The 288,358-nt window shown below is 43.5% G+C and overlaps 7 protein-coding genes, 1 long non-coding RNA gene and 1 other non-coding gene across 11 annotated transcripts; 5 read left to right on the top strand and 4 right to left on the bottom strand.

Moving 5' to 3' along the window:
- Window positions 1-2,826: 2,826 nt before the first annotated feature.
- On the top strand, window positions 2,827-5,591 carry LOC128888925 (protein ST7 homolog). The gene is made up of 2 exons (XM_054146146.1): window positions 2,827-3,574; window positions 3,651-5,591. The coding sequence occupies exons 1-2, from the start codon at window positions 3,151-3,153 to the stop codon at window positions 4,772-4,774; spliced, it is 1,548 nt and encodes a 515-aa protein (XP_054002121.1). The 5' UTR covers window positions 2,827-3,150; the 3' UTR covers window positions 4,775-5,591.
- Window positions 5,592-5,911: 320 nt separating this feature from the next.
- Window positions 5,912-15,716, bottom strand: LOC128888917 (phosphatidylinositol 4-kinase beta). Its single transcript, XM_054146134.1, has 12 exons — window positions 15,161-15,716; window positions 12,925-13,168; window positions 10,213-11,096; window positions 9,377-9,494; window positions 9,153-9,287; window positions 8,894-9,060; window positions 8,655-8,785; window positions 8,334-8,564; window positions 7,935-8,249; window positions 7,490-7,866; window positions 6,937-7,409; window positions 5,912-6,856 (listed from the first exon to the last, which is right to left on the bottom strand). The coding sequence occupies exons 2-12, from the start codon at window positions 13,104-13,106 to the stop codon at window positions 6,669-6,671; spliced, it is 3,201 nt and encodes a 1,066-aa protein (XP_054002109.1). The 5' UTR covers window positions 13,107-13,168; window positions 15,161-15,716; the 3' UTR covers window positions 5,912-6,668.
- A 249-nt stretch (window positions 15,717-15,965) lies between these two features.
- Window positions 15,966-19,129, top strand: LOC128888947 (uncharacterized). Its single transcript, XR_008460346.1, has 3 exons — window positions 15,966-16,723; window positions 17,292-17,468; window positions 17,561-19,129. It is a non-coding gene; the product is annotated as an uncharacterized LOC128888947 (long non-coding RNA).
- An 8,780-nt stretch (window positions 19,130-27,909) lies between these two features.
- Window positions 27,910-31,211, bottom strand: LOC128888921 (ATP-dependent RNA helicase DDX54). Its single transcript, XM_054146142.1, has 10 exons — window positions 30,770-31,211; window positions 30,324-30,700; window positions 29,928-30,243; window positions 29,636-29,846; window positions 29,336-29,565; window positions 29,078-29,269; window positions 28,855-28,990; window positions 28,451-28,782; window positions 28,232-28,379; window positions 27,910-28,144 (listed from the first exon to the last, which is right to left on the bottom strand). Exons 1-10 carry the CDS (start codon window positions 30,962-30,964, stop codon window positions 27,957-27,959), a joined length of 2,325 nt encoding a protein of 774 aa, XP_054002117.1. The 5' UTR covers window positions 30,965-31,211; the 3' UTR covers window positions 27,910-27,956.
- Window positions 31,212-31,431: 220 nt separating this feature from the next.
- Window positions 31,432-32,595, top strand: LOC128888944 (60S ribosomal protein L24). Its single transcript, XM_054146181.1, has 5 exons — window positions 31,432-31,513; window positions 31,641-31,716; window positions 31,851-31,936; window positions 32,013-32,174; window positions 32,418-32,595. The coding sequence occupies exons 1-5, from the start codon at window positions 31,509-31,511 to the stop codon at window positions 32,551-32,553; spliced, it is 465 nt and encodes a 154-aa protein (XP_054002156.1). The 5' UTR covers window positions 31,432-31,508; the 3' UTR covers window positions 32,554-32,595.
- LOC128889153 (small nucleolar RNA SNORA79) lies at window positions 32,213-32,342 on the top strand. The gene has a single exon (XR_008460379.1). It is a non-coding gene; the product is annotated as a small nucleolar RNA SNORA79 (small nucleolar RNA).
- A 159-nt stretch (window positions 32,596-32,754) lies between the features above and the next one.
- On the bottom strand, window positions 32,755-34,970 carry LOC128888937 (lambda-crystallin homolog). Its single transcript, XM_054146173.1, has 6 exons — window positions 34,864-34,970; window positions 33,908-34,095; window positions 33,594-33,802; window positions 33,359-33,516; window positions 33,129-33,271; window positions 32,755-33,061 (listed from the first exon to the last, which is right to left on the bottom strand). Exons 1-6 carry the CDS (start codon window positions 34,959-34,961, stop codon window positions 32,844-32,846), a joined length of 1,014 nt encoding a protein of 337 aa, XP_054002148.1. The 5' UTR covers window positions 34,962-34,970; the 3' UTR covers window positions 32,755-32,843.
- Window positions 34,971-85,216: 50,246 nt separating this feature from the next.
- On the top strand, window positions 85,217-198,887 carry LOC128888918 (storkhead-box protein 2). 3 transcript variants are annotated; one of them, XM_054146137.1, is made up of 8 exons: window positions 85,217-86,154; window positions 140,217-140,471; window positions 155,165-155,360; window positions 189,793-190,248; window positions 192,368-192,574; window positions 193,849-194,012; window positions 194,143-194,616; window positions 194,700-198,887. In XM_054146137.1, the coding sequence occupies exons 2-8, from the start codon at window positions 140,271-140,273 to the stop codon at window positions 195,873-195,875; spliced, it is 2,874 nt and encodes a 957-aa protein (XP_054002112.1). In that variant the 5' UTR covers window positions 85,217-86,154; window positions 140,217-140,270; the 3' UTR covers window positions 195,876-198,887. The 3 variants fall into 3 exon arrangements, with proteins under 3 accessions (XP_054002112.1, XP_054002110.1, XP_054002111.1); XM_054146135.1 differs by having other exon boundaries at window positions 193,828-194,012; XM_054146136.1 differs by lacking the exon at window positions 85,217-86,154 and adding an exon at window positions 133,494-133,772 and having other exon boundaries at window positions 193,828-194,012.
- Window positions 198,888-210,978: 12,091 nt separating this feature from the next.
- Window positions 210,979-286,769, bottom strand: LOC128888941 (LIM/homeobox protein Lhx9). Its single transcript, XM_054146177.1, has 4 exons — window positions 286,230-286,769; window positions 278,322-278,530; window positions 217,143-217,286; window positions 210,979-215,829 (listed from the first exon to the last, which is right to left on the bottom strand). The coding sequence occupies exons 1-4, from the start codon at window positions 286,596-286,598 to the stop codon at window positions 215,670-215,672; spliced, it is 882 nt and encodes a 293-aa protein (XP_054002152.1). The 5' UTR covers window positions 286,599-286,769; the 3' UTR covers window positions 210,979-215,669.
- Window positions 286,770-288,358: the final 1,589 nt, after the last annotated feature.

The raw sequence follows: 288,358 nt of genomic DNA, 5'->3' as shown, positions 1-288,358 counted from the left end.
ACTTCGGTCGCTCGTGAAAGTGCCGTAAGTCACGTTTTAACGAGCGCTCGATTTATATCGTCGGCGTTCCACTGACCTCGCAACGACGACACCGTCGCGCGCGCCGATATCAAACCACACAGAAATAGACGCCACTAATTCCAAACCGATTACAGTGCCCCACGTCCTCTCAGTTAACACGTCAACTGCAGCAATAGTCACCGGTGCCTGCACTTTGAACCTACAACACGTTTTTGGTGCGCTTGCAATTTATAAATTGGAGCGCTTGCAAAGAATAAATCGAAGCGCTTGCAATTTATAAATTGGAGTCCTTACAAATGATAAATTGGACCGTTTGAAACCGTCAGATTTGGTTAGTGAGTTAAGCTATAACTAAACTGTTCACGCGCGGTTTGCACTATATAAAGTAAGTATTTATTTACGTAAAGATATATATATATATATAAATGAACTTCGACTATCGCAGCGATCGTACGCATAGAGCGCATAAGGAACAATAAAAACAATCGACATCAGCCGATGTCGCTGCCACGATCCAAGTCGCTGTCGATATATTTCCTAACAGAAACTAATAAAGTTTTTATTTATCATGGGGGAAATTTTGGGGGGAAATTGGGACCAACGTGGGGTATTTTCTTTTTCATTGTACTGTTTATAATTGTAAATCTCTGAAAGCTTCACACTCAACGTTCAGTGATACCTAATAATAATTATCGTAACACTTTGGTAGTTCATTTAAAGTTGTCCAGGTGTACCATCGTCCTAAGTAAACAATTTCTCTGCGATGTAAATCAAAGCAGCATTAACCACAGGCGTTTCTTTGCATCTATTCGTACACATTAATTTATCTTTCATGTCTCTCGCGTATCCTTGGAGCAGCTTGTTATTTCTTTCCTGGCAATCATGTTTGACCTGTGCGTCAGGGGATCCCCGAATAAACGCTGCACATTGGCAAGCGCACGTGCTCGCGTAGATATGCAAATCGATATTACCCGTGTCTCTACGTAGCGTCTAATTGTCTGTCATAGGCGTATAATCGTGTTCGCTGTGCAGGTTTCTGACTGTGCATGTTTTAACGTGTTCCTATCCATAATGCGTTGTTGCTCCTACGTGTGCCGATCGCGCTTTACATCTGCGCTGTTGAGATACGATTGGGATTTCTAAATCTACAGTAGTTTCCATAGTTTACACATAGTTTAAACAGTATATGCGTTTGTTGGTATTCTTTATGTAACGGATACAGTTAGTGCAGGTGTTTGTATGGGTGTTTATTGAGTAGATTATACAGTTGTCACGGGTGTTTGCGTAGATGTTTATGCAGCTGTTTATACAGGTGTTTATACAGGTGTTTATACAGGAGTTTACGAAACTGTTTGAGTAGATGTTTATATTGTTGTTTCAATAGGTGTCAATGTTGCTATACAGCAATATTTATATACAGATGTTTGTCCAGGTATTTATATGAGTTTCCTCGTGCTGCATATTATCCTCGCGAAACACACGTTTCTTCAACGCGCGGACTGTTTACTTGCTGAAATTTTCTATTCGCATTTCAGTGTAATTAACGATCTGGGAATTTCGTAACCGCGAAATAAGAATTTTCAAACAGTTGCAGCGATAAATCACCGCACACTAAATTATGTAAAAACGAATCGAAACGCGAAATGGTAATCGCAATTCTCAATCATACTGATAACTGGGTTACTGGGGCAAGGGAGTTGCGCCGCAACGGGAAACGAAGGATAGAAGGAGAAACGGTTATCCCGTACAAGGATACGAGATTCAAGGCTCTATATGGGATAAACTGATAGCCATAGCAGCGCGTATATAACCTGGAAAACTGCCGTGAAATGTACCGTCGCGTATCGCCAATAAAATAGCTCCATCGTTTTATGCAAACGATAAACGTAAGATGAAACGTATGTTCGGCTTTGCAAATGAAATTTTTCGTTGCTGTTTTTGCAAATCGAAATTAATCATCTGTTGCTCCATTTATAATTCGCTTAATAGGTGAGTTCCTTATTGTGTAAAAATTATATAGGCTGAGATGTAGGATTAATTATCGAACGACGAGGACATTGTGTCGCCATCTCTTACACGTGAGAATTTAGTCGATAAAACGTTAGGGGTGTATGAAATCTCCTTCTGACATATATTTATTTAATTTGATGGCGTTATTCGGCTCCACCCGCGAATTTGGATTTAAATTGAAGTTGTAATCTGAATTATAGACAGTTCGAAGAGTTCTTTCATACACATTTTTATATTCTTTGTTATTACTGTAGGTAACTATGTAAATTAGAAATACCTGTTCTTCATTAATTAAGAATGTTTCAAAAATCTCACTTTTTACATTGAATCTTTCAATTCAAGTATTTTTCGTGGGATTTTATGATTGATTTTTGGTGAAACGAGTAAAGTGGAAGTCAATATCTACCGTGTAAAATAATATTCAATGTCTACCGCATGAAATAGTATAATATTTTTGTTATTGAACGCAAATGAAGCCTACCGATACCTTTTAATCAATTATTCTTTATATATATGTACCAGCATCCCATTTCATGGACCAAGGATTGGTATCGCCATCTAGCGGTCGAGAATTAATTAATTTTAAAGGTTGGATCAGCTTGGATCAGAACCCTCGGTATTTGGCATTAGTGGCGCCATCGGTGGGGAAACGTCCAAGTTTGTAGTGAAAATAGTTTCCACTATTGCTACTAGATGGTGCCACAATAGTTTTTAAAGAATTGTAAATGGCGCCATCTACCTATAAAAAGAGTAACTATTTTACGACAAACTTGAGCGTTTTCCCGATAGGGGCGCTGACCAAACATCTTGTTATAGTTGTTAGTATTTCGACTTCGACAGCTTTAGACAAAATAAATGCCACCACGTTTGTTAGTAGAATGAAATCATTGTTTGACTATTTGAGGGAAAGATGTGCAAATGTTGAGATTATCTGTAAAGTTCGTTTTGTTTTTATTAGTTAAGAGAGAATAACAAAAGTAACGTTTTCCCGGTGATGTAAGGATTTGACCGCATCGTTTAGTGTTATGATGTTTAATTAGTACCATATTCAACAATATTAGTGCAATCTGGAACAATAAAGAGAAACAAAAAACTATACTCGGTGTTTGAATATTATAAATGGCCCTATTATTCACAAGCATGTGGGATTCCGCAATGTTTTTGAGCACCTTAACCCCAAAATTTTACGTCGCTCTTACCGGAACGTCATCGTTAATTTCTGGATTGATTCTTATTTTTGAATGGTGGTACTTCAGAAAATACGGAACATCTTTTATCGAGCAAGTGTCCTTAAATCACATATCACCGTGGATTGGTGGAGGTGACAGTGGATCCGATGGAAGTAATTCGAGTTTAAATGGTTCGAATTCGAATCAACAAAACGTTCCGGAGTGTAAAGTGTGGCGTAATCCAATCAATTTGTTTAGAGGGGCCGAATATCAAAGATTTTATTGGGCTACAAACAAAGAACCATTAACATATTATGATATGAATTTATCTGCTCAGGATCATCAAACATTCTTCACCTGCGAGGGTGATACAGGTAAATGCCACACAAGCGATATTAGCTAGCTGTTGATACTGTCGATACTTAAATATCCATTAATTACTCCTGGCAGGTAAGGCTGAATACGAAATAATGCAAACGGCTTGGAGAGAACGTAATCCAGTAGTGCGGATAAAAGCTGCGCATAGTGCTCTTGATCGTAATCCCGATTGTGCCCCTGCATATATATTACTTGCTGAAGAAGAAGCTACCACTATTGTAGAAGCAGAAAAAATCTTGAAACAGGCTTTAAAGGTAGCAGAAAATAATTATAGGAGATCTCAGAGTACGCAACATCAAGGATCAATCGCGGAAGCTATCCACAGGAGAGATACAAATGTATTAATATATATTAAACGACGCTTAGCTATGTGCGCGAGAAAACTAGGGAAACTAAAAGAAGCTGTAAAAATGTTTAGGGATTTGACAAAAGAAGTTCCACCAATTATGAATGTGTTAAATATTCATGAAAATTTAATTGAAGCTTTATTAGAAATGCAAGCGTACGCTGATGTTCAAGCAGTATTAGCAAAATATGACGATATAAATCTACCAAAATCGGCAACTATTTGTTATACAGCTGCGTTATTGAAAGCGCGAGTAGTTGCAGATAAGTTTTCAACAGACATTGCTAGTAAAAGAGGCTTAACTACTCCAGAAATGATAGCAGTTGAAGCTATTCACAGAGCTGTTGAATTCAATCCTCATGTACCTAAATATTTATTAGAAATGAAACCTTTAATTTTACCACCAGAACATGTACTGAAAAGAGGAGACTCCGAAGCAATTGCCTATGCATTCTTCCATCTTGCACATTGGAAACAAATGGAAGGTGCTCTTAATTTATTACATTGCACTTGGGAAGGTACATTCAGAATGTTACCATATCCCTTGGAAAGAGGACATTTATTTTATCCATATCCAATCTGCACAGAATGTGCAGATCGTGAACTTTTACCTTCGTTTCACGATGTAAGCGTCTACCCAAAGAAAGAATTGCCGTTTTTTATTTTATTTACAGCAGGTCTATGTTCCTTTACAGCACTCTTAGCGCTTTTAACGCATCAGTATCCTGATACTATGGGCGTAGTTGCACGATCGATGCTTGCCTGGTTTTCTCATCCATTTTATTATATTTTAGACAAATTGGAAGCTATTTTACCTTCTAATTTATTACAACAGCTCTCTAGAATATAAGACATTTGTATGATCTCTGTAATCATGACTTATTGTGATATTTATGATACTTATGCTTTCATTGTCATATACATCCATTATAATATATGTACATCCGTACTTCCCGAATTTCTTATGACTGATACCCTAATATGTATTTATAGAATCGATTATTTACTTAATGTTGTTAGTTAAGAGCGCCGTATAGCGATCAATGTACAATTAAAATAAAAATTTGAATATCTTTGAGTTATCTTCCTATTTCTTTCTACGTGTTTCATACTTGAGATTTTATCTAGGTTAGGATGTTCGGGTGTATCGATAAAAAATGAATTTGATTGGATTTCATATTTATTTAATAATTGATATTATCAGTAGCTCATAATTGGAGGCGAAAGAGCAAGGCAAATCAGAGATACTAATGTTTTAATTTATACAGAAGATGCAGAATGTATTATATGAAATCAATGAATTTTTTTTATAACCTTTACAATTGTTTATGGTAAATAGGAGAATTGCACTGAATAGCTGAAACGGTATACGCAAATATACAGTATTAAAATGCAAAGTTTGTTGAGCGTTATGCAATATCAATTATCCTGAATCTCTGATCAGCCTTTCTATCATGAGACGGTTATGACAGAAGAAAGAGAGTTAAGACACTTGGAAGTCAGACGGCCCAGGTTTTATACATAGGCTGGCTCGCTGTGACTTTGATTTTGCTTCAAACATTCATTCTCAATTAATCTTAACCAATAAGTGATAAAATTTGTCACTTTATATACAATACCTCTTTACTTTATAATTTACTTAAACGAACATATGTAACGCAGAAATACTATTAAATAACTATCTTCACACAACTAAGATATTTCGCATTATGACTATTATCGTATGTAATAAGAACATGTAAAAACTTTCAAATGTGATCCTTAGATTTTACTATAGTTACTCCTTAGTGTACCGTTACAATTAAATATATTTATAATATTATAACCTATAAAGTAGGAAATATTTTGAGTATTCGTCTTCTGCTAATATCTGAGCCTGTTTACACACTTTTTCCACTCGAAGATCCTATACGAGTCTTAAACACCGTGTAAACCCTTCATTATCATGGTGGGATTATTTATTGCCGAAAATTAACTACGAAAGGAATTCGACAAAAGTTCGCGCAATGTATTTATGTACAAACTATAGATTGTCCTTTTCATAATAGATCAGTTTTTTTTCTTAGTAGTTCAACGCACGTAGTCACTTCACTGTGTTCAGATTTGATCATTCCGCCATTCTCTACAAATAAGGCACCTTTAACAAATTACGCTGTTATAGGCTATAACGATCTAGCAGTCCAACATTCAGTCAATGTCACATAGTCTGCACCGACGATAGTTAACTCGTAGTTGCCAATAAGGCATACATAGTCATTTTAACGTACACAACAAAACCAATTATACATATTCAATATTGCTTAACGTAACAATAAAAATTTCATAAATTATTCCCTGTTTCGTTTACTATCTTTCACGGGTCACGTGACGCGTAAGATTTCCCGAACGATACTTTTCGTAAATCATTCCTATTTACCGACGAATATGGTATTTGTACAAGTTTTATCAAAGACGGTTGTCATATTATTTTAAGAAACTAAGGAATAATTTAAGAGCGAGTAAAATTAATCTATCGAAATCAGCCTACCCTATTTGGAATAAATGTATTTTTTTTAGACAGCATTTCCTATGTATTGACCGTATCTGCACGCGATCAAATAATTAAGTTCGAAGGTAATTTGTGCTTACGGAATGCTATAAAGTTTAAAAGTTTCTGGAAGAAGTATCATATTACCAAACGCAAGTTTTTCGCTTTCAGATAAAAACTATTATCTTTGCCGCGCAAATAAAAATTATCGTTATTATTAAAGGGTGCCGTTTGCGAAATATTGATACCGATCATATAATTTAGTAGACCACGAATGGATACTGGCTTCAACTAAGTCCTCCACGTGCCGGCGTAATTGATCTTCTGTCAGTGTAAGATTGAATCTGTTCTTCAATCCTTGAACAGTTGCTGCCCCGCCGCTACGGAAACACGGAAGTTGCGATCCTGTAAAAATGAATATTTTTTGTTTTCATTTACAAGCATTATGAATGTATTTTACTACGCTCTATTTAATCAATTTTTACCTGACAACATGATCTCTACGAGGTTAACTATTTTTTCCATATGCTTCCGCGCTGCAATCAATCCTTGGAGGATCAAGGTCTTGAATTCCTGGAACTGTTTAGATTGACTTCCACCCATAACCTCTACAAATTCAGGTGTTAATTTAAACGGACTGGTCTCAAAACCAAGGTTTCTCGGTGAAGTTGAAAGAATAAATCCGAAATCTATATGTATTAGATGGCCGTCGCTATGAAGCAAAATATTTCCGTTGTGACGATCTTTAACTTGAATGAGATAACAGACAAGACAATATGCCGCACAACTTTGAATAAAATTCTTCTGCGCAATGCTGAACGTTTCCGATGTAGATGAACCGAATTCTCTTTCGAAGTATTGAACAAGCGTCAATTGGCACTGTTTCTTCACTTGATGTAACGATACAGTATTCAAAATTGGTTCAATTAAACCACTATCATTAGATAAGCATAAAATTCTGTAAAAATTAAGTAAAATATTAACGGATTATTTCATAGTCAAGTTGATAAACGTGTATGATAATAAAATTGTTCGTACTTGTAGGGTCGCACCCAAAGAGGTACTTGTTCATCCTGCCAAATTTTTTGCAGCATCGAAAGTAATTGCGAAGCAAGAAGCTCCTGTCGCAGATCGTCGCCACATTTCACGATAACGGCAAGAAGTCTCCATGACGCTAAATGACCGTACGGACTGGAAGCCCTTATGCGACGCTGTTTTAATTCCCATGGTTCTTTCAAGACAGCAGCCGACGGATCTTCCGGATCATGATTAAACGTTGCGCTAGGTGTAGCAGCCATTTCACTTAACCGTCTCTTTATATCACCAGGTACAAATATTGGTTCTTTGCTGTCCGATGACTCTTGGCTCAATTGAGATATCGTGTCCCTATCTTTTGGCTTGCGGAGTTGTAAATACTGGAAACGATAATAAGTTATTTAGTTACTCCTTAATATTTAGAACTATCGACTAAACGGATAAACACCTGTTGTGTAATTTCATCGTCTTCTTGGCTCCAACAATCGTTAGGATCATCATCGGGGAAATGAAATGCGACATCCGTGCTTCTCACAGAATATGGAGAAATATTTTTAACCGGAGTTTGTCTAATCGGTGGTATGTTCTGTTGTATTTCCGAAGTGGATATGTTTGATGAATCAATCACAGTAGATTGTTCGCCCCCAGTTAAATTTTCTTCGGATTTAGTATGCCTTAATGAACATCCCACTATTTTTGTCGGTACAGGCGATGTATAAATATCTTCTACTTCTAACACTTCAACGTAAATTATGTATGGTGCCTAAATAATATGAAGTACGTTAATATACGGAAAATCATTAACGAACGTAAACATGAAACGGAAGAATTATTTTCAATTTTTCACCTTATCTTTACTATTAAGGACAGCGGCATATTGTGGTGGCACTCGTACGATATGATGTGGTACTGAACTGTGCAAAGGAAGCCACACCCTTGCAGGGAGATTCAAATTGAGAGTATTAAGCTCCGCTATTAATTGAACAGTTTTACTTTCCTTTGTTGGAATAGTTCCAAGCAATTTACCAATTGATATTAATGCTTGTATAAATTCGAGTTCTGGAGCAAGACGTGGCGCCTATAAATACGAATGTTACTAGTTGATTTAAATTCGTTCATATAATCGTAAAAAAAAGGGTAACTTATTTAATTAAGATAATCAAATTACATTGCAAAAGCAGTCGGTTTTTTGTCCTCGTAGATCATTTACCACACCTTGGCAGGAATAAAAACAGGTACAACCATTGTCAAATGCTCGACCAGAGCTCAGGTCCCCAAGACTTACTTTATTTATTGTACCTTAAAGATAACGGATACATAATAAAATTTGGGTTTGAACGACGGGTAGTACTTCGATTTATATAATTTATTAATAAGAAAATATGTTCATTTGCGCAGTCTATCTACCGGAATGGCTACGACGTAGTGTTTGAAATAATCCAGTGGCATCAGATTGAGATCTTTGGTGTGTCTTTTTATTAGGAGATGTAACACTTAGCACTGTTGTTAACAATGCTGGTAAAGGAGCCTGCAATCCAGCTACACGTTGCTTCTTATTCTCATTCCCTTTTGGCCTGTTGTATACAAGACAATCAGGTATACAAAATTTGAATAACATCATATTAATTATGATATATCCTCCTTTCTACTCTATTTTATTATGTACCTGAGTTCATCCGAGAGAATAAGATTTTTTAGTTTGGTCCCATGAGACTTCTTTTTGGATGGCAAATGAGCGTCGGAACTATACGCGTCTAATAGCCAGGCACATTTTAACGAGAAATCTGCTGACTGTCTACACCTAATACATATGAAAATCATAGCAATATGAATATTGCATTTTTGTTTAACCGAACACTTTGACCTCCTTTTCAACTACAATGTACATACCTATGGACAAGATATGGATAAAGGACTTCTGTAACGTCGTGAAGTTGTATGTACATTACAACCAGCTGTGGTAAATAGAAGTCTACATCGTGATCTGGGAAACTAAACATCTTGTTCCCTAAAAAATGTCATTGTTTATGTTTCACCAGTCATAAAAAACATATTTTTGCATTGCTAATAAATACTGCAAGCAATTATTTATAAAACTTGTGGGCTATTTAATCTATCCACATTGACAGCAAAACGATTATTATTATCCTCAGTTTCAAGAATCACCCTATGCAAATGAGGTATCTACTCCCTCATTGTAAATCCTCCATGTACATGGTGGTTTGCAGATTATTCAACAAACATCGCTCAAGTGTTCAGCAGATCATTCTGGAAATTTTCTACGAAATTTTAATAGTAATTCGCTATTAGGTAGCCCTCTATGACAGGTGTCCAAGCTAAGCTCATTGAGATTTGACTTACGACGAACTGACCATGGCGCACGCGCGATACAACCCAACACGCCGCTAGATGATAAAATAAATTCATCGTAATTCAGGTCTCAATGAGCTTAGCTTGGACGCCTTCTACACTACGATATAAGATCCAATAACGAGATGACTATAAGTAGAGTAAAGCAAATACGATTGAATGACTGTTTGTACATGCTAGACATCTTATTCCCGAAATAATTGAATGCAATAGACCTATAGCGTACATGGCATTATTTGTTCAGAATGAACACGTGTGACGTTTGTCGAATACTCATCGGATAGCTTGCAGTACATGGTACATTTACGTAAACTATCATCGGTTATTCTGAACTACCGGTAGCCGCAATTACTCACCAAGATAGCTCTGAACGCCAGGCTCCTTAGAATTGAAAAGATAAGAAATCGCCATCGACATGTCGAATATCTGGCTCTCGAACAATCTGAGCAAACATCCTTCGGACGGTTTCGGTTGAACCGTTTCTTGCCTCCGACAAATGATACCAGTCTGTTTTTTCACCGCAGTCTCGTTAGCCTCGGATTGCACGGTCGTCCCGCAACACAAAGTCATAGCCGCGCCAGCCAACTCGCTTTGCTTATCGTTCACTGGCGAGATTTCCAACGTGTTCTGGAAATCCCGCGTCTCGTCGACCGTCACTCCCATGTCGCGTGCGTATTCGTTCGCCTCGAGCTCAACGATTGCGCTAACTGACCGCAACGGCTCGCGCGACTCACTGGAATCACTGTTCGCCAACTCGTTACGATCAACGTTACTATCACCCTTACTAGGTTCACTTAAATGCACCAGTTCAACGGGCGACACTGGCACCGACACCGAGACGCGTACACTGTTTTCATCGCCGTCCACCGCGTCCACGCTATCCATGTCACCCGCCTGCGACAACGTGGAGTCGAGGCTCTCACGGCTGTGAAGGTGGTCCACGCTCGACTCTCGCGTCGCCGCGTTCGTAGCGTCGCTGGAACCGCTGTCGGAACCGCAAAGTATACCCGAGTCATCGGATCCGAGACTGGCGAGATCCTCGCCCTCACGGTTGCGCGCTTTGCACGCTGGCACCGCGGCCTTAGCCACCGGAGCCGGTGTCGTCTCGCATTCCGGGCTCGGTGTAACGTCTACCTCCGGGATTCGTTGTAGCGCGGAATCGAGACTTCGATTTCTGTGATGGTGCGTCAGCGTTGTCGCGCTCGCCTGCGGAACAGGCGGCAATAGGATACCCATTGACCTGCAAACAACCGATATGCCATTGGATGAACATCAAACACTGACGAATTTACCGAGTCGCATTGTAATACGGGACCGAAGCGTGAGCTTAATTCGCAGACAAAGAGAACGTCGTACAGTGGTCCGGATGGCCAAAAACCTGGCCAAAATTTGAAGTTTTCGGATTTTAGTGAAACTTGGTATTTTAGGGTTATTTGGGCCGCAAATTACGAATCTAGTATCAGAATTGCAAAATTCAAAATGGCAGATCCAATATGGTCGACATTCATATTAAAAATATTAAATTATTATGAAGTTTTTATGAAATAGAATTTCTAGGTTTATAGGGCAACATAGTTAGGATACATTGGCAGAAATAACAATAATAAATTAATGTTAAATTCCGTTTGTTTTAGTTTGTTTTAATTCCGCGTAAACAGTCTTCCTTTCCTTGTAAGCATGGACTTTAAATTTAAATAACTTAAAATGGCGCAAATTTGCGCAAGTTTTCTCAATTGGATGTCATACCTAACATGTTACATTATATTAAGAAACTTGGCAGAGCGTGTCACTCGGTGACTATCATCTTTGTTTTCCTTCCGATTCATCGAAAGATAACTAAAATTTATACCATATTGAGAAGGGAATTACAATAGTGAATCCAAAGATATTTTACTTTGTTCTTGTGGAAAGTTTATGTTTTCAACATCTACTTTTATGATAAAATGATTTATATATGAATCTATTGAGGATAAACTTTCTGTGACACAATAAACATGCGCCACTTTTCACGATACCAAGGAGCATGAAATTTCGTCAACTTTGGACCTCTGTATATCAGTAACCGATTAATATTTTTTTAAATTTCAAGCGACATTTAATACACTCATATGTATACAACACATGCACAATATTGAAAAAAGTGTGTTCGAAACTTCAAAAATTGCATTTTGGCCAGGTTTTTGGCCATCCGGACCACTGTACGTCGTCTCTTGGATAGAGAGTGAAATTAAAATTCACTAAAGATAAATTTCGATGCATTAGTCGTTTAAATCGGTTGAATTTCCACGCATGCTCTGTACCACTTAATACAAATTAATGACTACCAATTCAGACGAATGCCTAGGTGGACACTAAGGAATTGTTCTTGAATTTAAGTTATCTAGTACAGTAACAATGACAATATCGTGTAGGAGGTGACATAGGGCCGTAAGGGTAAAAAACAAATGTCCTATGCAGGATACACCATTTAAATCGTTCCCCTCAAATAGCACTGAAACTATTGACGATGCTGGCAAATGTTTTATACGCAGTTAAATGACTTCGATGGGGGACATAATTTAATATGAGTGTATTGTTTATAGGTGGAGATGCAAAGGAGACATGAAGGTCAACTACTCTTCATGGTTGATACCAACTGAAGCTTCCACGTCTTAGCTTTTATCTATCACCGGTGTCTTGCTAGCATTCCAGGTAGCTTCTTCGGGGGTTAAACAACACACAATATGGTAGCTTTAAAACATGATGGAGATTTAAATACTTGTTATCCCTAAAGAAGGCTTTTAATATCGAACCAAAGAAGTGCAACATCTGATGTTTACATTTGAAGAAGATAAGGTCACAGAGAGATAGACCTTGGTAGGAAGCACAATATACATATATGTCTATACCGTTTCTCCGTGTTAACTCTGGAAATAGCTCTACGCTTCGTCTCCGTTCGTAGAATCACCTTGTAGAGATAATACCATGAACTATGCAGCAGATAGCAATAACGAAAAATTACCAGCTATCTACAACTATAAATGTCCTCCGGAAACAGTGGAACGCGATCGCGGTTATTCGTTACATACCTAAAGTCCAAACTATGATTTCGTTGATGGGTGGTCAGCCTGTTACGGTTGTTGATCGGCGGATTCGTCCGTCCATGCACGAGAGGAACATTACAGTTGGCTAATTTATGTCGTTTTACGTGTGCCACGCTTTCCTGGCTTGTCGATCCACCACTAGGTGTAACAGCCACTACTTCGCTCATATTAAAGTCGAACGAGCATCGGCTCGGCCAACAGTCATCTGCTGTTCATGTTGATCGTTCACCTGCAAATATCATAATCGAAGCGTTGAAGTAACCGTAATTCAATGAAAGAAGAAGCTTGGAAAATTGGAACGTTATAAAAGTATATCAATACAGAAGCTTGCAATTGTAAAACTCCTGATTTTGAGATATCTTCAGTTGAGTATCTTCTTGGGTTGAATTTGAATTTAAATTTTAATAATTATAGGTGTAAAGATAACTCAAAATCACTAGTCGAATCGTTACATATCGTAATAAATAACGCTTGTGTGTAGGCTGATAAACTGATTGATCGAAGAAATTTATTCGCTACTGATAGACATACGATCCGGTACTCGTTGACTGGATAAACTTTTGCCCAATAACAATGTCGAATTTATAACGACGTATCTGAAGTGAAATGTGTTCAGTCCGTTATCAGTGCCACTCATAATCCGATAAAGAAATTTGTATCTCGTGCACGTTAGTGAAATATTAAATAACACCGCAAGTCAATCGTACCACTTGGTAAACGTGTTACGATTAAATTTTACTTACGACACATGTCGTCTCGAAAACTTTCCTTCCTATTTATTAAGCTTAACAAGAATCACGTCAGTCAGAATTGCCCATCAAACGCGATCGTGAATTAGAATCGCGTGAGCATACAATCACAAGTACGAAACTCGCGCGTTGAAAATTAAAATTCTGTAATTTATTATCACAGCTATACGCGGTAAATATCCATGCGTCGGAATCGTCAAGCTGATAATACCATCTATAAATTACTATCAGCATCGAGACGATAACGATCTTATTTTAAAGTGAAATACAGAGGCATACGTCGGTTTCATTGTCTATACGTTGTATTTACGTTTTACGAAAAAAAAAAAATCGAATCATCTTGCATGTATGTACAAATGCGGAACGATGACCAACCACGCAAGGCGGCACCGTGACAGGAGCGTGAAACTCGTGCTAGGTACGAGAAAGTCGAATGCCAGACGGAACAAAGCGTACGTCAGAATTTTGCTCCCTACTCCGTGACCACGCGGTTGTACAATTTCTTACGATCTTTTCCTCGGTCTCTTTTTACTTTCCCGGCTGTTATTGAATACAGAACAGAATAAAGATTGCTATCGAGCAATCCCCTCCGCCCTGATGGTTTACATTTATCGATGATTTGAGGTGCCACGAGTCCAAAAATACAAAAGACCGGTTACGGAATTCCGTATGCATGGACATATGTATGCGCATACGTTTATTGGCCCCTGTTGTGTTTTATATGTCAGGAGTGGTTTGTCCGACGATTGTGAAACTTGCTATAGTGATTTTTGCACGCGAGGCATTGATGCCATTCAATTTTTAGTACAAAATATTGACCCATCGGAGTCGTAAGACAAGATGATGCTTGACAACACAACCGTGTTTCGGTGCACATGATCGCAAAGGGTTAGATTGATTTTTTGTCTCAAAATATTTCATTGGAAAAATAGTCAACTTTCTTCCCCTCGTTTTGAGGAAAATGATAGTTGCCACCCTTTCAACCTGCCCGAAAAAAGAGATACGTTAAAGATGATCACTTTCTAGACAGGATTGTTTCGCGTTATCGTAACCGAAATCAGAAGGAATGCGCTTCCTTTCCCGCGAGATTAATCGCCGGGGCGACCGTCGGAGTGAAATCCCCGGGAGAGGAATAATTCAATAAGGAGGAAAATGGAACGAAGTCTAAGGCCTGTGGTATGCCGGCTTTTACTCTCCCTCTTTTACTGAAGAGAGAGACTCGTCCTTCCGCTTGGTTTGTACTCGCACGCTGACCATCGGTCGCACCGCGGTGGGTGTGCCAAAAGCACAAGAAAGCAAGCACCCGACTGTGTGCCGACAGCCAATGGAATCCACACCCCCATAGATATAATGTGCCTCTCCCTCATTCATACTTCTGTGCTCAATAAAATCAATCGGACGCTGAAAATTCGTTTTCCAATCACACACCCGTACACGGTTAAGGAGAACGATACGGTATGTCAATAACTTACCTCGTACTTGAATTCGTGACTTTGTTGCCTTCGAGACTGCACCATGCGTGAACGTTCCTCCGTTTTGACTGTACAGCGCGTATAAAAGTAGTACGGGATGGGATAGTATGACGGAACAAGAAGCTGGACAGAGAGCCAGGCTGGAAGGAGCTGGAAAGAGAGAGAGCGCGAGAAAAGTTGACGATAATGATGATGCAGAGAACACCGCGAGTATGCAAAGTGCCACTGGTGCGAAAAAGACAACAAGATATCCTTTCCAATGGCAGACCCAGACTGTCACGCACCGCCTAGTCGTCCCTCGTTTTCAGACGATTTTGCACAACGCCTGGCTACGCCCTGCACGTTCGCGCACAGAATCACACTTCATCACTTTCGTTTGATCGCACCAAGATGTAACAGATACGGGGACGATAATGCACAGAAGTTTTCTCAGTCCGAGAACAGTAACTAAAAACACGGACGAACGAATTTCCGTGCCAACGCAAAAGGCGACCTCGCCAAGCTCGACTGCTTTTCGCACGACGCACTGAATACTACTCTGCACACTGCTGCCAACAAAAGGGATGCAAAGTCCAGGCGGCCATTACGCGACAACGTACCAAGGCATCCGGGGACCCCTGTGCCTGATAGTAATCGCAACAAATTTTCGCTTTTACTTTCGAAAACCTAATGTGACCTACTTGCATTTATCAATTTGGCTATGTTAGAAAAATAGATTCATCGTTTGAAAATAACGCATTCAAAGATATTTAAAATTTGATAAACTGACAAAGATCAAGATCAACGACGAATAGTTAAGCGTTGGATACTCAACCTCGTGGCTGAAACTTTGATTTTATTAAGGAATCATATACTATCTCAAAAGACGTCACATGGTATCACCACATTATGTTGTAACACACTAGAGCGAAAGAATTTTACAATTTATACATTTTAAACGGTAGAGACTGTTTATAATTTATTTCAAGTGTCGTCACTGGACGCGTACGTATGTCGTATGTTAACGTGTGTATGCGCAGCCTGATACTGTATTCAGACTGACAGTAGCATTGTGTTTCTATTTACATACATCGACACACACGCGTCTGAGATAATTGTGTTGGTGCAAGCTGTCAGTATCAAGAAAACCAAGCTGCGATAATGATGAAATGCAAATCAGCACCGTCACCAGACGTGCTCAGATCATTTTACTTTAATCTCTGTCGTAGGAAAATTCGTGCACGCACACATTCTTGTGATGACACGATAAAAAAAGGTCGTTAATACGTAAATGGCACGCGCGTGCAGCGAGTGCGAGCGTTTGTTTTTCGGATGAAGTTTAGCGAGCGACTGGCTTTAGGTTGGTAGTGGTCGCTCGAGAGCTCGAATGGGAAAGGTCGTACAACTGTAAGTGCAGCTGTACTCAACGTACCGAACTGGAGACCGGTATTAGTACCATTAGGAATTCGTGCCCCAGATGTATCTGCATATCAACATACGTAAACAAGCGCCATATTGTTTTGGTCAAATGCTGCCTACAAGAAGATGGCTTGTTTTTTTTCAAATACACATATAACATTGTAGGTAAGACGCATTTATTGTAGTGAAATCATTGGTAAAGTCGACACTGTTAATTTTCGCAGATTTTAAGACAAACGAGCAAATGTTTCTTATCTTTATCGTATGTTTAATCAGATATATATGACGTCATGCGAGGGACATACACACATCATAATGTCAGATACAATTTGTAGCATTAAATACGATAATTAAACAGCTTCGTAACAGATAAATAAGTTCTAAAGATTTTGAACGTGGAAATTTGCAGAACCTGTTTCTACGTTTACAAACGTTATAGGCACGATCTAGGTTGTAGACAGGTTTTCTCGTTACGGGCATAAAGTTTGTCTTACCACAGTAACTATTCTTTTACAAGAGACCGAATGTCCGTGAATCTTCGGGGGTAAAAGCGAACGGTCGATGCTTCCTGGAATTTTATACGCTTTCTAATCGTACTTAAAAGCGAACAGAAGACGTAGGTGTAACTGTCATCGGTCGTTTGACAATCATCGACAACACCATTTCGCGAGCGCAAGATGATTTCACTTTTTACCAAGTATCGCTTGGCTAGTTCCAACGTATATCATTGCAGTTTGCGGTTAAGAAATAAGAGGTGATCAGTTTCAATAGGCATCATGAGACGTCCGACATACTGATGCCAAATCGATGAATCGCAGCGAATTCCAGCTACATCTGACGAACACAAGAAGTGACACACTCCCGGTTGTCGCAGGAATGCAGCATTTTTCATAATTAGTACGCATAAAAAGTATGCTATTATCTATTAACCGAACTTACGTTTACGTATCGTTATAAATATTTTCAAAACTTCAAGTTCTAATACTCCACATACATTTTTAGGAATATAAAGGATTTCTAAGAATCACTGATATAAATGTAAAAGAAACATTACCCAATTACAAGCCAGAAGAGTGAATAGAGCTACTGTAATAATAATAAATAGAGGATGGAATACTTTCCCAAGAAATTGAAAACCTCTCATGTATTGCTAGCGCTAGTAGCTACTCTATACGAAACGTTGGCGCCGAGCCCGCAAACCGTACCCAGGAATTCCACAACCAAGCTTTATCACGCGGTTGATAACTGCAATTACAGGTGTCCGTTTAATTTCGTTGCGTAACTAATTGTCAGCCGCAATTTCAATGCTAATGTCTGTGCGCAAATGCGCATAGTCTCAAAGACTCTGTCAGCGGGAAAGAACCACAAAACGATCACTTGAGGAAACAGGGGAAATGACGAGACACGTCGCTGAAGCTCCGTACGTCCGCATCTGCGGGTCTTCCCTGAAGAATTAGTCACTGGAAGCGTAGCGCTAATCGTTAAGTAGCACGAAAGGACGCTTCGTGCGATTTGCTAATGTAAACACCGCCAGGTTGCCGGCCATACTGCGGCGTTGCATCCCGCCGCGCTTTTGAACTTCGCATGTCAATAATCCTTGACCTATTCGACGTATCAACGAACGAGAGTGGAGGAACGTGCCACTGCTGAACGCTGAAAGACCCTGTGCCCTTGCCATTGCGATTTAATGCGCTCGTTCTATAACCGTTTAGGCTTTCATCTGATTTCGATCGTGACCGAATAAGGCGCAGTCAAGCACCACTGGATGCATACTGAAAACTGTTGGAAACGGGATATTCGAACGGCGACTCCGATGCCTGGTGCTACAGGCTAGGGACCAACGTCGACGTCCCTCGCCCCTCTTCAAGCATCCGACGATGTCGTACGGCAGACATCGTGCAGCGTTGTAGCGTACAGTGACCATACGGCACACAGTATACGTATACCCCACACCCAATGATGATACGTAGTCACCTTAGCAGCGGTGCTCATAACGATCGGTTCGCGTGCTGTCGTTGCATTTGTCGATACCAGGTAATGCTGCAGTGTCTTTTTTTAAACGCGAATGATTTTGCGCCCGCGTTGCTCGGACAGCGGATAGATTTACACACCCCGTGACAACGTTGCAGGTCTTGCTATCCTGCTCGATGTAGATACTGTCTTGTTCATACATTATTGCAAGAAACTTCTTGGAAAATAATTGTTTATGATTAAAATATGAGAAATCAGAGTTTCTTGCAAGGAATGTCATCACCTCTAGAACCACCATAAACTGCTTGGTCGATAAATCGCTAACGGTACAAATCCAATTTCTCATTATCCCGGGCCCCTAGTTTGAAACTGAGCGACGAATTTAGGGTGGGTCACAGGGTGACTATTAGTCACTAACTGCACGAAAACTGTATAGAGAGTTTGCTAGATGGAAATAATGCTTGTTGCGTTTCAGTTAGAACTCTGTATTTTCATCAGTTTTGCAAATATTGACTTTAGATAACGAAACTACAAGGAATCGATTTTTCTTTACTTCCCTGGGTGTACATTCCTCGCTTCATTGTTTTGAAAGGTCTGCACGAGGCAAAGCTTTGCATTCGAGATACCAAAGCCATAGAAGAATGACCTCTTAGGTAGAGGTCAGAGCGCGTGAAATCAAAACGGAATATCCTCCAATGAGAACGATAGGCTCGTGTTGGTAATCGAGCTACCATTTCCGGTCTGCACAGCCATATTTTACAAACAATCGGTTATCTCGAGAAGTCGGATCTCAATCGCGACGCAAGATTGGTAGGATAGGCGTCACGACAGCTCGCTGAACCTTGCGTGTCGCGTCGTCTTGGTGTAGCCTTGACCTTCTGGCATATACCAATTAGGTTCACGAGCTTTCTTACTTCAGACAATTACTTCGAACTGGTCAAATCCTGACATTGGAAGAAATCGTTCTAATAAAGAAATACGAACAATTCTGCGATGATTCGAGCGGTCATATCATGACATTCATAATTGACATTATCACCTTGAACGGGTCATACCGCTATCAGCGATTTGTTAAGAATTCTAGATGATTAGAATTATACAATGGTCCACATATTGTTTCCCACTACGATACTATTTTTGTACGACGATAATACAACCTGACATTCATCCAGCTAAAAATGTTCAGTCTTGGTTCGAGGGGTACGAAGATAAACATCCTGGCCAAGATAACATTCCATTGGGTGTTATTCAAAAGTTGCATAACTCTATTCCAAGAAGGATAGGAAAATAGCGGTCCAACACCGTATTAATAAAACAATGTGTATTTCACAGATGTTTACATTACATCGTTCATCCCCTCTGTCCGCCTTCCGAATTCCAGATACTCGTCTGCGGTATTCAAACAAGAATGTTGCATAACGAAAACGCCTCGCATATTAAATGTAGATATTTGTTCATTTTCTTGGTTATCTTAGGAACAGCGTGGTCTCGAGGAATTCAGTAATAACTTCCTTACAATTCTGTTCTTACATAACTGTTGGCTATCAATGATTCACCGGTCCCTCCGCAAGTGTGCACTTATATTAGCGCATCCTATGTGCCGATTGCACTGGTGTCATTTCTACGTGCACCAGTCTTTGGCAAGCTTTTTCGTCTTTGTTTCTTATCGCAAACATTCTTCCGCACGTTATGGTTAACCTCATAAATGAGGTTCGCATAGTAAATGACTTGCAGAAACGTTTCTACTCGTCCTTTCTGGGTTCGCGATATACATGTATGTCATTGACACTCTTAAAGATATTTGTGGTCGGTTTTTGAGAATGAAAGAGTAGTATAGACATCGTGGGAAATATGACCATTGCTATCCAGATACTTAAATTAAAAAACCGATCACTGATAGTTAAGTTGATCTAACTTCAATGAAGTAGAATTAACTTCATACTGCCTATATTCCTCTACAATGTAGAGTCTACATAAATGACCCTATTACCTCGATACGTGGGATATAAGAGCACTCTCACGTACTACCGCGTTTCTTCTCGCAGTAGTCGCGTGTTCGGATGAAAGTGCTGGTAAAGGTACATAAAGTTTCAGAACATGATACTTGTTTATACTAAATGATGGATGTAGAAAAAAATTCCGTTGGTCAAGGGATCCAACGAGAGGTTCACCCTTTGATTAATAATTTTTAATAACAGAGAGGCACTAAGGTGCCTGCAACACTCCCGATACTTTCTTTTATTCCGAAGTGTAAACTTTGCTATTCCCATATTAACATGTCTTATCTTTTTTTGTCAACGTCTCTGCTGGCTGGCGTACGCTGTTTTTTGCACATATGCTGACGCACGCGTAGGTCGTAACGCGATTCGCAAACACGACACGGTTCGTCCAAAAATTTCCCTCGACGCTGGCAAGCGACGCGCACGATCCCATATTTTGCTAAGATTTCTCCTCCTCGTTCTACTTTCAGTGCAGATGCTTCATCATAATAGTTTCTATTTTCGGTCGGAGGGGTTGGCTACACGTTGTAGGTGCAGATGTTCACCGCTGGGCTAAAAGCGTTTGGGGGAGAAGGTCGAGCTTGGCGCTACGTATTCGCACGGGACTATACAGATATAATAGACAAATAGGCGAATTGGATTTCTGGTAGACGCGTGCGAGACTCTCGGATAAGCATTAATCGTTTCACAGACGGAAGGGAATACAAACGATGAAGTCTAGAGCAAATAAGAATCTAGGCTGATCTTGAATATCTATCTATGTGTCAAGTTAAACTGAATGTTAAGCAAGATTGATAAACCATGAGTTTGACAAATCACATCATCAATTCTACCAGTCAACAAGTCAGAACCCTGCCGGCAAGAAATGAAAGAAGTCGCAATTAAGAATGGAAAGGAACTTCCTCTGCGGCGATCATGAGATTAAATTTTGCTCCCAAATAATGCAAACAAACCCTGAATGCTACCAGCATTGTAACCCGCGGGACACAATTGAAGACGTGATGAAAATACGTGAACACTCCGGGGACATTCTAGACAGACACTAAGGCAGTAAAGAAAATAGTAACTGTAGAGAAAAAATGAGTGAATGAAACGTGTCCGACGCAGGCGTCTGTTATATCCGCGCGCCGTCTTCAAGCTCGCTCGAGCTGCCTGTTTGATAATGAAAGATACAACCATGTGGCGCACGCATGGCAAGATTAAAAATTATTATACTCCGTATATAACGAAATATGTTTCTCTTTAAACGTGTTATTACCGGAATGACTCGATATATTTTTTAAATCAATTTCGCTTGACGAAGTGTGTCAAGAATATCTCCTTGTACCGAGTAAACGTATCGTATCGTTGAAGACACAAGAAGCGGAAAAAAGGAGCGAGCAAAATTGCAGATAGTTAATAATGAGTTTAGAGAACAGAAAGCGTCCCAGAAAAGGCTTTGTCATGTAGCTTTGAGTCGCGCGAATTCCAGGTCGTTGGTGCTCTCGAGTAACCGTGCTAACTTGTAAGAATGCAAGAATCAAGAGGTATCCGACTTGGCTTCTATTCAATTAATCATCTAGTCCTTATGTCGTCTCTTAGCGTTAGTACTGCTGGCAGTTGAAAGAATGTCTCTGGAATGCGGCCATTGCGCGTCACAATTTTCATGTACTCAACTATCAGCCATTGTTAATGTATCCGCCAGCTCTTTAGTTAATAATTAACAGCTAATGAATAAGAAGATGTACTCCTACCGTCGAATACAAAGAGCATTCATTTCGTTAGTAGTAATTCAAGATTACTGTGACGATATACGGTCATTGAAGTACGTAGATAAAATTATGATAAAATACGATTTCATTCTGCTAAACAATCGCTATTTATATTAGTACATAGAACAGATGATTTGGCTAATTGCTTCCATATGAAATTAAAAAACTGGCAGTGTTTCCGTACTGATACGAAATAAGTATGAAATACGAAATGCGCTCTTCTTATCGCCACCAAAATTTCATAGGTGAAATTGTATGTTCTTGAATATACGTATCTCTATACTACGTTTTATTTACCTCGAGCTATATAGTTACATGCAATTTGTGACACAAACAGAACGAACAGCATAAAGTTACGACATTATATATATCAACGATATCAGATTTCTAGTTTATTCCCACAGATTACGTTTCATGTGAAATTACGTATTGACCTAACAATTTAAAACATGTTCAAGCTTTAATGTAGTCCGCGTTAGTTGAGCAATAATTACTGCGGGCCTGTAAAAAAAAGATCTTTATCTAAAGCTTTTAACGATCCTTCCAAGTTCAACAAACCGATTGTACTCCTTCTTACAACACTGAGATAAATATAATTGTTGACAAAGCACACAATACAATTCAATAATGTACCTGGTATCTGCGTAATATCAAAAGCCCCATGTACTTGTACGATAAGTCGAAAATGGTGTTATAATTTAAAACATGCTTCAACGTATATTAAGCATTTATGATAAGGATAAATGGTTAACAAAATATCAATTCACGAAAATGGATCTGAATACACGTAATTTAAAGTTACCGGAGATTCTCTCACATTATTTTATTTCAATATCCTATTACGCTAATACAAGCCAGCAGTGCACAATCGGAACGTCCCTTTTCACAGATATTATTACACCGCTCCATAACTTTTCACACATACAATCTGACACTTCATAGTTGAAAATAGCTGGAATTATCTATCAGCGCAGTACGCCTCTAGAAACGCGTACGTTCAATTCCTCGCTGCGTATATTCGGTCATTCTACATTTTCTCTTACGATAGTTTGATTACTGTCAATGCTGCAATCGTTCAAGGTTACTCGTATAGCGAACTAAAGAAGTGCTTTATGATTCGAGGAATTCATATGCAAAGCGCATTTATCGCCGCGTTACGCCAGGTCTCTTGCACTTTTATTGAGTAACGTCTAATCAATATTCTTGCTACGAATGTTGCTAATCGCTCAATTTGTTATTTGAGAAAATAATATTTCAAAATGGTCATCGTAAAAGCTAATCCAGACTTATCCATTGGGTTAATGCCCAGAAGCCTTCGTTGATATCAACTACGAGGAATTATTTATATTTTTAACTAAAAATCAACGAATAATTATTGTGCAATCCAGTGAGAACGGAATTTCAGAGAAACGCAGGAAGCACAGGGCCCGCGATATATGGATTTATATGTCCAACATGTCCAGTGGTGTATTTTCCAGTTCTCCACTTCCTGCTTTCGTCTCCTTCTTCCTCTCGCTGTCTCTTTTTGGTGTTTTACGTACGTGCCTCGGCCAATAATACGATGCACGTGCGTTCATTCATAGAACGCTAACGTGGTTCCAGAGTGCCGTGTACGGTTTAGTCGTAATCAACTAAGATGCGGACACCATGAGTGGCAGAATTGCAGTCGAGATGACACGTATGCATAGTCGGATGCGCATTGCCTACGACCGCATTACAAGTCAAGACGAAACATCTCTCGTTCGTTCTTGCATGAAATGCAAACGGCCGATAGCTGCGAAACGGTCAGTTTTGCCCAGTGTTGACATTTAACCAATGACAGTGCAGACTCGTTTACTGGTTCTTCAAAAATTAATATATTCTGATTTTTACAATTTAATTTAAAGAAAAAATATTATTGGGTGTTTTCAAATGTTCACTGCCTAGTATCATCAATTCAATCATCAGTTCTCTTTGTCAGTAACCACAGTACATTATTATAATATTTAATATTTGTACTTATTTACTTGTTAAGAAAAAAAAGACATTGAGAAACGAAGCATCTAGCCGAGACCGTTTTGAAGGTAGGGGGTTGATAGAGCTTCAGCGCGGAGAAATTGTTTGATAACGTCGCTGAACACGCTATCTCCCATATTGTAGAAATTTCACCGTTTACCTCGTAATCGTATCAAGTATCGGAGATGGAGTCGCTTCTAGTCAAAGCGACTATTCTCGGTGCACGGAACACGACATTCCATTATTACAAAGCGCGGGCAACGTCGGGGATCCTACCACGATGTCGTTGAGCTTGTTTTCACCCGTCTGTTATAAAAATAGTTGGTCAATTTTGCGCTAATTTTCCAGTATTAGAAGTAACCGGAACACGGGAGCAGGAGGGAGAGGTGCACGTTGCCGTAAGTACTTATGAGGAAATTGCGCAAATGCGCGGAATGTCGTCCGAGAGAAAAAGTGTTACCGTGTAGGTACTGGATATCGTTCACCGTTGAACGAATAACATTAGAAGTAACTGCAGCGCATAACTTTATTATTTGGACACTTCGCAATTTTTACATCGCATTTTTACAATCCCATTATCGCTGTGACTATGGTGAAAGATAAGGTAATTAAAATAAGTGACGCACTGATACATTTTTTTTTTTGTTTAGATAAGAATCGTCCATCACTCGTGCCCATTTCTCGTAAAGGTGAACCATTTTTATTAACCTTGCAAAACACCACGATGAGCTAGTAGATTTTGCACGAGTGCGCAGAACCGATTGCTTAACTCGCGTGTCGTACTATCGCTTCACAGAGTACATTTTTACAATCCCTTGTAGAAATTTCGAACTGTCGAAACCAAAGTTGTTACGCAATCAGCGCATATTCCTATAGCATAAGCGAACCGTAGGCAATTAGTCTCATACCGTTACCAATTGCACACTACCGAGCAAATCGCTCGAATTGTTCGTTTCTTCTACGTGTATCTGAAATTCATTACCCGTCACCGTACACTTTCTATTACCGGGCTACTTTCACCGCTTATCAATATTAAAATACTTCTGGGTTATTAATTTTTTGTATTCCTTTCGACAGATGAGATAAACGCATTATCGACAAACGTCCAATATGGTAAAAATGTCAATCTCAAGTAGGAGGTGCTGCACGTCCCTTAAAGGATAGCAATTATACAGAATCCCGAGTTCCGTTCAAGGAATAATCGCAAGACCATATTCAAAATCAAAATTGTATCATCAACAGAACTTTCTCTTGTATCTATTTTTTCTATCTTCGCTTAAACCAGCTGATAACTTGTCCCAGTTTCTAGAATCGTTTTGTCCATACGTATAGGTAATGCTGTAAAGCGAGCCGTTTTGCTGACGTCTTGTGTTTAACAGTTAAAATAGCGTAGCTAATGGCTCACTGTAAATAAAAACAATTTAAGATGCCAAACATCGCTATTTATCTTATCTATGACGTTAAATGGTATCATCGGTTCGCAGGTGAAAACGATGAGGGCTGAAAGTTACCGACGCCATATGGAATCGTTAGGACAAACAGAGACCATCTTCGACTTTCGAACAATGTTAAACTCTGTTCTCGTTCGTGTAAGCGCGTAGTGTGTTTGTACCCCAAGTACGAAGGCCTTCGCACGTGTTCGCCATCCGTCGACGGATACAAAGTGCGCGCGGAACACCTTTTTCTCTCGTTTTCCGACGGGCGCATACACGCAGATCCAGCGAGCATGACGGTACTTTCACAGAAAGCAACGAGCATCATCGTTTTGCGTACGGTTGTCCGGGTTGAGTAGTATCACGTATTTTTAACCGTATGACGTAGCCGAGAGACAGTAACGGCGTGGATGGTGAACGGTAGATCGTAGACGTGACCGTCTGGTTGCGAATAGACTTATTTCCACGGTCGGTGTCATTGGGATCGTGGCCGAGTAGCGGTTGCAGCTGCCTTGGCACGAATCTCCTCTGATCGAGAAACTGGCGGCGAAAATTCATTGTTACGTCGCGGGACCGCTCGCTTTCATGTCACGGTTCTCCACCGGCGATACCGATGATCGCGTGGAAGATAAAGATTTCACTTCGAACAACATTGTTTTCAACGTCTTCTGGTCTAACGACACTTCAATGTAAATGCTAAAATTCTTCTTGAAAAGATTGGACGTCATATGTACATTAGGATGGTCCTTCACACATTGCAAACAAATGTGGTCCTCATTACAGATTAGCAGAGAATTACTTTTAGAATCAAAACCTGTGGGATAAGTATATCATAAATTACATAATGAACACTTCTCGATCGTTGTTTCAACCGGAAGAGATGGAAAGAAGCACCAGTGTCAGGGTCTAGTTCAGGAGACAAAGAATGGACTTCTTGCGTGACCGCTTCAAGAATTTATGAATACTGGGGTGTGGCGAACGGCGATAATTATATAGAACAGTGAGTTTAGTTAGAATCAAGTAACGAAGGGTAACGAAAGAATTTTTTTCAAGGGTTAATTTCTTGCTCCTTTCTTTACAATACTTGCAATCTCATCGATAACATATATTATTTTCTTCTTCATTTAATAAGTCAGATTGACGACTGTAGAGTAACGTAGATCGTCGAAGTATACGTGCAAATTACTTGGCATGACCTTGCCTCGGGGCTTTCAGTAGTTAAACCATCTGCATAATTTGCATCGATCAATATTACGGTGAATAATTGTGAGAGAATTCTTGTTATCGCGTACACGTATTTTGTTATGTATCTGCACTTCCTTCGATCTTATTAATTAGCCAAAGATTTATGGAAGGACGTAACGTTTGATGTGTTATCGCAATGATAAAATGCTCCATTCTGAGAATTTTCTGATAGTAAACAAATTCAGTGAAATATAAATATGTTGAGAATGGAATGAACCTAAATAGATATTCAATAGTACGTGGACAGATTGAAAAATGTGCCTCACCCTGACATTTCGTGAATCGAATTGACATGGGTGCGCCCACCTCTTTTTCCAGTTTTCTACCTGCTTTCGAACGATGCAGCTGAGTGTATGAAACTTCGTTTTAATGGAATCGAAGCGATCCATAAGTAATCGGTTTATAGAACTCGTATCTATAATATGTGGTGATACACATATATAAATAAACGATGATCAACGTTAAACGCGTGACTCACAATGTTCCGGCATCAGTGTTTTACATACTACCAAAACTAACACCGAACCACTTGTCATTTATGACTCACGAACAAACACGTGTTGTTTCCTTTCTCTCCTTTTATTTCCTTTTCGAAAGTCGCTCGGTAACGCTCTATTTTTAGATAATTAATAATGATCACGAAATTGTGTAAAATATCTCATAAATATTAAGATCGAATAACCGATACTTTGAGAGGATTTTTAGTTCGTTGCTTCGTTCAATTCTTCGAGCTTTCCGTCGTTTCGTGGAAAATCGTCTAGCAACTCGTAATAAATTTCTGACGTCGGAACCTCCAGCAATTACGCAAATAAACTGCAATGATGCAACGGAAATCTTTGCAGATTGAATAATACCTTATAATCGCCTCGAAACGGAGATTCATCGTAATACTATTTTTAATACAGCATGATTTTTGAATATTTTGTGAATGAAAAATGAACGAAGGTAATAAAAAATGCGGAATTAAAAACATTTATTTTTACACAATACAAAAAATCATGTACTATCGTTTCCTTTTTCCACTATTTTTCTGACCTTTGCGACTTTTCCTACCGTTCCTATTACGCTTTCGTTCCATTAACTTGCGCGCCTTTAGAATTTGCTCCGGTGTTTTCAACTCTTTCTTTGCTTTGATTTTGTCCTTAATCTTTTGATTGTAACGTGCCCAATGCGTGTGGGCTGTTGTGTTCACTAGAATGTACAAAAAAAAATAAATAAATTTGTATATGCGATAGATAAATGTCGAATATTGATGATAAATGTCAATTAATCGCATACACTTCTGCATTTGAGAAGAATCTTCTTCGTCGCTATCGTTCATGGCGTCGACTTTGCTTTTCTCTTTCCATTCTGAATAACGATTTGTTTTGTAACTAGCAGGTATCCAAACACCGGATTCTGTTCGAATTTTATTAGCCTTCCGATCCTTTAAAAAAAAATACAAGTTTCAGATACCTCAAAACTTATAAATTCGTCAACAATATAAAAAACACGTACATTATTAATTGTAACCATTTTCTTCTTTTTCCGATCCCATTTTTTAATCTGCTTTTGAAGACGCCGGGATTCTTCATTATCGGCAGTTAGATCCATTTGTACTTTATCTGCTTCCGTATTGAAAGAATTAACGGCTAAACCATCTTCTGTGTGTTTATCCGGGGCAACATATGGAATGAAAAACTCTTTGTCCTGTTCTAATGATCGTTTTTTCTTTTTAGAAGGTTTATATAAATCGTCAATATTTCTTTTCTTCGGAAGAATAATTGTGTTAAATGCCGCATTAACCTCGTCAGTCGTACTAGAAGGAAGATTCGCTCTTCTAGGCAGATCTACGTAAAATTACTAACTGTTAAAATAACTTTTATTCAATTTCATTTTTTTCGTATTGTTATTCATAGTACCTTCTAAAACTTTTTTTGCTTCTAATTCTTCTGCCTTCCTACGAAAATTGGTAATATTTTCCTTATGATACGATCGTTTTGTTTTCATTACCTGATAGTCAATAGAGGATGTTTTCGCTCCGATTTCGAATATCGTCTATTACGAATGGATATTTTAATTTATTAACACAACGTAATCTATATAATTACATATAATTTATGCGAGTTTGAGAAATATACGCACTCCTTGAGGTCTATAACTCATTATTTTTGATAATAAGTTCTTAGTATTAGACGAAACGTCGGAGTATTCCGGTATAACACCTGCTTTGCTAATGTGTAATTCCTTCACTCTTTTAATACTTTCGGAGGAAGCTGCTGGTCGCGATCTGACGTATTGTTTATATGCGTTATCGCAAACCTGTTCCATATTTTGCTATAAACGCAAACATTAGTTATAAACTTAATAATACCCTCTTAACCGCATATTAAATACACGTACGAGATCTGTGGAGCCATTTTGCCAATTTATTAATTCTGCAAGTTCTTCCTCTATCATTGCTTGGGGCATTTTACCTATAGCACCCTCTGAATTTTCTATTATTGATCCAGAAGGTGGAACAATGTGTAAAGATCGGCCAAGAAAAAGATGTAAATCTACGAGATAAGCATATTCATCTGGGCATATAATATTGTAAGCAGTTCCAGTTCGACCCGCTCGTGCGCAACGTCCTATTAAATAAATTATTGATTGCATATTATGAAGCTTTTATAGACTATAAAACCTAATGTAGTTGCTCACCTACTCTATGTACAAAAAGTTTCGATTTTGCGGGAAAATTAAAATTGATCACATTGTCTAAATGCGGAATATCTAGACCTCGAGCAGCGACGTCTGTTACGACTAAAACTTTAACTTTAGCGGATTGAAATTTGGCCGCATTTATTTTTCGTGCTGATGGATCCAAGTTAGAATAAATAAATGTATTAGAAATTCCTGCTTTATCTAATACCTATTAATTGAAGCTAACTGTTAGATAAAATATAAATAAATATTTTATGAAAATTAAGTTATATATATTTCATTGACATGCCTGATGAATATATTCAACATGGTGTTGTGTTGCGGCAAATATTACGGTCTGAGAATCAATTTTAATAACAGTTTTTAATAAACATAGCAGTACTGCCAATTTTTCTTCTGGACGGCAAACTATGAACTTAAGTGTTAATTCTTCTGGTATTTTACTTTCTACATCTAAACGTAATAAAACAGGATCAGATAAACCAGCTTTTGCAAAATCTACTAAAACTTTAGGTAACGTTGCGGAGAATAATAATGTCTGTCGTGACTCTGGTAGTCTGTTTGCAATTTCATTAATTTGTTCACCAAAACCCATCTCAAATAATCTATAATAAAGTTTGTGTAATGTAATAAAAATTAGATATAATACCTATCAGCCTATATCTATACCCATACCAATCCTTACCTATCAGCTTCATCGAAAACAACATATTCTATGCTATTCAACTGTAAATCCATCTCAATACAAATATGCAAAAATCTGCCTGGTGTTGCCACTAATATATCAGGACTCCCATGAATTGCACTAAACTGATTTTCCATACTATCACCTCCCAAAATAACAGATGCTTTTAAGCCTGTGAATTTTCCTAATTCTTTTATAAACTTTAACGTTTGTAATGCCAGCTCACGAGTAGGTGATAGAATCAAAGCTCTAGCACCAGCTTTTGCTTGTCTGGCTTTAAGTTTTTCAAACAAAGGAATTAAAAAACAAGCAGTCTTTCCACTGCCAGTCCTTGCCATTGCTACCACATCGCGACCTTCCAAAGCTAAAGGAATCGTCTACAAAAATATATTTTATACAAATAAAGAATAGATAAAGTTTAAATAAACATATTGGTAATTACTTACCTTCCTTTGTATAGGAGTTGGTAGTTTGTATCCACGTTTCAATATTCCCTTTAAGACAGGATGACTAAGAGCCATGGATTGAAACCCTCCTGACTTCTTACATGCTTTCTTTTTGATATTTGTAATTTCATTCTCTTCATCATTGTCACTTATTTCTTCGGGATTTGCAAACCCCACAATCTCTGTATTTTTCATCGTAAGAATGTAACCTCAAACACAAGCTACCTAACACGTGGGTTTGTTTGACAGTTATGTCAATTAGTAATCAATGAAATCTTTAGTTTAATTGATGGTTATTGTTAAACATTTCATTCGATAAAATTTGTTGCCAGTTGTTTAATTTTACAATAAGATGAGATCACATTTTCATTCTACCATTACAAGTTAGTGTCAGTTAGAATTGGTTAGAATTAGACGTAACTCAACCCATAATACGTGAACTTGGCCCCCCTGGTGTCAGTGCTTTCAACTTTATAAAATGATTGGTATGCAGTAGGAAAAGTTATACAAGTTTCTTCTTTCATTAAAACTAATTTGTTATATGTATTTATATGTCATATATTTCGTTTTCTGGCATTATTAGTTACATATTCCAATTATGAATTATTTTTAATTCTTATGTAGTTATCTTTCTTCCTACCAAAATTTTCGTTTCAGCATATTGGTATTGCCTACGTCTTATTGAACGTGGTAGGGATCGGCCATTTTTGTCGAATCCGTCTTTTCGTGATAATTCAACATGAAGTAAGTGAAGATTTTTAATACAATAGACATCCGTTCACTATACCGCAATCATTAAAAATTTCTTCAATCTGTACGAATAACTTTATTGCTTAAATATCTTTCATGAGTATGTTGTTAATCTTTTCAGGATCGGACTTTGTGCCTATAGTGGATATAAAATATATCCTGGCCATGGCAAAACCATGGTTAAAGTGGATGGAAAAGTAGGTACAACATAATTTACATATGTTTATCTTGTGATATCAAATTCTTTTTCCTTTTAACTATCTGTAATTAAGGAACGTTGACTTTCTGTTGAGTTTATATTCATGTGTCAATCATAACCTCTATGTTTTAGACATTCACTTTTTTGAACTCGAAATGTGAGGCAGCACATTTAATGAGGCGTAATCCAAGAAAAGTCACATGGACTGTTCTGTACAGGTAATGTTATTTTTATTCCTTTGTAAATTATTAGAAATGAAAGGCATATGCGTGAAACATAACTTGTATGTTACAGACGAAAACATAAGAAAGGCCAAGAGGAAGAACAATCGAAAAAGCGGACAAGGCGTACTCAGAAATTCCAACGTGCTATTGTTGGTGCATCACTTACAGATATCTTGGCAAAACGTAATATGAAACCAGAAATTCGTAAAGCACAGAGAGAACAAGCAATCAAGTAAGCATAATCTGTGTATATGTAAAAATTAATATTATAGACATCTGTTCCTCGGATGTGATCTTTCGTATCACATTCGATTTCAGAATGTCTTAAATTAAGTGGGCTGCTTCACCCAGAATTGTATTATATGTTTACACTGTTTGGTTTTTGCGGGCCCAAACAAATTCAATAATATTATATATTTTACAATTTACGTGTTAAACACACAATTTAATTTGTTTAAAATATTAATAATTTCAGAGCCGCGAAGGAGCAGAAGAAAGCAGCGAAGGCCACAAAGAAGGCTGTTGTTCCAGCCAAAGCAAAAGCTGCACCAAAACACAAAGCTGCGAAAGTAACACAGAAGGTGGCACCACGTGTTGGAGGAAAACGTTAAATTCTGATACTATTTAAATAAAATAAACTTTATATTTAAAGAGTTCATCTTTCAATTTTACCTATAATATTTTATACTAAGTCTTGGACAGGTAATATAAACCTTTTTGAACTTAATGCTCTTTTTATAGAGTAAATGTTTTAAACGATAAAATGTAAAAACTTACCGGATATGGTAAAATAAATGATGTGACACGTAACCTTGTTCAAAGTGATTATAGAAATGTAACTTTTATTTCAACTTCATTAATTAAATACATTTCAACATAGAAAATATTCATACATAATAATTTACTTTTTTTTATTCAATTCTTTTTTTAACAAGGACAATTTTGTCAAAGCTTCGTCTCTCCACGCACGTCGTTCTTGAAGTTTGTCCAATGGACACATTTCATTTAGTTCGTTGCTAATTTTTTCCGCCATCTCACCTTCAAATTTAGGAGTGGGGCCAAACGTCATGCTTACGTTGTACATTGAATTTTTATATGTCTCGCAGTACTTTTTCATTCCTGAAAAGTAATAGAATTTATAACATAGATCAACATAGTTCTCTATTATTGCATATCAAGTAACCACCTTCGGCGTTCAAATGCGCAGCTTCGAAGGCACCGAGGAAAGCGTAACGCATTCCAAGACCTTCGCTCATGACTGCATCCACATCTTTTGCGCTTAATACTCCATCAGCTACTAATCTCCATGCTTCGTTCAAGATTGCATATCTAAGGATAATTATGCATGAATTTTTTTCAGCGAATCCATGGTTAATTGCCACAAGACCGACTGGTATAAATTACAAATTTACGTACTGAATTCTGTTCAACGCGAAACCGTCAATTTCTCTGCTAAATACGACAGGTTTTTGACCTATTTCAATCATAATAGCTTTCGTTTGCGATGGTATATCAGCGCGCGTCCATGGCGCAGGTACAATTTCTACGAGTGGTACGTAGTATGGGGGATTCACCTATATTCAAGTACTTGTAAAACATTTTCACGGTGAAAGTATACCTTTTAACTGAAATTTAACATATGTGTACATACCGGATGTGACACAACTACTTGATCACGGTGTTTTAATTTCTCGCTAAACAAAGATGGACGGAATGTGGACGTCGACGAAGACAGAATCACTTTATCGTCAACTACATTGTCAAGTTCATTGTACACCTTCAATTTTAAAGGCAGATTCTCTGGGACGCACTCTTGAATAAGTTTAGCTCCCTTTGCGGTTTCGGCCAAACTGGATGATCCTATTTAAAATATTTTGGAAAGATTTTTAGTTGAATCATTGGTAAATTTTGTTTCACGGACGACTCGTCTGATGCATATAAGGAACTGTATGTATGAAAGCAAACCTTTAATTAACTTAAATTGTTGGTCAGCGGTAAGAGCACCTCGTAAAAGGCCGCCATTTTCAAGACGGTTCAATTGTTGTTGAATATCTTCGAGTGCTTTCTTAATTTGCTCACTTACAATATCGTAAATAACTACTTCATATCCTACACTAGCAAAAAGCATTGCCCAGCTGCGACCGATTAAACCGCTAAAATAATAATTAAATAGCAATTATATTACGAAGAATAATTTCTTACAATTAATCATTCTATTATTTCTTTTCTAAGCTCCCCGAAATATTTTAAACATTTTACAATCATAATTTAAGAGGATTTATGTAACCTTCTTCAGTTTATCATTTAATTTTTTCACTGTTATCTTATCAACGATGAAGTAATTCAGGACATCAGTTAGATTTTTCAAATAAGATCGATGAAAAATAAACTTACAAGCGAATGTAGTTTATTAGGTTTTAGTTTCCGCAAATAACATTTATGAAAACGTAATATGTTATTATAGTCTTGTTAATACAACGCAATACCCGATTATTGGTACGTAAAAAGAAAGCAAATAATAATTGTAATGACAGCTCTTAATCGTTCTAGTACTTGGAACAGATTTCTGATAAAAACACTCATACTTTATCAGTTAATGTTACATAAATGACAATCGCGGAAAAATAATCGGAAATCCTGTCAATATTACAAAATTGATCGATTACGTTTTTAATGTCAAATTCACACTTTTGTTATTGCTAATGTATGATTTCTTTTATACCCGAATATAATTATAGCTTTAAATTGTATATATATATTGTGTATATGTAGGTATACATACATATGATTATAATTATATTATTTATGTATTTATTTGAATACATTTTAATATAATCATATAATGACAATATAATAATAATATAATAATATAATGACAATTATAATTATTTGTAAGAGAATGTTACTTAATTGAATATTACCTGCCGATTATACCAATTTTCTCGTTCTTAGCCGACATCGTGAAACGATTGGACAACTGTATACTCGTAGTTGAAGTATAAGTAATGTTGTTAGACATGTAACTCGCCTTTCTATTGCATATATATCATGAGATAAACCCCCACCTTGAAAGCAATGAAGTACTTTAAGAACATGAAGAAGGGAAGGGGAATACAGCCGTCGGCCATCTTATTCATTTCATTATCCCACCCCCTGAACGTGTTCATCAGCATGTCAGATAAATTCGGAGATTCGAAAGACAAAGCAAGTACGAATCTCTTTTCCTCGTATTTGAAACAATTGAAATCTGGTTTGGTTGCTCTTCTTTTATTATCGTAGATTTTACTATTATCTTTTACATTGGGTGGAAAACAGTGATAGTGGCGTCATCAGTGGGAAAATACTCAAGTTTATAGAGAAAATAGTTGCCACTGTTGCGGCTAGATGCTACTATTTACTGAAAGGGTCGATCAATAATTATTCCAGCATAAAAATGATCAATTTGACAAATTAACTAATGCATTGTAGTATTATAACGCAACGAATCGTGTTAATTATGTATTTATGAAAAATAAAGAATAATTGATTAAAGGTATTAGTGGTGTCATCTAGTACCAATAGTAGGAACTATTTTCACTATAAACTTAGGGGTTGTATCACTGATGGCGCCACTAGCGCCAAACTCCGAGAGTTTTGATCCAAGCTGTTTCAAGTCTCCAAAATTAATAAATCCTCGACCGCTAGATGGCGATACCAGTCCGTGGTCTATAAATCGGAGAATGCAGGTATTTATACATAAAGAATAATTGATTAAAAGATATCGGTAGCCAAGCTCTATTTACGTTCAATTACAAGAATATTGTATCATTTCATGCGGTAGACATTGAGTATTACATTACACGGTAAATATTAACTTCCATTTTACGCGTTCCACCAAAAATTCACCATAGAATCGTGCGAAAAACAATTAACTTAATTTAAAAGATTCTGTGTTTAATTTTCTCCTGTGTAAATGTAATTGTAATTTACACACGCGTTTATTTGTAGACCGCGTAATTAACATTTCGAAGGACCTTTGGAGCTCCTGTTTTGGTAGCCCGTTTAGTACGGCGGTTACAGCGGCCTGAATCTCCGAAATGTTGCTATAATGTGTCCCTTTCATTGGAATTTTCAATTTTGGGAAAAGAAAATAATCGCAGGGAGACAGATCAGGCTTGTAGGGTGAATGATCCAAGGTAACAATGCCAATTCCAATGAAAGGGACACATTGTAGCAATATTTCGGAGATTCAGGCCGCTGTAACCGCCGCACAGTGCGATGAGTATATGAGAAATAAGGACAAAAATCAAATCAGTATTCAAAAATATTCTACTTGATAAAAAAGGTAAAAAAAGTAAATAAGTATGTTAAAACAATGAAGGAAAAGTTTATTACAAAATATTTTACCAAAATCTTTGTTAAACAATTATTAATTAATTAATTTTAAAAAGATAATAGAGAAATTTAATTTTAAATAATATCTACACATAATTTTAAATAATATCTACACATAAAATAGTTTATGCCGGATCTTCGGAATCGTGATCGTCACTCGATGATTCAATCATAAAAAGGGGGCGGATTGGCGCAGGAATTTCTTTCACTATCTTAAAGTAGGCTATCTAATAAATTTTTTAAGCCAAGCCGGAAAGAGACCGTTTAGCCTTTTCGAAAAAATTAGTTTTTAAGTTAAACAAAGGAAACTTCAAAATTAAAATGTTAACTAGTGCAAATCATTCATTTTACATATATTATTAAAACTTTATAAAACTGTTATAAAGTAGTTTTAAGTATTAGTTTTATAGGGCTAACTTACCACGAAAATTCAGATCCATTATAAAAAAAAAATACTAATTTTTTTTTAAAAAAGTACCTATCCTGTTGAAAGATAACTTCAGACTAAAATTAATCCTACTTACAAAACAAGTCTAAATAATCAAATCAAAGAAAAGCAAATTTTTATTTGTTGACTTTTGTCCACAGTTCGACGCACTGTGCGCTGTACTAAACGGGGTACCAAAACAGGAGCTGCAGAGATCCTTCGAAATGTTAATTACGCGGTCTACACGCTATATTGACGCAGAGGGAGATTATTTTTAGTAAATAAACGTGTGTGTAAAAACTTTACTTGTACTTTTTTTTTTTATAGCAAAAGTTCGGTTTCTTTTTAGACAGACCGTGTATGTACGGGGTTAGACGTCTGCGTGGTCGAAATTTATTTCCACCGAAACGCAGATACCTTCGCCCTGAATATTGATCGCGATCGAAGCTCGACGAGCGATTGCTTGTCTACGCCGTTCTCGAAATATAATCGATCGCTCGGTTTTCACCTCGCTTTCTCGCGGCGCGAAAAATAAGAAACAGCTAAACGTGGGACTTCGTCATGTTCCGCCTTCGTGATATGGATAAATGATCCGAATAAAAGTCGTGCGGCATCTGAAGGCATATAAATTAGTAGAAAAAAAAGTATGCAAATGAAAAAAGTTTCCTTCATTTTGACTTTCTATTGGGAAGGGTTTGGTTTGGAAACATAGCGCGGAGAACTTGATAGGAATTTAGGGCATGTACTCTATACAGTAGAGCCTCGATTGTTGCACGAGATCCTCGTTGATTCCACTCTGCCCACAAGTGGAGGAGATGGTTGAGTCATAGGTGATAGATCAGAGTATAGCTGTTGAGTAGAGTAATGACTACAGCTGCTTCTCACTTAATTAGTTATCTTGACAATAACTTCGATCATGTTGTGGATCGGGATAGGTATACGATGTTTTCAATGAATGAGCATTACTCTTTCTTTGCGTATTATAAGTATTATTAGAATATATTATAAGGTTAAGAATATATATCACAAAACATTATTCAACTGTGTTCTATTACATCTCGTCGTTCTCTCGGACGCCACGTATTCGCCTGTCTATTGTTTATTCGCACATCGCGCCACACATGTAGTATTATTTCCATCGGTAATGTAAAGTCTTACAGATCATCGCAGGAGTTTTCTACCGTTTAGAAACAAATTAGAAGCAGTGGATTGAAAAATTGTATACATTATTTGGGATTTTCGACCAGTCTGCGTCGACTCGGGCAACGATGATAGCGAATGAGGGCTCGCAAAGGAAAAGCGTTGGTCCAGCTGCACGCTCCGTGCCATATACGGGTTTAGCCTAATTTCCGCCACGTCTCGCAACGAGTTCGAAGTCACCTGGTGGAATTTCTCGTCGATTTTGCAACGGACTGGCCTCTCGCACGCGTACTTATCTTCTCGCCCGCTTCTCCGCCGCTTTGTGTGCATCGATCAAACTCCGTTGCAAGTGGGCCATCGATTCATCCTCGATAGGGGCACTGTAATTATCTTTTTGCGAATCTTGTTGAGCACGAGTACAAGTCATTCGACATATCTTGCTGGGGGTACTCCGCGAACGTGAACTAGATATCGTTAGTGTCTGTCTTTATACAATTTTACAAATTCTAGCTACGCCATTTAGTATCCTCTCGGTTGAAAAAAAATTCTAAGCGTCTAAGCAAAAATTCTAAACTCGAACAAAGGGAGATTACGGGTCCTAAATTTCATCATTTTCCGCCGTCGAGTTGGGAATCGACGTTTCACGATTTTCGATTAAAATTAGTCCGTCCCTTTCCACTTTCATCCCACCCTGCGCGTTCGCCCTTCGAGGGCCGTAGCTCATCGAAATTGAGTCTCGAGCCTCGAGATCGTGAAGGTCTCCTGTTCAGAATTTCTGGTCGTGTGCGAGCCACCCCGCTTCCTTGGGGTCTACCCCGTACCCTTTTCTTCGTGGCAACGAACGCCCGAAAAAAGAGGAGGGACAAGGGCGTGGGCGGGCGAAGGGCATACCGGCAGTTTCGCGGAAATGCCGTGGATCTCGTGGTCCTGGAACTTTCCCATATTGATCCTGGCGAGTCTGCGAACGGCTCGACGTCTGCGTCCGAGATGTCTCTGCGTAGAAGGAAGTTGAATCCCCGCCCTCCTCATCCGAACTGGAATGATGCATTGCGGCAGCCTAGACGCCTCTCCGTGATCCGAACGCACAGGAACGTTGTAGATAGCGTAGATATTCCGAGTATCGCATGGATACCATCACACACCGCTGGAGTATGCCCGAAGGCGTTCGCTATATCCACTAGGTTCGACGTATGAGGTTCTCTAGGGTTAACTAGTTCAGGGTACACCTGAACACATTGTTGACCGGTCACGAGTTAACTCGTGTTTGCACTTGCATTATCTAGTTCAATTTATGACACTCGGGGCGATATAAACAAAATTTTGTAGTTGTGTAAGTAAGAAATATATGTGTAAAATATTACATTTCAATTCATTATGTTGGTAAAATATAAATAATCTTTATTGGAGTTTATTTAGATTGTTTTAATTTCACATTCAATTACGAAGTAATAGCCGATGACATGAAGTCGCTTCTGTATAAAATTGCTGGTCAACAATGTGTTAACGTATGAGACCTAGTCGAGTGGTAGATCGAGGATCTAGGAAGAATGAGAAAAGTTGGTACAGACGCCTCTTTTGGCTTTCTTCTCGAGTCCCAGCTATGTTTGTACTTCAATTTTTGCTTCGTGGCTAGGAACTTCATTCAAATGAAATAGCAGATGAATACAAAACTCGAGGTCCTCAACGATGGCGATATGCGCAATGTTGCACACCCAGGATAATCTCAGACGCCTCGCTGTTCTAGTCTCGGAGCTTTTAGATGCAGCGATATTTTCGTTCCTCTCGGACGTACTGTGACATTCAACGCGGTCTTATTCAAGCGAGCGTTATTGCTTTCTTACTCGAGTGTTCTGGTTGCGGTGGGCCTCGATAAGGAATTGGTCACCCACGTCGAGGGTCGAGGCGTTTGAGGGACTGGCTGGAAGACGTTACAACGCGTTACACGTTCCTCAGGACCGTGCAGAACGCCGAAGAGACGGAGGGAACGCTTCGTCCTCGGTCCACGCGCGTGTAACAACGATATTTCGCGGAGATAAAGAATCGATCGGGCCGCGACGACACCGACTATCTGAATCGCGACAGTTTCGAGCCCGAGCGTCCCTCTTTCTCTCTCCCCTGTTTTCAACAAGTCCTCTTGACAACTTCTTTCGCGTCGCCCTCATCGCTCTCGCACGCATTCGCATTTACGCAATGCACTCGTGCGAAACTCGTGAGCACACGTTGGACGATAAAGAACGATAAAGGAGGCGGCCGTTAAGTAATCCTCGAGATGCACGGGCAAGTGCGCCGGTCATATTTACGGTGGTCCGTAAAAGTTTCTTTACGAGGCACCACGCTTTACGATGGCCGACGAGCAACGCAATGGCGGGTGGCGTTCGCTCGAATAAAAAGAAAAAGAAAACAATCTTGCCATCGACGATTCGGACTAGAGTATCGGGCTTATCGGAACGCTTTCCATAAATTTTTCGAGACTCGTCACCGATGTTCGGACGCAGTGGACGATAACGTTGTCGTTGCTTATTAATGGTTGTTGGTGAAATGTATTCCAGTGGAGGCGTTGGACAATAGGTACCATTCTGTGGCACCTTGAAGGCAAGGTATGTTATCCATTTGTGGTCTTACGTCGAGTGATGCTCGACGAAATGTACTCAAATCAGAAAGGGTTGAGTCTGAGGTTTAGGAGCGTAATATTTTCAGTGGCAGAGTTAACACACTTTTCATTTGAGTCAGGGATTTTTGTAAAATTGGAATTTCTCTTTCTTTGAATTTCATTAGAATTCGAGACTCTTGTAGAGGTATTTGATATAGTCTATAAACTTTTCAACTACACGTCATTACTATGTATTACTATATGCTGTATTAGGTCATCTCATGAGTTTGTGTTGAAGACTGTGTCAATATTTAATTAAAAAACGATGTAACTATTATACTGACGATTTAATCACTGTCAGAAAGGTGAACAAATATTGTAAAATAAGAGACATTACCTTTTTTTATAACACTTTGTTCCACATATTAATTTGAGTAGGAGAAATATATGTGGCATGAATTTTTAGGACGACCTAATATATAGCGTTAGATTTGTTCAAAGCTCGAAGCTGGTCTCGAATATTCAGGAACTTTTATGTACGCTTTCAAAGGAATGGGGGGTACTACATGGCGGATCTTCAGAATTTATTTTCGTCCTAGTAGTACGTTCGGATCGAAAGAAATAGATAACCGCTGGCAGCATATCAATATCCACGGTCTGGGATGGTATTTACTCTCGCAGTCACGTACGAAATATCGGTTTCATAGAGTATACCTCTGCTCCGAGGCGACGTTTAAAAGGACTGTTTCAGTGGCGTTTCGTAGCCGGTCGTGTAACACTTTTGTCCGGTCATTATTTTTATGGACACTCGTAAAAGAATTCCGCGGCGAGCGTTCATTATACCGCGGGAGGTTCTTCGTAAAACATCCTCCCTGTCAAAATTTAGCACTGACGATCGATTTTGAGCAAACATTAAATATTCTTACCGCGAGGAAGACCGCTTGTTCAGCTCTCATAAAGTTCCTAGAGATAGTTACACAGTAAGCAACAATTGTTCGCCGACGATACTAATATTTATTAATAAGTCTCATTCAAGTTAACTAAAATAATTCGACTAGATGTACAGTTAGTCCCGTAAGTATTCGTACCCTCTATATTTATTGAAGAAATTTGTTTATATGTTTACTTTTTATTTGTTTGAAGAAATTTTATTTTCTGTCGTATAGAAAGAGACGTTGAACGACTAATAGAAAAATTAAAAGAAAAAAAAAAGAAAATGGTTCTAGTCTTCGTTAGTTATAAACACGAGTCGCTGAATGGCTGAGATTTTCTTCAACGAAGAATCTGTGCGCCGTAGTGTTCGTCGAATCGGTATTCCAGGATGGGCCGGGTTGCGTCTCGAGTAGTCAGACAAGTTTTAAAAATACGTTACCAAACCTGCGCCGTCGTGTCGGAGACTTTTTGCATGATTTGGCGCCAGTTACCGATTCGCACTGCCGAATCTGGACTTGCTCGCCGTGCACGGCCGCGGGGAGGTGCAATGAACTCCTCGTCGCGTGAATTAACTGTCCCGGCAACGTGCAAACACTCCGTTTCGTAAGGGAGTTGCGCGTAAACAACGATGTTTATGCGCTTAATGGCAAGACCATTTAAGGTAAAAGGTAGCGAACTGTATCTACTATGCGATTGGATTATCATACCGAGTCTCTACATTAGACTAGATATAGTTCGTTGCTCAGGAGTTGGCGAAGCAGTTCGATTGGTTGTCGCGTAACAGCGACACTTTTACTCACACGCATTTTCGTTATTGGCTGAATCGTAAAGAAGACGGTGAACGAGACATATCGAGATAAATTGAGGGAGCAATAGCAACTATTGGCGTAGATACGTGTAAGAAAAATTAAAGAGTTCGAGACGCATAAGATACATTTTGTATTTAACCGACAATATAGCGTGGACTATGCAGTGTGACTGCTCGAAAGAAAGGAGGTTCTTAGGGAGGCAAAGGTGAAATTTTCTTGCTTCTGTCCCCTTCAGTCCGTAGATGCCTCGTCGACTCCTGAGTGATATACAATATCTATTTATGTTTCATTTATGTATATTCCTTTCTCCAAACATCAAGCAATTGCATCATCCTATAGCAATCAATGAGCTCCCGTTTATCCGATTAAATAAATAAGTCTCACGATCGCTTAAAGGACGTTCAGGCTCACCGCGCGAGACCTCACATGGACGTTCACTTTCCAATCGTCGAGCGTCCAGACGCGAAGATATTTCTCCTTTGGTGACGCAAAAACGGAAATTCCCAAAGTTCGTGCACGGCTAGAAATCACCTACGACGAAACGCTCGGGGCGAAATTGTAAGGGAGTGGCTCGCACACAGCTCGCAAAAGTGTGTTCAGAGTCGCGGCGCGCCGCCGTCCCGTGTTCCGTCCTGGGACATTCTTTATATTCCTTGTCGCGATACCGCGGACGAAAACACGGGAACGCGAGGCTCCGATAAAAGAGGCTCGCGGAATTTCGCGGGAAGTGACAAATTAGCTTGGCCGTCGCGACTCGTAGCAGAGCACGGCGACTTATTTATAGAGCGTCTCGCCCGCTAATGGTAATCCAGGTGTTTCCCCGGCGACTCTATTTTCGTCCAGCCGTTTATCTCGACGGCCCACGGAATCGCCAGGCGAAACATTTTTCCCCCTTTTTCACTTTCTGCTGTATTGCGCTCGCTCTCGAATAAATATAAGCGCGGACATTACCAGATAATGGCGTGATTGTTAACCGCGATTCATTTTACTACCCACGTTACACGCCGCGCCGCGTGACGTCCAGACTCCCGGAGAGATTTATCGCTATCTAAACGCGCTATGGAAAGAACCGGCGACGATGTACCGCGTTAATCCGAACGGGTACAGTTGCAATTCACTCGCGACAACGTCTCAGGGGGTTGCAACGCGTATGGATGGGGTAGCGGGGTCGGTGTAGTGATGTATTCATTAGCGTGTATTAATTTTGAAGTGCTAGTTCGAAGGCATTAGAATTGGTAGGACATAGTATCTGTTTTTGAAAGAAATATTACTTGATTGGAAAGAGGTTTTCAAAGTCCATCGACGTAAAGAAGAACTTCCGTTCTGGCAGGGAATTTTTACTCCTGAATAGGATTCAGCTACAGGACGTGAGGATGTATAGGGTTTTCAAATTTTATAGTGTAATTCAGTTCCACGTAAAATATTTTTGAATTTAATTGAAAAAAGTGTTTTTAAGACTTGTCATTTGTCCCATTATGATGGAAATAGTTACAAATCAACGTCGGTAGGTTTAGTGTCAATCCCTAGAAGCCTGATTTTCAAAATTAAATTTAAAAAAAATATCAATGTATTTATTATGTCGCTAACGTTTATTTTTGTAACTTTTGTTCAAAAGAACTTTATGCAATGGTAATATACATACAGCCCAATATTAAAAATTGCTACAAACCAGTAACAAGTGTACAATTCGATTTAAAAGTCCGGTACAAAATTTGATACTTAGAGCATTTTAGGGCTAAAGGGAGGCCTACCCCTTGTTTTCCTTAATTATTAATTAATTCGCGAGATGGAGTAGAAAACCTGAAAACCCGCGAGCAAAGGGGTCAATTTACCACTGGAATGGGAGTCTCGGTCCGAGGTCCAATTTGTGCACCGTTTTTAGACGACAATCAACGGGGAACGGAGATAGGGTACAGCGGGTCGCGATTCGGGTTTGCTGAACCCGACGGTCGGGAATGGTCCTTGCCAGGTTCGAGACACCGCTCGAAAAGGGTCCGCCGTGTTTGGGGTGAGTCATCGCGGGGCTTTGTGCGACGGGAGTCCTGCGGCAAGAGCGTAATTCAACGGCGAGCGTGTTGCCCGCCTTATGGGTGCGCGAATGCGTCGAAGCGCGATGCGTAATATCGTGTAGGTGGCACTAAAATGGGTGAAGGTAGCCCTGGGCACAATGGCCGCGGTATACCGATATCCTGCGATGCAACAAGTGTTAGCCCACGCGTACCACCACACAAAACACGGTGGCGCAGGTACGCGTCGATGAAAAAGGCGACAACTGGCGAGCTGAGAACACCGCGAATTTAATAAAAAGATTCCAGTCGGGATCATTACGCATATTTTCTTGTAATACTTACTCTCTAATGGAATGTACCCAGACGTCGGGAAAATCGACGTTGCGCGTTCCCAGCGTGGACGAAACCGCCCCTCGATTAGCATAAAGTGCGCGCAGGGATCTCACCTTGGAGCCGTTTCTCAGATTTCTAAGCGCCGCCAAGGTGACTTCGCTGGGCTCCCGTTCTATCCTTTGCCTTCCGGATGGATTGCGATCGGATGCTGTAGCGTGAGAAACGCGATCCGTTGCTTACAGAGGTTCGCGAGGCAGCCATGGGTTGTCCGCTGAACGAATCTCTCTCTTTCACCGAAGATTTCGGTGTCTGACAGGTGATTATGGACTAATGTACAGCGACGTGAAAGAGTTTTTGACAGGAAGAAAGCTGGGGGGAACTTCAGATGACCTGAGATCTTATCCACGAGGAAGTTCGTGGTAACGTGGGCACTGTCGAGAATGTGGTCACCATTGTTCGAATGCTTTCGATATTGGGATAGAGAGTTTCTTTGTCCCTGTTATTGTTGCGTCCTGTAGCTGTTCATAGGATTGTAAGAATCGCTAGGTGGATGGAATCTAGCGAGGGTGTTCAAAAGCTTACAATAGTAGGTTCAAAAATATTCTTACATTTTGTCAAATTAGGTGCACTGCACTTTTCTATCAACTCTTACGTTAATCAAAATTCCCACTCTGGTCTCTCGATCGTTCATGCGGCTGCAATTTCCATCGCGTGCGTAAACTGCACCCCCCATCTCGCAATTAGCCTCGTTAGCCATCGCTCAGTCTTCGGACCTAGGTGAAAGGGTGGCCATCGCAGTCCGTAATTAAATAATTTCCACGTACCAGGCACTCGCTACTCGGTGAACTGTATCTTCCCTCTGAAGACTTGCGCAAACACCAATTTAATCCAGCAAACCCTCAGAAATCCACACCGAGTTTTCGGAAGAAGGACTCTTCGTATTCGCGAATCCAAGAGAGTTAATGTCTCGGCCCGCCGCGTTCCCCGCGCCGTGGTCCCGTATACTTTTCACGACGCTGAAACTTTCACCCAAGACACCGCGTGGTTACCTTTGTTGCGGAATCGCGTGCCTCTTGTCGCAGACAACGATTCTCACGTATTCGACTCGCAATTACGCATTGCTCGCGAACGAATTACGTTTTGTAATTTAATTGTTTCCGCGCTTCTGTCGCGTGCGCTGAAAATCTCCGCGAATCCTGGAATTAGGTGGACGATGTTTCACTTTGCGAGGATTCTTCGTTGAGAGGCCTTTCTATTTTGCGAGAAAAAGTAGGCTGTATTTTTCGCTATATTTTTTTAAAACACGGTATCTCGAAAACGTGTTCAATTCGGCAAGTTATGGCTGGTCGAAGCCTCAATAGGTGCCCTGTCCGCCAGGAACACGCATAATTTTAAAGCTGCTTATCTCGAGACTACGTTTTTCAGCACTGCGTAGGCGATCATTCTAAATTTATTACAAGTATCGACTGTACGGTATCTTTAAAATATGTTTTTACGTAACACAAACTAGGATATCATTATAATATTATAGTTGTTAATAAAGAACCACCGATTTCTCTGGCGCTATACCACAGTGGTATATCCGTTATAAATCAATAAATTAAGAATCAAATGACCTGATCGCAGATCGAGCATCTGTCTGTATCGTAGAAGGTAGCAATAATGATTCCATATGTTTCGTCTATTTATATGAAAGAGATCTCTAGCATCACGCGAAACGTTATCGATTTTGACGTTTATATTTCCGGATTAAGCGTCGCGGATCGCGGAGGTTCTTCAGCAAGCAGATGCGACGACACAGCGATAAACACGTAAAAACGATATTTCGCGGCATTCGAAGCTACAGTAACGCGAGTGCGGTCGCCCTTCGCGGAGAAAAGAGCGTGCGTGCAGCCGTTTAAACCGATAAAAGTAACCGCAGCAGGTGTAATTTATACTAGTAAATTGCTATCTCTATATACCTACCACCACGCGTGCGCGTATAATTAGATGGCCATGTCCGTGCGAGCATTCGCCGTCTGCAAAACTGCTTTCAACAACTATATACCAACGACGGCTCTTTAGCGCGGCTGCTTCCACGCGATTAACATTTTAATATCTTATTTATAACCCGATCATTGCCGATCCATTCTGCTAAATAATACCCCGGTATCCAATTACGCGTAAAGTTTCAGGAAGAATTACCGCCATTGTGCCTCAGAGACGGCGATTATTTTTCACTCCGTGCGCGTGATCGTTAATGAGCGATACATTTCCTTCTTTTTCGAACGTTATGAATTTATATTTTTCTGACGCTTTACTTTGCGTTCACCGATAGTGTTCTTAATTTTTGTCGCATAATCGCGCAGTAATGACTAGTAGTGGATCTAAAGTGCAATTACTACGTGGATCAATACTTTCTGGTATATTAGCTGATGGCACTTCTGTTAGTTTTTCTTAGTCAAGAAGCCTTCATCACACTGTTGTATGGTCTCGCGAGCATTTTTTACAAAGTACTTTAATTCTTCTTTCAACTACATCACGGTTGAAGACTGAACCGTTAGCTACCATTGCCAAAGAATAAGGCTTTGGACAAGGAATCGATTGAACATTCCAAAGTAGAAGACGATGTTAATGGAGTCGTGTTTCCGTTTTTCAGCGAGGCAATAGTGTCATCGCGTATTCCAGTCGCTGCATGAAAGACAAGGTTTCATTAAAACAACGCTGCAATCCGTCGCGAGCGTGATTCTGGTCGAGGTTACCGTGGATCCCAGCATCCTCCGCTTTCGCAACGCTCGATTCTTTCCCGCGACTGTCCGCCCACCTGGTGGGTGGGTTTCCTCCTTCTTTCTTCGATCGTGACCTTATATACGCGCCCCGAAACCTGTGGACGTCTTCTAGACGTTGCCACGAGCGATTCGCGGCCACGAACCGGCGACTATCGGCAAGTCAAGTTCAAGGAGAACCTCCGGTTACTCTCTCGATTACATATCTGCCAACGAACCGGCCCGTTCCCATGAAACTGACGAGAGAAAGGCGCGATACGCCGACACGGCTATTTGCATCAAAAAGTTGGCCAACGGAGTGTATTAAATGGCACCTTAAAAATCATGCTGGATTATTTACACGGCGAGCATTAGCATAGCGCTCGTCTTGCTGATTTTTACAAATAACACCCAAAAATTGAAGATAAATTCGTGACGCAACTTTTGATAATTTAATCACAAACATCAAGTATAATATTAATGAAATAATAAAAACTGTAGCCTTTGGACTACGTTATCGAACTGCTCAATATCTCCCGAACGGTATGCCAGCATGATGCGTAAAATCATGAATAAACGAGCTGTAAAATGTTGAGGTACACGTGAAAATTACAAACGTTTAATGTCATCCGAGTGGAGAACGGCATTAACGTAACCGTACCCGACGTTACGGTACCCGCAGGTTGCGTTTCGACCATTCCAACTTTAGGCCACATTGTAAATTTCAATGCGAGATTCTTAAGTGTTACGATAACCGTGCGCGAGATCAGGGGACATTAAATAATATTATGCAACCGTGCCGTGTCACGCAATATTTGCATACCGATCCTACTTCCTTCTCGAGCGCTGTTTTTGTAACGACATAACGCTCTCTCCGGAGTGCTTTCTTACGCGACCCATTCTGAAAATTCTTTTCATCGCGATCATTCTTCGTACAGGACCTACACTTTCGAGGGTTCGCAGATGATTCCTCTGAAAATATTGTACACAATATTACAGAAATTACAATCTCACAAAATCCCGTATTTAACTCTTTGGACTCGAAAGGTGACCTAATTTTCAAATCTCAAATTATAGATTTCATCTTGGAAGTCGATCTAAGTTTAGCATTCGTGGCAATAGAGTGCTAAGAAAATAAACATGAAAGTAACTTTGAACGACGGTATTACTTTATCTTACCGAATATCTTGATCTTGAAATAAAGGCTGAGCGTTAAATTGCACGGTCTTTTGTTGCCACGTGACTTGAAGTAGAATTGAAGAAGAAAATATTACGTAAAATAACCATGCAAATAATTTTGAACGACGAAATTACATTATCTTACCGAATGTCTTGATCTTGAAATAAAGGCCGAGACGCTGAATTATACGGTCTTTTGTTGCCACGTGTTCGCGGGAGACGACCAGTTTTACTCGTTGCACACGGTCTTGTTAACGGTCCCGTCATATATGGAAACGATGAAAGTTAACGCGTATTGTTATTTCGCGTGCGGTTGAAGGACCGCGCGATATTAATCGCGTTTCGGTCAAAAATTAAATCACCTTTCTACGAGGACAAGCACGACGGGCAACTTTCCCGCCCACTGTTTCACGTTTACCTCGTAATTGCATCCACGATAAAAGTGACGAGGATGTATGATATCGGTGCGCGGATCGCCGCGTGCACCGCGAAGCGGATTAGAAACGAGCCTCACGGACGTGATTCGTCCCTTTCGATTGCTCTCTATCACAACCGCGGGACCGTCCGTAAAAGTCGACGCCTTCGAGGATATCCGCGATGAAACAGCCAATAAACATATCTACCACGAATCGTAAATACGTTAGGCACTTCCCTCTGCCATGCGACGCGAGAAAACGTACCTTTGCGCTCACTTTTGTTACGTAAAATTGTCATAAATAAAGGTTCCGCGGCACACGGTCGCGGAGTGTTATTTAACGCGTTTAATTTGTCTTGTAAAACGATACGTCGTGGTGCAGGAGTACGATAGGGATCGAGGGTGGTTGTAAGTTAGCGGTGGGATCGATTATAATATTGGTCCACTCCGGTGAAATGCACTACAGGTGATCGATGGAGATACAAGTGCTGGCATTTGGGGATTTTTGTTCTGTCTACATCGATTATCCGATGTAAATGTTATATACGCCTATTAAAAGTAGAGAGTTCGAAGAATTTTCTGGCAATTTTCATGAGGATATGTCAACAGGCTGTCGAAATAGATATCGAAATAACGGGTATTTCAAATGAACTTTGAAACGACAGGTGCTTGAAATAAATGTTGAAATAACCGTAGCTTTTCAGAATATGTTAAGTATAATTCAGAAGCTACGTGCATTACATAATTCATATTTTTCTTCGAACCGGTATTAATGAAATCATTCTACGCCAATGTATTTTCATAATGCCATTGGTACATGAAAAATGAAATAAAAGTTTCCGATAAAGTTGTCGGGCTATAAAGTAGAGGATTATGCGTCGTCGTGATAAAAGTGCAATCCTCATTGCAGAGACATATCTCGTAAAATAGATGTGTTAATTTCCCCCGATCACGCGGTAATAAACTTTCGAAATTCGATGACATTATGCAAGATACCCGAGGAAGATATAACCGTGGTTGAACTCTAACGAAATTTCTGAAATCTGCTGGTTACATATTATCGCCTTTCATTCGTGACGTCTGGACTTCTCGTGAACATTAAATTTACTCCTCGTTTAATTAGGCTACTGTTTTCGCAACTGGCTATAAATGTTGTAATTGTCGAAAGGTACCTTTAATTATCGAAGGTAAATTTGTTAAAGACATCACAATTTAAGGTAAACGTAGACCAAGTTTCCTCATTTAAAACGTAGGTCATGTAGAATCTTACCGTAAACAGCGAATATAATTTCCGGAATTTCTAGAGCAACCCAAATCTCGTTTGCGATGTTATACGTAATATATATTTGTAAAATGATAAGATTGCTCGATCGAACGAGTCTTCGATTGACGGGACGAATTCGAGACCTTGGAAGGACTCGTGGAAGAAATTATATTTGAAACGTGTTACGGGGAGCTCGCCACAGGTGCAATGCTATTTAATTTTAGCACGGTAGGCGTTATCCTTGACTAGCCGCGCATGCCACTCGAAAGGTGTGTCTACACACAGGTTTCGCATACGATCGCTAAACGTATTCTAGACATTCCACGGCGTCTCATTAAGGCGTTTGACGGGAATAATGGAAGACGTCCCGCGAGCGCGTTCGAGATATTTATGCAACTCGTTGCTCGTTAACGGTGACTCCGCGTTTAAACAGCGATTTGTACGAGTTATTCGAAACATTCGTGATTGACTCATGCACGTGAATGAGAAAACGCGTCGCCGATCGGGTGAAATCTCGTTGAATTCGAACGCTAACGAGATATCGGAATAATTGCGGAACGTCGACCGGAATGCCCGACTCGATTTTCAAAGGAAAAAAGTCTCGTATAATGTATCGGTCTTGATCGATGCACTTTTGAATACGATCATTAATTCCCGTGACGATTTCGCAGAATGAGATAATATCGCGATGAAGAAAAATGTAAAATCTAGGACGCACCGTTAGGATTAGGAATATAGGGTTGTAAGAGACTGTATCTGTTTGTGAAATAAAATAATTTGACGTGTATACTAAAAATCTTTAAATATAATAAAGAAATGAAAAATAAGAATGTTGCTTAACTTTGATTGGAAGTAGGAAAAAAGTTAAATCCAGCACACGTCATTAGGATTAGCAACGAAATAAATATAGATACTGCCAGAAACAGTATCTGTCTGTAAAATAAAGTAGTTTGATGTCTATACTAAAAGTCTTTAAATATAAAAAAAAAGAAGAAACATACGAATTCTGATTAACTTTGATTGGAGGTACGAGGGTTACTAATTAGAGATATGAAAGTCCAATCTTTATTGCATAGACGTACAGTCAGTCCCATAAATATTCGTACCCTTTATGTCCATTGAAGAAATTTGTTTAAATTAAATGGTAGGTTCCATATTTCTAAGTGCATGTTTGTATGAATATGTTGATATATATGTCACAGAGAGATAATAAAAATGGAGATTTGATCAAATCCCTATGGTAGATTCGAAATTTAACTAGATTAAAAGATACAAGACTCTGGGATATGTCTCGATATTAAATTCGAATTTTAAACGTAGTATAGTTCACCTAGTTCTACCCTCCACAGTGCAGTCGGAGTTTAGATCTATGTAGAAACATGAATTATGTGATATTAACCCTTTGCACTCGAGAGGTGACTCTCAGTCACCATTAGGTTTCACGCAGCAAATCTACAATATTTAAAGTCCCTTTAGGTCTAGGTTAGGTCTCGGTTAAGTTTCGTGAGCTTTTTTACACGGCTTTATCGAGGATTAATAAAGGTACAAATAGGTTTTCTTATTTTTCTACGTAAGTTCCTTCAACAGAAATATGTACATTGTGGTGGCTGACGAGTAAATAATACATGTATTTACGTCACTGCTACAAAACAAGGGCGTCTCGAACCGAAGCTATTCAATCAGTCAATCTCCCTCGGTTCGTTTCGTAACCAGGAAGAATAAAGTTGAAATTTATTTAAATTCAGCCGCCAACGCGGCTAAATTACACAGCCCGGGGAAGGCTTTATCGCTGCATCGCGATTTCTACAATGGCCGGCCTCCTTATATTAGGAAAGTGGCGATCGTTTTCCGAGAGGTGTGCATATCGGGGGAAAAGGAGGGTAACGCGACACGAGCGTAACTCGTCCGTTGTAAACGGTGCATTAGTGAAAGTGGCGCGGCCGATTACACCAGATAACGCCTGCACTGGTCGGAACGGACGTACCCGTTCGAGCGATGCTTTATTGGTGCGATCGCCTTCCCCGATACTTTCCTCTTGTTCCGCTGGCGACCTTCCGCGGCCGATCGACGAGCCTTTTCTTTCCTGGCGACTTCGCGGCTTATCGAGGATCGCGGTTGCTCCCTTCAGAGGACGCCACGCCAGGTTACGCACCTATTTCAGTGAAACTTCACGAGTGAGTCTCGGTTAGGTGAATGGCCGACTCCTGTTTCCTAGGATATTCGGTGGATATAGATCCAAGGGTCAAGGTTTCTCTAAGAAGGAGCGGATAGGATCAAATCTTTTGAGTTTTGTACCCCTTGCAAGATGGAGAATAAAAACTGGAGGATTATCCTGTTAAATTCCTGACCTGTTCAATTTTTTAATGAGCGATTTAGTTATCGAGATACGAGCATTCAGAGTAGTGGAGTTCAAACGAAACCAGGCGATTCCTCGATTTCAGCTTGTTTGCAATAAACTATTACGCTCCAGCTGGAATTATAAAATCAGACTGGTTAGCGGTGCGTGTCAATCGTCGCGGAACTCATTTCGACGACTCCTCCGTTTCGTCTAAACGACCATCAACATTCGAACGAGTAACACGAGTAAAACAGAGATCGGACATCCGTTTCGAGCGGTTGAAATGAATTAAATGGTCCACGAGACAACTATGAAGAGAAACATTAATGACTTGGCGGTTCGAAACGCGCGGTAAAACAAGCAATTCGGAAGCAGCTCGCGCTAACGGACGCGCGAACAAAAGGAACACTCGTCGAGTGTCTCTGTGTGCGTGTATGTTCGATTAAACGTTAGAAGAAGCAAACGCAAACGACGCTGCAGTGAAAGTAATTACGTAAACGCGGGAGGGGACGCGTACGACGACGTAAATCGAAAAACCCGTGTTAATCAACGTCAACATGTCGCGGTAGGCGATCATTGACTGTGCCATTGTCGACTCGTTCGCATGATTCTCAGCTAAACAGTGCCGAGAAGACAGTATCCTTGTTTGCTTGATGCTCTCGTCTCGGTAATATCCTGCTGGTTTCACAAAACACGTCAACGGATCGTCTTATTACCTGAGATAGCAGTACGATGATTGCCTGTGATAAAAATTAATTTCTGACTATAGTTACATTAATTATTAACAATATTTGGCCAAACAACGATCGAAAATATGATTTCGCAGTAATATTAATATGTCACGTAGACATTCTTTCTCGATGGATCAAACGAAGAAAGGTTGAACGCGGATGGTTGTCGACTATCACCAGAGTCTGTACGATCCAAGAACAATAGAATCGACGAAACGTTAATATTACAGCAAAATCATATTTGCGACCATTGTTTAAATAAATTCTACGTTTTTCAAATTTTTTGCCCAACACTGTATTCTACATCATTTCACACGACGATTATCATTTTCACCAACCGTTTGGGAGTTCCACCCACTGTGCATGATTTTCATCGAGACGGTAGGGGGGCTTGGAAAATCAGCCTCCTTGTTTTCAGCTCGCGGCGTGTTTCCTATTAGCGACGCAGTACCTTTCACCGCGAGCGAGCGTATGTGCGCGAGTCGTTCGTTTTTATCTTTCGCATGAAATTGTTACATCGCGTCTCTTATCTGGGTCTCAGCCGTTGCTGGTTTCACCGCCTTGAAAAGGTCGCATCGCTGCGCGATAAGCGGCGTTAAACCACGTGGTAATTGCGCGTTCGTCGCTTCGAAAAGGGGAGAGAGAGAGAGACAGAGATAAAACGTGTCCAGGAGCGTGGGGAAGTTTCTGCATCGGAAGCCAGTGTCCACGAATTTTAAACATCCCGGAGAGCTTAGAAAGCGACGTCGAGAATCGAACGCGTTCTACGACTGGACGTTAATAATTCTTTGACGACTTTCGCGGCTGTGCCGATCGAGAGCGCGGTCTTGCACCTCGTTGTCGGCTATATTCGAGTTTACTAGCTGTGAATTTCATGGTAATCCGTTCGCGACAAGATTAATGCGTTATAATTGGCCGCAGAGGTGAAGCGTTCCCACGACGGGACGAGCACTCGAAAATGGTCAGGGATTTTTCGATGGTAACATTTTGTACACTCTGGTTGCTGGAAATTTTATTCTTACTTTCACTAAGTCAGTTAAACTTACTTCATATTATGAAGACTCTTCAGAAGACTTCACTCTTCTAGGTTTCCAAATAAATTGACAAAAATGTACGTTACCTTCTAAGGATTCTGTACCACTATCCGATAGAGTTTAGAGGGTTTCTCAGAGTCAGAGTGAACATTTGAGAGTGATTCTCGAGTCTTCAAAGACCCAGATCGCGGAGGGTGTTAAGGCTGGCTCGCGTTACCCCGCGCGAGTCAAAGCGTGGAAAGTCGGTCTAAGCTTTCGGGGTAAAAGAAACGGATTCTCGTGACGTTGGTATCCATTCCGGAAGACAGGCTGCCCGGTCGCGTCCGAGATTAATCGCCGGCATTAACGGGATTTATCGGGCGTGCATCGTTTCGTTCACGGTGTACGGAGCCCCCACGGCACCTCGATGTCGTCTCGTTATTCAAAACGGCATTTCGATCGTTTCCACGGTTCTTGGATCGCGGTGGTCGGACGATTCTTCGACCATACGAAATCTCACGGCCCTGAATGTCTCGATGTGACATCCCGATGAACCCTCGACACATAGGAAATTTCGTGTTGCACGGCTGGCCGTGATCACCTGTACGGAATGATTCACGAGTACACGGATTCGAAGAATGATAAGACTTTGTTCAAAATTAGTTGTACAGCGATTTATTAGACAATTTGATTTTAGGGTGGTCAGTGTTCAGAATTTAATTATATAGGGTGTTCCGTAACCGGTGGTACAAGCGAGTAGGGAATGATTCTATGTAAATCATTCTTCGAATCAACATTTTCCTTTAAAGAAAACATAAGGAGACAGTCGTTAGTGAAAACAAAAGTGAATTTTGTAACTTCCTGTAGAATGTAGACATTTGCTCCCCCAGTCCGTATATCCTGTCCTATATAGAAGAGGAGTTTCATTAAACAGATCCTTAATCTGCTTGAATACCACATTGTTTTGGTGGTGCCCCCTTAAATTCTGAATTAAACAAAGAATGCATGACTCAGCCTGAGAAAGAACAGATATATCTGCGTGCTAGAGAATGCGCCACTCACTGTGCGACCGTGGTAATCTCTCGCCATCATCCCCCATTCACGATCTCCCTCGATAAGAACATTCACACCGCTGGTTGATACGTGTATGTACCGTGTTATTTAAGAATTTATCCACTGAACGTAAACCACGTCGTTTGTATCTCTAAACTCTCTTCGCTCTTTACGTCCACTCTAAACATTCTATAAATTCTGTAGAATATGAATAATTAAAAAATGCATATCAGGAAAAACAAAACAGTAGGAAAGGTAGACTGGAAAGTAATGTCGTTTCTTTTACATTCAATCCAAACAAATTTTAAATAAATTTCTATTTCTAATCAATTATGTAATCGTCCTCGTTATCGACAACCTTTTGACATCTAGTGTGCCAATTTTCACTACGAGATCGATAAAAATCAATAAGCTGATGAACAAATATTTAAAATTGCTAAAACGACAGTACTTTCCAATCCACCCAATATTTATACGTATCCCTTAGGTGATCTTTACTACCGGAGTCGAATACAACACCCCCCGATTATGAATACAATACACTAATCAAACGAAATGCACGTGATTTCGCCAATTTACAAGCGGCACATTGAATTTGCTTATCCCCCTCGCGATCGACGCCTGTCTTCCTCGATAAACGACCCCCGTGCGACACGGGCCAGTGACTAAGGGTTTTAGGAAACGCCAGCAACGTCTCCGTCGACAGGTAAACGAAGCCCGCGGTACCACCTGTAGACCGTAGACCGGATAAGGCAGTAACGAGTCGTACCACTCGGTTATAATAAGGGGGAGCCCCGATGCACGCTACGCTGAATACGAAACTTCCGGCGCGTCGATTTCCCACACAACAAAACCACGGAGTCGCGCCGCGTTGACCCGCGAACGCGCACGGAGTCGACCGCCGTTGGTAAGAGTCCAACTAATTAGTCAGCGTTTAGTTCGTTCAGCGGAGTCAAGGTCGTCCGGGTTCAAGCAGGGGTATCCGACTTCCGGTGGCCCGTCGGTGAAAGCTGCGACGATGAATTAATTTGACAAGCGGCCGCGTAATTGCGAAAATAATGTTGATTTATGGCGCGCCAGGGTAAAAAAACGAATGGACGACTACTACCTGAGCGGTTCTCTCACCAGGGCATCCGCGAAACGAGCCGCCTTTCTAACTCCCCCAGGTGAACATCGGCGACTGTATGCTAATGATATCAAGCGTGAAAAAGCCGCTGTTAATGACGCCGTACGCGCGTCTTGATTTATCAGATGGTAATTGGAATCGGTTTTACTGCCTGCTTAGAATTCAACTTCGTCCCATTAAAGTCGAACGGACGAATCGCGGGGACACCGTCGTAGGCTCCGATAAAAGGATATGCATGGAAAGCGACGGGGAACGCGGACGTCGCGCTCCAAAGACGCCGGAGCGTTAAGCCACGTCGCAGCGAGGACTTCTGACCTACTGTCTGGACGAAGATCAATAAACGCGACGTCGAGTTTCACAACAGACGAAACCTCGCGCCTTTTGTTGCACTCCTTGCATTGTAACATTATATTTCGCGTCTGGAGACGGAGTGGACCCCTTAGATTTATACAGCTGTTTCGTTGGCTTGATATTTACTGGGTTATGTTTAGATTAGGTCTGACAAGTGTTGATTTTTCTCGGTTTCATAGGTTTCCTTTCGAAGTCTTCAAATTTATTAGGTTGTCCAGAAAATTCGTGCCAATTTGTAAATAAAATTCGAAGGCACATTTGAATTTTGATGTACAGTCAGTCCCAGAAATATCAACGTGATTCAACAGCACTGTTCAGATATTCCCAAGAAATACTCCCAACCTCGCTAAACACCTTCACACCAACAAGGATGCGTCGATAGTAACGGCTAAACCAGTCGATCCTCTAACACTCCCATCCTGATTCTTCCTGTTTGCAACATCTCGAGCAGCCCTCGTTCTCGGACTAGTCAGTAAAGTATCGAAGCAAGGATGAAGGAGCAATGGTCTGCTCGAACTTGGACATTATAGTTTCAGTTGCGTGAACGTAATTGCGGGCAACCTTGGCATTGGCGTCTTTCCCGCTCCGTTCCACGGCCACGTCTCTCTTTCTCTTTCTGTGTGAACGGATTCCATTCATTTACGTGGCCAGCGCTCCTCGAGCGTTACGACGGTGCGCGTGTTAAACTGCGCGTAGATCCCAGTCGTTTACACGACGGGATTCAAGAGTACGGAAGAGGAGGGCGGTTGACGCTGAACGGGACGATGCCCCGGGACCAACGGGTGACAAAGTCGCTTTACGAGCGCGGCTTTTACGACGTGCTTTCGCGACCTCCGCGCGACAACTTCGAGTTCCATCCTTGAACTTCCTGCATGAGGTAACCGGCTTCTTGCACGACGTCGCGACTGATCGTTTCCCTGAAACCTCGTCGCGCTGCCGTTGACAGTGTTATCGCCGTTGCATGGGAATGGCACTTCTAACGTGATAATTTCGTAAGAGGGTCGTTGGAAGTCGTTTCCTCTTGGACTGGAAGCTGAGGAATTTTGATCGTATCGACGTATGTCGTGGTGCACTTCAAAATAGGGGTTGTTCAGGTCATCGTTTTATGGACATGTACATTATTTCATCGCATTTCTCAATCTTTGTGCAATGAACGGCTCATATATTTATTGAATTACATAGATACCATTGTGTTCCACCTTATAAGGGATGAATACATGTTAGTTGTTTTCAACTATTCCGATGCATGGACTTTCCAGACAACCCAATAAAAAAATATTTTTAATTACATATAATCGACGTCTTCGCGAATGAAACCAACCAATTTCTTCATTTGAATACTGGTTGTTCGCGATTGCTAAGTCGTACAAGCACCTGACGTTTTAGTTGTGAGGAATTTTCTTTTTTATTATGCCTCGTGAGACTCTCTTTTCTATCGCAGCTAATGTTTTGCAGATCCGTTAATAAATATATATATTTATTGTCGACAATCGCAGCTTTCCCGACATTGCCATGTTCTTTCTCTCCTGCCAATTTAATTACGACTCTCCGCTTTCGCATATGTGCAGTATCTCTTGTTACGTTTCTAGAATCAGTAGTACGCGTTTCCATTACGGTGCTATCGCCGTTTACTATGTGCGAACCTTGCCAGATTCGTGCTATTAAATCGACGTTAATTAGGCTTGACTATTATAAACGAAGAGATATTTCGCACGGATGCTTTGTTCGGATCATGACGGTTCTATTGTATTTCGCGTGGTATAGTTTGAGAGTTGGCCAAGGCGATAGCCCAGAAAATCACCATGATTACTACTATTGTAGTATCGCGCCCCTCCATACCCGAGAATAAGGAGCCAAACATGAACACGAAACGTAGGGTGCGGGATTGGTCGTGTAGAAAAAACTATCGATCCGAAGATCATGGGTTCGAATTTCTGTGCCTTCTTTTTCGTAGAGACTCCTACGCTATTATAAGACTCGAGTGGACCTCCAATCTGTATTGTTAACTTGACGATATCTGCTTATATTCTCTGGTGATCGATTGTGTTGTTCTTTATTTTATTTCCTCTACGAAGACTTCAACGAACGACGAGTCATAGCTGTACAAACGACCAATAGGGATCCATGTACAAAAGCACCATCGGACAAAGAACAGAATAGATTCGTCTTATATAATAGGATTCGTCTTTAGTTCGTCAGGATAGCGTTCGAAGATTTCACCGTTGCTACATGACTCGTAAAGATGCATTCGCATCTTCGCTGTCTGGAATAAATTGACTACTTCTGAAGATTCTCTCGTAACTTTTTCATTGTGCAACTCGACCACAAAACACTTCGCCGCGTCCTCGTTGCGGCGTTTGGAAATAAATTGGTGATTCTACATTGGTAATTGTAGGCTGCGCTAAAGTTAATTAGAGAATACGTGTTGCGGTGGGTGTGCCTAGCGTGATATGGTCTTGCACGGAAGGGAAAGCTTTAATTTTCTCTCCTCAGAATTGTCTTGGGACTCTTGGAAATCGGCTGCCAGCGTGTCAGGAACAAATGGCGTCCTTGGTCTAGGTAAACGCAGCTGCACAAGAATGTGTTCGTTCATTTTTAGACTGATTTATTGACACGGAAATACGTGTTTGATAATTAAAGTATAATTGGAGTCGATAGCTTTATCTGTGCTTTGGTTCAACTGTGAAGTCTACAAACATACTCCAACTCCATACTACAAACACATCCATACTCCTATTTAAAAGATTATTAAAACGGCGAAGAAGCCATTATGCAGCTTGTAACGATTAAATTGCAAAGAGATGTCGTACATTTACTTGGAATGTTGTCCCACGTGTTGGAGTACGTTGAAATAGCAGCTTCGCATGGTCGTTTTGGAGTGTCGTCGTTCGATTATGTGAAAAATCGTCCCGATTATGTAGGATTATTGGCCAGCGATCCGTAACTGTTATATCGATAAAACGTTATCGTTAGATTACTTAGAAAGCTGTCCCGATTGCATGCGAACACGCCACGTCCTGGTGATCCTTTTGGAGAACGTCCTCGTTCGTTTGATTAGAAAATTACCTCGATTGCGTGGATGTATGACATGCCATGGGTTCAACGCAATCACCTAAATGTGCCTTGTCATTGATCGCGCTCTCGATTTATCGACGCTGTTATTGTTCACTCTTTCCCCTATTTTCATCGACAAGCGACCCACGTTCGTATCACCTTCATTAGAATTATAATTCTTGTTAACCGTTACACGTAAAGGCTGGACATGCCGCAGCTTAGGAGTCAATGAATAAAGGATCCCTCTTGTTTAATTGTAATCGTTTCGCCACGCATTGTGTGCAGATTTCGGTTAGAAATTCACGGACCCGATTCGTTAATTCGACTGCGTACCAAACGAAAAGAGAACGCGCGTCGGCACTGCACATGTTTACACCTGTTGAAAGAGGTTCAATTCCGTTTGACCCGAATCGCGCGATCAAATTCATATTATACCTACCTCGACCGCGTTTTCCATTTCTCAGCGTGGTGCGAAGAAACCTGATGCAAAAAGCGGCTGAGTATACGTATACGCAAATAGATGAGATGGAGAAAGTCCTCGTCTAACAATAAGTGGTACCGTTGAGGCGAATTAACTGGATGGATAATGGACTAATATACCAGTTCTTTTTCACGCCGGAACAGTAATTATCGCCGGCACGCGGGAAGGTCGTGTAGCTACAATCGTTTTGCTCGGTCATTGCCGCGATATTTCAGAGCCGTTTTAACACTTTTCCACGCTACTGAGTCACTGGCTGTGAGAAAGCGCATAGTGGCGTTTCATCGCGTCACATCTGCGAGAAATGTAATACCGTTTTGATATATTTCTACTGGTATCGTTCGTCAGTCAATTATCGTAAATATCTTAATTCGATAAAAATTGAAATAGCGAAAAGAAAGATTCCAAGGGAGCATTAACGGAGCTACAAGAGTTTTCCATTCAAATGTAAATTTTCGATGCCGCTTACCGAACCGTTCGGCGATTAATTCACGGTGGAAAGTTTCGTCGTGCAAACAACGACAAGAAACGCTTGCATATTCTATCACGATACCAGGAATAAACTTTACGGTCGTAAAACGTCGATGTAGCGTCGCTGGGATTGCACAAACACGTTCACGTGCAGAGGAAAAGGAGCACTACGCACGAAATTGCTATACTCTGCTCGATTTACCAAGAATGTATTTCGCGTTCATCAAGTCTACCAATATAAATGAAAAATGTGCAAAAGAAGAACCAGTACATGTTAATTAAGGACCGATTAGTTGTACTGTCTTCAAGCATCGTAAATTTCATAGATTTGTAAAACAACGGTAGTTACAAAGAATACGAACAGCAATTGTCATAGGTCACCATGGATCACTGTAATTAACCAATCACCACAACTTCGTAACAAATGTTTTTCCAACTAAACTATTTATAGTTTTTTTATATAACATCAGCACATACGACTATCCGTTCGTAAATCAAGTAATACGAGTTTAGAATGACGTTGGAAGTGTAATTATGTAACGACTTTGGTTCAGCGACGCGCGATGATTTATGCGCAAACAACGGAGCGGTTTTCAATGGCGAAAGTAAAAAAGTATCGTGTAAATCACGTTTCATATTGTTCGTGTAGGAAAAAAAGAAACAGAACGTGCAAAAAGTGTATCGTTGACCAGAACGCCTCTGCGTCCCCTGGAGGGACAAGGTTCGCACATAGTAAACGGCGAGAGAGAGGGAGAGAGAGAGAGAGAGAGAGAGAGAGAGAGAGAGAGAGAGAGAGAGAACCAGTCGCGACGAGAAAATCTCGTGGCTCCCAGAAACGACACAATTTCTGAAATAATTACCGACCTCGGCGGGTTGCCGCCCATAAATTACCGCGAAGACGACGCAAAGAGGACGACGAGAAATGATTTTAGTGCAAACAGTTTTTCAACGTCGGCGGACATCAAGGTGTTGCGCCACGGTGCAAGAAAGTCATCAGGACGTCTATCGAGGGGATCGGAGACGGCAAAAAAGCCACCGTTACGGCAACAAGCTGCGTTGCAAATCGTTTTTTTCATCCCTATCTTCCTTGGACGTGTATAATTGCTAAGCATGATCGAGGAAGATCGAGGGAGATCGTTGCCAAGGATGGTATTCCCTGCGAGCAGAGAACAGGAAACGCGTGGCCTGAACGTCAAACTGTTCAGCCAATCAACGACAACGTTCGTGTCAATAAAGATGCTTATGCGTTATAGCTATTTGTACGCGCGACAATTTTCCCGATGATATCAGGCGGCTCGTTTAGTATTGCAGAGTCGAGTTGCAACTGAACGCTGATTTGGCTTTTAATCGGAGAGCTTTATCGCGAGCCGACGCAGGGAATTATTCTTTAGTAGTGGAATTGTGAGAAGAAACTGTCAAATCCTCGATCGAATTTTATTTAGGGTGTTTATATTTTCTATAGAGATCGATATATTTCCTCGAAAATTGCCGCAGGTATTATTCGATACACGTACTTTTGTAACATGTCCGATACATTTATATTAAACATTCAGTGATGCCAGAAAGAATTCCCAAATATCAACGTATCTTCAACACGAGTTTCCTTTTGAATAAATGGTGGCCTATAATTTGTGGCACGACTCATTCGAAAGAGTGCGTCAGCAATCCTCGCAATCACACAGGTTTGCTACCTAATGACACGAATTGCCTTGTTGGCGGTATTTTCGTTTGGAAGGTTGTTCCTGTCGTTAGCAAACGAACAACTTTGTTGGACGTGCGCGTGCACGTAACACGCTGTCGATTTCGCGGTGGAAGGAGTCGATCGGTTTAATTATCGTTCCCGTCACGTCGCTGCCTGACGTAACAACCGACGATACCTCTCTTTCGTATGCCACCGCTAACGCGATGCATATCGGGGAAAAGTTGGCAGAGTTATTAGAAGGAGCTCGCAAGCGCGGCGATAATATCGAGACCGTGCAAACTCTTCACCAGGGAACGTCCTCGTCTCTGTTTTTTCGCAATGAAACGTGGCAGAATAGTAGACAGAAGAGATTGAAGCGAATATTAAATCTTCTAATACCAAGGGTCGGAGAGGGATACTTTATATCCAACAAATATAAACATTTGGTACTGCTGGTGGATGAAACAAATAAAAAAATAGAGATCAACAAGAGGATGTACTTTTTTAAGCAATTAATGTCTTAGGAACATACGTAGAAGAGGATTTCTTTATTATAGTAACGACTTGAGAGTGTAAGACACCCTTAAGCATAATTCAAAGGCAGGAATAAAATAAAAACAAAGCCTGAAGAAAGTCTGGAGTCGACGTAAAAATTCGCGTGGTTTAATCAAGAACGACCAGGGCCAGCGAGTCTGTGAAATCAGGCATGAGACGGTCGCCTAATCGAACACGCGCGGATGTTCGAAGCGTGCCGAAGATCGTACCCCCGCTAGACGAATGCTGCCGTGCGCCATTCGAAGGTTCGGTTAGAGAGAAACACTTCTCTACTTCCGTCTCGCGCTGAAAAAGCCGGGATAATTATACAACGGAGAAAGCTAATTAGTAAAATCCAATTAGCCGCGGCATCGCTTTCGCGCGCCGCGCTATCTCCCGTCCTAATACGTGGCGCGATTTTGGTGGAGCTGGTAATTAGCTCGACCATCCTCGTTGACACCAGAGATGCTCTCTGCTTGAAATCGTTCGTGAAACGTAAACTCTTCTAAAGATTGGCCTAAAATGACTTTAACCTGTCGGAGGTCCTAGGATTGGCATTCAAGCATATGTATTTAAAGCTAGGCTAAAGGTTTATATGAATAACTATATCTTTCTAATCAGAGGAAAGAGAAACTAATTGAAATAATTCTTTGTTACAACTGCGCTATAAATATTATTGTTAAACGTTTGAAAGACTTCTTAAAAAAAAAATTCCAATGTTACCAGACGCAACCTTGCAACACCGTGACAGTTCAATGCCCCGATATACAGTTCACATACGTCACCACACCATTGGATAGGTCCCTGAGAGCTGAGCCAGTGAAAGTATTAATTTCAATTAACGAAGTAAAAACATGAAAGAAATAAAAAATGGTTATAGGCACGTAGCAACGTCTGGTGAGGAGGGAATCCCAGATGGAGCTCTGGAATCCCTAGGACGAAAGAGATCGGGTGGAAGCGGTGCAAATGGCACAGCCGCGTTCCTCGATCCTCGCGAGCGTGCACACGCCCTTCCCATATTTTTTTTTCTCCCGTAGTGTCGCTGACGTATACACCGCTGGAACCCGACGTCCTCGGTGGAATGCATTTCAGGTACCGGCGGCGCTGTACCGAGAATTGGGCCCGTCGCCCTCCGTGGAATGCAACCGTCGGGTAATGTCGTTTCGCGATTATGCTCTAGCACATTTTCTCCGGGACAAGTACGTGCCTCCTCGTGGGCCCATATCCCACGCGTAACTTCATCGCCGCGTCGGCGTCGGCGCTACGAGGTACGCAGATCGTGCATCCAGATACGAAATGGCATACGTGCCGGGGCCCGTTTTTCACAGGCGGATCTCCAGTTTTGCTGGTAGCCTGTAGAACCAAACCTGCTAACCGAGGCTTCCGTGCCTACCTTTGTCGTCCGCCATTTGTTTTCTCGAGACTCTTTACGAGAAATCAAACGACCTCGCCGAGCCTAAAAATTTCTGGGCATTTTTTTGAGACAGCGTGTATTTCCCTGAGGTATGCACGAGGATCTTGAGGAAAATGCTAGAAGATTTAAGTGCCGTGGGATGAAGGGTTGTATTTAGCCCCATTTTTCGACAATTCCACTACCACCTACTCGTTTCTGTTACCGCAACCTAGCCTAGACCAAAGCTCACCAGTCGGAGTCCTCAAGCCTCCAAGGACGCCTCTGCCTACATCGCTCGCTTTGTCTCCTTTCTAGAACAGAATGCTGAAGCAACGAGACTGCAACGCGTCCTTGAACGTTCAGTTCAACCTGTCAAAGATCGCGGTCCATGTGTCTTGGATATTTTACACTATCTCGTTCCAAATCGAGTGGAATCCTTCGAGAACAGACGAAACAACCTCGACGGAGCGTTCGCTTGTTCTTCCCACCTTGGCTAGGGTCCCTAGCCCGATCTAACGGGCGTCGTTGGCACGGTGACAGTACAACCGACGGTGAACACACGGGTCACGCCTGCAAGGGCCGCGGGATAATGTCAAACGGCCGTAAATTACAGCCGAGGCGAATCCTCGCAGCTACATAACGTGGGAGTCAGAAGGCAAGCCGAGACATAATCGTGCAGGGGATAACTCGCCCGGACTTTCCCCTCGTTTATTATTTTCTCGATTAAACGGGCCGTGCCCCGGGGCCTAATGCTGTCACCTGGACGAAAGGTCGAGGCATCCACCTCTGTCGATAGGTCGATATTGTTAGCGCGTTCTCAGTAGGCTCCTCCTAGGTTCAGGTGTGTCACCTTTCGCTCTGGTACTTGGCGCCCATTGGTGTAGACGAAACCTCGGCTCGATAAAGGTTTCTTCGAGACTCATCTACACGATTATCTCGCGCTATTGTTACTGCAATGCGTTATGCGAATAGGAATTTATAACGAAGATTTCGGGAGTTATTCGACTCGAGCTATCGCTCTAGATTTCTCGACCGTCACGAGATATACAGTTGCCGACGGTTCAACTTCAGCTACCGTTTGAAATTACGAGTCTGAGGTAAGAAGTACAGTTTCGCTCTCGATTGCCGCAAACGCAACAGCAAAAGCAACCGGGCAAAGAAATCACTAGTTCGCGGACACCAATTGACCGATCTACGAGGCGAGCCAACGAGGCGTACACTATTACCGCTCGAAGGAAAAAGAACAATCTCGACGAAACTTGCGAGCCTGTTCGAAGGAGGTGCAAACGAGATGTTGTTTAATCCTTCATGGATTTCATACTATAGGTTGAATAGGAAGCTATTTTTTGGTTATTAACGAGTGAATTCCAAATAAAGCTATATTTTCAACGTACGAATATTTTCATTTGTTCAAGCAGAAGATTAAATTGGTGAAACGATTAAGCGTGAATGGTAAGAACTGAATCGAATTTTCCGAGCCTGAATAGGTCGTTCCAGGTACCGCTCGGGACTCTTTTCCTGGAGAGAGGTCGCGATTTTAAATTCTTCCCGTTTCAGCGAGCTCATTTATTTGCTACCGGGATGTCGATTGTTAGACGTGATCCGACTGAACACGATCCCGACAGTATAGTTTTGTATCGGCTAATCGAGATTCCCGTGTACAGTGTAAGAACTCAGCTCGCCAACAGTTTCTACTCGCTGTCTTTGAGCACATGTATCCTTTTTTCGACGGATGCTATTGGGATTCACCGCCGGCACGAAATCGCGATTTCAGTGACTGAGAGTCACGACCGTTGCAGCTTCTTGAATAAATCATTCTAGTATAAATAATTATTTTCATGCGAACCGAGAAACACAATGTGAACACCAAAGACGTGGTTCGATGCTTATTTTCGCGCATTAGTTCGCTACGAAAATGCAAATACAGAATTAACGCTTCGATTACCATTCTACACGAAAAGATTAAACCACAACTCTACGTTAAGGTCTCACTTAGAATACAGGAGGTAGTAAAAAAAAATTATTTTTGTTTTCCAAAAAATATCTAAGGTTTCTTAGCTTTAAAAAGACCGCAATTTGTGGAAGCTAGAGCATTGCACGCGTGGATGTCGGTTCATGCAGGATAATTAGAAGTTCTTGTCGTTCTACCGCGATGCCCACGAACGATAAAACACGGATTCGCCCGTCGCTCGTCCCTCGACGATCGACAACGAGACTCTCGCGTGCAATTAAAACGTAACTCGCGCGTTTCTGTCGGCCAGCACGTAACGTCACGAGTTGGCAGCTTGTCCGTGTGTCGCGTGTCTTATTTTCTCATGATACCCGTGTTCCCGTAACACGGAGACAACAAGGCGTCGATGACTCCGGATTATGTCACTAACGACCGCGCACGAACTCTCACTTTTACCAGAACGCGCGTCTTTTGCAATCACGTTTTTAAGAACCGAGGCACTCGCCGGGAGCATCCGCTAAGTGGCTGGATTTGTAAATTCCTAGAGCGAGAAAAAGCGAAGCATCTCTTCAGGTGTGCATTTTAGGTGCGGGAACTCGAGTAGAGGGTAAAGGAGAACTCTTGCACAGAGGGTTAAGCTGAGTATCCCTCCTCGATTGTCGAGTGAATCGCGCTGGCGCGAAGTGATGTCGCGTCACGGCGTCAAAAATTCGTGGTGATCAAGGGTTAATTAGAAAGTTCCTGATTACGTTGGTGTCAGCCCGGAAGCCAGCTTGGAATTAGTCAGGAATAAATATCGAATCCCTCTGGTTTCTCTCTACCATCTTGAAGAGTTTCCCTACTTTCTCTGGAAACTGTTGCGGTTGATTGACGGCGACTGATTGGGAAAGAGGGTCGTGTCTAAATATTACAAAAACTTCCAAACAAGTATGGTGTTAAACAGTAGTTTGGCACGTGTATTCGCGAAACGTGATAAATGGAATAAAGTTCAGGCCAAAGAAAAGGCACAGAAGTTACGGACTAATTGATGCAGCTATTTGTTATTAATAAATGAGTTCAGACACAGCGTAATGTACAGTCATACTTAGCAATCTTGCTTACTCGACAACACAAAGCTGACTGTCCTACGTTCGAATCGTCCTCTCGCATACGCGTTCTATGGTTCGAATATAAATAACAAGGCAGTAAATACAAATTATCTTACAACAAAGAATACTGTTTGTAAACTATTCTGAGATTATCAACAGAGTACTATAACTATTCTCTAACCTATAAGGGTTTTTGAGAGACGGAGATTACAGAGTTCGAACGACAAGCTAGTCAACGCAATGAAATTTTCCCTGGAAGTAATCTTTGAGCGTGCACCGGTTCCTACTGATTCACCGATCAGATTTCGACCAGTAAAGAGATCCCAACGTGGGAAACGCGTTCGCACGACCTGGAGTCTGATCGTGCCAGTTCGCAGACTCGTCGCAACGATATTCAAATTAGAAAGTTCCGGCCGCTTCTCGTCGAGGGAAAACCACGAGGAACTTTTACGGAATCGCGTGTCACGTGCGACGAGGCGACGCAAACATCCCCGACACGACCGCGGTAGTCGCGGAACGAAGAAGATGGCAGCGGAGGTCGACTCGACGAACGCCAAGGAAGCGGAAAGCAAACGTCTGCCCGACATTTCTCCGACGCCGGGCGTCTCGCTTGTCAATGTAGGTGACCTCGTCTCTTAATTAACGTGGCTTCGCTTGCACGTAAGAGTGAGTTTAACTAACTTTTACATCGACGCCGTTCGTTCGAAGAGATAGCTTCATTAGCGCCGCTTCATCCGCGGTGCAGTTTAGAAAGTGGACGATGAACGTGCAATATGTAGCAGAACCGCTTGCGCGGAGCTTTCCTGCCTCGAACAGGGAAATCTGATTGAACAGGCGACGCACGTGTCCGAGCTTCTTCGAGCGGAGGGTACGCGGACAGCGGCACGCCAAGATAAGCCATAGGTGAGACGCTGATAGACGTTGGCAGACTGTTCGGCCGTATTTTCACCTAGATTTGGTAGAGAACCTGTGGTACAGGGCTCGGACATTAATTAATTCCGATATGGAATATCGGCCCTGCCAGGGTTAGAACAAGGTGGAAACCGAGAAGGCACCTGCTCTTCAGAGAACAAAAGTCATTTACTAGATTATAATGACATTAAAGGCTCTCTATACGTCGTTAATAGGACCAGTTGAATGCAGAAGCATAACCCAAGTAACTGGTGCACTCTTGAAAAAAAGCAGAAAGTGCTTGGAGAGTTTCTACGAAATGGATTGAGATTCGAAGGAGCCAAACGGTTTCGTTTGATCGAGAACTCGATTGGATCGAATCAATCTAACAGAATGAATCACCTGGTTGAAACTGGAAGCGTGAAAGTGCCAGAAGGATTTGGCAGTGGAACAATCGCCAGAGAGATTCTATAGACGAAACGGGCGAAACAGAACGTTGGGAACACCGGAAACGCGGCTCAAGTACACGGCCTTGATTAGAAGAAGAAGGTGCCTTCCTGGTCTGGTTTGTGTCTCGAGATCCACCGGAGCGACTATCCTTTTTATTTGGAAAGGAGAGTGTGCTTTAGAGAAAACGATCTTCCGCTTCTCGTGAAATTCTAGGAAACGTGCTTTCTAAATGGCAGCATATCGCTCGAGAAGCGTTAAGGGTTTACTTTTACTAATCAAGAGAGGTCAGGAGTGGATAAACATTCCTTCTTAGTATCCGAGTGAAAATTCAGTCGATATGATTTATTTACTCAATTTTTACTACAAAATGATTTCAGGTCTTCTTCGGTATTAGTACCAGTAGATATACTACGATTAGGTGAACTTTATACCAAGACTCGTATTATTGTTTTGCGTGACCATTAAGTTGATTGGCGAGTATGGACCAGTTGTTAGGAAAGGAACGATTTAAAGACGCGTTCGAGCAACTATGACTGTCAACGACCATACGTGCGTTAGACTAGGGTCCCTTTTCTCGATGCGATTAGCTCACAGTTTCTCTTTCCGGTCGACCCGTTTCCCGTCGATTTCCTGCGGCACCTGCGTCTGTCCACGCCAAATAAGCCGAATAAGGCCACCGTGTATACCCATCTGTGTAGCGGACTCTCTGCTCGAGCATTTCCAAACGAGAAAAAACGAACGCTCCGCTCGCCGCGCAATTTTAATTCGACTACGGTGACATTCGCTCGGGAGACTTAGAAGGACTCAGGATTACCACTGCGTCGCATTTAACCTGAGAATTAATTCATGGATGTACACGTAATCGAGAAATAATTTCTTCTAGTCGAAAGATGAAATAAAATTCATGAAATTGGGTTTGCTGCACAAATCGATTAATTTCACTTTTTGAAAAATCTTAAATTTAAGTGCCAGAGCACTTGGTATGATCATAACTTTTTATGTTTCATCGCATTTCTCAACTTTATGGTTTATGGAGTTGACTCAAACGTCTCGCGAAAAATGTAAACCTAATTTCGTGAATTTTATTTCATCTTTCGACTGGAAGAAATTATTTGTTGGTCATGCGTACGTCCATGAATTAATTCTGGGGTTAAAAGCGAATGAGAATCGTGTCAGAGGTAAGATAACACGGCCAAACCGAACGACACGCCAACGAGGACTCGGTGACGCTGCGGCTAATCCCGAGTCGTAAAATGTACCGGGTATCCCATTCGCGTCGTTCACGAGGCAATTACGTCCTCAAGATCGCATCCGTAATTTCTCGGAAACTCTGGACCGTCCACCGTGGCTTCACGTTAATTACTTTGCCTGGTTATCCACGTTAATCGAGTGAGTTCCAAGTTAGCGGAACGTCGGCGGAGCATGTGAATAGAACCGTAAATTCGAGAACCTCCGGGGTAGCTCTTTCCCATTTTTCTGCGCGGGAAAGCCTCTTACGCAACTCAGCCCTGTCATCGGTGGGCAAAGAAGCAGGAACGACCGTAATCGCGACGACAAATAACGGCGAGTGGAATGATAAACACGCGATGAAAATTCCGCTACTTCCATTTGGCGGGGAGAAATGTTGCAGTGTTGATAATTACAATTAGTCAGGGAAGTATCCAGCTGTGAAAACTTTATCGAGTCGCATTCCCAATCTGCACTATATTTAGAACCCTCTGGGAATAGCCTCCAGGTTTCTAAGTATTTATTACACCAGAGACCACTTCGTTAATGATGTTGAATACTACGTTGATAAATTCTGCGACCAACTGGGCTGAGCTCTGATTTAACCCGTTGAAAGGTGACTCTCGATCACCACCAGGTTCGACGCAGTAAATTTGTTGGAACTCGAAGTGTCAATAAAATGATTGTCGGCGAGCTAAAGGTGACCTGATTTTCAAATCTAAAATCATAGATCTCATCTTCGAAGTCAATCTAAACTTAGGACAACTATCTTCTACAACTATCGCAAGTTCTCAGGGTAACTATCAGCGTCGGCTATCGGTCTCAGCTTTTTCTCCGGTAGCATGCATACGCTCGCAACGGAAAAATCGACCCTGTCCGCGTATAATGGCCCGACCTAAATCCTATTGTCGACGGTGTGTTTAAGCATCGCTTTTCTTTCAAGCATAACCTCGGACTCTGAACGAGTTAAAAGATAGCAACACACAATATAACACGACGCCGCTGCCTAGGTTACAACGCGACGCAGAAGAAAACACTTGTTCCCCATTGTTCGCCGATGGCACCTCGCTGAGGTAAGATCACCTACGGCCTCTCCCCCCCGCTTTTCTTCGGCCATCTTTTGCCAGGCAGCCTTTTGTACAGGCTCTTAAGTAGCCACGAAGGTCGGCTTTAAGTCGAGCCGTGCTACATGTATCTTATAGAGACGCGTGTCGTCGGTCATTTGAATACGAAGGAGCGCGATTATGCTCGTCGCTCGTTTTATCACTCGTGAAAACAGTCGCGGTGAATGGGTGACAGCGAAAGAAACTGGCCTTCGCCGCCTTCGTCTGGAAAACAACGGCGATCCTCGCGGGCATCTTCTTTTTCCCATCCTGGGGGACATACTTTGTTTCATTTGTTGCGACGTTTCAATGAAAAAGCGAGGAATCGTAAATGAGACGGTTGCTTCTCCGAAGACAAGTGACGTCAATGATTCTCTCGTTATAGAATCTCCAGGCGAGATATGGAATTACAATAATAATGGTTCGTAGGTACATACATATATGTATTACATTACGTATACTTCATTTTGTATGCTTTCTCATTTTCCTCGCGTTTGTTTGTATTTTATTTTCGGCCAATATCTCATCGTCGTGACACTTAATGGGGGAGGTATGCGAAATTTGTTAAACCGCTTATCGTTCACGTCGCAAATGAGAGATGATCGACGCAATTTCGAAACTTCGTTGAGAGTCCTCCCGGGGATACGTTTAGAGTAACGGAGCCACTCGCTTGGAAACAGGTTTTCATTTTAGGCTCGAATTACTATTAATGCCAATTACCGGCCGTTATCGACGTCGGACGGTCGAGTGTGACGTAACGGCGTAAAAAAATATAATGGAAAGAACGGACGCGTCGCCAACGTTCGGCCGATCGCGACCAACTAATTGGCCGAGCCAGTCGCAAGAACCGCCGTCGATATTTACGCAAACGACTCCATTCTTGGCGAACGATTATTAGCGAATTTCTTACGGATAGACAACCTATAAATCTCGTACGTCGCGTTCAATTACTTCTGTCATACTTTAACGTCTGGCAGTGGGTACCCGGCAGTATCGATAACTCTCGACGTCGCTGATACGCCGTTTTACGAGGTGTCAATTCGCTTGACACGAATTACGCTGATCGAGCGGGTTCGCTGTCGCTGTTTTTCCGTGCAGTCTGCTTTTAAAACTTGGATTCTTCAGAGGCAATTAAAATTGATACCGTACTTCGTTAGTTCCAAGATACGATGGGGGAGGAAAGGGGTTGGTAAGGTAGATCGAAACTCGGCAGTGTTGAGCACTTGGTCGACAAGGCAGGTCGCTCTGCTGGTAAACATGCTTCATAATTCATCAAGTCTGGTTTACGGCAACATAAAATTTTATTGAAATAGGTAAAAAGTAATTGGAGTTGTAAGGAAATCACAAATAAGCACACTTTTAATTTCTCGTTAATAATAAAATGAACGACTTTTGAACGATCGAGCCTCGCCTTTACACCGCCCTGTACACGTATCGCTGATAGTGTCTAGTCACGAGGTGTCAATTCGCTTGAAATGAATTACGGCGATCGAACGCTGCTGTTTTTTCGAGCCCAACGCGCCAACGCGAGATGAAAAACCGCTTGTAAACATTCCGACGTTAAATTATCGTATTCATTCGTGTGTGACACGTGGAGTGTCGGTTTTGTTGGGTTGGAATCGATACCTTTCGTCTTTTTCACGGTACGGCTTTATTAGCCAATTTGTTGGCTCCTTTGGTGTGTAATAAATAATAATCAACCGTGTCTAATGTACGCACACGTCCTGCCACTGATAGATTCGTTCGTGTGAAGCTGTTCATTCGCCCACATTATGTAGTCTTATCTTTCGCATCGGTTTTGCAGAAAATAGGCGACAGATTTAAACACTACAAACGCAATAAAGCCTTCATTCTAGAAATTAAAGTTTATTGACTCTGGAAGAAATATAGCAGGTGGATTTATTAAGAATTTCTACGTACATGAACAGTGATAAAATGTAGCGCGAGCAGTCGTGGATTAACTCGTAGCAGGGCACTAAATACATTAAAACATTTTATTAGGACGTTAAATGAAACGATTTAATTTATTGAATACGTTCTATTTTTAATATTGTGGGTGATATAGATGAACGAGGCGATGCAGTTCCGATAACCCCGGAGGTACGTTTCACAGTTCGTGCGATGCTCGTTGCTAAGTCCTGAAATAAATTATTCGTCATCCGTCTGAAATGATATCATAGAGAAAGGACTTGCGGGAATCGATTGCGCTGTCACGAAAGCATTGCGCGCACATCCGCGATTCGAGTCGGGGGTTCATCGTCGGGGTCGTGGACCTTAACGGTCGCCAGCCATTTTTGGGAACGATTCTTCTTTCTGGGTATCGGTGTTTAGCTTCCACGCAATCGTCGCCATTTTAAATACGTGCTTCGATAAAAATGCTCATGCCACTATAAAATAAACAACCGACAATTGATATCTATGAAAAGTAAACGAACATAAAGAATGGTTGCATTTCGAGAATAAATGTTCACGGGGACAAGCAATTTACCAGACGATCCCAAAATGGATGATTCGATTCTCTTCCGCAGGCGAAATTGTTGTGACATTCACCGTTGCCCGCTATTAATTTTAAACGCCAATCCGCGCTTCGCCCATAAATGGATCGTCGTGATTCAGCCGGTCTGGTTTCGAACATAACTCGAACTGCTCGTCTTCCCTCGGCTGTGTGGACTTTCTCAGTCAGCGATCTCGTTAGTTTTTTCTTTTTTGTGTGGATTCATGGCACCGTTCTCGAAAATGATCTAAAGCGTAGAAATTGTTAAGACGATCGAGAAAGCGATTCTTTGACGAACGCGTTACGGAGTTATACTGTCTACTTATATAGAGTGATGTTTCCTCATGTTCACATAGTTCAAACTCATTTGTATAATACCCCATGTGTCTAAAAATACTTTTATCGAGGGCCAAGACGTTTAACGTCTACTCTATCATTCCCCTAGGGTCTTGGGGTCACGTTTATCGTCGCCCAATGGGCTGGTGATCGCTTGCATTAAGCACTATGGGTTAGTGATCATCGTTATCATGACTCAAGTTGTTTATTTCGAGTTCTATGACTTTATGATACCAAATTTTAGACATATAATATCGTTTATGTTGGATTTCACAAGGGGATTTTTATGGGAAACATTATTTTTACTTTCATTATTAGTAAAAGATCGTTTGAAATTCCAACCTGGATCTAATCCAGGTCCTAGTTAGAAAGGAGTGGGCAATTATTGCTCCTCTTCGCCATCCCATTACTTGGGAACTGGGGATAATGTTCTCGTTTCAATGGCAAAGACCACGAGTCGTACCATTCTGTGTCCCTGGACATGATTAATCGTTCTCTACGATTCCATTTAATACGAACAGGAAGAAATACCTTAATGTGTCTTTAATTGTTGTTTCGCGGCATTAGTCCGCCATTATGCGATTATTACGCATTATCAAGCTTGCCGGCGAAACGAGATACAGTTCTAAAGGCTCAAAAGAGTGTGGGACGCGTGACGCCGGGACTGTTACTCATTTATTCAGGTGGAGAACTGTTATTCCACCTTGAGTCATATATTACGTAAGTGTCCGCGTGTTTCAAACGAACCCGTGGCACGAGGTTCACGGTTAAGCCTGAAAAATTGACGAGAAATCGCGACGAACGGAATGCAACGTTTGATTTATACACTTTATCGTGTCTAACGGTCCTCACTTCCAGCGCGACTGGTCACATTATTATTAACAATTAATTATCTGTTTAACGCTACGGGTCCGAGGCTCGGTTCCTTTTTGCGCACGATACCACATCCTACCGTGCGGGATTTACATACGAGTCCGTTTCGTTTGCAGGATGAAACGAGTTACGAGTCTGCAAAACACACAACCACCTTATTACTCGTGCCAACAGTCCGCAGACTGCTTGCCTTAACGCTGACATTTTCTCCACTCGAATATTTACACCTTCCCGGTCGATCTGAAGAAATATTTCAAAATCTCGTTTACTCTAGGAAGTTCCCATTGGACCAGTCTACAATCGTACAAAAATAAGATATACAAAAATTATAGGGTATAACGTGACATATATTTGTTAACACATTCGCGACCGGCAGATAGTTTACGTTTCTGATACCGAGTATGTCAACGTTTTAAATGTGCAGTATATAAAGTAAAAGATTTCCATAATTTGTTCATAACCAAGAACAGAACTTGAGGTGACGTGAATTAAGTAATGCAACAGCTCCGTTCCCTTTTTCATTTTCTAATATTCTATGCGCGTCCATCATTTCGGCATTCCGTCGATAACACCGAATTTTCCGTTTCCGAAAAAGTGCCGTGTAGGCGGGTTTCCTGCGGACGTTTCGCGAACGCTGCAACTCGATAATATCGGCGGACTGTCGGGCAGAAAATTTGTGGACTATCGTTCGCGAAGCTGAAATGCAATTATCGATACCGGATCCGATAATCACATTACTGAAATTAAACCCAAACACTATAACTTTGCGGAAAATACAGATATTCAGAACAAACAGAATCAATTCGTGATACTTATAATTATTTACATTTTTCTTAGAGGAAGTAATATAAAAATCAGTGTACATGGAAATTATTGTAGAAATAACCGAGTAGCGTCCACTTATAATTTATTTTCATTAACTGTAGGAGCTCGAAATCTTGTTTCTCAAAAATGAAACATCACAGAGATAGAAATGTACAACTGCCTCATTTTATTTATCGAGCATGCGTAAATCGATTCTTTAATTTTGCAATTATTTTAATTGCCGGGTACCGTGCAAGCCATTCGTGATGATCATGACATTAATCACCGGCTGCTAGACGCCCTTTCTCAGTCTCGAGTACTTGTTAAGAAACGAATATAAAACACCCTCCAGTATCGCTTCTTCATCCTCTGATTTATCAATTATTCCCTCCTCTATTTAGCCCTTGGTAACGTTATTGCGCTGTCACGACGTTGGACGCCCCTGTGATACATTCAATTTCGTTTCGTCTCTCAATTTGTATGTGTTCTCGTCGTATCAAGTGCTCACCTCTGGTTTGATGGCCACGGTTCTCCAAAAGCTGTCATTAGCGATGGGCGTCCAGCTTGCAAGCTTTCAGCTAAGCGTAGACTCCGAGGTCTCGAGGATCAATGGCATTAATTGCATACTCAAGCCATTCGCTGCACAAATCGGTTAACTCCACTTTTCGAAAAATCCTAAATTTAAGTGTCAAATCACTTGATATAGTCAACTTTTTATATTTAGAATAACTTTTCTGAATAATACAGATTAACACTGTTAAACGACAATTCAGAGGTAATTTTGATCGCGCTTCTTAACTATTTGTTTTATGGATTCAATAGATTTGTGCAACGAACGGCTTATTCGACAACTCGAAAGACTTCCAAGACTTTCGATCCATCCAAGTCAGCCAATTCGGTCGAGCGATCCACTCGAGACATCCAAGTTCCTCGAACATAGTTCTCGCGAGTCGTCTCGAGCCTCGTGTCGCGTCGAGGTTGTTTCGGTCCCATCGCTAGGTGTCATCCCTACCCACACGTCGTCGTTCCTCGAGTATTTGCGTTCCAGTGGCATCGATGGAATCTTCAAACGCGCTCCTAATGCACGGATACATAAAGCTAGCCGGCGTTGTTACGGGGTCAAACGGGAATACCGTTGCATCTGTTAACTTAACCCGCGAGACTCTTGCGCAAACCGCGGCGTATTTCACCGGCAACCTCTACTGCGTTTTCCTAATAGGACCTTTTTTTTTACCCCCTCTGCGTTCATGTGGGACAAACCGGCGACGACGTAGCCTGGTTGCATTTCCATCTTGATACAAGCGACCACTTATCAGCGACTCGCGCGGAGAGGTCGCGAAAAATGGCTACACCGAGATGCCGAGGGATCTGGTAACAAGAGTACGCGAAACGTTACGCACCGATTGCGATGAAGCATCGCGGATAGAACTGAAAAATATCGAATCGGTGCTCGTTTGTTTGCATAGAGTCGTATTTAATGTCAATTAAATTGCTGGCTTTGTTTCCCTACGAGGCCTTTCACTGCTCCCATTCGCCACCAAAAGTGCTCCTCCGACCAGTGAAGGATGTATAATTATATATATACTTTGTTTTGTCGTAATTAAAACGTTACGTTTACGTGGCTCTGGCAGTTACTTTGTTACGCCACGTACACTTTCTTCCAAATTGCGTAATAAAGTCTCGGGCGATGGTAATAATAACATTTTGCAAGTGTGTCCAGAGGAAACCAGGTATTCGAAATAGGCAGCAGTAAGTAAACATTAGAATTCCTCTGACGTACCCGCTGTACCAGTAGTCGTTCGAGTAAACAGTGTTTCAAATATCCAGTGTAGCGTTAGTAAATTACGTAAATAGTGTTTTGAAACGAGTGCGTTCGGCGTATGACGTGAGAAAAGGATGATTGGGAAACGCTATTCTTTGCATAAATTCAGTCTTGAAATGATGTACTAATCGCATAAATAAACCCGAGTATATTCACGGCATAAACGTATTTCATAACTCAGAGTCTCGTGCATAGAACGAAACGGAATGAATAATTTTACTGAAAATTTTGTCGTTTACATATTAATTTATGCGTGTACGTAGAAGGGTCCAATATATTCGTTTCCAAGTCTCTGTAAAAGGCTTTCCTGGAATCGGTGCGTAACACTTTATGCTGCTCCTTTGTAAGTAGGAATCTAGGAAGTAGTTTATCGAGGCAGTCGACGCCTTCCGTTAACGCGCATAGTGGTTTCCCGCGACAATGAAAACGCCGACGGGACGTTGCAAGTTTCCTTAATTAAATCGAGGTAAATGGACCGTCAACAACGAGTCTGAAACTCTTTGGCAATACAAAAGGAGTTCTTTACGCGCGAGTGTTGAACGTTCACTGCTTATACGATATAATTTGTAACTAGCATTCGTTGTTTACATGTTCGATTCTTTCCATCGACAAAGGAGAGCTCTTTTAACAATCATCACTTCGAGACCATAAGTCGGTTAATGTAAAAAATAATTACACAGCCCCGCTGAGAGAAAGAGATCGCAGTTTGTACTGAATAGGAGTCATAGAATTACCATGTATCCCTCAAAAATATTCAGCTCGCGAATCCACGGCGTTCCATTGTTGAGGAACAGCGATTTCTAAAAAAAAAAGTGGCAGCAGACACGAAAACAGCTCGCTTCCCACCACTTCGCAACGGCCATAACAGCATAACGGCGACGCTTATGCTAATTCCTTTGGAGGAGTCTCACCGTTTCAGGAGAACCGTCCGGCGAATAAGATCGTGCTACCTCGTCCTACGGCCGTTGTATTCGTACAGAGTCGTTCCTTCCAGCCGAACGAATTAAATTTTCCGCGTTTACGACGCGTTACGCCTGTTCCACCGCGGAACTTCCGTGGAACCGCGCCAAAGGAACGTGTAAAACGATCTCGTAAAATTGCACGATGGTCCGGAGTTAAAATGAATCGTATTACTTGTGTCTTTAAGGTAGCCTAAAAGAAACGACGTGATTTCTACAGTCGCTTATTACAGAGTGATTATGCTAACTGGATCAGGCTTATCTCATTCACTGCCAACTATGAAATGTTTCGTAGTTCAAATTGATTGCAATTACTCAAGGGATAAGTTTATATCCTTTTGAATCACGAATTATTGTAAAAGAAGATCGTAAATTTTCTTTTTAAAACAACATTATCAAAATAACAACCTACATATCTGTTTTGAATCTGTTTTGAAAAGGAGCGCGGGTGCTCCGATAAGGCGAAACCGGGGAAACTGTGTGAAATCACGATCATTGGAATCCAAATGGAGCGGGAATCAGCCGGGAAATCCGCGATTTCCCCTCGGTTCTCACCCCTTTTTTGTCTAATTGGCAAACGCCTGGTCGTTGGACAAAGTTCACTGAAACGATGAAGGAAAGAATCTCGTTACGATTGTTCGACGAGCGAAACGATTAGCCGTGCATGTTAATGAAATTTAGATATCCGATATGATAAACGTCATGCCGTAAGACGATACTTTCAATATGGAGGGCAGAGGAGCGCCGCGCGACCCCTTTCTCACGCGGTTTCTGGAACAGTGTTTAATTGCCAAGAGATAATGCATTAGGGGAGAGTTGCCTCACTGTACGTGCACTTTCTTGTGACTGCATAATTGTAGCACGATAAGAGTAATAACAGTACCGCGAAACGGTAGATGGGTCCTTCTGTATATTATACACAACCTTCTCTCCCAGTTTACGAGAGGATGGATGGATGCAGGCACGAGGCATCGTTGGGAAAATAAAATAAGACGTCTCGAGTAGCACGATATTGCCCATTCTCCCTCGATTCACGCAGTAGCATCGCAACAGATCCCTCAAATATTTGAAAGGTGTTCGCTGGCTCGTATTTCCCTGTCGGGGGTCTCACCGATTAATAGGACGGTAGTGTTTGCTCAGCTGCCGCAGTCGCCTACCGAATTTTTCGACAGCAAACAAACGATCCGCGTGGACCAGTATCGCGAGGCGCCCTAGAAATTTATTCACGTTCCCGTTGCGATATTTATGGATTCCGAGATGGGGCTCCTCGCCGAAGAATTTCCAGAATAAACACGGACAAAATATAAATCGCGATACATTCTGGCGTGATTGTTGTTCTTAGCGATCTCGTACTCCAGCGCGAAGAAATGTATGGCCCGTCTCGAATGTTAGACACGAAATTGGACGAAGAAAATAAATGAGGTGCGAGTAGTTTGGTAACACGGTTTATTACGTAATCAGAAATTGGATTAATTTTATTTTCATTGTTAGATGCGATGTAATTATTCTAGAAAGCCAACGGTCTTCAGGGGCTGTAGCATGCGCGCACGCAGCTACAGTACGGGTTTAGCGATCCCGAAGTACCCGAGCTATAGTCAACGTGTTAAATAAGTACAAGATACGAGATAGCCAACGATGATGGACTGTTTGATTATTCGGTAAATCCTTGCTTCGACAGGATTAACGAGTCTTATTGTTACGCTAGGTACACGGAATAGAACTAAACCAGTTCGGGTAATAAACTTGTTTCACGAGATAAAGAAAGTGTTCTTATCTCGGGCGAAAAAGCCTACACTTGGCGCGTTACGACTCAATGTTGCCGTGTATCGCAACGCGTTTCTGTAAACCGATCGCCGGTGTGACACCGTGAAACTGTATCCTCGTCGTTTTGTCGGCGTAATTATAGCGAGCTTCGTTTCCGGTTTACGGCGCATCGCGATCCGTCTATAGGCAGGAAGTCGAGCAGTTCACATACTAATCTCGACGAATTAAAATGCACCGCGCGCGCGACTCCTTTTTTTTAGCGACGCAATACGTCGCATCGAGCCACGCTCGCACAGCCACTTTACGGTGACCGATATCAGACAACCGAGAGACTGAGAACTATAAAGAAAGACATATGCAAAATTTAGTTACATCGCGATTTTATACTATGAATGGTGTAGCTAAACTCGTTATTGATTTTTGTTTAATGCTATGAATTTAAACAGACACGGGTTTAAGGAAAAGTAATTTCCTTGGTAGTTTTGGTACTCGATTGTGTTATGATCATTCAAACTGGTCTCCTATTATCAAGTCTCGGTTGAGTTCGAGCAATCGTTCATCATTAGGGAATTCGATATATTTCTGAAGGACTCCAAAAAAACCTTGCAACTTTGACATTTAACATTGACGCGATGATTAACCTTGCAGCAAATGTTGAGGTCAGCAAATTTCCATATCATAAGTATGCGGTACGGGTCGCTAGAAGCACGCAGTCACGCAAACAAGGCTACAATTCAACTTCCCCAGGGACAAACTATGTATGTACTTTGCAGTATAGTGAGACCCCTATTATCCGTGGTAAATAGGAGTCCCAGAGTTCCAGAAAATGACAAAGGCATGCACATAAAGGGCCTTGCTTCGTGGAAAACATTAATTTGTACCGCAATCTTAGCGAGCTCGCAATATTAGTGGCGCCACTGCTCCATCTCTCGGTGGCGCCATTAGTTTGCGTGCTCGCCGTCCACTGAAACTCCCATTTTATCCAACCCTAGTTTAAATTTCATTCAGCATCGATGGTAGCCAAACTGTGCCCCATTTTTTATCCAGAATTCTAACTTCCAGTGCATAAACGATTCGTTATGAGTTGAAATACTATCCAAATAAGAATTTTGTCCATCTTTAACGTGGTCGAACAGGGATTCGTGGCGGGCCCAAACGAAGCAGGAACAGCGGAGTGCATGGAAACAGGTTTCTCTCAGCGCGGCACCGTAGATCCTCGACGATGTCATTCGGGCAAAATGGTAACCAGCTACAGGCCCCGGGATTTCACTGTAAATGTCAGGCGTCGGCGCGTAAAACGTCCCAGCGATTTGAAGGAAAGTCGTTCGGGCCTAGGGAACGGTCGGTGGCTCTCGTGTTTCTCGCGGTTCGCGCTTTTGCCTCGCGCATAGCACGCGAACGGCCGACGACTCGTGAAATTGCCGGCGACGCTGCGACGTTTTCGATCTTTACGCCGATAGCTGCGCCAAACAAGTGCAACTGCACGATAAGCAACGCGGCCTGTATAGCCGAGTGCGAATGTTATAAATTCCTCCGACCGTGCAGGGGACCATTTTCTTCTCCTTTTCCCACCTCCACCCTTCGCATAGTTTTTTCCCTTCCTCTTCTTCAACTACTGCTTGGCTCCGTTTCCATACCTCTTGCCCACTTCATTATTATTCTTATTTTCATTTTTATTATTTTCTCATGTACCATCATTCTTCTTATAGACCAAAAAACATATCAAACTTTATTTATCTTCTACTTATCGTTCGAAATTCTTCATCCAACCCGAGAATTTTGCTCATCCTTGGCGCGCACTCCTTGTTTTGGCTAAATGCACTCAGGGAATTCCGCCCTGGAGCTTGTAATAAGCGAACTTTCTCTCTCCGTCTGTCGTCGAATCTCTTCTTCTTCTGTCTGTCTGTATGCCCCTCCCTCTTCATGTCGACCTTCTTCGTCCATTCTATACCTAACCCTCTCCCTCCGCGCGAATACCTTCGGCCAGACGCTAACGCCTTGAATGAAGTACGGTTACTCCTGGCTTTGGTCTTTGGTATTTTATCAGTGACATTATTATTCCCGGCGTCGCCGGCACCATTACGAATTTATAGGCCGACCAGGAGTGCCTCAAGCGCGTTTCGCAATCGGCATATTTTCGCAACGGGTGGGACTTCGCTTGTGGTATTCTACAATTGAAGGGACGTACCCAACAATTTTTTAATAATTATAACGAGTGCGATAATTTGTGCAATCATTAACGCAGTCGTTCCAAGGGTAATTGTAAAGTTTTCGAGGTTATCGTACAACTCGACGCGCGACGCCATGTTGGATGCTGGCGCAACACCGTTGTAAATAGATGTAAATAGGTAAAACAAGCAGGAAATAATGAAAATGGCAATTTCAAAATGTTTTATTATTCTTGGAGAAATTGTAGAGTGAAGAGTTAATTTGAGAACTTACCGAATGGTCCGTCAATGGGCTAGTACACATTTTCCTATTGGGAAGCAATGTTTCCAATTAAAAATTGTTTGACATTTCTCTCAACAACACCCTTTACTGTAACAACCTAACAAAAACGACAGGTTTGTGGTTTCTTGCGCATCGGAGCGTTATACTTTCGCCGCGCAGACTTTCAGGCCGTTGGAGGGCAAGTTTCGGGGACAGCTTTGATTTAACGACAGCGATCATCTGCGAGCGAGAAGGGTCTTTTGCCCTTCGCCACGATCGTTCCCCTCGAGCTGGATGGAAATCCCACCCACACATCCAGTGCACATGTACAGTGGAACAGACGGTTTAGCGGGTCCAACCGTGCGCTCTCGACTCGCGTCGATGGAAACAGCTGTCGACACGAGGATTCTTTTTATATACCACTTTCCGTCTCGTTGGTCGGTTTTGGTGGAGCTGGAAGGAACGTGGATGCGTTCCATCCGCGGCAGGACCTTCAGAACGGGAGCGAGACGAATGGTGGCCAGCTTTCCACGCGCCGCGCGGTATATCGGGACCATCGGCGCGCGACTCGATAAATCCGCTCCGTTTGATATATTATTTGCGCTCGCAGTCGCTGAAAATGGTACCATCGGTTCTCGATCGCTCGTGTAAAGCGCTCGACATTGACGGCAGCTTTTATAACCGTCGGAGTCGACCTGGTTCTTCCTTCGATCTGGAGCAGGGGCGGGGAACCTTTTGATACAGGAAGGCTTCGATCTCTCACGAGACACTTGCTCCATGCAGGGTCAGTTTTGCCCTAATTGTAAAAATTCTTTAATTAAGTATTACCAGAATGCTTTAGCTACTACTTTTATACTAAAATTCATAAAACCTAGGGACTCCAAATTCATACTCAATGTTTACCAAAAAGTGCTTGACCCTTTCAGACCTGAATTTTTTTCCTCGTACTAATGTAATTTAATGTTTATGGTTAACTTGGACTAAAATTAGTATGAAAAAAATGAAAACAAAAAAATCCTAATTGTGTATTTGTCCTAAACGATCGGTAATTTTTAAATTTTGTGTCCTCAATTCAGTCCAGGTCTGAAAGGGTTAAAGATTATCAGCAGAAACCATCTCCGAAAACAAAACTTTTTGTCCGAAACTCATGGTACCTAGTTTGAACTCGATGACCCCATCAGTGGCTCCAAAAGTCACCGATCCTGCACGGGGAGTCAAGGCTCGGCTCGCGCATCGAGACGGCGCGAGGCATTTTTCCAGGCTGGCAGGAGGCCCCGAAGCGTTCTCCCTCGTCTCGAAACGCAATCGTTTTTGCAGCCGGTCCGGTTCTTCGGGCGGCACCGACCTACCGGAACGCGTGGAACTCGCCCAGCATCCATCGGGGACCGGCTACGGAGTGCTGGAATATCAGCGATCCCCCGTGTGTCCGTGAGCGGAGAACTCGCGGCTCACGAGGCTCGCAAACGACGGAATGAATCAAGGGAGGGGAATCGGCTCGCGGATAGGACAGGACAGGGCGGTTATCCTGTGTCGTGGTTGGGATGGATAAAGGGTGGCGAGGGGAATGGAGGGGTGACAGGTCCACGGACCGTGTTGCACGAGCGTCTTCTCCCACCATCGCGCCGGAGAAAAGAGGAGAGGTGACGCGACGACAGCGTCGGAGAGTCGCGATGCCAGATTCAGGACGCCAGTCGTTGTAGATTTCCCTCTCCACATACGCACACCGACTCGCGCTCCTCGTGCACGCGAGCTCCAGCCACCTCGGCCAGCTTCGGGTACCCGAGAAAGACGCCGAGTGGCGAGCCTTTTTCGCTTTCGACACAGCTGAAGTTTGAATTGCCGGCAAACGGGACGCGATCTCCACTGCCATCGCTCGCTTTTGTAGACGGGGTGTGTAAAAAGCGGGGCTGGTGTTTGGAAGATATTCGCCGGTAAAATGAATTAGGTATCGACATTGTTTAGTTTGACATAGGTCCTTTGGGTAGCTGGGTACAAATGCTAAAGGAAATGAAGACTCGAGGGTGGTAAAGGGGTGTAACTGTCTTGTCATGCTGTCTTGAGAAAATATATCTAATCTTGTTGAGAGATTTTGAAAGTAGTGGAAGGAGAGATAGGATTGGCGAAAGTTTGGGAAGTTTTATGGCATACAAGCTAGGATGACGTAGTGTCCATAGTTGGGATGACACAGTGTTCACAAACACGAGTGACGCATTGTTTTATAACCAGATCTTTTTAGTAGACTTTGTTTCGATATTCCTATTATAAAAAAAAAATTGTTTTGGCATGATAAGCAATATTTTCAACATTCCTCGCTAAGGGTTAGTGTTAAAAGCTCATCTTACACACCGAATTTCTCCATCTCCACTTCGATGCACCATCGATCGAAGTAATTTCAAACATCAAACTCGTGTCCAAAGCGTCGTGAACACGAGTTAAACGACCGTCAGCAAAGATCGCGTTAAGTTTGCCGGCAATTCGGAGTTCGGTTGGTTCGGGAGCGAAGGGGAGAGGCTCTCGTTCCCCTTCTTTCTCGGTTAACCGAAGCCACCCGAAGCTGGCAGGTTCGGATACACGAGACTCGGGCGTTGGTATTCGCGGATAGTGGGGGGAATTCCCTGTGACTGGCGCCCTCGATCTGGCATCACAAGCACAGAGCAACCGTAGAGCGAGCGCGGAGGTTGCGCCTCTTTGGGAGTTTTCGGAGCCGTCGCCAGTGACAGAGCCAGTTTCTCGCGTAGCATCGCTCCGGCGTCCAGGCGCCCCTTCAGTATGAAGCCGACGACCGTGCCAGCCGTATCCGCTGCACCTGTCGTCCGATCTACCGCGTCAGCCACGCTCGTCGTTCGCACGGACGATCTGATCGTACACTCCTGATCGTGGATCCTGCCATCGACACCCCTTAACGGATACCCCGTCGTCTCAGCTCCAATTTCGTCCATCGAGAAACTCTGGATAAAGGATCATCCTGGATCGTTGGTCACTGGATAAAGAAGGATTATCCCGGGATCGTCAGGTTCTGTGGGATACGGGAGGATCGATTCGCATCGCGAGGCGATCTCGAGATCGGAGCGCCACAGCCTGGAGAGGATCGTCCATCTCGCGAAACCCGTTCCGTCTCTCTCTCTCCAGGTCCTCCTCGTCTTTCTTTCGGCCGGTTCTTCCTGGACGTGATCGGTGATCGGCTTGTGTTCCTCCAGTGTTTCTTATTTCCTTACCCACGCCGGGGTAAGGTTGCTGCCGTTGCTTCTTCTTCGTCGTTGTAGTTGTTCTTCCTCCTTCTCCTCTTATTCTTCTGCTGCTTCTCCTTGTTCTTCTTCTTCTTCCTGGCCGTCGCGAGGAGGTCGTCTCGTTGCACGAAGAAACTGTGATACGCGGTGAAGAAAGAGGAGACGCGTGCGGGACTCCGTATAAAAGTGAAAACTCGTTCCTCCGGTGACGTGGTTCGGGTGCTCCTCCTGCTCGGGTGAATTCCGTACCCGTACCCTGCACCCTTTTACTGGATATTTCGGGCTACCTGGAATTCTTGGATCTCGAACGGCTGGATCGGATCCCCACCGCGGAGGATCGAACGTTCATCGAGGTGAGTCCTTCTAAACGATACATTCCTACAATCTTGACGCGCTCGAGGGTCAAGAGCTTCGCGACGTACGAGTTTGCTCGGATCTTCGAGGTCTGTGCAGCTTAAAAATATAGTTGACGAATGGAGTAAGTGAGTTTACTTGGTACTCGAACGATCCTCTTGTTTGTCGTTAACGAAGACGTCAGGGATCGGAAAAAAAATGAGTTCTCGAGGTTCGTATTTATTCGGTGTATGTACAAGGTTTATGATAAAAGAAGGTAAATAGTTTCTTGTAAATGGAGACGATCACGGTTTATTTCCTTTTTGAATATTTCAGTGTATATTCCTTGCTGGTTTGCTTCTGGAGGACACTATAGAGACTTGACATTTTTTGTAACGTACACTTTGAGTAAACAGGAAGAACCTCTAGATCTTGTTTTTCTTCCTGACCTTTGGTATCTTGAGTAGCTCAAGTGCCAAATGAATGAATGAACACGCTCCTTGACTAGTTTCCTAGACTAGTTTTCATGTTCCAGGACCAGAGATAAGCTAAATTTCAATACGATAAAATACAAATATTTTAATCTATTATTTATTCCATCGAAAATCCAAACAGTAATTTTTATTAAACAAATGACGCAAAATGTATTTAATTTCGCCCATGTCTGATCAGAACGTGTTCGTTGGCTCGCTCACTCCCTTTCTCTCGTGTCCAACCGATGATGAATCCACGCGATCGCGCTGACCGTCGAGCGAATTACCACCGACGGTCCTTCATCTTCCTATTATCACCCAGACACAACAACAAGGGGAGATTATTCTGCTGCGCGTCCGCCGTGCCACGGTATTGCTACGCAGAGGGTTGAAAATCAAATGATAGCGAGAGTAGGGGTGGTACTATCGATAACATCATCTGTTATCCCATAAATGATGAAATACTGCATCATAAATTGATGAGATTGATGAGTTTTGAAAAGTACTACCTTCCCGATGATTACAATTAGGTGTATCTGTTATAAATAGTCTAGAGAATAATCTAGTTCTTTTTATATACGTTTAATTGACGAGATGAATAAAACATGTTCGAGGCGCGATTAAGATTTAATTCTGAAACACGAAGCTTATGCAATAGTGTATCTTGATCTTTCTGTTATGACAACGTCGAATCAGAGAATTCTTCCTGCCGAGGAATTTTTTCCCAACCGGTTCGATTGCAGATATTCCCTGTAAGGAACATCAAAGTTTCATGTTTTTAAATATGAGCTCGAAACAATTGGAGACTCAAAGATAGCAATATCTAATGCTTAGATTCATTCGTCGTCTGAGTTGCAGACGCGAATCATAGACTTTTTCATCGATAGCTCGAAAACAAACGATAGAACGAAGCGTACGAGATTACTTTTACCTCAACGTGTAAGAAACGTCCTTCGGAGTATAATCATGCAACTCAATTTGCGTATCATCATACCGTGTTCATTGTGCCACATTTCCTATAAACTACGCACTTCGATCCATCGTCTTTTCGCATAAAACCCGACGTGTTGCGTAGATCGTGAATGAAATCACACTTTGAATATAAATGTAACTATTAAAATCGAGGAGGTTGGTTGCATTACAAGCGCTAAAAATAAGATTTCATCTGTGGGGGATGTATAAGCACAGTGACTCCGTTGTTCTCACCGTGTGAACGTACCTCAAATGAAATAAGAAAATAGTCACATAGATTCAGCATTTCTTACTCTTACGTCTCCGTTCCTGCAGATAAAAATTTGTAATTATAGAGGATTTCGCAATTAGCTCGTAAAGAATGCCAGGTTGTCCGAAAGCTGGTACCAGGTTTTTAAATTATTTTTATACGCCGATTTCGGGACCACACTTCACGGTACATCTTCTTGGCTCAATTACCTCCCGATAACTTTCGTTCCGCATTCGCAGGTTCACGAAGTTTCTTAATTAACTTTCTCGATAATTTTGTGTGACGAAGGTGCAAAGTTAATTCGAGTTTGAGGACGTTCAGAATGCAGACTTTTTTGGAGCCGAATTTCAAATTGAGTCATCACGTATCAAAGAAGGTAAAGGGTTTTCCAAGAGAGGCTTACAAACTTTATTTTTTTATGAAACAGGAACAAATGGTGTAGAATATGTCTGATTTCTTTTATTTTAAATGAAAGTCTCCATTACGTGAATTTTGTTATTGAGAAACATATTCTTGAAGTCCCTTTTGGAGAATTCTTTGTAAAAGCGTTCTTTGAAAGGATGAAAGTACTGGTAATTCTAGTTACCTTCTGTGGGGGTATTGTCGCGAATTTCGTTCGGTGATGATGGTACAGGAACGATCGCATCGTTGGATCGACCGTTATAAATCATTCTAAGCGCGTTACGGAGCAGGGAAAATTGCCGGCGCGATCTTTCATCTTTCCATTATCGTTCGAGTAGCACGGTCAGGATCACGATGATCCTCGTTCCGCGACTAGCGCGATTCAATTGACTCGGTGAATTATGCTATGCGGCTTGGACGCCATGCTTAACCTTATAGTTCGTGCGTAACAAGACCTATGCCAGCGATTAGGAAACAGTCTCATCTAGGCAAACTATTTCAAATACGGAAGTAACAGACAAACGACTTTTGATCCCGTATTCGTTCGATGAAAATCGTGATTCGATTTGTAAAATCAAATTAGGCTATAAACGAATAGTTACACGAAGTTTCTACTCGTTATTGAACATATAGGAACAATTTCTTTCCGCGAGAGTTATCAAACTGCTCGGGGGAACGTTAGTCGTCGTGTGTTTGGGAAACCGTCGCGAATAGTGCTGACAGGAGATCGGATCGAAAAGAAGCAGAATTATCGTTTCAATGAAAGTGGAACGACGCTCTCCTCGATGCTTTACGCACCTCACAATCGGCCATTTACGACCCGTTCTTCGTTCCGTCGAATCACTTGCGGGAAGCAATGTGGGTGCAGGTTAACGTTTTCAATTAGTCAAGCGAGAATCGATCTCTCGATCGATCGTAAAACTCGTATCTGTTTCGTCAACGGTTCCGTGTTCGATCGGTTTAATGGCGCTGAGTGTGACCCACATAAACGTTCGTCGATTTTATGCGACTTCCATCCTCGATAAAAAACGAGAAAAATTAGTTTGATTGTAAATTAATATCTAACAGAATCGACTTGGCACCGTTAATTAAGAAGAAATCACATTTATTACCCATCGTTTCTGATAAATATTAAATCACTATACGACTGCAACTGTGTTCAGTTTCTATTATTGGGAGTATGCAAAAGTTTCCGCCAAAGCGTTTTTGATTGATTTCTGAAGATGTGCTCTTGCATTGTCGTGTTGGAATATTACTTTTATCGTGTCTGTTGGAGTATTTCAACATTTTGAAAAGAAAAGTTTCACAAAATATTATTGCTGAATGTTAAAAGAAAAAGTTACCAAGAGTATACTCCTAATAAATTTTTATTTAGTCACTTGACAAAAGGTATCACGTCGAGTTCAGTTCGACATGGAAGTGCAAAGGGTCAATCGATCGCGATCGGGAATGGTAGCGTGAATCTTTTGCGTATTCTCGTTGCATCGAAGGAGCCGGTTGGGTCAGCTTCTTCGGAACCTTCTTCAGCGGAGGTGAACGGCCTCTTTTTCTGCACGAGCCACGAATCCCAAGACTACCAACCTCGACCTCGGGATATAACGCGGAATTACCCTCCAACGAGATAGTTGAAAGAGCCGATGCAACGTAGCGGAAGTTCACGAGGCCAGAACCTCGGATCGCGTTATGAGCAACGGCTATGAAATCGCTATTCCTCACCGACCAAACCCCGATGACGTATCTCGATCTCGACGGATGAAACGGAAATCATACCGCCGCTAACTTTACGTTTAATCTGTATTTAACTTGGAATCGCAAAAAATAGCGACTAATTACATTCTGGAAATACTGGAACGTCGAATGACAGAGTGGAAGATCGTCGAAAGAAATTCTAGAACGCTTGTCAGAATGGGAGTTGCCAACTTTTTCCGCAGTTTTTAACCTGGAATTACAAAATGTTGCCAAGATTTCTACTCCAGAAATACTGGAGCACCGAATGCCGGACTTGGGAACGTTGATCGTCTTTTTCGGCTCGAGAAATTCTCCCCTGAAGCTTTAGGCTCCTCGACCTTTAAATATTAGGCGAAATTTACACTCTATCGATTAGTATAATCCTAGTTACCCGGAGATATACACTTTTCACGACACTAGCTCGCCCAGGGAATTTCACATGGTCCTAGAAAGCAATTCAGACCTCGCCCTTCTTTTCAATTGTGATTCTCAATCATATTTCGTCAATTCTTACGTATTTTACGTCTCATTCGGTGCGAAACTGTGTCATAACAATCGTTTAATCCCCGTTAAATTTGAAATCGTCGAATGCATTTTTACTCTACCAGACAATGACACAAAAAGTCGCATTCCTCCGCGCAGAAGTTGTTCGGTGAGAGGCTGTGACTGACTTCGTAGAATCCAGCTCCATTTGAAACCGATTTACATTGTTCCATGCTAGCGAGCGTCATAACAGTAATTAAACGCAATCTACCTTCGGGACGTGTTCTGGGAGCGGGAAAACAGAGGACGAGGGGTTATTAAGTTCGAGCGCGCCGACGGTAATTAAGCGCGATTGCGTTCCTTCTTACAGGAAAGTGGCCTAATCTACTTTTCGTCTCTTCAATTACCTATTACCTAAGGAACACCGTGTGCATCTAGGAACAAAGTTTTTCCTTCGACATTTAGCCGATGAAAATGGAACGTTCCCCTCGGAAAATGAGGAGAGTTTAAGCGGGAATAATAGCGAGTCGAGAAAACGCTTAAGGCCAGAAAATTGAAGGCAGGTGAAACTAATTGGCGTCATCTAGCAAGTTCACGCGGAGACGACAACTTAATGCGTAGATCGGAGTCGGGGAACGTGGCCGTTCTCATACAACAGCCGCGAAACGCCGAACGCAGCATCCTACCCTGCAATCTCATCCTAATCGACGATTCATCTTAGAAGCGGAAGTGGAATGCAAATGATAGATCTCGTTGGCAGGTGGCGTAACGTCCTCTCGCGTTTGCGCAACGCGTTTCACGGTCAAAACGCGCGACGCGATGATGGAACGAACGTGGTCGAAGCCGCTTCACCAGGGAACAGTAGAGTCTCCATTGTTTCGAGGCATCTGTATAATTTATTTAAATATATACGGTTGGAGTTGGAAGCTCTGTAGTGGTTCTTGTGAAAAGTAGGAGTTGTTGATGAGATTGGAATTGAAAGATCGCTTCCCGAATTAGAAGACACACCAACAACTTGGTGCAAGGTTTCGGGAGGCTTGCGGTTCAAATTCGATAGGGCTTCACAGTCAAAACAACACAGCGATGAAATGAGAAAAGACTCTACCATTAATGCATAACTCAAGGCACGCAAGCAAATTATTCTTGATCATTATTCTCTAGATGAAGATTATTCTGTAGATGTCCTCCCTAATACCAGAATAACTTCCTCGAAGATCGTTTCACGATAATCGATTAGGCACAGTTGCAAAGCCCCCGTTGCTTCGCAGCACCCACTGAAAGGCTCGTTAGCAGTATCTTTGGAATTTGAAGTCGTTAACGGCAGCATAGCTGCAAAGTCTACTTCATATACCAAGGGACGAAGATGGAGAAAGGGAGGGGGCAGCGAAGTAGCCGAACAAGACGATACAAGATTCCAGAGGGAGCATCGTCGACGGAGTCTAGCGGTGTCCAAGGCCAGGACTCAATCTTGGCCGATGGTAATTAACGATAATTCAGAACAGGTAGCTCTGCAAATAGCGCTTCACCGTCTAAACCTGCAATACACTCGCGGAATGATTGATTAGGTAGTTCAATGATAGAGGAGTCAGGCCCCCCTTAATTGCTTCGGAACGTCTACAAAGTTGACTCAAGCAGCCCGTCTGCAATCTCATCGAAAATTTGCAATCGTTAATAACATTGTGGCTGACGGAGCCTACTCCATAAATTAAAGGACAAAGATGGAGGAAGAATTGAAGTAGCTAACCAAGCTGACGCGTAGTACCACCAAGACCGTTCTACTCGGTGTCCAAGTCCAGGAACTAATCTTAGTCGATGATAATTAACGATAATTCAGAACAGGCAGTTCTGCAAACAGCGAATCCTGCAACATGCCGAATGATTGATCGCGCAGCCGGCGCGCAATAGAGCCGTGACTCGGGACCCTGGCTGCCTTCGATACGTCTGCAAAGTTGAGCAGTTGTTCCTCTGCGATCTCACGGAGATAATTAGAAACACTCGGCAGCATTGTGCTCGTTTGCTTCCGAAAACGGAGGTGCAAAGATTCGAGGAGAAACGGTACACGGCTCCAAGTTCGCGTAAGATGATTGCGATAAACCTAACAGGCGTACGAGATCGGGTATTGACCTCCGACGACGATAATTAACGATAATTTGAAAACGGTAGTTCGCCAAACACCGGTCCGCGAGGATTTGCATATCGGGAGCCTTCTCGTTAGAGCGTTGTAGGCGCGTGGTGGTAAAGGCGCTCTCCTCGAGCTCTTATAACCGATCGTTAGCAATAGACGAAACGTCGTAAAAGATTAGCAGCGGCCTAAAGCGAGATACTCACTGGTAGCTAAGGAAAATTACGGTTCGCACCGAGTACGCCGTTTGTGCCTTTTGCGCTCTCGAACGGGGATCACCGTTTAGACGCTGTTTAGAGCGATTCTTAAGGCCGTGCTTGTAATTCAGCTGCTGGCGGCAAGATCGACTGAAAGTAAGTTAATCCGGGGTTACCGGTTGTCGTGGTCGTTCTGGTCTGGGGACAAAAACCACGCCAACTCGGGCGTGAACGCGAGATCTGTCTGGCTTGGCTACCGCCGAGCCTAGGGCTCCGTGGCGATCGACCTTCGCGATGGGACTTCACCTTTTTTTACGGGCGTGCAGCTACGTCATGCAACTGTGATTCCGCGAGAGCATATGGTTACTGGTGACGGAAATGGAGAGTGTTGGGGACTAGCTTAGTCAAGCGTCTCCGAAACTCAGAAAGCTCTAATTGGTCGAAGATTGCAGGCTTACCGTCACTTATCGCAATGCCGTTTCTAAATACTAGTGCTCTTGGTGCCATTAGCATTCAAATCAACAACGTGATTTTATGTAATTTTAGACACTTAGGAAGATAAACAACCACAGCCGAATAATTTGACATGTCAATCCAATAAGTAGCAAAGGATCCATAGTAGCTTTTTTCCTCGTGGAATTGCGAGGGAAATAGCTAGAACTGCTAACGACATAAGAACACTCGCTAATGTAGCAAAATTGTTTCGAATTGCCTCCACTGCGCATAATAAAAGAAAGTTAAACGGTCGCTAGCAGAGCTCTACGTTGCTCGTAAACGGCGCCCGTGTTTGCCCAACAATGAGACGCAAACGGCGAAGTTCAACGCAGGAAAGCACACGGCAAATAAAATGGCAAAATTGCTCGAAATTAGCTCGATCGCACGACGAAAGAAAGTTTAATGTCCGGCGACATGAAAGTTTCCTGCGGAAGGTCACTGCGCTTACGTATATTTATCCATGGCGGCGCGAGGCAAATTTTAAGGGTTGCTGGGAGAAAGGCAGACAGGGAAATTAGCGAGCGTTTGATAGCCGAGTAAACACAAAGCAAAACGGCAAAATCACTCGCAATTAATTCAATTACATAGTGAAAGGAAGTTCAATGTCTACTAACAAGGTTCCGCGCCGGACGTGGTTCGTGCTTGCGCAGCCGTGTACATGCGTTTATCCCCACCCTCGGTTCCACTGATTTACCGTTTTTCATATTCTTCATCTGTGAATAGAGCACGCGATAAATCTGCCAGGGAAAAGGGAGTCGACTGAAAAATCGCAGTTTCCACGTTTGACCTAGATTTACGAGGTTCCCTCGTAGCAGCGGGGCTCGTCTCTGACTCTGCAATAGCAGCGACCAACCTGACTAAAGAACTGCCGCAGTGGTAGGTCGTGGCTAGCCGAATCAAACATCATGCGTCACGAACCATGACGTAACGTGGCGAACGAAATTTCGAGCCAAGGACGTTCGACCAAGGCTACTCCACGATCCACGCGATCGCATCGTTTCGCAGTGGAATTTCACGTTAACGATTATGCCCGCGATCGCTCGATCTTTGCGAGCCACGACCTTGTCACCTATACGTGACGAACATGGCTACGATCGCCATCAGCGACTAGGCTGGAGAATTAAGGATAATGGGAGTAAAGGTGCTACAGGTATAAATGAGTCTATTCTTCAAGATAAAGAAGCTGGCGAGGCTAGTGCAAGCAACGTTACATTGCATCCAATTTTAACGATTTTCCAATTACTCCTGCGACATACATACAGTCAACCCTTAAGTATTCGTACCTTTTATGTCTATTAAAGAATCATGGATACATGATACAAATACATGACATAAATACATGTATTTATTTGACAATACCAAACATATCATTTAATTAAACAGATTTCTTTAATAGATATAGAAGGTACGAATATTTATGGGACCGACTGTACATACTCGTACGTTTGTGTTAGTAAAAATTATATCATACTTGTGCCAGCTGCGAGACAGGATGCATCGCGTCCTTTTTATTAATTCCTTGCAGGCACATAGTTGGTTTCGTTTGAAAAATTGTTCGATATACAGGTTAATTGCCACATGGATTTCCAAGGGTGCGATCGCGTTTTTCTTGATCGCGGATCGTCGATACTGTTGACGGAATCCGAGGAGCGATTGCGTGGAAGTTATTTTCACCGCGCAATCGCTGAACGACACCGCTCGTTAATAAATCGCGGTCGACGTAAAAAGGCATTCCGAATGTTGCTTTTCCAGCCCCGGGGGGGCAGCTGTCCCGGTGATTGCTTCTAATCGGTTTAGAAAATCCGCGTGCCGAAACATCGCATCGACGTCCAATTAAGGTGCATCCTTTCCGATCGTAATCGATGACCAGTTCTTTCGTTGTACCTGGACTGGCTACTATTTGGCTCTTGATTTCACCTCCCGTCAGGCAACAAGTGCAGAAACGAACCACTGGACGCTTTCTGGAAGAAGACACGCGATACCGTCTCGGTGGGCATTTGCTAGATAAGGAAGGATCACTCGTGCGAGCCACCTTAAGATCAGAAATCGAATGCAGTCATTTAACCCTTTGTGTGCCAGAGGAAATTTTCATATACATATCCAAGAAATGCCAGACAATTTTAAGCAAAGATGTATGATCGTAAACAAAAGTTTCGGTCAATTTTATTTTAAGGTTCATGAACTTACAGCTCCGAACAGCGGAATCTTGATCCTTTTTGTGAGTTTATGGAGTAGTGTATGGTACTCATAGGGTTAAGGAAAGGAGCTCGACGATACGTCAGATCAAACTCTACGAGAAGGAATACAGCAGATCTAGACCGAAACGCAATAATTACTTGTCAAAGTACTGGTTTGCATAAAGAAGTAGGATTTACGCGGAAATTGGCAAGATTCGCGATGGGGGAAATAAACTTAAATTTCTCTAAATTTATCGCGAGAAGATGATCTCGCCGGTGGTTAATGTGCCCCAGCATACGACGCGATCCTGTCGTTATCTGTGCATCGCGCGCACGAGGTCGAACCGCCGACGAAGGAGAAAGAGGACGACGGACAACAAGGTAAGAGAAAAGAGGGAGAGAGTTCCTCGACCCATTCTCGGCCGTAACGAGGCTAATGGGAGAACGATCGTCGGTCGGCTTTTCGAAGTGGCGAGCCGGTAATTTCTCCTACGCTCGATTCCGCGGGAAAAACAAGACCGGCTGCAGGAAGAGGAACGATCGCCGGCGACTGACGGTCGCGATCCTCCGATGCGTGTGCCCTCCACCTCTACATAACCGCCTGGAGACATTATTGGCCAGATATGGCTAAGGCAGACGCGTCGAAGAAACCTGGACGAGCCATGGAAACCAGAAGGACGGCTTAGTCACACTCGACAGCCGACTAGCGTGGCGCGGATTTTCTAAAGCGATTAGAAATAATTGCGTTGGCGCGTGGGGGGCAGGAGAGGGCTCCCCTTGTCGCGCACGTCGGTTGGAAAAGCGACTCTTCTGGGACAGAAGCCCGCCTCGATCGTATATTTCTTTATTAATCAAGCGAGCCCGCTAATTATCTCGGCTCCGATGCTCGGCGACGCGACGGTGGCGCGCATGAGAGACGCTGTTAGACGTATACCCGACACGAAGTCGCGTCTTATTAACGATCCACCGTGCGAGTGTTTTTGCGCAGCGTCTAAGACTACCCGTAATTACACACGCTAAAACGCGGGCATACATTAACCTTCCGTTGAGGAAATGAAACGCGACAGAGTCTGCACAGGGTGGGAAGGAGAAAGGGGATCCGTTGTCGCGGAGCTTTTTACGAGGCTGTTGGTCGATGCCTCTTAGGCGTCGACCGATATTAACCTTCGCGAAATGAGCGGCCTTGTTGACGAGTTCATTCAGAAGGACTTATGGGACTGACTGTATTTCAGAGGCTATTTTGTTTGAATTTCTCAACTTTTTGTTTTGTGGAGTTAAAAGATTTGTACAATGAACGGCTTACATATGAACAAATGCACGGAATAATAGTACTTCGAACTACGTTGGCACATTTGCTTATTTCACGACTCACGGTAATCGTCGCGGAATCCTGTGCCAGTTTTGCACTCGTTTGGCGAGTTCACCGATCGCCATGCTTGCAAATTCATTTGTTCCACTGGCGACCCCAAAGTTCCCTCTATCGTCGGTTATTATCGAGAGAGTTGAAAGAGTCTTCGGCCTCCGAGCGAGGAAAGTTCTTCCTCGAAGAACTTCTTCCCCTCCCCCCTCCACTGATAAGAATGGCCGTTCTCCTTCGGAATACTTCGCGAAGAAGTTGACTCTTTCGAACGAGATCGTCGATGATAATGTTCGATGATTCATCGATACGTCGTTTCCGGAAGTAAAACGGAGCAGGCGTTCAATGGCTCCGTTACTTTCCTTCTCTTGACGCAATTATTATTTTATATATAGGGGAGAGCTGCGATAATTGCGCCACTCGAGATGCTTTATCACGAGTTTCCTATGCCGTGCTAATTAGTATGTAAATTTGTTGCGGAGATCTTTTAGACATCGATTAATAATTATATTTTTGTCAGCTGTTTCCAAAATGGTTTCCAAAACGATTATTACAGCCAGATGTAGCACAAGTTCTCATCTGGTCGCAAATTTCGAATAATGAATTAATGATAGACGTTTTTTATTACTCCCGTGTATTTAAAAGTAAGTGGTTAAGGAATCAGTAAAATGAAAATATCCATGTGTACAGTGATACTCATTAAATAACGCTTATTTATAGCAGTGCCAACAATTAGAAGTAGAAAAACCCCAGCATAGGGTAATAATTATTCAATAATTTGTTTCTATTAATTCTATAAATCACACTCGGGACGGTGATAGATGTTTTTTTTTCATTTCTGCGTAACTTCATTAGCCCGTAACACGCATTTTATGGATTGGATCGTGTTTTTTGCTCGTAATTACATGGGAGCTAAACCAGTCTTCTTTACCGAGAGAAAGGATGATATCTGGCGAAGTGGCTGGTGAATTTGATGGCGCATTAAGATGAAGTTGATTTGTATTCGTAACTTGATTCACTTTTGATTGAATACGTGGTAGGATAGATGCACGATAAGAAACCTGTTAAGCGTATGTTCATAAATCGTGCAGGTGCGATTTAGAATTGTTTGGTTATACTTTATTTGGATCGTTACGTAACTCTTCACCACGTATGAATTTGTTTCTTCTATTTCCTTCTTTCATTTTATTGCATTCTTACTAAATTGTGGTTCAGGACAACTCAATAATGCCATACTTCTACTTCCACTTACTTTGTTCCTTCGTTCTCTTTTATTTCTGTATCAGTATTATCATGATTATCGATCACTGGTATCACGAGTTACCATATTTTTCCATATTCTGTCATTCGCGGCGACTTCCGCGACAGATCGTACGAACACGTGCGCGAGAAAAGTGTATTTGAAAAATCGAGTCGTACGTGATTCGACGGATTTGAAAGTTTCCGTTAAAAGCGCACACGATATCAGCTTCTCGAGTTTCACTGCGAGATCGATCACGTATTTCATTAGAATTTACGTACACCGGAGCACGACGCTCGTTATCCGCGGGATCACAGCCGGAGAACGAGACTTCCCCTCCTGTCCCATCCACCTGCAATCTACTTTGCGCAATTAGTAATTATTTAATTCAATATTGTAACGTACCAAAAATATTTTTCTTTGATGGCAATGGAAATTTCGAAAATTATTTTCGTCGTTTTTTTGGTCTCCAGAGTAGTGAGATTATTAATGGAGGAACAGACCATTTAATTAAGAATCAATTAGGAAACAAGGGGATGGAGAAGTAGGGGGAAATGGCGATATATTTTAGCAGAAATTTTCATTTCTTTTAAAGGAGGCTCCAAAAAATTTGAGTCGCTGGATAAGATGACATCGACAATAAAACTGCCAGGGTCTCGCGACAGAGTTGTAGCAAAGAGATTTACTAACTTTCTCGGAACATCGTTGCCCATCGATGGCCGGATGGAACTGTTCGAGTGCCGTTTTACGAGACCCACGCTCGCTCTATTCTTAATGTCCGCGACTCCGTAGATGGAAAGTGCGTGAAACGTGCTCGCACTTGCATCGATCGAGAAAAGAGAGAAACGTTTTCAAGTGTTTTCTTGATTAAATTCCTCGTCACCTTCGACCCTTCTAGTATATACAATTAACGTACGCGATATTTTCTATTAAGAGGAAAGCCTCTGCTCCAGCTCATTTCTCACGGTACTCTCGAAGCAGCGTCGACTTTGCTCTCACAGTGCGAGAAATGGCCATAAATCAGAAGCAATAACGTTATAGCGTTCAAACGGTCCGTTTTATTGTCGAAAGTTACTTCCATCGTTTAGGGACTAATATCGAGCAAAGCAGGAAACTCGTGTGGAGAAAGATTCAAGGGAAATCTTCTCAAAGTATAATCGTGAGTTTAAAAAGAAACGTCACGGGATTTACTCGGATCGATAATTATGAATTTAAATGATTATAAGTGTATACTCCTTGGAAAGAATTCTGAGTTGGCACAATTTGAGATCGATCGCTATCAAATAGATCAATTTCGATACAGAACGAATAGATCATGGTGCAAACTGTGACAGTAATTATGTAGTATTCATCATAGTCGATGCTTATCTGTCGATGCACTTTAACAGTAAAAGTGACGCATCGTGCTTGTCCTGCTTTCCCTGGATGGAAACACGCGGCTTCCTGTTGCTGTGCACTGAACGACAGGTGCAGACGCTCTGCAATTTAAAAAAAAAAACATATAAATGATTGAAAGTATTGGTTTTTAAGGCGAGCACGGCGAGTTGAATATTAAAAAGCGAGTAGCTTCGATCGTACGTGGGAACAAAAACGAGCAAACTTCTATTCTACTAAAAAATGTATTTTCTACCGAACTACTTCCCATATCGACACAGCAATTTAGGCACACGTTCAGGACACTATAAAGTATTTTTCAGAATTTCTTCAGATTATTTTGCCAAGTCGTTTATCAATTATAAAATAATGACTAGCGATCTATAGAATTCCCTTTTGGCAAAGGTTTGATAAGTTAGGCAACTGACTCGAAGCCACCGCTGGCACGCGATCGTCGAGAAGCTTTCAGGACATCGACTCGCGAGCAAATTGACTGCGATACTTGCTCCCTTACTTTCTATGAGCAGCCGTGCTTTAACCGGTAAATTATGTCTCGACGACCGGCGGCACCGAGTCGGCTCACGGTTTCCGAATGATCGCGCCCGATCATGCTGGTATTACTCTTTAAAACGGCCGGTCGAAGGTTATCTGAGACGCGTTTCAGCGGACAACGCGTTTACTTTCCTCGCCGCGGATAGTTTTCATCGCGACGCCGCGCCGATGGGAACCGATGATTTACGTAATTCCACGGCCACATTTTCATACGGCGATCGATTCCTCACGGCGACTGTTAAGAGTTCGACGTGGTCGAGTCGTAAATTTGCCACTTCGAAATCGCGATTGCTGCCCGTGGGTTATTTATACGTAATTCCGCGGGATTTACAACCATCTCCGGTCGCAATCGTCGAGATCGCACCGGAAACCGAGACACGCGACACTTGACGATCGAGCGCGGGCCTCTTAGCGAACGGATCAACCGTGATTGGACGTTCGTGGATATAATATCGCGCGTGGTCATCGGTAGATGGTCCTTCGCTTTCTACGGATGCTGTTAAACCCTAGCTATAAGGGTGACCCTGGACCTCAGCAGACTACATTCTAATGAGGACGACAGAGAATGATGAAAAGAAGTATATAAGCAAATGCAAAGTAATGTCAAGAACGAAGAATTGAAAGACTAGTATATTACGTACTACAGTCGAGTTCTACGACTTCGCACCCTTCCAAGTAAAACTCGCTCACCCCAACAAAACTAGCAATACGGCTTGTTTCGCGTGTATTCCTCCGAATGTTCCGACTTTTTGGGGTGTTTCGGTTGCCAAACTTGCCTTGTTAGCGACACAATAGCGGTCTGGCATCGTCGGCAGTCGGCATCAAAGACCTGACTCCGTGCCTGAAAGTGGTTGAAAAAAAAAATATATAAAAGCGACGGAAGTCCCTGGGGTCTATTCACGAGACCGGCAGGATCTCGAATTCCGTTTTGCCGAGGAGAAAGCATGAAATTCGAGAGCCCCCACGAAACTCTCACGGAACGTGGGTGTTCACGCGTACGTCGAAACAAATTACGAACCCGCGCCGCAAATCCGCTTCTCGCTCTTGCTTTTCAAACGGGAAACCGGACTTTCAAACTGGAAACGACGTCATTGTGCCACGAACTTGGCGCTTCAGACGACGGAAACCTCGAGATCGCGGCTTTGGTGCAATATTTGAAACTCCGGGACAACGAGGTAGCATTCGCTTTATTTTTTTTTTTGTTTTTAAGAAAAACAAAAGACAAATCGGGGATGAATGGAATTAAATTAGAATAGGAACTACAGGATTTTGTTTGTCATGTTAGTTTGATTCTATAATTCAGGTTGCAATTTGTATAGAACGTTCCTATTATAATTAATCATAATTGAACCACACTGCACAAATCGATTAACTTCATTTTTTGGAAAATCTTAAATTTAAGTGTCAAAGCACTTGGTATAGTCATAAATTTTTATATGTATAACAACTTTTCTAAAGAGGAAAGAACTTTATTCAATGTTTATTTGAATTTATGTTATAAAGGGAATTTAAGAATGATTTCAGCGGATTTCTCAACTGTTTACTAACTTAGAATATCAAACATTGAATGGCTAGTCGAGCGTAGACACGGTCGTATCAGCACGCCTCACCTGTCGGCTGCAATCGAAACAGATCTAGGAACACGGTCGCATGAAACGGAGAAAACGGTTTCGCGACAAGAGAATCAGAGGAAAAGCCCCTAGGACGCAGTCTATCTACGCGAAACACGATCATAAAGTTTAATTTCCGCGGCTCTAAATTTTCTTACGTTCTCCGGGACCTGGAGAGCGGCGCGAAATCGACGCAGCGATTTCTAGGATGCGAAGTCTATAAATATGGAGCTGGTACGCGCGCAATTTCGGTCGGAGACGTATTCTTGAAAGTTGAAAGTAAAGCTACATGATAGAGACATCGATTTCAAGGACGGCCAGTGTAGAAAATGTATCGAAAAAAAATTAGTAGATGAAACGAATAAAATGGAGAAAGAGGAGCCATTAAATTCGAAAAATTCTCGTACATCTTCTGGATACTTAAAAATATTATGTCTACAGATGCTAATTAACGAACTAACAACATGATTGGCTGAAGATGTATCCGTAACGTACGTATTGATCGTACGGATTAACCGGAACTTGTATTTCCACGAAGAGAAATTTCAGTAAAAGCTACTGCAAGCGATTAGGCTATTAGACGATCGATGGGCGATTAGCTCGCGGGCTCGATAAGAAGGTACGATAAGCGGCCCGGCGAATAATATCGCGACCGAGTGGTACTTTCAGAACGCAGCTCTTTTCAGCAATGACGTCATAAGCGTCGCATTGCGGCTTTTCTACTTGACACGGTTGCGTATTGGAACTAGTTTTTCTATCGCGAGTCGTGCTGCCCGCCGAGTGTACGTATCCAAAGGTCAGAGTGTTATAACGAAACGCAGAACGTTAATATTAATGAGTGCGGCAGAAACGGCTCGCGTAGAGCCAAGAATAATTAGCCATAATAAACCAGCGATCGGTTATCATGCGCGTGCGTTAACGATCTGGAACAGACGGAAGTGTTGGCCAATTACGTTGAAACGTATCTTTTTGTAGCGTATTCGAAATGATCTTGCAATGACAATACACGCGGTTGGTAGTCTTAATACTGTACAAGGTGGTTCTAGTAACTGGATCAGGATAGAGTTGGAAGATATAGAAAAGATTGTGGAGGAACATTTGGTAACGGACTCCATTTTCGTTTACCTGTACTTTATATTAGAAGAGAATAATTTTGCAACAATTGACAGAAAAAGAGCACCTGGGTAAAGAATATTGTATATTGGGGATGATCCTGGAGAGCTTTGGGTGATCAATGGATTTTTATCCGATTATCGTCACTCATCCAGGCTTTAACTGCACTCTACCCTCTCGGATTTAGTCGAGAGGACGACAGCAGGTGCTTTGTAAGCTATCGCTGACGAATCCCTTAATCTTGAACTTACAGACACTGTCTAGATATAGAAAAAGGAATAGTAAATGAGATTATTCTTCTCCTCTCTTGTCCATAATATATTTACACATAATTGGGTAGACGTTTACAATTGTTTAGACGTAAGAGCTATTACTGATAAGATAGATACCGGTGATTGCTCCTATGACCAAACAACTGTAGATTAGATAATTTGTCTTTCATTAATTATAGATTCGAGATGGCATGTATAAATGCTTGACCATCATAACTATCACTGACAAGATAAGTTTCAGTGATTGCTTTCATAATCCAAGAAATCTAGCTTTCAAAAGGCGCGCACAATTGTTTGGCCATAAGAGCAATGACAAGAATAAACATCAGCGATTACTCACTCTAATGACCAAACAATAGCAGACGTCTTCCCAAATCCTGGCAAGCCTCTCGATGCCATTCAGTCGAGACTTACTTCGATACAGGACGATAAACCAGATATCAGAAAAATTCCTCCACAACTGCACGCTAATGAATCATCCACGTCCCATTGATGCTTCTTCGAGATTCGATGAATCCTAATGGGACACCTGCATCGTGGAGGAACTTTCCTAACATCAGCTTTGGGGTCGCGAGACAGCGCTGAACATCGAGAGTGATGTTTGACAAAGTTGTTGTGACGGAGGGTTACGTCACTGGACGAATGGAAGACATCGTAATTGAAAAGCTGTTTGAAAGTGAAGATGTCACCGCCACGGAAAACCGTAATCAACAAGAAAGGCGGACACTGACGGAGAGGACGTTGCATAATGAATTTCACGCAACCTGCGTTACGTTTGCAACAGTTTTACCTAGGTAACATTGGCTTGAAATTCGTTTGACGGATTGCCTTAGTCTATTCATTTAAAAATAATCGGTGTGGTTGGAAATGAAATTCCTGGATCAGGATAGAGTTGGAAGATATATAAAATACTGTGGAGAAACATTTGGTAATGGGCTTCACTTTCGTTTACCTGTACTCTATATTAGGAGAAGAGAATAATTCTGATACAACTAAGAATTATTTACAAACTGTGGATCACATTGTCATCACAAGCTGAGCTACATTTACACGCGCAAAGTGTTGAGAAACAGTACAGACATCGGATAGGGCAACATCGCGAAAGATAGTAAATGCTCCCTAAGCTGCCCGATAACCCTGAAGCCCTTGTTATCATGTTGCTTCCTGTTGAAGTTGGAGTTAGCGTTCGGTAGTTTCACTTGAAGAATACTCGTCCAAATAAGACTGGATTTATATAATTCGAACAATTAAATATGAAAGTGTCTCTTAATTATTGTTTCCTACATCTTTTTATCTAGTTCCCATAACAGAAACTGGTTACGTAAAATGGATACGATCGTGGAACGAGGTACTCCATATTAATGTAACTTTATTACTGAATTCTAATCAATCTTAATTACTTATTGCATATTAAATGTGCAGATAGAGTTATTTCAAACGAGCAACAAGACTCGTATCTTGTTCCGCGACTTCCACTTCTTCGAGCAATGACATTTAATTACATACAATTGACAATCAGCGGGACACGATTTCTATAGCGCAAGCAATAAAGGATGTAGGTCGAAAAAGTGTCTCGAATAGTGTGAACGGCAATATTTCCATTTTCCTGTGGAAGTTACGAGCTACTTAATGCGACAATAAACGTTGGATTGTTTTATGGTCTGTGCGTGGTAGTTCATGCTTAGGCATTCTGTAGTCGATTAGGCAATATTTTATGCGGCCTGCATTAGGTAGTGGCTAATCGTAACAGCATTGTTCTGATACTGAAAGCGGTTTGAGGGGTGATTCTCAGCGACGTTCCAAAATAAATAAGAGATTTTAATTTTACCAGTTATTAATTATTTGAAAAAAAAAAAGTAAGGGAAGCATGACTTTTAATTTCAAAGGAGCCAGAAACTCTCGATAGCAATTAAACACTGGCGTCGAGCGATTCTGTCAGAGGCACGAAGCCACTGGAACCGGTCGACAAAGAGCGTCGGCCATTGACTACCGGTAATCCTTGACGATCCTTTCTCGTCCTGGGCATCGGATGGTCGCTGGTAAGGTAATTCACGCGGCTCGCTTGCACGCGACACAGGATATCCTTGAAGCCTCCTAACGGTCCTGTCGGGACCGCCCTACGTCTCCACGAGGTGGCACGGGAACCTCTCGAGAATTTTCCCATAGACTCTCGCGCCATCCACGTGAACACCACTCGCGCGAATTGCACGCGAACGGACAATAATCCAAGCCGCCAGTTTGTCTCACCGGCGTGTCGCGATTAAAACAGTGCGGTGATTACTTTTTGATGACTTTTCCACGACTGTTAGATTGATATATTCAATAATAACGTTTTCACTTTGGATTGAAAGGAAAGTAATTATCAAAAATATTTATTTTCTCAGTACAGTGAAGAGCTTCTTACTAACAACATTTGAAATCAAACAATTCAACAATTATTATTTAGCAAGTTTCCACTGCTTGAATTTCTTTATTCCACTAAGCAAAGAATTTCCAATGATTCCAAAAATGGCACCTATGAAAAGGTTGCTCCCATCCAACGCTACGAAGCTAATCTTACTGTACTCTACCATCGACACACGTCCAAATAATATCGACCACTGCGAATTCCGTCATGATTGACGTTCCAGTCCGAACATTGGCGACGTCCCCCACGCAAAAGCAGCGAAATGGAGGGTATGGTAACAACGGCACGCGTGTGGGAAGAAAAATGAGAGTAACGGCACGAATCGTGCAGGATCACGCGCGCGTGTGCACGGGAACGTGTCGGTCGGTAGGCCTGCATCTACATTTGATTCCCCGCTATGAATCTCCAGGGCTTAAAGGGAGCCCCTGGTCCCTTTCATATTCGACCTACGTTTAAATACGACCACGTCCGCGCTGGGGGGATTTTCTCCGAATGCATCCTGGCTCCCCCGAAGTTTACGTTGCGTTTTTAATTGATTCGCACTCCGTTGGCTCGAGCAACTGGCCATTTGCATTTGGGGGCGTTAAATCACTCCGCATTAGCGTTTCCTCGAGCCGCGAATAGGCGAGGAGGAATTTATAATTTAATCATTTCTAGCACGTTGGCGCGTCGCGTTAGTATTTCCTCAACGGTTTACTCGCCTAGGGGGGGCTGGTATTTAGACGTTGCTCGGTCAACCATACGAGCAATGATTTCGTATGAAAACAAACCGTGGATCGCTTTGAGGAAGATTGTTGGAACGCTTTTCGTCCAAAAATATACCACGCCGGAGGATACTGTGTACAGAAGCTGTAGCACTTTCTATGTGGACGCGTATCATAGCCGGAAGTAGGGAATATTAATAGAGACACTGATCCTGAGAAGCTTGGGCATCCGTGTCGAGTGTAGCATAAATAAAGGAGTGGCTTTCGATTTGTGATGCTTTGTGGTGTTCTTCGAGTGTCTGTACATAAGTATTTTTATTGTGTGACACAGATACAGGTGATCACCTCATTGTACAAAAATATTTGTTTATCTATATTTTTCTACAAGGAGTTAATCGCATGTATCAATACCTCACAATAAAAATAATTAAGGGATGTTAATATATGTATATGAAATTTGAGTAAAACTCTTTTCATAAATCCAACTTTTGTGCAAAACTTCTTTTGAAGTTCCATAATAGAAATACTTTTACGCGGAAAGAGTTTGTCGTATAGGATACAATTTCCATTAAAAAAAGAAGGGATAGTAATTGCCACACGACAGGTGAGATCATTGTACGAGACTGAAATCATCATATTCGTCTTCCTTTCGGTCCGCGCCGTGCAATTAAGTAATTATTTCGCGTATCCCCTCGTGGGAACGTGTACTCTTCTATCAAAACGTCATTATGATTTTTAGCACAGATAGCTGGACAAAGTAGCTTACAACCACACGTTTGTTTTATGATTTCCTGCGTAGTCATCGATTTCGCGAAATCCCGTGTGATTTGCCAAACAACCTGTTCATTATAAACTCTCTCGGATCTCTCTCTTTCCTTCTGTTATATATACATGTAAATCGTGTTGGTAATTAAGTGAAAGAATTCACTTTCATTCTTGTATACAACAGACAGGTAAAAGGATTGGTTGATTATTTGCATGTTTTCAGTATCGCCTTCGGTATACTTCTCGTAATTTCGACACTTCTCGTAATTTCGACTTTAGCAATTTTGATCAAACATCAGAGTATTGTGATCGAATCGAATTTGCAATTGAAACACGACTTCCGATCCCTCGAAACTGCTTTCCTCACGTTTCCTTTTCCTTTTCCTTTACGCAACGACGAGCGCCCATATAAACTTGATTGCGAGAACTGGCTTTGTCGCGAGCGGCCATTACGGTACCCGACGAGAGACAACCGCCAGTTTGTTTCCCTCTTGTCATTCCTCATGCGTGCACGTACTTCGTCCACGTCTCCGTTGTGCCTGCCGGAGCGATCCAGTCGGTGATTTCATCCGGATCTCGACAGGTCATTCCATAACGAATCGGACACTCCGGGAGTAATATTCTAGATTCGTCTGAAACTTGAACATGCCCCAGCCCTCAGCTGTTCTTAAACGTTCCCAGATGCACTTTTCGACGAACAAAAATATTGTACCGTAGAACAAAAATTCGTTAATCTTCTATTGGCCGAATTTTTGTTCTGCAGCCAATTTGTAAGGCATGCAGCTGGAAGACTAGTGGAAAAATTTGAGAAACGTTAAATTAGTTTCAACAATATTCAAAATATCGAAAAGTTGATCTTGTAGATGCAAATATTGAAGTTTCGAAATTCAAAATGTCACTCCAAAAAGCTTCGAATATGGGGTGAGTCATGTCTATCCTGTCGCCAGGTCGATTTTCATTCGGTCGTTTTCTGAATTCCCATTGGCGCGAAGTCGACACCCGTTCCACCGACAAAGGCAAGGGAACAAGAAGTTCCAGTCCTGTCCGTTCGCGATAAATCGACGTTTAAAGTTGGTGTCACGACCTCGCATTACTTGGAAGTGCTCGACTCCTCGAGCCCGCGGCAGCTTCCACAATCGGGGGAGTGACGGAACGCGAAACGACGGGAAGAGACGCGTCGGAGCCTTGGCCCCCAACTTCCGGGAAAATTCTCCACGATCGCTGCGCTCGCACCGCGGCCGTTATTTCTCCTTCGAACTTCGTCTACCGTGAAATTAATTGAGTTAGCGCTACGCCTCGGGAGTGTAATCGAGAGTCTCGTGGTTCTTCGCGAAGAATCCTGTCTCTGGTCTTGGTGGTTGTTAAATATTCCCGCAGATGCGGGGGTGGCTTGCTTTTGTCTCTTTTGCGCGTCGAGTGAATGGATGCGGGTTAATTGTCCGTTGCTGGAATTAATTGGCGTAGATTAGGTTACTTTTGGGGCTGGAATTCCCATTGGGAACATGTAAAGTTTGTTCTTTGTTTATCGGATTTTGTGGAAGCACATGTGCTTTGAAATACAGTCAGTCCATTAATATTCGTACCCTCTATGTCTATTGAAGACATTTGTCTAAATTAAATGACAGGTTTGGTGTTTTCAAATAAATGTTTTATTATGAATATATATGTGTGCAAAGTTTATCTATGTATACATTTACAACGAAAAATTTATTTGCAAGCACTAAACCTATCATTTAATTTAGACAAATGTCTTCTATAAACATAAAGGATATGAATATTACCAAACAATTTTATTCGTTTTTTTTTTTAAATCGATTTTCGAGCTACGTTCATCTACAACGGTGTTTTTTCCACGGTCCTCCGCCTTGACGTGCCAATTTCGACGGTGGAGGATGATCGAAAGCGGATCCGTTTCAGAGGCCGGACCGTGGCCCCGAATTCTGGGGAATCCAGTTCAGGATTGGTCTCGAAGTTCTGCCGCTGGATCGTGCACCGTCGGTCCACGGGAATCTCGGTCGCATGCAAATTGCATTTCATAACTCGTTACCCGTGGCCGCATCCACGAGTTTATCGGTCCAATCTTCTGTCCCGAACTCGCGATCTTCCTCTTGCATTTTTCCTCGACGTTTTACACGCGTGCGAGTCGACACGCCCCATTGGTCCGTTGACCACTGAGACTGCTAATTCGTAACCATAGGATCGATTTTTTAACAGACTCATTTGGTGAAAATTTATGCACTCGTTGTCTGTGGTAATTTTTCTTGAGTTTCTAAACCTTGGTTGGTATTTTTAGAAAAGTTGTCATCTTGAATATCAATATAAAAAACATATTTGTTCGCAACTTAGATTAATAAAATTGATAGGCTAAAACATGAGTGTAGAAAAAGAAGGTCACGTAGAGTTGTTCCCTACCATAAATTCATAGAGTCATGGCATGAATGCGTACAGAATTTCCAGATTAGAGGATTGTCGTATCGAGGTACAGGTTTAAGAACAAAATTCTAGGAATGTTCGAAGCATCAGTGACTCTGAGAGAATCTATTCGGTATTATAACAACACCTGTGCACGAGGGAGTGGTAGCAGTGTGCGTTTAGGAAAAAATCCAGTTGAATGTGAACCGTGGGACAGGAGTTCAAGAAAATCGATCCTCGAGGTGTGGTCACACATGGAGATTTAATAACTACATTTGCATTATTGTTGTACCGTTGGTTCAATAGTAAATGCGAGGCGGTATCAGGCACAGCATGTATCTAATCAGTTTTGTTAAAGACATGTTGCAACATAACATCAATGTTCAAAACTTCTAACATACATATATTAACTCTACAGTCAGTCTCATATATATTCGTACCCTCTCTGGAAGAAGTTTTGTCAAATTAAATTATAGGCATGATGTTACCGAATAAATTTTCTATAATAAATATGTACATAAATAAATTTTACTTCTTTGATAAACACAGAGGGTACGAATATTTATCAGCGTAAAAATAAATAACTTTGGACCTAATATTTAGAGGTTACCGACGAGGGCTCAATTTGCTAGCGTAGTCTAATCGAGAGATCACGTCATGAGACCAATATCTAAGTAAATCTCGCGAATCTGGTTCCCACACCGTCGTCATAGAATAACCGAGGAACGAGCGAGAGATATTTAAATGATAATGCGCGGCGAAGACGGTCAGCTGCATCCGGTTCCCTCAATTATTGCCGCAGCTGACCCGCATACCATTAATTAGGTCGCTGGATCGTGTAAGATCAAAGATCTGCTGGTGGAGTTTCCATCGTGCATCCATACGAGACCGCGCTCCTTGTTCCCTCGTCGTTCCTTATCTCGCGAAACTCTACTCTCACGAGTGTCCTAGGGTTCACCTTTGCCCTACCGTCTCGGCGCGAATGAAGCCGTTGAAAATCGATTAATCGTCGAATCGATTCTGCATGGAGCACCGCGACGGCGCGAATAAGGAACGATAAACGACTCTACGGGCGTGAAGGAACGAAACCATGTCACAGTCACGAATTAACGTCGATCCGACTCCGTTTGCATAGACAGCAGCGCAATACGCGAGACGAATTCAGCGTTCGTAAACCCGTGAAACACAAACATTGGCCGTTTAATTCGGTCAGTAGTTGAAATCGAAGAAACTCGAAGCTCGTCGGTCGATACTGCGCTTGTTATTGCGTGAAGACTTCTGAAGACCTTCTATCTAGGTTCTCTTAATTCCATTTTTGTTGTTAATAAAGACATCTGTCTGTGTAATTCCATCTGGAATTAGTCTGCTTTCTTCCATTTTGCGAGTTTTAATTTTTTTTTTTATACGAGTGTCATGTTTGACTAAATTCAAGTTTAATGGAATAATTTTACTTTGACCTCCTTTTTGGGCAGCTAAAAGAATGGAATTGAATAAAATAGAATTACTGATATTCTAATACATTTAGTCGGTATTTAACTGATCCTTGAAGGATTACGGGCTGTACTCTTCAGAATATACTTTCCGTTTCGTTTGCCAAGACCATTCAAGGAGGTTATCTAATCCAGACAGAGGTCCTCGTTCTCAGAAATCTCCTCGTTCCCCGAAACGCTGTAAATCGCGGTCGAACTTCCTCGATGAAATGGCCACCAGCTGTCCAGCTATTATTCAGCGGTTAAGGTTGAAAGAAGCGTCTGCAGCCAGACAGGGTCCCAAGGTCACCGGAAAACGAAACTCCTTTTCCACGACTAGTCGGCGCAACGAATTCCTCCTCATCCTGGGAGGATCGCCTCTATAGATTCCCTGAACAGATACCGGGAGGATCCTTTCGAAAAATGGCCATTCTTTACCTGGTCACTTCGTGCCTGGCCTGGGCTACAACGATCAGAGGCATTGGTTCGATCCACATTATGCTCGGATGTAAAGCTCAGATTGCTAGGATTTCTCAAATATTGTAGGTTATTTATTTAAAATTTCTACTGACGTTATGTTTCTTTTTACATCTTCCGTACCTTTTTCAATACAACTAGTAGACTCATTTTGGAATCTAACGAAATACATACAGAAATATTGAACCAATAACAAATAACAGAACCAATTAAAATAATCGAATAAAATATTCTCTAAGATCTCTGTATAAGTAAAGCTTAGGAATCGAATTCCTGAACTGTAAGAATATTCGAGGAACTTGCGCCCTCGTCCTGGTGGGACCGCCCTGAACGGGTCCCTAAATAGATATCGGCTATGTTATCCCTTCTAAAAATGGTCCCTCTCCAGCTGGCCACACCGAACCTATCCTAACCAGCGACGATCGGGTAGCCATTGGTCTCTGGGCTCGTGAGAATCGAGATTAGGGCCCGCGAGTAGCCGCGGGTGTCCGAGAGGCCTGCACGACGGGGCCGCGTACACGATCTTATGGAAACAAGTCCGACCGATGCGGTTTCGAGCGGTGAGAATCTAGCCAAGAAGAGTCCGGGATCTTAGGCTATGTTAGGTTGGGTTAGCATAGGGCGCGACCACCGCACTCTCGTGCCACCCAAGTCTCTCCGCTCTGTCGGGTCGCACCGGGTAGAACCTGAATCTCGAAGGTTCTCAACCAGCTCTCTCTTTCTTCGTCAACGACCTCGCCGTTTGGACAACTCCGCGACGCCCCACGAACTTGCTCGTTTCTTATTGAAAAAGTAGGTTTCCTGTCGACTGCAACAACGAGTAGCGCAGGATATCTTGGTTGGGTAGGAAGGACGAAAGATTGTAGGTCTGTTTAATTTGCATGTTTAGGAAATAGTAAAATAGAGATAGAATTAGATGCATATCACGTTAAATAATAAATAATTGCCGGCTGACATTGTCACTAAATCGACTTTTCTTTTTTGTTTCAGGTAAGTCACAGAGAATCTCCATATCCCCAGTTAATTTCTAGAGAAAATTCTCATCACAGGTATTTATCATACTACTGACGATTAACGAAGAAGCACTAAATGGTGCCAAGTGTATTTCTGTTTCGAATTTCTTTTCTTATTTTTTTTTTTACAATCGCGTACGGCGGTTTGTGAGAAAGGTTCGAAATAGAAGTACGTACTCTGGTCGCTATAGGTCGAGTGGTCTATCTCGATAAGGACAGAGACAAGCGTTTCGAGTTAGATTTAATCGCCCTACCTATAGAGATTTTATCACCGTTATTAAACATCTTTATTATGCAAACGTGAAGATATGTGGACGCGAAGCAAGTGAAATAAGATTTAAGTAGATACACACAAGGCCAGGAAAGTCATTTATGAGAAATATTCACACGCGGTTGAAACTTTTACATTACTTTCGTTTACCATCCACTGGCTGAAGATTAGCTCACTCGGACCTACCCTGAATTCCTAGTATCGCGTAGCCGAACACTTTTGGTCACATTTCGAGATCACCCGTTCACCTAAATTTCTGCGAACACCTGCAACGCGACAGAAAACTTCGCGCCTCGTTAACTTGAATCGAGAAAATTTTTAACCGCGTCATTTTTATGAAATATCGTAAAGAAAAGAGCCCGAACGTCCCTAGGGTTTCAGAACTTTTCGCCAACGCGTGTCTGCCGGTTGCCGCCACACCTCGGCTCGTTTCGCGTCAAGGTGAAAAAGAAAACGTCGGTGCAAAAAGGCGGATAATTAACGACGGGTGCGCAATTCCTTGCCAAAAATGGCCGCGTGGCGTAACGCGCTCGCGGTTACATAAAACGTCGCCGTCGTCAGTCCGTAAAAGGATCAGCGTCAATTTAAATGAAAAGGATTCACGCCGAAGACGAACGTTATATTACAATTTATACAAACGTAATAATAAAGCGGTGTCGTAACATCGCGACGGCAGTTAAACGTGAAACCGTGGAGGCAATAAACTGCGGAGTGGGACTCGTTACAGATACAGATACTCGTAAAACTCGCGGGTTCACGGTCGATGCACGACTGAATTCTGACTTATTAAACACCGGGTGTACCGCTACGCGGCGTGTTCGCAATTAAATAAACGCAGATTGGGAGATAGTGCGAGCGGTTTCAACTTATTACGCGTTGAGGTTATTCTTTGTATATAGAGGTCAACGCATTACAATTATAACTGTCTTAGGACATCGTGGAAATAACTCTTTACGAGAACTTTTTTAAGTACGACTGCGGATTGAAAGTGTTCTTCTTGGCCATGAAAGCTGTGGTATTATCATTTTGCAATTTAATTTTCTTCATTTGTTTCGGCACATTACCATGTATAGAGCCACAGTGCCAAGGATGTCGAGGATTTTGTTCCAATTGAGGTATATGATAGTCCACGTAGAAATAGTAGGAGTTTAAGTCATCATCTTACTGATTTCGAAAGCGTTTAAATAATACCAATCCTTGAGGCTTCACTTCTTTCTATATTCAAATCTTAAAAGAACCTTTTCAACAAATTTTTTAAAACTCGTCATAGCAGTGTAAAAATATTGAAAATACTACCCAAGTTCCACTTTCTACTTACGTTCAGATACCTATGTCAGTCCAGAGAATGATCGACAAAAGGAATGCGACCGACGACAGCGAACGAAAGTAACGAATCAATTTCGATCTTCCGCGAGTCTCGGAGCGAGGCCGTCGCATTCGATGAACTCGATTCTAGGCGTATTTAGATCAAGGATCCGACGTAAGAACGCGTCCTCTCGATCGCTCGAGGGAGATTTCGCGTCGAACGCGTCCCACATAATTGACGAGCGATGAGCACCGTTCGCATCGGCTGTCCGCTGGTGATTAATGGACCTCGCTGATTTTTCTTACCGGCTCAATTTCGACACGTCTGCGAGCTCGCTGCATCTTGCGTGGGACCCATGCACGCGTCGTGTCTCTTTTTGACCGGCCCCTGAATGGCCTCAGCGCGGGATCATCCACTTGAACGACTCGTTACGGATGCGACTTCACGTTTCATCAGCGGTCCCTTGCAAGAGCTCGCCACACATGGAGCAATTAATCGAACAGAGGGGAATCAGACGCCACGGCACTTTCATCTCCGACCTTTGACCGGCCATCTAAGACTCGACGTTTATTAGAGCGATTCATCGGTGGAATTCAATTAAACCCCATACAAACTCTGGCCACGTGTCTCGACCAGAAACGTCTCGCTTTTAATGGCTCGGACCTCGAACGAAGAAAAAAGCTGCCGAGTGGAATCGAGAGGAAACCGTTGAAACGTCGTCGAATTTATTTCAATTGACAAAAGGTGAATGAAGGGATCCTTTCATTTCGTTTCAAGATGAGGCAAATGACTAAAAAGGGAAAGTCGAAAGCCTATTTTCGATTCGAGTAATTTGTTTGTACTATTGCAAAATGAAGTCTGTGAACTGCGCTATTTTTTATACAACCCTTTTTGAAAAAATTTACTTTAGTAGAGATTTGCAAAAGGATTCCCCATACAGTACCGAAATAAGTAGGTCTTCAGTTTTTTTGCAACCTTCGTTGTCTCGCAACCAGTAGAAAATTGAATTGCGGTTGGATCGATGTTTTTCATTTCTTCCGTAACAGATGACTCGAAGATCGTTCGGATAGTTAAACACTCGAGCTCGATAGCAAGTGCGTAACAGATGCATCAGATTGAATCAGTGATTTCAAGGGTCACTTGAAGGGTCTCGAGCCACATTTCCATGTGCGCAACGCACGCAACGTACTTGTCACTGGTTGTTGCGCGGCGCGTTTGAAAAGCGACCCCTCGTAACTGTTCAGAGTGTGCTTTACATCGTACATCGCGCGTACACGCGCGAACCCAGCTTTGGGTCGCTTTGTAACGTCAATCTCCGAGCAGCAGCGACCATAACTGTACGAGTGAATCGAAAATATAGATACATGGATGCGTAACCTTAGAGTCTGAGCTGTAGAGGTCTGAGAAGATGTACACACTAACAGCAGTTCGGAAGACACCAAGCACATCCCAGAGAAACGTTAAAAGGGAACGAAAACGTGTACCCAGAAGGGTTGGCGCATTGCATAAGAAGTTCGTGGTCTCCATCTACCGCTCCGATTTCCAATCGATCGATTCCTAGAAGAAGGTTTGGCTTCTGCCGCCGACTCCTACTTTCCTTCCTGCATTTAGGCACGCGTCGTCCGGCAGCTGGACATACCGCGGAGTTGCACGGTCGCGTGTTCATCGAGACGGATAGAAAGTACGTCTCTTTGCGCTGAACCGCGCCACGAGGACTACCTGTCACGAGATCGACGAGAACAATGCAGCCGGCGTTGAACAATGTAGGCTGACGTTAAGGAAATCCTCCACCGTCGGCATGTCGCTTTTTCAATGGGTTTAGTTCGAGCTTTGCTTTCGGTTATCAATGGTGAACCACGTGAATGGACATGAAAACACGTTTTCCATGCACGCTCGAGATAAGGTAGATACTCCTATGGTTATCCACTATTGTGGGAGGTGGACTGCCGTTTGTCATCCGCCATTCCAGCGAGAGTAGAGTCATTCATCAGTCCGCCATTGTACGAAGATTCCCAGGTCGTTGTTGCTGTACCTCGCTGAAAGTAGAACCACTCGGAGGTCTAACTGTGCTGGCAACGTGTTTCAGCGGAGTTTGCGGAGTTCAAACGCTTCTTTTGGGCATCGATGAGAAGACGACGTGAATGGACTCCGAAGCATGTTTTTCAAGTGTACCGAAGAAAAGGTAGATTCTTCTACGGCGAACGGTGGACTGCTGTTAACCGCCGCCCTAGCGAGAGTAAAGCCATTCATCAATCCACCACTGCGAGTAGAATCTCGACTCTCGTTGCTGAAAATAGAATCTGAAAGTATTTGGTGCTTAATAGTAGGAATATGAGATTAGTTATTCCACCCAAAATTTGGTTATTCCACCCTGGGTGTCGAGTCAACGTCCACTCGACGTATCTCAACAGAGGTCCGACACCTCGTATCCCGAGGATCGAGAGGTCATCCTCTCCATTCCTCCAGCTCCCAAGGATTCTTCTCCGCTTCCTCGTTCCTCCGTCAGCTTATATGGCAGAAATGTTCGACGTAGCTGGGAAGCATTCGGACGGCCTTTGGACTGCGGCGCAAACATCAGGCTCGTGACACCTACGTTATCGAGTAAACGGTATTAGAAGCTTCTCTGATTCGACTCGGTGGCCGTGAGTGGCACAATGATTGACACTAAGAGGTGACTTTCTGAACGATGCACTCGGCAGCGTATTTTCTCCTCGCGATATATGTTCATCGAGAAACGCTTTTACCTGTTCTTACAACCGCGTGTTTGTTTAATTTTCGAGCCTCACGCATCGAGCAAGACGATATCTGAGAGAGCGCGTTTTCCAAGAAAATACAAGTTTCTACCGCGTCGTTTCTTGCAGCTTTCAATTATCCTTGTTTCGCTGGAGCTTCCAACGTTTCCTTGTTCCCTGGAACGCCGAACACTTTCACGAATTCTAGTCGCAGCGGCTTCCTGCTTTCTCGATAACGATCCTAATCTCCGGGATGAAGAAGGCATTGTGCGATTCGTGCCGGTCCATTTAATTGTTATTTAATTAGTCATTGTTGTACCGGGTTGGGTGAATAGTTCACTCCGCCGAGATCAAGGCGCTCGAACTACGGCAGACGTAACCTTAGACGCTTTTTCGGATGCATATGTATGTTATCTCGATATCGAGAGCACGGTTTATAGGTTGAAGTAATCTGTCTCGAAGAAATGTGTGCGATGGCTTTGGAGGATTTTAGAAGCACAACAAAGATTCCTAAAGTAAGCAGAAGCATGATCGGATAATCCACACTTTTCCTCAGCTGAGTAGCGGCCCGAAGGCAGCTCGTTGAAGAATAGAAGATGGCATCCGTTCCCGGAAGAGGCGATCGGAAAGACGGCGGTCGACAGAAAATCCCGAAGGTGGATACGCGTGCGTGGTTATTACGTCGCTGGGGGGCTTGGATGCGGCTGATCATAGGATAATGGTCGTGAGAAGTTGAGCAAGAAAGACGAGCGTGGAAGATAGGTTTCTCCGATGCGTGGAACGTCACGCGAGCCTGTAGGCAGATTACCCAGCCTCGGAACGGAACGCCGCGGAATTGAAATAAAGGGATAACGGTAGCTAGGGATATCACGCGGCCACGTTCGTGTTTCGTGTAGGATTCGTGCATGGGATTCCAGTGGAAACACACCGGCAAACGGGACTCCGCGAACGGTAACAGTCATACGTCTGAAGCGATTACTCTCTGGGTGGTTAATTACTTTCTCTCTCGCGATATGAAAGTGTAACCATTCCCAAGGCAAGAGTTTTACTTGGCTCGCCTGGACTCGTGGGAGTACATCTGCAATGGATGGGTGGACGCGACGGAGTACAATGTTGATGTAGACGTAGGAAAGTCTTGGTCGAAGCCGTGGTATAGAAGCTGGAGACGGTGCAGAGACTGTTCAACCCATTCACTGCCAACTACGAGATGCCTCATAATCCACATTGGTTGCAATTATTCAAGGGATAAGTTTGTAGCCCTTTGAGTCACGAATTATTGCAAAAGGCGATCGTACATTTCCGACAAATTTACCACTTTTTATTATCAAAATAATAACCTAGATTACACGTCTGTATTAAATCTTGGCGCCCAACGCAAAACGCCGTCAATTTGTCTAGCAGTGAATGGAATAATGCTACGAGACCTGCCTAGAATGTCAATATGAAAATGGACTGATCAGGAATGTTTATTATAACATCGATTTAGAAAAGATCTGGTATCTATTCAGAGCTTTTAATGAGGGACCTGTATTAGGTCTAACAATATTAGATTGTTATCCTCCAGAGGATTTCTGGATCATGCGCGAACGAAAATTGGGTTAGCCGAGTTTCATCAAAATTGCTCTCCCTAGCTAGATTCAGAATTAGGTTAGTACACGGATCGCTGTCGTGGAAAGCGTAATAAAATCTGGCAGCTGAGCCTAACCGACCGTGGGTGACGAACAGGAATCTTTGACATCTGGCTCGGGCACGGCCGAGAGGAGAAAAACCAGCAAGAAGCTTCGCTGCGAGATATCTGCCGCTTCTTGCGAAGCTATCGTTGCAAGTATAGGATGCGAACTCGTCTCGCCTTTGGGCATCGATCTCGAGAAGAGGCGAGCTTCCCTCTCGTATCTTCTGTTTCGTCTCCGCGCAGGCATTATCCTACGATCGACCACACCCGAACCCTCCAGCGAAATCCGCCGTGGAATCGCAAGCGCGTACGTCTTCCTCCGGAATTCCTCTTTCCGACTGGTATCCTTCCCCCGTAGCCGTGGACGATCGAACACGGCTAGATTCCTATTTCCGTGTGTTTTATTTCCAGCGAGGCCTTTGTTGCGTCCGTTCCGTGAGAAGATACTTTTTTCACGGCGAGGTTCGCTTGGAAAGAAGCATTTGTCGAGGGAACTTGCTCGTAAGAACGATGGATCAAAAGATTTCGCAATATTCTTCTAATTGCCTGGTGGGAAGGGGGATTTAGAAAATGTTAGGGTGACGACTGAGTTTGGGCTGAAAGTGGAACTGGCAAAGGACATTAGATTTTTACAACGTGGATGTTAATTCTATGGGGTTCAAACTCACGAGTGCTTTAACTTTGTCGAGTGATTAGCGTTATTGGCTATCACCTTCCTAATCAATGTGCATACAATTTTCCAACATACGAGAGTTCGCCAGCAAATCTGGCATCTCTTTATACACCTGAAGGTCTTGGAACGACCAAACAGAATAAATCCTTGGCCATTTCAATAGAAGGATGTCTGCAATGGCGAAAGAGCTCGCGACTCGAGCTCCCCCATCCCTGGTCCGTTCGCGAACATGGAATAGAAAATTTCCCCAGTGTCGTCGCGAGCGAAGGACAATCGGACAGTTCCAACTCGCTTGGAAGCGAAGCCCGACTCATAGGTAGGCAAAAAGTCGATTCACTGGGAAATATCCGCAAAGCGGCGTGCTCGAGTCGGTGCCTATAGCCAGAAGCCAGAGGGGAAGAGCTCGTTATCTTTTCCTCGAACGGCTCCGCTAAACAGCGGCTCTACATAATTGAATGGCCGAGTCTATTCAGGACCAAGGATCGGATCATCAGCGAAGAGTGGCCGCTGTTTTTGCCCCGTTCCGCTGTGTTCCGCCGATGGAACTGCCGCGGAGATCTTTTCCAGGCCGTCGGCGCTAATCCACCGAAAGGAACGCTGGCTATTCGCGGCTCGAAGAGGCAATAAGGCCTCAGTTGTGTGCTCAGCTGCCCCCGCGTGGGCGGGTGTAATGAATGGACATGTCAGATTTGTAAACATTTGACATACGCCCGAGCGATCCGTATCGCGGTTAACGAATGAATTGGTCCGCTTGTGCGCCGGAGGAAAACGCAACGTTGTGAAACGCGAAGCCTCCTTCGTTCATCGCAGCTCTGTTTCAATGCAAATTTCAACTCTCGACGGAGCAGGCCATCAATATACCACCGCGAAGCTGCGGGGATTGCCCCCGGCTGATGTTTAGGATGAGAGAAACTCATCTTTTCGGTCGTGAAATATGGTTTCACGGCGGCGATTCTATTAATTGTTGGTTTGGGTGATATCACGAGGGTGTGAAATAACCTTTCTCAGAAATGTTTCGATGGTTGAGCTTGTATTCAAGAACGGTGTTTTTGAGAAAGTTTGAGCAGACAAGGATACACTTAAATGAAAGGAACGCTACTGAAGATTTCATATCACGGTCGACGATATATCTGAAATATTCCAGTAAAATGATTGTGGTAGGATAGAAGACACGAGTAAACACTGTTCAGTGTACTCGTAAGGTCCGTTTCAAATCTCAAGGGCCAATGAATCCAGACAAATTGTGGAGTACGGTTCACGTTGCCAGGTATCAAGGCTTATGCGTGCGGGATCAGAATGACACACGCTTGCTTCAAAGGGACCACGTGTAACGGATTATAACAGTCTCCTACCTGAAGATTTGCGGTCTGTAATTTTATCCTCGTGTTCTCTGAACCCTGTTTTCAGTATTCCGTTGAACTCTGGACGAAAGTAGCGTAACCAGAAAACGTATTCCGCTTATTAACCTTGTTCAGAGTTAAATTGACCCCACTTCTAGGCATCTAATAGCTATTTCTGTCAACACTGTCAGTCTCCTACCTGGATCTCTGCGTTTTCTAAACATATTTTCGTTCTGTCATGTATTCTGCTGAACTTTAGATGAATAGTAAGAAAACAGCCTAGCTAGACATCGTGTTCCATTTATGATCTTAGTCAGAGTAAAATCGACACCTTCCAGGTACGCGATAAATATTTCCGTCGATGACGCATAATTATCCCACCGGAAAATGAATAATCTCCTCGAGCTACACGACCCGTGACAGCGCTGCGAATATTTGATGCATCGCATATTCGCTATTTTACACGGATTTGCGATCGGAATTAGATGTACCACAGATGAAGTTGTCGCGTGTCGCGAAAAAGTTCACTGACTCCTACGATCGATATCAAAAGCAGTCAGTCCTCTGGTGTTCCAGCGAACATTGGTCCACGACGTTTACATGATCGATTACGGTGTAAAGACGACGGAAAGCCGCAGTTGCTCGCCGTTTTCACCGGATCCTTTTTCCTCGTCCCTCGGAGCTCGGTTCCCGCGCTAATCTTCGCCGTTCGTCTTTATTGAACCCTCGGTTGTTCCACGAGATTTATCTCTGTCGAACGTGCGTGTACACGCTAGTGTCGCGGCTATAAGGTTACAGGAGAGGCCAACCGCACGTCAGACAAGAGTCAACTAGTAGAAATCTCGCAGCTACGAATATTACACGCCGGGTGTTAATCGACCTCCACATCGTAGACACCACAGAATAGTTTAAGCAGGGAAATCGCTCTCTATGACAATTTGCTTTTCTTTTATGTTACCGTCGGCTCCTTTGACCAAGTAGAATTTAGTGGGACGAGATTCGATTCGAATAACTTTGTATGGAGGATTGGCAGTGTTTATTCGATCAAGGAAAAATTAATCTTTGGAGAAATATTGGGCGTTGATAAATGACTCTAACGCACGGCAAAGGGTTAAATGAAATGAATGCTACTGAAGATTCCATATCACAGACGAGATTAATCAAGACTAATCCTTTGTCTTTTTGGAGAAAGAGAGTGGTTCAGCCACCGGAGAAAGGCTCGTCCTCGCGATTCTTCGCGAAAAAAGGAGCTAAAAAGGAAGAGTGATTTTAATCGAGAAACTCGCATGTTTGACGTCTATCAAGGTCTTCGTGCGTCCATTGCCGCGAGCCTAATAGCACAATAAGCTAAAATACTCGGGAATCAATTATAGCCGGAGCTTCGTAATTCGTTAGAGGGAAATGAAAAGTACTTCCATTTGTAGAGACTGAGTAAACAATTTCGACTAACAGAGGCATTTAATTGGTAGAAAAACGATCGCAATTACGTATATAATTTCATTAAGGTCCAGGACTTCCGTAATTGCACTTGAGTTTACTGTTGTTTCAACTGGAGGCGATTATTAGCGATGATGAATTATTAAAATGACATACGTACATAACGTGATTAATGGTTTCGGTTACTTGGGTTGTTGGATTTTCTACGCTTGGAGTCTTGAATAGCTGTGATTTCTTACAGAACAGGAATAACAAGAGGCAAGGAAACGAAAATGAATAAAGCTTCCATTTGTAGAACCATTCGACTTAAATTGCCTCGCACTTTAAAGCTAGCTGTACCTCATCGTCGAAGAAAAAATTGAAAATAGAAACAAGATACTGCTGTAAACAGGATTCGTGCCACTACACACTGGAACCATAATCGTTTACGGGCGACGTGCGTTTAGACGTTACGATGAACACACGAGCCAACGATACGTTTCGACGTTGGGTAACGTAATTTAATTACAGCTCAATTTACGCTCCCCGCCGGTGTTACGTTTCATAAAGCGACTTTTTCCACCTTCGGAGTTCTCGATTCGACTCGCCTTCCACGGAACGAAACGCGCGTTCGCTTTCTCGAGGAATTCTCCTCGGTCTCTGGGGGACTCGGCCATTACGGATCCCGACTCGATCATTTTTAATAATTATACCTCTGGTTGAAATTGTCCGGACGATATCGATCGAAGTTATTCCTTGTGTACTCTAGATTATTATTGCTAGTTCCTCCGCTATATGAATGTCAATATTTGTTATGAATCAGAAACAGGAAGAGTCCCACCTACGTTAATAACGCTCGATCACGTTCATTTTATAAGTCGCAGTTATGGTAATAATTGATTCGGGGTCTTTTTCGTTCGCGTCTACAACTTTCCTGAACCCGTAATGCTAATTTCACGCACCTGATCATGTTTTGCGGGTTATTTCAAAGGAAGTGAAACCAGTCTTCCATATTAAAAGAAACGATGGTATCTCGCGAAGTTGACAGTGCCCTGAGACAAAGTTGATTCGAATTCTTAACTCAGATTCGTATTTGTTTGAATAATAAACTGGATCCTCGATAGTAAACATGTTGAGTATAAATACATTAATCATCGCGGAAGTTTTAAAAAGTCTAACCGCGGTATGATTTATGAATCGCGATAAACGCTTGGAAAAATATAGACTCGATCTTTACAATTCGCGCGTTCTTACAGTTTTAAATTCCGACGATGCCTGTAAAACAAAGAACGCAAAGGTGAGGTAAATAATAGCTCGTTCGGTACAGCGAAATGATCATCTTTCACTAACACCGTGGCCGACGATAACGCGACTCGACGATCCTGGAATCATTTTCCGCGAGAAACGAGACTCGTTCTATAAATTTCAACGGGAGGACAATTCGCGGTAAATCATTTCCTAGCGGCAGCGAACAACTAACGGTAATTGGTCTAGTCGCTGCATAAGCACTACCTGGTCCCGGGAGGTAGCGATATTAATGATCGCTGGTCCGACGTACAACAAAGACCCCGTTTTTCGTTTTGTAGTATCGCGCGGATAGTTGGCGCACTCGGTACACGGCCCGTTTTCCTCCTACGACTACTTTCTTCTCTGTGAAAAGCACCAGCGAGAGGAAAAGACTCGCCAGACGTTCTTACGTGACGTTATTGTGCACCCCGTCGGAGTAAACAATGCCACTTAATCGCCAATCATTTTCTTGGATGATAGAGAATATAAAATTTACCTTCGTTAGGGATGACACTGACTTCAGACGGTGATTTTGATACGCTCTATAATATTCATACTTTCGAGTCCCACAGAAAATTAAATCGTTTACTATTAATGCAGACCTGAATCGATTTGGTACTACTCAGGATTTTTTTTATATATTTGATATTTAATTTGATGTTTCTATTAAAATGAATTCTACACCAGATATTCCAATTCCGCGAATAACGGATAAGGAACTATTATATTTATTTGACCACTTTCCTTTGCGTAAAAAGCAGCAGTAAGAAGGAAAAGGTTCTCCCGGCGTTTTACGTGACGTTATTAGACACCCTCTCCGGAGAAACAATGGCATTTAATCGACAGCGATTTTCTCGATGCGGGGATAAATTTAGTAATTACGACCGCTAATTTCGAACCAGGCGCTGGCGTGTGTTCCGTCCTAGAGTGCAATTAATTATTTCACCGGGGCGTCGTCGGAGCAATTCCGACGGAATGGCTTTCGTGCCGTGTCTGCTTCGTGTCTGCAATCCTGTTCGCTAGAGAATTTCAGTGCAAACAACGTACAGAATTGTGGGAAAAAATGCTGTGGAAATTCTTCGTATACACGGCGTTTAGGATTGGAACCCCACTGCAATCGTAATTACAAACGAAAGAGATACTGGGAATTGGAGCTCTGGAGAACAGCTGCTTTTCGTTTACTTTTACTACTTAGAGTTTTAAGAGCAGGACAGATGGTCAGAGGTTTGGATAAATATACTGTCAGAATAGGAAGCTTCATTTGGATTTATAGCGCGGGCTCGCAACTTTCAAAAACATAGTAATTTCTATAATTTTAATTTGTGTCTTCTTAATGCTTCATGATTCCAAATAAATTTGTAATTGTAAATATATACGTGTACATAGTTTATTCATGTACATATTTACAATGGAAAATTTATTTGAAAATATGAAGCCTGTCATTTAAATTAGACAAATTTCTTCAGTAGAGGGTACGAATACTTACAAGACTGGCTGTATAACGTATTCACAGAAAATTTTGAGAATGAACCAGAGATACAAGTATCGAATTGAAATGTCGACCAGTCGACGGATAAATTTCGTTTCCACGGAGCAAGTGTAGCTCAGGTCCGGTTACGATAATTGAGTAAATGATTTAACGAGCGCGCGACTATTCGCGAACCGCAGGGATATTAATGATCGCTGGGTCGTGCTGGTACTCGTCTTACTGTTCCATTTGCAGCTCGAACACACGCTGCAGATTGTTTTCCTCCTACGAGCGTCACTTTCCTCTCCCCCACACACCGCAGAAAAAATCGACTTTCAAGACTCGATCCGAGCCCCACCGTCGCGCGTCGACTGTCACCAGGAGCAAAGAGAATGATAATCAATAAATTCATACTCACGGCTGAGCACTGATTTATGACGCTTCCTACTTGTACATTTGTCGATTTTATCATTTTTCGCTTTTCATTCGAAGACTGACGTAAAAAAATAAAAAAGAGTTCGAAATGATAGATTATCAAAGTAATATTTTTCAAATTCTGAAATTACGTTCGACCTTTGAAATCGTCTAAGTGTCCGTCAGAAACCATGGGAACCATGTATTTTTATTCGAACACCAGCGCCATGTGAATGAGAGCGATTACCTCGAGGATCGGTGTTGACTTCTGCATGGTCGTGCGATTGCACGCGTAGATGTGAAAAGCGAAGTGGCGAAGTGCATTATATAATGCGCCAGGCATGCATTGTGTATTATGTATGGTAGAGTAATTCAGCTTCTTTTCGAGGGGAGATTGATTAGCCGCAGGAACGTCGTTAAAGAAACCTGAAGGCGCACGGAGTGCGTGGGATAATATTGAAACGCTGAGAACGAGAACGGTGTATATCAATTTGACCTCCTTTTTTGAGATGTCAATGCTTACACTGTAGCATCAGAAGCACAGAGGAAGATTTTTTGATCTATTTATTACTTCCACCAAGCGTTCTGTTCGCGAATCATTGTATTTTAAAACCGCTGGTTCGACGATGACGTCTTGCCACGCATTGAAGTCACCAGAGCGGCGCGCAGTAATGATAGTAGAACTCAACCCTCAACTGCGTGATGTCCTCAGAGCTAAGACTTCTAACAGGTCCACAGGTACAGCTACCCACTGTTCAACTCGAAAATTAATTAATTTATGAATATAAGTATTCAAGAAATGTTTTCTCCTTGGAGAAATAAATTTAAATTCAGGCTACCCTGTAGTTCTCCAAGTTAGGCTCAGCGAGCCAAGCAAAAGAGCTAACCGTACGAGAAAATTGACCCGACGCAATTATTCACCGCAAGATTAATAACGATAAAGAGCGTACGCGAATAACAGTGAATAATTCACAACCCAAATCGCTAATCGTTCCCCACCAGAAAAATCGGGGACATGGAAGCGATCATCGGAGATAAATGGCGGCACATGAAAAACACAGGGGAGAGTTCAACTATTAATCGCCATTCGTCGATCGTTCTGACTGCGTTAATTTATCGCGTCGATTCCCAAGCCCGTTTACGAGATCGTGGCCGACGGAAAGTGAAAACCGTCGACTCCTGTTTCCGTCACGATGGCCTGTCATAGTCGGAGGACCATGACGCCGGTACGACACAACCGATAATGATCCACGCGCCTATAATTAGCCCCCGTGGCTGCGGGAACGTCGATTAATCGCCGCAGCGACGAAGAAACGAAGGAAGAAATCGATCGAGATGATCGCCGCGCGTAATGATCGTCGGTGCACGCGCGTTGCGCTCCCGCAATTAATAATGCAACGCTGGCCAAAGCGTGTTCACGTTTCTAGGTATTTCAAAGATCTTCCGCCGATGAACTCCGACCCGTGCCAAAGCGCAAGCTTTCTTCTCCGTGCCACGTGACACTTATTATTCCCAGCTGCACGATGATAAACTAATGATTCCGCCGTTTCCGCGTTCGATGCTTCTCGTTATTCCACTACCGGTTTCCGTTCGCCTAATGCGGACTACCTGTTATACGGAGTGTTTACGTTGACTATCGCAAGGGTGGTGTTAAAGAGAAAAATGGCGGGAACACTGAGAATGAGCACTTTATTTTCTAATTTCCGAGGAAGATATTTAGTCTATTTTTTTGGTATAAAAATCTACGACGGGAGATGAATTTAATTACACTAGGAATTTTAGATGAAGTTTATTACCTGGTGAAAACTGAATTTTGTATACATGTATTTAGATTGGTTATTTGCATTAAACATTAGATTTCTCCTAAAGCGTCCAGGTGACACTGAGAATCTGACGCGGTTTGATAAAGAACATTCGATGACGTTAATGATCTCGAAAGAGTAACGGATAAACAGTTATCTATCTTTCCCTCGTGACTGGAAATTTTTAATTAAACTTTCAATTCTCCGACGTGTCGCATCCTTGTCGTTGGTCGAGAATGTCTCCTCGTAAATTTTCATCGTGGACTTTCGTGTCGCGCGTTGCCTCGAGTTTCCGTCGCTACTTTCATTCCCGTCTTAATTTGCCTCCAAGTGTCGACTGCAATTAATCTCTATCCGCCGTTCGAGATTTCAGAGTGACGTATCTGGGCTATTCTTGGCTATTGAGAGATTTGATCGCGTGCTCTGGAATAATCGCTAATTTTAGATTAACGTTTCTTAGCGGCAGCAAACACTGGAATACCTCGATACCTGAACATACCATCAAGGTGCAGGTGAAAAATTCGGTAATATCTGTTTTCAAACCAATTTAACTCGAAATAAAATCAGCGATAAAGACGATTTCACTATCATCGCGACCAAAATTCCTCGCGATACGTGAATACGCGCCTGATGGAATTATTCAGGCCGGAGATTCTAAAACTGGGGAACAGGTTGCACCATCGTCGTCGAGGATCTCGCCTCTCGTTATATCCCGTGCAATTTATCCTGCTGGATAGTGTTACTCCCCTGACAACCGGTAGTCACACTCGACTGCAGTTGACATCCTTTACTTGGATACGTTTCTGCTTCATATTCCTCGATTTACGTTCGCGAGTTACCGAGTTGCAAAACCTGATCTCCACGATGACATTTTCTCTCCCGAAAGCGATTAGACCAACCCGTTGGTACGCCATCCACAAGAATCCGCGTTTCCTTCGCGCACCATTTCCTCCTATGATGAGCAAACTTCTTATCTAGATGGACATTTCAAATAACGATCCAAAAATAAACATTTGTTTATGCGCTGCTTGTTGAATAAAGATTAGAAATTGAATTACAGAATTAAATATTTCTACGTGTCGCAGGATTATTCGGATTAAACTAACTCTCCAGGCCTGGAATGTGGATGATCAGTTTGTTTTACTTTTTGAATGGTTTTCTCCGAGTAATTGTGAAACAGCTTTGGGCGTATGTGTGCCAGAATATATGTAGGATTCTTTTCTTTAACGAGGATGAAGGGATTTAATTACAAGAACTAAAAAACATTTTAAAACGATGCTCTTCGATTGACACTTTCAGTTCGACTGCCGTTTTTGCCTCATAACTCTAGGCTAAATATACACGTGAAAATATGTATTGTACATCACGGAATGATTGTACACAAATTTCTCGCGGACACGAGGCCCGAAAGTTCAATTTACAAAGCTGTTCCATCGTCGACCTTCGCGTGAGTCGACGATATAATGTTTCACCGCGTTGCCCAGAAAAGTCCCAAGCACAATGTTGAACGGAGTTAATTTTATGGTAATGCCCAGGCAATTAGTGGCCCGACATCGTGGCGTGTATTACTGGCAATTTATAATATGCAGCGGTAGTACCGCTACGTTTGCCTATCGCCGATCAAGACCCAGTTCCATAACTCAACGCGCTAACCGAATTGAGGCTGGCTCACACGCGATCCTTGTTTTCATTGTATCCAGGATTGATACGATTCCTGCGGTTGCACGCACGAGAATCGATCCGGGATTATTATTAGCTCGAGCGAAATCGGGTTGTCCGATTTTTCGACCGAACTCCGTGACTACTTAATCGATGGGTTACTTTTCAGTTACATTCCTTGAAAATTTTGTTTGTAATATTGTTAATTTTATCCCTTTTGAAATGAAACTTACAGAGTTGATAGACGAAAGAACAAGTTTTAAGACGTAAAAAAAGGTTTTTTAATTAAAGACAATTTTCCACCCCCAAAAAATTCACAAATTTCGCTTTGGTTAATTCTGTATGTGTCCCTTTAATGAATGTCCTTGCGTGACGTATTCTTTTGGCACGCCTTCTAGTTTGCTGGGACAGAACGATCCCTGGTCGAGACAGCCCCCGACCTACCATGGCAAATAATGTTCACGTACGGTGCAATTTATATTGTTGAGCCGCATTATCCCCGCGGTGACCTGCACGCTAGCGGCTCTGTCGCAATTGACATCCTTTAGTCGGGAATGCATCAACTCCTCACGGCGTCATCCTCGTCATCCGCCGTTTTACCGTTGCTTGTCATTATGGAGATACGAAGCCCCCAGGTACCGTGGTATCCTCTCGTGACCTCGGCCGCTGCCTTCCTGAATTTTTTTCTCGCGAACGTACACACGTACCTGTCACACACGTTCAGTGGCGTATTATCCTACAGTCGAACAAAACATCTACGGTCCCTAAAAGCAATGCAGCTCATCGTAGAATAGTGTCTGTTAATCATTTTTCATCCCCTTTTTCCTTAAAATGAATTTATTAATGATTCTTGGCTGTATGAAATTTACAGACATTATGAAATAGAAATTCTAAGGCCGTTTTCAGAGCTAGAATACGTTTAGGAATTGATACGTCGTTTAACCCTAAATTAGTTCAATTTTAAATTACATTAGTTGCTATTCACAAGTCCCTTTTATATTCTGTAATAGAAACTATATTTCACGAATTTCTGAATCAAGCTCCTTCTTTCTTAGTGTATCTTGCTAAAAAAATTCACAAGTTTTTCTTTCCAATTTAATTTACAACCTATTAAATACCCCTGACATTCAAACTCTTCGGTGCTGCGTATCTTGGGCCCCACGAGGTCGTAATGGCGCCACTGCGCTCAGATTCACCCAGAAGGAGGAATCCTCGCTCGCCAGCGAAACGAACAGGTTTCTACTACGGTGTATCGATGATGCTGCGAAAATCGTTTACGATCCTCGTAGAAACTTCTCTCGAGATCCCTGGTCCCAACGTTTTCCCTCGGTTTGACGAGACACGGGACCCCGTGCACGGTGGAATAGGATCCGTCTCTGGTCGCACGGGTGATGGATAGTATTGTATTCGTGCGCCGCGATTGATATTAATGGACGGCGAGGATAGTTGCGTCGCAGCTCCAGACAGACTACAAGAACCTATGCGGTTTTAATGCGAATACACGCGCAAGGTACATTGTCCTGGGCTTCGGTAGGCAATATTGTAACCTGGCAATCTCGAACGGCATATGGACGACGGTCGAAGTCATTTCCTGTAATCTGCCGTGTACGAATACCGGGAATCGACTCCTTGTCCTCGAATGTTAAACACTGACCAATCCACAGTCGAACATACTGAATCGATAGGTTGCGATTGATTTACTTTAAATTTTTCGTAGCCTCCCGTTTCGTAAACAACTGTATTTAGAATGTATAGCAGAGTATTATGACGAAAGAGAATATATCGTAGCATACTTAAAAATTGTTTTTTGAGAAGTATCACAAGTGTCAAGAGGTACTTTTCATCGCTCATGAAGATCGAGACCATAAAATCGTAAACGTTTCAACAAGCCTCACGCTTGGCGAGCTATGAACGACTTCAAGTTTCATATTTGCCTATCATTATGTATATTTCACCTACTTCTTATCGAGACCAAGTGAATCACGTAACAGGCGTATCACGACGCGAGTCGAAGGCTGGAGCAACCTTTGCACGGGTCGTTGGCAAAAAAAAATTGTTTTGAAATTCGAACGGCTCAAGATACGAAGCACGCGACCTCGAACGAATGAGAATTTTTCCTATGTATATCTTCTCGGACACGTAGTTGCGTAAGAGGATCTAACTTCTTACAGCCCATACTCGACCAGTCATTCATATTTTTTTTTTTTTTTTAGATAATCCACGAAAATGTGAAAATTATAGAATTGACGATTCCCATTAGCGAACGTTCGCGAACATGTTCGAACGAGCCAATCGTGTTAATCGTTCAGGGTTGTCCGTAAATTATGGTTGATTTTCAGCTTCTTCGGACATCGTTTCGCGAGCTTCTACTAATTTACTCGCGCGCGATCGTTTATCGAAGGTGTCGTAGAGGGTACGAATAAAACGAGAATGTCTGTGGCACCTCCTGGACAATTTAAACGATTATTTATTCCAGGCTCCGTCGTAGTCGTGGTGTTTTATAATTATTGACTTCGCAGATTTAATGGCCGGCGAGCTTTCCCGCGTGGATATCGTTAACGAGGGCCCAGCCGTGGCACTCTTGCGCGCAAAAGCGTTAAGGATAAATAAAACACGAAATGAAATGAAAGTAAATGCATTATGCATGTAGTAAGAGTAACGATAACTTCGTGCTCTGTTTCGCGAACGAGGACGATCATTTTAGCAGACGTATTCTCGAGCAATTTCGCGGGAATTGGATTATATTTTAACGAATTGGTTCTTTTGCTGTCTAGTTAAGTCGATGCTAGATATACAAATTCTTTCCTTTTTTTTTTGGATGGAGCTCTTAAATATTTTCGTGTTTAAAATTCGTTTCATAAAAGTATAAAGAAATCGAGTAAATTAAGCTGTTGCAATTTGATAGATTGGGGAAAGCCTGTCATTAGGAAAGCATAGCATTCCAAGAAAATTGGTTAAAGATCCGTGAAAGCACTAAACAAAACACGCGATGGCACTCGATTGACAAGTACTTAGCCGTTTCACGGACTATTCAAGCCTCATCGTGGAACGAGGATCGAAAAAGCTGCACAGGAAGACGTAAATCCACATTAATTGAAAAGTTCCTAGAAGGCTGGCGCCGATAGCACCGACAAGTGCAAATTAGTCCGCCAGAAGGCAACGTAATAAATAGGAATTCCTACCGTTTCTCTCGCGGCGATGCTAAACGACGCCAATAGGTGCGAAATTATTTTCATAAGCGAGTGCGAAACACGTAGTTTCTCGCAGCCCGGATTCCTCGCGGAAGCGATGCTCGCACGCATCAAGGTACATTAAACGAACAGAAAAGGTGGACGTCAGAGCTTGACGAAAATTGATTCGTCTTGCTGAATGAAACATGGTCTTTCAGGTGAAGCTTTCAACTAACGATCGATTAAAATCTGAATTATGATAATCGAGTAAATTAAGTTGTTGCCATTTGGTAGTTTGGCGAAAGCCTGACATTTGGAAGCGATAGCATTCAAAGAAAATTTACCAATGAAGGCGTTAACCCTTTCAGACCTGAAAAACTCCCACACCAACCTCGAGACTATAGATCCTGGTCCCCTCGAGACCCGCGGTAAAGATTGACTGCGGTATACCTGCCCATCCGCGATGTCAGCGGGCAGGGGGATGAGAAAGAAGAGAAGAGAATCGAAGACAAGCGATCGAAGTACCCAGGGTGTCCATAAGGAAGCAGAGAACGAGGCGGGAGCTTCGTGTTCGCCGTCTCTTCTCCTTCTCTCGAACGGCGAGGTATACGAGCGTAATGGACGAATGGGCAGCTGCTGGCGAGGATTTAACGCGCTGGCCTGGGTGGTCCGGGATAGATACGTATTCACGAGAGTTATATGTGCTTGCGGCGCTACGTATTCATAACCTTATCCACGCTCGGCAGAAAATAATACCGCGCGCTATTCATTATGTATACGTATGCGCGCCGACGCGACTCGCGTCCGCGACTTGTGCATCGGAGCGGACCGCATGCAGCGCAACTTTTCCTCGACGAAAGGGAGCGCATAGTTCGTGTCTTCGACTTCATTGACGGGCACCGGGACGCTTACAATGAGGTTCCGTTGAATCGATGAATGCTAGATAAACCCAGCCGCGATTTAATAAATCACGAACGCGTTTTCGTGTACCAGACCGGTTTCTGCGACGGAGCTAGGACAAAACATTGGATTCCTCTGATTTAGAATTCCCTCGGTGTGCGAGAGAGATATAATTGCGGATGGAGCTCCTTTCTTTCTTTTTCTCGTGTCTTTCTGATCGAGATGATTATGGATGCTTTGTGTATATAGCTGGAGACACTCAGGAAGCGATTTTGAGGGAGTTTGATTTCGAGGGATAGTCGTGTATCAATTTTTTGCTAAACGAATTTCTTTTTCCGGACTCGATTCGTACGCCGCTTTACTTCGTTTTCCTTTTGCTAACTGCTTTTCCTTTTTTCGCGACGCAGGCATGCGGGATGTTTGTCAAGTATCGCCGCGGGGCGAACTCGTGCGTAATTATACACTGCACCAGGCATCGTTATGTAATTAGAACGTCGTAGATACGAGTTTAAATTGTACGTACAGCGGTCGGTTGGTATCAGTATGCATTCAGCATGCACGAGCCGCACGCGGCGCGACTTTTATTCGTGGTCGTCGGTAGGTGGATACATCTCTACGTGGACGACTTCAACTTCATTGTGGGCCCTCGTACCGCTTACAATGAAGTCACGTTGAATCGATGAATGCAGCACAAAGCGGCGTCGTTGCCTCGTCATTCTGCCCGATTTAATAAATCACGAAAGCGCCGATACGTGCATCCATAGCATCATTAACATCCATATCGTGAAATCAAACCCCTGGGATCATTCATTTCGGGATGAAATATCGTCGACGCTGAACGCTATAATAACGACCAATGGAATATCGTAAATTCGATACGTGTAGTGGAACGAATCGGTTAATTGGTCGCTTGTTGCAAAAAAATTGTTACAATATTCAAAATCCATGTGTTTGCGGTGTTCGTGGACTATTTTCATTTAATCACCTTGTATATTCCGAAGGAAGCATCTTATCTTTGAAAATGTTTGTTGTCAAGTATAAGGCTTTAATTGCGTGTATGGTTCTCTGTTAAATGTCAAGGACCTCGGTTTTTGTAAGAAGTCGAGGAATTTAAAGGTTCGTAAACAAAGTTCACCGTCAACGGTCGTGATTGTTGTGTTTCGAGAATTTCCGAGTAGGGTGGGGACCTTTGCGGTCACAGGCAGTCGATTACCGGATCGCGAACGTTGAACATCGAACGTCGAAGAGAACGATTGCGTATCAAACTGCGAGAGACTATACTTTATTGAACTTCGTGTTGCGTATATCTGTGTGCGTGTGCGTGTGTGTTGTGATACAATAATAAACTGTGCTGGTATTAAACATTCGGTACGAAGCTTCATCATGGACGATACTCCATGGATATGGTTCACCAACACCAACATATTGCCACCCCTTCAAGTGTTACACCATACGTAACATCAGGTAGGCTTCTTAATATTTTTCCTTGCTATCGACAATTTCGATTACGAAACTTTGTTCACATATCTTCGATCTACAAACTCGGATCAGGTGCAATAAATTGAACTAAATTTTCACGCTGGTCTAATTGGGCCACTCTCGCTAAGGAATACTCGTTTTTTGTCACGTTCGTTCGCAAATTGAGCCCGGCCGCGGCGAAGCGGGACGGTAATCTTTCAAAATTACAGCACGGCTGCATCTCGGCTCGCTTTTAATTACCTAATTTCTCTTTACGAACGTCTGCCTTTATTTGGCGTTCCATTAAGCCCGACGCCGGCTCGATCGTGCCCGTTATACGGTTTACGAGAGGAATGGTCCACAGCGTGCTTTCTAGACGCTCTCGACGAAGCTCGTTCCGTTCCAAGAGAGCCGGTGCTACATCAAAGGTCCCGTGGCAATGGCTAATATATGCAAGACTCTCCTTTGCGTCTGGCGAGTATGCGATTCGACACCGTCTCTCGAGCAGATGGATGAATAACGACAGAGTGGCAAATTGACGTTACGACGAATCGAAAGCCGCGAATGATTTACTCCCTCGTAAAAAAACGATACTTTGTACAAACACCTCAACAGGTTCGAGTCGTTGAACGAGTCGCACGGACACTCCTGAGGCTTCTATGGAAGTTTTAATGGGGAAAACTGGGAATTGGAAAATTGTCGGATAACGGAACGAGTGCAGGTGTAAAATTTTATGAAATATACGAGTGGGGTTAGGCGATTCTTGTGTTTTTTTTTCTAAATGGGGAACCCTTTTAGCTTTGACGGTAGTACGTGCTTATCCAGACATCAGTCTAATCAAGAATTAAATTTTATTCAATGAACAATGATTACACAAATCCTTCACTTTCTAAACAGTCACTATGCATGTTCTTCGTTGATTTCAACAACGAAAATGGCCGCAGAACATTTGTTATGCGTATGGTGTTTATTCAATGCGGCCTTGAAGCGCAATTACGAGGAACAGCGAGAAGACGGTTATTAAAAACGACGCGTATAGCGTTCATGTGCAGCCAGCAATTAAAGGCGCAATTATCGTGTTCGATTTTTCCCTGGAACAAGTAAGAAAGAAATTACCGGGCCTTATCTGGCGTAGCGATCCATCCTCTCGCCTTTCCCAAGCCGCGGCAGTCTTCACCGTGGAAGATGAACCGTGCAACCTACTTTTTCGTACCATGGAACACCAGAAGCAAACCCACCCACGATATACGAATGAGGTGATCTCGTGAGATCTCGATCGTACCGTTATTACACAGCAATTAATCGCGAGTTCACCGTGCCACGATCGACCGTCGCGTACCACTGGGGATTCGCGATGGAAGAACGGGGAAAGGGGGGCAAGGCGAACCAGGGGAGATTTCTTTTTTTTAATTGAAGTTCGTCGTTCTTTGGTACGGGCAGTGGTGGCATTAGAAACTCAGCAGAGGGAGAGAGGGTGCTAATAGAAAATAATAGGGGTATTTTTCATTATATTAGAAAATTTTGTTAGATTGTTATGCAAAGCTTGAAGTTCCTTAAGATTTTCATCGAGAGGATCAGTTAGCAAATGCTGGTCAGTGTTTATTCCTTTTAAAATTTGTCACGAACCATTCCCGATCTTTTTTTCAAGGGAAGCGGAAAATTCGATAAATTTCCTCGAAAACGGTTCGCGGAATGAAGCAATCACTTTCCTCGATAAGAGCCATCCATTGGGAGAGTGGCGCAGCTGATGCGAGGAATGCATTCAAATTGCTTCATTCCATGGAAAGTTCCCGTGGTTGGGGTCTCTCTCGTGCCCGCGAGTCCAATAATCGGTTCTACCCAAGTTTGGGAAAGTTAAGTGTATCGACGGGATGTTATGCCGATAAGATTGTCGAATCCCCGAAGAAACTCGGGGAGAAATCTTGGGAGGCGAGATATGGTTGCCTTCCGCGGCTTCCAATCGCCAGTATATCTTTTTGGAGCCTTTCAAAACCGCGACGCAAAGCCGCCGTTCCTTCGTATAAATCAGAAATCACTGACAGATATCCCATTCGCCACAGATCGCTGTGTGCTGATGATTGCAAAGTTTCCACAGCCTCCCTCAAACCTTTCCCTCGTTGAAGCACAATTTTTTTTTGACGCGCTAAAGCTGATTCAAATTTTTATATCTTCGTAACCTGTTTTCAAAAGAGGCCTCAACCCTTTGCACTTCAGATTTTCTGATTTCGGTACAATTCTGACGAGTCTGATTCGACATGGAACAGCAAATGGTTAAAATCGTAACAATTTAAAGGGTTTCGAGTTTATTGATTTAAATGTACAAGGATAGTGTCTGAGTTACGAAAAAAATTGTTTAGAATTGAATATTATTCAATAGCTCCTCTTTGATTTCATTCTACAGAAGAAAAGTTGTATACCTATATAATAATACTTATGACCTGCACGAGGCACTTGGTTAGATCTAACGAAAGATAGTTTGGGAGACGTTGCTCCACGTGCTTTCCTCGAAACCTACGCGTTCGTTGAAACACTTTCACTTGACACGTGCGGTGCAGAAGTAATGGTACGAAATTGGTACAGGTTGGGGGGGATCGTTGAACGAGTTCCTCGGATCGATCCATTGGCAGATCTAGATGGTCAGTTTCAGGGACGTGCGGTTATAGCGGAGTCGGCATGACTGACGGCAAGTTAATGAGATCCGTCGTGATGTAAAGACACGCCGGTGACTCACGCTGCAGGAAGTCTCCCCTGCGCGGCGGAGGCCGGATGTCTTCCGTTCTTTAAATTAGCACGAGGTGAAACGGAGTCAGTGACATTAGCCACGGTGTCTCCTCTCGTACACATTTCAATACTGTGATTATTAAGATGGGAAATCCGTGGAGAAGATAATGTTGCGAGCTTGGCATTATTTTATGAAAGATTTATGAAAGTCATAAGCGTAATCATAGAGATAATCACCTTAGGAATTCACGGCGAATTGAAATTAATTCGGATATAAAATGCTACATGAAATATTAATCTGTTAGATATAAATGATGATATGTGAAGCATTATGAAAGAACTATTTCTTCGAGAGCTTCAAATTTTCAATTTTATCATTTTCACAAGCCTTCAAATATCGAAACGAATCGAATTCGTCACACGTTTCCATCATTCGTCGTCCGCTCTAGCCAAAAACGGATATTCACTCACAACCGCATCGCGACCGTCAATTATCGTGTTAGTATAAACTCGTGCGATCCTATCCGCGCGATTACATTGATCGTTTGAAACCTGTCTCGTTCGAGCGGACGGCTGTTTGTGTTTCCTGTCTCGCCGATCTCGGATATATCGTTTCCTTCTACACTAGCGCAAAGAATACGCTCCATGAAAGCGTGCACACGTCGATGAGTCACGTCGAAGGAAGTTCGTCTCTTTTCTAGCAGCGCGAATTTTTCACCTGGCGGATATCGCGAGACGGCGAACTGGCACAAGGTGAAAACGATGGAAATTGGAAAACGAGCGTGCAAACGAAAAAAAAGAAGGATCGCCAACGAAACGATTTTTCTCGGCAACCGATCGCGTGTCTATCCCTCGTTTTGATCCACGTTTCTACCATTCAGTTCCGCGAGAGAAAAGTTTTGTTCCTTTCTCAAGATCAACGCGATAATAAAATATGATGAACGGTCCGCTAATTGAATACTGAGAAAGTTGCATTATTGTTCTATTAGGAACAGCTACATGCCACCGTACTCGGTTCTGTGGAAATAATCTGTCGTTAACTAACGACCGGGTATGCAGGGCGTTTTAGAATTATAGAGCGAACCGTGCAACTGGAATTAATGCACGTAACTCTAGTTGATCCCGAAGAGTATTGCGTAGCGAGTTCAAGTGGGGCATTGCAGCGTACAATTTACTTTTTAATATGTACTATTACCCTGATATTCAGACACTGCTGTACTCTAATGTCGTGATTTAGGTTTTCGCAAATTATCGGATAGTTTCTTTCTTGCAACTGTTGCGTCTTTGTGTAATCTGTCTCAGTTTTATATGGGAATTGAGGAAAAGATAATTTCTGTAAGAAGTAACACCACTGTAACAGTTTAACAAAGCGCTTTTTTGTCAATTTTATTAGGATAGTAGAATTGGTAATAGAATAATAAAATTCGAGGAAGTGATTAAGCATGTATTTAAGTATTAAACGAAAAATTATAATCGACAAATATTAGAAAATGGCGAAATCGGAGTCATTCCCGCGAGGCTTATTGAATTAAAAACATTTTTTAAGCCAATAAACACAAAATCGATTGTCTGACAAATTTACAGTGGCGTCATCCCTTGAATTCTGCTTGGATTTATTCTTTCAAAAAGAATGTTTATCTTCGTGAGGAAACTCTGACTCGTAAAAATGTTGACAAGGAGTCGTTCCAAATGTTGTTGACGTTTCCTCCGTTCCTATTTCGCGCGCAAACGTCAAGAAGTTTGCAGCAAGCATCCCTCGAATATCAAGCGACGTCGTGGAACGGAAAGTTTTGAGACGAGGATGATATTCGTGGACAAAATTTCGGCAGCGCTCCAATTCCTTCGACACGGTCCGAGCTGCAACACTATATTTGAAGGAATTGTCTGGATCGACTGCGTCTTGGGTGGGCGCCAAAGACGCGAGATTACTTCGTTGATTCCTTCCAGGCCACACAATTCGATGCGACCGTAATTGCCCGGCTCTCGTGCCAAATTTATGGTCGTTCCATTTTCGCGAGAAGGGTCTAGGCATTTTGGAACATGTGCCTTGGCACGTTGTAAAGTAATGTAATATTCAACGACTACCATCGCCACGCTATCGTTTTGGTGGCATGTAACTACATTTTTGGGGGAACCAATATGTTTTATTAACTTGGAAAATGGTGCGGTTATTTACTTGGGTTCAATTCATAATTCCATATTTAGCCATCCGAGTGTAAAGGGTTAGTATCGCAGCGTTATTAAATGACGATTGAAGCAGTAGCTTATTTGTAGTAGTAGCGCCAATAATACTTGTTTTGTAAAACTTCACGGGTAATCATGGACTAACTATATATTTTAGTTAAGCACGTCGTTCGAGTTATTTAGGTCACATTATTGTAATCGTTGGCAGGTTCACAACGAGATCTTTTTTGTACTTGAACTTTTTTGCGATGACGATTACGCAGCGGGAAGATAAGTTCACCGCACCGTTATCCGCGTTTGCAAAAGTTTCATGCTGCGAGTAAGAACAGCGTCGGCTTAAGCAGCGTGGCTAGAGTACCACTTTGCATTAGTTACATTATTCCAAGTGGTTCGTGCCGCTTCAAAGATCCCCGCCGTTCCAGGAAGCTCGAGAACGTTCGCTAATCGACGCTATTTAAAATTAATTAACGCCCCCGTAAAACCGTTTCCATATACCTAAACCCATGCATAAGAAATCTCAAGGGGAAGGAATAGTTCTTTCATAATACTTCATATATCGTTATTTATTTACCATCTGTTTTTTTTTTGCTATTCAAATCTGTAATTTCTTTGAAATCTTTAAGCTCAACTCGCTATCTTTATACTCACTGCTTTCTCAATGTGTATCGTATTTCGTGTAGCATTTTTATAAGCTAAATGTTACATAAAATATAGTTGACTCGAATTCACTTTCAAGAGAGGAAACCCACCCAAAAGGGTACCGAACGCTCGTTGCCAACGAAGCACGTTCGATTCCACCCCCCAGCTTCATTCCTCATTTCTTGCGGGCCATAAGGCAACGTCACGTTTGTCTTTATTGTATCAACAACTACCACGGCTAGCCATCTAATTGATTTACGCCCCCCTTCAGTCATCAGCAGCCTGGCGGAATCTCATTCGCGAAAATTCCACGTGGCCACTGGGACACGGCTAGGGAAAAAGGCACGTGACAAAGGGGAAAGTTGCCGCCAAGGAGAATTGTGTGCGAAGGAAACGTGATTGCATCAGTGCTTTTAGCTCAGTAACTGACAGGAAAAATTGCCAGGAGACTTCCTGCACACTTCGTTACGATTGAAATACTGCCTGGAGCAGAGAAATAGATCTAATGAAAATTATTATTACTTTATTTGACACAATTGTGGGCTTGCCAAACTATATTTTAGAGGAATTTTTTCGGTATTGTAATATTTGGAGATTGAAATGAAAATAGAATGAGATGGGAGTGGGAAGAAAGTGGATGTTAAACATTTTCAAATGGATACTTTAATTTTCAGAGTTACCTTGTTTCCCTTATCCTAACACGAAGTCTTAATTTCCTTTCCTCCCTTAAAGGTCTAAAGGCCTTTAGTGCCTCACTAAAAATTAACAAAAACATCCTTCCTTAACTACTCCACTCTGACAATCAAAAGCTGGTATTATTCTAGCTATCCACTTTTTGAAATAAATAATTACAGTCTCTGATCGCTTCTAAGATCTTCTAACGCTTCTGTTTCTTTTGTGTTGCAGGACCCGTGATGCCACCTCCGAGTCGTCGGAATCGTTAGAAGCGGGCCGCGAAAAATGGCCTCGATCTTGGGAGACGGAACGGGCCCCGGAGGCTCGGGACCCTCCCGATGTCTGTTGCTTCTTCAAAGGTCCCTGGCGATTCAGCTGACCAGGGGTCCGCCTCCTCAGGTTCTGAACGCCAGCCAACGGGAGAGTCCCAAGGAGCATCCAGCCGACGAGATGTGGATGTACGATAAGGGTTACAATTTGTTTCAGGTGAGTCGACGTTGCGCTGTATTATCGTGGATTATCTAGGCTGTGTGTACGTAGCCGTGTGCATTCCCTTCTGCTCGCTGGCTCGGGCATTTTTCGATGTAACGATCTGTTACAACGTGACTACCGTCCACCCATTATGCGGCGATATTCTTTTCATTCGAGGGCAAACACGAGTGGTTACATGGCGTCGCGGGTCGTTGCAACAGCGAGCTCACTCGTTCGACTTAATCGCGGTATTTTCTTAACCACCAGGCAGATTATTGTTTTGTCATACGCTCGGGAAGCGTCTAGCCTTCCATTTTTACGTAGATAGTGTTTATCTAATTGGGCTAGATATTTACGACAAGGTTCTACGTCAATAAAGTACGAATATCGCAAACGACGAATTTCGTTTGAGTTATAGTTAGCTTAGCTTTATTTCCCTGGGCTTCACATGATATTACATTAAGGAATTTACAATGCTAAGTGAATAGGAATGAAGCAGTAAATGTACGTGTGACAATTGCAGCGAATTCCGTGGTACGTGTAACAAATTTCAGGAATTGATTCTACACGACAAAACAAAAAGAAAATCATGAGTGATGAAATTGCGCTAATGGCTTTGTTTTCGATTTAGTAATTATTGAAGGTACACGTGAAACGTGTCTGGTGCGAAAGACTTATACTACTGCAGCCGCGCGAGTGCCAGCGACAAACGGTCCATATACTACTGCAGCCGCGCGAGCGCTAGCGACAGACGACTCACGGCGCGTGCAGTAGTATAAGCCTCTTGGTCAGACATGTTTCTCGCTTACCTTTAGTAATGAGTATCTCGAAAATAGAACCTTAAACACAATTTCATCACTCTGAAGACTATCGTCTTATTTTAGCATGTAGGATAATCTTTTAAAGTTTCGTACCCCTGTCACTAACCATTTTGCATATCAACTCTTAGTTTTGAATCGAAGAGCAACGCACCCATTCTGGTTACCATTTTCCAGTTTACACGATCGTTTCCTTGATCGTTGCCAGCTTTATCGCGAGTCAGTGAATTTTCCGCCATAACTCTCGATGACGCAAACGACTCGGTCGAAGTTCGAACGTGTCCCTCTCGCTCGTTTTTACAACTCAGCGTTTCCGAAGTCAGATTGGCGTTGATTGGATGCACCGTTACGCCGGAATGAGACAATATGAATTACGAGCAATTTCGCGAAGCAACCTTGTCGGAGGGATAGGACGCAGCAACGAGATAAGTGGCGGATGTTCTATAGTTCTTCGCCAGCTATACGACGCCGACGTGTCATGATCCTTCAACCGTTCATTTTTCCCCGACTTTTAATTGTTCGTCAGGCTGTCGTGACAAAGGTGCGCGAACAGCACAACGACACGTGGATTGCGCGCGAAATTTATTCCTTTGAGTCTCGACCTCTGTCGAACCGCAGACAAGTCCGCACGTGTTGTATCGGAGCCGGGATAGTTATCCGTCAGGATTTATTTGCCATAAATTTATAAAATGTAGGAATTTCAATATTTTTAGAAACAGAATCATCATTTTTGGAGTAGAGAATTTTTGTGACAATGAATTCATAAATTTTACGATTTTATGACAAAAGCATGACGAGATTTGGACATTTAAGAAATTACTCGTATAAAATATGAGTAATTCCAAAGCTAACGAACAGTTAGGAAAATTTGAGAGAAAAATGAAAGCTAAAAAATACTACTGAGTGCGAGAACACGTAAATTAGGGGATTCTACGCTGAATAGACTCGCCTGGGTATCGTTTCGTTCCTACAAGATTCCATACCTTCTTGCGAATGGTTTATTTCGAGTTGCCAGCCGAAACTCACGTCTCCAGGCGAAGGAAATGAAATTCGGACACGCCTTTCAACGGGAGAGTGCCCTTCAGTTTCAATGAGCACTCGTTAGGGGTGGAGCGCCCTTGGGGGGAAAAGTTAACCACGGTTCTGCTCCTCGTGGCACAACACACCGAAAAAGGCACGGGGATAGTAGTTTAGTCTGCACCGAGAGGGGTTCGCCTGAATCGTGACAATGGCATTACTGTGCCATCGTGCTTCATAGTTACTTTTGCTGTTTGCTTCTTCCTCTCACTGAAACTAACTAGCTTCGAAGAAGAAATGTAATTTTTAACTAACAAGAACGAGTTCGTGTTACTTTAAAAATTCCCACACACCGTCTCGGTGATTTTAAAATTACGAATTCCTCCATGGTTCTCGCGTTCCTAATTTGAGTCACAAATCAACTTAATAAATACCAAAGGCGACGTAACGATCAGCAACGCGGTCGAACACTGTAAACCTTTCAAAACAGCGCGAAACGTCGTCCATGTTCATCCGATAAGGAAGCATAATCTCCTTAGAGGTACCGGTGAATCGGATCAACGCACTATAAACGTCAAACTAATTAGAGTCGCCGTAGAAACGGGCGCACTTCGGTTTTATCGTTTCACAATACGGAGGCCAGTTTATTTATTGCCGTGGTTAATTATTGTTCGCCACAATCGACTTCTAGATACCATCGACGACCAACGATCTGGCGAACCGCTCTGTCTCGTTTAAAGTTCTCTGCGTCTTTGTCCCCCCCCCCCCCCCTGCTGCTGCGGTACCCGTTGGAATATTGTCGTTAATTCTGGACGCGTTTAGATAGACATCGGTTTAAATCTAATTACACTTTTGCTCGTAATTTCAGTTGATTGCGCACGAACAAACTTTTGGGGGCAATTAGTATTTGCTCGATTAGGGAACGCGGTGGTTTCGAATGGCTCGCGGGTGAAACGAGTTCGACCGACTGTCGGGATAATAAGTCGAGGTCTTTGATTAAAAGGGAGAGTGTATTATAATTTGTAATATATGTGAAATGATCGGGCACGAAATGAAACCTGCGCCGCGGAGTGAAAGCGCGACACATGAACGCAACTGCAATGAGACAGAACGATATACAATATAAATGAAACGAAATAGCTTATTTGTAGTCGTTTTGTCACGTATTTTTATTGTCGTTGGAAATTGAAACGCGAACATAATTAATTTATGAATGAGAATATTTTATCAAATTAATCGAGAAGGTTTCGTAAAATATTTTCCTTATAGAAGTAATTCACGCGAAAGAAAAAAATACATTTAATTTTTGAGAATAAAAAGTATCGATTTATATATTGATTCGATCGAAACGACTGTAAATTCCTGACATCAGGATATTTAATAGTACCTATGAATACATGCTGAGTAAAAAAGCGTCCCGTTAGGAATACCACAGAATCAGATATCATGACGTAGATCCACATAAACACTGTTTCACTCCAATATGACGATTTTATTGGTGTTATTGAGACATTAAACTTATCTTGTCAGTAATGACGTGTCGCGAGGGGAAAAAGCAGCCTCCGCGACATGCAGCAAAGATCGCAATCTACAGTTTATATAAGGGGTGAACGGTTTAGTCAGGGTCGCTGTAATCGAGATAACTTTTGCCGATCAATACCGAGGCAAGCTTTATTTGGTACTTGGAGAGGATATTGTTGCCAACTCAAGGATTTCGTCCCTTCGAATTCGAACATTTCGTCGCTCATTTCAACTCCTTTCCTCGGAATAATTTATTCAAAATTGGTGTGCTTTATAATTGCAATACAAATATGATTTTATACATTAAGTTTCTTATTTTTAAATTCTTCGCAAATTTAATTCTTCTATTCCATATACTTTTCAGTTAGGAAATCATATTTATATCGATAAACGTTGTCCAAACACAGGGTCGAAACACAAATCAACTCGAACCGAGTTTTTCAAGTTTGACTATAAACACTCTGAATTCGAATGCATAAACAACGCGTACGCGTACTTTGTTCCGCCTCACAGTGACACCTTGCGTCGTTTTATTTTGGATATTATGCCAGGAGCACACATATCTGCAATACATTTGCCGCTTCAACGTGAAACACGATCTTGAAGCGGACACCGCTGCAACGATGCAGCCGTGCATCGCTGGAAGCACCGCGGAATCGTGTTACTCCGCGTCCCGTTGAGCTCCATGCGGAAATGGATTGTAAATAGAGATAAAATCATCGATTAATATAAATATTGCGGTCAAAGCGTCGGGCAACGTATCCTCTTCAGAAACACATTCGTGTGTTTCAGCATCCCAGAAACTGGCTGCAACTCCGTTCGTCGGATTGAGCCGTAAGTTCGTTTCACTCTCACAGTCGGTTGTAGACTTGTATTTATTTCTGTAGTTTCTCAACAATTTTAGCTAGTTCTCGTGGTAATACAAATCATACATTCAAATGCACTATATTATTTATTTCATTTTTATTTTATAACTGCATTGAACATACTAAAAACAAGAGTTAGAAACTAAAAATAGGAAGAACAAATTTATTTGTTGTATTTGAGTAAAATAGTATCAATTTATAACTTTTATCTGTTCGGACTGGCTACTGAATTAAATTAGAAAGAGGCTCGGTATCTTTATGAAATCGAATCACGGACATTGGACCGTGAACGTAGCGTAGGAAACGCGAAGCGCAATCTCGTTCCGCGACATAATTATGCCGCGTATTCGTTATCGATCTATGCAAATACCGTGATATCTATAATCCCGCACTTCCGGTACGAAAATGCTAGCTGTACGCGTGCGGTGATAAACACCCAGATACTTGCTCGAGTAAGGCCGCCGCCGCTATTGTTTATGTATGCCAGATAACAGTAACGGTAGTTGGTTAAATTAAACCGAGGACGATGGAGTAATGCTTATCTCCGATGATAATGCTTAATGCCCCCTTGACACATCGTACATTGCCGGAGAAAATAATTCCTCGAGCATTCTTGCAAGAACACTGTGTCATTGAATATACAAATTTGGTAAAATTAGTAAAATGACAATTTCATAATTGTTCTTAAAATCGTCTTAAAATTGTTTTATTATCTTACAACGAAGCGACGCAAGACAAGAAGTAACAGCACTCGTTGATAGTATGTTTAAAATGAGAATCATTCGACGCGTGCCATAATTTTGTCCAGGAGTGTGGATGTCATACGCGCTTTACGAGCAAACCTGAATGCAGGAGCATTGCGCAAGAATACCGCATGGCGTATTATACATGCAAGACGCGCGTAGATCACATTCAGCGTGCGTCTCGCATCCAAAACGAGCTATCGAACTGTGACAGGGGGGGGGGGTGGCGTCGACGACTCCGACAAAATGTTCTAAACATCTAAACGGTTTACGTGCGCGCTGTACTAACGAATGGCCCGATATCTAATTGCTAACATTCACGAGAACATTATGATGAAGTTAAACTAAAATAACATAGATATTCAAGAACAGCACCTCGGAGGCAACCTATGCCAAGCCCCAAATTCTCAAAATTTAGATCAAATTCGTCAATTTAAATTTGAGAAGTTCAAATAGAAGAAATAATTCAGAAATAATCAAATTGTGAAATTTCCAAGGCTCTCGCAGCAGTTTGTTTCCACCGATGTAAATTCTTGGTAGCAGTATTTCGCGAAAATTTCCGCGAGAATGGACCTCGTTAGGGCACAACAGGGTCCTCCAGGTTCCTGGTCGATTACGGAAATGGTATTCTTGGTGACCGGTAGAGCAAGGTATCGCCCGGCGAAACGCATGTATGACTCGTCGTGCCCTAGCGCGGGCGCATGCGCACGTGCACGTTGCATCTCCAGGAAGGTCTCTATGGGCTCGGGTCGTAAAGATGCGGCGCACATGCGCCCGAGTTCCTCGTTTCCGCGCGAGCATTCGCTCGACGCAAAGCGCCGTGAAATGTGCATAAAGATAAGGGACGCCCTCTTCAAGGCAAGGAACTCCTTTAGTCGCTTACGGTGGATTATCCCCAACCGACGACTCGTCGCCCTCGGCGATTTAGGATCCGTTCAGGCTGATACGCCGTGAACTCCGTAACCTCTGCGCGGCTGTGCTGTCAGTCCGAGCAACAATGCTTCTCCTTGCCACGGGGAATACAATAGGGCAACGTTTCCTACACTTTTACACCTGTGAAACACTTTTCACGTCGTGATGTATTTACGGAACGGTTCTATTCGCGTGTAACGTATAATTAGTTGGCAGGCTCGCGTGTATACTAGTCGGGGGATGATATCCGCAGTCATTGTTCAATGCGTAGATCTTTTACCTTAGGACGGTGGTTTCTAAACTTGTTGGGAGCAACCTCTTGGGGGAAAAAGAAAATTTACAGTCTTAGTACTACCGTGATGAACACATGGACATTGATCCTCCCATTGTTCCAGTTGAGTGTCTTGTGTGCTCTTCTTGAGATTGCAAGAACGTTAACTTTGAGGTATTTCAGAGTCGAGACTAAATTGAAATTAAAATACATTCGACATTGATCCATTTTGACTTTGAAATATTCCAATAGAAAAACCTTAGAAACCAATCACTCGAGTTCAACACTCCTGACTTTATTAATATTAATATCGAATATCAAATATTTCAATGCAAAACCTGTTATTTCCATCCTTTCCTTAGGAATTTACATATTCTTTGGGAAAAGACACTCGAGTATCTCCAACTGAATGAGGTCCCTCGAACTAATTGTAAATGCACACACGTAGATCGTATTCAAATAGGCAGTTTGCTTACCGAGAAAAAGGTACGAATATCGAGTGGACTATTCAAATAGACGACGGGAATGATCCGTCACTTCCTAAGTTCCGTAGCGGGTTTCAAAGAAATGCAAATTACCATGTTCCCCTCGAGTTACCGTTATTACGCTTCAACGTATTGCCACGAAGACAACTGCCGCGGTAACCGACTCCGTAGATGCTGAGCGCTGATACACCGATGACGATTCGGTTCCCGACGACGCACGGGACGAGTCATGGTTGTTTCCCTCGTTTGCATAACACAGTGCCAAGTTGTACGTGGACTGCGACAACGTTCGCACGTCGATGCGTAATTCCTAATTGGGAATTAAGTAACTACGACAGGAGACGTGAAATATTTACAGTTGTATGGCAATTTATTACAGTGGAACTGTGGGTGTCAATAATGTTTGCTTAGGAGATGTGAATGTACGTTTCTGGGAGAGTACAGAAATATTGTTGCTGCTGAAGGATGGCGTTGGTAATTCCAAATTCCCATAGGTCTCAGATTAGAATGCAAGGAGACTCTTATTTAGGAATATATTCTTTTGGCGCGATAAGCAGAAACGGATCTGTCACGTTTGATCAAGATTCAGTAAAATCCATATAAATTATCACAGACACCATTTCGAGAAACCTTATTCAACCTTCGAGTAAAACTCATTCAGAGCCGTCCAACGGCGCATCCATTTATGTTTCGCATTATTCCCCGTATAATTTTCACGAGTCGAAACTATCATTTCACGAAGGACAAAAATATCTCTTCTTTCCGAGTGTCCGAATGGCACAACCCTTTGTAATCCGTTTCTGAGATCGGCGCAGTATTTACCTTGCGTTTCCTAGCCGGTGCGCAGCCGCGAAACTGTCCTTAAATGACCGTTATTACGATACGTTGATCACGTTACCTTGAAGATGGCCGATGCAGCAATCGAGCGGACACTTTCCATCCGCATGGCGATTTCTGCCACGAGCATTGCCGCAAAAACACCATGCTTTGTGCCGGCCTTCTCCGCCCATAACCGCAGCGCGACCAAGGATACTAGTTTGTTACATTCACTTCTTTATAACACAACTGCCGAGCCGATATTTGATTACAAGCATTTTCTATCGGTCACGCTTGCCGAACGTTTAGAACACGATACTCTGGCGCTAGCGTCGCGGGGGTGATAGGATCGGGAGGTTTTCGAAACTTACACGGGAATTCTCGAACGAACGATGGAGATGAATACTCCATCTGACGATAGAAGGTCTATGATTTACAACTTGCAAGGAAAGATTTATTCTGAAGGCATGTGTTCACCGTGATAATGTTTCAGTCGTGACAGAGACGATCTATTAGATTGTGCCAAAAGTTTCTTTCGTTTTATTAGTAAGTAATACATTCACAATATTTTATATTTTATGTTATATTACTGAATGTAGTGTACAAGATTCATGTTGTTCCATTACGGTTGTAACACTAGCATCTAAGAAATTAGGTTGTCTGTTTATATAAACACTGCCACATAAAATAACTGAGTGGAAGTCACGAAAGGAACTTTTGGGACAACCTAATAGGTGTACAAAAATGTTATCCTTCTCTGTCTATTCCATAAAATTTCCATAGTTTATTTATTATATACAACCACAATTCACAACACGAATTTTCCCTTCCTCCTGCACTCTTATTCTGAGCATCAAGATCGAACATCCCCTCTCGAAAATCTAGCGATCGAATCAAACAAATCTAAAAAGCAATTAAAGCCAATAGTTGTTAGTGTTTGCACGTGTCTTCCATCATCGCCCCAGGACGCGCTATTATAGGAATTAAAAGTTGCAGGTACTTGGCAGCAAATCTCTTCGTCAAACATACAATTACCGATGCGCATTAATCACATCGCGCGATTCCTCGTGCTCTTTAATATGCCGTTCATGCCCGTAATTTCTGCTCTAGAATGCCCAACGAGCTTCACGTACAACAGCGCTAATCCCATCTGCCGCATCCGATCTAACCGTTACCCGCGCGCGGATGAAAAACGAGCAGGAAAAACCCGAACCAGCCCGCCGCTGGCATCGCCTTAATCAGATATTAATTAGGCAAAACGACGTCTCGGGGATGGGGCTGTTAAACGGCCCGAGTATTACATTGCAGCGTCCCTTATTAACATTACACGCCTGCGCCGACTTAACGTATCTATCCGTCCTAGGCGACTCTGGAACAAAGATGGACGACATTCTTATGTAGATAAGGAGAGCTGGTTTAAAAAATTTCCATACGAGTTCTCTAAGTCTCTCGTCCTTCGTACAAATTTTTCACTTTAATTACAGAAATATCTTAATTATACACAGGGGCTGTCATTGCAAATTTCTTGAATGTTGGATGGTTACTCGGAGTTAAACAAATTTTTCTTAGGTAGACAGAAACTTTATTTAAAGAAATAGACCTATAAGGTTATACAGAGTTAGATAATCGAGAATGTACCTAACGTTGGTGGCATCGATTTCCACGATACGATATTAAACGAGATTCTCGTCCGTTCTCGTCGTCGTCGACTTTGTAAATCAGCGTTGTGCCGCGTGCATCGCGAACGAACGCGACTTCGATCTCGCGCGCGAGAACTCGTTTATCCGCGGGATGCCCATTCACCTCGGAGGCGCGGGTCTTCCTTTATTTGTTTGCCAATTTAATTGCAAAAAAATCAACGAGCCCTAACTCCCCTGTTCTTCTTCATCCTTCTCGCCGCTGCTCCCTTACTGCCCCCGAGTCCCCCAGTTTCAAGTTTACGATGACATAGAACGACGTTGCTGCAACCCTGGCAGCCATTGGCGTTCTTTGCGCGATACACTCTGCGCCCTGCGCGTCATTGTTTGCCAATTTAACTGATTTGTTTGTTCCTCGATTCTATTCAAGCGTTGGCGCCTCTTGGAACGCGATAGGGAAGATGGATATAGCGTGTAATAGGTTGAACATATAAATGTAGTATGTAGTAGGTTAGAACAGTTGGGAGTCTAATTAATAATTAGCACTGGGAACGTTCTTGAAATTAATGTCTGGCCTTGAGAGATACATTGAGTAGTTTAAAGTTTGGAAATTTAAGATTTGGAGTGACTCAAGAGATTTATGTATTCAGTGAAAAATAGCACCTGTATGCAACAGTAGCTAAGGAAAATTAAGCCTGCGCGATGTAAATATGTATACAACCAATCTACATTTCAATTTTCATAATTTCCATAATTTTCTAAAATCAAACACGTACTAATTAACTCGAGGATCCAGAATTTGTATGGTCATTTTCCGTTGTACTCTGAATAATTTTTGAATATTGAAGACCAGCGTGAAATGCTTGGGGAGAAACTAAATTCAAGAGTCAGTTTCCAGAGTGAAACTCGGTGGAAATTTTGTATAACCAAGCGTACAGAGACGTATAACGTTCGTTCAACACTCAACATCCCCTCAACTTTCAACCCTCTTCACGGTTTGCCGTTGTTCACCACGAAATGAAAATACAGAAAAGTAGACGCCTATGTACGTAGTTACACCCGGTTTGATCCCCCGCTCTGCATTCCGTTCGCGCGCGCTCAACTCGCGGTATTAGCATATAAATTATGTTATCGTGATTTATGTTACCAAGCCGCGTGCCCACGCAAGCATTGATGGAGGGGGGGGGGGGGCTACTGATTAAAATTCGAAACTGCATGATCCGGTGGTCTATCAGACGACAATGTTCCGTGAAATGGATCAATTTCCGTTCGATTTTCCCTTTTTCGCGGGAAAACTGGCTCTCCTCGGTCGAACAGGCACAGCGAACCCCCTCGCTTCCACGCCACTTCGCTCTCGATAATTCTGTTCGGTTCGCGTTCCTAACCGGTATCGACCGATGCTGGTCATCGACCGAGCCCACATAATTTTAGTATCCGAACCGCTCATTTTGCCAGCGGGAGTTTCTAAAATAGTCGTCCGAGGCACTTATCGTCGTCAATGTGGCTCTGTGTTGATAACTGGACGAAGAACCTTTTTCCTTGCTTCGGTTCAGTTTCCTTTACAGAAAAAGAACTGAAACTTAAATGAAAGTAGAAATGTCTTATCTCCTAAACGGTATGACACCTGTCTTATTGGCGATACTTTATATATTTTTGCATTTATGCACGTTCTCATAGATTTCTTACATTTCCACTTACCACAAATGCGAAATATATAAAATTGGATGAACCTAGGTAACATTTATATACCTAGGTACCTTGAATATTTTCATTTTTGGACCACCAGTTATTCAAAATAACAAGGGATGCTCGTTTCGAACCAAATTTACACATTACAACCAATCTATGCTCGAATTCTTGTTATCAACCGCGCCAGGACGTTCTAAATCGCGCCGGGAGCCCAAAAAGAGGAAGAGCCGCCTTTTAAACGGCGCGGCGAGCTTGAAAAGGTTAAGAGACATTGCTCTAAAAGGATAAGCACGCTCGCGAGAGCACGGCCAACGTATTGCATAATAATTAGTGGGCAGCCAACGACCGTATACCCCTGCAGAGTGAATTGCCGCAAGTTCATTGCCGGCAAGGATATAGCAATATGAACGTAACGTGCTCCAAGAACAGCGAGCCGATTAGCAACGCTATTGCGATCGCTATGCCTCTCTCCGTCGCTCCATCGGCTGGCGGCCTCGTTGGTTCGAGCGACCCGTGGAGTTTCTATGTCTCTCATTTCTTTTGCTCCTGCTCCTTTCGGTCGGTGTTATCGTAAGTAATGGCTGCCCCGCGAAGAACGACGATCGACTTTACGTACTGTTTACACGCTCCCCGACCGCTCTCTTTATGCGCCGTTCCCAGACACGTTTTTGCGCCGCGGGGCGAATTTATGCGACCGGCGATTCTTTTGTGGCGAACTCCTTAACCCTTTCTCGTTGCGCGGGCTCTCGAACGTGGCGCGAGAAGACAACGAGGAACCCTGTTTTATAGGCGAATCTGTCGTTCGGGGTCTACTAGATCTTTGCATTTGGCGAGATTACGGTTTAGGTTCATTGTGGTTTGAGGTGGCTGCAAGGGTAGAGGTAGAAGGATCACCATGTTAGTTGTGATTATTTGGGAATTAATTGCGGTGGAACTACATATGTACTCGAGTAGATTCGGGGTTGTATTTATTCTTATCGTGGATACAAAAAAGTCATACAGGAAAAAGATAGAAGAACGATGAAAATAGTTTTGTGTTTCCTTAAAGTCGATTTTGTTATTCAAAACGGTGTTCTTACCTTAAGTGGTGTTTTCTCGCGCAAGATGAATTTAAGATGGCAATAATTTAACGTTCTTTTCACGTTGAACCTATACATGAACAGCTATTTGCAGGAAATTCCAGATTCTATTAAAATTCTTAGTTTAAATCACCGAGCTACCAGTGACTAGTGTTAACCCTAGAATTTCGAGTGCTTTATTTTTGTCCCGTTGACAGCCTTCAAAGGCGTGAACATGCTTCTGATAGAAACGTCCGTCCTATTGGTAGTTAGCGCCTGCAAGAAGATGGACGTGCTAGGGAGATCGACAGATGTGCGCTGCGGTGGGTCTAACTGTGCACATGTAGCGTGTTTTGCATGGAAGTTTTGCTCTCCCTTCTAGGAACTAACCTGTGGGTTTCTTGGACGACCCACTAATAGTAAGACAAAGACTGAATTTCTAACGAATTCTTCTTATTTAATTACTTGACGTACATTTCGTTTATCACGCCGATGATCAACGCTGATAGGACTTCCTTCTGATCCGCTGCGTTACGAAATGCGTGAAAGAGTCGAGCCTGCATTTCACCTTTCATTAAGGCGTTACTTAACGCGATGATTTAACAGATTTATCCGTGTCAAGGCGTCCTCGAGCATGGATCTCGAGACTCTCTGTCCATGATATAACGAGTGCTGGATATAAAGAGCAACAAATAAAAATTAATAAAGTTATATACATTTGAATGAAAAAGCCTAAAGCGTATTGAAAATATTCAGAGGTCCTCGACGAGGAACGGTTCCCTCTCGACACACATGTAATGGCTTTCGTTGGAAATTGTGTGCCATTCGCGAAAGAGTCACGGGCTCGTGAACACAAGTGCCATTACGGTCGATACACGGTGGAATTATTCGCGACGCCTCTGGGAGGAGCGGCGTCGAGCGTTTTCAATCGGGGGCTCGAGGTGAAAAATGTCCTGTCAGGTGCAGCGAGCCAGAGCACGCCGAGAGGGTCCTTCAGCTCCGTGCTCAATGCGCGAGCGGAGAACGAGAAAATAGAAGAAAACGCTTTTCGCGTGGCTCTGCACCAAATTGGTCGTAAGATAATCGATGATACCGGATGCGATAAAACGTCCGCCTGAAATTAAACGCTTTTACAAGAGGAGCTGGCGTTTCAAAGGAGGCGCTAACGATGTCAAAGTACCGCAAGTGGATTATAAAATAAATAAACGAGAGTTTGCAAGAATCGTGATTTGCTACTTCTTGTTAGCAACATTTTAGAATACTTAAAAAGTATGGTATTCAGTTTGTTAACATTCCAATAGTTTTATTCGTTCGGTTTACGTAGATTCTACTTTCTAAGAGATCCGATTTGCTAAATAGTACCAGTGGATTTTCGAAATTAATTACTCTTTCGCTCCAAGAAAATCTATTTAGACAACTTTGCAAAGAGACTCGTCGCAATTATCGGTAGCATATGCGAGGTCCTTGTTCTTTTCTTGTGACCCGTTGCGTAAGGGAGAGATCAACTTTCTATACCATTACGCAAACATTTCGCACAACTTTGTGCACCTACACCGAAAACGATTAATTCCCGATTCTAGCGAAACCCCCTCGTCGGGACGTCTGGAAATTGTATGATTTACCGGTGGCACGTGACGCCTCTTATCTCGAGTAGAGACGGACATCATGAAAGGGACAAAAGCATAATGCACTGTTCCGTCTGCGCAAAGGTCGCAATGAATCACGACGGTGGCTCGTATCGGCCAATCGATTCGGACACTTCTCTCTAATTTCACGGTTTACCGTGGAGGGAATATTCCGAGGCGGAAAGAGAGCCACGCCAAGCGATGCTGGAGGAGAAAGAGGGGTTGGGGGCAATAGTCGGTGAAAATCCTGCGGGGCCATTCGTTTATGAGCGCTGTCTGGCCTATTCGGTCCCCATCGCGGCTTTCGCCTATATATACGGGTCGTAACTACCTAGGGGTCGTGGAAAACTACGAGGGTGGCACAGTTTCAGAGTTACGAGAAGGGCGAGAGGCGCCTGGCAGCCCCCGAGGCAGTAAACACTTAGCGGCTCAGCCGTATTTTAGAGGATGAATCGCAAGATTCTATCTTGTCTACGACCGTCATCCCGATAATGGAAGATGTATCACTGGTACGTTCCAACCGACAATTTGTGGAAGTTATGCCTGCGACCGTATGTTACGCAACGAGAGGAAAACGGATAGGGTGAACGTGGGTGAAAAAACGATACACTATTTTCCAAATAACGAGATAAGCACAGGAAACGATTTGGTTAGTGGTTATCTGGTGTAGAAGTGGTACCAGTCGAGATAGCGTGACGTTCCTGATGTCTTAATCAGCTGGAACATAGGTCTCCTATGCGATGGCAGTATGTTTTCCTAATAACGAGGGAAGCATAGGAAATGATACATTAGATCTGGATTTATCTAACACAGCAGTGGTAGCAACTCTGTTGCTGGTATTTTAATAAACTAGGAACACGAGTCGCACGTGCGATATATTTACTTAATTGACTCGTAGTAAATTTTCCATGCGGTATGCAAATTGTTTTGGTATAGTCGATCTTCAGGTGTTTGGAATGATCTATAATTACACAAGAATGAAAATATTTGTTGCATAATGTATCTGCATATTGACTCGCAATTTGAAATATCTTAACTACCAATTAAATCATTTAATGCTATACGGGACAGGAATAATTTATAGCCCGACAGATAAAGCTGTATTATTATTCGAAAAATATTGAAACTATACGGGACATGCTAGTTATTGAAACTTGCGTAACTAGAGATTTGTAATAGTACACGAGTGACTATAAATTGAAAATTATATTCTCCGTTTATTATTCACCGATGGAACTTGTTTGTTTCAGAGCTTCTTGGAGGCGAACTCCAAGTGCTGGTGGAACGCAGCCCTGGTGGACGCGACTCGACAACTCAGGTACAAGGGTCACGTGTCACCTGGCGTGCTGATGGTCGGCGGACCACCCTGTGCCCTCGAGGTCTTGAGGGCAGCTTGGGCTCGAAACGTCCTACGACCCCCAGCCGATCATGCGATCACCTGTCTCGGTAAGTGTTGTAACTTTTCCATTACAGCAAACACCTTTATAGAGGAATAACTTGAAAGTTGCCTTTAAACCATTCACTGCCAACTACGAGATGTCTCAAATCTCGTAGTTCAAATTCATTGCAATTACTCAGGAAATGAATCTATAGACTTTTGAGTCACGAATTATTGCAAAACAAGATTGCAAATCTTTCTAAACCAACAAATTTAATATTACTTTTTATTATCAAAATCATAACCTAGATTACACATCTGAATTAAATCTTGGCATCTAAGGCAAAACGCTTTAAATTTCCCTGGCAGTGAATGGGGGTTAACCCATCCATCTACCCAAAATAATTTCCCACTACAATTGACTCAATCTGAAGTCTTTGATCACAGAAAAGCTCCTCATAGCAGAAGACTAATAGGATAACACGAGTAATACTTAAAAAATTGCTCTCAGTTATCTCCTCGAAATTATTCCCCACAACGGTTGACTCGATCCAAAGTCTATATAATTCAAATAACGATGAGAGTGCATCAGCAGCAGCTTTGGTGTCTCACGAGGACTGATGTCCGCGCAGATACGCAGACGTAAACGGGTCCCGCAATAAACGGAATTGTTATGCCAAGTAGTATCTCTCGGATCGTTAGGGGGGAAGCCGATGATAATGCAAATTGGACATGGCGTTAATCTCGCGCGGACGAATGCTGGCGTCGGTACGTTTAAATCGAGAAGCCTGAGCGTATCGCCTGCTTTATCTTTACGCAACCACGGTTCCCGCTTTATCAGCGTTGCTTTACCGCGTTCCTTCTAGAAGCTATTCGAGTTCCAGCGGCGTTACTCCCCCTTTTCCATGCACTTACGTGCTTCTGCGCGCTGCTAAGTATTGTTAGCTGTCGACGATTGCTCCTCTTGCCGCGAGACGCGAATAAAACCAGCTCCCTGCCACATAATAGGAACGCGAGCGATACATCGATCCGACGGTGTCGCGAGTTTTTACCAAAAGCATTCGTCACCATTTCCTATAGGGGCTGATTTTCGTTTCCTTTTTCGCATTCTTCGCCACCTTTGCCATTTTTGCGTGTCTATGTACACCTACGCACCACTCGCATGCCAAGCGTTATGCTAATGCCCGTGAGTTCCAGTGCGCATTGGCGTAACGCTGTGATTAATAACGACGTCATTACACCGTTTTCGAGTCGATGTCGTTGACAGGAAAATGATATGGATATATGCAATTTTAAAATTACTATTATTAATATTTCGATATTATATTTAATCATAAATTTGATAAACGTAGTTGACAAATGTTTTTCCAACACATAAATTTAAAGTTTCTGCTTGCATCCCGAGAAAAATTCCTAAACTCCTAACATTATGCAAAATCACCTGTCCCTTTCGAACCGATCATGAGTCCCTGGATGGTTCTCCACCTACGTCCAGCGTAATCCCGCGGTTAGTGCGTCGCAGTCGCATAAAAACATCGGTCGCGAAACGGCTGTAAAACGGTCACGATTTTATGGCGTGGCTCGCGCGGACAGTTATCAAAACACCTATAAAATACGGCTTTGAGGTTTCCATGTGCTATGAAACGCGAACCTATCCGTAACGGTAACGCTTCACTCGCAGAGTCATCGAATTCCGCGATTTATCCCTCGCGCCGGCTAAGATTTCCGCTCCATCAGCAGGACTCTGTCGCGTCGCTGATAACGCGCAGCGGGTCGCTGTCGGAAGCACTCGAGCGGTGATTTACTTTGCCATTCGTTTGTTATTACTTTGTTATTACTGCTTCTTTCTTCGAAAGATATACTCACTGACGTTGTTGTTAGTCATCATCAGGAACTTCTATACGAATATTATTTTTACTTGACCGTTCAGACTGCCGTAGAGGCATTTTCACCTAACGAGCGACGTTTTTCCTAGTTACCAAGCTAGGAACGGACCTATAACTTCCAACTAATCGCGGATTAGCCACCCTTGCTCGGTGAACAACCTGCCCACCTGTACGATCCTGAATGCTCGCGCCTATGCGTTCCAACGATCCCGTGCGCTGTTCGCCAGCAGAAAACTAGCAACGATAGCCTCGTACGTTCTGGGTCGCTTATCCTCTAGGATTATAGAGCATCCACGGTATCCGTGGACCGCTTTCCTTATACGCTCGTTTTTCCTCCTCGTCCACCGTCCCCTTCTAGCGCCTCTTTTTCCCTCCTTGGTTTCTGTTCGCTCTCCTTCCTCATTTCCCTTGCTTTTCGCTCCTCCTCCCCCCCCCCCCCCCCTTCGCGGCTGAAACGCTTGTACTCACCTACACGCGGGACTATCTCGCGTATCGGGCTTATGCTAATGTATATGCATTCCAACATGCCCGGACACGAACATATAATTAATGATACCTTGTTCTCGCGGGGAACTTCTTTTCATAGACGGCTTTAGAAAATTATTCGTACATTGTTCGCGACCTCGTTCGTTACCGCGTCGAATATTACCAATGATCGGGTGGCTGAGGGTTAGAGAGGGGCCTAATAAGAATGTCATTCCGTGTGGTTGGCCAACGTGAGCCTGAAATTGATCGCGTGTCGCGCTCCGAGTTACTCGAGCATGCGATAAGGGTTCGGCGGCCATCGATCCACCGGCTGATCTACCGTATAAATTTCTTCTGCACAGGTTGGTTGCCCTGGTGTTACGTTAAAAAGGTTCTCGATTTAAATCTTAAGATACGGTAAGCTTATAACAAGATCTAGGTGTCCTTATAGCAAACCGTTTAGTCCACTGATCAAACAAAGCTAACTGTACTTCTGTGTGCGGCTCGAGACAAATTGCCAAACCTCGAACAACCTACTTTCCATTTTTTATTCAGAAGCTCGTTCCCAAATCTGAACTCAAACGTGACCCTTTGAGTTCTTGGTAGATTCTAATGCCCATCGGAAAACTAACAGAGAAAGATGAGAATGATTGAACAACTTTGTCGTGAAGAGCCACCGATGAAAATGTAAATGAGGCGTGGCGTTACCATCCCGTCTCCGAGGGGATCCGTGTGCCAACCAGCAGCAGGAGTGTTTAAATCGCGGAGTTACCTTATCTCGCGCACCTTATCTTTACGCGGCTACGGTTCTCGCTTTATCGGTACCAGTTTAAGCGACGAAGACGTCCTCGTGGTTGCACGCGCTTACGATCAGCGCGTAAGTATCAGGAAATAGTTTCCTGGTGCTCCGGTTCGACTGTTAAACGACCCCGCCATGCTGTATTTTCTATGCCCTTGGCGAGCCACGGTGGCGGATGCAGACTCGTCCATGGTACAGAACTCGCGCAGTTTCTTCTAGCATACAATTTTTTTTCTAGATTATTAAACTTCCTCCAACTCGTAAAATTTACACTCGATTCGCTCCATGGTCTAGGAGCAGAGATATTTCATTTCAGAGGATCTTTCAAACAAAGAACTGTGGAACGAAGAATCGCGTAAGAGACACCATGTCCCTAATTCAGCGTTCTTATGTTACAAGCGTGTACGACATCCCGCTAAATAGCATGGCGCGCTATTCTTTTCTTCTTTACCTCCGTGACATTCCTCCTTTCTCTCGCCTCGTCCCCTCCCCTTTGTCGGCGTTCTTTTTACTCTCTTTCCAGTTTTTTTACACTCTGCTCGCTCGTATCTATACACGCCTACGCGTGACTATCTCGCATACCAGGTTTATGCTAATGCACGCGGCCTATCCACGCTCACTGGCGTAGGAGCCTCGCTTAATATTATCCAAGCGTCGCGCGACCTTATTTTTACGAGACAGTTTTACGAAATTACGACCCCACCGACTGCGTTCCCTCCCCCTCTCCTCCCTCAACTGGTGATTTTTCGTTTTTTTTTCGTTGTGTTACCGGCCCGTGGAAAAAATAAACGGGGTATCCGTTTGGACGACCGCCAGCCGCGCAACCCGACAAATCTTCCCAACGATCAAACGCTTATCCGGAGGGTCGCGATCGCCTGTGTGGGAAACGCAAAGCTGAACGCCTCCTTGGAATGGGAGTAATAGCTTAGGACAGAGGTTAGGAAGAATGGGGAAAATCAAGGCGATGCTCGTGAGCCGGAAAATCAGGGTAAATAAAAGGTTGCTGCGTTTGTTAGACGACTCGAGTATTTTATACGAGGCGTTCGATGTTGGATTACTTTTGTTCTCAATGTGTGAGGGGTTTACGTCATCGTTTTACTGTTTTTTGAATCGTTTAGGAAAGGTGGTCGAGTTTCATTTTGGTATATTTACTCGAAAGAAAAAAAATATTTGTGAATATGTTATAAAGTCTTTTTACATACTAAGACAAGATATTCCAGACCTCAGAATTCTTTGATATTTCATGAATAGTTCAAAGGCAAACGAAGCCGTAGGCTATCCAAGAAATAAACTCTATCCGAATAGGATGGTATCGATATCGGTTTTGCTGTATGGATACGTAGATGCCATGATATAGCAGGATAATGATATTCTAAATGGTCTCTGTCGATAAGACTTGTCGATAATGGAGCTCTGCTGGTAACACGGGACAGGACACTGTCATTAAGACTCGGTAATGCAGACCACTATGCTGGTAATGTAGCACACTCTGTTGATAAATCCCTCTCACCAACCAGAGTTCTACATTCTAGCGAACTGCTTCGCATTCTTTCCGCGTTCGCGTCGAAATGGAAGCGTGTATTATGTTAATCCATACCGATACATTCTTGATTTCTTCGGCTGTTGCGATCCGGCATGCGCTTCGTTATATACAGACATAACGCGCAAAGCAAAGCGAGTTTCACGCCGGCAAACATAATTGGTCTGTCGTCTACCTCGTGGACAGCCAGCTTATCCGATCTCTCTATTTCCCTTCTTCCAGCGTTTCCTCCGTCACGAGCATACAGCGCGAGGATCCGTGAACGTGGTGGTAGTCGCATGCCAACCCCGATAGTTATCGACTCCGCGCAGCTTCCTCGGAGATACGCATTAAGGACACGCATTACGCGCCAATACCAACCACGCTCTTCCTCTCGCGATAATAAAACGAGATTCGCGATCTGCATGTCGGGGAGTCCACCGACGGTTGCTTGCTCGTTATAGAAATTGTGCTTCATAGAATTGCGCGCCACTTGTCGTTCCGCGTGGCACGATTCATCTCCGTGAGGTATCTCCACGCGATTCGATATTAAGCTAGGCATGATTCATCGAATTAGCGATCCTAAGCTACGCAGATGTGGCGATTCTTGCGTGGAAAGTTTAGACTCGAGCCTGATGGTTTGGAAGAAGCTGTTCGGTTGTACTTAGTCAATAAAGTACGTTACTTTGTCGATAGCGTGGTGCGTTCTGTTGCTAAGTCTCGGTAATGTAGAGCCCTACTTAGTGAGAAGATGTATCAACAGAGTGTGCTACATTACCTGCATGGTAGTCTGCATTACCGAATCTTAATGACAGTGTCTTGTTTCTTGTTACCAGCAGAGTAGATTATCGACAAGTCTTATCAACAGAGACCGTTTAGAATAACATCATCCTGCTATATATGTATACATGTTCATACAGAAACACGTAACCAAAGTGACGAATTTTTGTATCTGAAACCACCTATTAAAGTCAGTATGGGATTAACGCACGGTGACAGGCAGACGTATTCATGATTTTCACTGTACGATATATCGAGCGTCGAGGTGGCCAACTGATAATCTGACTTCGAAGCGACATATTAAGGAACAGGCTGCGAAAGGTCGCCGCCAACAGCTATTATTCACTGATAAGTCGTGGAAAGATTGCCAGATTGATTTATATACTCGTCACGGCTTTGAACTGCCCCACCTGTAATTAGGATATCGATGGCAATGGCAATGGATCTAGTCCACGCTCCACTTCCACTTCCACGATCTACGCGGCTTGTTTATCGATTTTTACGTAACTCGGTGCATCTTCGATTCCTCTTGCGCTCTTGTGGATCTATTTAATTCCCAGTGTCCCATTACCGACATCGAGCACCTTGTAACTTCGCTTCGGAGTATCCGATCCGCAGTATCAACGTTACCGAGTCACGTATCGATGAGCAGGTCTCTTGAGCTTCGTCCTTTGGTAGCAGTTGTTGTAATACTTTAAGTGGCAACCTTTGAGATTTATTTATGTGCAAAGTGTGTTTTACTTGGTCGTCGAAGGAAAGATTAGAGTAGTCTCCTAAAGTAGATGGCTATCATTTGCCTAGGTATAGCTAACGTTTCTTCAGCAGGGTTTACAGTTTGCGTTGGGAAAAGTTTTTAAACATATATTATAATTAATACTGATATTTACGTAAGCGAATTTGTTTCATTCTTTATTTATTTAAATTACTTTATTTTTTTGTTAAAGTCAAATAAAATTGAAATATAATTTAGAGTGCAAAGGGTTAAAAACAGAAAAATAACTCAACCTTGTCTAGCTGGTCGAGTTCCTTCTCACAGTAGAATTCAAAGCAACTCTTCTGCATACAAATCTCGAAAAACTTCTTAACAGCAACTAAATAATTCTCCCCCCGTACTAATAATTCCACGATTTACGATCCCCCTAGCAGCAAACGAATGACGAATGCTCCCTTCAAGAAAACAGCCTACGACTAATCCGACCGAATTGATCAGGAATTAACCGATTACCGTGCGTGTCTCTCGCTTCTTTTTCTCGCTCGGTCGTTCGCGATCAAGGTTGTTATTTCCGTTATCGGCGCGATCCATCATCGCGTTTATCATGGCAAAAACCACGCGACGTTTAATGGACGGTTGCAACACGGTTGTTCGTTCCAGGCGCGGTGTAGACCGACGCCGTGCACCGAGACACGGCGACAAACGCACTTGTACTTTCACGCCCCTGCGATCTGGCCGGTTGCTTCCGGAAACAAGCGGGGAAAACGGTCTAATTCGCCATAAATTTATCCGCCTGAGGTATGCGCCGTCGCATTAGCATACGACGCACGGGCGTCGGAACACCTGGAAAGAGGTCTCCGTTATCGCGCAACAATGAGCGCCGGTGCACGACTTGGAAAGTGGTTTATGAGCCACCGACGATATCCTCGCCGATATTGCTCTCGCGGGATCGCAGGAGGCGATTCGTTTCGCTTCACCACTCGCCAGAATTGGCGCATTCCTGCGAGATATATCGATAGCCACCGCCGCACGCTTCGCGAAACGCCGCATGCATTATGCTGATAGATACTTGTTTCGAGGTCCCGGGCACGTGGATCGTTCGAATGGGAATTCCAGATGCTAATGCCGGACAAGTTAATATCTCAGATAAGGGAAGGGGGGGGGGAAGGGGGGCTCGTTAGATCAGAGATAATTCATACGTCGGTGCCGGAAAGAACAACGACCGCCTCTGGTTGCGCCGGTACGCACGGTTAATTTTCGATTTGGATTAATGGCGGTCGCGTTGCGCATGTTGCAATTAGATCGTCGGGGAATAATTGCGGGGGGAAAAATTAGCTGTCGGAGAGGGCAGACCTCGCTATTGTGATAATTTGCTTGGGGTACCGCCAGCCGAGGCATCGTCCGGATTGCATAGGATCACAGGGAGAGGGAAATGTGGGTGGTCTGGTAGGAGAAGAGGCCTGTCCAGTGGGTGAAAGATGGGCTTTCGAAATATCGAGGGTAAATCCTGGCCTCGGTCTGCGTTACGTCAATTGATCTCTGAAAAAGCTAGCTAGAATGCTGGTAAAACGTTGGAGAGTTTCACCTGCAAGCATCAGTAGACGTGGCAATCAACGTATTAAATAGAGCTATACGTTGTTTCCCTAAACCCTCACAGTTCCAATAACGATTTCCTCCAACGCTTCCTTCCCCTCTCTCGTTCTTTCGTCAACTAACCCAATCCGATCAGCCCTCTGTTCCACCCTCTCCTCGACCATTCGTCTCGGTTAATCCGACTCGTCGATGCTCTTCGTAGTTGTTGACTGGCAGACGTATTGCCGCGAGGTGATTATAGTGATCGAGGGTGGAAGCGAAAGAAGTGTCGCCAGAAGGGAAAATTAAGACGAAGAAGCTGCGATCAGCGCAATATCGAGGAGGTACAGAGCGAGGCTGATCAAGACTTGAGATCCTCGTATCAAGGCCCTTGGGCCATCGCTCAATCGACAGAGCAATCATAAGGTCAGCCTCTCACGCTAGGGTCCATCGACTCACGATTTCGCTGTCTGCCTGATCGAAATAAGCTTCGACGTATGATTATCCATACGCGAGGAAAGAAGTTTTCAATCCTCTTGCAATATACCAGTCCCTGCTATTTACTTAAATACTTTCATTCGGAGGAAACGTCCCACGAGACTTTCTCTGCGAATCCTGCGTCATCCTGGCCTTTCAAGCCTGAACGCTGTCTGAATCTATTATCTAGAGTACCACTATCTGAGTTCTCCAGAAGGTTCGTAGAAATTTTTAAGAAAAATTCAAAGGCACATTTGAATTTTGTAATACATCTATTGAATTACGTGGTAGGCTTGATATTTTTAAACAAATGTTTCATTATAAATATGCGTACGAATAGACTCTATATTTGTTTGTATTTAGAATGAAATATTTATTTGAAAATATCAAACAGATTTCTTTAATAGACATAGAAGGTACGAATATTTGTGGGACTGACCCTATATTTCTTGAATTGTGTGAGTACCATTTTGTTCCATAACCTTCCCACCTTTTAAGGGATGTACACATATTATTTATTTTCAACCATTCTGATATATTCAGACCTGTACCACCTATCAAAAATCGGCACGGACATTCCAGACAAACCACTATCTACTTCGAAGACTAACCTCTTTTTGTTAACGAGGTGGCATTCGAGCTTCTACTTTTATTATCGAAGCTGAAACCCAATCGCCCTACGTCAACGAACGCAGTCCATTACAGTACATCTCTGCTTGCACGCGAGTTGCCCATCGGCAAAATTTACAACCGCCTCGAAAATGCATTCCAGTGTTCCGTCTGGCGGAACCGTGTATCGATTGCATCGCGAAAACGTCAAACGAACGAACGATATGAAAACGTTTCGCGTGCTCGTGTTTTGATGCATACACCTAACCGCGTCAGGTATACATCAGCCGGTTCTACCGGGCTTCGTACACGCTCACAATACTTGGCGGAGTTATGCAGATACGAAGCCGTGGATCACTCGCGATCAGCGTGTATCAAATCGTTTCTAGCTGCGTATTTATTTGTTCTGCCACTCTCGAGGGGCCCCGTGGGACGGTCATGTAAATTGCCATTAGTACGCCGAGCGCTGGTTACCCATAAGACTCGAACGTCGTGTACACACAGCCTGAAACAAGTCCCACGGTTCCCCTGTTTGATTCTTCCGCCGGCACCGGCGTACACGAATAAAATAACAGAGACCCGTGGTCGCAAGTAGCTATCTATTTGCCGCGGTGTAAATGTTTATGGGCCCGTCAGCCTGGTCCACGGGGTTTTCGAGTGACAACTTCCTGTCGAGTGGCAGCTGCTTTCTCACCATCCTGGCCCGAGTGACAATTGAACTGATGACGGTGGGATGGAAGCGCCGTGTTCCGTCTTACTGTCAGCCTCCTGGCGGATCATCTTCCCAACAACGGTCCACGCGATGATTGCTATAACGCTTGTCGCGCTGCGGGCGTTGTTCGGGACTCCAGGTTCCAGGCTTGCGTGCTTAGCCTCGATTCTGTCGCGTGCCATGATCGAGTAACTTTTGGCTCTATAGAGGAATTTCTACAAAAACTATCTGTCGTGTGTTTTACGAGTTGAGTTGGGATTGTAGGCTCGAGGATCTGACTGTTGTGCTTGAGCAGGCATGTGGCTGTGTGTCGCGTAAGAATGATTGAATAATTGTAGATTCTATAGAAGAATTGATGTAGCAATGACATTTCCTGCAATGCCATGGCTTAATGATGAATTCGATGTCATTGGTGTATACAGGTTCTACAATCACTCAAACTTGACGCGTGACGCCAAGTGCACGATCACACAAACTGTAAATCCAGCATATTAATCTTAATTCTTTCTCGATCATCAATGATGGAAACAAATATTCATTGGAAGCCTCTAACTCCACGATGGTCTACTGTCGGTGAAGTTTACGAATGGAGGATGTCCAACTTGGAATGGTTCCATTCGGCAGAGATATGAAACTTCGCAATGCAGTATTGTCTACGGGAGTAGGTCAGCTCTGAATCCCACCTTTTCCCATCCAGATTTATCCTACTCTAGAATCAAGAGTGTATCTGCTCATCTGTCCTCCTATTCATTCTACTCCAGTTCTCCAGTACTTTAGTTCTTCCCATGCAAAATTAATTCCAAATGTCTATAATTGAAACCATTCCAAAGTCACCTTGATACATATCATTCCGAGTTGCATCTATCGTTTGCCAGTGAAAAAACGTTAGCGTGGCACAGTTCCCGCGTAAATCTCGTATCGAGCAGCGGTATCGTTCACGTGGCCGTGCAAGATTAGCTTAGACGCGAGCGGAGCGGAGCACCGTTTAATAAGATCGTAATTAAACGATTATTTAAGACCGGTAGCGAACACCTTTCGCCGAGATAGTACGAAGTTACTGCCTTAAATCAACATCGCCATTACCGGGCACGGGACACGTTGAGCGGTGGTATGCGTAGATTTGTACACAGAGGCTGCATTGAGTAACGGATAATTGCATTGGCCAATAAATTAATCCCAGATCGCCTTAGAACACGCCCACGAGAGACGTATAGTATCGTCTAATCCTCTAATAGGTGCCTCGCGCCGCGGCGATTGATCGTTCGGGTCAAGGTGTCGCACGCTCGGCAGAAAAACACATTGCTGGGCCTGATCGGCATGTCGACGTGAGAAAACGCGAGCTTTAATTGTATCACCTAACTGGAACTAGCCGCGTTGTTTCAGTAACGAGATTCCAGCGACCAGTTGCGGCTAACGTCGCCTTCAGCGGCTGGCTCGCTTAGATTCAGTTTTAGCTTGGACGTTTTGTTTCGTTTGTAGTTCGATAACGTTATTTATAAGTTTATTGACAGACTTTGCACTACGTATGAGTAAACTCACGACTAGGGACTACATACGTGTGTACTTTGTTTTCTAAACATTTCTTATCGCGAGATAACTTACATCATGATCTCGACAGCACGTTTCGATACTCGAGCTAAAAATTGGAATGCCTCTGGATCGATTAACTTTTGATTCTCGTTCGCTGAGACTGCTTCGTTGTTTCTTTCTTTTCCAACTTGACAGGCCTGGTTACATTTATATTCATGAGCGCGAAGTAACTTCGTGTCGTTCTAGATGAAAAGTAACCAACCGCGACCAACAATGCAACTTATTTTCCACCTGTCAGGTGTAAAGCTCCCTGGTGAGAAAATATTAGAAATTCCACTCGGACACGGTTCTAGTTGCGACGTTAGGCGCGAACACAATGACACACCTAGAAACGAGTTGACAGCTAATCGACTCGATTCAGCGTCGTCGTGTAGTATGAAATTTACTCCGTCGCGCGGCATAAATTGCAATCAGCGACCTTCGAACGTCACGAAACTCGAGCTCCCGAGACGATTTAGGGTTGGCTTCCTTCTGATTGTTAATCCATCCACCACAGAGATGGGTAAAATTTCATTCTTGTAACAAGTGACGAACAAAACGAACGTTGCGATTTATTCGACTAAACTTGATTTAAACGGAGAAAGTTTGTTTCGTTAGTTCTTTCGAATAAAGCACTATTGATTCCGGTATCTTTGTACAGTCAAAGTATCGACGACTGTTAAAAAAAGCTCTTAAGCTTAAATTCTTTAAGCCCTTTAAGCTTAACCTTTCAAGCTTGAATTCTGTTTTATTCAACGGGTAACGAACAGAAGGTGTTGGAGTTTTTTTATTCATACAAGAATTTTGTCCATCTCTGGCGAGTGAACGTCGTAGAAGGGATTCCCGCGTTCTACCGCCCTAGAAATTAAGATTCGCAAGAATCTCGAGAATCCAAGCGATCGGAGGCGATCGGCTCGAGTAATGATCTCCGACGCGCAGAGAAAACGACTAGAAAATTACGGTGAAGACGATCCGCGGTTCGTAGAACGAGAAAAAGGAAGAGCACGGCATTCTGTCTGCGAAAGGGAAACTCTCGGTTATTCAGGAACATCGCGCGGGTCGACTTGACAGAGCTCTGTTTGAATAAGCGTTCGTGTAACTTCCAACTTCAGTGAATTACTGTCGCGTCCTGGTGAAAACTCTTTTACTGGGGAAGGATGATCTTTCCACGATCGAGGAGAGAAACTGGGAATTGTCTGCGCAAAGAAAAGCGAAGGTTGTTGGCTTGTTAAGAAAAAAAGAATCAAATTAATTTTGCTTCCACTTGTTTCTCTCTGACAACGATCTCCGGCGAAAAGTTTGAACGAAGAGTGATATCGCTTAAACGGTTTTATCCTAGAATCGTGACAACACGCGTTCAATTATATCACGCGACCGAGCTTTTCACCCGATTGTTTATCGGCGACTCGAAACAGATTTGTAATAAATGGGCCTTTTACTTTTACCGTGTTAGACACATAAATACCAGCTCGCTGGACAGAAATCTGGGCACGTCGCCGAGTGTGCTTAATAAGAAGAGAAGGATAAGGTCTCGTTTGTCGAGGAACATGATGCAAAGAGTGCTGGTTTATCTTATGCGAGTATAACAACGTCCGTTTACTTTCGAGACCACGTTGACTGTTATCGTTGCATCTTAACGAGAATCGGCAATCTTCACAGAGTGTCGTGCATAGACGGCCTTGCGGACGGGAATACGAGCCTACAGGGTGTCTGGGAATTTCCAGCATTCTCCTTAAATTTAGCAACACCGAAATCGCGAATAACAAGAGATCTCGAGGAAGAGATGAACAACTTTTCACTCGTTACTCGATACACACAACGTTCTTTCATTCAGATTATGATTTTAGTTTCAAAATGTTGATCAGAAAAGAGCAATTGAATATTTGTAATAAATCTCACTTTAAAGTTTCTAAGATGGAAAATGATTCAGGTAAAATTATAAATATACTCAGATTTTACCTTTGAGATTTGGATTTATTTATGCAGTCAATTTCGTCTACCTACTGCCAAGAATGAAGTTGAGAATTTTTCTTCTTCTTGGTATAATTAGGAAGCGGACATTCTTTGGTTTACCCGATCCAGAAACAGGTTATTCAAACACTCAACATTTCTGCCTATGCTGAGGGCCCTCCTCGGGAGACAGTAATTATATACATTCTCTAAAAGGATTTCTTATATGTAATATGTATGAGTAGAAATTATAGAGATAAATTAAAGTGTACATCTCGTGCACACACATCGGGACGCACAAGGGTAAATTATGTGGAATAATTCAAGAAACTATCATTTTTGCGAGTCGATCGGTGCTCGAGATGAATTATGGGTAGAAACCTGGTAATCTAGTATTACCAGGAGGTCCCAGCCTAAACGACCGAAAGCAATAACGAAATAATTCATTCCGCATCGTAAACGACACCCGGTATACCTGGACGAGCGTCTAGCAGCTAGACTCTAGCTTAACGAAAACGTTTGCGTATTTAAGCGAAAATACATTGGATGAAAATCACGAGAAGATCTATGCACCGATTCAGGTTTCCAGCGGATTCGTAATTGGAGAGAGTGAAAGTGCACTTTCAAAAGGTACGACCCGATATTCATACAAATTTTCCAAAACAGTACCCTCGTTAACGGTGCTCTGATTGTCGGCAATCATGTCCACGTATTGAGCGTGCAACGTCCAACAGAACAGGAACAAATGCCAGCCACGGGACCGAGCTTGTATGTGCTCCCAGGACGCGAAAACACCGCTTTCCTCCGTGGAATCGGACCAATTATTCCTGATGCAACGTAAAATCTCTGCTATGGGTAGACATTTGTTCGAATTGAACGGCAAAAAGGTTTCAGGCAACTCGACTAACCACGATCGATGATATTGCGACGCCAAGTGCTTCGTCGTAGAAGAGAATCGAAGTCGGGAATCGTCTACTCTTCTTAGTATACGTCGGAGGTGGGCTACATCTTCGTCTGGGTACAAATTTTTAACGAAGAATGGAAAAAAAAATTCATTGGTTGGCTTAGAGAAAAATAGAGTTTATTTTATCTTAAATATCTTTCGGCCTAAATATCGTCAACACTTCTCATCCGTGTACAGTGATTTTTATGTCGACATCGCTTTCACGACAAGAGCTCCTATGTCTCCTCGTCCAGCTACGGAGCGATATTTACGACCGCCCCGTTCCCGAAGGGTCAATAATGGAATCTCGGTGCGATACCCTCCACGACGAGGAAACACATTTCTCGAGGAACTGCGGAGAAGAAAGACGCGTAGCCGGAACGATCCAGTTCCCAGGGATACCAGGAACGCGCATGTATACGTTTCTGCACGACTTTGCGCCGCGGTGGATATTTGTTATTCATAAGCCTGTCAGTATAACTTCTGGCCGGGCTTCTCGTTTGCCGATACTGACCCGCACCACCCCGGGCGCTACGCATACTCCATTTAGATCGCGGAATCGCGATTCCTATCTTCGCCACTGTCGACAGATGGGTTTCTAAATTTGATACGTTGCCCATGAAACGTTAACTCGACGAACAACGCGGAGAAGCGTTGAAATTGTCGGGTTAAACGATGCATAAATCAGTTTCTTTTGGAGGGAACTTCATAGATCCCAGACGAGCGAAAGTAGGGTGAACTTGGAGAATTTTTTTTGAGGGGTGGAAAATTGCCTTTCACTTGAAAGTCATATATATTTTACATTTTATGCCTTCGTGTATTAGTTCTGTAGATTTCGTTTGGAGATTAGTGAAATTAAATGTCTTGTAATTATTTCGGTTAGGCGAAGCTTTAAGCTACGTCCGATAATTTTAATCTCTAGAAGACACTTCTATCACGAAGTATCTCTGATTTCGAAACGAGCAATTGGAAATATCAATTCATCTTACAATAAGATTAAATCTCTTTGACTTTTTGAAGTTTCTAATTGAAACTAGTTCTAATTTTATTTGAAATTGCATTCGCACCGCTGTCAAAAAAGTCTCTATCAAACGTTAAGTAAAAGAATGAAGGTAATCTGCGAAACGAGGCTAAAAAGAACAAATTACGTTTCCGTTAGACGTTGGAATGGCTACGATCGGGTTCTTTTTTCCCTCGTTGGCGAGTTACGAGCCGCTCGGATCCAGGTTACCAGTTTGGCGTAGATCCAATGGGAGAATCGTAGTAAACGCGTTTAATTTTCATCGACGCGGTCCTCCGCGTGCTATGGCGTTTCCGTGTGACTGGGCGGGATAATTGCGTCCCCCTTGAAACGCTTTTGTAGCTGCTCTGTAATTCAGATTGCAACGCGGTGCAACAAATAGGATCAAGTACCGCGATTCACCGTCTCGTGGAAATTCGATTAAACCGTTTCACCGGATGCGAATAATCAAATCGTTTCGCGTCTACTTGACGGTATAGTTTTCGCGAGGTGGTGACTGGAATACGATTTAACATGAACGCGTTAAACGTCCAACTGTGCATGATCGAGTTAGAAAGTTCGTTGGGGCGAATAAAGGAGAATTCGCAAATTATACTGGGGTGAAATTCAAGTACAGAGTCTTCTTTTTTCTTTAAATTAAAAATATCGAAGTTTGGATGCATCGAACAGTATGATTCGCTAATGTACGAGTTGATAATTTCAAAGGAATTCTTTTTAAATTCAAGAATTTTATTGCAACTAATTTATTATCGAAGTGGGCCTCGAGTTCCTTCAATTTCCCCCACGGTCGTGTTAATCTTGCTCGTAGGTGTACATTTTTGATCGATAACGTACCTGCACGAAGCCGTTGGAAACATTTAAATCTCTACTACCGATCGCATTTGTCGCAAACCGATATTCCGTTTCTTTAATGTATTTCATTGTTTCATAGGAAATCTCCCAGCTCGCATCAGACGCTTGTCATCGGCCCGTAGAACAATGTCCGATCGGGTACGAAGATTTTAATCGCGAATTCACAATTGCCTTTGACTCGTCCCCGCGTCGTCGATTCACGGCTACCCATAGATCACTCCGGGGATCTGCTTCGTGGATCTTCGCGATCTCGACTCGTCTCCATGAATTTTATTACTTTAAACGCCTGTACGTTATTGTCGATAAACTATCTGCATTTCACTCCGCGCGCGATACAGGATAATTTATGATTTTCTCCTCGCATTGTCCGTTACGGTGCTTTCATCGTTTAGGCTCCACGATCACGTCGAACCTTGATATATCGTAATTCTGCGAAATTATATAGCGAACAATGCGAGAGGTACTTTTAGGTAATTTCTGGAACAGTTCGGTTAGGGACAATTTGTCAACTAGAACAACGTTTCCAAGCTTTATTTTCTCATGGAAGCCCTCGATAAAAAAAATATTTGAAACTGATTTTTATAGGATTTGTTCGTTTCTGTATTTTATAAGGGCACGTAATCTGTTTCTACTTGCACATGTCTCTTTTCTTATAACACATTCACATTATTTTTCATTAATCCTTAACTCTTTACATTAAATTCCTTTACATTAAACGACAAAATTTGTTTGGCCATTTTTTAGTAACAATATTTTCTACCAAGGTGTTTCTCTTAATATCGCGTGGCACAGCTCGAGATACGCTTAGAACGATGCGTTTATCGAGAAGGCATAAAAAGTTATCATTTTTGCGTTTCACAGGAAACGTCGAATCGAAATCTGTGATTTCTCCTTGTTAGTACAGAAAAAAAGACTTTTGCCGCGATGTTTGGAAAAATGTCCTTTTATACGCAAGGAATGCTTTCTATTATCCTATCGCGAGAGAGTAGTCGAGAACGAATTCGAAAGTCTCGAACCAACGGAAGCTCGCTTTCCTCCGTGAACTTCAAATCAACGAAAAGTCGAACGTTACACTGCAAGGTCGCCACTTTGCTGGCGAACACCTGTTTGCATAGTTACGTCCTTGAATGTCTGAAGATCGGCGCAGAAGTGTTCTCAGCGGCACTCGTAGCCCCCAGAAGGCGCCTCGAAGTGGATTTCCATGTCTTGCTTTCACTCGTGTGATGTCCTTTAAATCGAGTGGCTTGTTTCAAAGTAAAAAAGATAAAGAGAAAAAAGAATTACGCGCCATGGCGAAAAGTTATCGCGCCTATTTTTAACCGTTGGCGTTACGCTGGAGCGCGAGCGCCGATTTATTTCAATTTCGTACTCGCGAAATCTCGCATTTTGCACAATTGCTAGTACTTTTCCACAAATCCAGTCTAATTTTAACGCCAGAAACTCGGATAACTTTCGCAAGAACCTGACGAGAGTCGTAAAACTGTCGAACGAGTCGCGTCAGGGGGCTGAAAATTAAATTAGCATAAAGCTCTCGAGCCCACATTCCCGACCGGTTTAAAGATACTGAAATTCGGAGAAGTCGAGCCGACTGGAATCGTTTTTCGTGGATGTCACGGAGTCTTCTGTAATGCATTTTGCTAACGTTCGTTATGAAGATAATATCGCCTTCTTTGGAAGTAGCCTTCTTTGATGATATTCTCAATTTATTTATTTATTATACAATCATTCCTTCAAAAAATTACTGTTTGAACACTGTGAATGCAAAATCGTTCTCATTATTGCAAGGTACGCACGATAGAAGCGACATGACCGACTTAAGTTTGCGAGCTGGCACGGAGAGCTCATCGCCCATGCGCGCGTTGAACTCTCCGGTTCAGGCCCTCGATGCATTAATCCTGAACGCAGTAAAGATTTTGTATCGGGTCCAAAGTGATCGGCGAATGCAAGCAGATGGTCGAAGGTGTTTCTTGGGTCTCCAAGGTGTCTCGTACTATTAATTTCAACGCTTTATTCTTGTTATTTCTATCAGTCTTTTACGGTAGAGTACCGCGGAAACAAGCTCGCAGTATTCGGGGCAGCGGCATCGTTAGAGTCGGCGGACAATTGCCCAGAAACGAAACGCCTTGGTGCTTGTAATTCTTTAGGTGTGACCACAACAAGGGACGTAATTACATCGGGCGTGTACTAACCTGTCCATAGAGGCGAGAGGCGTGGCAGATGGTTGGTTAAAACGGGTCGTTCAGCCTCGCGGCCCAGTAAGACCCATTAATGTCATATGTAGGCTAATGTCATGAAAGCATGACAGCAGTGCGAATGTAAGCGATGTGATTGATGACGCTCATCGTCGCCCACTCTATGATGTCCAATTTACTACGTGAGACCAATCCACGATGGAGGAATTGCTTGTTAAAGGTGTAATCCACCGTTTCGATCGCGCGTATAATGTAATCCTCCCGTCGAATGGTGAAAGTTCGCAAAAAATGGCCCAAATCGTTATGGTCGAACCTGCGAACAAGGTGAAAAGTGTTCCGCTATTGAAAATAGTTTCGGAAACGTTGTTCTAGCTCGATAACGGTGACATAGGCGTCCGATCGTCCGTGGTTGTCTCATTGTGCGACGTCGAACGCTAGACAGAAACTTGAACCTGCTCCGACAACGTCGATTTCACTTTCCTCCGATCGATGGATTGAATTGTATAATGAGAAAAATATGTATCCCCGGGTATTATTAGTTTCTAGTTAATGGCCTCTCCTGTCATGAGCAACAGCTCGCCTGGCAATTTCGACGCGGCTGCGCGATTTACGCGAGTACGAAAATCATAGACGTTTAAATATCATTAAACGCGCACGCGAAATGTTCTTCGCTGGCTACAACGTGACTCTAGTAAGCTGAACTTGTTGCATAAAGCTGTTGCAATATGTAGAGTCTCTATGCAGACTCTCAAAATCTTCATTGAAAGGAGTATTATGAAAGTTCTGACAAATCCAAAGAAACTTATTTCCTTAAATTATTAATTCTACACATTAGGTTCAAATATGTAGGTACCTGTTAAAATTCTGAATATGTATTTAGAATGAAATTTCTCCAACGATACAACGCAGATATATCGTCAGAGGATAGATGTCATTGATAAATATCCGTTTTTATTTGCGTCGAACACAGTAATTCATCCTGCAAAAGATAAATCCCGAGTCCAAGGTGAATTGGATTCTCTAATTGGATATTATGGGGGGAAGATTGTTGAGCTCGAGGTGAAATCACTGTATTGCGAAGAATGCGAATATCGAAAGAATAAAAGTGTTAAAGGAAAGTCCAGAGGCGAATTGATCGATGATCTTAGTATTTTCTATGGACTAAGAATTAGTATAATTGCAGACACGAGTTTCAAGTCTTCTTGCTTTATTCGGTTCGAACAAGACACACATTTGTGCAAAATAAATATGTTAATTTTTTTTAGAACGGCTAGTGCAAGATTTATCATGCCAATCGCTTACATTAGCTTCCGTGTAGACATCGCGTGCAACCATTTATTATCGCAACAAAATTAATCGTTTCTACTTGAAAAAATTCCTACAGCTAGCCAAGACACGCATAAATACCTGCGTCAAGTTTGATATCGATACGTTGAGTAGCTGTTTTTTAAAAAAATCACAAACATTATCCTATTTTTAGGATCTCCAGTTAACAAAGTAGAAACTTTATCGCGACAGCTTGGACTAGTGCCAACTCGGAACGACTTTTTCGATCGAAACGCATGTCTCCGCGATCGAATCACTCATGCTAGCGCCTTTAACGCGATCGTAACAAAGTTGAGACTGCGTTTTGGACACGAGGTAGAGATGTATGGTTAGCACGCCTTTACAGGGGGAACGCGAGGCTGGTTATTAATATCGCCCACAATTCTGTCGTTGCTTACGTTATCCTTGATGCATTAACGGCAATAACCGGAGCATAAATTTAGCAACTATCGGCGAACGTGTTTAGCGCGGTGCGCAGGAAACTCCGGCGCGATTGCAAATGAGAAATTCCGCCCGTCCGGCCGCCGAACACGGCCCGTATAACGTCTCTAGTCCGCGTTTGTACATAATTTAACCTTATATAATGCACCATAGCGTTTGACCTTTTCCGTCGTAATTTACGGAAATGCTGCGAGAAACATTTTCCTACCTAAAACCTCGTCGCCAGGTGATCTACGCCGCGAAAAAGAGATAATCATTCATCCCTGTCGTCTCGGGGAACTTTAATCGCTTGAAATTGATAAATAAATACACTGTAATCAATAATATCAAGATATTTTTATATCTGGGTTGAAAATATGTTTTTAAAAGATGCATTCTCGGATTGCGTCGTTGCGATACTTATTTTTGTTTGCGGAGCCGTGATTTCTTTGAAGTACTGAAATTTATGGAAAATCAATTGTGCATCACACTTGATCGCTTAAATTATGAAAAAGTTACAGGGATATTCTCTATCATAAGCTTGCTTTATTTTCACCCGTCCGGCACGATGCTCGTTAAGTGTATAATAGCGATTCCCACAGGTCGAAGCAAAGCAAACACGATTAAATAACGCGATAACGTTAATGATTTCAATTTACCTACATATTATTTATCCGATGGAAGCGTCATCGGTAATGTTCGGCGGAAATCGATCGCCGCGTTCCCATCCCGGCGCGATCGCATCGAGCTCGTTCCATAAATCAAGCAGGTACAATACTCGCAGCACGTCCGCAAACAAGAATCCAATAACTCAACTTGCCAATGGTGACAGTAATAATCCTTAAGAAGATTTTTAGATAATTTTGTTGGCGTTCAAGGTTGTAATAGACCCAGTATGAGAACACCTTATATCACGCTGAATATCGAGAAGACTATGAACTCTGCTTCTCGGGAACGAATCGACAAAGCAAGAAAGTTTTCGTTGATCGATTAACGGCAATAATTCTTTATTGCGCAACGAGTTGCCCGAGAAACAAGAGCGGGGAAAGTAATAAAGCGCTCGTAATGACCGCGAGCCGAGGATCGTGTCTGGCTGCGATCCATAATGCTTCAACGGTATGGAAAAAGCTGGCTAATTATCGTTGAAAATCGCGTTAACCGCCGGGACCAGATACGAATCCGTTTGAATTTATTGGTGGCTATCCCGGAGTGTACGAGGGCCGATCCCTTTATCCTCGGTGTGGCTCCCCGCCATTATCGAAAACGATCGATCGTGATCGGCTGACCGCCGGTGCGCACCAACAAAGAGGCCAGACCTGTTAACCACAGCCGCCTGTTTGCATGAATATCGCAGGGAAGTTGCTGATCTTTCCATGCGACGCCTCGAGCCCAACCAATTCGCGCAATCTTTCTATGTAGGTTATTGGGATCGGCGATGGAACCGATTTTCCTCTTGTTGCGTTATCGTGGCCTGGAAGAACGCCCAGAGAGTTCGTTATTATATATTATTATTGACATGCGGTGCTTCGAGTGTCTTTCTTTCGATCTTAACAGAGTTATTATCGTAATGCATCGAAGATGGAAGAATTACAAGAAGATGACGGCTTCGCTAAAATCATAGGAATTAACCGCACCGATTAAAGCATTCGAATGGTAGTCGATTAGAATTCGAGAACCAGGATCCTATTTTACAATGAAAGGAAAATTGCATATCGAGGCAAGCATCGTTGACAATTTATTGCGCGGTGAATAGTGGAACAAACTGCTTCATATTTCCCCGCTGCAGCTAGGAGTCCATGTTGGAGTACTCCCATTAAGCACACTCACGGAATGTGTGTACTTAATATTCACGAGCAAACGAAGAAGGTATCTAGTCGTTGCTAATAAACGTATTTGGCGAACGAGGAGACGTTTCCAGCAACGAACTGCATCAGATATACATACATAGGAACCGACGGCTACGCCCTTATCGGAAAGAGCTAATGGTACCGGTACAAGCGGTGCAACCTCAGACGGCGGAATCCAGGCTAGGAGTCGATTCTCATGGCCTCTCTCGTATCCTCGTTCCGGACGACGAAAAATCTTGCGAATCGGGTGGCTCGACTTAACTCACCTTCACCCTATATGTCCAATCTGACCATCGCAGTTCGATTTTGACACGAGTAACCAAAAATTAGTTCGATACCATCGATCCATTCTTGATTATAGCGATGATTAACTCTCTAATTCATTTTTAATTGCAAAATTTATTTTTCGCCAAGATTAGATCAAATCTTTGCAGTTATAAAGTTGCAGTTATAATTAAACAATTGCTTCGAAAGACCATCATGCGTCACTTCGGCCTCCAATCAGAATAGAATCCCGCGCGTCTATATATCGCATTGAACTTTACGAATTCTTCGTCGTATCTCCTCGCACGCTATTAAACGAACCTGTTCGACATTACGTTGCCATCGGTGCATGCAATCGATTACGTATGCGTTCCCTATTACACGTTCGAAGGGGCAGCAAGTTGTAACATAAATTTGTTAACGCGAGACACCTGGTCTGTATCATCGAATCCCAGAGACATTTTCATTCCCCGTAAGATGGGGTATGAATTGTGCAATCGGCGCGGGCACAACCCCATGTGGGAGTGCATAAAATGGCAGGTACGACAAGTAAGCGGTTCGGATCGTAAGAGATAGCTTAAAGTCAAAACGACCTACGCCGCGAGACACCGCCATAAATATTCGTCCGCTCGCGTAAAATACACCTAACGCTCTTGTTGCACGAGGATCCAGGAGCTTGTTTCGAGAGCCCAAAATCCAGATTGAAGTTTCCAAGAGTGCGTTGATAACAAAAATTAAGGAGGTGTTTTATTAATGAAAGGATTTTCTTAAACTTTCGAGTTGGAATTCATTCAATTATTAATACAAACTTTAATACAAGTTGCTAATTTTCATTCTGTAAACATGTATTTAAAAAGAGATCTATTCAGGAACGATCACAGAAATTATGTTTACGAATAGTAAATAACGGAGCGCTCTACTGGTTGAGCTTTAATTATATTTATTTCAATTATACCTATTTTAAAGAAGACTCGAGTATATGTTCGAATAAATAAATAAGATACTCGAAACAATTCCGCGCCAAATAACCAAAACAATCTAACTGCGTTAGCAAACTGCTGTAACACTCTTCTGTCTGTCTGTTCAGTCACTCATTGCTGTCTGGAGCGTAAACCATTTCACAGCGGTATAACCAAGAAACAATAACCGTTTGAAAAAGTAGAATAAAATTCGTATAAAATAGGGTAACAACAGCGCATTGTCGCCATTTTTTTTAATGATGTCCGCGCGTCACCGCGTGAAACCGACATCCTACGTCTCGTTTCGCCGCTCTGTTCACCTCCCCGAGGACTCGAGTGCGAGAAAGCGTGCATCCGCACGACAAAAACCACGATGCCAACTTAATAGAAGTTTCAACGAAACGCGAACTCGTTAGCTTCGCCGTGCCGACGTGGCAAGATCTTTCGAAACGTTCCTCCGATCGCTGCCGGCCGATTTATGCGAGCGATCCGCGTCGACGTCGGAAAAAGCATTCTGTGAAATCCTAATTTCTCCGTTTGGCATCGAGGGGGAGAGAGGAAACTTAACGATCCGTCCATCCTCGTCGACGAGGAGACACCAAAGCTCGAACCAGCGGATCTTTACGAGGCCTTAACCGACGATCATTAGGAACGCGAAGATCGTCCTCGTAGTGTGGCAGCCGCATTGTCGCGACCCGGATCCAATCGCTGAATTCTCCGGGAACATCACGACTCCCATCACTCCTCGTGACTGTCGTTACTCAAAGGTCGCCTACCTTAGAGACCGGGATGCAACCTATTTGCATCGAGCGACAATGTCGGTCAGTAGTTCCTCCGAATATTCCACGTGCACGTGCACGATGAGCTGAAAAGAACTGGAGCATCTTCTCGAGTCTTGGGTTCGGTACCCGATACATTAAGAATTCGATTTAGGATTTATGAAGTTTATGAGGGATGATCTAGAAATTTTTATTTTGGGGAGCTTGGGGCTTGTGCGAAGCCGAAACTTTCTTTTAATTTTATTCTAAGTAATTCTCCTTAGTTTCAGTAGGAATAAAAAATAAACACAGTCGAAACGTTTAAGTAAACTAAATTTAAATCACGCTTCTTTAAACGCTAATTTTTCTATTATAATACCAATCTGTAGATACACCTAACGATAATTCAATAATGTACCTGAATACGTACCCGCCATCTTGAACAGCAAAGTGCACCCAGGCATAGTCGAGGATACAATTCCGTAAAATTCCTTAGAGAGGGAGACTGTTATCCTCTCCCCCTCTTCTATTGTATCCTACGATCGCGAACACGGTGAAAGCTGACGAATTCACGGAAAGTCAAGATTTGCATGAAATTTACAACGACAGGGCCTTTTTGTTTCGCGGGTCTCTTCCGTCGGCGATTTTATTCCTCAAAGGTCGTGGGTACCTCGATATGTTTCACGTAGATAGGATCTTTCGTGACCGTCCACGCAGCGTGGCACGACGGGCACGGTGCGGGCACGAAGATACATAGACTCGCAATCAGACAATTCCACGAGAAGTGCCAATCATCTTTGCAAACCGGCGCGCTGAACGACCCATTGTTCTCGAATCAATATCTATTTGCACAGACCACTTCTGTGCGCGCCTCTAGTGCCAAGAGAATTTTAGCGGCCTGTGGGAAACTGACGCCCGTGGTCGATTGTTGTTGCGAGATGCCCCGTAATCTTGTTACCTTCGCAAACTTTCAATTATTTCGTTAAGTAATAGGCTTTCTCGGGGATCCTTTTTAGAGAAATGAGTGGTCAGGTTGGGTCGTAACAGTCCTATAGAAACACCAACCAAGCACATGTATTTTCCATCAATTAAACGAGTTTTTCTACCTAACATTTTTTAGTTTCTGCGATGTGAAGAAATTAAAAAAAATTGAGAAGAAAAGAATAGTTCGTTAATCGATCGATTCCTGTTGAGAAATAATTTGGGACTGGTAACAATAAAGTATACATAAACCTAACTAAAGTATAAGTCTATCTCTATTGGGTCTGTTGCTTAGAGGAGCTTAACACGCTTTCGAATAAATAGAAATCTAATTTCTTCAATGAACAGCACACCTTTGTCTGAAATTTGAATCAGAATCGATCCATGCCGCGAGGGACGTGTTTCCCCGAGTTCGTCGAGGCAACACGTCGAGATAACCAAACTTAATTCGCATAAGTCTCCCTCGGAGCTACTTTTCCTCCGTGTAAGTCGCAATAAACGTTGCTATTTCCTACTCGTGGCGATTTAAACGATTTAAAGCGAGCAACCGTTGCGGACAAACACGGTTATTACACTGCCGGACAAACACGTGCTTCAACCAGGGCGATTGACTTGTGCCTCTTACGCAACGTATTTGCATTCCGCGCTCGGATAACAAAACGGTCGGCTGTTAGCTCGGTAAAGTATTGATTGCCGACAGGAATACATAAATCCGATAGCAATGAGCAAGAAATCTAGCCCGCATCTGACCGAGGTGCCACCAACCACACCTTCCTCGAGAGGAATCGTACATAAAAGCACCTGGGGGGAAAGGGTAGAGATCTGTATCCGATGCTGATTCTCCGCGTTCCTCGCCTTTCTCCGGTTTCACCCCGTTTCTCTGACTTCCATCCTCGTCAGCCCATCGGGGATCGAGAAATCATCGCGTGCGTGCTTCCGTGCCTCGCAGTTCTAATCACAAATGGTCACCATTTTATTCGAATAGCAGACGTTTAGCAATTTATTCGCGACTTCCTAGCTGCTCGAGTCTTTCCCTAAGAATCATTGCAAATAGAAAATAAAAATAATTACGTTACATTTGATACGGGGTTGAATCATTCGCAGAACTCGGGTAGGATTATAATGTAGTCACTTATTTGTTGGAAGGGAAGAAAGGGATTGTATAACTGGTAGAAACATAAGATTCCACGTTTATTTCACAGTTTAGTATGTATCTATTGGGTTGTCTGGAAAGTCCATGTCGATTTTTGGTAGGTGGTAGAAGTCTGAACATATCGAAATGATTGAAAACAAATAACATGTATACTTAAAAACTTAAAACTATATATCGTTAAAAATTGACATGAACTTTCTGGACAACCCAATTTATTGAACAGAATCGGAAGAATTTATTTCTCGCGACACAAGTGATGAAAATAAGATAGATTATACAATCTTCTCGCCATCTGCTCCATGACCGTTTCCTCCTAATCGGCAGTCGCAATCGCTTCCGTCCCCGAAGGGCTAATATTCTCTAATCGCGTAAACGTTTCCATTTCCCGAGCAAACTACCGGTACTCCATAAAGACATTATTCGCCAGCAACCAGAAGTGAAAGGTATAGCATTTTCCTAATGAATACGGCAGACAGCCGACCACGCAAACGCGCGTCGCGCCTAACCTATCAACCTCCGTAGGCAATACTTATCACGCCATTGGGGAGTATCCACGGAAACCCTTGCGATTATCGCAAACTCTGGAGTTCGATCTAGCCATGTTTGATCCTCGAACATACTTGAACAAACATAAACAAACTAAGGAGGAAGAAACAAATTTAGGGTAGCTTGGTCTCACCGCCAAACCTTCGCTGGCCTAAGATCGTTCATCCAAGACTTTCGGTGCTTCCAACCGGCGCGCAGCGCATCTCGGCGCGAAATCAGCGCCGTGAGCGAGTCCTATCAGGAGACGAAATTGGAAAGGCGAAATCACGGACGGGGATCAGCTGGGAAAGAAAGAAAGAGAGAGAAAGGAGGGCGGTCGGAGTCGGTGGGGATGGAATAGCATCCTTTGGATTTGCATAGAACAGCGTCGCCGGCTGGTAGAGGATAGGCCGGGACTCAAAGGTCGTCTTGTTACGAGGTGATTCCTTGCGAGTGGTCTTTGCCATTTCCCATGGGCAGACCCATAAAGCGGCGGAGGTCGACCAACCGACACGATGGATCACGGCGATAAGGATATATGCATCGTGTTCTGCACCGTGTACCAGTACACCGGAAGTGATCCCGGCCGTGTGTCTCGAAGTTCGAAGTGCGCTCGTTCACGGGGCCTTTCATCCTCCTCGCTCCGCGCACCCCCTCGCACAAGGTAGGAGGGGGTTTGTCTCTTTTCCACCGTTGATACTCGACGATACCCGCGTGGGCGAATCGACCGAATACCGAAGTCTGCCTCTTACTCCAGTGCCCGCGCGCTTATCTACGTGGGCCGTTGGGATATTATAATAAAGGCCTCGAGAATGATAGAAAGGTACGGAGAACCGGACGGTAATAATAGCAGGCTCGCCAGACTCGCCACGATTGGCAGGTGTTCATCCGCGTCTTCTAGGAGCGCATCTACCGCGAGACTGATCGATGCACCACGACATTTGGACCCATAAAAGGTTGAGTTGTTGATCCGACTATTGGCCAGCTTAGAAGACTTGGATGGTCTTGAGAAATAGCATGATCTGTGAGCTCGTAGTTTTAATTGAAATTTGATATCTGCAAACTTCAAAATTATTTTTTCTTCATCGCAATCTTAAATAGTAAATGATACAGATGCAATTGAGAGTGCCAGTAGACTTTCTATAGAGATTTAATCCCACAACTGTTGAACAATAGTATATACGTGATATCTCTTCATGAATTTGATAAGAAATCGTTATCAGCCTATACGTCGACATGGTGGTATATTTATTGGACATTAAGGTAGAGCTAGCTTCAGGCCTCGATAAGCGTAGATCCGCCACTGGAAGGACCTAGTCCAGGGGTCTGGATTTTATCCTTACCACAAAACAGTAAACTATACTTTATGCTTTGCACGCTAGATACCGGGTGATTTCTGGAGAATTTTGCCCCCTCGAGGTATTGCACGATGAGATCGAACCTCGACGATATGAATTTTATCCAATCGTGGTATTTTTGAGGAGGATTGCTTTATGACCACGGCGATTTTACTGTTTTATTGGTACATGGGTATTTTCTGTGTTAATAAATTTTATCGCGTCGAAGCAAACCGCTATCCACGGTTCCTTTATCTCTTCGTTTCACTACGCAGGCGTTGCATGAACACTAATGCTATATTACATTATAGCACAGCCATTCTTAACCTCTGCGAACGCCTAATTTTTGTTTTATTCAAAACCAAGAGCATAGTGGGCAAACTTAGGATATTGACAAAAAAGCGGAACTTCTGCTGAAAATCTATTTTTCAAGCTAATACGACTCAAAAAGTCCTTTTCCATTTCGTAATCCGAGGTCTCGTTATCGAGGTATGGATGGTCAAAGTTTGCACGTGATCAACCGGACGATCAGCTGACGAATGGCGCGCGCCAGTATATAGCTTTAGTCAACTTTAATCGCTGATAACTAAAAAGTGAAGCTTCAGATTGCAAAATGGCACAGGACTTTTCGACGTTATTTTTCACGAAGAATTAACATACACATACACATTTGTGTTGAAGACTTTTCTTGTCGGCCAAGGTATGCCACGCTCTAGTATACCTTTACTCACAAGTTCACTAGTATCTCTAAAGCCGTGTTTTCTTTTTCGAAACGACGCTACAAGCCCTAAAGTTTTATTGATTTTCTTCTTTAGCTCAACAAAGTTAAGAACCACTGGCGTACGTACCGGGACGCATTCGAAACGCGTCCGAGACAGGATTCTCACGAGGAACACGATGTTCCACGCCCCAGAAACTGACGTATCGAGTTGCCACGATCCGACTCTGTGGCCTCTCCTTGCCCAGCCCTCCCTACCGTATCCCGTCGTCGCGTCGAAAATTGTGCAACCAGAACGTTTCTCGGTTTCTTTCGTGATCCCCGTGTTCGCTGGCAGCTCGCGGTGTAACGACATGGTATTATCCCGGCTCTTTTTCCGAGCGTGCTCGCGCCGGATAAGATCTCGTAAACGAGATCGAAACTGGCCTCTCCCACGCAAGCATTATGCGGTCTTAGTTGGGGCCATTTACTGCGCGTACGCCTTGTATACATGCTTCCACGCACGAAACTGTCCGCGCTGGCAAATAAATTTCAAGAACCCGCGGCGCGGGGGAACTCTTACCCGTCCGCCTCACGGCCGACACGGTGAAAAACCCGAATAAATTCGACGGTCGTATTTTATCGCATGATTTTATAACTTACTTCGACGTTGCTCGGAGAAACGAAGAATCTTTTTCACGCTGTTACGATTTCAAGGATTACACGTCGTAACTGTATACGGGGAAAACAAATCGCCGAGGGGTTGACGTATAAAATACCAAATTAGTGCTCTCGAATCAATTCCGTGGAAGAAATTCGAAAAACGTTGGAGCAAAAGCGAGATCGAATCGGTGCCATTTAGATAACGGGTGTGGTGTTTCAGAGTCAAGCGGGGTTATTTAACTGCTGAAAATGGTTCTATTAAGAACGGCATTGAGAAACTATCCACAGGACGAGGATAGATCACTGGCAATAAGGTGAATTGTATCGTGTAGCGATACAGCCATAAACACTTCTCTTATGACAAGTCTCGTTGCCACCTGAAGGTCTGCAGATCTCTCCCGGTAGATTCCGATACGTTATCCTCGACTCGAAATATTTCCGTTCGACGCTCGCAATCGAGCAATTTCTCGATTGGTCCACGCGCTGGTAATTCGAGAAACGCAATAAATAACGAGCCGGTGTAACGAGAACCCCACTTGCCGCCTATCTTGTGTTCCGTCCTAATACCTCCTGGCGAGGACGTCGGCAATTGGTCATAAGTTAACCCTCTGCACTCTGTGAGGTTTCATTTCGCTACGGTAGCTCCGGAGCCACCTAATCCGCCAGTCAAGTTTTGGTTAACATCATTTAAATTCTGCTAAAACAGGTGCCCTTTTGTGCTACCTTTAATTAAATTAAAATATGATTAATAAGAATTACATTGGGGATAGTTATAATTGAGAAAGAATCAGTTGGTTTTTTTATAAAATTCCAGGCCTTAAAATGAAGGTCCTCTAATTTGGCCTCACACTTTGCTTTACCTATTCCTCCAACAAATTAATATTACTTAACAACAAGACGCCTTTTCTCGAAATATATATAAATAAATTTACCCAGGTTGAAGGAGTCAATGTTTGAGTAAAAAATTCATGAGAAGCATCTCCTCCCCGTCTGAACACCTCCTGAAGAGTCTGTAAACGGTCTTCTGTTAGGCAGAGTGTTAACGTTGCGGCAAAGGAGCCAAGAAAGACGAAAGCCGCGCTAGTTTCGAGATGAACCGCGAAGACGCGGTATCGCGCACCTGTCGGTACTGTTCCCAAGTCCTCCTCGTCTGCGCTCGACCCGTCTCGGCCTGGTTCCTTAAAAGGCGCGCGTGGGTGGCCACCTCCTTGCATAATTACGTATGCAACTCCATCCGTGGGATGCAGAGAAATTCCAGGGAAGTGGGCAACTGGACCTCGCGCGACGATCGTTTCCAAGTTTTCCATTGAAACGGCCCCGTGATGAATAATCCGCGAGAAAGTCGCGCTCGAATCGCTGCTGCTAACCGTTTAATTGCGGCAGGAAATGTGACAATTACCAGACATATGGGTACTCACGAAATCGACACATAATATTCTGGTGTATTTAAAACGAGTGTCAACTATATAAAAATTCAATACTTAGCGACTAACCAACTCTGACAAACCATGTTAGATAGTTTCCGTTAACCTGTTCTTCCCATAAATGTTTTCTCGCGGTTCGCAGTTTTGTGTTTTCTTTATTAAAATAATCAATTCGAGGCATGATAGGATAGGGGCAAACGAGAAAACAACAACGGGGGTGAGAAGTGCGCGTCGTAATTCTGCGAAGAGCTCGTCTGGCCTATTTACGACAACCCTTTAACGAGAGCGCACTCGAGTAGGCGTTTTCTGGCGTTGCCGGACACGTAATTACAGCTCCGTTCCTTCCTGCCTGTCTGCGAACGAGGCTTCAAAAGCGACTGGGGAACTGGAACGGCTAGCGTCATCGGAAATGGCAGTGATCCGTGGTCTCGACCTGTTCCAGAGGGTAGATTCATTGTTGTCACGCGCGTTTAACGAAATTATCATGTACGACCTTCGGGAAATTTCACGCGATGCGACCTCACGCGAACGCGAAACGCGAAACGCGAAACGCTGGAAAACCCCATTGTACATTCGGAATTTTACTGGAAACAAAAGAGGAGAACAATGTTTCGATGTGCTTTAATAAGCCTGTCGCAGTCAACGTTTTCTATGCACTTCTCGCATTATGAAATTGAGTAGTTAACAGAACAAAATGATTTATTTTAGAATGTTTGATACACGGACAAACAATTGGCGCGATTAAATAAGGTTACCTCGCTCCGTGCCTTTATTGGACATTTTTCAAACACGAAAGAGTCGATCAATATCCGTCAGGGGTCAGGGCAATATATTCTGTAGCGACTCGAGCTGCCCCTCGAAATTCGCATATGGCACGCGGAACGGGGGTGAAATATATATTAAAATGCATTCGATGGTTCGGAGAGAGGGTGAACTTGCGTTTATTGTGTCACGGGGGTGCGGTGTATAGAAATGACAGTTAACCTTCGCAGAATGCTATCTCAGCGAGGCGAATTCGCGTGCCATCTGCGCCGACCGTGTTAATCCATAAAAAATTTATGCGTGGACGTTACGAATGTCATCGTACGATGTGGATTTCCAATGCCATAAGCATTGGAAATTCGATGCGCTAACGCAAACAGATCCCGCGCGTTAATCAAATAAATTGAGTTCGAATTGGGACTGATTCACCAACTGAATTAGGTATGATAATTTTTCCGGAAGCTGAAGGGGACCCGTGGGAAGACGAAGGTTGAGAATCACTGACTTATATAATTCGTGTATTGTTCGTAACTCTTCATCGAGCCATTATAGGCATCACACGGCTATCTGGAACTGAATATCGAATCGTCTGGCTGAACTCCAGATTCCACGGCAAACTGTGGCAAATTTGTCTAGCTGATTCGTCTTTAATTACACAAAGAGGTAATTAGCTCCTCTTTATCCCAAAATGCCGCATTATTGCGCCAAAGGAATGCTTCCACGGTTACTGTTTGGTAGACTGCAGATTTTATTCATCTGTGGGATTTGTTAATATGGAATTGTTCGGAGCCGATCGATTGGAAATATTTTTCATTCGGAAGTTCTGAAAACATTTCACCATGAACTCGTCACTGATTGCTTTTAAATCCGAGTAGTTGCAAGAGTAAAAATGATTCGCAAAGATGTCGAACGCGCATTATAGTTTCGCTGTGTGCTAGATAGGAATCAATGACGCATCATATTGCGCACAGCGCACTGCACGCATTAAAGTCACCGTTGAATGTTTCTACGAATCTTGCTTTCGACATTTCCGAATTTTCTCTCGAATCTACGACAGTTTTCTACGCATTTCTCTTCCGACAAAGTGAACAACAACTAGAGTGTTCTTGCTGCTCGACATCATCTTCTGGTCATTTAGAAAATTAATAAACACCCCCCGCAATACACTTACAATTTTTGCGAAGACCTTGCAGTGTCATGCAAGACATATTCACACGTCTCTACAAATAGAGTAGGTTAGAAGAGCCAATTTCTAGGCTACAGAGAGGAGGCTAGCGTGCCAGAAGTCCAGAACAAATCAATTTCGAGCAGACAATACTTAATTAACGTTTAAACGTCAGTCGAGCGATCTACAGACGCGCCGAGAGAAAGGTAATTAAGATGAATGAAAACTGAGGATTTCGACGCCTCGAGGAGCGAAGCGAGCTATTTTCGGTGGCGAAATTGAAGCCATTGTCCTTCCTGTCACGTTTTAAGGTGACTTTCCAACCCCCCGAGGCCACGCGTTCTCTTACATCTGGTCCACGCCCACGAAAGGACTATGGATTATTCTAAGCTCGCGACTCGGGCGGATCTCCGAATTTCTCGTGGTATCCTCGGGCTCGTGACCGGAATATCGAATACCATCTCGAGCTCGGCGTACAGCGAAATGACTCGTCATCGGAGGCTGTCTCGAAACGTGTCAGAAGCGGTGTCTTTCGCACCTGCGTAACGAACGCGTGGGATGAACGACTCAAACACTCGTATTTCGAGTCTAGCTGGTTCCGTTAATTACCATTTCACCGATGAACATCGAAGAATATTAATAACCTGCCCTCTCGACGTCTGTCGACACGAGAACCCAACTCAGAGCATTATCTGCAGCTGCGATCGAGAATCTTAAAGAGCACGGGGAGCCACTGCACGAAGAGAATAAACTCGGAGAGTAACGTTAGGAGGTTAAACTCGGACAATACTAAAGAAATTTATACTATAAAAACCCCGGTAATATTCGTTCAGTATCTCTGCTCGAAATATATTTCTACGAGAAACAATTCTAAAGGACACTCATTCTGGAATTATTCTCAATAAAACTCCAGTTTATAACGCGTGAACTGTTCGAGGCATACGATCCTTCAACTTTCCCGCTTTCACGGGCGCATACCTGCGTGTCCTTGTCCGTTGTGCGATGCCATGCACGACAGATTCACGAGGATATTCCCTAAGTGAATTTACAGCGGCGCGAGGCTCGCATACGAATGCAGCGCAGATTTGCAGCGATGCACTTGTCACGAACTTAATATCCCCATCCTATCCTGGTGGAGAATGAAATTCGATGTGACTCGGCGCACTCGAGCTCCAGTGAATAGGTTTCCAGCGGTTCAACTGTCTTGGGATTACACGGAACAATCTCTGGCACCCAAAGGGATCGCTGAATTTCGTCAAACCATCCTCGCGGCGCTGGTGACAGGATCAAAAGAGGATTAAAATTCATGCCGTCTGATACTGCTCGATAACGGCGTTCCCAATCGCTGATTTCCATGGAGATTGAACATTTTTAGGTCCATGGTCATCGAGCAGTGTTTATATTCGAGGACTGAAAGCTCAGTTTTGGGAGAATCTATGACATTGGGATTGTTGAACCTCTGCAACTTTTATGAATCGATGCCTCTGCTTGTCTTGTAGCGTCTTTCTATTTTTATCCATCGCGGCTCAAGGAATTTTCTTCCACGACTATGTTCAACAGCCCCACTCTGTATGCAAAAGAATTTTTGCATTGACGTGTACATTTGCCAGCACTGTTTACGAATATTCCCGCATAGTTTTCGCAAATGGGAGCACACGGCAACCTGTTCCTGGCGCGCTAGGCTCGAACATTGCGTCGGACGGTCAGAATGGTAACATGTGTTCGTTAATGAAACACTTTGTTTGTGGCTGGGACATGCACGGAAACCCAAACCGTCTCGGTCGGACCTAGAAAGGCGGTTCCTGGCAACCGACTTACTATTACGGTTTCATTCTGGTGAACGAACATGCAGAGTGAATTTCAATGAACGCGAGAACTTTGAAGTTTCAATAGGGTTTCGTAGCTTCGATCTTAATCTCGCATTTGCATAATCGTGGAAATCTTGGTTCACTTGTGCTTTCAAGAACATTTCTTCAGTTCTTTCGCTGCTTTAAAGCTTGCTCGGAAGTTTATAAGTGAGGATTCCCCTTCCAGCAATCCTAGAATTTCCAATCCTGTGATCTCTTAAATATCTTGCTGTAGCATACACTACTCGATCCCTACTTCTCCCAAAGAAAGATGATTCCAGCGCGTTACCATCCGACTCTTCTTCCTGTTTTAGGCGACATAGAGGATTGCTTGGTAGCCCCGGTGTCCCAGGGACAATTCACGCCGCTGCCGGAAGCTCTTTGTTGGGCCATTCTGGAGCTGACGTCTCAGAGGCAAGCGGCGACTCTGGACACGCTCAGATCCGCTCTGAGGAACGCGTTCCCAGCCATGCAGAGACCTGGCCGCGAACTGGTCTACGACGCCCTGGCGAAGTTGATGCAAGAACGGAAGATATATCATACGTCTCAAGGCTACTTCGTCGTCACTCCCGAGACGAGGAGGCTCAGGCGCGACTCCAGCAACTCCAGGAGATGCTCCAGAGAGGTGAGCGGATCCAGAGGGCAGGGCAGCATGCTGATGTCCAACGACGAGGCCATGGCCCTTGTACATGGCGAAATGCTCACCCTCAGGGACGGCGACGTGACGCATCAAGCTGTGCAGACGAATCTCGCGGACGTCATCTGTGGAGGTAAGGGCACTCGACATTAATTTGTGCAACGGTATCATTAATATCTTCTAGGACTTCATTTTCTATTATCCTAGGAAGTCTCTTGATGTAAATCACCATCCTTTGGGAAATTTTTAAGGAGTAACAAACTCAAAATTATTCTACATGTTTTCAAGCTCTATTTTTAATATTAAGGCTAACATATTTTGTAAAAATTTTATACAAAAACTGGAACACCTCTGCCCTATAGTCTTCGAATGTCAATCAAAACATGTTGAAGCTACCAAAATGTTCATTCTACCCTTGAATTGTTTATTATGAAATCGTTTGGCCCCAGGGGCAACGTAGTCGAAACGCAGCTCGCTTTCGTCGCGTTTCATGTAAAAGGATGGCCAGGAAACGAAGCCCTCGTAAACCTCGAACCGCCCGGGGCTCGACTGGTCGATCTGGGCAAACTCGTTCGGCACGTGTTCGAATATCGTTCCGTGTGCCCGTAGAGAAGTTCACTAGCTGCACTCGGAACCTTTTTCTCTCGAACTCGATGGACGAGTCCGGTGCGTTTATGTTGTTGTCGTCCTTGGCTGCCACGCAGCCCGCGCCGGAAGACCATGCATTCCTCGGCTGGGATCGTATCGAAAAATTGTCGCGATTCGATTTAAATTGCGCTACCTTATCTCGGTATTTAGAGTGGTCGTCGTCTGCGGTCGCGAATTTATGCCACCTACCCCCTCAACGGAATTAGAAATTCAAATGGATGTAGGAGGAGGAGGACACGTATCATTCCCATATACAAAGTATACTCGACGGGTTCTTTATCGAGCATCCTGGACTGTACGATGATACTCTTCCATATTGAGTTCGAAGAGGAGATAGCGAAGGGATCCTTTCCCTTCAGATCCTTTTCCATAAAATACTTGGGTCCCATTCGATTCAAAATTTACATTTACCTCAACTTCATCGGTGCTTCCTTATTAAAAATGGCGACAACTCTGGGTCCCAATTTTCTTGTAACCTGCCGCCTCTGCCTTTCAGGCCTGCCAACCCTGCATTTCTAAACACACGAGCCTCTCTATTAATATTCCTCTCCCATTCCTAATTCCAAATCTAAACCTACTCTATAAATTTGCCCATTTCCGACTCGTCTATGCAACGGCATAGCGTGCAGCGATGCCAACGTCGCTGTGGCATCGATCGAGCCACGAGCTTCCATGGCACGAGGTTCCCTGGCAGCGGTTTGCATGCGCAGCCTAAATGCACGCTCGCTTGTCAAAGTTTTCGGAGCCGCGCAAACTGGTATTTTCTGGCGCAATGACACGGAAACACCTTCGGCACCTCGCACGGTTCGCCTCTCGTCCGTGCATCGGCGTATGGAGGACGTACACGCGAGTCTCGGCGCGCATCGCGGCAAGGGAACAGTCCGTGCCAACTCGGCGATCCCTGGAAAGCGTTTAGCGCAGCCGATATATTAGCTATTGGTCACGACATTGTCTACCGTTACACTCGCTGTCGGGATCACGTGGGGGGCCACGTATATAATCTTCCTACTTTTCTCTTACTCGGCTTCTCGAGTGATTCTCACGCTGGTAACCCACTCGGTCGTCGCCACCGCCTCTGGCTGTGTACCGCGATGAAAATCAGGGACGAGGGTGTTCCACTTTTTGAGAACGCGATGGGAGCTCCGCGAGCCAACCGTGATGAGAATTAACTGCTCCAACCTCGCTCGCCAAATCGAGCCATCGCCGTCTTACGGTCGGAAGCGACTTCCCTCTTGGCTACGATTTACGTATTTCTCTCTAGCTAAACATGCGTTGAACTTTGTTTCCGAGTTACTCTTGGTGATACCTTGGCTATGTTTTTTAGCATCGATTACTGAAACGAAGAACCGATACTAAAAGTAAGCCTCTCAGGTGAACGAAAGAAACGATTTTTGAAATTTTAAAAGAACACGCACGCAAGATTTTCAACCCCTTACTGATACATAAGAAGAGAAGTATAATTTATTGCTCGATGAATTCTACGGAAAGCATCCGTAAGGGTATATGTTAATCGTCGATGACTAAAAGTCCAGTCTAATTTGCCAAAATATTATCATTGTATTTCCAGCCATATACTTAACCACGAATTGATTTCTCTTTTACAGGAAATCCGAACGACAAGGTCCTGTTCGCGAGATGTCGATCGATGCCTGGTCGTTTGGAAAGGCGACACTCGCTGCGGCTCTGGGGATCAGCCAGACGCTTGCACAGAAGTGGAAGTTCGCGGTCTTTGCCACGAAGGCCAGAAAGAAGCGACACTTCGTCGAGCGCGGAGTATGCAAGCACCGACAGCGCGCCTCATAGTCCAACCAGTGAGTCGAGTCGGGGAAGGGATTGTTTTGGTGATGGGTGAACGCTTGAACGCGTCAGCTTCCCTTCCAGAGCTGATTTTCTCAGACAATGATCATAGTTTCTCGTCGAACACTGCGTTCAGACGCAGTGTGGGTGATGGGAACACGGGGAAATTAATTGTCTCTTCGATTAGGCCGATGCACAAATTCGTTCCATTATGTTTTCGATGGAATTTTGCCCTCGAAAGAAAAACTTCTTGGCTATGTATCGTAGGCCTCTTTTCCTTATATAGTATTTTGAACTTTTGGACTATACTTAACAGGTTCACACTGAATGTGTTCATCAAATAGTAAATAGTTCATACTCAAGATTATCGAGTGCCTCGTCGATAAAAACAAATGAATATCTGAACCCTTGACCCACAAAATGCAACGTTTATCATTCTAAAGGAAAAAGGGTTGTATCAACTGCTACAAGATACACGGTTAAGGAATTTCTCTTTTTAGGGCAAGCTGGAATAAATTCGGAATAAAGCGGAACGAGCCTGAGCATCGACTCGATACATGTTCGTAAAGTGAAACATCCTGCCGGAACAGGGATCCGAAAAGAGCTTGGTACGGGAAAAAAGATTGTAACGTTTATCGACTGCTGGGAAGAGGCACCAGCGTTACAACTTTCAGTTAACGACACTTTCATTTCAATGCCGAATGTCTTTATCCGCGGCAAGTAAATTATTTAACCGGGCTTTCTCTGCCCTCTCCCTCATTCGTCTCTGTAATAAAAACTCCAACGGAAAGTTCTTTGAGTATCCTGTTCACGAGCGAGGATAGCAGTCCAGCCACTTTAGATGCGATCATGGGGATATTTTTTTGTTAGCCGATTTTTTGCCCACACTTTCGTTTGATCGTTACAATAGCGTGTGAAATAATTTTTGCTGCCCCGGGCAGATGGGAGAAATCAATTTCTCGTAGATATTTCAAAAACTAATGGATTTAGTAGATTAAAATGGGTTGTCTGGAAAGTCCATGTCGAGTTTTGGTGGGCGGTACATGTCTGAATATATCGGAATGGTTGAATAGTACTTCCCTAGGATCTCTTGTATTATACTTCAGAGTGATTGGATTGGAGCTTAGGTGGTCGAGATAGAAGAGCAATTACAGCTGAGCATCCAAATCGAAGCTTCTTAGTCACCCTTAGCTGGCAAGCCCTTCCTCGATCCCCGGTCTCTCGTAACGCAAAACGCAACATGGGTTGCAATTTCTCTGTTCTCAAGGTTTCTCCGGGATTTTTTCAGAGAAAATAGGTCTACTCTCCAGGCTGTTTCGACGCAGCACACGAAGGAAGGGTGCACCGTTAATGGGCACGTTCAGCGCTCAGTATCCTCCTACCGAGTGGTTTAACCCGCGCGTCGTTCACCTACACAGCGTGGCCACTCAAACCAGAGCTGCCAGCCCCTCGGTGAGTCGAGTCGAGACAAACGTTTTCCCATAAAAAACCGTGTACCCGTGCTTTTCCTTCCGCGATAGTGAGAATTGAAAACAAACGTCTGCACCCGTCTCTATCCAGCTCAATAGCGTAACGTTTTCAGATGATGGAGGGTCTCGATCAATCGCAGGCCAGTTTCCAAGTTTGGGACGACTCGAGCTCGGTGCGATCCGCCACACTACCTAGGCGACACCGACGCCAAGCCAGCGGCGATTCCTCCAGTTTGTTGGCAAACTCGACGCCGAGGAGTTCCAGACGACATCGATCGCCGTGTTCAACTCTGCCCAGATCGAAGTGCTCCAGCCTCAGCAGATGCACCTCCAGAGCGTCCGTTCTGCCCCCCAGTGCCAATCAGGAGTCGTATCAAGGTCGTAATCAGACGCAGAACGGCAAGAACTCGACGAACTCTTCGCCCAGCCGAAGCGGCGGGAGTTCTGGCTCGGTCAGGACGACGAATGCCAGCCCAGCGAAAACTGCGACGCTAGGCCGATCCAGCACGAGGCAATCGAACGCCAGGCGACCCAGTCACGATTCCACTGGCAGCGTTACCAAATCGAACGGATCGCCACAGCACAAGGTACTTACACGAGTGTTCTGATCAATCTGCTCCGAAAACGATTATCGAGCACGTTAAAAACAAACGATTCGTTGTCTTCGTAGGTTTTGCAAAAGACGTCGTCGGGACACTCGTCCCATTCCAGCGGAAAGTCGATCTCCAGCGGAAAGCTGTCCTCGTCGCCGCTGAAAACAGCCACGCTACCGGTGAAATCCTCCCCGCTGAAGGTGGTGCAACAAGGATCCCTGACCCCGCTGCAGGAGGCGCAGAACTCGATCACCCTGCAGGTGTCTACAAACTTGACGCCAGTTAGTCCCACCCAAGAGCAACGAGCGATTCAGAACAGCGTGACGTTAGCCTCCAACGCCAGCAGCACGACCACCATATCCGGATCCCCTGGCACGAAGATCTACGTGCACCAGAACAGCTCACCGATGAGGTCCGTCATCACATTCGAGAACGGCACGGTGAAGACCAAAGTGGCCGACAAAGAGCCCATGGACTCCAAGCAAGATCGCGAATTGATCGGCGAGAAAGTTTACAAATCCAGGCTAGAGGAGGAGAAGCTCTTCAAGACGAAGCTCGACGACGAGAAGCTGAATAAGTCTAGCAAGATCGAACGTCCGTCCTCCCTATACAGTTCCAAAGAGACGAAACCGAGCCATCAGCAGTCCGAGTCCGACAAGGAGAACAAACCGAAAACCGAGGAGGAGTTGCCCAACAAATTGAAGCTGACGAACCGTCTGAACAACAGCCAGGCGCACCTGATCGACGGATCTACTAACAACATCGATAAGAACTCGTTGGTAAACGAACACCCTGCCACAACCTTGTCCAGCATGAAGAACACCAACGACGCCATGAACAACTCGCGAAAGCTGAGTCTGTCGCTTTCCAAGGACGCTCTAAGTTACAGGAATCTTCTGCGTCCTGGCTCGAAGAACAACATCGCCTCGAATCCACCGTCGCCCACAAAGTCATTCGACGGTTTCGGTGGATCTTTCAACAACGTTTACATTGAAAACCTGGAAGCTACCAAACAACAGAGAGCTCCTCAGGGTTCGGAGCCTAATCTGGAAAAAACGGTTAGTCGAGGTGATCTGTACACGTATCCCAGTCTGAGCGACATGCAGGTCCAGTTCACCAGCCTGGCAGCGCAGAAAATCCTCAAGGGTTGCCCCATCAACAGCGTGGATACCCTGGTCGAGGTCAACATGGCGGCGGCTGAGAAACCGAACAACTGCGACGTTACGGTTCACACCGACTTTGGACTCGTTTAAAGTTTCTTCTCGTCGGCGTTTCCCGCGCGTTTCGTACAGTGAAAGGTTGAACTTTAGCACGATGAACTTATCAATACCACGTATGCGGCGTGGGTCACGTGTCCAATAGCAACGGATGAACGCTGTACTGCTTAAGCATATAGAGAGCACTGTAACAGTTACCAGTAAATAAACATTCGTTACGTTCTCGCGCATACCGTCCTGCCACGCGTTGTCTCCTACCTAGTGAGTATTGCGCCAGGTGTCTATTCGAGAGTTTTACTTGCAATGGCCGCCAGTAAGAGTATGAGTCCCCTAGCACAGTGTTTCTTAATTTTGTTTCGTCGCTTGTATTCAATTCAATTCCACGTAAAATATTTTTGCATTTAATGAAAAAAAAATGTCTTTATGGTTAGTCGTTTTGTCCCATCACGATAGAAATAGTTACAAATTCTTCCCATGTACACCCCAGAGGGTAATTTTATGTAACACAATTTTTAAAGAAAGAAAATAAATAGGGTAAAGGAGCTTACATTCTCGATACTCCAAAAAGTAAAATTCTCAAATGGATACCAAGTGCTACGATCGAAATCACTTCCGTTTGATAATATCGATAATCGTCCGACGATTGCCAAGCACCATGCTTCCATTGATCACCTATATGCTTACGCGGCTGGAACGTTCCATAGTATTTTGTATAAATAATGGCAGCCATTCCACAGAAAGTATTCGTTAGCTTATTTCTAGTTGTTTAAAACACGTCCAAGAATCCGGTGAAACGCATTCGAGCAGCAACCCTATTTTATTCGCATAACCTTCTGACCACGAAGGACGTCTCCCTACTCGTTGCATTCATCGTTCATTTCTGCTCAGAACAATTAAAGGACGGACCTCTAAATGATACGAAAGAGTAAAACAAATATACCATGGACGGTAGAAATGCATAGTCTAATTAACGAGGACTCGTGGATCATGATTATAGTGTCACACTTGGAAGGTAAGTTCAATCATCTTGAAAGTTGTAATTTCTTTCGGCTTCATTACTGAAATTTTTCTGTAAAATATTCTATTTTCAAGTTCTCTAAATTTTTGTATATAATAGTCATGATTCATATAATTTTGTGGTCCGTATAACGTAGACTAGAATGAGACAATACAATAATATAGTACAAAAATTTCTTGTCCAAAATTCGATATGCAAATAGTGTGCCTACGTAGAGACTTTAGAAATGACGATCTTCTAATTATTTTGAGCAGAATAGATTCAACTGGCAAGCTTAAAGTTTCAAATATTTCTTTCATTCTTTGTAACAATGCATCGGGTGCGTCAGATGTCATCGTGCCACCGTCGACACATTTTAGTTTGAAATGATCATAACATAGAAAATCGACTATAAACGGGTACCACAGCGTCGTAACGTTGGCAGTTTTGCATCGCTTTACCGAGTTAAAGCGATTTGCTAAAGCAATACTTCACGTACGATAGCCTGACAATTGCCTTACTCGAACGAGAAAGATAGAGAGAGATGAGAATATTTTGCGCGAACCCAAATACTGCCAATTTCTGTAGCGTCGACTTAGAATAGAAAGCAGCGTAAGAAAAAGTCGTGTCTTTGAAGACATTGTGTAAAAAGTGGTAATTTAACACGCATCATTCTTTCTTGTTTAATTGCTCGTCCCCCTGGGCACGGACGTCTACTGTTGGCGCTTGAAAAGAGTGATTTTGACTACGTCCCCTGCAGTCAGTCGGTCGAATTCGGCGAGAGACACTTGTCCCTAGATCAATCCATAAATAAAATGTCTACTTCTAATGATTCCATTCTTAACATTTTTGAAAAGTTGGTCAGACAAAATTATTTTAACTAACTGTGGCGTATGCCACAGACGGAGTCAGTGACACTCTTCTCGCGCGCGGGCAGTAAAAGTAGGCGAGATTTTGTTTCGGTCGATATGCCAAAGTAGAAAGGAAGCGTAGTGCAGTCAACTTTATCGTAGAATTTAGGTATAGTCATTGACTACGCGTATGCAAGGGATAACTACGATTCACAGTTCAAGCGTGCTACGACTATCGTATTCGTCATGGACCCTCATCGAAACGGGTACTACTTTTGGATAGCGAGATTCCATCAAACAATCACTTTTTCGTATAAATTTTATACCTAAAGTATGCACTGTATATACATCAGACGAAGTCATGCAAGGAGAACATCAGGGGTGTAAGGAGTCGTTAAAATACTACATTACGCTACTTTACCCTGATTTTTATTTCCTCCCTATCATTGTTCCTATTAGTTTAAATTTTGATGAATATCTTTAGTAATAACATAGTAATACTTGAGTCACCACGATTTCAAAAATTCTCTTCACAATTTCGTCGACTTCTACCCTTTTCCATGAAAGCGTAATGTAACTTTTTAAGCGACCCCTAATGAAAAATGATCACCCTTGTCATCGTACGTTATCATGGCGCGAAACAATACAATAAACGACTTCTTCTTTGGATACACAAGTCGTGAAAATGCAGTGCCCAAATATGTGAAACAGAGAGGTGCACCACCATTCCCCAGGAAAGAAGCAGTACCATTTAATAATTAGTGCAATGGTAAATCTAAGTGCCAAAACCGTTATTAGTACTTAACTCGCCTTAAGTCGTTCGCGACGCGACCACGTTGACGTCGAGCGGCGACAAGTATAGTGGTTGCGAACGAGTCTTCCGTTTAACGTTCGAATTACAATTATTAACCTAAAACGTAAAATACGTAGTGGTAAGGCGGCAGGTGACGTGAGACGCCGCTGTCGTGCCTGCTTTGTACATTTCATACAATTGTATTGCCGATTAACCGATAGCAATCTCGATACACCACCACGGTCTTCTAATTTTCACGAGAATGGAAGGACACACGGAGCCTTTTACGCCCTTATTTCTTATCAAAACTAACTTGTAGAGTACCATTGTGTAATCTTGCTCTATTATAATTATAACAACGAAAGCGTATAATAATAATAATAATAAAAAAAGAAAAAGATACTACCTGATATCCCTTCTGCTATTATTAAGATAAGTAGGTACTAGATAGACTCATTATTTCATTTTCAAGAGATGCTATTATTTAAACGTTACCATACATGTTTACTAAATACTATTTATTAAAATAGTATTATTTATAATGCTTGGATCAATAACCAATTCTTAAAAAGCACCATCTATCAACTAGCGGATGAAGTTACTCGTAAGATAGTCTGTCATAATGTTTTCTCCTTCCGCAACTAGATGTCGCCACGAAATTTTGCTGTCACTTTCAACATCATCGATCCGTATCGTGATGACAGTTCCTACGTTATCAGTACCAGATACTAGCCATAGATTGGGACAAAGTTAGGACCTCCTCCCACTATGATTAGTGGACGTCCAAATTTCTTCCCCTTACCTTGCGAGATACCAAGCGCAAATTATGTATCCTAAGAGCTATTGAAGACAAACGTTTAGTAGGTTCGGTTTCCTGTGGTAGATGACAGTGTATAGGCGACAAATACAAATCAATCGAGTACGCGGCAACTTTGAGATGACAACCGAACCGACAAACCGGCTATTATAGGTTGCCGCATTATGGGGACATCCCCGCGGCTCCGAGATGGCAACCGAAACGACAAACCAGCTAGCATAGGTTGCCGAGGTAAAAGGGCACCACCGCGCCTCCGAGACAGCAACCGAAAGGATAAGCCAGCTCCAAAGGTTGCCGAACTAAAGGGGCACCTACCTCTGCGCCTACGCGATGGCAACCGAAACAACAAAGCGGCTTGCATAGGTTAACGGGGGCAAGGGGCACGTCTGCGCCTACGAAATGACTACCGAACCGACAAATCGGCTAGAGCAGGTAGCCGCATGGAAGGGGCACCTCTTTTAACTCCTTCTGACATTTCCTAACACCTTTTAACGTTTCCAAAATACCTTCTAAAGTCTCCTAAACACCTTCTAAAACATCCTGACATTTCCTGACATTTCCTGACACCTCCTAACACCTTCTAACAACATCCCATAACAACCTGTAATATCTCCTAACAATTCCTAGCAACTCCTAATACCATCTAGCGATTCCTAACACTTCCTGACATCAACTGACACTTCCTACAATGTAAGTATCAAGCTAGAAACAAAAGTTATTCCATCTCTTCATATTATACCATGTACTCCTAATACCAAAATGTAAAGTCGGACCAGAATTTGATACTTACCAAATATTCTTCGTGCCACCTCCTAGCATATCATGTTCTCCTGATACCAAAATGTATATATACATTGAACCCTTTATTTCACACAGATGTGTATTAAGGTGTAAATTTTTAGTTGTCAAAGTTATAAGACGACCTGAACTATTATCATTTTTGACCAAACCACCTTAATGGGAAAGGAAATTTATCTGTTAATAGTTTTGGACCACGTTGCTAGTGATACAGGACATTCGTTCGTTAAAATATGGCTTGTCTGTGATATCCCACTCTTTATGCTGCGCAATTTACCCACCACTAAAGGACTTACTCAACCTGCTTTTTGAAGTCCCATCGATGCCGCATTTATCCAAAAATATGACACGAATCACGCGACAACCAATTCGACAGGTTTTCCCAATGCAAATCATACCGCGATTCTTGCTAAGCAGCCTCTCTCAACAATAGCGCACGAAACAATGGCGCGTTTCATCGTCTTAACGAAATAGAACGCGAGTAAGTGGAATCAGCTCGTTCGCTATTTTTTGCTCAAACGCAGGTAAGTCGATGTCTTTGCATTATCGATCTGGCCGTTTTAACGAGTACCATTCATTAAGGCTTCGTTGGTTCATCCTTTCTTCTGCGTGTGTGTGTGTGTGTGTGTGTGTGTGTGTATGTGTGTATTTTTGTTTTCACCGGCGAAAAGTCCCGTGCAAGCTCGCGTAAAGATACCGTCCTCAAGTTGTCGCAGCCATTCCCGTGCGCGAGGCTACAATAGAGCGGAAGGTATGTACTAATTGGATGCAGCCTTTCAGCCCGCTGCTAGGAGCGAAGGGGGGTTGGTTTAGATTGGAAGAGTAACGGCGGAGGCTGCTGGCTGCGACAGATCGGGTTACACAAAGGCAGCTTTTTAATTGGATAACGTCATATCGACGTGTTCGCACGCGTGTCCTAACTTTTCCCATCGATTTGCCCGGTTCGCCAGCGGCCACCTCTACCGCGTTCCATGGAAAATCGAACACGCCAACCGACTCCCTCACCACCCCCTCCCCCTCGCCCGCCATCCCGTTTTCCCTCTTTGCTGACGTTCTTTCCTCCCCCGTCGTCGTTGCTCTCGGCCGCAATTCGCGGCGCCCGCGTTTCATCGTCACCGATACACTGGCGCGAACTCGTTAGCCGTTCGACAGAGTTTCGTGGTGCGCCTAGCGAATGAAAAAATACGATATCCTCCCTCTCAGCCCGTTCCGTCGAGCACGCCTATCAAAGAACGCGATTGTATTTTCAATTTTCAATCAGTCGCGACGCCTGCGATGGTCGAGGGTAACCTCCCTGCCGCGCGACCGCTAACAGAGGTACCGAATTCCCTCTTTGTTGTTCCTACCTATTCCGCTTCTCTGTCCGTGACCATCGTCGGGTTCGTACCCTGTCGTTGTTTATTATAAATCCAAGAATGAACATTCTTATCAGGTAGACTCCTTGGTCCTCGATAGGAGATAGACATGACTCTCGAGTCTAAAAGATATAGTTGACACTCGGTTACGTAGACCACTTTTGATTGGTAAGACAGGTCACTCTGCTGGTAATGCAGACATGTAGGTCGTATACGATGAACTCATCGGTAACCTGAGTACCTGATGGGTAAAACAATTCTCTTATTCCATCTTATCGTGCCAGCGTCCCTAGAGCAATTCCATCGGAATCCCTCGAATACTTTATTTTCTACATCCCTCCTACGATCTCCCACGCTTCTTTTCTTTTTAATATCGCAAAAAAGCCGCGTTTCAGGTGTCAAAGAAAGCCAACAGCAGCGCCAGGACGCCCCAATTATTCATGGCCAATTACGGATTTGAAGAAACAGCTATCGTTTCCTGCAGAGCCCCCAAGACACCGCGCAGGTAATTTACTAATGTAGAATCGCCCGTTCTCGCACTGTTCTCCCCTCGAACTTCACCTTTTATCTCGTACCATCCTTATTCCTCTACCATCTCCGTTTCCCTTGACGGTGCCCCGAGATTCTTCTTTCTCCATCGCAACCTTCACCCGAACCGTCCACCCTTCGCCTCCTGAACTAAGTTATCTATCCACTTTGAAGCGAGCTATTACGCGATTGTATCTTAAATAAAATATCACCGGCGTTCCGTCGCCAACCACTCAAAATAATAATTGCCTCCTCGGTGTCAACCCTCGCCCTCGCGGCCCCGTCAACTCTCTTCGTCTTACGTACTGTCTCCTGTCCGATCTGTCTATTCCTCTATTCCCTCCTTCACGCAGGAAATAAAGGAAAAAGATGTGGGGGGCAATACTCCACGTTGCAACTAGTTGCTACGTTCCATCGACTATTTCTGCAACGTCTAAAGAAGATTCGTTATCCAAAGTAACTATCGCACTATATAGGAAGAGTCACCAAGAAGGGGATTCGAGGAGGACTTTAAGGAACCAGTCTCACTGCTGACTGCAAACCCTCCTTAAGCACACGCGCTTTGTATTCAAGTAATAATTACAATAAACTTATCGTTAAAAGTTCTTTGTTCCAATCATTGTAACGCTATTTTCTGAACCTTGCAGTTTAGCTCTAACCTGACCTGAAACGTCACCTCACATTTTGTAACCAAATGTATCTTCCAAGAACTAACTTCAACTCTCCATGATCCCTTTCCATTCACATCGAATCTATCGAGCAATGCCGTTACTTGCTGTCGTTTCAGTCGTAGGAGCACACGAATGACCAGTACATAGAAAACTGACATCTGTATGCACAGTTTCAATTAACCTGCGACACACAGGGGAAGGTGCGCAAAAACTCCCGTGTCGAAGACGCCTGGGGGGACGCCGAAGGGCCAGGATCTGAGCCAGGTTAATTAACTCCCGACTTCTTCCAATTCAGACAGCGGATCGACCGGCTCGATTCGACCGCGTATCCGAATAAGTCGTCGCGTATTATTATTTTGGGGTGGCGGCGCGGGTGGAGCGTCGACACGTTCGATCTGGCTGTCCGTGGCAGGCAGTATCGCTTCGAAGGCGGAATAATTATTGTGCCAAAGGCAGCGAGCGTTGCAACGTGTACGATAAAATCCTCCGTAAATGGCGGACGCCACACGTGCACGAACACAGCCGCAGAGCTTATTTACCTAGGCTCCTGGCTCCACACCCCCTGACAGGAGGGAAACAGTTGTAGGCTACGTAGCTACCTACGCTAATTAGAGCCACTCCGGCGGAATAATTAGAAATTAGACCGAACGGACCCCGTCGGGATAGGGAACGCCGCGGAGATACTCTTAATATATTCCTTTTATTTTTGCTTTCCTCTCTTATTTCACGGCATTGCACGCAACGAACGGCCAACGTTAAGAGAACGGATAGAAGAGAGGAGCGGAGGGGTCGTCGAAGATGGCTCAGCACGATCGGACAACGGAGGAGTCGTAATCTGGTGAGACCGCGTTTGTTGTTCCTTCGTCTTTTAATGGATCGTTAATTAACGCGCTGGGGTAAGCGACCTTGTCCGGCAAGAGGAACGGGACGGAAGATGGTGTTCTTGGAGGAGTTGCGGAGACTCGAGGGATGTACTAGCTCGCGGGGGACTGGGTATTACAGGTACAGTTACCAGCGAACTAACCGGAGCAGCAATTCATTGAATTCGTGCCGTTTTGTTCGAATCGACCGTCGGATAATATCTAATAAATAAATGTCCACGAAACACGTGCACTTCTCCTAGGCTCGGATAAGTTGTTGCAGTAGCGGTACTTACACATACAGCCAGTCCCATAAGTATTCGTACCCTTATTTATTAGTTTCGAGCATCGTCGCCAGTCGAAAGGTGCACCGGTACGTTCGAAACGAACGCGTCGACGTGAAAAGGTGCGGTAAAATGAAGACGCTCGATTCGTGAATCTCATAACGCTCGATCTTATTAAAATGCAAAGTGCGTCCGTTTGCCGAACGCGGAATTGCTGGCGGAGTACTCGGGGCTGTCAGTATCAGGACGATGAGGAACCACAAACCATCAATAACTAGCGGGGCCGGTGCTCGCTTAACTCTAACGAAGGACGATTTCTAACGATCCCCCGGCAACGTCCAACTTCTGGACGTAATTAATTCCCCGGCTAACCCGGAATGCTATAATTAATTGCCGGTGGCCGATGAGGGGCAGAAGGGTGGCTGCAACAATATGTACCCGGTTCGATTCGAAGCACGGACCTCCGTGCAGTTATGCAATTAATTAAATTCAGTTTGTTATGCGCGGACCGATTGTTAATTACCGCCAAAGTTCCAGAAACGTTGGACCCCTTCCACCGCTGCCGTTGAATTGCCCGCGTCTCGAAAGACTCTGTCGCCTCGTGCAACCGTCCGCTGACGAAACAACGATAATTATCCCGGAACGATAAGCTTCGACGTTGCCTTTGCCGCGCGTAAAAATCAAAGCAATCCCTCCCCTCTGGTCCTGCCCAGACCAGGCAGCAGTGTTGCAATTAAGGTGAAACGTATTCGCGACCCGTTTAACTCGTTTTAGTCGACATCGAATCGAAATTCCTGTTAGAGTAACAGGTTAATTTATGATCCGTTGGGACAACAACAGCGCCGTGTATCACATTTTCGGGATTTTTGAAGCGGGATGTTTTAGGAAAACCAATCTGATTCCTTTCGCGGAGGTTGGCGAGGTTTACTATATTAATAGAAAAAGATATTAAAGTTACGTATGTTTCTCTACATTAAACATTTTCTTTCGCGTCTTAACAAAAGTATGGAACTTTACTTTAAAATCGATTCTTTGAGTCAATACGAATCGAAAAGTTGTTTTCCGTTTTTCAATTAGACGCTCCGCTATGGAGATATAAGGAGTTCAAGTTTTTGCGCTCGCGAACAGTCACGTGTTCTCGTGTGTGCCGTGCGAATCAGCTGGGATAGACAAAATGGCGCGCTAGTAGTCTCATCAAACTTTGATCGCTCGTAACTCAGTAACGAAACATCACACCGTGAAATGGTAAAGGACTTTTCGATTCCATTTCGCACGAATAATTGATCGCAAGAGAAGTTTCCGCGCATTTTTAGTAGCAGCAATGGATTACCCTGTAAGTTACGGATCAATGCAAGACAGGAATATTTCAATGAGTAAACAAGTATTACTTAGCCTCGACGAACAGCAAATAGAGTCACGAACGGATTAAAAAACAGCCGCATAATGCGACTAATTTGCCCTGTCGCTGTTTCGTGCCTCCATAAGGCAGTTCGATAACGAGTTAGCGATAGTCAATTAGGAAAAACTCGGTGCCTGCTATTATTAAGGATCCGCGATCGTTAGGGGTGACACGTTCGCCCAGATCGGCGTCGGTGGGACACGAAGGGGAGGTAGGGCGATTCTAACGAGCGCAACGGTAGCGCATCGCTTTTCGCGCGACGTCGAAACAACCGGCGGCCATCGCGGGCCGTGCATCCGCCGTCTATTTATACACACTTTTATTTAAAGTGGCATAAACTTATGGATATAATACCCGGGAACGCAGCCGCGCGCCGCCTAGTATTCTGGCATTTCCCGCAGCCGAGGAGGCCGAGGCATTTAACGGACGCGCACGTGTTCGACCATATTGCATTTGTGTCGTTCGATAAATAGGCGGGTAAGCAACTCCAACAGAAACCCGTGTTAATTAACGTTGAGTTTCAGGACTTGATTTACGTGGCGTCTAATTAGCGGGCCTGCCGGCGACGTAGTAGGCATTTTGATTGGCCACTCCGCGAATAGAGCACAGACCGATTGGCCTTGCTTTCCTGTTCCGACAGTATCGATTGTTTTCGTTTCTTCTCTGCCCTACCGCCACCAGTAGCCCCCCCCCCTCTTCGACATCCCCCCCTCGTCTAGGTCCCTTCGTCCAACCCCTTGCTCTTTTTGTGCTCCTTCGGAACAAAGCGCGCGGATGGCTGCAGCAGTTGCACGTCCTCAAAGGGATTCCATCGCAAGAAGAGTGTCGGCTCGAAAATAATGTATCACCGGCCGTCTGCGCGCCCATTAAACCCAGCTTTTTACGCTATTATTAAAGTTTCATTTCGACCGTCCACGAATCGGGCCACTTTCGAATGTTAGCGCGCTACCAATAGCGTCCGCGGGCCTTTGGTGGTTGTTGAACGGTTAGAGGCTCCAGTCTGGGTCTCGAGGAGGATTGGAGACGTTTGGGACTTCGAACGTTGGAATCGATTCGAATATTCTGTGATACCAGAGGTTTTTGAGAGTTTTAGTAAGGTCTTTAACGTCCAGTCATTAAGAGAGAAGACTTTAAATGAATGAAAGAATAGCTTTTGATTCTCTCAGGAATATGATACATCGATCTTGAATAGTAGACGAGGAGTAGTTTGCTACGCACCCAGCTTGCGCACCACGCGGCGCCAATTTCTCAGCTGGCGGCGCTGGTGTCCTGTGACACACCAATAAATAATTCATGTCATTACATAGAGTCTAATGTATAGAAAGGTTCACAGTTATCCATTTGAAATAAAAAAGAATATAAATAAAACCTAAACAAATTCAAGCAAAGTACCTAAAAAATCCGAATTGAACATCCACACGAAAACAATGCAAAATATTGATGTAAAATTAATCAGATCGCGAAAAATATAACAAATATTTTATGTTAGTCTGGATTGGGCGTTTCAATTCCGATGCGCGTTTCGTTTTGTGCAGCTCGAGTTATTAGTTTATTTTAATTCATTCGAGAAGGTTTTGACGAGTTCGTTACGCTCGATTAGTCGGTTAATTGTTTGTTGCGAAAGGTGAAATTACTTGGTTCTTTCAGAATCTATTTTACAGGGGACGAAACTCAATTTACAAGTATCACTGGCCGCCAATTACGGTCCCCCGCGTGTGCGACAATTTAAACGTGTAAGTGTGCCGCGCTTATGCGCCGTGTGTATTCAAGTTATACCGTTGCCGCGCGATAGTTTCCGTTCATCGTATGTACGTACACACATGGACAAAGTGATACGCGCGATAGAAGCAATGGCCATTATATTCAATTCTATTGTTCGTTATTAAAAGCATTTCAACGAAATTGCGATTACGTTAAAAGCATATTACGTACGTTATTCCGCCCACGTCTCTATTTCCCACTGTAAGGCGTCAAAGGTTATTCGAAGTGGAATGTTTTGTCTCCAGAAAAGTGACTTCTACCTTTGCGAAAGACTTTGTTTTAATGTGATTTTAATTTCAGTAGATTTTAGGGAGATTATTTATATCACTACTTCAAATTATTTACTATTTCGGCAATCCTTGACACTTTCATTAGCAAACTTGTATTAACAAAGATTTGTAAATAAAATGTTGGTCATTGGAAGTACGTTTATGTCTTTCATCAAGTCTATTTGTTCGTAGCATAACTACCATCAACAGGATGAAAAACTATGTATCGCAATCGTTTCCATTTCCCAAATTATAATTGTATCGCGATATACAGTATCATTCAAACAGACGCGTCGGGAAAGAACAAAAACTGTTCAGTCGATAATGCACAACAGAAGGGGAAATTGTATTTTCCCAATAACCTTCACTTCCATATTCTTCTTTCATGCCTTCGTTCTTCGAATATTGGATATTTCAACGCAACCTACACTTTGCCGCGAAAATATTCCAATGTAAAAAGTTTATCAACTTTTATAAAACGGATCGATACCATCTGCGAGCCGGAATCGAGAGCTAACGGGTCAAGACGACGAGGGCCAAGAAAATGGGTCCAGGAAACGGTTGAAACGTTATGGCAATGCTACGATAGCGCTAGTGTAACGCTAAACCTTCTAGAAATTATAATTACACGTAAAAGTAATGTTCAAGTTTCATAGTACCTTCCAAGATCATCACTTCTGAATTTTAAATTGATCTTTTCACGTATGTCAATGAGTACTAAATTATAATTAAAAAATCAGCTCACAAAAAAGTCTGCCAAAATCACTCCAATATTAACAATAGCCTAGTAAGAAAATTAATGTTCTCAACTCAACGTTAACAAGTCCCTCAAACTAACAAAAACCGAAACGCAAGAAAATGGTGCCCAAGCTCCAACCCCTGCGCCTCCAAGAATCACCACAGACACGAAATGCAAATAATATATCCAGGTATGCCATATCATTCTGTCACGGAGTGTACGCGTTACGCCGTGGCACATCGCTGCCATCTCGAGTGATGTACTCGCCATGAGACATCGCCTGCCACCACCCAAAGCTGAAACCAGGAATTGTCATACGGCGAAGAAACAAGCATTGTCCACGTAAATCGAAACGTCGTTCGAAGAACGTTCGCCAGTGGCCAGTTCCGCGAAAGTACGCGTTCTTATACTATTTTCCAGCGTGTTTCTCATTAACGTTGCATCGCGTGAGAATCAGTTACTGCCGGTGACAGCTGGCAATAACTGGATCGGGCGAGGAGAACGATACCGCTCTGGATCCGCGGCTTCACACCCCCCGGCGGGGACAAAGACACCACTAGACGGCTATTTTACCTTTTTTTTTTTTATTATTAAAAGTTCCAGCCGCGCGGAAATCACGGCCGTGAAATTCGATATTCAATAGACGCCTTTCAGTTGTCCGCGAGCGGAGCATTGCTCGCTAGCTCTCAATAAGCGTTTGTTTACTTTATTCACGTGTCGCGGGGGAATATCGCGCGTGGACAGAGAGGCGTTCATCGGTACCTGTAAAACGAAATCCGGCTCGTTAGTGCACGATCATGGTCGTCGGTCATGAATGAAGAAGTTTGAGGTGGGCCAGTCCGAAAGGGGTTGCGATCTGTTGGGCTACGTTCTAAACAGTGGGACGATTACCCATGCTCGGAGGAAACTTGCGGAATTTTCGTAAACCCGGTTCACCTGGAAACTTTTCCCCTATCTTCGAAAATTTATCTCGATAAATTTAGCTGGAAACCTGAAAAGTTTGGGAAGCTGGCTCGATTAATCTCGTCGCGAGGACTGCAACCGCGAAATTTCAATTTTTTAAATTGCCAGTAGACACTTACCTCGTACGTCGATCCGAAATGGCGATCCCACGTTACATGGATGTGGTCGAACGTGGACAAGACGTTTACAGTAGGGTGGACCTTATTTCTTTCGAGCAACAGATCAACTAATTGTCTTTTCTGCTTGCTTCTGATTTTTATTTTATTCCACTTTGATAGCTATACTTTTTTTTTGCTGTTACTTTTACTCTTGTAACCGTTGTTATTTGTCTAATTCATGAGGGAGGGTATGAAAGAGACTTGTCGCAGATCGTTGGTCAAGGAAGCTGAGGTCCACCCAACGTGCAGAGTGAACGAACGACAGTCAGTGTGATTTTCTAAAAACTTGTGATTTTATTAATTAATAAACGTGTTTTGTATGTGTGTCCGTGTATTTTGTATTTTACAAGAGGCCGCGAAACCATTCACAGATGTCGGGTCCCGGATAAGAAGTCGACATTAAATCAAATAACAAAATTAACTAAACGCAGAGGGACCGTGGCGATCCGACCGCGTGTTCGCTCAACTGAGGACGTTTGCGTGCCATCACCACTGGATGCCAGTCTACATAAGATTCTCAAAAAAAAAAAAGATATATATACATATATGTATATATAGACAAATCATCGTCTGGTGCGAGATAACGAATCATCACGCTTAGCACCTACAGCCAAGAGCGACAAAAGTACGTCGTCAACTTAGGTCCGATTTGGTGTTCAAAAGTCGAACGGAAAACAGTTCCTCAAGGATGCATGTACACTTAGGAGGGGAGGAAAATGCTATAACACAGTCCTTCTCGTAAAGGGTCTTCTTCCGAGTTTTAAATTATTTTTTTAATTGTCACGAAATCAGCAACCCTTGCTTGGAAAATTTATATTTTAATTTTAAACGACTGCCATGCTATATTGAATATCAATTTAAAAATAAAATAGGCTCTGAAAATTAATGGATTTGTTAGATTTACTCTGGCACTTCAATATGTTTAATTCGTTTTTGATTTTAGATCAATATTTTAGAGGACACACCTCGTTGCCATTAAACCATGATAGTGAAATATACTATAGCACCAGTAACCATATCTCAGCACCCTGTACAAATTTTTTAACAACCAAGCCACCAAATTACTCGTAAAAGATATATTTACAAATGACTAAAACCTTGCTTGCGTAAATTTAATTACTCGATCCTGCAAAAAATGGCAAACAAATGACAACTCACTTTTGACCCTCCAAGCGCACATGCTTCCTCAAACGCAACCAGGAATAACCAAGTGTAAAAAGCTAACAACGCCATCGATTGAACGTTGACCGGAACCGATGAGGTCGGTGCGAACCGCAAGATTGAAACTGACTCGAGAATCGCTCCAATCGCCACGGCCAGCCAGCCGAACGATCGATCGATCGTCGTGGAAAACGCGATCCCCGACGCTCGGCATCCAGCGGTCCTGGCACGCGCGATCGCCCGTGGGGCGCGCAGAACTCCCAATCCGCCGCTTTAATAGTAAATACATAACCATTTATATCACACAAACTTTTAACAATATACAAAATGTACCCTATGTACAAGATTAAATTACACGATCCATCAGCGCGACACTCCTCGTCCAATCGGTTGCTCTCTGTTCGCAATTGTTTCTGTCTGCTCTCGCGCGGACACGCGCCGTGATCGAAGGGGCTGTCTCGGCCGAGTGGCGAGGTCGAAGTCGAAATCGAAGGAACGACGAGGGATCGATAGATCGCCTTTGGATCCACTCGTCAAGCACCGTGCGTCACGCAATGGACGCAGGAATCGGCTTCGCGCCACTCTCGGCATCGATATCACCGGATTGCTCTCTCATACTAGCCTCAGAGACCCCTAAACGCGCGCCAGTGTTGGCCAATCATCGTCTTGCGATCGTTTCCCGAGTACGTTTGCAATTGTCGGATCAATCAGGGAGTTACGGGCTACACTTGTAATCAGGGAGTTACGGGCTACACTTGTAATCCGCGAGACTGAATCGGTAATTTATGATCTTTCGGTTTAATTATTTTAGTTTAAAGTTTAATTATTTGTTAATCGTGATTACCAGAGAGTAATCACGATCGTGGAGTATATTTTGCCCAACAATGGCGCACGGTGGCGGTCTGAGAGTGAAAAGTTCAGCTAAGAATGAGACGGGTAAACGAGTAACGATCAGTTGCACGGTGCGGAGGCGGTCGCTCGCTCGCTTCATGGTAATGACGATCTTGTCGATCCTTCTTCTAGATCCTCGGAGGATCCTAGAAGGACTCCGAATATCGATTCGAAAGGATTTTAACAGTTAAATGTGTCCAAGGAGGTCAATTTATCAATGGAAACGAAGCTGAGCAAGAAGGAAACACGAGAGCGATCAAATTTCGCTTATCGATCTTGCCTAAGTGCCGCGCCCCTTGAATCGACGATGCTTAGGCAGGTCTTATTGCATTTAATAAAAGAATTCAGAGAACACGAGCGTCGAGGACTATCTAAGCTAATAAAGTTATTTCTTTTTTTATTTGTATCGTTGCTTTCTATTATAGTTGGACTTGAATTTACAACTGGTGCTTCTTTGTGAAGTGTATGCACTTGAAATTGAACGTGCACCTCTAGAAATGAAAATCGTGCTTTCTAATATGACAAGTCACGTTGTACGGCTAACCCCTTGCGTTATAATACCGAGTTAGACTCATAATTAAAACATGGCAGAAATAATAGGCACCATTCGTAATTGAATAATTGCATTTTGTATTATTACTTAACGTCACGTGTTCGTCAAAAAAATTAATGTTTAATAATATCTCATCACGACAAGAGAAAGTCAATGTCAGGTCATGGTTAACTATCTCTATACTATTGACACAAAATAGTAAAATGTCGTCTAATAACAAACCATCTTTATATCCAAACAAAAGTATCGATGCTGGTTTTATTTATTTGTAGTTACAAACTACTCTCGAAGTTTTGACTCATATTTAAATCCTCTTCAGGGTTGCAAAGGAAATTAAGAAAACCACGTGTTCAAACTTGTACATTACATGGATTATTGTAAGGACTATCACGTTCCACTTGCAGCACGAGACTTATACCTCTGATGATTTTATTTACATGACAGATGCAGTTATAATAATACTATGGTGTTTCTTTTTTCTTTTTACGTATTGACTTCATTCTCATCTTATCAGTAGATCTATTATATTTATGAGAGACGATCTGCATTTCGACACGTGGTGTTCTGAACTTGATTCACAGAAGAGGAGTACAAAGGAGACCTGAACATGAACCTTAAGATCGAGATCATTGAATAAAACCAGCCCTGGATGGTCTAATTAATTTGATCAATACACTACCAATCGAAGGGGTGAAAGTCACAGTAGAATCAAGCTTCTTGAAATATCCCATGCACTTTATACAAATAAATTCATTATAAAAGGAAAGGTTCCCAAGACAAGGATATAACTTTCACCACCTGATTAAAGCACATTAAAAAATTACCCCATCTCGAGAAATAATAAATGACATTAAACTTGCTGGCCTGTCAATTTCACGTCTTAGCAAAGAAACTGGCATGTCAGAATTACAGCGAAAAAAAAAAATACTTTCCCTCTCAAGAAATGTCTCAGTCAATTAACCGTGGTACACTCGGTAAAAAATGAATTCGTCCAGCAAGGGGTCACCACCGATTTTAACCATCGTCGACCACTGAAAGTCTAGGGGATCCCCATGACGCAAGAGAGCGAATCGACAAGAGTAATCGCCGCCTTTCAGCGAGCCTGAGAGCCGCCCCCGTTGTGATATACACCCAAAACATGTGTCTTTAGTTTCGCATTGAGCTTCGAGCGTGCCCGAACCCGCGTCGTTTCCCGTTCCCCTCGTGTTCCTCGTTTCCCATACGAGCGCACGTCGAATAGAAACCGGAAAGGAAAAACGTCTGTACAATCTGTGAGCGGGTGAACGCGAGGGGCCCGTCACCGGAAACGACGTCGGGCTCCGACGATAGTAGATACATCGTAACGTATTCACGATTATACATTTACGTAAATGTTTATTGCGCATTGTCGAAACCCTGCCACTTAGAAAAAGTTATGTTACACGCTTCATCCTCGCCCGCTAAAACAAATCGTTGACGCGTCGTCGCTCGACAGTCGGACATGGACAGAATTCTGTTCGACTGATAGATAAATAAGCAGAAGATACAGTGATTCGTATCACGGTTACCGATGATTTATATTTAACCCTTTGCACTCGAGGCCTTTTTTCTGGTATCTACCAGGAACTCGAGATGCTTTCTTAGCATTCTACTGCCACGAATGTTGAGCTTAGATTGACTTCGAAGACGAGATTTCTGATTTGTTATTTGAAAATCAGGTCACCCTTACCCCTTCGGCAATCATTTTATTGACACTTCGAGTTCCAAGAAATTAAAGTTAAACAAACATTATTGCTGGTTAATTTACTACGTTAAACCTGGTGGTGACTGAAAGTCACCTCTCAAACGCAATGGGTTAATTTTTAAGTCAGTTTCAATTCAGGATAAAATATGATTTGCATTCTATACTTTGAAATCTGATTTTCGTTTAGTCTGTAACGCTGGAGAGGTTGTTTCTCATTTGTTGTTTGAAATTTGAGACAAGAATTTTGCCCATGCCTGCTCGACAGTTTTCCACGTGCTCGAGGGGGCGCGTTCCTCTCTCGTTCGCGTGATATGCAAAGGACGTTCGCCAACGAGAATGGTCACTGGTGGGCCAGCAGTCGTTCGACGAAGGTTGCGCAACGTTTCGTTTCAGTCTCGTTACGTTCGTGCCTCGGCGGATCACGCGCCCCCCATCCGAAAAAGAAAGAGAAAATGCACCGCCGCGACGAAGGAGAACGGAGGACGACACGGCGAGCGTTAACAAGGAAGATTCGAATGATAATTTCGCCCCGTTCGTACGGTTTCACCTCGGTGTCGAGTTTTTTTATCCCGTAGCGAGAGAGACTCGATTAACGATCGCGAGAACAAGGAACGCTTAATGAGTTTACGGAGTCGGTGCCCCCTCACCCCCTCCTCCGCGGACGGCGAGTCGAAGGGGTCGGTAATTTTCAAAGAAAAATAATTTTCTAAGGGTCGAGACCCGGCGCGGAGCCGCCGTTTCAATCGCCGAATTATCCGACCCGGCAGATGCAATTTTCTTGCTCCACGCGTGACAAGTTTTTCGGACTTCGAGACACGATCCCTCCGTAAACGCCGCGTCCTGGGCGAATTAATCACGCTTCCGCGACGATCACGTTTTTAGCGTCGTTCAATCGGGAGCTGTTCGTTCGGCTGAATTTTTGACGATGAGAGTCTAATAATGAGATGGTAATAGGGTTCAAGATATTAATACTTTAGGTACTTAGAGTGAGGGTTGGTAAAATTTTGCAAGTATGAATTGAACTTAGGAGGACTTTTTGTGTTACTATACGTTAATTTGAAGTGGGGACACCTCGTAAACATCGAGAACCTCAAATAAACCTTCTCAAATAAATCTTGGATTAATTTTATCCGAAGAACTAACCCTTTTTCATTAAAAAATTATTAAAATCTCAGCCGAACGCGATTCGCCCAAGTCGATCTGAACCCGACCGACTCGTTCCACGTGTCCGGTGGTCCGAAGTACGGTTCGATCGTTTCATTTGATCCTCGTATGCTTAGCGTATCGCTTCAGATGCACGCACCGCGAGGAGGGGGAAACGTAAACGTCGGGAAATACGAGCGAAAGTGATTGCCGGGTGTCTAACGTGCGATTAACAGGATTACCAGGATAGATTGAGCGCGGATGAGCATCAAAGAATCGGATGAAGCCGAAGAAAATTGCCGTTACCGTTGGCGGCGACGATAACTTGCACGCGGCCCGTGCTTTGAGACACTTCGATTATCCTCGATTCTCCGCGATTGAGCAAAGATTATTGATTACGATTGACGGCGCGCACTGATTCTCGAACCTCGAACCGCGGCGACGACGCGTCGAACGCGATCGGAGTCGTCTCCGATCGGTGGAACGTCGGTGAGAACGTTCCTTTGCGGAGTTCGTTCGCGTAAGTCCTATCGCGAAAACCACGAAACTCGTTCACCATATCATGGAACACGGTCCTCGTCCATCGAGATCCTCCCCCTTACCTCGTGCACAAGTCACTTGTATACGACGACGTGTCCACCCTGTCCGAAGGGTTGCGCGAACTGAGCCACTGTATTCGGGAGTTCAGTTCACCGTCGCAGGCTTCCACGAGGCTTCCGAGAGAGTCTTCTCTGCTGTTCCCGCTGAAGAAAACGGAAGACCGGCGGTCAGAAAGTCGAGGGTTCATCCCGTGCTCTCGTTCAGTCGAGGCTGCGGGACCTGGACCTCGAGCATCGACGAAAGATTGCTCGTTCAATCGCAGGTGTCCTGAGCCCAAGGAGACCAGTCCTGATAGGTGGACGCCTGCAGGTGCGTTTGCTGTACCGCCAGTCCCGGATGCACGATGCCCATGTGGTGATGATGGTGGTGGTACTGCTGATGACCCGGCGGAGGCGGCGAATAGGGATCCCCCCCGACGCCGACGTCCACGACGTCGACCTGTGACGGTACGACGACGGGTGGCGTCGGCTGTGGAGAGGCTTGCACCTTCTTCGGGCGACCGACCGGGTTGCCGCCTCATTCGCGACTCCTTCGAGGCCGACCGACCTTACCTTTCCTCACCGGGGCGCCGCCATTGCCGGCCGCCGCGGCGGCGGCTGCGGCCGCCACGCTCGACGACTTGACGATTTTGTGCCAATCCGTCTCGCACACTGGTGAACCCGACATCAGGTAGTACCTGAATCAGAAAGCACACCGGTTAGTTAGAGACCTAGCAAGAGTGCCACTTGGATGATTACTATGCTATCGAGTCCACAATGTTGTCATACGAGTCGTTTACTACACAAATCGATCATCTCCACTTTTTGAAAGATCTTAAATTTAAGTGTCAAAACACTTGGTATAGACAACTTTTTATATTTATAATTATAATCGCATTTCTTAACTTCTTGTTTCATGGAGTTAATCGATTTGTGCAATGAATGGCTCATTAGATAGATTGCATAGGAAAACAACTTTAGCAGAGTATTAAAAATAGTAAGGTCTTGACAACACCTACGGTCTCCGGAGTGTAGTTTAAGAAACACTGACAAGTAGCATTATCGTCGCAAAAATGTAATTTATGGTCGAAAAGAATTTCTCCAACATTGAAATCCTACCATACCGTTTACTTCTTGGTTAAATTTTGAACAGATTCCTTCTCTGGAAAAGGGTTGCAGTGCGTACCGACGCGATCCACAAAAGCGTGCTATGATAATTGGTCCGGAAAATAAAATTCCTTCGTCACGATTCGAAACAAGGTCCCATAATCAACCGCTAACAGTGTTTTCGTCGATTCGGCGCGCGGGCATTTACGAAATCGATGCTCATAAACAAGTTTGCTTCGTTACAGGTCTAGAATAATTGTTCCCCCTTCTCCTTTATCACAAAATCCCCAATTGCAAGCCCCACACCAATTAACCGGCAGCCCCGCGTGACACGCCTCTTTTCCAACCCTTTAATTGCCGCATTTCCTCTCCGACTCATATCTCCGGTTTCCGTTCGAGCGCGAAACCCTCCCACCGATTCAGCCGATTTCCCTCGTATCGATTCCTCCGCTGACGCGCCCCAAGCCGCGATCTCCAGCTCCCTATTCTATCTCCCCAGGAGTCAAGAAGCCCCCCCCCCCCCGCCGCCGCCGCGAAACGCGTACAGTACTGTTCGTTTGAATTGCCTCGTCAGTATTTGTCATAAATGTAGTTTCTATTTATTAAAATTAAATGGAAGAAATGAATAGCTGTAGTTTGTGCACTATGAAATATACTTAAATGTTTCCTTAAATGTTATGTCTCTTATGTATTTAAATCTGCCAAATATTTACTATAAAAAAATAATTCTTCGGTATATTTTAAAACACTGAAGAGATCCACAAATAGAAATATAAGCTTAGGATACCACGTAACAGTTGTTCTTTGTTTATTCAAAGCAATAGGTTTTTATTCGAAGCTATTCGAACGAACACCACGGTAGAGCTCTCGTGAAACAATTAATCAGTTCGATCAGCGGTCTTACCTATCGCCGGAAACGAGTTGACTGCCACATTTGCTGCAGGTGAAGCATTTCTGGTGAAACACCGATCCACCCGCCCTCATCACCAGTTCGCTGGCAGGTATCGCGTTGCCACAGCCCGAGCAGGCACCGCTGCTTCCGAACATCCTGGAACAATCGCGAATAGCGTCGATTAATTAGGCCGCAGTGATTACCTCTGCGTTATTATCGTCGCGGAAGACGAGCGACGGGCTCCGATGGAAACGCTCCCGTTCGATTCTAATTTGCAGAACCGTTCGCGAAGGACGGCGAGCCCGTCGAGTGTTATTCGAATAAAAGGTTAATTCGACGGAATCGAACCGTCGATCTGGATCGTCGATCTGATCGAGTTCGTAGAATTGGCCAGCCTGGATCTTTCAAGCGGGAATTCCCATTCATCGAGCGTGGTGTTAAATTACTACTTTGAACAGGAAGAGATGAGTTTAGTTTGGCTAAACAATGCTCGTTCAAAAATAAAGTAAATTAATCGTATAGATTTAGAAAACGTTTAATTAATTTTAGTACTTAAACGAGTACGAGTTTCGTTTATTCTAAGACGACATGGTCGAAAGAAGTTCCTCGATAAAATTAAACGGTGCGTTCAAACCTAATTGCGTGCATAACGTATTCGATATCGAGGGTTTATATCCATAAATAAATAATAACGATAATTATTATCATTATATTACTCCATATTCGCGGAAATTAATTATTTCTACCTCTATCGATGCTTCATTGAGTTACACGGCTAGCTGAATATTCTAATGAGTCTAGATTTATGTCAGCTGCGCATTATGAATTCAACAATGTTGACAGAAAGCTTATATTTTGCAAAAACATAAATGGCCGTACATGCTAAACAGATATTAAATATATATTATCCTTGATTATCCCACATGATCGAAGCATTAACAACGCTGTTTCCGTCCAAAATGGATATGTTTAATAACCTATCGAAACAATATACCAACCCTGACTCATTATGCATTATTGGAGACCAATTGGGGGGTGGCAGCAAATAGTTTTCACAAATATAGTTCAATATTTCGCGTATATCGAGCCTGACATTTGTATAAATATTCAAACTAATAATTAGACAGGCGTGCTTAATCTACACAGGTTAATATTTTCTTGTCGCCACGCTCGTGGGCAGTGCCCTTAACTAAAGGGACGTTTCTCCCTTGAATATTACGCTTACGCTTTTTAAAACATTTTTATTTCAAAACATATTTTGTATATCTTCAGAACTTTATTATTTTCGTGAGTACTCGGTATTAGACACGTAAAATATCTGCCGATCGCGAATTAAAAATTGCTATCCCAATAGAATGAATATTCCAGGAGGATCACCCTCCATTTCAGACTCTTGAAGTATCCAGCCATTCTTTTCCAAGGTGTATTCGCAAGACAACGCAACGTAGCGCGAAACCGAGTCCACGTAACTAGACCACGACTATTAATCCGAATATACAAATTTATCACCCGGGGTTGAAAGGTGGCGCCCGTCGTAGGGGCGGAAAATCCTAGCGGTCGGATGGAGCGAGAAAGGCGACCAATTACGGGCGAGCGGAGGGCTCAGAGGATGACATTCATCGGAGCGGTTTCAACGCCGGTGCCAGAAGAGCGATAGACACGAGGCGTTTCCAATTAAATCTTGCGCCGGTCTCGTCGCGCAAACACTTTCTAACTAAATGAGGTTAGGGCAGTGGTAACAGAGAGCCCGGGCGGCCGTGTAGAATCCTATATTCACCTCGCCCGGTTCCTTTCTTCTTTTCACCCTTATTATACCCCCGTCGTCCCGGCTGGGCGTTTCAGTCGTTTTAAACGAGAGCTGCTCCGATTATAATAAGGCGTCGCGTATAATTGTCGCGGTGCGGCGTCTTCGCTCGCGCTACCTCCCCTACACCTGTCCTTCTCCCTTTCTAAGCGTTCACCAACTACCCCCCACCCTGGCGCTCTAGTCCTGGAAAGAGTAGAAAACAAGCAAAGACAGAGAGAAAAGGGGGAGGGCAACCGGAGAAAATTTTTGCAGCGGATTCGCGGCTTTCAGCCGGGAGGAGCTGCTCGCTCGCGGATGTCGCGTCGCGCGCTTTTGATCCCTTTTAAACAGTGCTTCCCAACCTTTTCTACGTCACGACACACTTTTCTCAGTTGCGGTAACGTCGTCAAGACACTTTTAAGTTGTTTGGAGTTTACTAGATATTATTAGAGGGGGGTAGTAAATTGTGTTTCTATTTGGGGGGGAAGGGTAGGAAAGTTGGAATGGGGGAAGATTGTTGAAGATGAAGGGAAAGTTTAAGATTGGTAGAGGATGGACAGTACTGTTTGAACTGCTAACTGTTAAAATTTATATTAACGCAAACGATTGTTTCCGCATAGTTACTAGCTTAGCAGCCACAACCCAAGAATATTTTCTGTAGTATATCTGCCTATCTAAGAAACGGCAGACTGATTTTCCCAACAAATAAATCTTTCATTAACGCATTTCAAATTATTTTTACGACACGTACTTTCGTCGCGGTGCGGCAGTGTGCAGCGTCACACCTGTTGGGAAGCACTGGCTTTAAAACAAGCACGCCTCCTTTCAGGCCGAACGTCGTTAGCAGTGCTACACCGGTCGGCGAGTTAATAAATTGTGCGCTCTTCTGTTGGCTTCGCAATTAATACGCGGGACATAATTGATCATGACGCGGTACTCATTCCTGGCGCACGTCGGAGGAGCCTGGAAGGAATTGTAGGTTTGTCTTTAGGGAGGTCAGCAGCCCTGGGCGCCTGAGGACGATCATTATACCGAAAGAAAAGTAAAGGAACAGTCTGCACATTTTTATATATTTCGAGAGTATGTTTCTTTGTATTTATCGTTAATATCTGCAGGGGATGTGTGGGGGTATGGATCTTTACGTAGCGTATTCTACCGTTTATTGCAGAACTTTTCATCCTAAGTAGGGATATGTATTTTTACTTTTCTTTACTTCACAATTTATTTTTGTTATATCGACTACACTTACACGCGCGACTCTAATATTTTGTTTACCAGAGTATTATCCTTGAAAGCGCACTACTCGATACATGAAAATTCAATGTTTGAAAAAGTAAATCTCTAATCAGGTGCATTTTTCTCCAAACACGATATGTTCAATTTCCTCGAAGTGAGTTCAGTTTTCCGCAGCCCCATCCTGCTCGCGTCTTTTTGACTTTCCTTAATTCTCCGAGAGCGTGAATTCGTTCTCCAGGGAAAAAGACGACGGCCAGAATGGGGGGATTAGCGAAAGTGGAGACACTCGGAAATTTCATCCTCCTGGAACAATGATTTCCTCAGTTCGTCGATCCCACGTTACAAAATACATTGTAAACGTTCCTCGTAGCGACGAAGTCTGAGCGCCCGTGGCGCGCCTCGAATTCCAGAAAGGCTCCCTTCCGAGCACGGCCCCGAAACGTCGCGAATAAAGCCGCGGCCAAGGCGCGCTATCTCTCGAGATTGCGAATAATCGGCTTTATAAAATGTTCAGCGCTTGCAGCCAAAGCTTTATAGGTTCCTATAATCTTTAAATGTATGCCCCCGGCCCCCGGCCCGCGGACGCAGGGCGGTGCACGCGCGACGCTCGGCGTCGGGGTATTCGCGAGCGCGTCATTAAAATTCCACGCTTTATGATCAGCAGCCTTTTCTGAAACGGTTATTAATAGCGGCACGACCCGCAGCAATTAAAATAATCAATGTTAATATTTGGGTTAAGTGTGTTCCGGCTTAACATCGTGTATTGAATGTAAAAAGGAGAACCAGATGAAGGGAGATTGAAAAACCTAACGGCGCTGGCCTGGGAAACGTCGCGATCGAGATAAGTCTAGGCGAGGAAATTAAATTAACGTTTAATTGCGCGTTCTTTGGCGATTTGATTTTGGGGTAGTTTATTTTTCTATAATTGATTTTCAACCTTGACAGAGGACTATGCAGTCGAAATCTCAGGCTCAGAAATTTCAATTTTCATCATTCATCTTCAGTATTCATCTGAAGAGTCAGAATAAACAAGATCTATGGGTCTACCGAAGGCACGCATATTTAGTTACACTCAAACGTCCTCGCCAGAATGAATTGCCTAGAATGTACGACACATCGACTACAGACCACGAGATCCAAACAAAAATAGACCCAGCTACGCGGAGACATAATTGCGATCACTCCTATAAAGGCTTCTATAAAGACTGATAGAATTCATCACTTTCACTATTAAAAGAGTAAACTAAATCTCAACTTTGGAACTTTCAAGTCTCGAATGATTGATAAACGAACAGCTTATTATGGTATTTGCTTCTCTTTCCACTCTCATAATCAATATTTTCTCTATACCAGTTAGCCACCTGACACGACGCAATTAAAATAATCAACGTGAACATTTGGGTTAAGTGTATCCCAGCTTAACACGGCGCATTGGAAACGAAAAAGGCGAAAACGAGAAGAGGGGAAATTGAAAAGCCAAGCAACGCGAGGCCTGAGAACGTCGAAAACGCTCGGCGCTGTTCGATGGAGTCGATGAAATATCGGCCCTCGGAGCCGAATTAATGGGCATTTCCACCGTGACAAGCAAAAGGACGCGCTTAGAAAAAAAAATAGTCCTCGGCCGGTGACGATAATATATTTTCCATTGTTCGCCGCGAGTTGGCTGCCATTTTTATTTCGCGACGAAAATATATAGCACCCCCGATAAAAATTCTCTGACGTTCAGAGACGAATCGAAACGGCGAAAAAGAGTTCTGACGTTTCCAGAAGAATCATGTTCATTCAGAATATTGAACATGGTACATACAGTCAGTCTTATAAGTATTCGTACCCTCTACGTCTATCGAACAAATTAGTCTAAATTAAATAAAAGGTTTGATGTTCCCTGAGATTACTCAAAATAATAAAATATAACGATAATCCCCTTTTCCAAATAGGAAGACGCAGAATCAACGACTCTTATTAGAGCCTCGATTGCATTCTCGCGTGAAATCCTCCCCATCGAACATAAATTCGTGTTCTCGCAGAATTTTTGATTTTCGTCGCGCAGCATCGCCCCGGAGCATTATGTTTATCGTGAATATCGAGGACGTTCTGTAAACTTTCCAAGGATTAACAATCTTGACGCCGACCTTCCTCCGCGAAGGTCTGCCTCTCCCTCACCCCTCTCCGATATCCCAGAGATTAGTTAAAATGTGTTCGCCACGGTCAAATTAATATCCATCCATTAGCATTATGCGCGCCGCTATCTCGGGGCCAATTTCCTGGAATGTTCGCGTCAGGTGTTCGATTACGGACCAGACGATCTTAACATTTTAGAGCGTTCCCCTTGACATTGCGGATCTCCACCGCGGACGCATCAATACCGTGGGGCTTGTATCTTCGTTAATGGCGGCTAATGCTCGCCGAACGTTGTCAGCAGCGTACCGTTGCCTCGTAAAGTTCGCTGTTTAATACCACAATTAGCTGTGTTACGATACGCAGGTATGTCGAAACGAGCGCGACGCTGGTTTCCACGGTCCCACGGGACGTTTCGGCCGAGTACTCGACCACGGGGGGATCGACGAACCCTTCCCGCAGTAATTAATCCGTTCGATTCGCAGATCGGTATCACTGGGTCAGTGCCACCCAACTTCTTGAAAATGGGAGGTCGAGCATTTTTTCTCACCTCGGATAAAAGAAACTCAACCTCGGGTAAATTCAAGTCATGATAAAGATACATACATCGATATTAATGTATAAAATGATTTATCAATGACCTCCTCCACCACCTCCTACTAGGAAACAAATTCCAAGTAGACTCTGCACACACCAATCTTTGCGAAGCTTTCACTGGGAATCATCCTATTCTTTTACAACAACAAAATAATCACATTGAATTATAGACACCGATTGCCTAGGACAAAGAACATTAATTTTCAGACAGCACGCTGAAAAGATTCTCACAGTGTAAATAGTTTATAAATGGTGCCACTTCAAGCAACACTCAACGCTCGGTGGAGGCTTTTTAACAACAACAAAAAGATAAAATAATAACCGTTGCCCGTCTTCCGTCCGCGAACAAAACCAAGCAGACACGGCCTTTTTCCAGCGTTTCGAGGCATGCGATTCTATTTGCGGGCTTATTTATGCCAGATAACAGGGAAGTGAAAACGAGAAAGCGCGCGAGGAGAAAATGAAACAAAGTTCTTGCCCGGGGAATATACATATGTTGGGAGTGGTTGTGTGTTTAATTGCATCAGATACAGCGGCGGTCGGGTTTGCATACTCGAAGGAGATCGACTGCGATCGAGAGGCTCGAGTCGAAGAAAAAGAGGCGCAAGACAAAAACCGATGGGAGGGAGAGGCTCGAGATAGGAGGAAATCTCTCCACGGTTGATTCTGTCTCCGTGCTTTCTCATTAATTTACGACGTCGCTTGAACACCTGTAATCGTTCGTCGTCGAGCGAAAACCCTGCAGCTTATACAGGGTGTTCAACCATTGGTGGCCACGAGGGATGAAGTTGAACCACAGCTTTGTTTCGAAATGAAAAATAATTAAAATTTCTGCCGGTATCTCTCAGATTCATTTATAATTGCGTGAAAGAAATTTCTTTTATGAATTTGCTTTACGAAATTAATTAAATAAGTGTACTGTGCAGTAAAGTATGCAATACTGTGCAATAAAACGTCTCTTTATAATGTAACATGACTTGATGTTCGTTACACATGTTTTCGCTACTGTATTTTTATTTCGTGATTTGGTGATTGTATAATAAGAAATTTCTGTACATAATTTTTATGTGTGTTCATTTGTGGTTAAGCATCCTGTATATATTGTCGAAACAAACTTTTACCCGTCTACGAGCGCGAAACTACTGCCAAGCAAATTTTCTCCGGAATGTGAAAGGCCTCCCACATTTATATTCGTGCGAGTCCGTGTGATGGCGACGCACACGCGTCGAACGGAGTTGGCCCGTTCCGCCTTCGGAGAACACGTATTGTAGGAGGAAGGACAGATCAGTCCTGGAAGGAATCGCGGAACGTACTGGGTCAGGTGTTTTAGTCAGCCTTCCTAAAGGGTTCCACCAAAATAATCACTCGACACATCAATCCACACACTACGTTGCTCCTGATAGCACAAGAAGAGAGGAATGATCATAACACAGACTAATTTTTCCATAAACGCTTCATTTTCGTGGAAATCAGTTTCGAAGGTATTCGGGGCTCTCGAAACCAATTTCCCCGCTAACCAATCCACTGTACAAAAAAATCGTACTACACGCTTTCGATTAATTTTTCTATTTAAATTCAAAATCCTCTCCATCGACTACCTCGCATTTTAATTATTAATGCAGCTGCAAAGTCCAGTTCTCTATCTTCTAACGAATCTTAAGCATATCTGCCTTTCAGCGCACTATACTATTTTTTCCAATCGTCGCGAAACAATTCCAACCGGCATGATACCATCCACCAAAAGTATGGCATCCACCGATGGTTAAAATGTATGGTAAACTCGGTCTCGATTCAGCGGAACGATTCTGAACAGCTTCCATCTCCTGCACGTGGAACACGTGGCTTTTCTCTCGGTGTATGCAGGATCGTATTCGTTCAAGCGTAACGACTTGGACACAGATACTGCACCTGTATGCCCGTGTAACGTGCATACCGTGATACTTTATCGAAGACTATATATATAGAACGACTACAGGATGATGCAAAAGTTGCCATTCCTTAGAGAGACCCCGATGATCTTAGGACTCAATTGGTGGCAGTCGAGAGAATGTTATTTATTTCCATTTAATTTCATTGACATCAAAATTCGAAGAGAATTTATGTAGTAGAAGTTTATGCATTTGCCAGAGAAAGTTAATAACTTCCTAACATGTCACAAATCTTTGTCGAATTAAATAGTGACGGGCACTTAATTATTTTTTTATGGAATATCTAGAATATTAATTTCTTCTAAAAAGTATTAGAAGCAATGGAATGAAAGTTTCTAATACCAAGCAATAGAATGATGAAACCCAATCCTAGAATTTCTTTTTTCCCACTATTAACTGTTAATCGCGTCCTTTTAGTCGCATCTTATTTGAAATTGTTTCTAGCGGATCCATTTAAAAGCTTCCCCAGCACTGAGGCCAACCAATGGCGCAGACAAAACAAACGGGGAAGGAATGGAAAAACGAAGAGCTGGAATAATACGATCGACAGAAGCGAAACGCGGGAGAAAATTGTCTGCAATTTCTGACAGCCTTCAAAAAACGACGCGCACACGCGCATATATATCGATATCACATCGTCGGTCTGCGGAGCTCGAAAGGTTGCTACACGACGGATCGAATTGGATTCGAGGTTTCTCGTTATTAATTTAATTACCGCTTGACAGTTCCATAATTAAATTGCTAATTTATCTGTCCAGGATCTGGCCGATCGCGCGCGCCAGGCAGCTCGATGATTGCTCGCGAAATGACGTTTCAATTCTTCCTCCAATTTTCTACCTTCCCCCTTTTTTTGCTCCTCTACACTCTTCCACTCATTTTTTCTCCCCCTCCAGCGATCTCTGTCTCCTTTTTCTCGTTGTTTCTCTTCGACCGCTCGCTGCACTTGCGGGGCGATCGGTGGAAATATTCGATACCATTAACGAAGAAAGTATAGCGATTTTTGCGCTGCATTGAAGCGCAAATTCGGAGGAAAATTTTGAGAATTATTTGGAGAATTTTTACACGTGGAATACGGTTATTCGCGAAGTTCATTTTCTCAGAAATAGAACACCGTAGAGAAAAAATTACACTCCACAGTTTTAACTCATCTTTGTGCATAGATTGATTTCCATAAAAATAAAAAATATTGTACAAGTACTTCGATCTCAATATTCTGTATTACGTTTAAGAGTTCGAACTATATTACAATTCGAAACAATTTCATTTTGACCTTTTCATCGCCAGGTGGGTGTAACGCCTCGAGATGAGGCCCAGGCGGAATCACGATAACGCGCGCGTAACTGGTTTCGCTCGAAACTGTTTATCATGTTCCCATTACATGCCCAATCGCGTTTTCTTCGGATTCAATTCGCCAAGTTCGACGAAGAAATCGCGCGTCTGATCGAGACGGATCCACGGGATCGCCGTACCGTGAACTTATTATCGCAATCGGCGATCGCGTCGCGGCGTTTCGATTCGACAAATACTTGCGGCCGTTCCTCTAACGGGTCCAGCAATTTCCGGGGACCGTTATAACGCCACGGTAAGAATCGTCGATCGGCTGCGTCGAAATGCAATTAATTACAATACATCAGGCGGCGGTTAAACGCTGAGAAAAGGCCGCTGGAATGCGGCTTAACTAAACGAAACACCTCCCGTTAACGTTTCATTATACCCGTTCAAGATGAATCATTCGCGTTGGCAAAAAGACGGCCGAAGAAAACTTGGAAGCTACAATGAACCAACGAAACTAAAATACATGGAATGAGGAACCAGTTAGAACAATATAATACGAGGTGACCTGTTATTGGACGACTGATATGCAATTATTGTTATAGGAAAGTATACAGTTTTCTGATGAGAAGAATCCATTACTGAACCTCAAAGAATCGAATAGAATTAAACGTGGAATATTTTATATTAGAAACATGCTCATGTCTCTGAGTATACATGCTTGTAACATCAAACTGTCGCGCTACAGTGGCGCCACTAGTTTGCGTGCTCGCCGTGAGCTGAAATTGTCTGACCCTACAGTATTTTACTGTTATAGAGTACTGCAGCTCAAAATAGACGACGAACCTACCGACTAAAATTTCTTTGAATCGAAAGTGGCCCACCCTGTACACAACTGCATAAAAATCCCACGGTTTCCGCGACGACTCCATCGATTTGTTACCCGAAAGGCGACAGAGAAACCCCGTTAACGAAGACACGGACAGATTGATTAATGGAAAATACACGGGCACGCGGGAGAGAAATTCATCCGGGGCCGAGAGAGCCCATATCAAGGTTAAATACAGACTCTATACGAAGCGAACGTTTAATAATTTTAATGAGCAAAGTTCAGCGCGCGGCTTACTTAAGGAAGTAATTGGTGATTACAGCCAGCGGGTCGATCTTTAACGAGCAATCCGCGCTATTTCTAATTAGTTGATTTCACTAATAATAACGCGAAACGGCATTCGCCCGTCGTACCCCCGGCCCCCGCGAACTCCTGGCCCGTCAGAAGCCCAACCTCTCCAACAGCCCCGGCGTTCCGTCGTCCGTCTCGCACGCAATTCATTTCGTGTCTCCGACCCCACCAATCTCGCGTCTTAATTATACGCGCGGTGTCAATCTTGCCGCGGTTAACGAGAATTTGTGCCGCGCGGAACGGTTTGTCATGGCCGCGTCGCTAATTAATACGACCGATTTACATACAATCCGGCATGCGTCGGGAGGGAACGAACGAAGAAAAAAAAAAATATCGATCGCGAGGGGTGATCCAGGACAAAGCTCGTAAATTCAGAACACCCCGGGTCTTCGGTGCTTTAAATAGTTCATCACGCAACCCGAAACTCGGACTATCGATTGGAGTATCGAGGGGAATTGTTTAGAAAAACTTGGAGATCGTGGATTGAGATGACGCACCGTGTAAATGTGCAGAATTTGTCCATTGTGCAAGAGTTTGAATTTTATTTTAACATTCGTGTATATGAATATAACCCGTTCACTGTTAGACAAAACTAAAGCGTCTTGCCTTGGGTTTTGACTAACCTTTTGGATTTATGTTTTGAACCAAATAAATAATTTCGACGAATGTTTAACTGTAGTACTTTTATCCAGTACTGTTAATCCTACATTTCTTTGATACTTTGAGAGAGTAATCCGTGGGAACTTCAACAGCAACGGGTATACTTCTTCGGGGGTCTAATTGAAGGATAACCTAGAGCGAGGAAACGTACGCGGCGCGTCGAAATTGGAAAGCACCGTGATAGTCTGCGTTCCAATTTTTTCGGGGTGTAATCCATTCCACGGGCTCCCCCTTGCGTCCCTAAATCGGAGCGATTGTACGATCCGTAATAGCCGTAATTACGGCCATGCCGGGGCTCCATCTGCCACGCAAGACAATTAATAATCTAATCAGACGGGAGTGATTAACACGTTAGACACGGACAAATGCCGTGCGGAGGAACGACCGAGATGAAAAGGCGCCGTGCCAGCGAGCCTCTTTGTACGTCTCGACGAAATTGAGGAGAAGCATGATCACTCTCCAGAAAATCGCTCCTCGTGAAAAAGATGGTATGAAAAAACCGGGTATTATTAGATTTTCAAAAGCAAACAATTTGGGCGCGATTTGGGACGATTATTCAAAATTTCATTTGCATTTTGTCCATCTTTTTATTATTACGAATCGCAAGTCTTGAAGAGAATTTAAAATAAAAATCTGTACAAACATTAGAAGGTACAAGTATTTTACTCGATTCGAAGCACTGCTATTTCAATCGAAAATTAGTCGAATAATAATTGGTTTCTTGTAGAATTATGACTCGTTCGTAGGTTACGACTGCTGAGCTTCTCCAATAACACTGAGATTGGATGACTCGCAGCAAATTTCTACGCAGATAGTTTCGCGACCCACTTTTCGGTCGTGACCCATAGGTTCAAAAGCCCTGACTGGTCTGCTATCACTCGCCTAAAGATATTATAATTGCTAACGCTGGAGGCTAATATGAATATTATCTATTAGTCTAACGAATGAGAAAATACGCGTAGAACTGACCCAAATTTTATGAGCCGATTAGACTATTAGAATTAGAATTAGAATTAGAAATTCTAAATAGAGTTGGAGTTTAAATATTGACGAAAATATATAACTATGAGTGATGTACGAATGCGAGTAATTAAACTGTACAACACACTTCGAGCTATTACAAGTTATTATTATAAGGTCAAAGAGGAATGCCTATAAATTCACTTCGTTAACTAACATTCAAGTTATCAAACAGATACAAGGGTGGTTACTTGAAGGGATGTTTCCATGACGAATCTTCACTGATTCAGAAGACGCCTTTTTCACGCCTTGTACATCGACCTATCGACGCGGTCCGCGTGACTTGCCACGGGGTTAAATCATTTTCCCGTCGCCGCGTTAGGGCGAACGCGCAAGAAAGAACGGTCTCATGCGATCCGTATGAGTTACAAAGACGAGGCGTTTCGCCGAGACCGGGCATTCCGGAGGTTAATTAGGAGACGAAAGAAATGGGGAAAAAGCATAATAACGGGAGAATCGAGGGGCAAAAAGGAGACGCGGAGAACGAGCGGCAACGACGACGACGGCGACGAGAGGGACGAGAGGGGAGAGAGATTTTTATGCGCGATCTCCGGCCGTCTGGTCTGTGTAATTTCTTCTACTCGTTCTATCCGATCGACGCGACCGTCGGCCTCTAATTAGTAATTAAGGAGAAATCGAAAATGGAGCGATTCGGTCAAGCGGCTCGCATCTCCGCTCATTACGCCGCAAAGGACGCGCCTGGATCCGTTGCTCGGAGCAATTAAAAGTTGCCACGTCGATTCGTTTGAGAACCGTCCCCCTCGAACGACACCCCCCCCCCCCTCGAAATAACCCCGACGAGCCACCCACTTTGATTAGGATTTTCGTGATACGAAAAATGATAAATACGAGGGAAAGATCAATGGAAACGAAGTAAATTTAAAATGGACACGATTTTGGCCTGGATGCAAATTTCGAATAACGAATAAGAGCTAAGCAACTTATTATATTAACACAGAACCCCAAGTATGTTAATAATTAAATAAAACTTTAAATGGTAACTATAGGTCCCCAGACTTTTGTTTCAATCGATAATATAAAATTCCAAATAAAAAGGAACCGGCGCACCTAACTGCCACGCAACTTAAAACTGTCATGAAAAATGCGAGGCATCGAGTAATAAAATGTTTAAACGTCCACCGTGGAGCTTTCGAACACCTGCTGGGATAAAGTAATTTCCTAACATAAAATATGAAACATCTCGTAAAGCATTACGTTTCCAATGGTCTCGTGCCTCTGTACTTTTATATACGGAATGATAAGAAGAATCGATTTGTATTAAGCGGGAGTACATGTTGGATCTATAAAAAAAATTATGGCATCGAGGTCTCTTTATTGTGGGGCTCGATATCTCCTTGTAAAGAAGAGTATTATTTGACTTTATTCTATCCATTTGTCTCGAAATTGATTAGCTTTGCGAAGGATTGAGAATTTCGATGCTATATAATTGCATGCACTGTACGATTAAATTGAAGAAGCTATAGTGGGGAATGAAGAGGTCGATCGAAAAATCGTAGCGTTTTTTTCTTCGATAACGTTTTGTCGCGTTTAAGGACTCCGATGTAATAACCGTTATGTAAATAACGTTCGTGAAATATATTTTTAGGTAAACGGTTATCGCTTGGTCTTATCCATATTGTATCCACGTGTGTGTTACTATTACGAGCAATTTGAGCTTCCTATTATTACTGGCACGTTCGCCGTGTAATAATATGGCATTAAATCAAATTGCACGACCGGGATACCGGTGCGTTTCGTGCAAAAAGTCCCTTTTCTAATTGAAATTTGATTGCATCTGGAGGGAGAGAGAGAGAGAGGCGTACTTAATTAAGTGCCTCTGCAACGGGGCTCTCTTCCATCTCCGCGTAAAATTCGTCCATTGTTATTAAACGGCCTTGCGATTAAGGAACACATTTTCACGATTATTCTTCCTTCTTCTTTTCATTACTGGAATTGATATCGCGAAAAGGTTCGCTCGATCGACGAGGCTCACGCGACACCGTTCTCATTTCTGTTTTTAGGTAAACAGGTTAATTTGGAAATGTATCCGAGAAAAAGAATAAAGACAGAAAGTTCAAGGGAAACTGTAAGTTTTAGAAGAGTTATAAAACTATTCGTCACATCAGAAATAAGCAACTCTGTTCATTTTAGACAAATTAATAAATCTATGAAAAGCTGTAAACGAGAATAATATTTTATAAGTTCCAGGAAGGAAGAGGAATAGCGGAACGATCGATTGAAATACATTTACATGTGAAACAGAATGTGGTTGGATAATTACAATAATCTACACGCGAGGCCAAGGTTGGAAATAATTAACTAAATTGTTGAATATGAAAATGAACGAATGAACTCGACGAAAAAAAATTGTATTCCTTTAACTAACATTAGTCTCTTCGGTTATATACACGGAAGAAATCGCGAACGAAAGTACAAGGGTGTTTTTTAATCGCCCACTGGCGTATGACCATCGGGGGTGGCTCTCTCCGAACGCGGCAAACTTTGCGCGAATTCGAGCAAACGAATGAATATTTCATGCTCCTCCCGTCGAAGAATAGATCGCACGGATCGAGCAAATTGAATAGCGAATTATTACATTCCATGGTAGGGAAAATGAGTACCGCTTTCAGTGAACGGCAGAGGGGGCTGCGCGAAGGGGGAGCGAACTCGAAGGGGAGGGTTAAAACGTAATTCCAATTAGTTCGGACCCACTGTCTGCATCTGCTGCAACTATTCGGCACACGGTATACATACTGGGTGTCTACACAATCGAGTAAGAAAATCTACTGGCACATATTGCAGCTTAAAATAAACGAAAAGAAAGAAGTATGTTCTTCTATACTTCTTGCGTTTGTAGTAGAAGAGTATGAATGTGGACATGGGTGCTTCGACGTATCATTTCCTGTAGAAAATTATGCTTTAGAGAAGGTAACGATGGTTGCTAAGGAAATCCTCAGATTTTATTTACAGGTGCATTTACTGAAAACGCGTTCGCTAATGATAATAATTAAACAGGATGTTCATTACATCGTTTGATTAATAGTCAAGCCTCTACTGCTTGAATTTTGTTTATCTTTCGAGACAGAAATTAGTTCTTGGTTCGTAAATGAATTTATACATTTGACTCGATAATAGTAGAATATAATATTAAATGTCTCTGTAAGGGAACATGAAGTACATAAGAATTTAACATCCCCTTTTCTGTATTGTCTATAAACACGATACTCTAATTATTTCGAGATGCTTTACTGAACAACGATGCAACAAATGGTGACGAGAGTGCGACGAGTTCTATAAATACGCGTTCGTTCTCGATTCACCGGTGTCTGATTTATTGGGTCGACTTTTGCGTGAAACACTTCGACTTCTTAACCAGGGATTGCCGTTTACAAACACGTTCGACTAGCGAATACCTACTATCTACTATTAGGACCCATCCACTCTTTAATCGTTCGTGTTTCATAACTGGCGAGCAGATTTCCCCTTCGAGTGGGACAAATTGTAAAGCGCGGAAGCATTGAATCCATTTACGCGCGGGGGTGGGGCACCTCGATCGATATGGACCTTGTCCCACCGCTGATAACGTACTGTACGTTGTTATTGTTACATTATAGTCTTGCTACATTTTACAATGGCCGATGCAAGAAGAATTTCTGATGACAAAATGGGCAGAAACGTTCACTGCACAAATCGATTAACTCCACCAAACACCTACAAATTGTAACATTACTGACGATTATCTTTGGCTATTCTTTCTTATGATTATTATTAAAGAGAATTTTTAAAAACAATGTACATTATTTCATCGCATTTCTCGTCTTTTTGTTTCATAGAATCGATTTGTGCAACGAATTTGCTTGGGCTAATATTAGACTGTATATCACTATGCTAAAACGAGTTAGTTTTAGTTGTGAAGAAACATGAAATTTGTTTTACTTCGAATCACTCGAATTATATTCTTCCTCGATAAGAAACGGAAGTTTCAAAGGCTTTTAGGTTTGATCCTCGCCAAGTGTAAACCTGAGAAGGTCTAACGCAAACGACGTCACCACGTAATCAAAGGTTCGAGAATCCCAAAAACAGCGGAAACACCATCTTCGATCACGCGTGTTCATTAAAGCGTGTCCCTTAACAAGTGCGAGCGGCATCCCCTGAAAATCAAGGGACCCCCGCGAGCAATAAATTGGACCAGTCGGCGAAGGCGGTCCCCAAGTCCGTGAACTCGGATTTTTAATCGCGGCGCGCGCCTAACGAATCTATTTAGACGGTCGACCGAAGGGGGAGTACTCCCCCGTCCCGGGGAAAACTCGCCCGTCGCTCGATACAGGGATCTTGGATAAACGGACAAACGAACCAAATAATTACGCTAATTAAAGCCGCCCAATTTGCGCTTTAGACAATTAAAGTGGCGAGGGTAAGGTGGTCTAACTCATTAACAGCCCGGCCTCCCCTCCCCCGCTCTACCCTCCCCCCGCGGTGCATGTACACGCGTGTCCTGGGAAACGCGTGTGTGAATGCGTTCATTTCAACGCGCCCGCGCGTTTCCATGTTTCCCTCTTATTCCCTCTTGTTAGCGACAGGGGCGATCACCCGTTCCCAGGCCAGGAGGTAAGAGGGGTGAGAACACAGACAAACGGTGAGACAGACAGATGAACGAACGAACGGGTAGAACGAGAAACCGTGGAAAAGATGGCGGGGTTGGCTACCAAGTTGTTTCGTGCGCCGTGAAACAACAGGGTTGAGCAGGAGACGGGGATGTTTCCGACCCCTCCTGTACACCGTTGTGCGTGCTAGCGATCCTGCTATTCTTTCCGAGCGATGTTCGTATTAGCAACCTTGCCAGGGATGCTTGTATTGACCGAGTCCCGGGGATGAAGGAAGTACTTTGAATTTGGTAGAGGAATCCGATGCGGGGTGCAGTAGCGCGTGTTGGAGTCGATGCGAGACGTCCTGGTTTTCGGAGGATGTATCGGTAGGATTGAAGTGAGAGTGAGCAAAAGTCAGGGATGGTGGATGATTACTTTGAATTTAATATAGGAAACCTGTGTAGTAGAAATCTAAAGCGTCATCTACGCGTGTAAAGAAACGTGAAATGTCCCTTACTTCGAAGCATTCGAATTATCGCATCTTCCTCGACAAGAAACGAAAGTTCCAAAAACGCTTTTAGGTTCAATCCTCGATCAGGTCTAAACTGTCTAACGCAAACAACGTCACTGCGTGGGTAAAGATTCAAGATTCAAGGATTCCAAAAGTCGCCCACACAAGTGACTCTACTTTTTCCCCTGAACAAGACAGAAACATCACTCATCTATTCCTTCCGACTACCAGCTTCGAGTGGACCTGACCAAGTGCCAGGGATGAAAGGTTCACTGTGCATTCATCACGGAAATATGACATAAGCTGGAATAGTCAGCCGTGGAGTAGCCCGCCCGAGTGATCCTGTTATTCTTTTCGAGGAATGTATAAGCTGTCTGTGGGTCCGTTGCATGCGAATGATCAAGAATCGGGGATGAAAGAGGTACTGTGAATTTGGTATAGGGATATACGACGTGGAACAACCAAGGCTCTGGTTTTAAACGCGCTTTTAGAGAAAACTGAAACTGCGGACGGTATGTTTGAAAATTAAAGTGGAACCTGGGATAATGAATTGGTTGTTCCGCTCTTGTTCTCTGTGCGCCGCGAAGGGCTGTGATGGTTTCTTTTTCCGACTTTTGAGTACCAGCGACTGAAACTCTTCTTGGGGGATTGTTGTTTCGTTCTTTTTTTTGTGATGGTTAATAATTCTGCTACACGACCAAGGAATGAAATTAATTAAACGACTGGAACGAATGATTCTTTAGATACGTAAAGGTCGTTTAAGAAATGTTGGTGATGCCAAGTAACCGGCAAGGTAGATGAATATTACTGGTACACCGATGAAAATAGAAAGAAATTCAAGGAGTCTTTAAACGTTTGACTCGATACTTTTTCATAAATAGAAGTTAATCTCTAATTAGAGGAATATTTTGTATCCGGGGTCTTATTCCGTTTCACAAATTCCATTAGCACGACAGCGAGAGACACTCCATAAATGTAGAAACTTACCAGCTAACTATTCCTCAAACAGATAAGTGTGCTCGCTGTCGGCGAGATGATCCTACCTACGCGCCGAGAACCTAATTAGCGACTTATTTTATATCCCGCCGAGCGATAACGTCGTTTGAATAAGCGACGCTCTGTTTCGAGGAGCTTAATTGAAACAAGCAGTCGAAGTTCTCCACGAAACGAAGTGTATTTCCGGTCTCGGCGTGGAGGAAGGGCTTTCACGTGATAATTAAAGACGCGGTTCTTCGACGAACTCTTGATTCTCGTGTTTCAGATTGCGCGTTCACGAAACCCCGCGGCGGGCTAAATGGGTTAATTCTCGAGATAAAATGGAGGGCGATTTCGGGCGCCCGTCGAATTTCGCGTGTAACGCGATAGGGTTCTATAAATTTTGATCGCGCACCACGAGACTCTAGCAGCGCAATTTAGTTAATCTGCATATAATTGCCGCGATGCATTCGCCGTTCGAGGCTTTTTGAATATAATCAAGCTACTTGTCCACTTTGATGATATCGCCTCTTCCTTACGAGCGAACGCCCGAGGATACGCGAACGTTGAATTCGACTCGCGATAACGACCCTGAGATACAAATAAATGAATTGCTGGCGGCTTTTTTAATTCTGTTGGTAATTTGGCGTATAATGTGTGTACTATATCGTTTACGGAGTCGGTGAGACAGCTGAACAGAATATTCTTGGCGAAATTCCGTTATGCAAATACTGTAGAAAAATTAATTGAATGATATATCTGCGGCACATTGTGCATCTTTTATAAATCAATCATATAAGCATGTCGAAAGATTGCAATTTAAAATTCATGATCATTGATCAGCCTGGCAATCGTGAATGAATATTACAAATGTGATCGGCAACCCTGCAGTGTCGAGGGTAACGCGAAACAACCGCCACTCGAAAAGAAAGAAAAATGTGGAAAATGGTTTTGGCCTGTTTTAAACCACCAATTGCGTTCTGCAGCGATGCGCGTTAATGCAATCACAGGCGCGATTTTTTCGAGACGAGAATCATATTAAAACAAACATACTGAACGGATCTCGAATCGAATCAGTAGTAATTAAATAAAAGCTGCAGCTACGTGGAAAAAAGCAGGCGTTCCAGGGACGCAGGAGAGAGGGTTGGAACGAGAGGAAGGAGAGAATCGTGCAGCGAGACAGGGATGGCCGATGAGGAAATTAAATACCGAGCGACTGCAATCGCGCTAATTTAACTACAGAAAATTACGCCGCCAATTCTGTGAATCGTATTCGTTCCAATTCTGCTAAACAAAGGCCCGGACGAACACGATCGACGTGTCGTGACGACGTACAGAGGTGTATTTGTCTCAAAGAAATACTTAAAAATCGGTTTTAAAAATTTCGTTGACTATACAATTTAAGCTAATTAGATAGAAGTGAATTGCGTCAGGTGAATATATGAGGACGAATGTAAATTGTAGTATTATGATTATTACTAAAGTTGTTTAGAATAAAATTAGTAGTCCAAGAGTAATTATTCAGTGTCATAATTTTTAATAACTGTACATGTATATATGAAATAAAATGTCTTTTCAAACAATGCATATACGGCGTCTTCTTCAAGCTCAGCACGTAGAATAATTTCATAACTCGCGGCCCGATATACCGGAGCACAGTATTGGAAAAGTTCAGGTAAAACGATAAAAACACACGTGTTGGTACTGTTTGGAAAGTATCCGTAATCCCCTTATTACCGTGCAAAATGATAGGTAATCCCAATTAAGCGCGATTAAAGACGCAAAATAATTTCGGGCAACTTTCGAGATGGACAAATACGTGGCCCAGCGTGGACCCGCAGCGTAGGCTAATTGCGCAACCGAAAGGCGTCTTCGAGAGTGTGCTCGCGAGCCCGCGCTTTTTCATTTTTCCTGACATAATAACGATTAATCGTGGCTCCCAGACTCGCTGGTAGCCGGTTTAATTAAAAAGCGACACGGCGTATGACGAACACCAGCCCTCCGCACCCCCCCCCCCTCCCACCTGGTTCGTTCGTTCGTCCACCCTTCTCTTCTTCTCGCGACGAAACGGCCGACTGGCAAATTAAATTGAAATTGACTAGGTTCGGTAATGAGGTGGCCCACGGGTCCTGGGCGTCGGCTAGTGTGCGTTCCAGAAAACGAGTTCCGACTTAACAACAAATTACCTCGGTGAACTCTTCCTTCCCACCCCGCCTCCTTCGGCCGACACCGTTTCGTCGATCCATTCCGATCCCCCGACCTACGAAACCTCCCACCCCAACTACCCCGACAATTCGGACCTAATATAGCTAATCGATACAAAAAGCCCGAATTTCCAATAACTATTTAATTCAGTCAATCAAAATTCCTATTAGCTTGCGAGCGCAATTTGGCCGGATATACCGAACATCGCGCTCATATTAGAAGTTGGCTGAGATATTGGATGGCGGGTAGCGGTGGCTACGAGTCGACAGCAAGTTCGAGACAATTTCGTGAACTCCAAAAAAAAAAAAAAAAAATGCCCATAGGGAATATCGATAGCTTTGGTAGAGTGAAATTAAATTTGTAGTTGATGTTATTCTATATGTTAAAGTTAATGAGATGTAATCACTGTATTGTAATTCACTTTTTATCTATTTCTAGAAGATACTCAGGTAAAAGTAAGAATTAATGAATATTAAAGCTAAGCAAAACGTGGCCAGTAACGTATCTATTCTCAGAGAGTTAATATGAACTTGTTTCACCACTGAAGCTACGTATGACAAGTAGAAGTACTCACAGCGTGTTGAAAATTCTTTCTCTTCGTCAAAAATCAGTTCCTCGCAATAAAAGAAGTCGAAAAGTTTGTTGTTATTTCGCGCTCCGACGATCCACAGTCTAGATACCACTAAAGTAAACTGACTTGACCTGCATGGGCCGCGCCATTACGATCCCTACTCGTTTGATCTGCGCGAGGTCGTGCGCGCAGACGCACGTGACACGCGATCACCCCAGAAAAAGTTTAATTACTCATATCTCGACAATGGGACCTCTGATTGCAAAATGGAATAGGACTTCTCGATTCAAATTAACGTGAAGAATCGATCCTCAATGTTTCACATTTTTGTTAATACATTACTCCAAAGGCAGAGATGGGTAAAATTATATTTTACCAATAATAAATAAAAGAAACACATGGATTCTTTTAATTTGACGGGAGGTACACTAGAACCTTCTCAATTTCAAACTTTGCGCTTTTTCGATTGCAAGTTTGTCCCTTCACTCCGCGTCAGCCCTCCGCCCGTTAATACTTTCTCAATTTAGCAAATCGCGATTTTACAGCCGAACCATAAAGTCGGACCATCATAATATCGCTCGTAAAACAATTCGATTCGCGGAGAATTGCCCCGAATCCAGTGGGTCGACATTCAGCAATGTGTCTAATTTTTTGCGAAGGGGAATTCGAACGGATCCGTGGCGTTCCCTCAAGTCGCGCAGTTTCGTCGATTGGTTTCCTCGAACGACGCTCGCGGCCATCGTCAGGCAATTCTGATTGGTCTGATCTTCGACTCATTTTAATGTAATTAACGTTTTGATTGCATGCTTTGTTTCCTCGTCTAACCTTCCTCTCCGTCGTTCGCTTGCCGCCCCTTTGCCCGCCCGCAGTCGAATCCACCCCCGTAACAAGGGGACCGTGCAGCAGGAGAATCGATCAGTCGTGACTGGCATTCTGGTCCTGTGTGCGTGTGTGTGCCGTAGCACACACGTTTTGACACACGCGTCGACACAATTTCACTTTCCTATACTTGTCACTCTGCGCCTTTCGAGCACAGGCTATGTGTTATCTTTAGCTGATGCGTCTTTTGTTGCTTGCGTACCGTTTCTCTATCAAAATTGAAATTACCAGGAATTTGTTGTGACAGAAACGTATCGTCTCTAGCAGGATTCTAATGGATGACGCTAGATGAAGCTGGACCTTTTTATTAATTTTTATTTCGCTCTTGAAGGCGCAGAAGTATAAGTGAAATTTAAAATTTTGGAGAACCTAGTGCATTTAATGGAAGGATTCTAATTCATTTAGTTTTGAGGCTGATAGAAATAAAATTTAATAGAATTGTCCATGTTAGATCGCAACGTTAACTAAAGAATATGAGACTTGAATCTTAAACATTTATTAACAGACTAACGTTTCTTCTTTTCGTAGACAGTTATCTTTACTCTTGTCTCAATTCCAAGAAAAATGTTCGTTAAAAATCACGTCTGTATCAATGACAGCTGCCTCATCAAAACGTTGCCTTAAACCAAACGAATTAATTTCCTCCGAACGAATCTTAATAGAAATTTCCCGATGGTACCCACACGCAACTCGTACACCGTCTCGAATCGTTATTAAGATTCCACGGTTGACAGCGTAAAAATCGTTGATCGACGCTCGATCCCCCGATAAGACTATCCACTCAAATTTTACGTAACATCACCTTTTCGTTCATCGTTCGCTGCTCAACCATCATTCGGACTCGCCATTAAGATCCCACGTAAGATACCATCAAGGCTGTTGATCAACGTCTCATTCCCGCTAGAGCATTCTGCTCAATTTTCACCTGACACCGCGCGCCAACTTCGCCCGGAAATTAGATCCCTTCGATCGTCGAGTCGATCGTTCGAAATCGCAGTCGCGGAATTTCGGAAAATAGGCAGGAAATTGTTTTTACCCCTCCTCGTAAGACGAACTTTCTCTTTTCTATTATAGTCTGAAGTATCGCCACGCCTTTGGATCGTTGCCGACTGCGAGGGAGATTAAGGCGGAAACAGAGATGAGGGGATTTTTATCTGGATTAAAAATTTTGAGTTCCGTTATTTCTCTTCATATTTTCTGTTTCCAGAGGACACGGAGCAAGGGGTTGAAAGGTAAAAGTTTTAAATTCATTTTTGTGTAAATTTATCTTGATCGATTCCATCGATTAAGTAATACATGAAAATCTGCTTATAATTTATTAGTAATTCGAATTTGTTTTCCAGGTGAAAAGTTTGTCCGCCTCCGTCCCGCAATTTTTCATTAGATTGGATTTCGTTTAATTCAAAGACTGGGAGGAAAAAAGGAAACTGCTTTAATAAACGCATGCTCGAAGACTCGCTGTTTCGTATAGCTTTCCGCAGAAGTCTGCGAATTCCTTGCAATATTGCGTGCGGATGGTAATATATCGCGGTTCTGGCCAGAAAGTGAAAGAAATAAAAGTGAAAGAATGGCCATCGCTTTGAGCACATGATAGTAAAAGTTTATCGCCGGATTTACAGTACGTGTAATCGTAAAATTGATTGACTTGCTAAGTAAAGAACTGAGTATTTGTAGAGCTATTGGCAATTACCACGTGTGTTTATTAAACAATTTTGTTGGTTTCCCCTGTAGCTGTAGCTCTCACTCTATATGTACACAGAATCCAAGTCTGTATTAAATAATTCAATAGTACAAAATGAGCATGATAAGATGAAGTACAGAAAAAACTATAAAATTGATCATGATTTCATTTGTGCCAATTCATATTATCCAAATATAAAATAAAGCACCTCAAAATTATTGCTTTAATATCCATTAGATCGCACATTCTGCTATTCAATTATGTATGAAAATTTCTCTTTCGAACCGAAATTTTGTTTCTATCTTTCCGTTGGTGAGAAGAATCGCGGAGCACCGGTGCAATTAACGGCGAGTTCATTAAACCGCGCTGCGGTCGCGTTAAAAATCGCGTCCGATAAATCCGACCAACAACAGGGCCGCAAATATTTGTAAACGAATAACGTCCCATAGTTCGCGGCGGGCCGTGCAAACTCGTTAAATGATTCGCAATAGCGCTCAAGGCGATCGTTTAACGTTGCAAACGGACTGCACGATAACGGAACATGCCGCGATTAATGCGTCTTGATTGGTTTTCAGCGACATTGGCGCACCTAGCGATTTAACAAGTGTTCTGCGACTAAAAATTGACAAATACGAATATCCTGAAACGAATTCCGACGCTTTGCAAAACTTTATCAGAAAAGATATTTCTGTCTTTACTTTATGGTGACTCATCTAAAATTTATCTCTAGTTCAATAGCGATAGAATGAAAAGATTGTGTTTCTACAATGATGTAAATAGTTCCGAAATAAAGTTCATGTTTTTTTTCAAAACGAAGTAGGTTAACGTTATTACCAACGACCGATAATCATCCCGTTCCGCCGGAAGCCGCTTTTCTTCCGTCGGTCATCCGCGACCTTTTTCCGCTTTCTCTCGGCATTGTTAAACATTGTAATAAAACAAAATTGTACTCGGATGTGAAATTGTATTATCACATCAAATTCTTAGCTGTAAAAATCATAGCGTTTCATAAAAATGTTTCCATTTTTACAGATAGGTTATCGGAATCTGTCATTGTCAAGTTCAGGAATGAGGTGCTGCATTTACATTACAAAAGCAGCGTCACTCCCGCTCGCAAATGGCGTCGAGACAAAAAGTATCGCTCGCTTATCTTAATCGTAAGAGGGCGCCAATTTTCCACGACCGCAAATAGGACAACATCATCGAACGAAACGAGTCGCGTTTCACTTATCTCCTCCTTCGTCTCTCGCGATCCTCTTATTTCTTAAGTGAAACGGTTCCGGGGCGAGAAACATGCGAGCCACAGATATCGATCTGTTCTATTAAGTGAATTTTCTCATGAACTCCCATCCCACTACCAGAGTCCATCTTAAAAGCAATCGAAGAACCGTGTAGCTTTCTCGGGATTTGATGGGATGTCGCGGAGAAGGGCCAAAGGACAGGCGGGACAAGGGACCCCAGTCAATAAGATCTGCCAGGCGCAATTTGACGGCACAGAGGGGCGCGTTAAGCCTGTATCACAACGCCGTTTTATTAATTTCATCCTGCACAGGCAACTCTATCACTTGTCGATCATTGTCCATCGTTAGCAGTGCAGTTGTATGTATTGCAAAAAGAAAGAAAGATCAATCCTGCGTTACAAAAGGTGGAAGATTGATACCACTAGTTACAAGATTACTGTACGATGCAATTATCTATAAAAAGGTACTCCATTTCATTTCATCTAGCCTAGTCTCGTCTAAAACTCTCCCATGATTGATCTCTTCACCAATACACAGGCTAACACTAATGCCCGAGGAGAGTGGTTCAGGCTTCTGGCCTCCAAAGATTCAGTATCACCTAAAGCACCAGGTTCTCACGCTAAATCTATCCTAGTGACATCCTTCTCACCAGCCAATGATATCACCTCAAGAGCAAATGCTTTCAAAAATAAAAATACTTCAAGAGAACCTTCAAACATGCTTCATCCCCATTGCAAGGGAGCTTCCCGTAGAAAAATCGCGACAAGTCCCCAGGTCTGGTCCAGTCCCTACGAAAGGTCGTCGCCGCAGCGAGATCCTCCGATAAATTCACCGCGTAACAACTGAAATCCCTGGATACCAGGAGACGCGCAAGGATGGGGTCGGAAGACGTGTAGGCGGAACGGGCGTGGGTGGCTGCCGGGTAGGTAGCAACAAAAGTTTCTAAACGGTACGGTAATAACAATAATAACTTTTGTAACTCTGCCGCGCGCGAGAGAAGAGGCGCGATCGCGAAGCCACGAACAGGTCGGGCCCTCCAAGAGCGGCACGGCTCACCGACGCGTAAATTGAACGTCCAACTTGTATTTATATGATAATAAGCGCGTTTAAATATACCCGGTGTACCTAAACTCGCTACTTAAATATCGAACGATTACCAGGTCCCCGTGACTTTCTTCCGGCGCACCGGGGGCTCCTTACTTTATCTACGGGGGGTTGTACACGTGCAACGTACGCGTAATAACATCCGCTGGCCTCGTATTTACATATTTACAGAGCCCACGAGCTCGCGTAAGTTTCAGTTAAATCTGCCTTTATCCGGACGGGAAGTATCCCCTCGGTTCCTTCGAGTCCTACTGCCTCGCGATCGGCCGTCCCTGGACTAACCCCGTTAAGGAGGCAGTCCGGGGCTGGGAGTTCCTAACAAGTGATCGCTTTTGTTTCACATTTTTCCCAACTCTCGGTGTATATGCAACGCGTATTCCCGGAGGTTATGGAACTTGGAACCGAAGTTTGCGAGCTAGAACACTCCGATCTGAGTATTTGACCTAGACAATTTAAGAACCTAGACTACCTAGGGCCTAGACAATTGAATGGCACTGTGCTCGAGGATTACAGGCTCCTAACGAAATTGACACTTTCAAAGTTAAACTGTCGTACTTGTGTCTCTATTCGATTTTCGAAGGTGAGGTTGATCGTGCGATTCACCGAAGACCGTCGATGCCCGATCAGGCGAGCGGGTCGAGCGAGCCGGTGGCGGCTCCGAGCGAAAAGGGGTGGAATATACGAAACGGAGACTCCCCGGGGTGGATGGCGATACGACGGCGTTACAGGCGACGGAGGACCGGGGTGTGGTGATATAGGAGGTTGGTTATAATTTTAATGACGGCATGTCCGCGCGCAGACTATTAAGAATACGCGTCGCTAGAAACTTTTAACGAGACGCTGCGCCTCTCCTCTCTCTCCCCGTACAAGCTCACCCCCTGTGCAACCGGGGAGGATGCAAGCCAGCCAGAGCCTGCGAAGTCGAGCAGAGGGAACCACCGTCGCGGGCTGAAGCGCCGGGTGCACCGGCAGAGAAAACGCGACGGAAAGTAGCGAGTTCGGTCGAGGAGAGTGTAGAACCTGGGGGCGGTGAGAAGGGGTTGGAACGCGAAAGGGGTAGAGGGGGGTAGCGCCGGCAGTAGGCGACTCGGCATTATGTATTTTATAATGATCTCACAACAAAATTGCAATTTGCAGCAGGCGATGTCGCACACCCTCTCCCGCTCCTCCTTTCCGCGTCTCTCCCCTTACCGCTCGCACGCTCGTTTTCTCTGCTTAGTACACTTTCTCCACTTCCCTCCGTCTCGCTTCCACCCACCTTCTCTCTGTCCAACCCGCCAGCATCCCTCGTCCTTGTTTCACGTTTACTCTGTCTCGGTTCTGCCTACCGGTCGGGTCTCACGGTCGGTGCACCGGCGCACACACCTGCAAACCTTCGCTTACCTCCGATTCAAAAGACCTCCTTTTCTTCCAACCTCGACGCCTCCACCCCCCCCCCCCCGCCCCTCGGAACCGTCGCCTTTCCCACCCTCGCTCTCCTTCATCGACAGTGTCTCCCGCTTTCCTCGTGGCCGCACGGCTCCGACACGCTCTTCTTCTATCCGCGATCTCTCCCTTCGGCTACGCCACGTCCTCCGCCTTCCTTTTTTCGGTGCGTCGTTATATGCTCGTTTAACTCCGCTGCTCGCGGGATGCCCAGGATCAACTATCACGTGCACCTAATGGCGCGGATTCGAGGGGAGAGTGATTATCGCGCCGCTACCCTCACCCCGATCTGGACCCAGCCACGACGCTGAGGTTCGTCTTGGTTTATCAGCTTGGTTTTCTAAGCGCGTGACTTCTTGATTTTGGGCTTCTATGGTCGGAAACCAACGGTTAGTTCGCGTACATTTACATTAATTTTGTCTTGGATGCCTTTCTGTATCTGGCCCCTCTCTAGCTCGGGTACCTCGAGGTTGCTAAGCCCGTACTGTAGCTACAGTCTAGCTATAGCCCCTGAGGGCGAAGGAGACTTGGGTTCTCTTTGCTTTTCGAAATTCGCGATCGTCAGATTACCTTTTAATAAATATAGTATTGTTCCATATCGCGAGCGTTAGACACAGACAAACGGAGCCTCGCACAGCTGAACGCGGATCCTGATCTCCAAGTTGATTTTACCGATAGTCAAGAGTGAAGTCAGTCGGAAAGTTAGGTTCGCGAGAAACACCCGGTACGTCAGACTCGCAAGGCACTTCCCATATTGTTCGCGGTCGAGGAGGAGGGACGCTCGTCGCCAGGGAATGAACGGGAGGCTAAATGAAGGTTGCGAAACAAAAGTGCGTTGTCAGTACGCGTCATTACTGGAACATTTGCATGATGTTAACAGTTCGCTGGCTAAACAGAGTTTGGCGACGTTAATTACTCGCGCGTCGCGATTACACCGGCTGTCCGTGATTAATAAACCGTTAATTGCATATTACGCGCGCAGAGAGTCGCCGGTGGTAATTGATTCGTCGTCGGGACGCTGAGAAATCGAACGAATCCGTTTGCTCCGCATTCGTAACTTCCTTTCAGGGATGCTCGGACATTTTCGTTACAGCGAACATGTCGAACACGTCGCGAAATGGATCATTATATTTGTTTAAAAAAATATAACAGACATTTGCACTGATATAGAAAAATGCTAGAACAAAATACAAGTGTTTGAAAGAAGAGACGCTATAGAAGAATAGTTTGTTTTTATTTGTCAGTAGTCTTTAATTTATAACAACCTCTTCGGAATATATTACTAAATTAACCTTCCCTCGATGCTAACTAACCACCTCCTCCATTCACAGTAACGGTAGAAACACTTACCCAGTCAGCACGAATTACCGATAGCATGACTTGGAATGTGCCTACGTACCTGCAACAAAAATTGAAACATATGGTTAGAATGAAATAATGTATGACTTCGAGCAACTGTATATGTTACACATGTATCCCACTTAAAGTACTTGATGATTCTGATTGACTGGAGATCTCAATTTTATCACTTGAAGATGAATGACACATCTGCGAGGACCGTTGTGGAATGGCAATGGAAAATATATGTTGCAAAACATATGCAGTACATCTGCGGCCCCACAACATGGTAGCAAAGTGTAAATTGCAGGATGCTTCGCCCAGATACGGTATTAAGTATTGAAATTTTTAATGGATGCGTTCGCGCGCTTAATTAAAATTTCAGGGCACCGGTTGATGTTGTAAGACAGCACGTGCATCGAAGCAAGATGCCTTGGTGTAGCGTAGCACAAGTTTGCTTGATGTGGGTCCGCTCGTTCTTTATGGTTTCTTTGCTTTTGTTTATACCGATTACTTACCTCTTGGTAAGTAACTCGTTTAGCAGATATCTCTCGCGAAGATTACAGATTGCCGAAGGAAAAAAATCAACATCTTGCAATCTGTTTTCAGGTTACATTCTCGGAAAAGAGAGCACTTGATTTTTATAACAACTTAGAGGGGCGTGGGACGCTGCGTTAATCAAACATACAGGATGAAAGAAGAAAATGGTGAGATAAATGAGATGGAAAAGTAGCTAACATAGCTCGTGCTCTAAAATAGAGAAAAACGTTTATTTACTTGATCGACCACAGAAATTTCGATGAGTTTCTCGTGGTTAATCATTTTTTCTTCAACTAGCAATGCTTAAAAGGTTACAAGTACAAAATATTCTGCTAACGAGTATTCATACTCCAGTGATTTTTTTCATCCTCTGGGATGGCACATGAATACTAACAAAAAATTCCTCGTCCTCCCCCTCGTTATTCGAAAAATTTATCCAGATAATAATTTCTGCATACATCACACCCAGACCGCTATTATTTGTTAATGTCAAAATGAAACCACGGCCCTGGAAGCGAGTCGCGTCAACCTCGAAACGAATAAAAACGTTCTGGCGGGGGGGGGGGAGTGAACCCGTGTCGGATTTATTATCGCTAAAACTAAAAAGCGGAGCGGGCGTTACATATTCCAATGACATCGTCAACTCCTGCCCGAGGGCGCAGCCCATTACGATTCACAACCCTTAAGCAACGTTCTTCGAGCCTCCTTCCTCCCCTTCGACCCCATCGCCGGCACCGTTGAAACCCCTAACCGAGATAACGACTCCGCTTTATCTCTGCGCCAGCCGCCGAGTATAATACTCACTCGACGCTGAGTATTATATAAACGAGCGCAGAGTCGCGAAACCCACGAATCCAGACCCGATACACGCGGTTGCTTTAACGGTTCCCTTCTCTGGCGGCGTAGTATCACTGTAATTTACGCGACGTATCGCGCAGGTTTTGGGATTTTTCAGTTTCCTATTTCGTTTTTTTCGAAAAACAAAAACGAGCCACGGTTAATGACCGCCGTTCCGTTCGATTCGGACCTCTTTGACGCCCTTTGGCCGCGACTTCTGAAGTTTCGGTGTTATCGGACGCTGTTCTGATTGCAAGTTGGAAAAAGTACGCGAGATTAAGCGAGCTGTTTCCCATCGTTAATCGTTGCTCGATTGGATGTCGTTGTCACGATGGCGGGGATGCGGTGTATTATTTTATCGAGAAAATGTTTTATTTTTATAGGCTCTTGGATACATCCTTCTATGAATTTTATAATGAGAATAATCAACATAGGTTTAAGCTTCAATAGTTTAGTTTGGACAAGGGTCGAATCTACAAGAAATGTACTAGTCTTCTAACGATGGGAGTAGGAAGGAATGAATCAGGAACCTCTGTGTCTATCCACCTCGCCCCAACCACCCCTTAAGGTATTAAATTAAAAACCAACATGTTCTCTATTACCCGTCACTTTCATCGAACCATGTCCCACCCACAGCATTAATTTTAATTTTACTGGACATATTCGTCGCATGGGCGACGAGAAATGTTTAAAAAACGTGATTTTTCAAGCTCTATCTGCCGGACACGCGACGTGCGTTATCTTCGTCGCGTTTGTCCCGTTGGGCTACGCCAATGGGGGACGGGACAGGGATAAAAGGAAGGGTGGAACCGCGGGAGCAGAGGGAAGAAGGGTGCTCGTCGGGGCCGCGGTAATGAGGGAATGCGTGCCACCCTTCTGATAAGGGTGTATCTCGCGGCGGCGGCGGTGCACTCGTGTTTACATCGCGACGCACAGCGCCGCAACGCAATTGCGGCGCGCTTCTGTCGCGACTCGTTCTGATTTATTCCTGTCCGATCGGCGCGTGGCGCTGAAATCCTCAAAAATTGTCCACATACTTTTTCTGAGTGCTTTTTCCCTCCCCCAAAGGTAGCGTCTCCTCTTAAGGGTTATCGTCCATCGAGCGCCGCGATATTAGATTCAAACAACTGTGCAACCACCCCTGCCACGTACAATTTCACGTTTTTGTTCCCCTCCCTCGCTAGTCCTTGACGAATCTACCGTAAAGCGATGAATTATTGCAAATAGGAGGTTGTATACGACAACAGGCGACCGCCGACGGCTATAAAACGCGGCAACTTTTGGAACTGGGACAAGTGCGGTTTCTTGCGAAAACAGTGAGACACAATGTAGCGCTATTATAACTTGAATTACAGCGACTGGAGGCACGATGGCACGCGATAAAAAGCAGTCACGCGTGCGTAGTGGTGGAGGACGCTCGACGCCTCCTATTCGCCGCAATTAGTTTCAAGTAGTTTTCTTACAAAGGGGAATAGTCAACGAACGATCCCCTTATGCGAAACTGGACGAGATATTATTAATCGCGGGGGCTTTTTCGAATTGCAATTAATTTTCAGTAACCTCCCTCCGCCCCGTGTCCCTTCCACTCTCTGACCCTGGCCACCCCTGGTGCGGCAAGTCGCGATATTAAATTGTTACGAGCGAGTGATTCACGGCTCGGTTTCGTACCCCGTGTGTGCCTTTATTGGGCCGGGCCAAGTTTGCATCGATAACGCTTTTAAACTGTTATTAAATGGCCCGGTTGAGCGCAACCTTTTTTATCCCCGCCGTGCCACCTTGTTATCTTCTACACGAAAAATCGATTCGGTCGAGAGGCTTGTACAATAAAATATCGGCGTCTGCGCCGAAAATAAAAGGGATACGCGTTTCGCTATCGAGCAACGGTAATGGCACCAGGAATGGTAACGCGGTGAAATGGTGGACGCGCCCCGAACGACGGCTTCGTGCTTTCGTCACTGGGTGCAATGTGCATTTTTAAAAATTGATATAACACGATTTTAGATTTCATACGCTTGTTATAAGTGGTGACAGAAGGGTGCTTCTTCCGTGAGGAAGGATAATTTGAGGAAAGACCGAGGGTACAGGAAGTAGATTTAGGGCATCTACGGCTAGATGTATTATATGAAGATACAAGATGGGCTTCTGAGTAGTCTTTTTAAAACGATGACTTGACTTGGCCATAAGCCTTGATGCTTTAGCTTATGATTGACTCTTACGATTAGGATTATAACTAATTTTGAAACGATATTCGACTGTGCAAAGAATATTCAAACAGTGATTTTCAGGGCCACTTGATATTATTTCTTCGCAGTAACGTACCATCGCCATTCGTAAGAGGAATTAATACAGCGTGGAGGCAAGGAGAATAAAATTTCCCCGAATAACAATACGTTCCATTTTGTCAGGAACATCGACGCGTCTGTGTACGCACGCGTATGTATGTATATACTTTTTTGTTTCTCCACCGAAGGGTGGAAGTAACGAGGTACTCTAGTCGAGAGCCCATTACATTTATTATTGCCTTCGCATTCGTTTTCGTTGTGCCGCGCTGAGAGAAAAGTTCGTTAATGAATTTACTATAACTGCTTGGTCGAGGCTTTATAATTGGTATTGCCACATTCACGTTACATAAAACCGCTAGTACCGCATCAAATATACGTTAGCGTATACGAACGAATTACTATATCACGGTTTCTCTCGGTTCTTGTCGAGGGGGGAAAAAAAAAGAACCATTAACGATAGTCGGTTGCGTTATAATTAATTACTGAAATGGAATTACGATGAAAATCAACCGCGCGCCCACCGGACGCGCTCTACATAACAATTACGTCTCCGGACCGACACGACCGAAGGGGAATTACAGCGGGAATTTTATTTCTGCTGCGCTCCTCGCTAAACAGACCTTGCGTTCCGCGGTTTCGCCTTTTCTCGCAGCCAAATCACCGTCCTTCACAATATTTAACGTTTAAGAAAATACTTGCTCGAACATCGTCGTTTTTGAATAGCGACTGACGATGCACTGAAATATCACATGCAGATTCCTTTTACTGGCCTTTTTAAAATTGAGATCACACGCTATTAAATTTTATACGCTTGTTAAAAATATATCGATTACATTTAGAAAAACAATACATATCCAAGTACTACAAATCCAAACTTTTAGAACTCGAGGTCGCCGGTCCTTTCAGAGACACATACAACACACATCCAATACATTTTCATCCTCGAAATATCAGGAAACATGTCTCAAAACGTACAACGAGCCCAATGGTCCTCCTCCGTTCGAATCATCCCCCACGAAGCTGAACCACCCACCCCATTGCTTCCCTATCTATTACCACAGGCGGAGGCCAGCGATTCGCATAAATCAGCGTGACCCGGGCTGCGGCCGACTGTCCCGAACCGGCGAAAAATCCGACTGGAAAATTAAGTAGGAAAGCACACGCGTCCGCTTGCGTGCTGCTCGCGAGGGACGCGCAAAATATAGCGCGTCGGCATAATTTATGCGCCTCTAAGCCGCACCCCCCAAGCATCACCAATGCAAATCGTGGTCACCGACGGCTACGGAAGGAAAACGGAAAACGGAAAATGACCGTGGTGACCGGTAAGAAGGGCGTCTGTCAGGGGGAGACAACGGTTAATCTCGAGGGCAGTAAATGGCCAAACTAAACCCCTAGTGCAGGGACTCTCTCGCTAAAATATTAGTTTCAACATTATTTTTGTACTTTCTCAGTCTCAGTTGCTTAGAAATTTTGTTAGTTATAAATATAGGATATTAATACAGAGAGAGATTAATTCCTTGCCCATCTTCGAACTACAAGCCTCCCCAACCTCCACTTCGAAACGCACTAAACTAAAGCACAGAACAAAATTGCAGGATTTTGGAAATGGACGTTTGGTAAGCTTTTCGATGCAAATACCCCAAACTGGCGTCGAAAATCAATTCGCCGAGTGACCAGCAGCTTTTACGAGCGTCCCCAGTTCAGGTCCGATATCGTCCAGCCGGTTCCAGCGATCTTCCCCTCTATCCTCCCCCACCCTCGCCGCACAGGTCGACTTCTTTCTTTCGTCCTTTCGCCGCGAGGCAATTATCCTTAATTTGGTCCCGTGGAACCGCTCTCCTCCCCACTTCTCCATTCTGTCCCCACCCCACGAGCGTCGACGAGGACGCTTCGCGTCCCGTCCCGCCGGACGACGGGCTGCGGTCGCGATACAACCCTGTCCCCGTAAAAAAGGCGCAACGCCGTCCCCGGACGGACGGGAAGAAATGTCGTTCAATCTACATAATCATTAACAGAAAGGAAATTTATTTAATCCTGCGGCCGAAGGACTCGTTATTTCCCCTCCGGCTAATTTGAATACATTTGGCTCGCGGATGGTAAATTAGAATCCAATTTCGGTGTAATTTCGTGCTATTAAATGCGATTGAACCCCCGGGTCTCTCTCCTGCCGGTCCGTCCCTCTGCCCTGACCTCGCTGTCCTCGACCCCTTCCCTCCGTGTTAGCATTAACCACCCCTACCACTTCCCGCATATACTATTCGACGTGGAGCTCTTTTGGACCACGGGGTCACGTAGACGTCCTCGCTGTTCGACGGTGTCGCTACCCTGCCGGGAAATTAAACTGTAGCAGGAGGAAGTAATCAGAGGAAAAGTGCCCTTAACGTTGCTGGAGGAAGCGAGAGTCCTCGATGTATTCTATACATTGGTTTTACTCGAATTTACCTGACGATTTACTGCGAATCGTCGATTAGTGTCGCGGAGGCGTGGGTCACGATAGTTACCGCACGAGGGTAGAGAAATTCCGCCTTGGCGAAGAATCCTGGTGCCCAGGTATAAGTGTCAAAAATTCAAAGACACATTTGAATTTTGATATACATTGAATTTCGTATGTACAATGTCAAACCAGATGAAAAACCAATATCAGCAAGAATTCCTCTCATCTTCGAGGCGACTAGGAAGTCTTTTCTGCTAGAATCTATCCGATCGATGGACGACCTATCGAGCTCTAATAACGTCTCGAAACATCGATAGGTGGATGGGAGTACCTCGTGTGTATCGTCGAACGATAACCCGACGATCGCAATCGCGACCCGTCCATGTATTCCGTCTGGTCGGATCATTAAGGTCACGACAAGCGGAAGGTACGCGATCGTTCGCAGGATAAACCGAGTCGGGCGCCGCGAAAAAAGACTTCGGGCGAAACCGTATCGTCCGTTTCACCACGAACGAGGCTGCATAATTTCCAGCGTGCCGTCACGCGGCCGCAGAAATTACCGGGGCCCAGGAATCGCGCAGGTGAATCCACAGTGGGGCACACGTGGTGCGTGGAATAACGGAGGCTTCTCGACGAGGTATTAAATAATCGTCCAATCAACGTTCGAGCAACTCCCAAAGTCTTTAGGGGGCAATCTGCATGTTAAGAGGCTGTTAATACCTTTTCGCCTAGCTCCGTGCTGCCCACCAGTCCTCCGATTTACACGCTCGCACCTATACACACGCAGGACAAACGCGCACACAGAGGCTTCCAGCTTGTTACGAGGAACAGCCTCTCCTTTTCTCTTACCAACGACAATCTACGCGTAACCAGTTCCCTCTTTCCCCGTTCGTCGTTCTCGTTTTAATTCAGCCGTCCCCTGTCCCCAGCCCCGAGCGACGCCTCCACCGCCCCCGCATCCTCCGACCCGAGCCCAGGCCATGTGAAAGTGACCGAACGCCCGGTCACCGCGCGAAAACTGGTTCGAGCGGCAATTTATGCGCGAGTCAATCAAGCCGGTAAATAGTAATTAACACCTTTTGCCGCCCCGGAGCGTGTATATCTCGCGGCGAGAGCGAGCTCGCGCAGAGGCCCTGTTAACGCGAGGAAAAAGCGCGTTTCTGCCCCCCCCCTCACTCCACGCCGCCCCTCCTCCCTCCGGGGGTCCTCCGCCAAGAATCGAGCATCAAAGAGCGATCCCATCTCGAGCTGACTTTGCTCCCCTTTTCGACGATGACGAGGTTGTTATTGTTTTAGCTGCTCGCCCGACGGTTCATCGACTCCGAACAATGGAAGGGAGTTTCGGCGATCACCTTAGGGGCCATTGATGAAGTAATTGCTGATGCTACGATGAAGAGGCACGGGACACGGTAATTGATTCGCGGTGCAGACTTTATAATGGACGTTCTGAAAGAGATACCGCTGGAACGAATCCGGAACGGTTTCAAGAAATTTATTTTGAAACGGAACTTTAGACGTCGAGTCTACGCGAGGAAATAAAGGGGGGTCGAAAGACTGGAATTGGAGCTTTCTGCTAGCGATATTTATAGCGATGGGAAGACAGATTTGTTGGTAATGGAAACTGCAATCATTTTTTCAAATTTTCCTCCTTATCGCACCACAAAAAAATATGTTTTAGGTCCGTGATTATGTTATAACCCCGAAACCATAAAAAAGTGAAGCTACTTCCTTATTGCAGCCACCGGTGGTACAACGTGATAAGAAAGCCAATTTTTTAGTATCACTGAGTATTTAAAATAAATTGCATCGACGAATGCATAGCTTGCAGACTTCAGCAGAAGTATTAAAAGAGGTCAAGGGCGTATTGGAGGGTGAAATGAATCGTCGCGGGATTGTCAGGCGGGCGTCGATGAAATTAGGTTCGGAAGCGCTGAAACCGGAGACCCGAGCCGGAAGAAAACGCTCGATCCGAATATAATCGACGCGGCGTGTGGAAAATTTGAGGGTCCGCGGGATGAGACACTTCGCAACCACCTGTGGCGTGGCGTTTCGAGGGGCGTTCGAACCTTGCGGGCTACCGAGTGCAGGGAACGCGTATTATCGAATTTCCACCGTTGGATCGAAAGTCTCGGAATGCCAGCTCTCGAGATCGTCGAACGCAAGCTGAGCGTGAAACCGTTCGGGGAGACCATTGTCGTTTGACGGAACGGTCGTGGGGAAGCACTGCGTGGAAAACCGATCGCGTACTATTAAATGTAACCCTTCTGAGCGTCGAGATCTGTTGGCCTGGATCTACCTGTTACATGATCCGGCGTACACTTACGTTCTCGCCTGAATCTCGCAAATTCGCGAGAAGTTAGACTGCGAGAAGAGAAATTTGGGAGTGTGAAAAATATCTGATCCAAGTAAGAGGGATGTCTAAAGAAATTGTAAAAAGTTTGCTAGCTACGATCTGGTGGATATTTCTCCCAAACGAGAACTAAAGTCCCTAAACCGTTAAAGGGACATTGTTTGAGCAATTAAATCTCTGGTTTTCCATCGTGTAATATAGCACTTGAAGCTTTTCAGATAAAATGATTTAATAAGAAGCTTATTTACTCGACTGAGTAGTGAACTTGTAGTAATCACCAAGTAGCTTTTACTGTGACTAGGACCTCTTAAAACCCGAAGGAAGCCCAAAGGACTTATCTCTAGAGGCCCCAGGACAATAAAAGGACTCTTTTGTAAAAATTTGAGGCTCCCGGTAAGTGCTACTCTCGACTCAAACGGTTTGCCTGAACCTCGATTACAGCGAAGCCTCGAGCAAGGAGAATCTTATTATAAACCAATCCTCATAAAACAGTAAAGTGTTTCCTGTTTCCAGTGTCCTCCTACTCGCCTACGGTAATACCCCATTGTGATCAATTTAGGAAATTTCGTTAAGGCACTAGCAAATTACTCGTACAAACGCAAATGTAATCAAAACACATTTTGTAAACGTCGAGTTTGTATCCACGCGCCATATCGAGCAAATACCGTGCATCGAGCATAATTTATTGGAAATACTGTGTACCCACTCGCGTCCCCCTTGTTTCCCTCAAGTTCCATCAGAGTACGCTGCTTGGCGGCTCTAGGTGCCTCTCGCTTCCACGCGCTGTTCTCCGTCCCTGTCGCTCACCCCTTTGCACTTTCTCTCGCTCGCTCCGGCTTCATCCCTCTGTTTGGGTTCATACAACGTTCGCTCAGTCCCTTTCTCTCCCTCATACACCCCTCCCGTTCTCTCCGCGCTGCCTCTCGTTATACAGGTACACAGATGCGTCTCGTTTCATCCCTGGTAATTGCTTATTAAATTCCTGGGGGGTGAGGCGTCAACCCCCTTGTCCCGCCAGCCTCCCTCGACACCGCCATTCCTCTATCCACCTAGAGGTATGTACCGGGCCAGAAGGGAGACGTCCGACAGAATTGTTTTCCCGTTACCATGAAAATATGCCGGAGGGCGGATCTTGCCGCGTAATTGGATTATTAATTAGATTGTTAATGAGACAGATTTCCCGTTAAAAGGGATGCCCGACGAGATGGGCGGCTGGCGGGGAAGGGGGAGAATCGCGCGCTCAGCGAGGCGCGCGGAACCAATCGTGTGAAATCCGGTTCCGGACGCGCGCCAGCAGACGTTATTGTTCCGCCACGACGACAACAGACCGGGAAACTCGCGGGAAGATATGTATTTCCTTTCGATGTTCGCGTAACCGCGCCAGAAATGTATAAGCTAGTGGGTGGAGGGCACTTAGGACTGACCACTTGAGTAATTCACTCTTGCGAGGAATACTGAGAAGAAAAGTACCAAGGTATCTTGAATCTATTAGCTTCTAAGATATAGGAGAGGTGCTGGATAAGTGTCGCGAGGTCAAGTGGACGCCACGACACTTATCGAGTCACTGTACTTAGCATACAAATGTTACAACTATGATCTTCCTATACTGTTCTTCTCACTGCAGGGGGACTTAAATACTTGTCTAATACTCAGAATACGAAGCACATGTAGCAAACCCTGGTTCGTAACTATGCTAGAAGTTTCCGCAAGTGAAATTTCCGCAAAAACTTCCGAGACCCCCGTTTCTGTTCTATAAGTAGGATCTAATCAATGCGAAGTTCCGCTTCGAAAGACAGCATGCATATTGATTATGTCCCGCAAATTAAGCAGCTGGAGGCCAGGAAGACCCTTGCGCTTCGGGCCTAAGTTCGCTACCCCATAAACTAGGATTCTTGGACACCCGGACACCGCGTGTGCACAAACCGTGGGTCATCACGACCGTCAGTGGTCGCTGCCTGATCCAGGAATCCCAAGACAATACAAGGGAAAAGCGGAAACCTTCCACAGGACATGCCGCTGGTAACACGTGGTTACCGATTATCCTCAACCGTAACACTTTCAACACGTAAAAGACATCCTAACAAGGAAAGTTCACCGCGTGTCACGGGGAACACAGTCAAATGTCTGTTGGTGGATATTCAAACCAAGCTGAACACGATAATTCGAAATTATACAGGCGATGGTAAGTGCACTAGGGCAGTAAACACGATGCAGGTACTTTATGAATTCATGTACTAATATATATAGTCAGTCCCATAAATATTCGCACCTATCATTGAATTCACACAAATTCTTTCAATAAACACAAAGATTACGAATATTTATGAGACTGACAGTACATGTATAAAGTTTACTCAGAAATAGTTTGATTCTGATTCTGAAATCTGATTCGACTGCGCATCCTCCAATCCCAATCCACATCGATCGTCCTCTTTCAAAAGAAATATTTCTACGCAATTAACGACACCCGTCACGGAGAGTCGCGAATACACGTTGCTCCCAATAAACAGTCAACGACGCGACACGCCACTTAATGGTAATGAGTCTTGCCGTCTAAAAGGCTGGCTAACACGAGACGCTGGACAGCGAAACAATTATCCACCGCGTCCAATTACGCGCTCATCGATACACTCGAAACGAGAGGCCGCGGTGCAAGGTAGGGTCCTCCTCTCGCTTTGAAATCAACCGGGCGAAAGATAAAGAGAGAAATAACACGCCAACCGGAAATACGGGGCCAGCGCACATGGACGAGCCCCGTTTCCGTGTTTAATTGACCAGGCCACATCGACGTGCTCGTACGTGCAACAGGGATAATGATACTGGATGCCCAGCTTCCGAATCTTTTCGATTTCTAACCGCCTAGAACCCGCTGGATCCCACGCCCTCACAAAATCCGTCCGATCCTACGCGTTATCGATGCAGCCCTCCTTCCCTCTAATTAGTTTCTGTTTGTTCGATTCGTTTCGAGGCGAAGACCATGCCGGAAGAGTTTGAACTTACTCGCAAACGCGACGAGAGCAGTCCGTATCGAATATTCACAAAAATAAAAATTTCAAAACGTTTAAAAATAATTTTTTGTTTTGTCAAATAAATTCAAAACAAGTGCCTTCAGTTTTTTTTTTTTAACCGACTAAACCTACCTACATTAAACATTTTTGAATGAGACTTCCCATGAAAATATCGAAGCGGTATTTTCGAATTGTTTAGTTGGTAAAATAAAACTGGAGAAACTGCGTTCGCAATAAATTGAAGGATCTTCGCTATTCCTGTGCCTAAAACGTCGTCAGCCGTACAAAATTCAATTTTCGCGTGTTTTCCGCCGCGAAAGAGAAAACAAGCGATGTTGCGAGATCCAATTATGCACGCCACTTTCCGGTGGAGTTTAAATTGCGTGGCTGAACTGCGTAAACATTAGCGAGAGTATCATTAAGCGTCGTCAACAACCAGCGCAGAATTCTAAATGTTGCTTCGTACCGATTCCTCTCAGCGATTATCCTGCAAAATTTCGACCTTCGGCCCCGTGTGTTTACATGGAAACCTAGACGCGCGCTGCAGCTTCCGGAAAACTGCATAATTCGACGTGAAATCCAACGAGAGTAGCGTAGATCGCATTAGACTCTAAATTCTAAAGTTTCGAATGGCACAGTTCGGTGCACGCTTAAGGTAAGTACACTTACGTTCCACGCTACCGGAATCATTAATTCATTTTATTGGTACGATTACATTGATAGAAACATTCTGCCTTATTATTTGTGCACTGTGTAGTTTCTGGTATCGGCAACTATCGATTTATTTAGAATATCATAAATTTTGGATACGAAGATTTTAAATTTCTATTTGTGTGATAAAATTACTGCGAGAAGAAAATATGCAACGCTAAGCACAATATTTCACACTACAGTGAAGGCAAAATATAAAGATCGTGAAACTGTTCATTCAAGTCACCATCGATATTTCCAGGGTTAATATCTAATTAAATATCTAACCAAGGAAGGGGCACAACATGGCAAAAAGGGTCCCAAAATTCTAAGCGATCGTGCTCGTTAGGGAGAGCGAAAGTGGCCCGAGCGGATTTTTGCCAATTAATCGAACTCCCCCCCCTCCCTTTCCTACATAATTCATGTCGTATTTGTTTTTAATCGAGATTCGCTGACCCCGTAAGGAAGCTTGAAACGAGCACCGTAGGTTGAAACGATGGACGGTCCTCGATCGTCGCGATTAATTAATCGCTGAATCGAGCCGCGGAGACCGATTATAATTCGATGCCCGTGCGAAGACTGAGCGGAGACCTGACATCGGAATGCCGCGATAATTAGAATTCGACGACTAACGAAGGGACAACGAAGCCACGAAATCATCGATAGCTTTCTTTCCCTCGCGCAGTGTAATTAGCCTCGTAAGAAGAAGAAACTGCCTCCTTTGGGCACGGCTCGCTTAATCGGATCTTGTCCGTGGCTACTTTTGCGACACCCTTTTTGTCTCGGGCTGTGGGATCATTTTTAAACGGTGGACTTCCTTTTACGGTAGGGAATCTTGTTCAGCTCTTAAGGACCACATTAGTGGGAAGAATTGAACCAGAAAGAAGTATATATAAACTATATAGATTGGACTAATGATATTAAAATACTATAATTCATAAACTTTGAATAGTAGTAGGTATTCGAGGACTCGCGTATTCAAGCTTTATTCAAATAGCTAAAAGGAAGACGCATATTAAACGATTCAATATTAAATTACTCAAATTGTTCCATGATAGAGAGAATTATTGAATTATTCAACCAGCTATAAAGTATTCAAATATGAAATTATGCAAAGAGTTATAAAATATTCGAATATCAAATTGCCAAAAACTACTGGAATTCGTACTTGTACATTAAATTACTCGAATAAGTACTTAACATCCAAATTTTAACATTAAACCTACCACGACCGGTCAAATGAGGTAGAAGTAGGTACAAATGAAGCGTCGTTAGGTTTACCGTTAAAAAAACAAAACACTGAACTATTCCCAGCCCTAGTCTCGAGCAGCATCTCTAAAGACTCAAGACTCTCAGTCTCTCTCCTGAAAAATAGAAAACGTACCACCCTTAATCCGCCAGGACTCGATTTCCTGGTATCAATTGTGTTCCTCGTACCGCCGATGATCCTTAAAATTCTCGACGTAGACGGCTTTGAAGCCGACTGCCCTGTCGGCGTGGCCGTGCGCGTACGACTACAATAATAATCCTATTTTGCGGCTACCAGCCGCATAGCAAATAGCCCCGTGATGCGAATTTCCACGCTAAGAGAGGGAGGGTCGCCGGGCACGACGTTCGAGAAGGGTGGAGGGTAGCACGGGTGAGAACACCTCCACGAGTTCACGTAGCTCTAGGTGTAACTCCCTGTACAGAACCGGGGGGTGGGTTTGAATCGAGTGAGAGGGGTAGCAGCGCGGGGGTAGTAACACAGGAAGAGGACGAGGGACAGAGAGCTAGATAGAAATACTATAAAGGCAGAAAGGGAGCCAGATAGAGGGAAAGAGAGGGTCTGGTAGGAACAAAGACAGCCAAGGGTGGCTGGGCTAGCGGCGAATAGGTCAGGGGTCGTTCGAACAGGGTCCGGGGGTGGTTATACCGTGTACCCAACCTAATAACCGCGATCAGCCGTCGCTTATGTGTACCTAATATATCAAATTATGGCGGCGTGCCTTGAATGACAAACCACCGTGCGCTAGACGTAGAAAGAGGGGGTGGGCTTGCGCGGGTGAATTCCTGGACTTCGATTGTACACCCCCGTCGGCATACTGTAAAACCTCTTCGACAGAGAATAGCCAAATTTATACACGTTTAATCGCGAGGTAACCTAATACGCTTGCTTTTTTGCGAGGGGTTTGGATAAATACCTTCTTCGTTTCGGTAGTAGTTTGAGTCAAGTTCTCGGGACTTACCTGAAACAAAAAGGAAAATACGAGTTAGTGAAAAAGAAATTTGATTGCAGGAATTTTAACACGTTATAATACGAAAAATGAAAATGATCGATATTTCATTGAATCATTGCATTCCTAGCGATAGTATCTCAATCTAGAGGCAAGCGTCAGTTTTAAGTATCCTGAACCTCCATCTGGCCTAGCCACACTCTCCACATCGAACAGACACGTCAGAAGCCGACCTCCCCTCGAAAGGTGGATGGTGCAGAGACCAAAAGAAGCGTAAATTCGCGGAATCGTGAAATAACGAGCCGTCTCGATTCATTCGGCGTAAAGAAAAATCAACACGAGTCGCGCAAGACCGGGTGGCCTGGCGTTAATGAAACATCCAAAAAGAGGCGACACGCGAGCTGGTAAAAAAGAGGGGAAACACCAGGAGCATATCGTCGCGCGGATTAAGGGCGAGTGACCGTTAATTCGCGCTCGACAGTTTTTCCCGAATTGCCGTTAGGCGGTCGCTATTTTTACAAGCAAACGATTCCGACGTGGCCGCAGACTCCGCTTCGGAGGGTAAACGAGGGGGGGGGTGGTTTACCCTGCGCGCGGGCTTTGACGTCGGGACCACGCGTGTACACTTTGCCCGCACTCGCTGGTCCTTCGTTTGAAAGAAAAACGCCCGATCTTCCTTGTCGCCTCCGAATCGCTTCAATCGAATAATTTACCGACGTTTTTGCCGAACTTCGGACTCCGCGCAGAGTAAAACTGTTTTAGGGATCCGTTATTTATTTATTCAACGCCCGTTTGCATGGTTACAAAATACGATACAAAAAGAAGGACACAAAACATTGAAAGCATCATGTTGGAAGGATGTACATAAACAATAATTTGCATCCATTTATTAGGGGAACTAGAATATGTTTTTATTTTTAATTACAGTAGTTGGTAAATAATAAACAAGACATGAGAAACGACATTACATTCTGGCACCCCTAATAAATACCTTTTGGATAATGTCAAAAATAATATTGTAGAAAAGATAAATTAATGAAATATACAAGAGCCTCAGAATATAGTATCTTGAAAACAAATTAATGTATACAGCTACGAAATACAATAGATAAATATATAAATATATGCACAAATTTGACAACTCATACGTCTACTCAGTTCTTTTAATTTTAAATTCTTTTAAATTCCACCCTTCCAAATGAGCCAAACGACAAAAATGTCGTGCAACTATTGCGAAGGAATAAAGTCGCCGTGAGAGCTTGTGTCCACAGGGCGTATTGTTTTTTTTTGTTTCCCCTCTTCTCCCTTTCTCCTCTGTTCTTTTTCCCCTCCACGGTTGTTACAGACCGCGCCGCTGCGCGCCCATGAATTTTAATTCTTCCTGTCGCATCCGACGGGACGAGAAGAAACACCGCGAAATTTTTTTTCGAAGCCGCTCGTTGAAATAAAGGGAATAAAACCCTGTCGTCGTTGAAAACGAGAGTGGATCTCCGACGCCTGCATCTCACCGTCGGCGATACTCAGCGCGAGACTAGTCCAAGCATGCAGTTTATTGTTTTTATTCAATGCTTCGACCTAACCTTCGTATCCTGATAAAGTCTCTAATATCCTGTCTATTTTTCTCTAATGGAAACCCAGATTACGAGTAGGCACATGGCGAGTTTCTTTCCTAACAGTCGCCCGTCGAGCTCCATCTTTCCCAGAGTGTCAAAGGCTGCCCCACGAGATTCTCTAGGCCCTTAATTAGTTCCCTGGCAGACATAATCGCGAGTTAAGCCTGCTGGGAAACGCGTGGCACGTGGAAAACGACGCAAACGAAGCGTCACGGCCCCTAGAATTGCGCGAGTACGCGTTTGGGCGATGATCTCACCGCGAAGAATCTTGCACCGGCTCTGGGACCGTTAAAATCGCTCCCCAGGACCGCTAACTTCGATTACCCCTGCCAATTAGCGAAGTTCAGTCCCGTCGTTTCGCGTTTCAATCTCCCTGTCAACGTTCACAATTTGTCCGCCATTAGGGGGTATTGATCCGCGCTGCGTAGCGATCCTGCGGAGTCGACGACATGTTAAACGACTCGAGTTCTTTCCACTCATTCGACGCAACAACACGTGCATTCATTAAGGAATCAATTACGTTTGCAATTTAAGGATGCGGACATTTCGACAATGAAAATTTGTATGCTCAAAGTCCCTTTACATGGAGACCCTTTTTACAGACTTTTTACCCTCTATGACTATTGAAGAAGTCTGATTAAATTAAATAATAGTTTTAATATTACCAAATAAATTTTTCATGTATGTATACATTTATACAAATATTGGAGACATCAAACCACCATTTAATTTAAATTTCGATAGACATAGAAGGTACGACTATTTATGGGACTGACTGTAGGTCCATTGGCGACTTGAGCTAATAAGACATACCTAACATACTTCAATCATGGACAAATTTATTTTTGTTTGATTTGACTGAGACAAGCTACCTGTACCTAACACGAAGATACTCAGCTTCCAGAGCACTCTCCGCTTCCAGAAAACACATTCCAACTAGTACGCATCTCCACTGCACTCCAAGCAAATACTCGCACGCGTCACCGACAAAATCATCATCTCTAAATACACTCTCAACCTTGAAACACGATCACCCTCGCAACGCGCATAGGAGCCCCCTGCAGTTCGAGGAGAATCTTTTTCCCTTCGTGGGGTGAAAGTAATGGAAGAAGATGGACACAACTTTTAACGAAGCGTGAAAGAATCGGACTGCTATCGGCGGAACAGTCGGGCCGAAGCGTCGTGTTCCGCGAAACGTGAACTGAGAGGAAAAGACGCGGGTAAAAGGAAGCTCGTTCGCTCGTGAGCTGGCACCAACGACAGGGCACGAACGGTTCAAGATATTTCCGATATGGGGGCGGCATCAAACGGAATCACAAATCACTCGGAAAGCACAGATTTGTCGGGGCCACGATTTAATTTGGCCCTGGATTAAGTTGCCTCGCGGCCAGCCCGCTTGTATCGCGTCTCGGATTTATCGACGCTTATTTGCGGCACGCGCGCTGCGACTCTCCACTTTAAGTCTACCTAGAAATGATCTCTCTATTGGGGAAAAGACCTTTCCACGAGGTGACTCGAGGAGAAGTTATCCCAAAGAGAGAGAGCTGCTCGAACCTGAAGCTGTACCTCCAAGTACTATTAGGTGGTACGCTATTACAAAATTTATAGTGAAATTATTATTACACGATTACTTAATATTTCAAGCTGCTCTTCTATCTAAAAGGCGAAAGTGTGGTGTCATTTAGAAAAATGATCGTACACCTCATAGTTACCTCAACTGAAACCCCTCTTTTACTTAAAATGTGCTATTGAATAAATGATCATTCGAATTTCAACGCAGATAACACATACATTTAATTTTTATCCGAGCAATTTCTTCGGATAAAAATGTGAGGCCTGTGAGGTCCAGCCGTCGCGCGACCAGTAACCGTTCCTTGGCAAAGAAAATCGTCAGATTGTTTTGAGCTTTTCGACGTCTCGGTGCCGCTCCACGCGATCGAGCCTCAAAATCGCGAAAATCTAATTAATCGCATGCAGGAAACTGCGGCGGATGTTCGGCGCAACACCCGGTAACTAATTAACCCTCGTCAATCCATCATTCGCCGTTGGGGGAACGCGGCGCGAGGCAATCACACCGAAAGCCTGTTACCGGCGAAGGAATATTAGAAAACACAGCGGTGAACGAACCAAACGGAAAAACGATTGTTTGCTCGTGGTTATTTTTCCCCCTCGTTGCAGTCATTATCTTAACGACGACTTCCGCTCGCAATTTCCGCTGAAAATTTCGACTAACGAACAGTCATTTGCGAATCTTTAACTACGTTCATTATTCCATTGGCTTCGTTAAGAACCATCGATTCGCGAAACGAAATTGTATGATTCTTTCGGTTCGATATTGTTCTGACTGATGTCCAATATCAAATATTTTAATAATTTGTCGTTTCGAAAAAGGAGTTGCAGCTGTGATGAGCATATGTTGTTTCGTGTCACGTCAAAAGTCGATAAAAATGGCGGAACAACTGTTCCCGATCAACGGCGACGATTTCGTGTTACTCACTCGTTTTCAAGATACAAACACTGATATTGCTTCGTGACGGCCCAATGAGCCGTGACGAGGAGACTATTAGACAGACATGCAGCAGTGATCAAGCAACGGGCAACTAACCGAGCGCTTCTAGTAAACCTTCCATACCATGCGAGGCACTGTTCAAATATCATTACTCGGACTCATGCCGAATCAAATGCGATATTTGAGTCATTAGTGGGTTGAATATCCTGGGCATTGATCACCGCTGCCTTTGACATGAATACGTGGTAACAATCGTTCCATAAGGGAAGTGGTCGGGGTCCTTTGAACGCAATTATACTCTGTCTTCGCTGGTACCTTTGGTACCACGTTCGTATTAATTTCATTTGTTGCGATGGCGGCATAACGATGCAGGATTTCACAAGCATTAGTCGAGCATGAGACATACTGGAAGACATGCACAGCTCACAGGTAGCAGTTCCATTCGAGCAATCTTCAGCGGGGGATATGATTATTTGAAATACTCTTTACCAAGAAAAATTCCAGGTAGATTTCGACTTTAGAAGAATCGAACTCGATTACTTAGGAGTGTCGAGGTGTGATTCATATTAATTTCTAGGATCTATTTCTAGGGTCTGCTAGTCGCAAAATTATTGGCCACCTTCGAAGCGCTTCAGGAACGGCGACTTTCTCGTAATACTAAGTTTTCAGGTAGTGTATTAATCCCTTAACGCGGCGCGTATCGTTTTCCTTCCCCAAACCGGTTCTCCAGCTCACCTCTGTTATTTCGTGACTTTGGGAACATTTTCGTCGGCATGGATATTCCTCCGAGGCACCGATGCATAAATTCGGTTCGTTTCAGATCCCTCTGCCGATAGTCCCGCCATATTCCGAGATTTCTCTCGGTGTTGTCTAACCAACGACGCGATATTCGCTAAGTGTCCCCGACGACGAAGAAGCTTCGACGGATCAGGTTGATGGCGACGTTTAATTGAAACTAACGCCCCGAGACACCGATCTTGACAAATTGATCATTATCCGAATGTTTCCTCGCCCGTCGTCTCGGATAGAACGCTTTGGCTAATAGTTGCACACCTGTTGGTCTGTGCAAGTATAAGTATAATCAAATTTCATGGTCGGTAGAATGGACTCCATGGAAGTTACTTCTATCAAGTTTCAGGTTCTTGTTTATGTATTTTGAGGATCATAGTCTGGAGTTAAGAGACGTGCGCGAAGATTCGCGTCTGTGGTGCTATGTCTCACTTGAATACCTCCTTTACTATTAGTGGTGGAGATGAATGTTCTAAGTAAAGTTTCGTGGATTTCAAAGAAATATCAAAATCTGATGTTGGTAATTATTTGTTGGCAAAGGTTTGAATTAGGATACGTCCATTATATTCATCATTTAAGGACTCTTCTCAGCTTTACCTCGCAATTCCATTGGAATAATCTTCAGTGGGGATACGATTATTTAAAATACTTTTTACCAAGAAAAATTCCAGATAGATTTCTGCTTTAGAAGAATCGAACTCAATCGGTACTCAATTGGAACTTTTCCATCCACCCTACAATAAAAAATTCTTCACTGGCCTCTACTCGACATTTCCAGGCTCAGTAGTTGCAAAGTCTCACAACGAACGTCTCAAGTCACGTCCGGAACTGGTGTTCGCAATTAACGCCACTGATAAGTCCAACGGGTGCAGTTTGGCCAATTTGTTGGTACCGCGGAACCCGGGAAAGACTCTTTTTCTCTTTGAGAGCCCGCGACGAGATCTCGACGAGGAAGACGCCCCGCCAACGTTTGTCACCGCTAACATATTAAGCCGGTATTTACGTTCGGTCCGCGCTGACAGGCTCCCTTTGAGGTTAATAATAGACCCAGGGGGTGCCTAAGCACGTTCTTAATATTTCAGTAATCGCCGTGGCCCGGCCCGCTCGACTTTACACGTAACGCCTAGCTGCTTGATCTTTGATGGCTGGAAATATCCTGACAAGTGTGCACGCTCCCTTGTCCGCCGATCATTCCCGTGAAATTTGCTTCGGTCGCGTCCCACGGCCAGAATCCCACGGACACGAGCTACATACGTGACACAGTGTTGCGTTAATCTCCGCGATCCGAATATATCTGGACACTTCGCGACGTTCTGCTGTTCTGAGAGCATCGAGAGACTTCGTAAGCAGTACCTGAAGAGGATCAGGTGGCATTCCTGATCTGATACGATCGCTTGGTAGTAGTGTTAAGGATTGGATGTGTTAGAAACGCTGAAGGCTCTGCTTGAAGTTTCGTGTTCTAGCTGAACGAGGATTAACTATTTGGACGTCTCAGATGTAATCCCAAGCATGAGTTATTTAAGGTAGATACAAATGTTGCGAACTGCTGCGGAATTGATACGGATTTCACGAGCTTCGATCTCTCAATGACTCCTATATATATTCAAAAGAGGCTGAATGACCTATTATCACGGTAGAATCGAGGAGTGTCTGTTCGCACCTCGGGCAGGTGAACGTAGGTCCCAGAGCGCGGGCAAGACTTATCACAGAGGTGTAAAGCTCGACTTGGAATAAATTACAGTTGACATTTCAAGGAATCTATGTTCTGAACTTGGTGTACCACGATCAGGATTGCATTGATCGCTGCCTGCACCTGACGTCGAATAATTAACTCCGTGACAAGCACGAAAGACTATGAATGTCCTTGATTGGGAACGTTCCAGAGATAAAATCGTCGCGAGAGTATAAAAGGGGTTTGGAACGCCACGAATTCCTCAATGACCCTGCATAACTATGAAAACAGATGACGGGCCCGCGGAGAGGGTCACTGATTGACCGAGCCGTGCTTGCGTGGCTATGCAAATCCCTGTATCCCCGATCATTAAGGTATGCGCGGTGCTCCCACGGACTCGGATGAATCGTTTATTACTCTATTCCCCGCTATTACGTGCATTCAGCGTGCACAGTCGAAAAAAGAAGGTCCTTCGGCGAACGGCGTTCCATAATTCATGCGCTGCCAGCGTTTCAGTGAATTTCTATCCGCTCGCTGGTGGAAGACGCTCTGTCTACCGAGCAACCACACTTCGGGAAGAGCTGCGTGCCTTTTTTCGAAATTCCATGTTTGAGAATGTGCATTTTTGGGAATGGAAGATTTTACGTTGAGGAAATTGTTTGTGGTTACTAGTGGTGTTTTAGATTTGAAATCTTTATATCGAAGGTTTGGGCATTTTCTCGAAAGCAGCATGTAGTAACGAGATATCTGTCGTTAAACGTTTTGGACCATATGTTCGTGGTTATTTACAAGAGAAAGAGCTCGAAATACAGAGAAAGAAGAATGCAGTAAATATAAATCATGAATCTAAAGTCACAAGCTTTAAATTTATTATCTCAAGACAAATTTTACGCCGTTCCTAGCAATGTTGACGATTGGATTCGAAGGTTTCCCAGCTTTTCGCGTTCCCAGCGACTCGAAACGCGTCCCTGTTCCCCGGCGTGTCGCTCGTCGTGTTCCTTCGGCCTCCGACAAGGGACAGTCGACTTGAAATTCATGTTGTTCAGAGATTTAATTTGAGATTAAACTTAATATTTAAATTTATTCCGTCGGGAACATTTGCCCATCCCCTGGATATTAAAGGAGAGGACGCTCCTCCTCCTTCCGGTCGCTCGCACGACCCAACCGCCAGTCGATATCCGCGGCCGAACAAAATGTTGTTTCCATCGATCGTCGTCCGGTGTGTTCGGGGGATCGCATGTTAGCAAAACGATGCCATCGATGTTCATCAAATATTCAATGGTCCTACGAAAATTCACGCAACTGTCGCAAACGGTCCCAACGATTACGGTGGAAATCAGCTGAAACCCACCCTGTCGATACGAAATTATTCACCGAGGAATGTGCATTCGTGGCAGGTGCCCCTTCGGCTAACGGAACCCCTGACCAATTGACTAAATTGCAATGTTATCATACGCTGCTGTCAGGGAACACTAAACAATCATTTAATGGAAAGGGAGCAAGCTAGAAGTATTGCTCGAACCTTTTTAAACTTGGAGTTTTATTTCAAAGGCCAACTGCATGACATAATTAAAAAAACTAGTGAAATTAACCCTTTAGATTAAAAATTGTTCCCTCTGGAATTGGTATTCGAGACAGATTGCTTTTTGGATTCCAAACTTCTGATGAATTCATCCAAGTGCACTGTTACAATTCGCTGCTTTCAGAGCACTGACCAATCATTTAATGGAAAAGTTCTCTAACGGGGCATACTATTCGGAAGGTCAGCTATGTAACACGAGTACTGAGAAAAGTTAGCGAAATTAACTCTTTCGATGCAAAATTGTTCTCTCTGGCGTAGGTATTCAAGGCTGATCGCCCTTTGACCTTCGAACTCCTGCTCAATTGTCTAACTTACAGCAGTGTTGCAATTTTCTGCAAATACTATTCTACACAACATAATTTCCAAGAAAACTATTCGAGACTGATTGCTGTAGAGGACAATGTCGAAAAATACCCACTTCTGCACCTGTAAGATGATTCCGTTCGTACCAAGGAATGGAGGAACAATAGCGATTTAATTGACATCTGATGAGAGAGTTGCAATAACACGCGCGAATGTCGGTGTAATCATAGGGAGTACAACTCGCATCATTAATGTTTTTCATTCTCTCCCTCGGATAACGGTCCGTTTCCCAAGTAATTATTCAGAAAATTGTTCTGAAAGTCGGTGGAGGGTCTAGCGAGATCTTTAGACGGCTTTATTACTGCTTTCTCATCCCATGTCGATTAAATTACTATTGTTTCCTGTTTCTTTATGACAGTATTTCCCAACTTTCCTCGCCCAGTTAGCTCATAGCCTGACATGTCTAACGAGAGATCACTAGTCTCAATGGCAACACGATAAAACAACATGGAATGGACAATTCTCTACGTCATGGAGCAATATGCAGTGTTCAATGCCAGGAGTTCAACAAAAATCGAACATCAGCCGTTTCCATGCTTGACCGTACTAGAATATATAGAAAACTATGAAGAAATAACAAAGTTGCTGACGAATGCCAGCATAAATCCCGCCGCGAAGATCGCCCAGCGAGCCGTTTCGTGTCCAAGCAAAGAAGAATTTGCGGACGGAAGCAAACGAGCAGCCGTTCGGCGTACAAAACGGAAGCAAACACGGTCTCGTCGCGACGCTTTATTCCGGCGCGTACATGGGAACGACGTTACTCCCGCATTGATTATTCCCCGAATCAATTCCAAGTGAGCCGTCCTGTCGCGTTCGCGACTACGGCTGCGACGACTGCGAGTGTGCACAGGCCAGCCGCGCTCTCGCATGTTCGCGAGAAACCTAATCGTTAAAGTAAAGCCCACATTACGTTCCCGGGGACGTTTACCTACGATCGTGCGACACACACGCGCCAGGGCGGACCCCTTCGAGCCGCTGAATAATAAATGTCGCCGCGATCGTCGTGCCTCGAAACGTATTTGTCCCCGCGTTGCTCGAGCTCCTTTGACGTGGCCACTCGATAACGTCGGTACTCATATACCCGCGTCCGACTAAATACGGAGAAAATGGTTGTAAAGAATTATCGTTCGTTTTTCTCTTTAAAGGTATTTGTTCGATACAGAAGTGTTCGGCGGTTCCTTATGTATTTATCAAGCATGGTGCACGAGCTGATAAGACAAACGAGAAAACCTTTTAGAGGGGTTGATTTTTTGTGAAAAAATTGAGCGAAAAGTCATTTATCATTTTGCAATTTGAAGCTTCGTTGTGAAAATATAGACAGTTGAAGTTTTGACTGCTGTGATTTCCCGCAGGCGCCATTTGTATTTCAATCAGCTGACCTCGCGGCTGCGCAGAGACTAGCGCGGAAACTTTGAATGCTTACATCTTCGTAACGGAGCTTTGGATTGCAAAATCTATATTTATAACAACCTATGTATCATTTATCCTTTTTAAGAATAATTTACACTAGGAAAAGCTACATTTCCCTTAAAATGTTTTTTAAATCTCCTCGCAGCTCGAATATCCGCCATTCTTCCCTAACCCAATTATTATTTGCAATTCCACACTCTCAACGATTCCGTGTTTTCCACACCGCGCGTTCCAACTACGTACACAGACGACTTGCGCGCAAATTGCCGGCCACTCGATGGAAAAACAAAGCAGCCCGGCGCCGAAGAGGCAATTAGCCGCTTGTGCTCTCTTGTACGATCGACGTCACGATCTTTCGAGTCCCTAATATCGATTTTCATACGTTTCCACTGTCGTCAGGCGCAACGAGTGCCCGGGTGAAGTTGGAGGGTTCACCTTCGTGCTGTGTTTTCTGAAACGTTCCCGATCGTGGCGGGAGATATTTCCGTCGCGGCGGCATACTCGTTGTTATTGCTCAACGTTCGACACGAAACTGCTTATGCAATTACGTGGCTGCGAGTGCCACGAGAGACACAGCGTCAATTAGTCCGTCTCGAGGAACGCTTCAATTAGCGCCGCAGAGAAACCATCGCGAACCCTGCCTAAGAATTCGTTAGAAAGTATCGACATTGTTGTTGAGGTTCGTCATTACGTGGGTGTACCAAATTTAAATAGCTGCCAATTGGAAAGTTACATGTGGTATCCAGAATTTATCTTAGAATCTTTTCGAGTTTACGCAGTGTAATTAATATTCTTTAAATTAATTACACTGTAAATATTCTTTAAGATATGATCATTATTTGAGAGCAGCGATGGTTTCCTACTCTATGTACTTGATCGGAAAGTTATAATTTTCCGTGCGACCTATTTTCAACCTCCATTTCCTTGCGACTGGAACATAAGCTTCCAAAAGTTGAGCCACCCTGTATATCTGGCCACGGTCGAAACACGGCCACAAAGCTTAACAACGTCAAAGCTAGAGTAATAATGTCGCGTTTGTTATCAGCCGCTATTAGCCAGATGTCCAGAATTTCGAGTAAATTGCCGCCAGAAATTCCAGGCCACTCGAGTGCGCGTTAGTTAATATCGGAATCCGGTGTTTTATCGATAATAAAATCAACCGTTGAACCTTTCGCGTTCATAACGACCGATCGAACATTATCTGCTGGTTACAGGCTGTAATCGCTGGTTAGCTGTTGCGGCTGCACAACTTTCCATAAAGCTTTCCCAACCGAAGTTACCAAACACCGAAGATGGCGTGAGTTTCTTGGTGGTGAGATTAAAATACATTAAGTATACCAATAGAGAATTAATTTTTTGGGTATTGGTTCCTCGTAGTAATAGGAGAACATTATAATTCTTTTATAAACGAAATGAACTCCTATTTGTTATTTATTTTCTGTTATTTATTTCGTAATATTCTGTAGTTATACTCTTGCTAAAGTAATTTCACGTTAGATTAACAGGGTGGTTCAATTTTGCAAGAGTATAGACTATGTCATGCGCTAATTCGGATTACAATTATACACTAACGATTGACTGCTATTACAGGATCCCCGTAAATTACGCGCGCCAGGCAGACGTTATTTGCTAAGCAGTGAAATATATCGCCTTCATTAAGACAGTCGTTTCCAAGGATTACCGGTTCAAGGAACGTAAAATTAATTGCGATACATTCTCCATAGAATCGTGTTATTTTCTACGAACTTCGATAGAATTTACGACCGCGTTCTCACTCATGCTACGTTCATAACCCTAAAACGGAGATCTCTGGGGATACACAATGATTGAAGAAGACAATTCAAGAGCTTCCGAGTGAACTTTCTTCTTACGTACAAAGTATCGTCAAAAACGTGAGAGAAACGTCCTTTTCCGGTTGCGACATTTGGAAGACGTCCACCCTAAAACGAGGTCCATCGCTAACTACGCGCACCGAGGGGGTAGGGGTACGCGGTTGAACAGAGACTGGAGATTTTCGACCGGCGAGTAAAAGGTAGGGGCGGTCAGGAAGTCCTGGTGGCCAAGGGTGAAAATTTTGCTCCGATGGTGGCCTGAATTAAGCGTCTAATTGTTAAGGCGACACGTGCGGGCACGAAACGCGGGTGGAGGAGGGGCGACGAAGGGGTGGTTGAAACAGGCAGAGCAAAGTGTAGAAGGTCGAGACGGGTCGGCGAGGGGGGAGGTGGTTCCGCAAGGGTCGAGACGGGGAGGCGAATATAGGTAGGTCGGAGGTGAGAAGGTGGCAGAGGTGGAGGTAGCAATTAACTTCTCCTCGCGAGATTAGAGCGAGATATTACGAGATATCGAGCGACTTAACGGCAACACGCGAGAGACTTCAAAGGCAGTAATAAACTGCCTCTAATGAACCCCTTATCGCTGCTGCCACCACCCTCCACCTTCTTCAGCGACCTACCACCACCTACCGAAGTCCTAGAGGCCGCGTGTGTGCGTGTCCGCGCGCGTACCTAGCCACGCCGATGCGGGCTGAATCGAGGGCCCTGAAATTCACCGATCTGCTACCCTCGCCTAACGCCCGCGGCCAGTGTTAAGCGGGGTTTCCACAGGCAGTGGCGCCAATATCAGTGGCGCCAGTTTATATTTTCAAAGCACAGCTTGTAGTTCCTGAGGAACTTCCATGACCTGTCTAGGCACGTATAAAATGATGGGCTCTGATGTAAGGAGTGTTTTGTTTCTCTTAGTGTCTGGTGATTGCTTACTGGACATAGCCTTGTCAATTTTCACCGAAGACAGTTTAAATTACAAGAAAGCCTGGCGTCAAAGAGTATACACCTGGTCTTTACTTAGCCGACGCAATGATTAGTAGCAGTGACCAAGTTGTGGCAGTTGAATTGACATGTTTCCACGTGCAAGGAAGTCGACACCCGCCGATCGAGGGCGCTAATCATCGCTGCATTGCATGTGAAAACCCCGCACTACACTCTCCTGGTTTGTCTTTTTGTTTCACCGTCTCTCGAAAACTTTTTCCCCCATGGCCTCCACTTTTTACATCGCCCGTCTACAACACCCCCCTCAACACTGGCTGGCCGCGTGTCACGGGGATCGCGATAAAACGACCATTACCGCGTCGATCGCGATTCCTGTCATGCGGAAAACTCGTCCTCTTTCACCGTCGCGTGCCAGCCTCCATTACGCTCGCCACTGTAAATATTTTCCTTGATCGAGAGATGAACGCCGTTACAGCGCGAAACTATCGAACTTTGGGCATGGGGAACTCGCGGCAATGCGTATTCGGCGATCAGAATTTCTGCGGTAAAAGGAACACTGTTTCGTTGGTCAATAGTTTGTATCGTGTTTCGTAACTGATCGAATATGGTTGCGTTGTTACCGCGAAGACGCAATTTATGGGAGAAAAGATGAATTTTTTTCGCATTGTGAACGTCGCTCAGGGACACAACCTTTATGGCTCCGAGCAGCACTAAACCGTTGGAAAATGTCCGTGATATGAATTCGCGTGGCGAAGATCCTTTTATGGGGAAAGCAGAATCTATGGAACGTGTTCACAACAGGATGCGATTGAAAGATGCAAGGTGATGATATTGGACATTGCATGCGTTTTTGCTTCTGTAATTTTCCAAGGGTAACCTTAACCCTTTGCACTCCGAATTATATTTAAATTTCGTTACCAGTAGCTCCAATATAAAATTCCTTGCGCCCTTTCATACGACGTGCCTGACTCGTGTTAAAGTTAACTGAATTGCAACCTGCGAACCGATCTGTCCGCGAAAGGGTTGACCCTCCCGTCGTCGGAGACGCGTCGTCCGCGCGTCGTCGTCTTCCAGGCGGCTGGAATCGCGGCACGACCAGACGAAGCGCCCTGTCGCCGGGCTCCGTCAAGCCCAATCATGTTGATTCAACAAAGTACCCACCTACCAAATTGCTGGAATTTGGTATTCGGCCAGAAAGACGGAGCGGGGCGAGCGAGCGAGAGACAGCGGAGAGCAGCCCCCGTGAAGGGGTGCAGGAGACAGAGAAAGCGAAAGAATGAAGGCGAGAGGGAGAGACGCGGACGGACAGAACCGAGACGGATCGAGACGACGAGACCGAGAAAGAGAGACACGGAGAGATGGTCTGAAACGGTCTGATTGCACATCTAGGCCAAACCAGCACCACGACGACGTCGCTCCAGCGGAAAGCCGAGCGATGATTGGCCGCTCTCTTCACTCCGCAACCCCAGCCCCTTCGCCCTCCGTACACCTTCAATCCCTTCAGCCCTCGTCCGTGCGCCCGAAACCCGATGGCGTTGGAGGCTGGGGGTGATTGGACGCATCTCGGTGATTGTGGCACCCGCCACCCTCTGCCTCTACCCCACCCGAAACTACCGCCGCGCCCCCGCCGTGGCACCAACCGTTCTCCCCCATACCAACGTTACCCAAACTCCCCCATCTTCCTCTAGCCCCCGGTACCCCTCCTGCACGGCTGTAAATCGAGTTTACCCTCTTGCCGTGGCTCAGCCCTTCAATCAAACTGATTGAAACATTCCTTGAATCCAAAAGAAACGAACCACTACCTCCTACCCTTGCCTGCCTCTCTACTGTCTCTTTTCTCTCCGTCCTCTCCTCCACCCTTCCAGCCCTGTCTGTTTCTCTCGTGCGTTTCTCTTCCGCTATAGTCCGTGTCTCCTGGATCGTTCCTCTCTTTCACCCCTTCGCTACCCCATTCACCCGGTTCGATCGTCGGCTCTCCGTCTAGCCGGATACGCGTTCCTCTTTTCCCGACCCTCCTCCCGCCGTCGATGCAGCGATCCTCGCTCTTTTTCCCACCCCGAGCGTGCGTCCTTCTTTCTCGGTTTTTCCCCTTGTAGCAACCCCCTACCGCAAGCCTGATGTCGATGCTTCTGTCGCGTCACTCCGCTCGGAGTGCTACTTCTCTCAATTCGGATAGCGGCTTGTTTTCCGATCGAAATTTCGGGGCAACGCTTCTTCCCGACGGTAGAAACGTCGCGAGCCGAGGGGCGAGGGGGCCGCACGCCTTGTCGCGGCTGATTCCGACAAAGGGGCACCGATTTTTCGCGGTGTCGCGTCCATGGGGTGTCTCCTCTTTAACGAACGTGCTTGAACGCGGAATAATTTTCGTGGACGTTTTTGAGAGGCTAACTGGATCGGGGACGAACCTAATCTGACGTTTGGTAGTGGTAATTTAGAATTAATTTTAGAAATCTATGGTGTCGGAAATGTGAAGTTTGAAGCAGAAACTACCTCTAGAAAATTCTAAAAATGATTCGTTTGCATCACATTGTGCTAACAACTCCTAACCTACGAATAAATAAAATTTAATAGAAGGTCGCGTTTTCACCCCGTTCGACATAAACTTGTCTCGAAACGGAAGTTCCAATCTCGCCTCCCCTCCCACCAATCGCGTCCTCGACGGATTCCCATCGAAAGCTAGCGGTAAAAAAGATTACATCGTCAGACACCGAGCGAACCCATTCCCAAAAAATCAACCCCGTCCTTGGAATCAAGATGTATTCCCGAATTTCGCATCACCGTAGAGAGACGGACGACGTTGGTCGCAATTAACGAGACGTTTTTCTCGCGCTGTGTGCACGGATCGATTTCCACCACGACATCCGACTTCCGGAAATACGAAGGAGTCCACCTCTGTTCGGTGGACATATGGACGTGGACGATTCCGTCTCCAATTCTGGCATGCGGGACAGAGACGCCTCGTAATCAAATATTGATACTACGCTAGACTAAATCGTTCGACTGTGCTAACAGATTAGGGCGTACGTGTGCTGCAGACGAGTCCGCCGATCGTACCGACGGGAAAGACGACGTCGACGAAGAATACAAATGCTCGGGGAAAATCTTATAACCACCATCGTATCGCGCTGGAATCAAATCCTGGAAAGCTGGCGATAAAGAGAAACAAAGAAAATGGAATTATTTAGGTTAACGATTTTTTTATCGCGATACGTTAGGTAGGTTAGTGCTGACATTGTTTTGGTTTTCAGATGTTGGTTCTGAGTGGAGGAACTCTTTTTATATCAAGTTTTATCCGAATCGAATCACTTTTCTCATTGTAGTCAATGTATTGGATCCGCCATTTTGAATTTCTAAAGTTTTAGTTCAGATTTGGAATCACCGACCCCAAAAATCCCTGGATACCAAGTTTCATCCAAATTGTATCACTTTTCGCATTTTGTCCTGCCGTATTAGAGCCGCCATTTTGAATTTGTAGATTTTGAGATTAGATTTGGAATCAGCAACCCCAAAAACCCCCGTATACCAAATTTCATCAAAACCGCTTAAGTGGAATCAATAAATAAATTTGCATCTCTTCTAAAGACTAAAAAGGGGTTTTCCCATTCCGGAGATACTACTATGTTTACTACTATTTCTGAGAATTTAGAGGGGTTTTTCTTCCAGGAAATACTACTACAATGCTTACTACTATTTCTTGGAATTGCATCGGCCTTGCAAGGACGTTGTATGTAGGTCACTGGTCAATCAATGAATCAATCTATATATTACTATTAAATAGGCCTATTAAATAGGAAACTTTAAAGTGTTGTTAGTCGGTGTAGAATTGTCCAATTTCATTCTACCAAAATGCAAATTGAAGGTTGGAATTTATATTATTTATTAAATAGTTGTTATAATTGTTAGATACTTTTAAACAATTGTTTTTTAATAAAAATGAATATACCTTTGAAGTGACGTAACTCACCATAGAGTTATCCGATTCGATTCTTCCAAAATGCAAATCGAAGGGCAGAATTTCTACTATTTAATAAATAGTTGCTACCATTTTTACATACTCTTAAACAATTATTTTTTATTAATTAATAAAATAATCCCAATATTTCGTTTTTCATAAGTACGTATACCTTTTGGTTATACGTAATATCTGTATTTCTTGTAAGTTTGAAAAATGAATATAAATTAATTCGAAACACAGTGTAAATTCGATTATTATATTAAGTTTAGACTCGCGTTACTCCCATATAAGAAATCTCCCCATCTCTGCATCGTTTGAGCGAATTAATGGTCCCCATCCGATTCAATTCCCAATCTCGATTCCGCTTAAAAATCGTCAATTTGCAGAAACGGGCCTGACACGATTTTTTAATCCACACCTCCGTCATTATTTACTCCGGACAGGTCCGAAAAAGGTAAGACTGCCGGTGGAGAGTCAATTTAAACCGCTCTCTCGGGCGCAATTAACCGTAAATTAATCGAATTATACCAGAATCATTAACAAAAACGAATGCTCGAAAGTTCCCCGTAGCGGGCCTCACGTCTCGTTCGCTCGCGACGCCCGCTCGTATATTACCCAGCTTTAATCAGAGATGAAAAGAGCCGTCGGTTTCGTCGAGAGTTAACAGGTCAATGAAGAAAAAAATATGGACAGACCCATTAGATTCCGTGCACACAGCCCGGGCCAGATTGTGCCGATCTATTTTCAGAGATGCTAACTAACTTCTGCGTCTGTTTCTCATTAAATTGCGCTTCGACCTCGAATCTTCTAAATTTGGAACGGTCCCCGCCGATTAGGTGGATCCGCCTGGCGACCCCGTCAGATCTCAAAAGTTTCCTCATCGTTTGAAAGAAAAACGAGCCAAGGTGGCACCTGGGTAACGAGCTCGTCTGCAGATACAGTTTCATTCGTGAAAACCAAACGGCCACGAATCAAACTTTCCTACAAGGCTCAATCAGAAAAAATTGATTTACGTATAAACTTTGGAAAACTCGACGTTACCCTTATTAACGAAGAATTTAGAACTGTCGGTTTGATGTTTTAAGAATTTTGTTTAGGAAACGAATCAACGTCTATAGTCATCGATCACTCGAAGGAGGTTACTCTAGGTGTTAGAAAATCGATGGGAAATGTTGATACAAGTTACCACGTGACACATTCGGATTAAAGAAGTTATTACCACCAATATTTGAACAGTGGCGTGTAATCAACGGTTAAGTGTCAACGTAAAAGGTTACAGCTTCCTAAATTGCAGCCATTTTGCGCGAACGGAATGTTGATTACTCGATACTCGGCGCCTATAAATCTCGACTCGATGATCGTCAATGCGCAGGAAATGGCGCGTGTAATTGAAGCGTTTATAAGTAGAACAAATCACGTCCATCATTATCTATCGTTAATTAGATAGCCACCAGTACTCGTGAACTTATAATCGCTAATTCCTACATTTTCCGCGAACTGCTTAACTTAGATTCTTCGTCTCTCTGCAAACCTCTAAACTTTCACTGCTCCCGATTGTTATAAAAATATTCAAGACTATTTCACTATGGCTATATGACATTAATTAATAAGACTACTTTGTGAGTATCCACGAAACTTATTTTTCCTAATGAAATCAAATATAAATAACCATTTTTCTCAAATGTCATTTTTTGTATCAATTAAGAATAAATTCCATGAAATTTTATCTCTGATAATAAAAACCTTTTTTCTTAATGAAATATTTCATAAATAGTCTTCTTGAATGCAAGTAGGGTGTCTTAGGAGCTGTGTTTGCTCGAGGTTCAAGAGAGACTAAAAGAAGCCACGTAAGAGAGGTCTTACCTTCTGTAGTCGCTTTTGCAGAGGATCATGCCGCTCCTGGTGTAGCACGAGTGGCCGATTTCCGCCAATGCTGCGCCGCAATAGGAGCATTTCAGGCAACTGTTGTGCCAATACCGATCCATCGCCAGCAACAGCCATCTTTCGACTATTTGACCGCCGCAACCGGCGCACTGTTGGATTCCGGTTGGTCCGCTTGGACCACCTTCTTGCTGCAACAGAAAGGACAACCCACGTTTTACTATCTACTCCCACTTAGCAAATGCGTCCGAAAACATTGATCTTTCTTGGTAATTCCAGCAAACTTAATATTACGATAGGGAAAATTATTCCATAATAATCTTGGAGATCATTGGTTTAAAATTTTAATTATTCTGTTTCAAGCCAGAGTCAATCAACCGGAATCATCCCTAACAATAAAAGAAAAGTCCAATACAAAACATTACCAATTATGAAACAGTCAAAATAAATACCAAGAAAAATCAATTTCTCAAGCTTTCTCAATTCAATATTTCCAAGTATCTTAATTATTAGTTTGAATGTACGTATACGTACTACTGCGTGCGCCTTTACGTGTACCCAACAAGTACATACGATAAAAAAAAAATTCGTAATTAATATTTCCCTGACCCCTCAATTCTAATTCACAGTAACTTCTCGAACAATACCCGCTTCACGTAATTGTAGGTGAACGAAGTTACCGAGTAATTTCAACTGCTCCTCTTTGTGAGATTGCAACGAGAGAATTTCGTGGACTGACGCAACAAAGTGGAAACTAATTTGTTGAAATAACCTGCTGAACAGTGTTTTTCCCCCTCTACATACCCGCACGGAAGCACGTAGAAATGCGTTTGTCACCGTACCGAAAGTCCGCAAAATGAAAGGGCACTAGTTGGGAATCATAAAAAGTTGCCCTCGAAAGCACTTCGCCCATCGTGCTGCTACAACTCTCGGTTGACTCTCGAACTCTGCTTGGCTCAGTTGCAAGCCCAAATTAATTCAATTTGTAAGCATAATATTTATTAATACACCGAGTTATTAAACTTCTTTAATGACAAGGACGGAAAACATTGCGTAACAGTCGCAATTGCAAGGGAAAATTAATTTCTCTCTGTGTGTTAGTTATCAGTTGATAATATTCAGCGTCGTGCGCGCTTGTAGCTCGTTAAAATTCTCATCCAAAAATAGATAAGTAACAGAATCACCTCGCAACAATTTGTTGGTACTTTCATCGGTTAAACGTGAGATATAATATAATTTTGTAATTTTTAATTGAAAAAACGAAGGCACAGTGTTACTCGTCGGTGTCCAAGATTGAACCGTTATTGCCGCAAACGGAAGAATCTCAGCCAGAAACGGGACGAAGACCGCGCAGAAGTTTACGCCGCGTGTCCATTGGCCGATTATGCAACTAAATTGTTGAAAATAATAACAGGTTGTCGCGAGGCGAGCCCGCGACCACCGGGGGCTTCTATTAACAGGAACCGTAGCGCATTCCTATAATTAATACGGAATCGAAAGTCATTAACTGGCGATAAATCAACGCGCAGCGTCAGCTCCGGCAATCTTCGCGAACACTTAGTCGCGATTATGTAAACGCCAGTAAGCGTGAATAATCGTGGCCGACGTGGCTGATTATTAAAATATACGACTCGGCCGATAAACGCCGCGGAAATCATCGCCATCGGGCTCGCGGAAACGCGTCGAATTTTAAGCTAGAACGACGTGACCAAATACGACTTGTTACTGTAGTTGAGAGTCCATTCGAACAGTTTAAATGTAGAAACGGGGATGATGGCTGGTTCTTTAAATTTCATAAGGACGAAATGCATATTATACTAGTGTACTTTGATATTTGCACAAGTTGAATTAATATTTATGAAATTTTATATTTAAGTTTCATTCATTTTGACCCCTAGCATGTTTTTTGTTCCTCTGATATAGATTCGTTGTTCGTACAAATTCGGAGAAAAGCTTCAAATAGCTTTGCCTCTGTAGCAAAGTAACAATTAAATAACTAATAAATCTTAACTCTTCCATTATTTAATTAAATCATTCTTCCCTCATCTCGTCTTTCATTCCGCTTTCCTAATTCCATTAAATAATAATCAAACTCTCCGTTAATTTTTATGTAGTATTTGATACTCGAAAGCATTCGAACGATTGGTGCTTGAATATTAAAGCACGGAGAAGTTCGGCACAGGCACACTTGGATCCAGTTGCGGAACAAACATTGATTCTGCGGCCACAGTTAACGACGAAGAGCGCTCCCGCGCGTTTCGTTTGGCAATTTCTTCGTGGCCTGCTCCGATAGGAGCCTGTTCTTTTACAGCCCGCTCGTAACCGAGCTATTTTGTAACGCGTTGAGCGTTATTAAGCGCGAAGGCTGCGAGACGAGCGCGTGCAATGGAAAAGAAGTCTTTCGAAAAACGCCGCAGACGTGGCCGATCGCGGAACAAGAAGTTTTTGTTCATTTACATCGTTCGATATCATAACAGAAGAGAGTTATATAAAGTAGTAACGAACGTGGCCTTTGTTCGATGGAAAATTTAAATTAGATCAACATTGGTCGAGAGGAGAGGGTGCATTGATCAAAAAAAAAATTGAAGAATTTTTTCTGACGATGCTAAATGTTCGATAAAAATATTTTATAGATGGATTAAAAGTATGTACTTTGAACTATGGTTTTCCCAATTTTCATAAAAATGTTAATTTTTTTTTTTAGAAAGTATGAGTTTCTTCTTAACATGCTACTGGAATTTTTAAACCACATTAGAGTAAAGATTTTTTTGGAAATTAGGTAAAGCGCGGGAACTCTAATTGTTTCGGAGCACATCGAGCTTGCGCAGTAGAGGCACCGCCACAGTGGCGCCACTCGCTTATGGTTGAGGCGCTCCGATTCGTCCGAATATAAGGAAGCTAAATATTCATTCCTGACGGTATATTAATAAAGAATTCATCAGATAGCCTAATGAAGATTATCACGTGTACGATATCAATAGGAACAACCAAGCCACTCTGCGAAACTGGTTTAAGACATTTTAGAAGCGACGAATTTAATTAAGAAGGTAAAGAGCGGAACAGACGGTCAATCAAGATTAATTGCGATGATATATTCACGTTAATTAAAATATAATCCACGATATTGGGAACGGGATGACGCCGGGAATATTAAATATCTCCCAGAAATCGGTTTCTTATATGTGTAGGAACCACGACAAACAAGTACGACGTGGCTCGGCTAATAATACTCGCGGAGAATAATAACTGATAAAAATATTGATTACATTCGTAGGAATTAGTCTGAAAGAACCTGTTAGATAAAATTTCATTAAACCATTCTTTATTGTAATGCCATTAGACTGATTATTTTTTCTTGTTTAAATAACTGATATTAAACGAAAGAATATTATTTTTAAGGGAGTGTATTTCTGTAAGGTGGGCCTGAGAGAATTTATGAACTCAATTCCGTTATGGACCACTATTATAAAATCAGATAACTAAAACTAAAATCAATTAAATATAAGATTAAATGAAACACGACCGTCATTAGCGGAGAGGAAAGAAATCGCCTTTCACCGTGATCAACGCCAGACCGCACGTTTCTTTGCAAATATCATTGCATAACTTCACAGAAACCTTAACAAACAGACATCATGCGTGAAATATTGCGTTGCTACCTAAGAAATTTCAAAGATTTTGCTTTCTATAATAGCAAAAGAATGGAAATTATTAATGGATTAAAAAAAATCAAATATTATAATTGGACATTTTTTTTTTTTTTATAAAAAGAATGAGTTGCACAAGAAGTACTCGAACGAAATAGTAGCTAGAAAACAACAACGGGATTACGTAATTGCGAGTTACAGATACAACTTTCGTATCGTATAGAACATGAGGTCATAATTTAATAATCCATAATTTATTTCTGTTCCTTATATCTAATTCAGAATAATTATTCTAAGTTTAGATTCGAAGTGGCTCTATGATTCAATTTTCGAGAAGGTAATTTATCTGATGGGAACTTCCTATTCGATATAAGGTGATATTAAATAATAACATAACTCGAGTATAAACGTAATGAGAAATAATAAATACTAAATTGATTGGAAAAGATGAATAGAAAAGTTAGTTGGATATAAAAAAAAATTGTTCGGGTTAATCAATGACACAAACAGTTACCAAAGACAGTTCAATACCAGGATAGAAACGTTTAACGCTAAATAAGGTTGAACTATGCCTGTACTGCTAATTGTTTTGCTCGGATTGTCTAGATCATCGGACGTCACGCTAAAAGGAGCGAGCTCGCTTATTGCGCAATCCGAGTACGAGAATTCCGTGATCCAATGGAAATTTTCAACTCGAACCTGCGCTGTAATTTGCTCACGGTCGCGTACGCCTTATCGGCACTCCGATCTCGCGAAATATCGAGCGACTTTAATCGATACGACACCACGGAAGGGTTCAAGGTAGCCATTTTCAAACGACGAATAAAACAAACAACGCTTAATCCTCGCTTCGAATAAAAATTACAATCTCTAGATGGAGTAAAGTATTTGTGGGTAAACAATTCTTCGACAGAAATTAAAAATTTCAATGAAAAATATTTAATTTTGCGATTGAATAATCGTGCGATTTGTCGCACGATCGCTCGCCGGTTGCAAGCATTCAATTAGCGTCCTACGACCGGCCTAATAACGATAGTATTCGCGAGGGAGGCGAAAATAAGGCTCGCATTGTCTTCCATTGAGCAACATGGAACGATGAATATGTATTTCAGCGGGACGACGAGGCACAATGCGGCCAGTGCAAACTTCGATCGGCCCTGATACCATTAATGCAACGTCGTAATCGGAAACAGTCGAGTATCGAGACAAATCAAGTCAATCGAAACTACCGGAGTCGTTTAAGCAATTTGCCTTGGCTAAAGTCAAATCCGATACGGGTCTGGTGGAAACGCGGCGAAATTCCAACGACGATGCTCGGAATTTGTAGCTGGGGAACTTTAAAAGCGGTAAATATTGAACGATTATCCGCGACTCGCTGTTCCGCGGTGCCTCGTCCGTGGAAGAGACTTGCACGAGACTGCAGGACGCGAATCGAGCTAATCTTTAAAATTTAGGGCTCAAATTCGAAATAAAACGGTGCTTCGAAAATTGTTATATGGTGCAAGGCATAAAACTTTACTTATTGCTTCAAAGTATTGGGGATTAGAAAATAACTTCCATTCAATGGTAGTTCGAAAGGGTTAGCCCCAGGGGATATAAACTTGAAAAATGAACCTGGACCCTATCTAACTAGGGGTAGCAAAATTACGGACCTATCCTTTCAACAAAATACCGAATAAAATACGTATGTACAAGACGTACGCCGTGAATCCTAGTAAAGGCTTTAAATAGACCCAAATCGGAGTCAAATAAATTAAATTAGAATCTCTCCGAAGACTTTCTCTCCGCAGCACTTCACTTTAATTAGCCCCACTGTTCCCAGCAACATTTACCGATACCACTGGCCACCGTGCACAACAATATCCACGTTAAAGCAGAGGACTCGCTTACAATTTTGTCTCCAGGGAAACACTTCATCTGGTTCATCCGCGTCGCGATGGCGTTGTAGTGGTGCGCGTGAACCTCCATGATCCAGGACCCGATGTCCGTTGAACGTTGTTCCGAAAAACCTGGCGACGAAGACTCCTTCGTGTCCTCTCACGCGGGCTCACTCGGCCAATGATATCATTCGTCCTCGAGTGAGGATCTCCTAGCGACACTCTCGCTTCTCCCACTCGCGGGTATCGCACCTTGCTCACCCGAGAAACCGCTGGGTGAACCCGCGTTCACGATCCTCGAACCATCCGAAAAGGATTTCACAGCGATCCTCCACCGAACCGCGACACCTTTCCACGAACCGAGGGATACTACGCGACGCGACGGAGCAGCGTAGCCGTCGGAGTGCGGGTTTCCACTGGTCTCCAACTTTCGGAGCACATCCCAGGTTACGAACGACGGATAGATAGAGATCAGACACGCAAGGTTTCGAGGATCCAGGTTCCGAAAGTCGAGAAGCAACGATCCAGCACTGTGTACAGGAGAGGCAGAGACGCGAGAGAGCACGCGCCGTGAGGATAGGAAAAAGCGAACCGGTCCCGACCGAAGTCAACAGTGAACTGACTGGTCCGCCGCTGCTTTGGGCCTGAATGCCTCGCGAGGCCCCTGGGTTCAGGTACCCCGGTCAGCCAAGAGAGAACCCGGGTGGGGGGAATAAAAAGGTGAGCCTAGAAAGGACCTAACTAACGTTGAAAGGGGACGGGACCCATCCATAGCTCCGACCAGGTAGGACGAGGACAACGGAGACGATGGTAGGGGAGCGAGAGAGACGCCAGGTGTATTATGGAGTGAAACGACGCGATGGACGGGAGTGGAGGGAACTCGGGGCTTCGTGGAAAGGGGCAACGGGGGGACCCCTGGGTTCCTCGCCGGTTCCCTCCGCCCCTATTCAATTATATTTCTCCATGGTAAATGCCTATATTGTTACGTTTGTCAATGGCGAGCTAAGTGAGGGTCACGCGGACGGGTAATGCCTTCTGAATTTTAGCCTGCGACCCTGCGCAGCTCTCTAGGCTTCTCTCCTGATTATGATCCCGCGAGCTGGTCGAGACCTGCCGTTACGACTCGTCCGTCAGCCCACCTGTGCGTTGCGACGATTTCGTCGGGTGGAAAGCCGTTTCGGGACGCGTTGATTTGTTGACAGGATCGTCAGGATCATCAGCTAAAGGCCGTGTGTCGAGGGTGAAGGTAGTCGGAGTCTAGGCTAGGGTGAGAGGGTAGGTGTTCGAGGCATTGGACGTGCCACGGTCGTAGGGTATTGAGCACATGTTTGGAAGGAGTATTTATATTGGCTTCTATTTGTTTAATTTTACTGAATTTTCAGTGAATATTTGCCTATGCAACTGAGACTATTTTTGTGGCGAAATGTCATGAATGAAGTTTGATGTGTTTGAATTTTTCATTGAAATGGATTCAGGAGGAAGAAATAGAAGATCCTATTATAGAAACAGAAACAGAAGAAACCACGGCAGAATCAACTTCAATAACCACACAGATCTAACAGCCTCGACAAAACAACAGTCAACACAGTGGTTACAATAATAAGTTCACCTATGAAAATATACCAAATTACACATCAAAGGTCTCTACTTCGAAGATAGTATGCCATTCCAACTTTCAAAAATCATTTCACCCTCGACCTTTCTACCTTAAGAAATTATCTTTCGAACTATCTTCAACTCCCTAACAACCCAGCGAAAAAAATTCCTATCATCCTCGTTTTATGTTCCTGGTTTTTCTTTCGGGACAGGAGGTTCTACATTCGTCGAATTGTTCAAGTTCACGATTTTTCGCGCGATTAACATTTCCAGAGATCACGAGCGCGTATTAGTTGACGTGGAATTACACGGCCGCGTAGTAGGCTTACGTAATAAACGACCGACGGCGGTTATTACGCGAACAATGCGGTACGTACTCGTTCCAGGTGCGTCCGGTTGAAAACTTTTTCTCGTGATCATCCTCGCGCGACGAGCCACCGTAGAAAGTGCATTTTAATCGTACGCGGGGCACCGTTCCCGATACGAAGCGTTCTGTGACGAGGCGTTCCTCGCGACGGAATCGTGGCGGGGGCACTCAACTAGGGTCATTAACGGGGGATCCTAACTCAATTTGTTTCGTTAATTACCCGACACCTGGCGAACGAGTGAATGTCACAGGTGTGCCACTTGATTATTATACATTCGAGGAAGTGGTGCGAATGGTGTGGCACTGGAAAATATTGACCCTTTGCACTCCAAGCAATTTGGTTATATGCAAACGAGGTGCGAATTTTTGGTGGGTCAAGTTCAAAGTATCGAAGAAGCCTTACCTTGATTGTACAGTTGTTGTTGTGGTTGACCGGTGGGTAAGCGGGGTGTCCTGGTAAGTGTGGATGAGGGTGTCCCGGGTGATGTGGATGATCGGCCATCATTCCCGCACCGCCATGATGATGCCCGTTGCTGCCCATGCCCTGGCCCTGTTGCATCGACCCGTACGGGGTGGCTGGGTCGATGGCCGGCCCGTGGGGCGGCGAATGAGGACTTGGCAAGTCTGGTGTGGTGGTGGTGCCGCCGCCACCGCCCCCACCACCGCCGCCTCCGGTGCTGTAGCCGTGATGAGGCCCGGAATGGTGCGGACTGCTCGAGAGCGAGGGATGATGCGGGTACGCTGCGGAGTGGCCCGGATGGTGGGGGTTCATACCAGCGGTTAGAGCGCTCGCCAGCTTGACCGATGAGAGGGTGGGCCCGACGAGCCCACCAACAGCTTCCCACAACGAAAAACAAAAGCTTTGTAAGCCTACCCAACTGGAAGCTTATTGGAGCACGGCTCTTCTAGAACCGGCTCTCTTCTTCCGGCTCTCTGCTGATATCTGCAAAAAGACGAGTGGGCGTCAGACTCGTTTGGTTGTTTAATCGACGTGTCTATGGGTGAAGGTGTACATGGGAGATGAACACTTAAAGTAACGTGTTGATTGTCCGATGTTAGGTAGGAGGGACTTGGATCGAATACATGGGATATCCAGCGATGGACATGGGTATGACTAGATCTATGACGTGGGCAACAATTTGTTAACTTGCAATCTAGGACTTAACTAAGACTCAATTTTCAGTCGATATTCTTGCAAATTCAAAGTAGCACTTCCAGGCTACTCGTAAATACGAAAATATACGGACTTTGTCTATTTAGTTCACCACGGTTTCCCCAATTGGTCGCGAATATGACTACGTTGGATTCCACGGCGAAACTGCCAGCTGACATTAATTTCCCGTGCAGTTTTATTGGTCTTCAACACGGCGCACAACGATTTCATAATGCTCCCCAATCCCAATGAAGCAGCGGTTCGCGGCAAAACGATCCACGTGGGGTGTGGGGGGGGGGGGGGGCGATGGAGACCTTTTACGACAGAGCAATTCGTGAAAGAGTTCGTCGGCCGAAGAAATATTTAAATTCAATCCGGACGCGGTGGCATTAAAGCGGCCGTGGATCGCGAGAAAAAGGTCCACGGGGATGGTAAACGCAATCTTGTTCTACCCTGTTCTCTCTTCGCTTGTTTCCCTTGATCCTTTGCTCCGCGCGCCCTCCCCCCGCCCACGCTAGCGCGGTAAAGATGCACTCGATTGTTACTGTGACTGACAAAGGGGAGGCCAGAGTGATTGCCGTAATAAACATTTTACGATCACCCATGCGACTGGTTTATTTGTTTATTTCGGTTCCGCGCAATTAACCCTCCGTTGCATAATGTCGTAGACCCAATGAAAAGGTGTTTTGTAAAGAGAGGATTTTAAGGTACTCTCGTTGGGACGTTTCGTCTCTATTATAATTGTGAGATAAACGTAAATTTGCTTGGCTTTGGGGTAGCATTTTGCTAGAAAATATTCCACATTTCGATCTCTAAATCCTCGTCGAAACAAGAAAAATAAGAACCTTTGTGCGTTCGACTATTTCCAGGAACAGAAAGAAAACTCGAAAAAGAGGAACCGAGAGATTTACGTTTTCTCGCGTCTGTTCGATCTCGTGTGGTTGGCGTAGGCATAACCACATCAAAGGTCTAATTTTCCAGCTGCTAGTTCGGATCGAACGAGACTCAGGAAAACACAGATTCGTCGTAATCGATGGGAGGAAGATAGTCTTTTCGATCATAACGCACTAACAGAGCTAACGTCGGCATCGGCGGAAACGAAGCGCGCGTTGCGGCGACGTCGAACAAAGCCGGTACTAATTACACCCCTTTCGCGATGTTTTCCGGCATCCAATCAGATTTCCTCGCTTTCCTCTGCGCAGTAATCTCGTTAACTCATCGTCGCCTTCCACCGACTATTCCACGCGTGGTACAGCCGTTCCGTGTACCAGGACTTTTCGATTTCTTTTCTTACAAGTAACAAGTTAAACTATAAATGATCATATTTATCGAAAGCTTTCATATAGTCAAAAACTATCAAACTACCCGATTGAAAGCAC

This window comes from Hylaeus anthracinus, unplaced genomic scaffold (assembly GCF_026225885.1).
Source record: "Hylaeus anthracinus isolate JK02 unplaced genomic scaffold, UHH_iyHylAnth1.0_haploid 11994, whole genome shotgun sequence".
Classification (NCBI taxonomy): domain Eukaryota; kingdom Metazoa; phylum Arthropoda; class Insecta; order Hymenoptera; family Colletidae; genus Hylaeus; species Hylaeus anthracinus.
The sequence above is the reverse complement of the archived record's forward strand: the minus strand, read 5'-3'. Positions and strand labels throughout refer to the sequence as shown.

Excerpts from the sequence above, each read along its gene's own strand:
- LOC128888925 (XM_054146146.1), top strand. The coding sequence starts at position 3,151 with ATGGCCCTATTATTCACAAGCATGTGGGATTCCGCAATGTTTTTGAGC. Across the intron at positions 3,575-3,650 it reads CACCTGCGAGGGTGATACAG|GTAAGGCTGAATACGAAATA; the intron begins GTAAATGCCACA and ends TACTCCTGGCAG.
- LOC128888921 (XM_054146142.1), bottom strand. The coding sequence starts at position 30,964 with ATGAAAAATACAGAGATTGTGGGGTTTGCAAATCCCGAAGAAATAAGT. Across the intron at positions 29,847-29,927 it reads ATGTTGAATATATTCATCAG|GTATTAGATAAAGCAGGAAT; the intron begins GCATGTCAATGA and ends TTCAATTAATAG. Across the intron at positions 28,783-28,854 it reads AGCAAAAAAAGTTTTAGAAG|ATCTGCCTAGAAGAGCGAAT; the intron begins GTACTATGAATA and ends AATTTTACGTAG.
- LOC128888944 (XM_054146181.1), top strand. Across the intron at positions 31,717-31,850 it reads TGGTTAAAGTGGATGGAAAA|ACATTCACTTTTTTGAACTC; the intron begins GTAGGTACAACA and ends TCTATGTTTTAG. Across the intron at positions 32,175-32,417 it reads CAGAGAGAACAAGCAATCAA|AGCCGCGAAGGAGCAGAAGA; the intron begins GTAAGCATAATC and ends TAATAATTTCAG.
- LOC128888941 (XM_054146177.1), bottom strand. The coding sequence starts at position 286,598 with ATGAACCCCCACCATCCGGGCCACTCCGCAGCGTACCCGCATCATCCC. Across the intron at positions 278,531-286,229 it reads ACAACAACTGTACAATCAAG|CAAGAAGGTGGTCCAAGCGG; the intron begins GTAAGGCTTCTT and ends TTTCTGTTGCAG. Across the intron at positions 215,830-217,142 it reads CAACTCGTTTCCGGCGATAG|GTACTACCTGATGTCGGGTT; the intron begins GTAAGACCGCTG and ends TTTCTGATTCAG.
- LOC128888918 (XM_054146135.1), top strand. The coding sequence starts at position 140,271 with ATGGCCTCGATCTTGGGAGACGGAACGGGCCCCGGAGGCTCGGGACCC. Across the intron at positions 192,575-193,827 it reads CGCGCCTCATAGTCCAACCA|GTTTCTCCGGGATTTTTTCA; the intron begins GTGAGTCGAGTC and ends TCTGTTCTCAAG. Across the intron at positions 194,617-194,699 it reads ACGGATCGCCACAGCACAAG|GTTTTGCAAAAGACGTCGTC; the intron begins GTACTTACACGA and ends TTGTCTTCGTAG.
- LOC128888917 (XM_054146134.1), bottom strand. The coding sequence starts at position 13,106 with ATGAGCGAAGTAGTGGCTGTTACACCTAGTGGTGGATCGACAAGCCAG. Across the intron at positions 8,565-8,654 it reads AAACCGACTGCTTTTGCAAT|GCGCCACGTCTTGCTCCAGA; the intron begins GTAATTTGATTA and ends TCGTATTTATAG. Across the intron at positions 8,250-8,333 it reads TCCTTAATAGTAAAGATAAG|GCACCATACATAATTTACGT; the intron begins GTGAAAAATTGA and ends CATATTATTTAG.
- LOC128888937 (XM_054146173.1), bottom strand. The coding sequence starts at position 34,961 with ATGTCTAACAACATTACTTATACTTCAACTACGAGTATACAGTTGTCC. Across the intron at positions 33,803-33,907 it reads ACAATTTAAGTTAATTAAAG|GATCATCCAGTTTGGCCGAA; the intron begins GTTTGCTTTCAT and ends TATTTTAAATAG. Across the intron at positions 33,517-33,593 it reads AAGTAGTTGTGTCACATCCG|GTGAATCCCCCATACTACGT; the intron begins GTATGTACACAT and ends ACTTGAATATAG.